Source organism: Homalodisca vitripennis, chromosome 8, assembly GCF_021130785.1.
Source record: "Homalodisca vitripennis isolate AUS2020 chromosome 8, UT_GWSS_2.1, whole genome shotgun sequence".
NCBI lineage: Eukaryota > Metazoa > Arthropoda > Insecta > Hemiptera > Cicadellidae > Homalodisca > Homalodisca vitripennis.
The window spans coordinates 103329831-103618188 of NC_060214.1; the positions used below are offsets into that span (position 1 = coordinate 103329831).

General features: G+C 32.8%; 1 protein-coding gene across 1 annotated transcript; it reads left to right on the forward strand.

Moving 5' to 3' along the window:
* The first annotated feature begins 2845 nt into the window (after positions 1-2845).
* LOC124368293 (roundabout homolog 2-like) lies at positions 2846-213539 on the forward strand. Its single transcript, XM_046825566.1, has 2 exons — positions 2846-3780; positions 213232-213539. The coding sequence occupies exons 1-2, from the start codon at positions 3729-3731 to the stop codon at positions 213537-213539; spliced, it is 360 nt and encodes a 119-aa protein (XP_046681522.1). The 5' UTR covers positions 2846-3728.
* Positions 213540-288358: the final 74819 nt, after the last annotated feature.

The window sequence follows — 288358 nt, forward strand, 5'->3', positions numbered from 1 at the left end:
CTGTAAATAATAAACTTTTATGAAAGGATTTTGTTAAAAAACAAAACTGTTATAGTTGGCTGAGGAAATTATTTCCTAAACGAAGCAACCCAGAAAATGGCTTTTTGTTTATGGTTGTGAATGTAAACAAGAAATAGTTTAGTATTGTTATGACTTTTTGTAGCTTTTACTACAATAATTCCTGATTTAGTTATAAGATTATGTATTTTAGGCAACCTATTTAAGCGTAGTTAATTTTGTATCCAAAATCAGTTAGCAAATTAAAATATTTGCTTGTGTTCTGGACAGGTAAAAAAAACATTTTTTATGCGGTCTTAATTTCTTCAATATATGGTTAAATTAAATGTAACTCGGCATTATTTCTAAAAACAATTGTGAGTTATTTGTTAATTCCTCCTTTCATTTATTAATTTCTAAAAGTTGAAAATGGACTTTAAAGTATAGGCAATCTCTATGTTAGGAAATTTGTCTCAAACCATATTGAAATAATTAAAATAAAGTATTCAGCAGGTAAGTATGGAACTATACTTATATTTTTCCACCTGAGGAAGAGATTATATTGCAGTCCTGGAAACGCAGTGTTATCGATCTCTCGTATCTCTCAATGAACAATGGCAAATATCCGGGAAAGTCCTGTATCTTCCAAAACTTTCCGTTTCAGTCATACAGGGAGCATTTTATATTGTTTTACATGATAGTATACGTGTTATAATACAAAGAAAAAGATTTTTGCTGCTCTCAACGTGTAGCCTGAAATATTCGTCTCCCACATGGCGATTAACTAATAAAACGTAATTGCTGTCCTACCGTGAAACAGTTGATTGCCATTAATTATGTTAACAGCAAATGTTAATAAGTTATTATTTTTGAATTGTACAAAAAAAAAAAAAAAAAAAAAAAAAAAAAAAAAAAAAAAAAAAAAAATACGGAGCGAAATAACATTCACCAAAATTATTGAACTGTCTAAGAACACCAAATTCGATTATTTTATAGGTACGTAATGAGAAAGGTTAAATTTTGATTATTAAATACACCGTAAGCATTAAAGCGTTTCTAGGAAATGGAGGGTAAACTAAACGCATTAAAGCGTCTCTCGAGATTCCTGTTAAACTGATAAAGGTGGAGTAGTCAATAAACTCCGTTATCTTCACAGCGCCCTATTAAGTGGATATTTTAATAGCGTTGGCGTAAAAAGCCATCCAACAGATTTAGTTAGGCATCCAACAAACGAAAAACGTTTTAAGCTGTATTTCGTTGAAATAATTCTGGGTTAAGTTAATAAAGATAAAACATTAAAAACGTAAGTAAGTTTTAAATACTTAGTTACCTTAGTATAGTAAAAGTGAGTTTTATAAACATTAATTCACATTATTCATGTAAACCACTTTAAAAAAATGAATGAAATGATTTGATAAACTAAAATAAATCTTAGAATCGAATAATATCGATAAAGGTCGGATATATTTTATAAGGCATCCTTACTTCACAATTTGGGATTAATAAAACAACAGTTGGATTTAAAAAAAATAATTACTTAAAGCAATTGGTACTCATTATTTAATTGGGTGAAAAACATACATTGAACAATAAATATGAATATACTAACTCAACATGTCACAAATTAATGAAAAAGGAATATTAACGGGATATAGGAATATTAAGGTATTTATGTTTCTATCTGGTTCTGCACAATATATTAGTTTAACCGATATATATATACTCTACAAAATCGGACGAGGTGTAAGAATTGAGTGTTAAAAACTTGTATATATTTTAGTGTTAAAAATTGTATATATTTTAATGATATATATATATATATATATCATTAAAATATATACAAGTCTTAACACTTTCAATTCTTATACCTCGCCCGATTTTGTAGAGTCAGTGCATATGAGAAGAAAATAACTAACAGATTATTTATTTTTGCTCTACTGTATTCATATGTCACTGCTTAAAATTAACGAACAAAGTTTCTTATTAATCACTATTATTTGAATAAATCAAATTGAGTTAGTTACTGGATTTATTGAAGAATATTATTTTTGTAATAACGATGGATTGGTAGGTCCATCCTCAAAAGGTAGACTATATTTGTCTACAAAGTATGTCGTATGTAAGACATGTAACTAATATTTAATTATTTATCGTTAATTAATCAATGTATTCACAGTTATATTAAAGCTAATAATGTGTGTAAAAAAATTTATATTCGTAAAACATGTTCGTTAAAATTTATAGAAAATTGTGGAAAACAATTCTTAAAGGACTTTAAACTATTAAAACTACACACCAGAGAATAATCTGCATTAAAAGATTATTGGAAAGACAGAGTTTTTAAATAATGAATATTTGTAACCAATGTGGAAATTTATTTATATTTAATTGAACTGTCAGTTAGAAAACAATATTTTATTAATTTATTAAGTAAGAAAAAAAAAACATTATCTCAGTATTGGGTACCATGCCCCAATTGTGTAGCACACATATCAATATAACAATTTAATTAGAATGTTTTTTGCTTGCACATATGAATCTGTAATGTACATTAAAATTCTACTTTACTTATTGACTTTTCATTGTCAAATACTGTTACTAATCAAGGAACAGCTTCTAAATCCAAACATAGCATTTGTTAATGTGTCGGTCCAGACGATCCCTAGACGGGAATTCTAGGGTCGGTCGCCGGGAATGAGAGATCACCCCTGCACTTGTCCGGCGCGTGCTATTGGGGAGGGTGGGGTGAAATGTAGGGGGGGTGGGGTGAACCGTGGGGGCGGGTGGGGCACCCGGAGTAGACAGGTCGGTGTTGATATTTGGTGGAGCTTTTAGTCGTCGGCCGAGCGTCGATACGGGCGTTGTAGAGTGAGTGACATTGCGGAGGTTACTGTGCGTCAGCGGGATTGTAACCATTATACCACAGACACGGCCGTTAAATACGGGTTATAATTTAGTAACTTAGTGGACGTATTTAGAAGAGCCGATGGGTTCGGAGTGAGATAAAAGATAATTTACAGGTTGCAGACTCATCCGGCGACTGTTACAGACCATATGATACAATACCCATGAATTCTGTGCGTTAAGTGTTGCTTTCTATTGGTGTTTGTTCAAGCAAATCTATGTTCCTTTTAACATCTGTAAATATATATTAGTATTTAGTCAATGTTCTTTGTGCAGTTGTCAGTAACAGCGTAGATTCGTTTTTGTGACATCTTAAAGTGACATTAATGGAGTAATGATCTAAGTGATATTTAGTTGGAAACTTTAGAAAGATTCTTTAGATAAGGGCTGCTCAAACAGTTAACACATAAAAAAATCTAAATATAATTAAGTAAATATATATTAGTATTTAGTCAATGTTCTTTGTGCAGTTTTCAGTAACAGCGTAGATTCGTTTTTGTGACACCTTAAAGTGACATTAATGGAGTTATGATCTAAGTGATATCTAGTGAAGAAATTTAGAAAGATTCTTTAGATAAGGGCTGCTCAAACAGTTAACATATAAAAAAAATCTAAATATAATTAAGTTTATGGAAAGTAAACACTGAAAATTCATTAAGGCATGAAGGAAGTGATGGCAAAGTGACAACCTATTCTGTAAGAGAGTGAAGTGATATTTCCGAAGTGACAAAAACATTGACTGACTCTTCCGAGGCAAGAGGGTGGTTCACGCGTGACAAGGCGCGACAGACTACTGGGGAGTGATGTTTTCAGGATACAACTGAACCATGAGGGATGTTTCCATAATTCTTCTTCTTCTCTTCTTCCATCACGTTAATGGTGAGTCCCTCTCCTGAGATACTCTTTGTCAGAGTAATTTCCCGACTACCTGACATTTCCCTCTGCATCTCCACGACGGGTTCTTGTAACAGACTTTCTGTGCGGAGTAAAACTCATTGATTTTATGGTCTCATTTAATATTTTAAACTTTCACGTCAAAATGTAGTCTAAATTTACGAGTAATGTGTCTATGAGTAAATTTCGTAATAATGTAAGAACTGAAAACCTTAAAGTACATCCTCTAAAGGGCGGAAAATACGAAAATTAGTCATAGTATACTTCAAATGTTATATAATTAATGTTTTATGGTTAAAGCCATAGCTTTTGTAAAGCTCTTTTTTCAACGAATGGTACGCAAAAAAACTGTCAGTATACTATCGTTTATTCACGTCCTATCATAGTTTCTCAAATAAAGGAGCGATCACACTACTGGGAATGTGTTTATTATTTCTTATAACAACGAAATATAAACCGTTAGAAAATAAAAGATAACGACCGTATTAAACGCTATTTAGTATAGGTTATTAATTTAGTAAGTTTAATTTCGTAATTAGTGACAATAAACGTGTCCAGCAACTTAAAGTAATGAATTTATTAGACAGTTTTATACTGAAATACTACGTTTGCTAATGTAAGATAGAAAATACAGGAAACTTGACATTTTTATACTGCAAGCTCCTTTAAAATTACGCTAAAAAGTTAGTTTATTTGTTTGTAACGTAATATAGGACATAAATATAATTTGCATTGTAATCATTTCTAATTATCTTAGAGAATTAAGTTCAAAAATTTTCTATATCATTACTAGTATGTCTGTATGGATAAAATAATAAAAATAAACTAGTGAAATCAAGATTTCTGAGATTATTTCCTGAACAAAATTGGTTTATGGCAATAAGTAGTTGAAATTTCTTATAATGCTAATTATTTAAATTATTGCAATAAATGATCTTAATACTTGTACTTAGTATTTGGTACAAAAGTAACCTTGGTAGTTATGGAAAATTTATTCCTCAGGAACATTAATACCTATTATATTATAAACATCTTAAATAAATTTTCTTTTGGTTACTGCCTTCTTGACAACACTTTTTCCTCAATAGACGATCCATAAGATATTTTTTTGGTTTGGATATATTGGTTTTTTGTAAATTGTCATAAATTTTTTATTTTGCAGCAAAAATGAAGGCGGAAAATTAGTAAATACGGCTATTTTCCAAACAAAAATTTAGTGACTTTTATATTCAGAGTTAATCTTTTTATATTCCGGCGTTCCTGATATGAAAAATAGCCGCAATATACTCGTACGTTACTATACAACAGTAATAACAATTTAAATTGTTACAGAAACTACACATAATATCTTGCTTACAATCAATAATGATTACTAATGCACAATCTTCGTATCAAGTAATAAACATGTTTGATTCCTGTATTTTATTTAAAATAATTTTATTAATGATATGATTAAATTCCGGATGACACTGAACGTTTATTCTGCAAACCTTGACACCAATTATTCAATATAATCCAAATTTACGTTAGCAATGCCTGTTGATTATTCTCAAAAGTAAGAAATAAAAATGTGTAATAGATATAAATCTATATTGTTTGATAAGTATAATCTATAAATCCAAACATATTATATTTATTACATGGTAGGAGTACGAAACACCACGTTTCGCAACTGAGGTGCATGCAACCTTCAAATTTCATTAATTCTCGAAGTGTATTGTGGATAGATAGAAGGATGGACAGAGATAAAGAAATTTGTTCATCCCTTTTGGTAAACAAAAAATAAACTGTTTCGCTTATTGTGTCAGGGCCTTCGATGACGCTCAGCCAAACTCCAAGGTTGGACATGCACCATCATTGATACATTCTTGTTTATGTAGAAATAAAGTTTCACGGGAAATTTAAATTCACAAGATGAAATCACTCGAGATATTGCCACGTATTGCATTCCCATTTTTGTTTATCAATTTTGTTTCATAGCACTGTTAAAATAATACAAGTTTCAGTGTGCTACGGAGGATACTACTACGCAATATTGACTTTCAACTCTTATTCTTTCTGTTTACTCCATGAAAAAAGCCACATGTTGAAATCTCAGATGATTAGACTAAGTTTGTTTACCAATTTATTTTTTCTGTTTTTTCAAGTTGCCATCATGTTAAGTCACATGCACCATCATCGATGCTTCATTAAAATTTCAAGTCTATATGTCCGAGATATAATCCAAAGGGACAGACAGAAATGAAAATTTTCTCCCTCACGAGTTCTTCGCTAAAGATCAGCCAAAATACATAATTTAAAAATAGATTATTTATACTTTTTTGTGTATTTATGTATACACAAACTAAACTAATAGAACATTTCGGTTAAAAATGTGAGCATTTTATATTGCTGAACATGTATTTAATACATATTTATCATGGTTTGTAAAATTAGGAAGTACAGGTGCTTAAGTTCTGTAAAAAAAGGAACAAAAGTAAACTAAAATTGGAACAACCAACTCAACACAGATCCACAGAAAGTTTCTTATATGTTACAAAAACTAATACTACAATATTGTATATGATAAATGTCTTTAAGGATAAGTTTTAAATAACTATCCAATTAATTAAAATCTTATTTCTGTCCCACAAATAAAAATAATCTTATTTATCGTAAATAGTTGTCAAAAAACTAATAAATAATATTGAAACCTCCACTTACAACATAAAATAACTATTAATTTTAAAAGAAATAAAAAAGGTGTTTATTTTTTTAGGAGTCCTAATTTATTAAACGACTTCGTTGCTTTTTGTCTCTATCCACATAACGTCGCAATTCCTCGAAAAGAAAAATAAAAAACTCATCATTTCAAGTGCAATGATGTTTTTAAATACTTTAATTCGCAACAAAACGTTTTTGTTTGATTAATGAAGAATGACATTTAGTCTTTCTACTACATTATAAATGGCTAAACATTCGTCAATCATGTGTTGCACATGTCAATGGGTTGACAGCGTTCGAGGACGCAGATAAATGGCTTGCTACAAACTAAGCTGGAGATTAGAGAGACCTTTAAACATTTCCGAAAAACAAAAATTGGTACACTTGTAACAGTAACAGATTTTCATTAATCAATATATCAACTGGAGTAATTTTGATAGTGAATGATGAGTTGATAACTTGTTTTATCCATAATTTGATAGACATTCTGAATTTTAAAAAGGTTTTGCTGTATGCATACTTTTTTCTGCACGATGTACTCCTCTTTTTCCATCCCGGAATACACCATTTAACATTTAATGTTAGCTGAATACACAAAAATAATTAAGGGCTAATATAAGTAAAAATCGTGAGTGTTATAAACAAAGGACAAAAGCGTTATAGAACAAAAATAAACAGCAACTTTGGTATCAGCAGCAATTTTATAAAAACAATAATACTAGTAGCATTTGAAAAAATACAAAGATAACGGAAGCTACAGTACAAATATTCCATTCTTAACTTCTTGAAATTAATCTGTCATAATTAAGTTGCTACTAAATTAATCTTAATGTATTAAGGTGGTGCAACCTGTGTTCTCTGAGAATATTTTTTTTATTTTTGAAGATTTTTTGGCATAGTCTTTTGCTATACTAGCACATGTGACTTATGTATGACCAAATTAGTATTCACTGCCTTCTATAGAGCTAACTAGATCTAACTAGGCTTGTAGGTAGATAGATCGAAAGTAGTACCTGTGTATGTGGACCGTGGCCACATAAAAGCATATTCCTGAACAGGAAAAATACAAAAATTATTCCATGATGTGTTTGCATGTAAAACATAATTTAGGAGAACTTATAATAAGGCCCAAAGGAATATCATTAACAATTTCAGGACCTAAAGCCGTAACTCATTTACACACTGTAAGCATTTTTATCTTCAGCCGCTTTTATTCCCGCCTTTTTATAAATATCGTTCGTTTCCCACTCATATACCTAATCTACAATTCCTTATCTAGAAATAAAAATTTATTATTTTTGTAATTCTGGAAGTCATTTTAAAATACATATCTGTGACTGGAAATTAGAAAATGTCATCCTAAACAAAAACCGATGTAGCTATCTTGATTTTATTCCCACAATAACAAACTTAAACTTCAAAAAACTTTAAGCCTTTATATTTAGTCGGAAGGTATGAGACGTTTCATTTTAAGGCATAAATGTATGTGTAATACGCTTGCAAACCCTTTTTAGAATGTTTATATTTTAAATAATTATTCAGAAAATAAAAACATTGAAATAATTGAACAGTATACACTTAACGGGAAAAACTAAAAAGTCTTTTTGGATAAGTAATCTTTAAAATGAGACATTTCATAACTCTACGGTCATAAGTAAGGATTTAAAATGTTTGCATTTTAACGTTGTTCTTAAGGACTACAACTCCAGATAGTGTATTTAATGATAATGTACATGAAAGGGTGATGCAATACTTTAATTTTGACAGTGACATTAAAGGATTTGTTAAACTTGAGGAATAACGTTATACACGTTCGATAAGCACGCAGAGGGTGTGTTGTTGGTCAGCAGACAGTAAGGATGTGAGAAAGTGATCAACTAATAAGATAACTAGCCATTGAGGACGTCTTTGTTCCAAACGTCGCTATTAACGCTAATAACGTCGTACTTATAGAGTTCACGATAACTTGGTTCCTGGTTATCATATCGTAAAGTACGAGGCTGTTTACAGAAATTACCACTTTAATATAGTCATTCGAGGCAAAGATATGGATTTGTCTACGGCTATAAAACAATCCCATTATAAGTACGGAAATTACGGGAAATTCTCACATGTGTGAGAATTGGGTAAATAGATGGGTTTAGTATAGTGGGTAGCAAAATATTTCTAATCATTGCCCTTTTGTTTTCTTTCTATCCGTCTTTTCCATTTTTTGCCTCTCTGCACCACTGGAAATATAATGGTATAGTAATAATTTTTAATGCATTAAAATGATAAATTTGTTGAGTTATAAATTACTTTTTATTAAAAGACGTATTACAAATAAAATATAAATAATAAAAATAATGATGATGATGATGATGATGATGATGATAAATGGCCATTTCTGCATCGTTTAAAAGAGGGAAGTAATTAGGGATTTAAAGATTATCAAATAGGATTCCATGTAAATCACTTTGACTTGATTGAAAATAGAATTTAAATTGTTATTATATTGTCAAAAACCAAGGTAAAATTAATAAGAAATTGTCACACCAATTCGAATTCGAAAATTGAATTCCAATTGAATTAAAAAAAATGAAATTGAATTCCTATGCCAATTTGCAGAATAATTTTCAGGAAAAGATTACAAAAATATAAAAAGTAGACGATTTACGATAACAGAATGTGTTATTACCATATGCTATAATGAGAGCAATCGACATACTGAGGTGAAAAAGGTATTTCTTACCTATATGTAGTAACCGTATAAGATTATCTAGAGTAAACAAGTCACCTACAGACGATGGGCTGATAGGGCAGGAACCTCCTTTCGCATATCTATCACAACCAGCTCCAGTACTTCCAGACCATCTAGAATTACCTCTTGATCTTTAATTGTTACCATTGAAGAGTTTTTATCGAGCTATCATTATAACGAGACCCAAATTGTCCCATTCTATCAAAAGGATCCCGCTTATGTGTTCAGCTTTATATTTATAAAAATAAGGCGATCTACACTATATTTTAACAGATTAACAACACAATCGACCTCCACTTTTCTCTCAGAGCTGGTAGTGATCTTATCCCCAATTCTATAAAAAATAAGAGCCAGTAGTGATATTAGTAACAGTGCTACCACAGGTTTGGCGATGTGAATGGCCATGCAGTATGGCCATGTGATATTCATTGCAGTATACCTTAATACGTTGTTGATTGCAGAGTTAATGCTGTGCGGTTCCGGCGATCATCATATAGATCATAATACTATCAGCAAATAGCTAGACATAGCATTTCAGGAAGATTGATAGGTCGATAATGAAGAAAAACAGAGGTCTCAAACCGAATCCTTGAAGTATTTTTAAAACCAAGTAATTGAAATATCCCAAAACTCTTGCTTTCTGAATTATAATGGACGAATGTCTTTATCGGTCAAATTGGAATAAAAAAAAGGTTTTTGATATCGATTTAAAATTTAGCAATTTTGGGAATACTTTTCCATTTGTGACATCTTGTGTTCACTTAAAGAGTGACATTCTGTACAAACTTAAAGCATTCCTAGCTTAACCGGTTATTTTATAAGATTTTAATTTGATTTAATTATATCCCAAACAGTTGTTCATGAAAAAATATAAATTAGTTTAAAAGCCCATATTTCACAAAACTCACACCTTTGAAGCAAGTATTTCTGAACTTCGAGGGAAAGTATTACTCAATAGAGCCAATGTAAAAATTTAAAATTCCATAACTTAAAAAGTAATGATATGCCAAATGGGATATCATTAAAGCGCGTATATCTCTATCAGCTCACTTCGATTCATAGTTCAAGGAACTTTGGCAGTTGTTTGTAAGATATTGTTCGTCAAAACTCAGATTTTTTATTATTAGTACTGCTCAGCTTGATATGTATTTTTAAGTTATTAAAAAAGTTTTGTTCATACTCTACTAATCCAAAATAATTTTAACACAGATGTGCAAATTTAATTTTACACAGTTAGATAATTTGGAGTGTCCATAATTTTACAAAGAATTCTTTTCAGTGTATTTCCGACTATGAGTAAATATTCTAGTGTAACAAACATACATTTTCGGCTAATCAATGCATTTTACTCTTCATAGTCAATAATACCCAAGCAAACATTGAGTACAGGTTTAATGTGAATATCCAAATATTTCATTAAACTATGACTGTCAAACTGTCAATGACGTAACTGCAATGACGTGCAATAAGGAAGAATGCCGATGAGTTAATGAAGCATCGCGATTCTTCCAGACGCCGATAAAAGATCAATCTCACGACCTCTGCTCCGATAAATCATGTCTGGCTAGCATGTTTTGATAATTAATCATAATTAACACTTATCGATAATCTTGCGGCAAACATCTTAAGAATTGGAGGGTTCACTGGAAATTTATATGACGGGATAAAAATATAAGTAGCAGAAAATAATAGGTTATCAGATACCATATTCAATAACAAACACATAAATCTTTTTAATTGTGTTGCCATTTATACAGAACTTTTGGAAATAAATCTGTACAGAGCTGGAAATTATACAAATAATATAACAAAAAATAATTAATGTATTAAAATAAATCATATTTACTCTAAAAATATCATTTAGATTAAATATTAGATTAATATAAGAACCAAGAATTCAAGATATAAATAAGCTAATTGTATATTTTGAGCAATTTGTATAACTAACAATTAAAATCTCAAGATTATAATTTATTTCTTGGAAAGTTATATTAACTAATATCCCAAAAGTAACAATATACTATGTATACTTTTCTTTCCGGCCCAATTTCAAAATCAAGAGCTATTACATTTTCCGTCCAACATTCGAAATAAAAGCTATTGAAATGTTTCTGTTCAAAATATTTTCTCAGTTTCCCAATCTAAGATCTGAATCAAAATTTTTTCCGTATTACTATCCAAAATTCACAACCAAAATCTACCTACGTTTTCGCTTTCGTGTATCTAGGATTTGCTGTCCGAAAATTGAAATGATCAGCTATTTGCTTTTCCAGTTCAAAGCCCGTTTTCCGTCCTAAAACATAGACCAAAAACTGTATATGTTTTCCCGTCCGAATCTTTGTTTGAAGTATTATCTACGTTTTCCTGTTTAAACCCGAATGTACCTACAGGACATAGAACCAGATACATACGTACCAGGTATGTAACTATAGCTGTAAACTATAGTTACAACTATAGTTTAACTTATGGTTGTAACTTTTCCGTTCTTGGTGACGGTCTTATACAATAGTTTTCCGTCTTGTGTCCACCATTTAACATGCATACAATAGCTGTTCCTTTGTCATCATTGGAATAATACCTGGAAGACTGGAAAATTCCCAAAATCTTTACACAAATGAAATGTCCTATATTTCGATAAGAGCGTAAATCCATTGTAATACACTGGAAAAGTAAAATTATGCACAAAACGCTCAATGGCGTAATTGATTTCAAGTAATGAATACAGGGCAAATCCACATAAAGAATTTTTAACGACAAAATAAAACATTAAAAATTGATTAGTTGTTTTTTATTAACTTCACAATTCTTAATATATGTTACTCAAGTCTTTTTATCTTTTAGGCGCTTGAAATACACTGCATTTTTCTACTGAATCGATAAAATCGTTTTAGTTGATTCAGGCCAAAATCGAAATGGCTCTTTGCCATAAATGAGAGCTATTTCTTACTTCTCAAGGCATATTATTTGCGTAGAAGATAAGTGAGAATAAAGCAATAAAGTTTAAATTTTTACTAAGCGCTGATCTGTTTATGTATAGAAACAACACTCGTAACTTGGTGTTGTTTGTGAGTAGATTATTTATAATAATGGAATTAGTTATGAAATAAGTAAGATAAAAACTTATTCGTTGTTCTTGAAAATCTTGCCAAATTTACGACTTGAGTATTGTGACAGACTCTTCAAGAGTAATGATTACTTCAAATATATATTAAAATATCAGTGTCACAGTTGGCCTAGTTGTCAAATAAGATTTCAGATCGCTCCACTATATTCGCAACGTAAATATATATCGTTGTTCGCGGATTGTAGTTATAAACGTGTATTGTAATTCAATTTAGCTATTATTAGCTGTTGTTACTTTCTTCTTTGGAGTGTACATATATTCGTTGTTTTTTGTACTGTCATTGGTAAAAGTGCTGAACTAAAACCATGGACTGAGTTTTGTCAACGTTTGATTTATTGTGTAGTGAGAACAGATCAATGTGGAATTCCCTAAAAGTGACAAACGACCGTCTCTACTACGTCTTACACAATAAATAATAAAAGAATATTGAATTTTTCGAGACGTATGGAAGAATATTCATGCTGTAGTGTAAAAACTAAATTGTGATATTTATTTATATAATACTAACTTATATGACAGGTCAAACGTTCGTTTTTAGATAGTGTTACACGCAACAATTGCAATCATTTAAATGCTTTAAATAGGTTTGATTTTACCTATTTTATATATATTTCATGATTACATCATCATGAAATATATATGATGTTCCGTAACTCTCTGGACAAAGGTTACCACGGTATTGCTCAGGTCAAGACAAACATATTTCACCATATGAACATGGGTATCTGATACTAAGTTTCCCATATGTCTGTCTGTATGTGATTTTAGAAAAAATCAATATCTTTAAAACTAATAAGTTTAATTATATCAGATTTAGTTCAAATAGTTATAATAACAAGGCCAATAAAAAAATCATGAAGTTATCTTTAGTATTTAAAAAAAATGCGGCCATTTAAAACTTTGAATATCTAAAAACCAGCAGTTTGTCTCAAGGATTACACGAAGAACAGTGTTTAAAGGATATTATTACAAATCTAATGACACAAACATGATCTAAATCGAATAATAAATACCTTATTTATAGCAAATTTACTGTGACAAGACATGGCCCGCAATGAGGTTCTTAGCGAATAGTCAACAATACAAAAACTGAATTAACGGCAGCTCTTAAGAATTAGTAATTTAAACATTATTACCTCATTTTAATTTTCTTACTTTATAAGAATAAAATCTTGGTAAAAACATGTATCATCGACACAAGCTTTAAAGTCTACTATTAATAGTAGACTTAAAATAAAAATTAACTGTCTTATAAAAATCGTTAATATTATAAATATGCTTTGGTAATTTAAAACTCGGGGTATGGCTTATTGCAATTTATTATTTATACGGTTGTAGGAAATGTTTAAGAAATAAGTTACATTTTTTAAAAATTTTTATTGCTCTCTTTTGTTTATTAAATTACGTGCATTAACCCGGGAAAGCTAGGAAAAACCATTATCATGACTCTAGGCTGTTTATCCCAGCTGCAACATAACACGCATATTCATTAAAGCTCAACTCCCATCTGCAATAAAAAGCACTCACCAGCTGATTCCCAGATGTTAGTAGAGCTCAGAAAAAATTGTTTATTATTAAACAGCTAGCTGTACAGCTGTTAAGATGTCTTGTTTGTATATGGTAAGGGAGCCAACTTCACTCACACAATGCCGATCTAGGAGAGGAATACTAAGTTAAAGAGACAAACTGGTCTGGAGAATAATTGTGCAATTTCATAAAATGAAATATTTCCTGTTCTTTAAGATAATCTCCGCCAATACTGTTACATTTATCCCAATGGTTCAATGGCTTCTTTTTATATCTCAGAAAAGAGTCTTTATCTTGGTGTTCGTGCGAATTTCCCACACATTTTCTGACACCATTGTTCTTTTATAATTTCTTTTCACACAGCACCTCCTTTGTGGCCAAGAAGAAATCTGATGGAGCTAAATGAAAGATAGAGGGTCCCTCCTATTTTTAAAGTTTCTTGTATAGCATGACGGTACTCATTGTCATGTTGGAGAATCTCACCCACCTTCTCTGAGATTCACATTTTGTTACTAATGGCTTCACCTTTTTGGCACTAATATTTGAGTAACAACGGAATTTTACTATATGAATGAGTAATGTTATCAATCTATATTATGCTCATTAGTTTTAATCGATAGTTAAAACTTAAATGGTTGAGGAGAGTAGTATTAATTGATTATTGAGTCTCAGTCGTTTTTGGACGGCTCTGCTCAATTAGAATAGTTTTTTTTTATATTTATAGATCATTATATTTATCATACACTTTCATCATTACAGAGAAAAAATTTATCCTTCATCGAGTAAAAAGCGAATTATAAATCTTTCAAACGATGTAGTATATTTACTAAGTACTATTTACTACTCATTTTTAAACTAAGTATGAGGTTATGAACAAAGCAATATAGGCTCTTCGCCTGATCAAGGTTTTTCCTGGTGACTAACCTTATAGTTAAATCCAAGAAGTCCATTTTCTTACTGAAAAACTTTTTTCTAAACCATTTTCTCACTAAAACTAATGAATGCCTTTTGCTCATTAACTAGGCAACATGGACTTATACACAGTTTCCTTATACGAACAAATAAAATATTTATAAACGTGACTACAAATTTATTTTTTTACTAATTTTACATTATAGAAGAGAAAACTGAACGTACGTTGAAGGAAAACATAAGTAAAATGGAATTTTAAGGAAAGTTAGGACCAAATAGGAGATATAGTCGGTGGCTCTAATATTTTACAACATGAATAGTTGTCTTTGTATGGTTTTTTCTTAAATTATGTAAAATTGTCCTATCTTTGGTATGTAAAATCAAAGATGAAATTTTCTAGTAATAATCAACCAATAAATTATGATTGCATTCAATAGTCGATAAGTATGCTGACGGCTCCAAATTAGAGAAAACTTTAACGCAATGACCATTCATTCCGAGTAATTTGATATGAATGAACGAGTGAATTGTCTCCAAAAAGATATGAAGATTACAACTACTTTAACTCTAAGATTGAATGATGGTAAAATAACCAATAGGTAATTTAACTTCTCTGAATTATAATTTACAGGAAACAAACTTTAGCATTTTCTAAATAAGACTGCACAGTTGAAATTCGGTTTATCAAACCCACCTTTTTCAAAAAGCGAATGCCAAACCTTTCTAATTTTCTTCAAGACAAAGTTTGAATTACTTACTGGAGAGATTGTATAGCAAGATAACGTCGTCGAATACAGGAAAAATGGCATTCAAATTTGACTGAACCGTGTGAAGCTGGCTCAGGTTATCTGACGCAATGTCAAAATTTTCATAAGATGTAAGCATAAGATGATTACTAGAGCTTGTCATAAATTTACAATAAAACTACACTAGGTTAGTTTGACCTACTAAAAACTGCCCTCTTTATCAGTTTTTCATTTTCTTTTACAGTATGTATATGAGTTATATGAGCTCGTAACTTCAGAGATTGGCATGGTTGTATTTATTTATACAAGGAAATTAAAGTCTTATATAAATAAAACAAATGTCATACGCTCCAGTCATTTTCCAATTAGTTACTGTAAACCATTAAAATCCTTGTTTTGAATAGTTTTTTGGATTTGATTATAAGAAGAATAGAATTCCTGCAAATAAATTCACAAAAACCTATTTTTTCCACCCAGAGAAAATCAATGGCAAATTTAAAACTATTGAGTCAAATATGGTCATAAAACTATTGAGTCAAACCATTATCATTCAAATATGGGGAAATTAAAAAGAATTATACTTTTTGCTAGTTTTATTTTCTATTTAATAAAATATTTTTAAAATTAATACTAAACATTATTATTATTACTAAACAAGTTTAATAATAATTATATAATATATTAGTATATATTAATTGAACCGATAAAAACACAGAATTTGAAAACTTCCAGCTACTAAAATTATGAAATGATATGTTTCAATACATTGTACTCAAAGATAGCGTTCGCAATTAAAGCCACCTACACTAATTATATATAATCACATTGACACAGGTTCAGCTTAAGCTGCTATCAATAAAGCTGCTGAGTACAAGGACACGCAGCCAGGGACTGTGAGCTGTATTGTCTCAGCAGTTCTATAGAGAAGCATGAACGGAAAGACAATTAACGTTATCTACTGAGCTGTATTGTCACTAAGGCTGTCTCAATTGGTTGGGTTCTCTCGTCATTACAGTTCTTGTCGACTACTATTGGCTGAATGTACGGGATACGTACGCGTATTTCGAATTTAGCAGTAATCCGAGGAACAAGGCTTTCTGAACTTCTCATTAGTTTTGCGACACAAAGCTGGTGATACAGAACCAAATAAAGCATATATTTCTAAAAGGTATACTCTTTAAATAGAAAGAATATTCCAATATAACAATAATATATTTTCTGTGCAAACACAAAGGACTTTTGTGAAGCTTGTCAATTAAAAATATAGTAGACTAATTCAGTTCAATATTAAATTTACAGGGACTTTTTTATGGCTATTTTATTTACTGAAAACTCAATGCCGTTGATCACAAGGGTTGTTGACTTCCTAGAATCTTGTAACAAAGAAGATTAGCGATCATGGTTTTATTGATTTATGATGTTATATAAGGAAATTAAATTTGTGTATCCTGTGTATGCAATACAAAAGAGTTTTGTCGAGCTCGTTAATTAAAAATATAGTAGACTAATTCAGTTCACTATTAAATTTACAGAGACTTGTTTATAGATATTTTATTTATTGAAAACTCAATGCCACTGCTCACAAGGGTAAGTTGAATTCTTGGAATCCTATAACAAAGAAGATTATTATGTTATATGTGTTATGTAGTATTATTTATTAATACTCCATACACAATATTCCAACAATTTACAAGGGAGGAATACGCTACACCATTCCACCCGAAAGATGGTTTAGAGATAAAAAATATCGTAAAAAATTGTTTTAGCGGTCAACACAAGGTTTGTCTGAAGCTGTTTTAAAGATCGTAAAAACATTTCTCAACGTGTCGCAAAACGGGTTTCGCTGAGGTTGCATAGAAACTTAAGCTCATTTCATTTCGTACAGACAGAAAAGTCATACAGAAAATGAATTTTAATATCTACCAGAAGATAAAGAAACATTAAAATCACAGCAAAACCCTATCAAAACACTATAATATAACTCATATTTTTCTATGTTGCCTGGAAAATTCAATGTCTACAGATTAATTATTTCTTGAAATCCGTGCCATATGATGCATTCCCATTATTATCCATTAAGTTCCGTTTCATAGCTTTTCATAAGTACATCTACACAACAAGTCACAAAGATGATATTTTATGTACGAGGTAGAAGTAGAAAGTCAGGTGTTTGTTTCATATGTGGTCTTTTCACAAATTATTTATTCTACGACTTTATCGTTGACATCAAGCTGCTTGCAACATTTTAATAGTATTTGAAATATCGAATAACAGTCAGACAGATAGACAGATGTATAGATGGACAGAAGGTAATAAACATTTTCCAGCCTCTCAAGTGATTGTTAACGCTAAGCCAATAATTCTATCTGTAAATTAATAACCAATTAATAACATGACGGAATTGTTTTGTATGTATAAAATATATGCCACTGCCATTAACTGGTTAATTATTTACAGATCTATTTATATATTGTTGGAATAATTTTTAACTATGTGCTTAAGCGTTACATAGTTCTACAAGCAATAAATTATATCCTGACTTTTTTGTCAAATCGTAAAAGATAAATTTAATTTTCTGTAATACTAAACAGTGTAACAACGACCCACTTAGCTGGAACGAGATGAGCTGGAACAGGTATTTTATTTAGTTACGTTAACTTTATCAGTTTAGCAGCAATTTGATAGAGAGTATTGTTAGAGCTCATGAAGAGTTAATTTTTTGGAATAAATTTGCCATTAACTGGTTAATTATTTACGGATCTATTTACTCGTATATATTGTTGGAATAATTTTTAACTATGTGCTTAAGCGTTACATAGTTCTACAAGCAATAAATTATATCTGGACTTTTTTGTCAAATCGTAAAAGATAAATTTAATTTTCTGTAATACTCAACAGTGTAACAACGACCCACTTAGCTGGAATGAGATGAGCTGGAACAGGTATTTTATTTAGTTACGTTAACTTTATCAGTTTAGCAGCAATTTGATAGAGAGTATTGTTAGAGCTCATGAAGAGTTAATTTTTTGGAATAAATTTGCCATTAACTGGTTAATTATTTACAAATCTATTTATATATTGTTGGAATAATTTTTAACTACGTGCTTAAGCGTTACATAGTTCTACAAGCAACAGATTATATTTTGACTTTTTTTGTCAAATCGTAAAAGATAAATTTAATTTTCTGTAATACTCAACACGGTGTAACAACGACCCACTTAGCTGGAACGAGATGTGCTGGAACAGGTATTTTATTTAGTTACGTTAACTTTATCAGTTTAGCAGTAATTTGATAGAGAGTATTGTTAGAGCTCATGAAGAGTTAATTTTTTGGAATAAATTTGCCATTAACTGGTTAATTATTTACAGATCCATTTACTCGTATATATTGTTGGAATAATTTTTAACTATGTGCTTAAGCGTTACATAGTTCTACAAGCAATAGATTATATCTTGACTTTTTTGTCATCGTAAAAGATAAATTTAATTTTCTGTAATACTCAACAGTGTAACAACGACCCACTTAGCTGGAACGAGATGAGCTGGAACAGGTATTTTATTAGTTACGTTAACTTTATCAGTTTAGCAGCAATTTGATAGAGAGTATTGTTAGAGCTCTTGGAATAAATTTGCCATTAACTGGTAACTACGTGCTTAAGCGTTACATAGTTCTACAAGCAACAGATTATATCTTGACTTTTTTGTCAAATCGTAAAAGATAAATTTAATTTTCTGTAATACTCAACAGTGTAACAACGACCCACTTAGCTGGAACGAGATGAGCTGGAACAGGTATTTTATTTAGTTACGTTAACTTTATCAGTTTAGCAGCAATTTGATAGAGAGTATTGTTAGAGCTCATGAAGAGTTAATTTTTTGGAATAAATTTGCCATTAACTGGTTAATTATTTACGGATCTATTTATATATTGTTGGAATAATTTTTAACTACGTGCTTAAGCGTTACATAGTTCTACAAGCAATAAATTATATCCTGACTTTTTTGTCAAATCGTAAAAGATAAATTTAATTTTCTGTAATACTCAACAGTGTAACAACGACCCACTTAGCTGGAACGAGATGAGCTGGAACAGGTATTTTATTTAGTTACGTTAACTTTATCAGTTTAGCAGCAATTTGATAGAGAGTATTGTTAGAGCTCATGCAAAGTTTATTTTTTGGAATAAATTTACACAGTTTATTATTGATTAAATATAGAATATCGTGAATGAGTAAAACTAATTAATGTCATTAGCGTGTTACTTAAATTAAATATTTTTAAATGTTTCATCTCGTACCGTTTAGTATCAGTTGTTTATTAATTTATGAATTTTAGTTAAAAAAATCAATTTAAAGTAGTTTTACACTGCATGTAAAACTGTATTACTAGTATTTATATTAATACAATAAAACTTCATAACAATTTCAACACTTGCAATATGCTTGCAAGATAGGCTTTTTAAAATAGAAACAATATTATTAAAATTGGTTGTAAGACGATAAACATAGAAGACCAGTTGGCATAGAGATGGAAGATGTTGGTTAGCCTTATCTACTATGATTGGATAAAACTATAATGTAAAGTTACTGCTTTGAACAAGTGCAAAGGAAGCCTGAATGCTTTGCAGTTACTGTTACAGTAAACATATAGCAGATAGATTCGAATATAACTTCTCTCTTAGCGGGGTTGTGTATAGGTTAACAAATCTTTAAGTTTTAAATCCGACTGGGTGAAAGGCAACTCAAGTTTAATAGTCAGCCATTTAGAAATCCAAGTAAATAATTTAGTTTTTTTACATTGCCATTACACAGTTATACAAAATAAAACGATATTTATAAGTTCATTAAAGGAACACAAACGATAGACGCCATAAAACCATTTTGTTTAGTGTGCCAAAACATACGCCAGCACGATTGAGGGATGTAAAAAACAATGTAAAAGTGGCAGACTGTCAATTAAAGGGTATATAGACTTACCGCAGCAAATTTATATATTTTTCTATGACACAAGTAATGCATAATTTATAATGAGTTTCTAGCTATTGCCTGTTTTTACTGCATAGTAAAAGTTCACCCACCAAGAGAAGAGACACGCAACTGACCTCACTCAGATACAACCCCACAACCCCAACTCTTACACCCTGCTGCTTCATTCAATTGAGTGTCATCCGAAGACCCCACTTCAACTCAGCAAACAAGGCAGGACAATCAGCAAACGTTGGGGAATCCACTCGTCAGCACTCAAATCTCAATATCAAAGCCCATTTATCTCGAGGAACGGCTTTCGAAAATATCCACAACCAGAATCAACAATATCTTCCATAGATCACCGAAAGTTGCACCTCTAACAAAACTGCTTGATTGAAGGTTAACTTAAATCAGCTAGTAACAATACAAAAATTAACCAAATGTTATAAATCAGCCTATAATAAACAGATTTTTTTTACCATAAACCTTCACTGCCAACGACCAAAGATTGCCATTTTCCATTGTTTCGATGACATTTGTAATAACAAATTACCTACTCACAGAGTGTCGATTTTTAGCATAACCGTAACAACGCTGATTGAAATAAGATATGTAGTTTGTAAAGATGCTAATTCGGTGTGGGCACATGAAATGGTATTGGTTCAAACAATGTTTGCGTTTAAACAATCAGTAAGCAATCAGCATAGAAACATGAAGAAAACAGCTATTTGGTTCGCACGTTTAGCTTGCCTTAGATATCATCAAAAGGTTTCTCCATAGCTGCTGTAGGGATCACCAAAACGTATCTCAGAGGCTGATCCAGAGATCACTGAATGGTTTCACCAAGGATGTATTAGGGACCATCACAAGGATATTCAAAAGCTGATTTAGAAATCATAACAAGATTTTGGAAACATTTCACTGGGACTAAGAAGGCCGCCTCGTCAAAGTCATTAATCAGTCCCTCAAGTAATTTTAATTAAAAGAGGTCGGAATTGCATCAGTTCTTTTTTCTCAATACTTGTTATACCTATTGTTATCATGCTTTTTCTATATTGTTTCCTCTGTGTTATTGGCAACTTGATAAGCAATTCCTTGTTTCTTTTAAATTTCATAATAGTGGTGATAACGTGCTGAAATTCTTTCTACAATATTCTATACATAACTTAAGAGACGATAACTTTAATTATACGTATGAAAATCTTCAATGGCCAATATCTGCAACTCACGAATATAGTAAAACTTGTAAGAAATAGCAAGTGGTTCAAAATCATACAATTATATAGTTATGATTATACAGTTCTAATAGGTAATGAATTGGGCTCAAATAATTTCCATATGGTTTATTTGTAATATACAATGCATATTTCTCTAAGAGTCCGTAATTTAACATGAGGTATAATCTTAAACTCCATAAAATTCATTACAGTTAATTCACTTTGGATTTGGACTTATAAAATAAATATAATATACTTTTATACATTAGTATTGTAATTTGTTCACTCGAGTTGGTGGTAAGTTCATATGAAAAAAAAAAAATAATTACGGAAGGACAACAGTGATACGCATCTGCAAGAATATCACAAGGTTAGGAAATCACAGTAAGGTGTGAGTAAATCTCAATACTCTTTTGCAATGTGGAGGAGAATGTCGCTGCAGTTTTGTAATGCATTTCAATGCATCTTGGTGCATTCATATAATCTGTTAAAGAAAAGTAATCTGTGTCTTTGTCTCTAAACAGGGAGTTCCTTGTTACGAGTTCCGTCTCACATCTTACACTGCTACGGTTATCTCGATTAGTATTTTCCGAAACGTACTCAATAAATCTGGAACATAAACAAGATCTATAGTTTTATGTAAAGTTTGTATACGAAATTGGCCTGTTGCTGTTTTCCTTGTGGCAGCACTTTCAGGCAATGTCTACACATCGAATGCCGAACATGACTACCTACGTTTGTCAAATAGTGTCCTGTAACTCTCTGGACAAAGGAATATGAGAATATGTTATTGCTCAGGTCAAGACAAATATACTTCACCATATGAACACGGGTCTCTCATACTTAATTTCTCATCAGTCTGTATGTATGTGTTTCTTATTAGAAAGTTAATATCTAAAAAACTAATAAGTCCAATTAAACTAAATTTGATTCAAATGTTTATGATTAAAAATCAAATTACAGTAAAAATATCATGAAACTATCATTAGTATTTTCAAAATGGCGGCCATTAAAACTTTTAAACTTTGAATATATAAAAAATCAGCAGTTATTCTCACGAATGAAATACCGTTTTAGAGAATGTTATTACAAATTCAATGACACAAAAATGATTTAAATCAAATAACTGATTTAGAGAAAATTTACTGTGACAAGACATGGCTCCCACTGAGGTTCTTAGGGAATAGCTAACAATACAAAACTAAATAAATGGCAGCTCTCAATGTGGGCCTTGTCTTTTTACAGTAAATCTGCTCTGTAAACGAGTTAAACTTTAAAAATTAATGTTATAAATATATCGTTTATTGCCAAGATTTGGACGCCCCTTCATTCCATTATAACAGCCGTTAAAATGTTCTAAAAAACTCACAAATCCGTCATTTATGCGGCTAAAGTAAAATGGTTTTTTTTTATAGAACTAATTAATTTCTAAAATAAAGCATGTTAATATTATACTTGTTACACAATGGACCTAAATACTTCACCTCACCCAGTAGGATTAAAAAAAAATTAAAACCTATTATTACTTAGATGGTGGTAATAGTTATTTTTAATTAATGTGGACCAGTAATACGTACAGTCGATGTATTCGACATAAATGTATAGTTTTGTAATTTTCATGCATTAATCAGAGCTAATTATGTTTGAGAAAAAATATGTAATGAAACGGAATTCTTAATGTAGATAAATATTTTAGCCGTTAGGGAAGAAAATCAACTTTACGTTCGAAGAGCAAATTGAGTCAAGATAAAAGACGTTATTGGATTATCTCTCTCATAATTATCTCAGGCGAAATACACTAGGGACTCCTCCTGAGGAAACGTTTTCGATAAAATTCCATTTGATAATAAAAGCACTTAGTTCTTTTATCGCATTCTTATATTGAGACCAAAGCACTGGTAGAGCAAGCATTCCTTTTTGTTTTATCGGGATAATTAATTTATGCCTTATTAAATATTGTTGTAAATACGTATCCTCTAGGGCAAAAATAAGTGTATATGCTTTTATATTCAATTGGATATTGATATTTGGGATATTTATCTTTTTTGTTTCCTTGGAGAGGTATGAATTATTGCGAAATCAGCTTCTGAAACGTATAAATAAAGCAAGAAATAATCTAGTTCCTGTTCTCAACACTAATCAAAGTCTAGTAGCAGGGAGCCATTTGCATTGCTCGAATATAAGCACAAACCTGATTTTTCTTGAAATCGACAGAGAAAAGTTTTCTAAGAAAGAAATCCAACATCAGTCGCAATCATTTTGATGGTGTAATACTGAGGGGGGGGGGTTATAGAAATTGTTAAAATATGAAGCAAGATTCTTTTCTCTGACTAAATTTTTCCCAGCTTCACACACTTAATACAGACAGTCAGACACTAAGTAATAGTTAGGAGACTTTGAAGGATGCTTAAAGTTAGCTGTCAATGATTTAACATTTTTAAGTGCCTGACGGTCGGTTAATGTGTTTCAAGATAAAAAACATGATCTGTGAAAAAAAATATTGTTTATTTTTTAACCCTTTTGGTACCATCCCATTTTGACCCCAATAAAAAAAATGTGGCTAATGATATATTTACATTATATATGAAATATCTATTTCAAGAAACAACAGGTTGTGTGCTTAAATGATGCACATTGTCTCTCAGTTCCTGGACTACAAGTTTCATTGTCTAACAGTTAATGGTTAAACTAGAATGTTAAAAACATTAACGTATAAATACATTTTAGTTGGAAAACGGAAGAACTAAAACTAAATAAAAAGTCCCAATCGATAGCCGAGCTAATTATAATCGTGATGGATCAACTTAAACCACATTGAAACTGGAAACATTGATGGAATCAATCGCGCCAATGAACGCCTCAACGAATTTGTGGCACACAGTTTCAATATAATCTGCTTTAGTGGCTTCGCTATGTGAGCTTAGTGTAGAATTGACTGCTACCGATTATTAATACGAGTATGATTGCGATTGTTCCGAACTATTGTAATGTTGCAGTAGTATTTTTATAAACACACGTTCCTTCGTTTTAAACTAGGAGTTTATTTAGAGCCTGAGTTCTAGAAATATGTTGTTTAGTTTTAGTCTGGATCAAACAATTAAAATTTTGCATATCAGTCCTATCCCTCAGGAGTATTTCATATTTGAAAATGCATTAATTAATAATGGATATTTTTTATTTACAGTGTTACTGTGGCAAATGCTGCAATTTTGTAATAACTTACTTCTCTCCTTTACTTTCTCCAAACTTTTTCAAAACATATTTTTGTCTCATTCAAATTGTACAAGTATTAATAACTATGAGTGTCGTAATTTAAAAATTTTGCGCCGTGGTGTTAGTGACAGTGGCAATAGAAAGATTTTCCGTTATTAAATTGTTTTTTAAACCTCTACGAACATAAAAAGTTAAATCGTACTCGAAAATAACCATACGACTAATTTATGTAGCCTTTAGTACACTTGTGCATTGTATATACTTCTTGCAGAAAATTATGATGAGTAGTTGCGTAAGTTAAAAATACTGTATTAACTGATAATAAAGGGCTGTGGTTTCTAAGCTACGTGCTTGTGGTCAATGATCCGAAAACCAATTTGCATTTTATAAGAACACAGCCCGGGTTTTCGAATGAAAAATGTCCTCTTAGAAAGAATTCATAGTCATCCACATTTATGTTTAGTGGAGATCGCAATAGGAGCGTGTAAAAAAGAGTTAAACAAATGAAATTAACATATTTTTCTAAGGTCAGATTTTAATACTTGATGCACCAAATGTCAAATACGTCATTAATGGTTATATGAACGTCAGAGTAGGAGAAAAAGAAAATAAAAATCACCACTTTTTGAGATTGGTTGAATCTGATTGAACTTTAATTTATGTGGCAGATGGTTGGTTTGAGGTGTATTAAGAAAAACAAAATTTATCTGAAACATCTGTTTATTGATATTTTTTACACATATTTTGAAATATTTCTATTTAGACCCAATCCAAAACCACTGTAGTCGACAATGATTTTTTTAGAGACAATGAAAAACTGATTTCCTGAAAAATTAAGTTGTAGGCTACGCATACGCAGTGCAAATTGCCTCTCGGATTCTTAATTGAAAAATAACTGTCTTAGGCGTAAAATATTAATTATGTTAAAATCCAAACATTTTGTCCAGTTTTAAAGTTCACAAATGTAAAGAGTAGATATGTCTCTGTAGCATGTATTGATCTGGAATTTACTTCAATCACGTAAATGCTTCTGAACTACGAGGCAAAAAGGTTCCAAACATTTTAAAATAACAGGATTACAGTATTTGCCATAAGTATAAAATTGTTTACTGTAATTTATAGTGAATTTCAGTGAAAATATGTATAGCGTCATGATCCTTCGTTTAAAATTGGATTTTGGCGTCGCCATATAGTTTATGATTTTGCATGGTAGACCTTGCTTCAGGATTTACACCTGAAAAAAGCGGTAGATCTCCGTCTTTGAAACTTAGTTTTTTTTGTTCTAAAAATTAAATATGTCCTTTTATTCCTTAAAAACATTCAAAGCCAGTAATTTACTTTGATTATCGGTAATTGTACTTTGGATTGAGCCAGCAGTGTACAAACAATGGTAATCAACTTAACACAAAGAAATCCAGTTTTTATCTCATTTACATCGCTAATAAATTCCAATATCGACTCTACCTTTTGTTCGTTCTAAATAAAAGCCATATTTATATTTCAGATAACTCATTAACGAAGCTCTTGACTGTAAATAGCTCTTTTGTTTGAACTTAGGGGTATTAATTCCTTATGGACGCATTCGTTTAAATGTTTAACATTTTAGACATATACATACTATATTTTAAGAGAAAGTCTGATGAGATCTGTAAATTAAAACGTTTTTTATGGAGTAGACAGTGGAATGAATTGAATCAATTTTGACGCAGTAATATTATAATACTATTGATACATACTTTTATGGTCTTTGTAACCTCCGGATATTAAAGTAATCAATAAGTTCATCAGTAAGTTCATAAGTTCATAATTTCATTTTAATATTTTAATTTAAAAAGGGCAAAACAACTTATTTTCAGATGTTTGATGACAAAAGTAGAGCAGCAGAGAGTCGTTGATGATACTATCATTTACATCATGGTCATCTGTTGGCCACAACATCTGTGATGTAGCGAACTGAGTCAGCTGATTGTCTAATGAACTTAAATGTTACCTTTTGCGTACAGTGTTTTCTAATTATTACAAATTATATGGAAAATTGAGCATTTTATAACGATTTTCGTTGATCGTTACATATTTTTATTTTTTTTTTTATTTGCACTAATGTTTTAAACTATTTTTAGAAGTTGGGTGTGTGTTTCTATGCAGAATTTATTATAGTTTAGCTCGATAGTCTGTCTTAAAACATTCCATTATTAGGCCTACTACTACAATTAGCTTGCAAAGTCTCTCTCTGTTTGTACATCGTCACGAGGAAAAAATGCATTGTTTAAATTAGACCACTTTTGATTCCAAGATTAAGCTGAAATTCTGCATATAGACTCAAATCCCGTGCAATGTAGTAAGCAAACAAATATGAACGATTAAATTACTGTGGCTCTGTCCGACTGGCCTCTACAGTTGAAGAAATCTCCATAAACAATGCATTGGTGAATATAGACTGAATTTAACCACTCGTTTAAACTTCGCATCACTATAGTGGTTTTGTTATACATATACCAGCGGATGTGAGCAATAGCTGTTATAATTATTGCGTGCATTAGTGTTTATTGATTTTACTGCTGTGTTTGAAATGTGTGATTAAATTACTGTGGCTCTGTCCGACTGGCCTCTACAGTTGAAGAAATCTCCATAAACAATGCAATGGCGAATCATAGACTGAATTTAACCACTCGTTTAAACTTCGCATCACTACAGTGGTTTTGTTAATAATCTGTTATAAATATACCAGCGGATGTGAGCAATAGCTGTTATAATTATTGCGTGCATTAGTGTTTATTGATTTTACTGTTATGTTTGAAATGTGTAGGATGCGAGATCGTTTAAGAGCTTTTTCATATTCCCATAACACATAAATATATGAAATTAAATTAGCATACTTTACAACTAATAATCAGAGAAATTAATATATCTATTTATTTATGTGTATGGTTTCTATCTCTTGCAATATATCTCAAACTATTAATTAACCGTAACTATGTATTGTTTTCGATTTTTTCCGCCACAATGCGTGGGATTGAAATGAACTCAAATAATAAAACCAGATTATCGGTAACGAACTAGTGTATTCAAACGGACAATGAAAAGGCAAGCGAAAAGAAACAAAATCACAACGCAAGTGATGTTTAGAGAAAGAGAAGTAAAAGAGTCAAGAGAAGCTTGCGAATGAAACAGAGGAGAAAGAAACAAGAGGAGAAGATTTAACGCTTGATCAAAGTAAAATACGCTTACAAAACGAAACACAAGAGGAAAGTGAAGTTATTTTAAATACTTATGATGAGCAATATATAACCCTGTTATTATAAACATTTAAGCCAAATTTGGTATAATTTAATTTATTGGTTTTCAAGATATACATTTTTGATAAAAAAACACATACAGACAAATAGGTAGGTGTAGGTTTTAATTATTGCTTAGTTATTGTTGGGAAATTAAGTATCGGAGCCCATGTTCATATGGTGAGATGTGTTTTTCTTGACCTGGGCAGTAAAGTAATATAACTTTGTCCAGAGAGTTACGGGACACTCTGTATAAAGTTACAAAAAGCGCATTCTATATAGTAAGTTTAAACTAGTTATTAAAATAATGCTATTTATTTCGTTTCTTTATACCAATCCAATCATTACAAAGGAAGGAAATCGAATGTAGTAATGGAACAAAATAATCATCATAAATTTTATTCTGATTAAATCCTATAAATTAGTTATATTTTCTGAAAAATATTTATTAAAAAGTAAATTAAAGCACACAAGTGTTTTAAATCGTTTTAATATTTTATGATGACATATGGTCCTGAAAAGTATTCTATGACATATAATTTATCCATTGAATAGTATATTGGATGTGTTATTCAAAAATAAATTATTAATTGATATTTTCTTTGTAATGGATATAAAATGGATATTAAAAGCTTATAATGGAAATAAGTGGTAATATAAGGGAAAAAATTTAAATGTCAATATTTAAATGTAGGTAATAAACTTTTTCCAGAAGGTTTTCATACTACTTTATATTTATTGATTATATATTTGAAAATTAATTACATAAATGTTGTACCATGTAATAGATTCTTATATTACATAAATACAAGGCTAATCAAATTAGTTAGTTTCTCCATATAGAAGAGTTTTGTTGTAATAACGTTTTATTAAGGGTTTAACGACAATGTACGGCGTACTTTACTAAAGCCAAATAGCTACTTAACTGAAGTGATTAAATCGAGAATAACTATTATTTTATAATTTTCTTATATCGAATTTTCATTATTGGTCAAATTTTATATACGAATATATTAGGAGTCAGATATGCAAATTTAGCACAAAATTCACGAAAAAGGTCTCAGAAACTTTCTAATAAAGTTTAAGTATATTTTTAAACATTCCCGTAAATCGAGAAAGAAATAACATTATATCCTATTACTAGTTTCATTTTCAAGCACTCCAGTTTGTAATAACACTTCAATTAAGGAGCTTTCTTTAGCGAAGAACTCTGTGCATCGACGCTAAAACTCTAATACGACGTTATTACAAAGAAAATTATTTCACCTGTTGTGAAAAAGAAACAGATTTGGTGTAGTTATCTGTTGCAAGATAAATGCTATAATATTCTTCTTTCGAGTGAAAATTTTTTCTACATTGTTTTTATTATGCCGTTTATTATGGCTTGTATAATACCTCAACATATTTTATTTTCCTTTGCATTCAAGTAAACAATTATTACCTTGAAGGAAATGTGTTTAGATTGGTTTTAACTTTGGAATATTCACTACTACGATTATGAATGTATTTTTTTCATGCTTTCTTTGCTTTATATCGTTAAGTCTTAAAGACGATATTTTCCAACGATGAAAAGTAACCATAATTCTATAGTACTTTCAAACAATATCTTACCAGATCATATCGTACACCGGTGTCCCAGTTCCTGCTTGTGTCTCTAAAGTGGTACAAGTGTAGTAGACTTGACCTTGAGATCAGCCCAATGTACAGTAAAGGAACCAAGGTGGAGGTGTTATATGGTTCCACTATTTGGAGGTGAAATTATTGGAACTTAGCCTCAGACTTTAACTTCTTATTAAATAGACAAGAGCGGAATCTCCGTCAGACCCGACTTTTAAGTCTTTATGTCATTTTTGGGCTAAGTAAAGAATTAGAGTTGTTTTTTGGTGGAAACTCTATCTTGCTTGGATTAAATAGCAGTTGGTCGGAATGAACTGAGAGTATGTTTCTGAAACCCAGAGACCACAATGGTCTCTGCGTAAACGTAGATTAGTATCTTTTCTCCGTGTATCCCTACCACTCGTTGGTGTTTGGACAGACCGATGTTTTTAAACTTGACTGTACAACTTTGACCGGCTCCGGCTCGCGCACAGTTACGGCGTGTACTACACGAATGAATTACATTCGCCTTTACTTCCTAGCTGCCTTAAAATATAGTCGGTACCTCGTGCATGTACTGGTAGGGTTGTTCACCATTGTTCACGGATTTCAAAGGAAGCTGAACATAAGCTGAACTCAAAATTCAATCGAATCAAACCTTCCTACCATAGCTCTGTTATGTGGTTTCTTGCTCACTGAGATAATTCCTTAAAAGAGTGCATGGTGCTCAAAACTTGGGTGAAACAGGTGCTTCTACAGGTATATTAGTTTTAGTTATGCTCTATTGAAGAAAGTTTGAGCTTGACATGGATCATTCAAACTTACAGTATAAATGTATAATCTTAGGGATACAAAAATATATATTTAACTAGCAATTCTACAATATGGGATTTTATGAGATGTGTTTAGTTATTCTTCTAATAATTTATGCAGCTTCGTAGGGAATTACGATTCTTTATATTGACACATCACTTGTACTCTGATATCACAAATGAAGAGAATCAACTGAGAGTACGATCTCAAGAGAGTCTGCCCCCTCCGAACGACTCATCTGATGAATTTTTGAGAGGAGCCGAGGCAATTAGTGAGAAGCAGTTTTGTTCTCTGGCGTTCCTTCCCTTTCACGTCTTGTATCTCACTAACGAGCGGACCACTCAACGCTCAGGCTGACGGTTCTCGTTCTCTACATCCACACGACAACGATCGTTGATAATTTGAAGATATTCACTTCTTGAGTTGGATTCAGTTTTTCACCCCTCCCGTAGTTTTGGTTAAAGAAATCTTCCTGAGATTGACATATTTTTATGAATAAAACTAGACAAAACTCTGAAATGTATGAGTATCTTAAGAAATTTGGTATACGTTCGTTTAAAATTAATTTTGTACATTTAGATTGTATATGAACCCTCTCAGTTTCGAGACGATACTTTTTCAGTAACACCTAAATCCAGAATCTTGCCCAGTTGAACTATGCCAGTTATTGGTTTGATTATCTAAGAACAAGTGTATAATCTGATATTTTTCCAAATTGTTGATAAAAATTCCCTCCAGTCCATTTAGCACCATTTAAAATTCCATCACATACATGCAGAGAAAATTATTTTTAGAAATAGTAACAGTGTTATTGCAGGGCCACAAAATATTAAGCAATAGATGGAGTCCTGATTGACGAGAACTTTAACATTGAAGTCTGGGTCAGACTTAGAGATAACATTTTAATTCATGTCTGTGACCGTTGCACCTTCTACTATATCGACTCTCTCTCTTATTATATTTGATAAAATCACACAGAACAGTGGCCTATGAGGATGGGCAGGATAAGGCTTAAAATGGGATTAGCCTCTCCTTAAAAAATAAATAAAAAGTTAATAAAAAGTTCACAGTTTTCTAGAAAAATCTTATGTTTGCCTCTCTTTATCGTGAGCTCCGAATCCGTATTACGAATACACCAACATTAAAAATGATCTCCCTTTCTCTATTTTCATCTTTATGGTAGGATGAGGATTACAATAGATTAAGCGTAAAGATAATTGGTTGAATTTAATGGCTCTCCCAGCAAATCTTTGACAAATGTAGCAGCTGGTGAACTGGTTTTGAAATTGACTTCTTCCAACTTGAAATCTTACAAGTTTCATATCAAGATTGGGAAAAAATGGCTTTTCCAGCAACCTTCTCTGGATATCATTAGAGAAGATCCATGAATTATCCGTAAATCTCTTTCCCATCAGCATCTAGAATTTGGTCTCTTCTCTGGCAACTCCCTCTCATTAGCTTCAAAGTTATACGAGACTGTCCTGGTTTCGCTGATAACTGCCTCTCTTTAGCTTCAAGGTTATACGAGACTATCCTGGCTTCGCTGGTAACTGTCTCATTAGCTTAAGGTTTATACGAGACTATCCTGGCTTCGCTGGTAACTGTCTCATTAGCTTCAAGGTTATACGAGCCTATCCTGGCTTCGCCGGCAACTCCCTCTTATTATATTCAAGGTTATACGAGAATATCCTGGCTTTACCGGCAACTCCCTCTTATTAGCTTCAAGGATATACGAGAATATCCTGTCTTTCTCGGCAACTCCCTCTCATTAGCTTCAAGGTTATACGAGCCTATCCTGGCTTCGCCGGCAACTCCCTCTTATTAGCTTCAAGGTTATACGAGAATATCCTGTCTTTCTCGGCAACTCCCTCTCATTAGCTTTAAGGTTATACGAGAATATCTAGGCTTCGCCGGCAACTCCCTCTCATTAGCTTCAAGGTTATACAAGACTGTCCTGGCTTCGCTGGTAACTCCCTCTCATTAGCTTTAAGGTTATACGAGAATATCCAGGCTTCGCCGGCAACTCCCACTCATTAGCTTCAAGGTTATGCGAGAATATCCTGTCTTTCTCGGCAACTCCCTCTCATTAGCTTCAAGGTTATACGAGAATATCCTGTCTTTCTCGGCAACTCCCTCTCATTAGCTTTAAGGTTATACGAGAATATCTAGGCTTCGCCGGCAACTCCCTCTCATTAGCTTCAAGGTTATAAGAGCCTATCCTGGCTTCGCCGGCAACTCCCTCTTATTAGCTTCAAGGTTATACGAGAATATCCTGTCTTTCTCGGCAACTCCCTCTCATTAGCTTTAAGGTTATACGAGAATATCTAGGCTCGCCGCCAACTCCCTCTCATTAGCTTCAAGGTTATACGAGACTGTCCTGGCTTCGCTGGTAATTCCCTCTCATTAGCTTTAAGGTTTTACGAGAGTATCGAGGCTTAGCTACCAAATGTGCACATATACTGTGCGCAATACCGATACTGTGCATTGGGCATGCCTTATTCGGCATCGTACAATTGAACTACACCAAAAAAATATAACATGTTAACTAAACGGTAAAATAAAAACAATTTTATAGTTTATATACATTTAAATGTAAGTTCCTAAAGAACTTGTCATACAAACAATTGCAGTTTGAATTTAAATACAAATGTTGCAATAGTGGATAGTGACAAAACCAATATTTATTTTTGGAACTGTTAAGACTTTTAATTGATTGTAAATTGCAAAGAATTCCAATAAATAACAACTCTAAATATAAATAATGCACCAATTAACCGAGTACTGGAGAGGGAGACAGTGTTGAGCTCCTGAAACATCGTTTGTTAATTGGAAGATAACTTGTCGAACGCGAGTCTTTCTAACAAGGCCCTTACGGGAACTCATTAAAATAAATCGTAATAACAATGTATGCTGCAGTTTCTCTGACGTTGGAAGCACTAAACAAGTTAAGGATAAACTTTGATCTCTCCAGAGACCTTTGGTAAATGTATTCAGACTAACAAATTATAATACTACTGGCTTTTGTTAAATATATAAATTGTAATGGTTTCCAAATAGAACTATTGGTTTATTCAATTATATTTAAAGCTGATTTTAAATATGATGACTTGTTTTAAATGTACTTTGATTAAAATTGAATCAATTTTAAGAATATTTTGAGATCACGCGATTGGTAACCACATTGGAACAGTAATTTACAGCCTATTTGTCCTCTTAACTCTATACTCCTATGTTTGGAGGAACTGTTGCTAATTAATTTAAAATTCAGCTATATCGAAATTTATTCGTATTTAAAAAAAGTATGCTTTAAGAATCATATGAGTTACTGCATCGACTAGAAAGCTCCAGAGTTTATGCAGTGATAGAAGCGTGGTTATTTTAATTCCACGTTTTGCTAATATTTGAATAAATTTTGAAAATCAATATTGATTAATATTGGTGATAGTAACTTTTTAACACATTCAAAACTTGAGGGAACACATAATTCTAAAAAGAGAGTACCGAAAAATCATAAAGCACTGTTTTAAGAAATAAAGAAAAAAGTATTAAGTTGAGATTCTTAACCATTTAAAATACCAAATCTATGTTTAATATTTTCTGAATATTTTCAAGATTAATTAATATTTCTGAAATAACCAGTAATTTTCCAGATGTCCAGAAAAAATATTAAATATAGATATTTAATGAGATTCATACCCAACAAATTATTAGAAAGAGGGAGTTGAAATTTTAAAGTATTGGGTTTAGGGCATTCAGCCTAAAAGGCTAATATCAATATTTAAATAAGATCAAAAAGGGGTTATAAGCCTATATATTTTACACCTATTTTACCTTAAGGGTACATTATAATGAACGTGATTTATTTTTTTATCCCATCCTTTTTTAAGTCGACTCACTGACTTTGGGGGATATAATAACATGTATATGCCCTATTATATTTCCAAGCATTATATAGATTATAGTTTCATGTTAAAAGCAAATATAATCAATTGCTTTATAATTTATATAACATTGTGATTTCCTAAAAGTGAAGAAAATATATTGTTTTATTGTAGAGTATAAATTTGTAAAAATTATTTTAAGATAGCTAAGAAGCTAATTTTATCACGATTAAAGTACATTATATGTAGGGAATATATTAGATTAAAAGGATTAAACGACTCTATTTTAATTATATATATATATATATATATATATATATATATATATATATATATATATATATATATAAGATCATTTTATTTGTACCATAATAATTTTTGAAGAGCGTATAACATAAAAGGTTTAAAATAAAATGGAGATATATTATTATTCTTCATACAGCGAATTTTCAGTAATAATGTTAGTTTACTTTCCTTTCAACTGCTATCTTTCTAGATGGAATCGTGTTAGTGGAGTTTTTAGGTTTTTTTTAAGTTTTGCTTAGGTTTTGGCTTATATTCATAGCAAGAAAAATAAAAAAACTTGCATATTTTAGAAACATTAAACAAAAAAAAAAAATAGGGTTTATAAACTGTCGAGCTTTTACTTATTGATTTGCTCATTGATTAAGTGTGTTCCAGTTTGTTACTATAAAGACCGAGAGAGATGCTAAGGAGGGTAATTGATTCAGAAACCTAGATTCTGTGTCAACAAAGATTTTTATTCATAGATAAAGGTAAATTATTGCTTATTTGATGACATGATTACACTCGGAAATCGCTCGCCTGATGATATTACACCAAAACAGGGGATTTTGCATTTAAATGAAACTTTCTTTTTGAAATGAAAACTCATCAAAACTGTGAGTTACCATGAAACCAAATTCGTAGCATTTTCGGTAAACAAATGGAATTCGAGAGAAAAGAATTACCCCCAACTTTCAATATATATTCCTTTTCGAATGTCCACCCTACTTGACGCTACCTCTAACACCCAAATTTACAAAGAATGACATCGTCATGCCATAATCTACATTTGTAAAGTTTTCCAGATTCAGAACGGCATTTGACCTTTATAAACATTATTGAAAGGACGTTCAAATAATTACCTAAAGCCACCGCGGTGTCTATTCATGCGTCTTGCTCTTTCTCCTCAAACAAACGATAAGCTCTCAACCCCCCCCCCCCCACCAACCAACTGTACTTCCAACGCCTTGTAGCAATGGCGCTAATTACCTTGGAGCTTTTGATAAATTCTTTAGAGCTTCGCCCGGGAAAAGGGAAGTTGGAACTTTTAACCCTTCTCAATAAAGCGGTGAGTGATCACCTTCTGCTTTTGTTGAGGATTTCAATGAAGATGAGATTGGCTTAAGTGGCAAATGACAATCAATCCTTTTGAAGTGAAAACTAAAAGAAACTCTATATTTTGGCATTGGTTTTAATGGCCATCATCAATTAACTCTTTTGAAGTGAAAACTAGAAGAAAATATATATTTTTATAGGTTTACATGGCCATATTGTATTCATTCTTTTGACGTGAAACTAAAATAAAACCTACATTTTGGAATTGACATAAGTGCTAAATAACAGATAATCCTTTTCAAGTGAAAACTAGGAGACAATTTAAACTTTATCAACACGGTTTGAGTATGAATCATTAACGATGTATATATATATATATATATATATATATATATATATATATATATATATATTTTGTTTATGTACTATATATAGTAATATTTTGTTAAAGGAAAACTGTACAGGATTGAAATTATGGTATGCAGATAAACCTATGAGTATTTTAACGATAGAGCATGTTTTTGTAGTTACAATATTGTAATATTGGTTAATTTAGAATAATAACTGAATTTTTTGTTCTTTTATAATTTATTTACGAGGCATTTGATTACTATTAGGTGGTGACTTATTGCGTCTGTCATTCAAATCTCTTTTAAGAAATTCCCAGCGTACATAACCAAACACCGTAAATAGACACAAAATTCATACATTTACAAATACAGTGTACATATAAAATGCTATATTTAAAAATAATATACAGCTTTAGATAATTAAGTAGTGCACTAGTTCTAAGCCTACTTAAATTATTTTGTAATTAATTATTGTTTTCCAACAAATTAAATTGATAACTAGACTAATAACATCATCGACTGTCCAACAAGCACGGTAAGGGGTCTTACGTAGTACAAATTGGATGGAGCCAATCCCTGCGCATTTAATGACTGCCGGGGGAACCTTTCCCGCCCATAAGAGTGACTCATAGGCCTTTGATTCACCTGATAACCTCGTCGGGGTTAGTGTAGGGAGGAAAATCAGTCATTCTAATCAATAGCCCTGACTCATTTTAAAATAAAAATCTGATGGTGTTTCTGATTATGACTCGAAAGAGAGACTGAGAACCTGAGTTTTTAAAGGTTTGGCTCAACGAGTGTTCTCAGCTACAACTATTTATACAAAGCAACTTCAAATAGTTGTTTAAAAACTCGTAATTTTGAATGCTTAGAAATAATTATTTGATTTGTTGAATAGGTTTTGGAACCCCTCATTTAGAATAACTTGAATTAAATTACTTTGGAATCGAAGATCTCTATCCTCTACAGATACAAAACTTAAACAATGAAATAACAAAGTAGTCCTCGTGACACTACATTTTAAAACTTAGATATTGGAAATAATATTGGAGAAAACATAAAATGTGTGCGAGTAGTTTATTACAAAAGTACTATATTTATAATAACTTTAAAAAATGTATGCTTCGTCTTTTGTTCTTTTTCAAATACTATTTTAATTTGTTATTATTTTTATGTTTTTTAAACATTTTTTTAGAGTGCTGATGGCCGAGCGGTCTAAGACTTTGAACTTTGGGTCTGAGTTAGAGGTTCAAATCCTGTCTGTGACCGAAGCACTTTTTATCAGTACCATCGATCTTATACTGTATCGACTTTCCTCCTTATTTTGTTTGATTTAGATCCTTGCACAGGCCAGTGGCCCATGAGTAAGGACAGTATAAGTTTTAAAAGGGGACCGGCCTCTCCTTGAATAAAAAAAAGAAAAAAAATACTTAAAATTAACCCATAATATGACTTCATAATACGTTATTTTAGGGCTAAATGTACACAATATAAACATTTTTAGTCCTAAACATATATGTGGGTTTTTACATCTTTGTTTCATATGGTATGCTATAAGTTACATTGGTTCATATCAGAGTTATTAATCAGAATCTTACCTTTGGATTTTCTGCAATTCTCAGCATCAAGAAAAGGAAGAAACTGGGACAATGGATGGTAACAGGAGGGGAAAGGGATAATAGGAACTACCTACAATAGTAGCTCCTTAATAATTCATCAACTCCTGTACTTAGGATGATTGGCGAGCAATTAAAGCAGCTCCTCCTAATAAAGTACGATCTTAAATGTATACTCGTACTTGTTTACATTTACGTTTGTTACATATATTTTGTAACGTATAATGATGGAAAATATCCGAAATCTTATTATGCTTTCAAAGCCACCCTTCTTCAATCAAAAAATTAAAAATAAGTTGAGGCATCATGGAATCACAATTTATTTTCATTTAAATTTTGTTATAATTAAACATACAAGTAGTTTAGTATTGGCGGTAGATTATTTGAAAAATTAAAAGTAATTTTCTTCAAGAGTCAAATAAAAAAAGTCAAAAATGCTAAATTTAAGAAATAAAACCAAATGAACACACCAAAGTCAAAGTTCCCAACTGCCAAGTTTCATATAAAAACACAAACATATATCAAACATATGGAACAAACGGTTTTCGGTTGGAATAGTTTTTATTTTATTTTCCCAAAAATATTTTTACTTACAGCGTTAAAAAATTACAAAACTGCATGGCATTTCTTTTTTAAATACATATAATTCCTCTTATATTTCTGTCTATGAAATTATCTCAAATGAGACCGAATTTAACAAGAAATTTGCAAAAAACCAAATGCTCTAAGTTTTGTTTCTGCTCTAATTTCAGATTTTTATATAATTGCGTTATTGGATTTCTTCTCGACATAATAAAAAAACTGGTTGCCTAAAGACGTTTAAGAGATGTTAAAAAATAACATTTGAGTTTGCTCAAAAATCGTTTTAAATCCCCTCTACGAAGATAGAGAAACCATTAAATAATGTAACCGTAACAGGGAAGTTATCAGGGGATAGAAGCGTCACTAATGTTCTGGCACACCGTCCCAGGACGTCACCCTCTTGGCGCATTTCACAAATCATAAACCGTGAAATATTTGTGGTCCCGGCGAGAAGGGAGGCTGCGGATAAGGAGCAGTGTTCCCGTAGGATAAACTCTGATGTGGGAGACTGACTGAGCAAAACCGTGTGTAATGTATCACGTGATCTTTATGTGATATCTTGTCCCATGCAGCAGCCTTTTGGCTCACCGCACCGACAGCGGTTCAAAGGAATAAGTAAGCTCGTAAAGGATAAAAGTACACTCCGTAATCGAGATTTCATTTACTGCTTCCTTTCAGTGATTTATTTCAACACTATTTGAAGTAATTTTCATAGATTATTTGTTGTTTTTTTAAAACACGATTTTTAATCTGAGGATGGCTCTTTAGGTAATTGAGTAATTCTTTTAATTTGGAAGAATAATGGTTCAAAACTAAAGTTTTGAGTGGAAAAATAACACTTTACTCGGTACCATATATTCAGGATAAAAGTTTAGGAACGACAATAAAGAAAGACAAAAATTTGATTTTTTGACATCAGTTATTTTTAAATTGTTAAGGAGCAAGCTAAAAGTAAGTTGTGTATAATTTAAAACTTTGTTATTTACATAAAATCTTAAACAATTTAAATTATATCATGCTAAAGTAAGATTATTTTCAATGTTATCAATTTGTCTTCTGTTACAAACAAACATCAATATAAAGATAATATTCAGTAATATGTTGTGGAAAACTTAATTAGGCTTGAGGATTACTGCATTGAAATATTTGAAAAATTGTCAGTTTAAGTGCAATAAATTTTTACATTGTAAATTTACACAATATGTATATTCGAAAGTCCTGGCGGAGCAAGTACTTTTTGTGATTCTATGTTTATTGAAACATTAATAAGGTTATTGCCATTTGTACAAATTTGATTAATGTAAACAAAGGTCGTTTGTCAGGTATTTGGTCTTCCGATCATATGTTAGTTTAGATATTTAAACGCATATGCGACAGATACGACCAAATACAATATAATTGAATTGTTAAAAGTAAGGGCTTTGTGGTGTAATAGTAGCACATTCACCCGGCAAGTGAGAGATCCGGGTTCGAGTCCCGGCGGAGCAAGTACTTTTTGTGATTCAATGTTTGTTGAAATTATATATATATATATATATATATATATATATATATATATATATTAATTTACCGTAATAGGCACTTACTTGTAAATCTTTTCACATTGAATATTTATTGAAAAGTTATCACTGATAGTGAAACGCTAATATCATTACGTACTGTATTACTATGGTACATCTCACACCAAGGTCTGAGCGTTTATGAACATTTTGACATTGGTCTTAAGGGTAACCATGACAGGAACGAGATCCTCGCTGAGTAAATGAATTTGTTACCGAACTGATAACAATCAAGACATTTTAACATATTACATAATAACAGATGTAAACAAGTAAAATGAGGTATTAAGAGGAGTAGCATGCTAATATCCTGTACTGCACTATTTATGCTAAGTTGATTTATAATCTAATCACTCTTTAATCTCCTTTGCATTTATAATCTTCTTAATCGACGTCCTTTTCAAATGCAACCATGTACTACTTATTGGAAATCATATAAATACAATTAGGTCCGTCACAATTTAATCAACAATTAACTATGTTTTTTACGAGGGCGAACAAACATTTTTCCTTAAGTTTTAGCTAATTCCTTTCATCAGTGTATTGTCTTTGCATTGGGTGGATGGTTTTCTTATCCTAATTGTTTTAAAACTGCTACAGAGGCATAACGTTCATGTATAATATGATATTTATATTCTCATGAATGTGAAACCATTCATTATTACTCTAATAATTTAGGAGTATGCTGTTTTTGGTTGTTAAATTATAAGCAAAAGGCATATTGCAAAATATTTACCACTCTTTGTCAGGGAACATTAAAAATAACAGGTTAATTCCAAATTAGCGCATATGAAATTATTTACAAAAATTAGTTGTTTATAAGTCGTATTTAACAAAATATGAATATGATTTTAACTTAACATCTTAAAATAGTTAACTATTTTTTAGCATTGTGAAGTATGAGTCTGTTCTGTCGATTTTGTTATCAGAATGATGTCTGTATCCCCTCCCTGCCTTATGGCTGTAGGGGAGGGGGAGACACCAAGTCGCCTCCAGGCTACAACAGCTAATTACTTAACACTTCCAGGAATGCAAAGAGCGATCGTGAAGGGATGGAACGGCATGTTTTGTCTCAAAAACAATGCCGAGAGGGGTACCCAGGGGCTCTATTACAGGTCTTCGCTGTGATCAGTGGGTTAGTTCTGGAGTAATGTAACTTTGTGTAGTAAAATATTTCACATTGATTGTAAGAACTTTCTAGTACCGAACTAACAAAGTAAAAAAAATAATTAAAATTACTTTTTACTTTTTGCTTTACTAAATGCTTTAAACTTGTCTTTCCAGCTCAGTTGGAAGAGGAAAGTGGAGTTTATGACAAATGAAATGCTAATATTTGACTTCGTATGGGATTTACATGTAATGAATATCTCGAAACCATTCGAGACACAAACAAACTTTTGTTTCAGAAGTATAGGAAATGTAAGCGTTTCAGAGAACTTTTATTTTATCTCTATATCCATGAGTAACGGAGTTATGAATTTGTTATAGTTTTAGTAGCCAGCATACTGAAATGAAATGGTGAACCATGAAATGAATAGGGACGAGAAATTTATAAAATAAACATTTCTACCAAGATTCAATTTTTTTGGGGCAGGTTATCGTTTCCAAAAGCTTCGTTATACAGTATAGCATACATATGCACATTTGGGAGTACCGATGACTGAGCAGTCTAAGACGCTAGACTTAGAGTCTGAGTTAGAGATAGCGCAGGTTCGAATCCTGTCTGTGACCTTAGCACTTTTGATCAGTACCATCGACCATGTACTGTATCGACTCTCCCCCTTATTCTGTTTGATAAGATCCTCGCACAGGCCAGTGGCCCATGTGGATGGGCAGTATAAGGCTTAAAAGTGGATCGGCTTTTCGTTTAAAAAAATCTGAGGATCATGTTCGGTAAAGTTGTGGAGTAAGCTTTCCCTAAGTACTACTGTTATTAGGATAATTGCAAAAGGTGCTATTGATGCTGAAAACGATGGAAATTTAATAATACGGTAAAAATACGCAACACTTTCAGTATTTACCGGGTGAATGTGGCTTATCTGCGCCTCGGAGTGTATCTAATACGAGAGGGGTGTGTCCTCCTGAATGCTACATTTCTCCCAATTCTGTGCTTCTCAGCCGTTACTTGCGGTGAAGTGAAATCGCACTTTGGTGTGTTTTACAGCACGATAACAATGTTACATTTGCTTTTCTTTGCACTTGCGCGCGATTGCATTGTTTTGAAGGTTAACTGTACACATATCAATAATATCTCCACTTATAAAATTAAATTATAGCAATTATGAAGGAAACAGGATTTTTTCCGGACATTTGCCATTGTTCAGTGATACAAACAATCAGTAACACTATGTTTCTCAGTAGACTTATGCGTGTCACAACGATCTGGTATGATTTTTTTAATTTTAACCTAGTTTCCATTACATGTTATTTACCTGAAAAAGAGATCAGATTACAGATCTCGAAACGTACTCTTTTTGATTTTTTCTATCACTGAACGATGGCAAATGTCCGGAAAAATCCTGTTTCCTTCACAAACATAGTCAGAAACAAACTTGAAATAAAGAATAAAACAATTAGTTGTATGGGATAGGCTGATTGCTTCACTCGATGAAAAAATATTGGAAAATAAAATTAAATAACATTGTTTTTCTGGTATTAAAAATCTAAGCAATGTGCACTCATATGAACAATGTACACTTATTCAAAAAAGCAATATACAAAACTAAATAGTATATTTGTAAGAGAGCACCAATGAATGACATCGTTAAGAAAGAAATTGCACCCATTAATCCCTGTAGAGACAAAATAAGTTACTTGTAAAAGGACTAAGCCTCTCTACTTGTTGGTACTGCAAATTCACAAGTGGATACGTATGGTCGTTTTGCATACCAATATCTTTACATACTTAACTGGTACGCAATTTTAACATTGAAGAGTCATAGAAATTTCAAAAATCGATAATTAACACTAAACCATGAAGTAGGTAATTAGTAGTTACAATGATTATAAATTAGACAAATGTTAATTCTCAAATTTCAGTAGTCGCATACGTATTGTTTTCAAAGCGCCTTTAATGCAGATAAAAACTGTTAAGAAGTAACGCTTTAATAGGATATCTACATGGACGTTACGCCTCTGTAACAGTTTTAAGACAACAGTGGGGATAAGAAAACCATCCAGCCAATGCAAAGACAATACACTGATGAAAGGAGTCAGCTACAACTTAAGAAAAAATGTTTGTTCGCCCTCGCAAAAACATAGTTAATTTCGCTCTTAGTTAAATTGTGACGGACCTAATTGTATTTACACGATTTCCAATTAATTAGTACATAGATGCAATTAAAAAGGACATCTATTAAGGGGATTAAAGAGGCCTTATTTATTTGATAAAGGGCTCATAATAATCAGCAAAAGCTTTTTATGTTCGAGTCTAAATGGAGGTTTATTCGGACCCGATAACATCCGAAGAGGGGACGCTGGCGCGGTGTGCGGTGGTGGGGGGAGGGGAGTTGGAAGCAGCCCTCTTCACTCAGGAGCCCTTCCCTAGTTTAAGCGGATTTCACGCATTTTACCCCATGTCGAATTCCACTATTCCATTTTCGTACTTTTAACTTTTATACCAGTATAAAATATCCTTTCCGTTAGATACAGTAAAGTAGAGTTTATGTCCGGCTGTAGTCTTCAAATACAAGATTCATTATACGTAAATACTGTGTGTAAGATTTGATCTAAATACAATAAAGCTATACAGGTATAAATATATACAACATAAATTTATATTTATAATCAAAAGGAGTTGTATAAATATTTGGGTATTATGAAATATTTATGTTTGCTCTATGAGAAGTAAAGTGACTAACAAATGTATTGCATTAACGAAAAAACTCACTTTATGAAGTATACTACTTAAACAGCCAATGTTCCAAAAAGCCTTGGACAAATGTTACAGTAGTATAAGAACCACAAATTAAAGCTTTTAGTTTTAAGGAGATGGCTTGCAACTCATTTGGGACGTATTAAACATAATCATCATTCAGGTCTGATTCTAATAAGTAAGGAATGATAAGTTTAGTTATTTTGTTCATTCGCACTGCTACTAAGATTCTTTATATCTTTACCCATGACAAAAGACATACAAACAAAAGTTGTTGTGGATAACATGAAAATTACAAAATAATTTTCAGTATTGATCTGCAATCCTTAATGCGAGTTCTGAGGTTGCCTTATCCATGATGTACTCCCAGCCACAAAAACTTAAGGGATATTGAGAGATTTATAGAAGAAAGGCTTTAAAACGACAATATAACAGTACTATTTGTTTTTAAATTTTAGATGTTTAAAGGTAGAATTGTTTATGGTTTTGAAAATATACATCTTAATGTTTGATTTTGACACTTACCACATAATTTAGTACATCTTTTCGACATCCTTATAGGTTTTAAGATGGTGGTTTTGAGAAGCATGCAGTAACTAATATGAATCATCCAAGAAAACATGGTATTTACCGTACACGCATTAACTGCAGTAATTCTTGCCATAGGTAACAATCGGACCGATAATTGTACTTATTGAATATATAATTGTACATTGAATATATAGTATAATTGTACATATAATATAATTTTACATTGAATTTTATAATAATTATACTTAGCTATTTCTGTGATTAAATATAGATTTTTATATCGAACTAGAGAAAGACAATTATGATGATGCAAATATGATAAAAGGAACATATTTATTTACGTTACGTAAAGCTGCATCGGATAACCTCAATAAGCATTTTTTAATAGCCGTCAATTTCATACTCAACATTACTAATAACCTCTCGCTGTACGGTGAATTGATATCGGAAACTTACAAAGGTGCAAATGATTTTTAAGATAGGATATTTTGATGGGTCCAGTTGAGTATTTTTCTATATATACAAACGCAAAAACCTTCTCAATAGGTCAGGTTAAAGGTTGTCACTTCTGAGAGATACGGGTTCGATTCCTGTGGAGAACAATAATGACTTAAAAATGAATTTGGACAGTTCCCCTTAAAAATTTAGTTTGACCAATTCAAAATGCCATTTTGGCGTGAAGAGCATTGCAAAAAGTAGAATCGGTGATTTAAGAACACCTGTTTGTTAAAACCATGTTTGTTTTATTTATTCAGAAGAATTAAAAAAAAGTACCTTAGTACCTCCTTAGAACTGGTTTGAGTATTACTGAGAGAAACAAAAGCGTGGACATTAAAATGCATAACGACGATTTTACAAAACGTATCCTGGTAAAGTAAAACTCAGAGGTCCAATGAGATAAAATAAGAGAATATTCAACGTGAGAGGGAACCGTCCCGTGGGAGAGACGTACTGTATTAGACGGCTTCTGGGAGTTTAGATTGGCTTCGTATTCCACTCTGGCAATTTTGACCTGGTGTGTTTTATATTACTTCAGGATATTAGTAAAAATTTTGGAATTACAAGGTTAGAACTTCGTAGTTATATAGAAATTTGAACTAAATTTCGAGTTGAGCTCAGTTTTATAGTTATATTTTTTTATTTTCTTTTGATGAGACGCCGATCACCTTTAAGCCTTATTCTCATTAATTGTGCAAGGATCTTATCAAACAGAATAACGGGAGCCAATACAGTACAAGGTCGATAATATGTGCAACGGTCATTATTACTTCTAACTAACTCAGATTCAAAGTACAAAGTCATGGACCGCTTGGCCATAGGCACTCCCAATTTATCTGATGTAATAATGAATTCTAAAACCATACAAAATGGGAATTTCAAAACTCCACAGTGTATGTTGCACCAATATATTTTGTTATGGCATCTTGGTATTTCCTACCCTGTAGTGCAAAGTCTCATCATTTGCTAGCGACAATAGAAACCACACATCCTTAATTTCTCATGTTTTTCAGTTTTATCTAAACATTTAAGCAGAAAATTCCCAGTTTAAACTGTTCCAAGATGAATTTGATATGGAAATAACCAATTCGACATGGGGTGGGAAATACAAATAAAATTTCTTCTCTTTACATTAAACTGGTTGCAGACTGTAAAATTGAAAATTGCCCTTCTTATTAAAACATATTATGGTGGTGACGAGATTTAAAGGTTTATCGATACCAATCTCGTGTTGGTTCATTGAATATTTTAACGATACTTATATATTTTTGCCAAAATACGTTAGTCTCATAAGACTCGTTGGGAGTGCCGATGGCCGAGCGGTCTGACGTCGGACTTTGAGTCTGACTTAGAGATAGCGCAGGTTCGAATCCTGTCTGTGACCCCCCACTTTTTATCAGTACCATTGACCTTGTACTGTATCGACTCTCCCTCTTATTCTGTTTGATAATATCCTCGCACAGGCCAGTGGCCCATGAGGACGGGCAGAATAAGGCTTAAAAGGGGATCGGCTTCTCCTTTATTAAAGAAAAAACAAAAAAAACTCATAAGAAGAAACCAAGATTCTCGTCAAACATTTAGTACAAAGTGTCGGATGATAGTCTTCGCTGAAGTAACATACAATATTACAACTTAAAGCTAATTTATTCTGAAAGGCTAAACGAGTTAGTATTTCACATGTTAAAACGTCGTTTGATAATACTATTCACTAACGCTGAGCCAAATCCTATGGAGTGACAAGCACCATCTTTAAACTCGATATTTCCTTTACGGGAATGAAGCTTCATGCAAACTTCAGTCTAAAGTTTATAAGTCAATTAGTTCTCGAGATATGGTGCAGACAGACAGGCAGAGAGTGACACAAAGACAGACAGACAAATACAATTTTTCAGCCTTAGAGTGAGAGGCTTCGCGAATCCTCAACCTGTTTGGCCATACGAATCAGTAAGTGTATAATAATGATAAACTTTATTTACCCCATAAACAGGATGTATTAAAAATACATAGGATAGCAATAATTTACAACATGTGACACATATTGCATCTAACAAAGAATGTGAACAATTTATTGTTAACAGAACACTATTTTATATCAAAAGAGACAAACAAAGTACGTTTCCTCCATTGCGAGGCTGTTCGGAGGATTCTCACATCATAAATATAAATCATGCTGAGCATCAAATTAAATCAAGTTAAAACAATGCCGATTTTTACTAAATCGTATGTTTTTATTTTTTATTTCATATGTAAAGTATACACATGAAATAAAAATTTGCAATACTTTGATTAAGGTTCATGAAATGAATAGCTTATGGTATTGGTAACATAATCCACTTACAACAAAAATCAAAAAAGAAGCGTGGTTCAGAGTCTAATACAACAAAATCTAGAATGTAAGAAATACACAAAAATATTTCCCATTAATTAATACTACAAAACAACAACAAACGAAACACAGCAATTACCAATATTGATACAGAACGCTTACAGAATGTAAATATGTTTAAAAAGAGGAAGAACATATGCATATAATATAATGGGACATAAATGATTACTGTAAACAATTTTTAAACCATTATATTTTAAATATCATCAAATGTAAACAACCAGCTTTTTAAAGCTTTAACAAACGAATGAATTGTTGTGTGATTAGCTTCTAAATAAGGTAGAATACGGTTAAACAATCGTGGTCCTAGAAAAGTTATTTTTTTAATAAAATAAGTGTTTTCAGATTTCGGAACAAAAAAATCACAAGTTTATGCTATGTACTCAAGCTGGTTTTAGTCTCTGCAGTATGGGCGTTACAGCAGAAATGTGGTATTAGGTTTACAAGTAGATTAGATAAGCATTGGAATTTGAGTACGAAGGTTATCATTCAGCAAAAAAATATAATATTTAGGTTCTTGTCGCTTTTTATCAGGTACAACAATAACAACACTGCCTTCTGATGATAATTTCATCTTATTTGCAAATTAATATTTCAAATAATGAAAGCAATTATATACAACGTGAACCTGTTTTGCTTTGTATGTAAGAAATAAAGAATTATTTAAGTATATTTTCAATACATTTTATGAAATAAAAACAAAGTCTGTTAATCTAAAATCCAGATTTTCAACGTACTAAAATAAGAGCTTACGTTGAACAGTCGAGTTTGTGAGAAACGTTTTTGTCTACCTTAAGCCATACAGGCAGAGACCATAAATATGTGCAGTCCCCAGACCAGAAAGTACAAATCAATAGTTTACTGGTTCAGAATTATATACCCGAATTAGAGAATTCATTTAGTCGATTTAGTATTAAATGACGCTTTCTTAATGTCGAACGACATATTTGTTTGTTGTGGTAATAACTTTGAAACAATTTAACCCGCAACATCCTACAGTAGGTATATGGACAAGACAGTTTAAGCAGTATTAACACTGGCTATATTCTTTCTGTATGTGGGATACGATGTGTTAAACTGGCACTTCTTATATGGTAGATATGGAAAACAGAGACCAACTATTAATACAGAGTGATTGAAGAAACTTGCAACAATAACACTAATAAGTGTATTTGCTTTGCATTAATTTCGACAAAACAATTCCTTAGTTAGAAATCTGTTTGAATACACCTTATGATTTACTTTTATAGTGCAATTTGTGAACTTGTGAACTGAATTTATATTAACACGGAATGTTATTTCTTCAGAGTTTCTTAAAAAAATTTCTGAACAAAATATGGAGTATAAAGCTGGCAATAATTTAGATTCTAAAAATATTGCATGTAGTACTTTACTCCTTATTACAAGCAATTATAAAAAGTTGAAACATGCGAAATTACTTTTAACGACATACGTGTTATCGTATTACTGTGATATAAGTAACATCAAAATACTCTGGAATGAAATTATCAAACGTTATCTGCAGGACGAGTGTTAAAGGAAATACGGTCTCGCTTAAATAGACTCTTACTCAGAATCCTTATGTTGTAAGGCTTTATCTCTGAATCGCCAGCAAAGGCAACAGATCAAGGGCCAGTATTGTACGAAACGTGAAAGTGATTCGTATCTGTAACTATGATTTCGTCAAATCTCATGAACAGTTCGAATATGATCAAGGAAGAGGACGTAATAATATATGCGTCTAAAATTTTTAGAAAATACTCATATTTCATGAAATGAACAAACAATTTTTATTTCAACCAGAAATTAGTATTATATTTAATTTAATCATATTATTCGTAATATAAAAACACTGCATTCCGATACTACTAATATAATTAAAACTGTGACACTTTTACATATTAGTGTTGCATCACAATATATGTTTTACAATTTTAAAAGAATCTATACAGTATCTAAGAAACTGTTTTTGTAGATTATTGTTAAACACTAATTGAAATCTCTTCAAATACCTATAATATTTAAAATTAAACTGCGTAACTGAACTGAGAGCTAAGAGAAAGAGGAATTTTGCAAAACATATTTACACAGTGATTTTTGTTGTGTACAGTATGTGTCACAATTTACTGAAAAGTGTTCTGAAACATGTCACGCGGTTAAAATAATTGTAAGTAGCTATGTGTGTAATAGGAATTAGACATATCTAACATTTTTTCCGGACGTTTGCCATCATTCAGTGAAACAAAAAATTAATAACACTACGTCTCGAAATCTGCAATCTGATCTCTTCCTCAGGTGAATAAATTTCCTAACATAACTGAAATCTAGGTAGAAATAAACAAATCATACCTGAGCGTTGTTACACGCATAAGTCAGGAATGACAACCATGTTATGAGTTAACTCAATGCAAACTAACTTTAAAAAATGCACTTAATGAAAGCAAAACATTAATTAATGTAACTGAACTAATGAACACAGGTCAAAATATATTTGCACTCAGTGACTAATCACGTACAACTGACCAGAGGGTAGTAGTAAATGATAATCGTCACGGCAGAATTAAGATGGTTTCAAAAAAGAGGAAACGGTAGTAAGCATATTTTTATTATAGATTAACCTCTAACAACCATACTCTGACTCCGCATTGGTTTCTTAGAAATCTATAATCTGTTTGATATGTCAGGTTTTCTAGTTAGTTAATTTTTCAGAATTAGTAACCATAGCGGCTTCATTTGGACTGATGGTTGAATGATCGGTTGGTCTTCTAATTAAATGTATGAAGTCTAGGTTCTCTATGGTGCTTGTGCAGTGCAGACTGGAAAGGCAAAATTACGATCTAAGTTTTAATGATTGTACAAGTGATAAATTTGAACCATATAAAGCATTATAAATACTAGGGCAACTTTGTTATGTAATATCCATTATAATAAACAATTCTATTAATTTTTGCACATAGGGTACCCGGAATTAGTTGGTTCCCTCGAGATTGTGTATCATTTTAGTTTGCTTTAAGAAAAAAACAGGAGATGGACTAAAATATACCTCAGCGAGTCGTTATTCTTTAGATTACAGTCCGAAATAACATTTTAAACGATTATTTAGTAGTGTTGAATAGACGTATTTTTAAGTATTTTCCACTATATTACTTATACCGGAAGTAGAAAACAAGCTATGGAAACAGGTGCTCTTCAATAAAAGTATTCTTTTTAAGTTTACGTGTACACATTTTTTATTGATCGGGCTAAAAACAAAATAAATTATAGCAACAGGAAATATTGTAGATCAGAATTAGATGTTTATTTATATCTAAAGTGGTTTCTAAGAACTACGTATAATATATTTTCTTGGTCGGGACAAAACGCAAGCTTAACTGTCAAATCGTAAATAGATAAATAGAGAATTTAGATAGGAAGTGAATTTAAATAGTAGGAACTTTTTGACTTAAGTAACCTTTCAAAGTACGGGATTATGCATATTTTCTTCATCTTTATGAAAAGTCAAAGTCATCTATGGAACTTCGAAAAGTAATTACAAAGACGGTAAGGAGATTACAAAGATTACAAAGTTGACGGTTTTTGACCGAAGTATGTCTTAAAAACCTACATAGATATTTATTTCCTTGAAGGGGGCAACAAGGCAAAATCAACTGTGGGATCGTATATAAATTAGAATGGATTTGAATTAAAACGGTAAAAATATACATTTTTGACCGTTCTTCAATAAGAAGGCCATGGAAATAAAGGTTCTCAATTCTACGTACGTGGTTACGAGTATATTTTCGTTATCGGGACAACAAGGCGAACTCAATTTATGACACTGGAGATACTTTAGACTGGACGTATAATGGCTTAACGTAGTCGTTTTTAATCGAAGTAGTTTTTCCTGACATTTAAATGTATATATTTTCTTGGTCGAGGCATTGGGACAGGCAAACTCAACTGTAGCATCAGAAATTTAATTAATTAGAACCAGAAATGTATACTCATACACTCGCAAAAAAATATGAATAAGAGAAAATTGTATTTAAATTTTGACTCACATATCTATGGACACTGAAGGAGTAAGTATCAAATGTATGCCAACTTCCGTTTGAAAACTATCATAGGGCTCATAACTATCATATTACACCATAAAAGCTTCTACAAAGAAGGCTTCAATTTTGAAAGTTGCGTGCGAAGCTACAGGTAACAGCTAGTAAGTGTAATAAAAACTAATTATGAAAATAAGTTCTCATACAACCATATAAAATCAGATATACAAATTGTGTTTTTTTGGGTCTATATTTCTATTTCAAGTTACAGTTGTTATGTCGGTTTTTGGACTGCCATAATAAATATATTGTACCAAAATATTAAAGTTTTTTTTTCAGTACTGCTTCAGCTCCAAGTATAAGAGCACAACAATTTTACTTTAGAAATATAAAACAAAAAAAGATTAATAGAAGATAAAGTATTTACAGTTCTATATCGTTATATTGTGGTTGGTTTTACCCAGGATAGAATTATTAAAACAAATTGGAAACATAATATAATATCAATGGTGATTATTTATTCACAAAAATAACGAATTAACCGGTTCTCATATACGAGTGTAATGCGTGACTCTCGGGCCCGCTACGCGCGCAGGGGAGCGGGAAGATGTTCTGCAGATGGGGGCACTGACAGTAATATCTTCGGCCCTCCCCACACTCATCCTAATCGCCAGGTTGTCATCGTAAATCCTTCTTCTTGACCTTCAGACAGTTGTGTAAGGTCAACACAGACTAATTAAAAGGCGCCTTGAAAAAATGTGACAAAGAACAGTTCAGCTGTGAAAGACGGGTGATAATTTGACACTGAACACAGAGAGCTTAGGGAGAGTACCACTTTTTAGTAAAACACTTAGAAACTTACGAAACCGGAAAGAGACAGCCTAGCAATAAAAAATATTATGGTTTTAAAGTATTGTACATGTTAAATTCAGCATTTAAAACTAGGTAGTATATCATTTGCAAATTAGCTAATATATAGTTTGTTCCTAACTGTATGCACATTGAAAGGATCTTAGAAACTATAAAAGATACAGCAAAGATTAAATGGAAAACTGTTTTTCGCCACGCTAAATAAAATGTTTTGGTCAAAATGTTCAAACTGTAACATCTCTCTTATTTATAGTAGCTATATTGAAATGGTTTTTTACATAAAATTTCTTCTAGTTTTTAAATATTTGAATGAAAAAATTGTCAAGACAAACAAGCAGAAGCTGTAGGGTTTGAGTAAGTGTTTATTGACGCAACGACCCATTTTTTACCTAATAAAAAGAAAGTAGATTTTTATTGATTTAAAAAATACCGTATATGTTATTTCCATACTTCACTCATGGTTTATAATTCATGAAAACTCGTTCTTTATGGTTATGTGAACGGAAATTTTATTTAACTATTCGGATAGTTACCAAACCTGACTGATATTTCACTGCATATATTGTTGGAAACATGATTTGCTTCTGAATGTTTGAAAGCGTTGTAATTACTTTAACATTCCAAAATTGAGAGTTACTGTCCCATTAGTGTTGATGAAATTACAGATATAAATAATGTATTTCAGTTTGATATTTAGAGATAACGCCACATGTTAAAATGTAGCGTTTCTCCAAATGAGCCTTTTTACCTCTTTTCATCCAAAATCTTATTTCTATTTTAAGAATGTTTTCGACCGCCAATGGAATTTTACTTACTCAGGCTAGATTTTGTAAGGGGATATTAAAAAAATATTATTGATCTCCCTTGGAATCGACCCCGTGATCTCTCGGTTGAGATGTAACAGCTTCAACCCTAAACTAAGGAGAAAATCAACGTCTCTTAGTTTCTCTCTCATCTTTGATGCTCCAGGGTGATTTAGCAAAAAACAAAAACAAAAAAAAACAGAGGTTTAAATCAACTTCTAGTTCAACTATACCAATTTTGAATAAACTAGAAAACTATTTGGCTATGTTCTGTATTATGGAAAATATAGATAAGGTAACTAAAACCATAGATATGGACTGATCCGTTTTCGATTCACAAGGGCACTTCACGATTTTTGATTATGTACATAGAAAATGTTCAAGAATATTTTAATTCGAGTAATGCCTTTCCTGTATTTGAAGGCTTCCCTCCAAGGGCTAGTTACGACCCTCCAAGCGTGTAAGGAGTTTATCCTGGAGGGTTATATGATCCGTGACTTGAGCGGATTTTCAACCTTTTGCCCTTTTTAATGGAAAGGGCGTAAGTAGAAGAGAGATAAAAATATCATATGTTCTTTTGTCCATTCAAGGCATGTCATATTTTAATAATAGAGTAAATAATATCTCCAAATTATTTATAAGTTACAATTGTTTTAAACTGACGTCCTTAATTAGAAAAAAAACAGTTTTAATGAATCCATAATGGAATGCAAATTTTATTAAATGGAAATGTAATTTATTACACGCTTATTTAGTTTTTACATAGTTAAATGGTCCACGAATAAACGTTTATATGATAACAGTACAAAAGTTTTTCATATAAATAAAAGCATTGAGCTTGCATATCAGGTGGTTAAAATATTACAATAGTTTTGGCTGGTGTCTGTACGACTGAAAGCAATCTTTAATGCATGCATACAATACTTAGTTTGCAGTATTTTCAAATACAGGAGGAAATTCATAACCTCTTTAAAACATTTTCATATTAAACAATTAAAAAAATATTCGTTTTATATACTAGCATAGCCAATTAAATTTAAAAAAATAATATTTAGTCCGTCCATCTATATTAATTATTAATTTTTTACATTATCAAAATTTTCAAATTTTAAATTCTTAATAGTACTGTGTTTCAGTTTTGTGTGTACAGTGTTTGAAGTTAACCTTATTAAAACAATTTTGAGGTATCAGGGTCTATAATTCACATTTTAACTGAATTTTAGTCAGAGTTTGTATAGCCAATTCACTATTCGAAATGATGTGCTTTGAAAAATGCAAGGATATGGCAAAGCTACACAAATCTTGTTTGATAAAAAAGGTTTGGTAAACGTATATTTGAAGGTTCACATACCAGAAATATGCAGGTCAATATAAGTCAAAATTTGGATGTAAATTTAATATAGAATGGCTGACCACGTTGGAAGCAGTAATGGATCAAGCACGCATCCCTGGGGGATACCTTGAGGTACATTTCTTTTTGAGCACTCCTCATCTCGTTCTGCTGACATATTGCTGGAATTTAGTAAAGGATGATTTGAGATTGACTCAATAAACACAATCACTTGTTTTATTTGTTGAGTCTTGGTCTAAGAGATTTTTTTCTCTTAGGCTTAGTGTTTGGTGTCTAAAGCTATCTGCGATTCAAGCAGGGTATTAGAATTGTTTAATGGTTTTGCAGGAATTTTTCTGGTATCCAAATTTATATTTTCAATTTGTGTTCGCGCTATATCACCTCGCTCAAGGGTAGAGCTTTTTAATAATAGAGTGGTATCCTCTCGGAGTCTAGATAATTTTGGCTTTTCACGACCCTACGACGATTGTAAGGCCCAATTTTTCAGTGTCTAAAGGGCTCCTACAGTCCATTTAACATCTTCCATCACAATAAAGTGGCTGATTCCTTATTTACACAGAGTTGACGAATTGGTAGGAACTTAAAATTTAACTACAGTAAAGAAGCATTTAAAATGCAGGTATGGCACAATATCAGTGAGAGTTAGACGAAAGAAATCTATCTGAAAATTCTATTCTACCTTGATTTAATTAATCCAACATAACTATACGGTGGAACTCCCCTACTTATCACTTAGGAAGGGAACCACTAAGTGACTAGCAACTCCATACATTTAGTTAAAATAAACGGGTAGTACAGAATCAAGTACAAACATTTCAATTCTTCACATTTTCAAATGCATACCCTTGTTCAACACCATACCTGTGCACTACTTAAATATTAATTGGGCACATCCAGGTATCGTGTCTAATACGCTGTTCGGCCAGAGAAAGAAATATTGTATACACTTTCTGTACCTCTACAGTTGAAGTAAATGTAGTGAATGCACTTTAAAAACTCAAAAGTGTAAACGCGTCGACAGCCCCCTGATGAAGCCAAGAATGCCAGAAGGTTTGTTACAATATTTCTTGAGAAGACGCTAGGATCCTTAACATAACTGATGCTGGATAGAGAATTGTTCACTGAATGGTCCAATAACAATTAATTATGTAATATACTAAAAGGAGATACACGTACTATTGTCCATGTTCAAAAGCATATCATCGTTTATGAATCACTCTATTACAAATTGAAATCTTTCTGGAGGACTGGAGCAAATTGGGTGGTGGATACCTGTGGTAGAGGTTTCTCTTGACTGCAAGGAGTAGATCCTGACATTGTAGATTTGGGACGACACCGTTGATAAAATAATTTAATGAACTGGATCTAGATGGGACACTTGCGATCCCGTAATTTACTCAGTGAGGAATTTAATCGGACCTGAAGAAACCTGTCTCCAAGATATGTCAAAATGTCATTTGGACATTTGATCGGAAAAGCCTCGCGTATTAAGTTTGTGAATGAGTAAAATCTTGTATAATCTAGTTTGATTTAATTGAAAACTAGATTTTGTGCTTATTTTACGCAAATAGGTTTTCGGCTCCGGAACTATATGTTTTAAATCAACAGCATTTTCACAATTCTATCTTTTGCATTAATGCAATAGATAGAAAAGCTCATAAATGTAATAGATAGAATTTTGATAGAACCTTTGTATTGGCCGAAGATCTAACAGACATAAACCCTAGTTAGCTATCATTGTTTATATTATTAATTGAATTTTATTAAAACCAAAATTACCAAAGAAAAAAATAATAAGATTAGGACATTTTTATATAAACATAAATTAATTTTCTTCTTATGAGCCAAGTTTTATAAATATAATCATCCAAAATAGTTTGTTAACGAAAGTAACTAATTTTGTTGCTACTTTAATATTTTTGTTACACGGTGGACAATGTCCGAAATCTATTATGCTTCCATCATCTATAACAAAATCTCACAAAGATCTTTTTAGACGAAGTATTTTGATAGGTCTATAATTAGAGGCCGTTGCAATAGTAACTATAGAATATAATTATATACAACGTTAAAAAACTATAAAACAGAATTAAATTCTTTAAATATTTCAGAATAGCTGAGGAGGGCCATTTTTAGCCAAAATAGGGCACACTGAAACATTGTATCAGTGTGCAATTAAACTAGATGTTAATTAAACTCTTCTTTCCTACTTAATGTCTTCTTGAATATATCAATGACCAACACCAAAAGGCACTGGGAAAGAAAAGTTTCTGTACGTATTCCTCAAAAAATCCTGCAACGTGTTTAATGATCTATTAGTTTCGCAATTATACCATAAAATATTTTAAAGTTGTGATAAAACTTCATAAAACAAGCAGTTCGCTGGGCACAGAAATTATAACCCGGATTAACGGCTTTCATCCTGTAGAGAGGTAATTAAAACTTCTAATAATGACAAGTTACCATAAAATACACTGCGATAAAACAGCCTCATTATACGAGATGTTTACATCATAATAAAGTTAACATTTTAGTAAAGAATATATAACTCTTTCATGGATGTAAAAAACGTTTTTTGTGATAAAATGCATTTTTTTATACACTACGGTGGGAGTTATGGCATTTATTTCTTTTTAAGTCTCTATAGCTCATTTAGTTGTTGGCAGATAATATAACAGAGAATCATACGGAAAATAAATAATATTACATCCCAGGTAAAATAAAAGAGAAATTATATGAGCCTATTGAGTGATAGGCATAAACGACGCTCAGCCAAATTCCATTGTCCACTCATCATATACCTAATTCTTGCCTATGTAGAAATGAAGTTTGATGAAAAATTTAATTCTTTGTTTGAAGGTTATTTTTGACGATGAAAGGATTGAGAAGGAAACAGGATTTTTCCGGGTAGTTTGTAATTATGTATTAGGTTAGTTCTTTACCTGAAGAAGAGATCAGATTGCAGATCTCGAAACGTAGTGTTACTGATTTATTGTTTCACTGAACGATGGCAAATGTCCGAAAAAAATCCTGTTTCCTATCGCAAAATTTAAGGTACACAGTTGAAACCTTTCCCAAAATATCTTGCCACATGATACATTAAATTCAACTGAATAATTAGAAAATAAAAATTAATATTACTTAGGTGACAAACAATTATACACTATTTATCTAACTCGATGTTATAGTTTTATTTCTCCAATTATTACTGTCATATACTGTATTTATCAACAGCCAACAACACTACAGTTTTATTAATTTGAATAACAACTATAAAATACTTCCACAAAAAACTGTGTTAATTATGAAAGATATTTTGGTCTTACATAATAACACAAATAACTGTGGAATATCTTACATTATGTGTGTTATTCTGTACGACGAGTTGGGCGTTATTTATAATTCAGTTAAGTTTTTGCTATATAGATAGTGTTAAAACAAGGTAAAAGTACACCATATCACATGTCTGGTAACAGGCTTCGCTATAGTTGCACGTAAAATTTCAGATCTATAGCTAATTTATTTCTTGATATGTCGTGTGCAAAGAAAATCATACACGCAAGAAAAGTTTACGTCTGTAGCAGATACAAGAAATTTGGCAAACCTACTGAGTGATAGGCTTCAATGACGCTCAGCCCAAAATCCCATGGCTACCATCATATAACTCCTTTTTTATGTAGCTTGAAAAATTTAAAGATATCTTGCCATACAAAAAATTCACATTTTTATTCATTATATTGAGTTTGATAGTAGTGGTTAAAATAATTGGTATTCACTAAGTGATGATGTATGTTAGGCACATGTGTTACCCTCTCACATGTTTAAAAGTGAATTGTTTATTTATCCTGCGATTTTCTCATTGCATTATGGATACCCATAAGACCAATGTAATAATTTCCCTAACGCTTAGCCAAATACCAAGGAGTGGTGTACTGGATAATAGAATTCAATGTTGGCTATGTAGAGATGAAGCTTCAAGCAAATTTTCAAGTCTTTAGGTCAGTTACTTCTAGAAATATCGTGCGAACAGAAAGTCATGCACACAGAAATACAAATTTTCTAGTCATTTAAGTGATTGGGAGTGTTGAACCTATAAGTAATATATTGTCAAAATACAAGGTATGTGAACATAAACAAGAATTAGTTGAACATAGACTTGTTTAACCGAATTTGATTTAACCCATTGATTTTGGTTGAATAAAAATTAGTTAAATACAATGAAGGAGTTGAATACATTTATGCTGTGTTGTGTACTGTTGTTGGTTCTTTACTTAAGCAAAACACGTGCTATTTACAATCGTTTTAATTAATACAGAAATATGGCTAATCAAATTCCGCTTAATCGAGTGTATATTGTATCGATCAACTAAAATGTTATTTTAATAAAAGGCCAAATAAAAGTACGGGTTATTTCATGCAAACAAATTCAAATCACCCACGTTGACTAATGTTTAATGCGAACATCCCTCTGTAGTATCCCGGTGTATTTAAAAAACACGAGCCAATATAAACTAGAGGACGCAGTTTTCCTCTCTGTCTCTGAATATTCATCTCGATGTAGCCGAGTATAACGGTCGCGAACTGAGAATTTACATTCCAGAAGAGAGAGCTGCTTACAACCCATTTGAATGTGAAAAGGTAACTTGACACTGGTTTTTACAGATTATTTTAATTGTCAATTGAATTACGAATAACAATTCTAGTAGTTTATTATTAGGATGAATGCATACATTTATTTGCATTAAAACTAAAACCTCACGTGTTTATCTCTGATTCATGTTCTACTTAGGAAAGTTAGAATTATAATGTTCCACTTAGCTTTAGAGGGCTGCTTACAACCCATTTGAATGTGAAAAGGTAACTTGACACTGGTTTATAACACAATATTTTAATTGATAATTGAATTCAAATAACAATTCAAGTATTTTTATTATTAGGATGGATGCATATACTTATTTACATTTAAAATAAATCCTAACATGTTTACCTCTGAATCATGTTCTACTAGGAAAGTTAGAATTATGATGTTTCACTTAGTTTAGAGGGCTGCTTACAATCCATTTGAATGTGAAAAGGTAAATTGACACTGGTTTTTACAGATTATTTTAATGTGTTAATTGAATTCAAATAAAAATTCAAGTAGTTACATTCAGAATTATTAGGATGGATGCATATATTTATTTACATTGAAAATAAAGGACATGAAAATGTAATAACTGTAATTTTTTAATCTTGTGTTTTAAGTTAAATTGACTTATTTAAGATTTGTAAAACTACTATGTTAAGAAAGGCTTGCGAAATTGCGTTTTTCATGTAGTCTATAAAATTTCAAACTTTTAAAAGTTGTTTTCAAAATATAACAGATAAATGAATAAAATACAAAATTGTGTCTGTTTGGGCAATTATTAGGTTTAGAAAGTATTCACATGATATTTCAGTTTGTATTTGTTCCAGTAGTAATACCTGAAAAGGTTGGTAGAGAGTTCTGGGACACTCTGTATAAGCACGCAATCTGGTTTTTCTGAAAATCAATAGATAGATTAACCCTAAAAAGACGATTGATCGTTAGACGTGCTAGTTTCGAAGGAGGTCAAAGTATGAGGGTACCAAAAGGGTTAACAATATGATATGATACTTTTTTAAGATCATATCTTCCATAGCTTGATACACTTAAAACTTAACTTCAAATTTTGAATAAATTTTATAGTAACATCAGCTAACCATATGCAGATATTTGATAAATTTCAGTCTCTTCATTTCGTTACCTCACAGTGATATAATTATTATCTATGTGTTTGAAGGCGGATTTATGTGTATATCAAGCAGGAAATATATAATTTAGGAAAAAAATATTATATAATATTTCATACCTTTCGATAAAATGCCATTTCGACCTTCAAAATAATAATTAGTATTACTGCTAATCAGTTGAAACAATATTCTATTGATTTCAAAAAAATGTATGCTTATACAATGTAAGTTGACTCTCGGCTCTTAGGCTACTTGGCAATTTTAGATGGAAATAAATTCTCCCACTTTCTAAGTTACATGAATAATGGATGTGGAGGACTTTTAATTGATAAAAAATATCTTTTACTCATATAAAATTAAACAGTTATGATTTTTATTTTGTAATTTTTTACATTGTTCTATAATTTTCTTACATTCTAGAATTGTAAAAGAAATGTAAAACCAAGTTAATTTCTATCGAGTCAAATGTTAAATGATTTTTTCATTTCTGTTAAAGAATGGCTGAGCGTTAGCGAAGCGTATATAGAGTTGTTGGAAAATATTAATTTCTGTCTGTCTACCCGCTCGGTATCTCGAGGATGATTAGACTTGTAGACTTAAAAGACTGCAGGACGCTTCATTTCTATATAGACAACAACGAGTTCGATGGCGCTGCTTCACTTCACAGAATTTGGCTGAGCGTTAGCAAACAGTTTTACATTTGTCTTATTGGTAATAGCTAATTGAAAATCGCTGATTGAATATATTTTAAAGTGTGTATAACCATATGAAATATTTACATGTGATATAGTAACACGTACAGACTAAGCTATAGACTTGAAATTTTACATACAACCTCAGGAAAGCCGACTACGCGGCACGTAGTGTAGGGGCTTCTACCTTGTACTTTAATCAAAAGACGTTTGTTCTTTCTTTGGGTTAGCTCTGCTGAAGATATTTTTTTAGGGAATTCTAAGTAATATAACAAGTTGAAAAGCACCAAACTGATTATTACGTAACATTTCAGATGAATCGAATTTGTAGTTTAGAACTCTGGAAAATTGTATAAAGAAACTTGTGAATGGGAAGACATAGACCAAAGTTAAGAATAAACGGGCAACAAACATCTTTGTTTTGCCATCACTTTTTCTTTTAATTTTAAAAGGTAGTTTATAATTTAGACTCTTAAGTTTAAAAGCGCCATTAAAAGCGTGCAGGGTGTGATAAAAAGTTCATAAATAAGCTCTTCAGATGCGTACAAGTAATTTAAACCCGTATTTAATGGCTTTCATCCTGTAGAGAAGTAATTAAAACTTTCATAATGAAGGGTTATTATTGAAATACCTCCGTCACAATCACGTTTCATTTCGCGAACTGTTTGAATTGTTTGTATGATGATGAAATGTTAATATTGTCCCTTTCAGGTGACATTTAATTTGGATTTGTTTAAATTCCCTTATGAAATTTAAGTTTTTTTACACATACGTTGCCAATGCAGTTTATAAAATTTTATTCCAGTAACTGCCTAATGTTCAAGTTGAAATGGTTTAACCCTTCTTCCCAAAATTTGGTGACCATGCTATATTTTGATAAGTATAAATCTTATTTAATTTGAGTATTACAGCTTATTTATCAGTTTATTTTGACCTGCTTCAGATATTTATTTCGAAAATGAATTGTGTATTTGTAGCAATAGGTACCGTGAACCTACACATACATTTTTACACATGTTTCATGCATAAAGTACATTCAAAATGAATTTTATCAAAATAATTTGAGAACTCTATCTCAATAATTATATGAAAAAAACTTTAACATACCAAGAAAAAAAATCAAAGACAAAAAACAAATTAAACGAAAGAAACAAATAATTTCCAACAGTATTTGTGATTCACAAATGGAATAATCAATACACATCATTATTTATGTATTATTGTAAAAAATACTCTTAAAACAATAATTAATATAAATTCACGATAGAACATCTGCAGACTGATCATAAGAGATAGACTTTTGATAAATAAAATTACAAACAACAAAGTAGTTGAATATTTTAAAATAAAGTATACTTGAATTACTATAAGTTTAAAATAGTTACAAAAAATACATCCACAAGGAAAGATACGCGAATGTATTACTTTCTTCAAATAAATGTTTATGTTGTCAGGACAATATATTATAAATATAAACCAACTTATTACTGTTATAATAGCTTCCATATTGTCTCAGATCACACCAGCTGGGAAGGTAAAACAAATAATGAATGAATGATGACGTTCTCTTCCATATAATTTAGTATTGCGATATTAATATAGGTTTGTTCAAATTTCCCCTGAAGTTAAACCGTAATTAGTTTTTGTTGTAGTAAATGTTGAAGTTAGTTGGAGTAATTTAATCTTTAAAAGTATAAATGTAATATTTAAAAATTTAAAAAACGGATAATTATAGCTTGATAATTGTCGTTGAGATTAGGTGAAAATAAATTTTCCAACCAATATTTGTTACAGTCTACCCTACTTAATGGTTGGGGATTGCCGAATTACCGAGATAAATAACGTCATAATTGACTCATTGCAACGAAAATATGACACACTTTGTGTAACTTTGTGATCTGCAAACCAAGGAAAACGGAAAAAATTGTCATATTAAGCAATTTAAAATAATAATATGCTACGAAACAGTAATTTCCAAGGCTAAAGAAATATAAATTTCAAAATTTGTCAGAAAATTATTGTTCCATTTAGTATTATTCCATTTATCAGGTATGAAACATTAATGGCGAATGGTTTTATGTTCACAAAGTAATTTTCGAGAAGGAACCTAATACGAGGTTTTCCTCTGACTTATGATTGTTGTTGTAATGGTTAAAGGGAACAGACGGAAACGGGCCAGAAACACGCGAACACGCGCTCTGCTGATTGTCTTGAACTATCTAATTCTCTGAGACTGTTATTTATAAAATTGAAAATGTGATATGTATTTCATTCAAACACCGAATTTGATAATTTTGATTTTAATACTTATTTTTGGCTGAGTATTAGTGAGGCTTATCGCTCGAGGGGCTGGAAAAATTGTACTTCTGCCTGTCTGTCTGTCCGCACGATATATCGAGAATTAACACTGATCCGTAGACTTTAAATTTAGCACGAATCTGCAATTAAACAAAGTAGATGTACGCAACTCCACATGTCGTAACAGTCTTCGCTTAGGTTGCATGCTATATTTCATATCTAAACCATTCTAGAAACGTCCTGCGGACAGATAGAAGAGAAAAAAATAATTCAAAATTAGAATTAGATACGACAAAACGCATCATACAACTCATTCTTGTAGAAAGTTTAATGCAAAATTTAAAGTCTATTTATGAAATCTTTCTCGGCGTGTCTTGCCACAGAATACATATTGATTGTTGTTCATTCAATTGGGTTTCATATCAGTGTTTAAATAATAAAATGCTACACACCAAGTTACTATAAAATGATTTGTATGTGTTGGGATTTTTAGGCTACAGGTGTTAATATTTCAAACATTTGAATCTCCTAAGAGTGTATTGAATTTGTTTACAAATGTATTCCGCTATTTCCTCTTTGCTATCATGGTTACACATATAGTAATGTAATATTTAATAACGCTCAGCCAAATCACATAGAGTGAAATGCACCATAATCAAACTCAAGGTTTCTTATATAGAAATGCAAACTCAGTGTTTCTCATATAGACATTGTGCTTAATGCAAGTCTATAAGATAAGTCGGTTCCAAAATATCGTCCGAATAGATAGACAGATAACAGGCGGGCAAACAGAGATGAAAATTTTCAACCCTACAACTGATAAGGCTACGCTCAAACCCAGTAAGTCCTAAGCCCTAACACATTAAAAAATCATCACTTATTAACTTTGTATGTACATAATTTAAACACTCCTATGAAACCAACTTAATGAATACAAGTTTGGTTAAACAAGCAATATATCTAAAAATGTACATATTGACTTTAATATTTGCATGCAATAGTCAATAGTCAAACTACTTTATTCTGTAATATGTACAAGGTACAAAGAATAGCGTCACTATAATGAAACTAAATACTAATATTAATTTTAAAATATAAGTAAAAAAATACAATCGTAACATCTTAACAATTTATCTTCAATTCTTCTTAAAACGAATTAATTGGTTTTTGTATTGAAATATTCCTCAAAAGAATATAGAGACAAATTAGTTAAATAATTTTTTGACTTCTTTTTTAAATTTTAACAGATCTGTTTCCGTTATAAATTTTGTCGGTAAAGTATGTAAATATCTAACACCTCTGTAATGTGTTTTCTTTTTGTAAAATTCAAGATTGTGTTGATCGACATGACTATTAAAACGAGTATTATATGTATGTTTATTGGTTTGTAGTATCGGATCAAAGAATTGTTTTACATAAATTATTGATTCAAATATGTGTAAACCATATACTGTCAGAATTCCAAGTTCAGAAAAAATATGTTTAACAGAATCTGTATATCTTAATTTTTTCATGATTCTCAAATATTTTTTGTGTAGGACCAAAAGCCTATCTAAATTACTTATTGTTGTTGCTCCATAACTGCTTATTCCGTAAGCTAAATGTGAATGGATCAAAGAGAAATATATTAATTTCAGTGTATTTAAATTACTCATTTTTGCCATTTGTCGCAATGCATATAGGCCAGTAGACATCTTCTTAGTAACATCTTTTGCTACATAAAAAAGAATGAGTTATACGATTGTGAATGTTCAACTATTAAATTTGGCTGAGCGTTATTAAAGCCTTATCACTCAGTAGACTGGTACCATGAATAATGTTTGCCGGAAGGTTTTAGAAATTACTTTTCCCTGTGATTGTCAGTACGCCTGAATGTCCGTACGCAGTGAAATGAGCTGACTTGAAATTTTGCATGCAACTTAACCAAATCAGGTTGCGCGACACGCAATGTGATTTACCTTCTCTATATTACAACTTAGCCGTAGTGCTTAAAAACATAACACGTATTTAATAAACATTTTGATGCTATTGATTTGATGTCAACTTCTGTAAGAAAGACATATTTATCATCGTTTCAATACATTCAGCTTAACAATTACTATTTGTACTATCGGATTTAAAATGTAATTTATGTTTATAGTCAGGTACCTTTAATGCAGAAGTTAAATTTACTTTAAAAACGTTTTAAGGCTTTGAAAGAATAAAAAATACTCATCCTATAATTGCCAAAGTCTAAAGTTTGGTTCAATTTTTCCCAAGAAGTAAAAAAATAAGACATCTTTTTTTAAATGACATCCAAAGAATCCTTAATTTTTTAAACATGCAACGAGTTTGATTATGGTGTACACCCGTTTGTGCATTTGGCTGAGCGTTATAATTGCTTATTACTCAAGGGGCTGGCAAAATGCCTCTTCTACCTGTTTAACCATTTTTATGCATTATATCTCGAGAAAATATGTGAGTTACATACCCAAGTATGAGTGAGTGAGTGAGTAAGCAAGTATGAACTTAGTGATGCCTGTGTGTTATTAGTGAGTGATTGCAATCTAACGTTATTATTATGCCTCTGTCAGTGGTTGGAATAATTAGGAAACCGAAGAAAAAACCCAGTAATCGACCTGGCGAATAATTTAGGTATGTACCGGGAAAACCCTTCCTCCCTTGTTAAAACGACCCTAGTTATCTTGACATAACACCTCCAAATGCAGTAGCTTTGAAAGTCCAAAATCTTATTGCTTTTTGCATATTAGTCGCTGGTCTCAAAAAATTAGTGTAGTCAAGGTATTAGTCTTGATCATTCCAGGACGATTAAAAATCTCTCTAAGTACCCTAAAAATGTAAGTATAAATATTAAATTATATAATTATAGAATTAAAGGTCAGACAAGATAAATAGGCATTAACGCCTATCCTCTGCCTTCTCTCTGAAATTTAAAAATTACGCATGATTTACCAATCCCCAGTATTTGGACCGTTCAACTCTATTTATAATAAATAGTTCACTGTACAGCTGTTTAATTTTGTATAGCATGCGTAATTGAATGTTTATATACTATGTTATCTATTGTCATTTTTAAATATCCTGCAAGTCATAAAATTTAAATTGTCATAATTTATTGTGAATACTAATTATTTACTAAACGTGTTGCGCCATTTAAATTCATGTTTTAGACTACGATATTAAAAGGCTTAAACCTAATCTAGGTTCATAGTTGCAAAATGACATATGATTCAAAGTATTACAAATAAAATTTTGTCATTTCCTGTAGATTTCATGGAGTTTTTAATTTACAATTCGGAAAACTTGATCCAATATTCTTTTCCTTTAATACTAACCCCGCAATTCATTGTGCAAAACTGAATTACTGATTGTTTAATTACCTTCACACATAGCCATGGTACCAGATATAGTTCTGATATATCGACTCTGTAAAATTGTATAGCAGTTTAAAAAATGATTGAACCTATGTGGCTTTTATATTGCTGTCTTGGCCCCCTTCCAATGAAAAGTGAGAAGTCTAAAATTTTCCGGAGGAGAATTTTATTCGATTGGTTTTGAAGCTCCATTATTTATTTTAAATGTGAATACATTTTAGGTTTTACATGAACTATTTTCGGAATTTCCTCTTAAGATGGGAAAGATTCACTGATGGCATAAAAATGAGTGTTAAGTCCTGTGACAAGTCGTGCAGTTAAAAGTGTTGCACAGTTGTAACATGTAACTTTACGTTGATATGCGAATGAGTTAAATGTAGTTATAGTTATTTACAAAATAGAATTAAAAATATTATAATATGCAATGTACACAATAAATAATAATTTACATAACTTTACTGGCTATATTACAACCATTATCGTGAATATTCCCTAAATTTATGAAAAAAAATGAAAATGTAATACTGTATAACACTTCAGTTTTGTGAAGGTACTTAGGCACTGCATTCCCTTTTATATGCATGGAAAGTGGTCCTCCTGGGACTGAGGCACTGTAAAAAGTGAGGTACTCGGGAAGTTTGTCTCATCACGGCCCGACACCAGATGGGGACGATGATGTTTTTATTACCCCTCTCCACCCATCGCCATTCTCCCCCTTAATGGCTGAGATGTCCTAACAAATAGTTCTCGTTTAGCACTTTTTCCCATGGAAACGTGCAGTTCAGGTGGTCGTTCGTACATCTAGTGCGGGTCTGTCTATAGAAACTGATTTCGAATGTACATTTAAGAAACTTGTATTGATTACCTCTCAGGAAAATGGCAACATGTCTCTTCTATCTGTCTCTTGATTCTGAAATCCTGTGGAATTTTGTATGTACTTTAATTTATTATTTTATTCGTTCTTGAAATACATTCAGTTCAAAAATTATTATCTGTATAATCGCATCTTCAATTAAATTTAGTTTTAAACGTTTTAGTAAGAATCACAAAGCTTTGAAAGAAATATAATATTTTCACACTGTTTTAATTATAATTAAAAAAGTTTGCGGTTTGGTTCGAATAATATCGTAAGGTAAATAATCAAGGCAATCTCTTTTAAAATTATGTACAAAGCATTCTTAATGTTTTAAACATGCAAGTTTGAGGTATATTGTACATCCGACTATGGGCTATGGCTGAGCATTAGTGAAGCGTCAAAGCGGGTACGTTTTGACTAACTAGGGAGGACGTTTCTATATCGAAGCTGTTAGTAGACTTTAAATCTTGAATCAAACTTTATTTCTACACAGATAACATCGTTTTCGATGCAAATGCCTTTCCGGAATTTGGCTGAGCTTTACTGTTGATTATAACTTTTCTGTATGTTTCTCCACCTGTCTGCATGATATCTCTAGAAAGTTTGTGCGTTACAGACTTTAAATTGTGCATTAAACTTAGTTTATGTTTCTCAATATGATCTTTGTGAATCCCTTTAATTTTAGACGTTACCTACGTTATACGAGAATAATGTATTCTTGTTTCTACGTATATACCAAGCGTGTTGTAATACACGTATTTATGAAATTCTTACATAACAAGCTAAGTAATGATGATCATTACGTTACTGACGGGATAGGACTGTTTAAATGAGAGGCCGGATAAGAAATAAATGCTCCGAATCAATTCCCTCTCGTCACTGCAGATCCTCCATGAAAGATCCGCTGCCTGTCCCCTCAGGTCAGTGAGTCGTTTACCCTGGAGGGATTTGTGAACCCTTAGCTAAGCGGATTTTCCACTTTTTGCCCTGCTTGATGAAATTTCACATGGAGCGCCATCTCATATGTCCCCTCCATTCGATAGAATTACACGGAATTCGAAATTAAGTTACATGTTACAAAATTTCATCACTGAATTGCAAATATTTACAGTATAAACACAAGCATTATGTTCTGTAAATATTATATTCTTTTAGCCAGAATTATTTATATATATATTTAAGAAATGTTGAAATCCCACATCAATTAATTTTAAAATCAAGGCAACCAGATGGGTTGAACCTAAGATGATTCTCTTTTCCTTCTAATAAAAAAATCATAGTTCTATGTAAACATTTACAAACATTCTACATACAGCTGTATGTAATCTTGTTGTTTATGGTATTTATTTGTTAAAATTTTATTTTTGTTATATTTTTAATTTTTGGTTTGAGTTCTGTTTGTATGATTTTAATCCAGTGTGTTTCCGATGAAGGGTTCTGAGAACTCGAAAATTAAAACATGAGCACTGGATATTCTGTTTTAGCCTAAACTTTAAAGTACTTAGAAAAGTATTGAAGCCGATTGGTATTACAGAAGATATATATATATATAGATATATATATATATATATACTCATATATATATATATATATACTCAAATATATATATATATATTATACAGTATATAATATATATATATATATATTAATAAGAATTTGTTTTTAGTACTAATGTTTGTAATTAATCCAATCCAAAATAGCTAATTATTTCTCATTATTACATTATATAAAATATACAATCTCAATTATACTAAAACATAAAATTAATCACACTACTACAATTGATTTATATACGCATGGAAAGATTTACAACGAGTTCGTTTCCGTGCTACTTGTAACAATGAAGGTATTCAAATACGGGCAAACAAACAGGGTTTCAAACAGTTAATCTGATACCAGTGACGTATACTGTGTGTAATTACATTGTTTGTGTTTTTTTGGAACTTTCAACCTTTGTTAGATTTGCGCGTTTGATTGGACAAACGCAACGAGGCTAGCTTATGTTTCGTGGTAGAAATAAATGAGGCTTAAGTATGTGTGTAAATTACTTTGCTTGCATTTCAATTTCTTTATAGTTTTTGATCACATACGTTATTTTGAGCAACTTCCTGTCGATATTAATACTGTGCAATTCTATTTTATCTTTCAAAAGCTGTATGCGATTTCTGGATAAATTATAATTAGGCCACGTGCTTCGATAATTCGACCACCAACAATTCGAAGCCGAAACATTCTAGAGGCAGCAAACTCTCAGAAACCTTTTATCCATATTTCATAAACAGAAAGTATCCGATGCTCATATAGACTAAGTTCTACAAGAGAACATAAGTTTCTAAGATCCGGAATTACTCTGTAACCTGTTGTTTAGTCTTTCTGTAGGGTGTAAGATTTTCACAGTGTGAAATCTCCAAAACTTTATAATCTATTAAAATTTGGTAAATTTTAAAACAAGTGGTGGAACTCTTAAAACTAGTACCTGATTCCAATATCTGGAATTCCACCTCAATTCTCCCCAGATTTGTTTAGGAACTGGTAGCTACAGGGAATAAGACCTGTACTCAGAGTACATTGGCCATAGAGGCTGGACATCTTAGGGATCAGACAAGTCCCCGCGATTGAAGGCCGTAAGAGACTATGAAGAGGCGAAGTTGGATGATCTTAGAAGCAAAACTCGTACAGCCGAGGGGTTTCAAGGTTATATTGTAAACTCAGAGTGTATAGATAGTTGTCAGATGATTTAATGCTCTAAAAGTTTAGGTAGATTTATTGAAATTTACCTCTTACACCCATCATGACGGATTATATGGTGAATTTTTCTAAAAGCTTGAAAGTGTTTCAATTAAAAATAAAAATGACAAAATTGAGAGTCATTGTCCCGTCAGAGTTGTGCAAATTAAACGTCTCAACTAATAATGCATCTTCAGTTTCACATTTGTAGATGAAATGTGAAATTAAACCTTTCTTCCAACTGAGCGAGAAGGGATGTATAAAGTCCAGGTATATTTTGTGTAGGGTATAAATCTACCTAATATTATTTAATAGGTCTTGGTGGGAATAAAATAAATCTTAGCCATACAGGAATACATTTTTACACTTCAGTGAAATTTTGAATAACAAATTGAACATTTTTTCGGATTTATATAAACGGAGATAAGAACTAATGTCGTAGGAAAGTTTGTGTTATTTATGTTCATGTATCCAATATTACCAAATTTAACTGTTCATTTTCCAAATACGTTGTCAAAGTAATGCATTATTAATTATTATACAAAACTCTTGTATAAGTTTTGTATAACATTTTAAGTTTTAAATTAATACAAAGAATCAAAGATTAACAATAATATTATTTCAAATTTAAATTTTGTACCTAAAACAGTGCTTCTACTCAGTCACACAAAAACCACTTCAAAAATGTACAAAAGGTCATTAGAAAATTATTTTCGTTTTTATCCACTCTTAGATTGTTTGGTTGAGTTTATCACGTTATTCATATGTGATAACACAATACCACATAAGTCTCGTACAACCTGGCCATCTCATGGTCCAGAACGCGACCACATCCGCCATCTGGCGACCAGTTGTGGGCAAATATTGCCTGACACACTTTTTGCAACCACAACTCAGAGTGCCAACTACTTGCCCAACTTTTTATCAACCACCATATTGAATATTTTAACGCTGTTTTTTTTTTTAAAAAGTGTTTTTGGCAAAAACTTATGTAGTTCACGATAACTGAGCTCAAGACTTAAGGAGTGTGGGCGTTTCTATTGTCTACTCTACATGATAATCACACTATACGTTCACACACACACACACACACACACACACACACACACACACACACACACACACACACACACACACACACACACACACACACACACACACTATTATGTATGTATGTATATATATATATAAACTATATATATATATATATAAACTATATATATATATATAAACTATATATATATATAAACTATATATATATATATATATAAACTATATATATATTAGTTTTTGTATAAAGATCGAAGGGATACACCTTTGTTAGTGAAATAGCAGAATAATGAAAACTAAATCTCGTTCTGATCTGATGTAAGTTTGGTGGTTTGTATTTCGAAGTAATCGTAGTTTGGCCTAGTCGAAGTGCGTAGACCTAAAAAGTCAGTTCAGAATTTGTTCAGAATCAGTTCAGAAACGTAAGATTAATAAACATTTCAATAGAAACATATTAATATATTTCTCATTTTACAAGTAGGCAGATGGTGATATTTATTCCCATTGTCGATAATTACATCACAGCTCCTTGAAGGTACTTCACTGTCAGAGCCGGTGGGACGCACGGTCTAAGGCATGGGACTTAAGTTTGAAATAGAGCATGTCCAAATCCGTGCATCATCATAAAGTTTTATTAAATTTTAGGCCTTGTACTGTACATACAATCTTTATACTTAGTGAGATCCTATCACAGGTTAGTGGCCGATGAAGAAGGACAAAATAAGTACAAAAAGAGAATTGGTTTAATAAAAAATAACTTTCCAAATTCCAATGCTCATTATTACAAGTTTCTGGGCCGTGTGTAATGAGGTTACTACAATGTCAAGTACTTTGTAGTCGTACACTTTAAAGTATTGAATGGTTCCATTCACTTTGTGAGAAGTGAGATACTATGACCTGCATTGCTCGTAAAGGGATGGTGGGGGAGACGCTAACCATATGGCTCTAGCTACACGTTTTGAATGATCTGATTGTTCATATGAAATCTAACACCTTCCAATATGAGATTAGTAAAGGGTCAATTGACTCGATATTAAGAGTTTTGTAACTGGTAGCACCTTCGTGTTCGACATTATAAAGGATTGGTTGTTGTTTCAATACCAAAGTAATCAAATATTTGTGAAAATTCTAAAATTGATAGTAGTTCAGAAGGCATTAGTTTAGTTAATTTTTAGATTAAATGACTCTGTAAGATGGACTAAACGTACTGTATTGCAAAATTATTTTATACTGAGTTCTTTGTTTGAAGTTTATTTTTGACGATGGAAGGATTGTGAAGGAAACAGGATTTTTCCATACATTTGCCATCGTTCAGTGAAACAAAAAATCAGTAACACTACGTTTCGAGATCTGCAATCTGATCTCTTCTTCAGGTAAATAACTAATCTAACACTTAATTAAAGACTAGGCTAAAACTAGGTTATTTACTGAGTGTTAGTGAAACCTATTCCTCGATACTTTGGACAAATTTCATTTCTGCCTGTCAGCACGATATATAAAAAAACCAACTGTCTTACAGCTTCATGAACATACTTTGAAGCTTTGAATTAAGCTTCGTTTTTATACGAGCAAAACTAAATTCGATTATGGTGCATGTCACTTTATGGGATTTGGCTGAGCGTATTTGAAGGTCATCACTCAGGAGGTTGATACAATTTCTGTTTTGTCTGATAGGGGAATGCAAAGTTTTATTTTCTATATAATGGTATGTATGTATATTAACAGGTATTTGTCCGCAGGGCATATCAAGAATGAAATTTACTGTAGCTTTGAAATTTGGCAAGCAACCTCAGCAAAGTCTGTTACCTGACACGTGGTGTGGCGTACTTTTAACCCTTTTACGTTAGAAAGTTATTAAACTTAGTTTAATTTTATCTTATAATATTTGGACTTGCCAGTGATATTCATGAATTCAAGGAACAGGCTTAGGTAGGCGTTTTTACACAAAACACTACCTAACTTAATTCTTATTAGAGGTTTTATCTTGTATAGATTTCATACAAAATAGGAAGTTCAGTCAATTGCTTTCAAATATACAATTGAAGACCTGCATGTGATGTAAACCCGAGTGGAGAAACTCAGTAGTATTTAAAAGTTTCTTACGGTTTAATTAATAAATTATTATTTTTCAATAATTGTTGCACAAGCATTAGAAAATCGTCGTACCGTCATAATAAAAGTCAATGTTTAAACACAATAATAAAATGTTTTTAAATTACAGCCAAACATGAAATTAAATTATTCTGCCTGTGTCAGACGGAATGTAGTTTTCGACCTACTTTGAGTACCAATACAAATTTGTATATATATAATTTATTTACAAGAAATGTTTCAAAAGGACTTAGTAGTACTATGTATTTGTAATAAACCATTCTTAAATCCGTAAAATCGTATAATAAAAACATATCAGATCATACGAGTTGTCTCTGAATTCTCGTTCGAATTCAATTCCTACATTTTGTTACATTATGCTCTTATAGGAACACGCAGTCAGCAATATACCAGTTATTCCAGCCCTTCAGGAGATACAAGGGTAACGTGTGTTGCATATTTATACAGCCCGGATTGGCGAAAACCTCGGAGTTGCTTTGTTCTTGAATTTTAATCATTTCACCCTCCACTCCCCTCCGAAATCATTTCCGAATGAAATCTCACCATGTGTGTATTCGTGTTCACTAGGAGGTTTAAGCAAGTTTATTATCAAATGAAAGCAAATGAAATTGACAACGAGGGCATATTTACACCAAAGAGCATTTTAGTTTGCCCGTGGGTTTGGAGAATGTCAAAACATCAATAGGTAGTTAATGACGAAACATGCTTACGTTGTTTGCTTTGGTTAACGTAACCTGAAGTGTAACCATTTTCCGCATCTGTTCGTGCACTAAGAAATGTTTGACGCCTATTTTTCTCATATTTTGTGATTGATAGCGGATTAGATAAAATTAGTTTATTTTTGTGTTTCGAATAAATAGGGATTACTCTGATATCAGTTTTAATGTAATTCAACTCATTTATTTATTTCAAATACTGTAAATATTAATGGCTCTGTAAGATTTACTAAATATATTGTGATTTTGTTTTGATGAGCGTTAGCGAAACCTATAATTCGAGACATTGTACATATTTTATTTTTTGTCTGTCAGTGTGATGTCTGAAAATCGAACTGACTTTTGTATTTGGAAGTTGCTTGAAGTTTCATTTTTATATGGGCAACACCGATTTCATGTTGGTGAATGTCACTCTATAGGATTTGGCTGAGCGTTATTGGAGGTGGTTGATACAATTTCTTTTTTGTATGCTGGGGGATTGCAAGAATTTATTTTCTATACTATTTTATGTATATATAGCAACAGACATTTCTCCGCAGGTGTATCTCCTCTCTATAGATCTCAAGAATTAAAGCAGTTATAGATCTGAAATTTTGTCAAGCAACCTCAGCAAAGCCTTCTATGTGACACGTGGTCTGTAATCAGACCTTACTCTATTTAATCTTGCAAGAGTTGGTGACAGCGGGGTTCAAATGAGTTTTATTTTTAACAATAATTATTGATCTTTTCTTATTTTACTGAAATAACTCCAGACGTTTCCCACATACAGCTAAAGCCTATGGCGGGAAGAAAGTAGGACGGAGAAAGGGATCATTTTATATAATTATAGAAGAAAACAACCTATAATATACTGTATAATGATGAGTATTATATATAACACTCATAATTTGCAGTATGATGTCTGACTCTTATATTCTCCTGATAAACATACAGATATTGTCGTGTACGACTCAAAAACACTCTCAACGATTGATGAATAAATAATTCACACTAGAGTAGAGAGGTAAAATTAGTGCGAGATGGCCCCTTCTTTGCATTTAACTTATTAAATAGCCTACTAACTACTGTACACATAAATATAATAAAAAATAATTGAATTTGGATTTGGCTACGTTATAAATGATTTCAAAACTCAAAACATACCATAAAATATTATATTACAATCAAAAATAATTTTTTTACCCATTCAATAAGGCATTCATTCCGTCTTTTTACACCCACTTCCACGACATCAGTCTCGAAAGCCTAGGCCATTCCATTTAAGAAGAGTTTTTTTAAACCTCAACTGAACCCACCTAATCTGCAACGTTCAATATCTTTGGGTACTGATTGTTTTCACAACTTTTTTCATTCGATCACGTTTCAATTGTGTTATATAATTGTAGATAGACGTCACCACACTGGCCATGTGAATTTGGCTTGGTTAATGACTAAGAGTGTCAGGACAGGAAGTTAATATAATTTAGTGAAATTTAACCATATTTTGCAGTTATGATTTTAAATGCACTGTAGTAGATTGAACGGATTGAAAGCATTCAAGACAGGCTTCGCCGAGGTTGCATCACAATTTTTAATCTACAACTAACTTCATTCTTGCGATGTCCTGTGGGGAGGCAATAAAACCAAAAATAAATTTACAAAGAATTACGCTAAACCAAATTTCATGTTTGGGCATGCACCGTCATAGAAAACATTCTTGTCTATGTAAAAATAAATTTTCATGGAAATTTGAAGTCTACCGCTAAAATATTCTTCGAGATATCTGTGTTTACCACATGAGGATATGTGTTCATTAATTTAGATTTAATAGCAACGTTCGTATAATAAAAGTTTCGGTAAGCCAGGAAGGGTATTATAATGCAAGAGTGCGCTGAGATCAAATCTTGTCAGCAACTTTTAACATTGACTTTTCACTCTTTTAATCTTAAAATAAATCAAAGTGTAAAATATTGAAATCGCATATTATTGTGTTCGAAGTTTGTTTACACTCTTATTATTCTTATATTTTGTAGATTCTTAATTTTCTATAAGGACAATGTAAAATTATTAGCTAATGCTCAGCCAACCCCATGGAGTGACATGCACCATCATCGACTCATTGATGCTCATATAGAAATGAAACCATGCAAAAATTTCAAGTCTGTAAGTCATTTCATTTTGGCATAGATATCGGGAGGCCGGTCAGACAGACAGACCGAAATGAAACTTTTCCAGCCTCTCAAGGCTACGCTAAAGGTCGCCCAATAAAATTTACACTGAAACATACTAATTTATTAGGGTAAACAATTTTCCATCGTATATCTTTTGAGTAACATTATTTTTGAACACACGTACTTTAAACAAGGAAGTTTGGCAGAAGCGCTGTAAAATGAGATGAACTCGGCCAGAAAGAGACGCACCGAGGTTTTTGTAATCCCTGGCTTATAAATATGCAGAGCAGAGAGCGGCCCGTTGTAGCTTACAAGGGTTCAGGTGTAATGGTTGGGTAACTCCGGGTCGCTTTTTTCTGGGGTACGCCCCAGGACTACGATGAAAGGTGAGGGGAGGGATTCCCTGGATTTTATTCGGATATGTAATATCGTGTCATCGTCAAATGTCGTAGTTTTGCCAAATATGGGTCCCAAAAAATACGGCACATAAAGGCGGATGGTTTCCGCCAAATGGGCTGGGAAAATAAATATGCTCTTTGCCTGAGTGGTCTTGCTTGCTAATTGTTATACTTGGAAGCTATATCAGGGTAGTCACCTTATAAACGCGTACAATAATTATTTAGTTAACACTCTCTATATCGCTGCATCAAGTATAGGTATTTCAGGACTCCAAGAGAGAATTCTTGGAATAACCAACTGCACTTGTCCATAAAAGTAACCGGCCTAGTAAAATGAAAGGTTTTATTTATCCATATGTATCTGCTTAAATATAATCCCTGTTCCACTTGAAACGCTTATTTCTGCACACCCTCCAAGTCAGGAACCAAGTCTTTAAGGTCTCTCTTTGAGCCTTCGAATTTTGCATTTTTACCTCATTCCTTGTTTTAAATCGGGATCTTTTAAGGGACCATCTTTAAGCGAGAGGACAATCTGATACCACTCGGTGTCATATCAAGAAGTAGGGAGCCTGAGGTTCCCATCAAACCATTTTCTTATACCTCTGCTCATATATCTCATATGGCTTTTTAACTCTGCGTATTACCACCACCTCATTACCTATTTAACAATAAAATAAAACATACTCACACAGTTTGAGCTATAGAAAAAACCAAGCTGTACACATTGTTAGATACCATCATTCATCAAAAGATAAACAAAATATTCGTCTTATTGATGCAATAATCCTGTTGATAACAAATATCACAGGATCCAAACTATTCCTTATGGAGCTTGGTATAGATGACATTAAACTGAGTTATGGAGCTCCTCAGGGCTCTATACTCAGTCCAATCCTTTTCCTGTTATATGTCAACGACGTACATTCATCGCTGCTGCATGGTAAAATCGTGCAGTATGCTGATGAAATGACTCTCTGTTTCAGAGGTAACTCACAAGAAGGTTTGGAGCTACAAATGATAGTCGATATCAACAATTGTTTTCAATATTTCAATAGCCTCAAACGAATCCTTCGAAATCCAACGTGCTGAATTTCGCACTGCGTCCAGTGGACTCCCAATGTGGGTAAGCCGTGGGTTGGCAGATTCCATATTGTAAGAAGTCTACTCCTAAAAATTCCTTGGAATACTCCTCGATCGAGGGTTGACATGGAATAATCACATTGACCATGTGTGTGCCAAAATGTCCTCAGGAATATATGTTTTGAGGACCTTGGCCAGGTACTGCCCCAGTCAGGTATTGATTGTTGCATATTATGGGCTAATTCAATCTCACCTTTCCTATTGAGTTGTGTTGTGGGGGGCCTGTGCAAGCAATAATTTTCTAAGGGTGTTCAAATTGCAAAAAAGCGATTCGTATTAACACAAAGTTGAATTTTAGAGAGTCGTGCAGCGCAGCACTCAAAAATATGCAACTGTTAACTTTTCCCAGTCTCTATATTTTAGAAACATCTTTGTTCTCTTTGTCTTAATTTGTCTTAATTTGCCCTAACCAGGGGACGTGACATACACGGGCATGAGACGAAAGGCAGAGATAACTAACTACCATACTGGAAGACACAGCACGGTGGTTTATGAGCAGGCAGGTGTTCATTTCATCAGTAGATTGCCAAACTCTATGAAGAACACCAAAACGCACAAGGTGTCAAAAGCTAGTCTTAAGCGCTTTCTGGTATCAAATGCATTCTAAATCGTTGACGAGTTTCTGGTGTTTAACTGGGAAACTGCCCAATTCAAAGACTAACTCCAGCGCTGGAAGTGGGTTGAGATTGCCGAATGACAATATACATTTTAACAGTACAGATTTAACCTTGGAAAACCAAGGAAACAAAAAAATTTCAAGATACCCAAGGGCATTTGTGTTGATAAACATTTCATAACACCGTTCAACTTTAGCCCTAAAACGGTGTTTTGAGTGTTTGTCTAGCCTTCGTAACTTTCTAAAGGAATCGCAGTGCAGGGATAATGTTAATACAGAATTCAAAAAACACTACAAACAACATAAACACACACAAAAGCACACAACATACACTAACACACAACACACAAAACACACAAACTTAAAAATCATAAATAAGAATTAATTCAAAGTATGTCGCTGAGGGTGGTTAAATCCATTGACATTAGTCTGCCTCTGAATCTCTGAAGCAGTACGTTTTGGAGTAGCAAAATGTAATTGAATTCCAGTGATATTCATTCATGTGAAACCACAGATATGGATAAGAGCGTCTGCACAGATAGGCGTAATGTTTGTCAATGGCCTCGCCAAAACAAGAGCACAAAAGCCTCTGGCTTTTAAAGCTCAGCTGAAACGTTTGTCGGTGTCAAAGGCCTTTTATTCGGCGGGTATGTACCTCCAGTATAACCGCGAAAACGAGTATTTGACTCAAACGGGGGTGGTTTGACAGTGTTTCGAGTAGAATGCATGTAAGTTTCAGCCTAGAAGTGATGAAATTATTAAGTTATTATATACGATATCTCTGCCAGGCTGAATAACAACATTTTATTGGCTAGAAATGTTTCTTTAACTAGTGTTCATATACAACAATATAATAAGAAATTCCAATAGCCAATTCAATCATCTCCTCGTGACTATCTTTTTTATTTGGAGTTGAGAAAAACTACCATCACTCTGGTAAAAAAGATGATGGTTTAGGTTTATTTTGAATTAAAAGCTCACTTATTTTTCCAAAATAAAATTTACAATACTGAATTTACAGTGCTGGTCACTATACAAAATTTCTAAGAACACTTTCATTATAATATTTGCAAAGACCAAGTATTTTGCTAAAAAAAGTTTTTCAAGAAAAGTTATACTAAAATATTTTTCTGATTTTATTAATAAAAATGAAATTTTAAAATTTTTGTATTTTTACTAAGAAAATTAAAATTTATACAATTATAAATCAATTGTGAATAAAAAACAAAATGTAATGTTTTAAAATTTCAACATATTTAAGTTATAAGTAAAAATATATTAATAATTAATTAAACATCCCAATATAGTATATCAAGCATATACAAAATGTTCCATCTTTTATTTGCAATATTTTTGTAGGTAAAAGGTTAATTGTCTACAAAAGTAAATATTTCATTTCAATGTATGTATTGCAATTTATTGCTCTGATAGATGGCATTGCATTTATTCTTGTCACATGTTAAAACTTCATAGGACCTTGCAATGAAGGAGGAGGAGCTCTTGTTATTTGAATATAAATTTTATATTATTTTACAGAAGAAAACTCACCACAATCCTCCAATAATTTGTGTATTTTACCACGAGGCCTTTCGACATCGAAGATGCCATCATCAGGTGTGATTCACACCTGATGATGGCATATTCGATGTCGAAAGGCCTCGTGGTAAAATACACAAATTATTGGAGGATTGTGGTGAGTTTTCTTCTGTAAAATAATAGAAAATTCATAGGACCTATTTATTCAGCCATCTCCTCGTTGCGGTCATTATTACTCAAAAGACCAATCTAAAAATATTTGCTAACGCTCAGCCATGGAGTAACATGCAGCATTATCTAACTCAGTAGTCCTCATATATAAATGAGCTTAGTGAAATTTCAAATATATGTGTTATTTCTTTTTCGAGTGATATCCTGCGGACAGATACAGGAATGGAATTTTCCAGCACCTCGATAGTAAACTTTGCCAACGCTCAGCCAATATTGTTAAGTTTTCGTTTAACCTCACAAAGACCGAAAACATTGCACATATTGAGATATAGATGAAGAAATTAGTTTTTTTCTAGAAGCAAACGTACGGAACCATGACAACCTTTTCTGCAGTCGATTCGTATCGAGATATAAGTAAAAAGGTGGTCGCGTGTGTTTCTCCAGTTTCTACAACGCTGTTTTTCTTTCTTATACCCTCGCTCTCACGAACACAGTCAGCTGTTAAAGCACAAAACTCTCACACGTATGTGAGCGAAACACGTCTTAACCCCAATACACTTTTAGTTCAAGAATCGGGAACTAATTTCAATTGTGTGATCGCGTAACATTAGACTGTGTAACCAGATGTTAGTTTCGTTCAAATAATACTTTTTTATTTAACTCACAAACCAACCGATATATAGGCTACGTTAATAATAGTAATATCTACTTCAGATCACGTGATATAGAGAAAAATCTGCTATTTTCAGTCAAATATTTAGTCTACACGTGGTTGGCCGATAATGTGGTTGATGATGGATTAGCCTACTATTAGAGGGAATTTCCTCGAACAAAGCATTATTGTTTTTTCCTATACAATACATATTAGCTTTCGTGTTCTTATATTAGCTATTCCTATTTAAAATGTACTATATAGTAAAATGAATTGTATTAGGATTTGTTGTCTACTTTCTGGCAACACTATAACATATGCAGTTTATTCAACGAAAACAACATTTAACATTATGTATAAAAATGCAATAATATCAAGGACATAAATTAAACACACTTTTATTCATTATTAATGAGTAGTAGGATTTGTTGTCTACTTTCTGCCGACACTATAACATATGCAGTTTATTCAACGAAAACAACATTTAAAATTATATATATAAATGCAAAAATAGCAAGGACATAAATTAAACACACTTTTATTTAGGATTAAAGAGTACATTATGTATGATAAATTTAAATAACATTATCAAAAGTGCAATATCAATGCGAAACTTCAACCAAGATCATTATTCTGAGCTAAATATAATTATACGTTAATGGATGAATAGGTCAGTACGATAAGCGATATAGATAAAAATACAACATTTCGATAACTACAAAAAATAATGTAGTAAAGTAAGCAGAGGCTATCATAGAACGTAATAACAACAAGGACAAGGAGCAATAACATTTCGAGACTAACATATTACAACAGTAAAAATTAGTGTCAAAATGGGAATTAAAAAATATGAATGGATTTTCTTAACATTGTTAGTTTTGTGTATCGATGATATTAGTTACTGGGTTATACTTAAAGTAATTTTTACCACGTGATTCCAAAATCTATGAGAAAATACCCAAACATATTCTACATATAAATGTCACCTTTTCTACTTAGTTTTGGATGTACAAAAGAGTTAATTGTTATAATTTTGTGTTATTAATGGTTACCATAGTTATAATTTCATTCATTAAGTTGAATTATCTGTTTCAGGTATGTTAAATATTTGTAAACCGGAAAAGTGTGGTAAGTAATAATATTATATTTATTCAATCTTCCATGGGCTGGATAAATGCTAAAATGGGTAAAATCATCGCTCGCAGTAGTTTAATACTGAGTGGACACACTCACGCACTTCAAAACCCTCTGAACCAGTCTCGCTCTTTTTTGAGCCTTTATTTCGTATTCAAATTGTGCCTATTAAGCTTCAAAAGACACCCATTGCGATGCAATTCCATCACGATTGACTATTCTGATGCCGCATCACCTTTCTTCTGCATTCTTGATTTTTAGTTTTCATTCTAGAAATACAGTAAGATCTATCCAAGGCTGCCAGCCAGAGAGAATATACCTCAAAAACTAGAGTCCAGCGAGAGTTAGTCGATGGGTACCTTGAGTTACCTTCTTAAGATTTAAATTCTGCACTGTAAGATGGTATGCAGATATATAATGCAGAAGGTGACAGAGTTCGTAAGGTGAACGATTAGGACTGATTACGGAGTTTGCCCATCCAACAGATATTGACACGGTGTCTCAGGTAAACTTATTTACGATTCAACTCACTTTAGTACGTCTCCAAATTGGTTGTACAAAGATTTTTTGCAAATTATTGTTATTATTGTAGAAAATTCTCCACGAAGTGTACTCTTACATCAAGAGACATGTCGCCTCCTTTCCCTCTATTATCTCGTAAATCAAGAGGAATATCCACAATATTCGAAACAGCTGGCAATAAAACGGTATTTCTGTATTGCATTCTTTCTCACCAGGTATCTGTTTCAAAGATACGTTGAGTGTCTTTTTGATGGTCTCCTTGGAGTCAGATAATTATTATCTCTCTGGTGAGAAGGATTATCTGGAACTTCTAGGTGCTTACCCATCCAGGCCAAGAATTTTATCATGATTTGATTGAGCAACAACGAGTATTTTGTCTCGTATATAGTCTAGGCAGTAAAAACTCTTCTTTCATCATTTACAGAACAAATAGCATCCTTTCAAAGTTCTGATTGTAGTCATGAGTCATTAGCTGCATCTGTCTGATCTCCTTACCACAGCCTAACGGTTGTACAAGATACTTTTTAGGTTTTTTACTTAGAAGAGGAATAAATTTCACATTGCATTTAGACGTAAAAGTACTTTTGCGCTTGCTTATAAAGTTATAGTATTTTCAGGTTGAGTAAGGTTGATGGTAGGAACCGTCTCCTGTCTAGGTCCTATAAGGATAGGGGGCTCTATATCTCACTAATGTCAATTTAGAAGAAGGGGAGTTTAGCTCTGTTCCAGCATTTTCTAGTTAAAGTGTGTAGGAGAAAATACTCCCTCTTATTTAGTCAATCAGTAGCCTTTAAATGGGAGCTCCATGCACTCCAACAGTCGTTTTATTACCCCAATAGTTTGACATTTTCGGTTAATGATGAGGTCCTGGACATCACCGGGTTACCCAGATGTAAGTGGCACATCGGCTTTTGCTGTACACGGTGTAGGTTCAACCGCAAGGCCAGCTAGAATGAACTCTCCTTAATGTAAAAGTATCTAGTGCTTCAGAACTTAAGCAAGGTTGTGGTGTTTGCTATTTAAGACGACCAACATGCCAGACCACATGGCTGAATTGAATGAATATGATGCCTCTAAACTTGTCAATATGACAAATCCTTGGGACGAGTGATGTCTGATGATGTAGATTTTTTAAGACGTTCACCCTTTGAGCCATAGTCTAGTTTGTTGGGAACGTCATATGAGTAAGGACTTAAGAGTACAAATACAAGAACATATTATGTTCTAAATTTTCTTTTCGTTTTAAAAATTACTAATAATTATATGAATCTACATTATCTTGCTAATATTAAATACATTTTAAGGGAAAAGATAAAAAAACCTTATCTTATTGGTCATAGTCTGACCATGCATCCAGAGTCTTGACAATTCTATCGATCATAGAAGTTCTATTTGAAAATATTCCGAGATCAGATCGAAGACCTCTTTTTTTAAATGTTATACTTGTGATTTCGATAACATTTGAAAATCTTTCTGACGCTGATCTGTAATAATGATTTAATCTATTGAGACGTGCTATCATATAAAGCATTTAACTCAATATAGCCGTTGGAGATCAGTATTAGAGTTGGAAAGTTGTATACTAGACTTGGATTTCTTTTTAAAAGTATACATACCTATGCTTGATTAGGTATAACAGTCAGCAATAACCGTTGTAATTAAAATTGTGAGCTTCAGCGTTTAAAAACATTAGTAAGTTATTAAAATATATTCGCACAGTATCATACAATATTACTATTTAATTAAGTTTTTCTTAGAATTGAAAAGAAAATTTGACGGTATATGATGCGTGAAGGTATGTTATAAATGCAATAGTTTAAAACAGTTTAAATTTTATTATTTTAACGTATAATAAAATATATAAAATGGATATTTCATTTCAATGTAAAAACTCCAATTTTTAAAGGAGCCTGAGGTTAAAAATGACTATTAAATAAAAATAATTGTTGTTATTTTAAGTAGAGTATGTGTAAAAGTGTATGTATTATTTTAATTCGATTACGTTATTTTTATCATTTCTATTCCATTTTCATGGGACACTTTCCAAATTTAAAAAGTATTTTCCCTGCACAGATGTTTCTTTGTTAATAGTATGAAATATTCGTTTAATTTCTACGACAATTAAACAAAACATTCAGATGTTACTGGCTAAGAGACTAAATACAAATTCATGACATCGGAATAAATAACGTGCTAGGATAATTGGATTACTAGGAACAGCGTAACAAATATTTCTAAAGAAGATGTACGAATAAACGAACAACACTTGAATTATAATTTGATATCGCAGTTAGTGTCTGTAACATTTTCCCCAGCTATTGACTTTCATGCGGTCATATAGAGTGGGTGAGGGTCGAGAAGGTTCAGTTATCGTTTATGCTAATCCAGATTATCTGTAGGGAATATCACGGCTTTGAATATAAGTAGGGATGATCTACAGCACGCAATTCATACTCAAGTGTTTATCGATAGGGTTGTTTAGTTCAGCGTGTAATAATAAAACAAAATATTAAAATTCATTTCAATTTAAGTTGTCACATGTCATCAACTGGCCTTTTATATTCCCAATTTGACCTATGGTATACGCCTTTGGGGTGGATGTGCCATGATCAGATTCAACAGAGTTTTCAAGCTTAAGCTTAAGAAGAAAGTCATTAAGAAAGATTTATGTGTAAATTGAAACAAAGACAGTCGTGCCGCGATGCTTTCAAGGAGCATGGTTTTCTGACTTTACCCTGCCTCTATATCTTGGATGTAGCTCTGAATTGCCGATTTCGGTGCGAGTTAGTGCGGGGCAGAGAGGTCCACAGGTATGATACTAGAGGTGAATACAGCTGCAGGATGCAACATTATAGAAAACTGGTATCTGAACAAATTCCTTCACAGGCTGGTGTCAGATTAACTAATAATCTACCTGCATAAAACCATAAAAATTCATCAACCCAAAACTGTTTAAAGCTTTATTAAAGGAGCTTTTAGTGTCTGAAGTGTTGTACTCTGTACAGGAGATCATGTTACGCCGCTGGGATCACTAATTTTCGTAACTAAGTACCGACACTGAAGCCATGTATGAATGAGAGAGAGAATGTAATTTAATGTATGTATGCGTGCAATTAATGAATCTTAGGATATAAACTGTAATCTTTTTAGAATTCAGTTAATGACTTAGAAATGCAATGTAAAACTGTTTGAAAGCAATAAAAATATGATTACTGATCATTTAATAGCGGTAAAGTTCTTCATGAGTTTTTTACTGGTTGATCTATAATGGTTGTTCATTTAGTATACGGAGTGTGTAGCAAAATTATTAGAATACTTTTTACTTTGGGATTTCGTTTTACACATAAAAATAAGCAAAAAAGGTTCATATGAAGGTATGTCCTAAAAACCTTTAGTTTAAACTATTACGTCAAAATAACTCAAAACTCTACCGAACCTCCACCAAAGTATTGGAAACATTTTACCCGAACACCCTATATATAATATAAAACCATTTATTAGTACCACCTTTTTGACACCTTAAAAGATATCTAAATAGTTATCACTACTGCAGAGCTTTAGTTGTTTCTAAATTTTGATTTAAAATTTGGATGTTTTACGCCGTAAATTACTCAAAATCGTAAAGTGAAGAGTTTACTTGATACTAAGTAAAATTCTACATAATGCGTATAAAATGAAAATTTGTCCGAAAATTTCAGTATTACAGAGACAGTTTATTTCACACCACAATAAAAACAAATTACCTTTATAACATTTATAATTGAATTGATTTAGCTGTCTAATTACGATATGACATATCAATGAAATTGAGCTAGTTTTAGTTATAATTTGTCAGAAGTTAGAGATAAGACCTTTAAGCCACTCAGGAAACCAAGATGTTTTTTAAATATTTTTACGGGTACAGACTTGGAAAATTTACGAAATATTGCCAAAATATTAGTCCAAACTTATTGTTAAGGTCCACAGAATCTTAAAAATCGTTTCAAGCTTGCTCAGAAGCCGAGACGAAAAACTGTTCATTATAAAAATTATGAAACTACCGCCAATTCGTAATAGGACAAAGAGAATGAATGAAGTTTATTTTCAATTAGTTCGTCATTAGTGCGCATTTTGTAACACGCAATATACACACTGTACACAATGGGTTACCAAATTCTGGTACTTTTATTAAATGATTCTCTCTAAAGAACCTGTTTAAACTATTTATTTATAGTACTTAATTTCAAATTACACCTCAAATTACAGTACTTACAATACTCTCTAAAAGTCGCTAATAATTTAGAAAAAAAGTGCAAACAATTTATTTTTTAATTACTTGCAATTTAGTAAAATTTAGATAAAGGACATTTCACTTTTGTGCTTAATGTGTAACATCAAATGAAAAGTATTTGCACAAAAGCGTATGTAATCAAAGGATTTTACAACGAACTTGTTCAAAACCTGTATAATCGGATACAATTATTTACACTGGAATCAGAGAGAAGTGTGGCAGATTTATCGTTTTTAGTAGCCCATCCACGTAAAACAAATCAAAAAATCTTTTCATGAAGGGATTTTTATGGAGATTTGTATAAAAGCTGCCTACAAATTTAAGTGCAGATTTTCTTAAAACTTAATGTTTAAATAATCTCATCTTTTTGGTGATGGAGGGGGGGGGGGGGTTGAGAAAATATATACCATCCGCAAAGGCGTTCTTTTCAAAAACATATATAGTTAGCCTCTTTGATATGTGAAGGAAACAGGATTTTTCTGGACATTTGGATGTTCAGTGAAACAAGAAATCAGTAACACTACGTTTCGAGATCTGCAATCTGATCTCTTCCTCAGGTCTCTTCTTCTACCTGAAGAAGAGATCAGATTGCAGATCTCGAAACGTAGTAGTGTTACTGATTTCTTGTTTCACTGAACGATGGCAAATGTCCGGAAAAATCCTGTTTCCTTTAACAATCCTTCCATCGTCAAAAATAACCTTCAAACTCTTTGATATCTTTATGTAGGCATGATGGATGGAGGGAAAAATTTTGTTCAAAGTTAAATTTTCGATGAAGTCTTCAGGTATATAGGTAATTATCTCTGCTACTCTATTTGTAAGGTGGGATTATGCCCACACCACTTGCCATGTAACAGGTTTCACTGAGGGTCGGTGAGCAAAATTTCGAGTCTATAGGTCATTTAGTTCTTGATTATGACCTGTGTACAGACATACTGACAGAACAGCATACAGAAAAGAGGGGACTTTTACATCTCCACGGCAGACAATACAATTGTGATAAATCCAACTGAATGATATCCAGACGTCTTATGAATAGTTAGGTCAAATGTCACATGATTGTACTGAGATTTTCCACAAATTTATTTATTCTACGATTTTTCCTTTTACATGAAGCCTGAATATCAGTTTGTTCTTGAGATATCGTGCCGACAGACAGACAGATCGGCAGACACTCAGAAATAGATTTTATCCAACGCCTAAGTGGGCAACAAGTAGATACCTATTAGAGTCTGCATGCCAAGCTGGAAGGGGCTATTTACATTTTATGTTGCTGAAAATGTAAATAAAACGTAATACAAAATATTCTTCAACGAGTGTTAGTTGAAAATTCACAAAAAAGTTTAACCATTGCAATATTGATACTTTGTTTTCAACATGCCACAGTTACAATAAACTATATAAACAGAAACACATGGTTAGAGGCAGGGTTGTGAGCAAAGTTGGCACAAGGTTCTACCAGCCAACTGAGTCCAGCCATATATCAACCCTTCACAAGCTTTAAATCTATCTGTTTGTTAATTGTCTGTAGCAATTCTTCCGTCCAATTCAATCCGATAAAAAAGGCACTTTCTTTATTCGTTTCCAATACCATTTTATTGCAAAAGTAGTGTAAACGCACGCTTTACATTACACGAGAATAGCAGAATAGTAATATTTTAAAATTATGTCGATTTAAGATAGCGCAACCACTTTTGGATTAGAATAGTTTTATTTATTTAAAGAAATGTTTGGTAATTAAATTTTAAAACCTTTAAGGAAATGGTTTTTTTAATAATGCACGAGAACAATTTTAAGCAGAAATTTGGAAAATGTTATAAATTAGGCCCACAGAAAAATGGTTGGGTTTTCGTTAAAAATAATAACATGGTTTCTACAGTATGTAAATAAATGATGGCTGGTGAGAATGACATGTTTTTACCTTTATAGAAATGAATTTCTTAATAACAATATTAGTAATAAATGTATAATTTTCTTAAATAATATTTATATAAAATAATGCAATTTCGACTAGGCATAAGCGAATAAAACGTATGAAACTCTAAATTTTTAAAATTGCACATATTTATCTTCGGCCTATTTGATAGGAGTCTGATAACAAAATTGGTAAAATTTCGTATTCCTTTATTATTTTAATCCTAGAAATTCCTCGTGCGCGTTTCTAATGTTTCCATCTATGGAGAACCTATATTAAAGAGTTTTAATATAAAAATTACATTGAAAACTATTTTCTAAACAAAAAATTGGTTGCTCCACGTTAACAGGAAAAAATCTCATACCAAGATAGATGACATGCATAATTTATGTATCTTTCACGTTTATAAAACATATCGGTACTTAGATTAACTTGCTCTTTACCTGATATTTTTGTAATAGATCTCATATAGTCAAATAACATAATATTTTGGATATTTTATTGCAAGTCAAAATTAGGCAAGGACATTAAATTTAACATAGGCTCAAAATAATGTTTTACTACTACTACTGCATTGAAATAGAAACAATGAAATTCATTATTTAGTCATAGTTTGTCGAAGTATGGACCCATATTTGTATCTCTCCTTAGTATTTGAAGGGTAACAGGTTATTCTTTTGGGAAAGAAATGGAAAACTCATGTACGTCTTATCTAATATACAGGGATTTATATTCATGTCTGTTTTATTACGAGGTTTTAAAGTACCATTTGGCTATTCTTAATTTAGTGTATATCTGTCTAGTAAATATGGTAAAGCACTTGTATGTATTGTATTGAATGGTTATAGTATTAATTTACTTCAGATTATGAACAATTGAAATCAAGGAATATGCTACGTCTTCAGTAGACTTTGCAATCGTTTGATAGAAAATCGCAGGCACTCCTTTTTGGCTTGCCCTAATTTTAAAAATCTTTCTCCTAGGAAGGCTCGTAACGTAAAGATACTTTTGGTCGGCTGTCAAGATTTAGTTTTAACCTTTAAAACCAATATTCCGAAATCAAAAATGGTCTGCAACTGAATTGTAGATCAGTCATCAGTAGCTAAGAAGCTGAAGATAAGAAATGTTTATGTACGAAACTTGAACCACCTTACTTGGCTTAGAATATTTTGTAGATTTTGAAGGTTTTTGTGCAATAAATTTCCTTTACAGCTTTTTTTTATCAATATCTGCTCGTGCTTTGTAGTAATCGAAAAGGCATTGGCTCATAACGTAATATTTGAAGCTATTTAAGAAAGGTAGCCACAAGGGTGCTAGCTATCAACATCATTGTCCTTTTTATTTGAGTATAAATGTTTGCCAAATGAACCATGTTTGCTCAGATTGAGACAAAGTTTTCAACAACAGAGACTTGGAACAGACCTGATGTTAGCAAAAGACTTTCTCTGTTCATGTTGATACTGTTGACTGTCTTAAGATACTAACCCTAATATTTTAATAAGCTTCCATGATGTCTACTGCTTATAGTGGGAAGTCGATGAAGATTGACTCATTTAATGTGAATGCTTATTGTGTTTCTGATTTAAGGTACTAAACCAGTTGTTAGTTTTGTCGTAAGCACTGTATGTATTTTTTTATGGAAGATTAACAAAAGAAAATTTAATTTGTCAGGAAGGTTTTTATGAGCTAATGTTTGTCTTTTATCAAGCTTTCTTCTGTGAATTGACAGCTTTTGCACTTCTCGTCGGTCTTCTTTAAATTATACATTAAGATTTGAAAAAGGTTTTTTTTTCTTTTAGCAGAAAGTGACAACGCAATAAAACGTACTGGAGTGCAGGATGAAAACATCGCCAGTCAACACCTTTCTGAGTTATGTTCCTTTTTATTTAAAATAAAGACAGACGAAAAACGAAGCGAAATAGACCATAGGGCCATAGTTACAATTTTTGTTAATTTTCACTTATTGAATCATATCTATCCCTAATTACGTTCCGATATCTCTAACACCCTGTAAATGCAGCATTTACAATGAATTGGTTGTACTGATTACTTGTTATCAAGAAATATGAAACGAACTAAGGGTAGCATAATGTATTTTTAAATATATCAATATAACCAAAGAAAATAGTACGATTAATACTATTGATTTTTTACCATTGCACATTTGTTGCTATGTTTCATCCCGATCAGTAATAAATGTCATTAATTAATTACTGCAGGTATAGAAAAGAAGCATTTAAATCAGAAATAACTCATTAACAGGATGTAATACACGCAATGGTTATATTAATGCTGGAGGATATTGTTCAGCCCAAGAAGCATCTGGATGAAGCGAAGCACTTAATCACAGAACTTTTAATGAGGAACTTCCCGCGTCTGTTTCTCATCCTCCCATCTCCAGACATCGTCATTTCACTAAACTATATTTGATTATCAATTTAACGCAATATTTATGTTCTTAGAGTTTTATTGTTTATGCTTTTTTGTAACATTTGGAATAGTCTTTTTGGAACCAACTGGCAAATTTTCCATCAAGTATCAAATATTCTGTTTTGATCCCTATCTATTATCAATTAATTAATTCATTATTTAAATTCCGATTTGATTTTTGTTTGAGTATAATTTGAATGGTGATTTTTTCACGAATATTGAAATTACTTCGAATATTGAAACATTATAAGCTGCCATTGCACTGCATAGTCAAACACCTATTACATCACTCATTGACATTAACTTTAATTGACATTTTATAATAAATTTGCATTTAGATTAAGTTGAAACCGAGTTTTTATTTAGTTTAATTAATTTTTTTGGCATTAAGTATTACAAAAACCACTAATATCTGGTAAGTCTGTAATTTTCCCTTTAATTTCTGCTCAGTAAAAATTATAAAACATAAAATTATCCTATTAAGCACGATCCTTTATTGAACGAAGTGCAAAAATATTTCTTTCAAATTCATACTCATTTTATTGAACGTCAAACAACGTTCTTTTCAAACATCCAGCATAGGGTTGGTTAAAAACTGAACTATTTTTATTTTAAGAGAGAAGAAATGAATATTTTTTAAATTCTAAACTATATTTGTAAGGGAAAGAACCCTTATAGTGTTTTAAAAATAAAAATAGTTGAAGTCATAAAGTTCTTTAACATTTTTGCCTCCCTATTTCATATAGTGCCTGTTATGTCCATAGTCCTTAAAAGGTTTACAATGAGACATAGTGAAGTCCGCCAACAAAATTGATAACGAAGGTAATAGGTTAAAAATCACACAAATAATTTTCACATACAGATTTCTCATCTTAAAATGTTATAAAAACACTCCAGATCTACAGTTTTTTCGAGAAATGCTGCGCACAGAATGAACGATAAATATAAATTCACCAGCTCCATGAGTTGATTGGCTTCACTGACACTCAGCCAAATTAAGTGTATTAAGAAAATGTATCATCATCAATATTCCCTGTATGATATCGTGCGGACAGAGAGAATAGAACTTGTTCCTGCGCCCTTGTTGTAGGCTTTGCTAACGTTCAGTAAATAAATGCATTAATTATGTTAGCCAGTTGCGTTAACGAACTAATCCGACAAAAATAACAAACAACCAGAGCACTCAGGTGGATTGGCATGTTGCATGTTGTGGAGTAGTCGCCCGCTTCGTTGCTTTCAGCGCAGATTACGGTTTTGTAGCTCACCACACATAATTAACACGCTTTTCTTAGTGTATGAGCAGCCTGTGCTGGGCCTCCCACTGTGCTTTTAACATTTTAATTTGTTTATCACATGGTATTCATCCCTGAGTAGTATTTTTGTTTCTATTCTATTTTATATAAGATCCTTGTACGCCACACCATGTGTCATGTAACAGGCTTCCCTTATGGTGCATGCAAAATTTGAAGTCTATTTCATTCTTGCATGTCTTAAATATATACAGGCATGTAAACAATCATAAAGTAAATAAATGTTACATCCTCTCGTCTGACATGAAAGAATCTTTTGACATGCAGCGTCATGGAACTCTTTTCTGTTTAACAAAAAAACATTTACAGATGACATATATCTCTAGATACCTTGCCACATGATACATTCATTGATGGGTTTCTCATCAATGTTTAAATAATGAAATCCTTCACACAAAGTCACTAGGTGGTGATGTTGTATATGTTGGCCTACATGATATACTATGTTATATGTTGTTGTACAGAGATAAAATAAGACAGTTGTTGAGTTTTTCTTTCTTTTTCTTTCCTTGATAACGGTATAAATAAATTACTTTATCCAACATCATCCATTGTTTTGTCAGATCAAAATAAACAAAATGCGTAATTTAACTTGATGTATTTCAATGTCTTGTTTATAAGCCATAAGTCTATCTGTTTGTGTGTCCAATTAGTCTGATTTGTTAAAAAAAAAAAAAAATTTATTATATAATTTTAGTAAACATTTTCGAGAATACTGAAATACTGTATAAAAATATATTATTATCGAGTTCATTTCTTTGCGATAAATAATGAAATATTACTTCATTGATTTCATTTTAAAAATTTGTCTATGAAGTTTGCTTCGGTTCGTTTGTTTTGGCGTGTTGTTTTCTTGTTTTCCTGAATTCTTTTTAAAGTTTTTGTTTGATTTTTCATTAATTGTATAATTTATTAAACATTATCTAGTTGTTTTCAAAATGTATTAGTTACTTAGCTTATTTTAAATGAGTTGATGAAGTAATAACTAAAATAAATAAATTTAAACATTAATTACTTAAATGTTCAGCATATCATAAAATATATAACTCAAGTTACCATTTTTTCATTCTATTTATTGAAAAAAAAAACTTATATAAAGTAAATATGTACATAGCCAAATTGAGTGAACTATAACATATTTATTACGAAATCGACAGGGTAAAGTAAAATCAATTTGTAAACTTGATCAGTAAATTATTAAATTGTTAATGGTAAACCATACTAATATGGTAGAGGCAATATAATGTTTAAAGGAATCAGTAGGGCCTCAAATGATTTAATTTTAGTAATCAAACTACAAGAAATGCTCAACTTGCAAAGGTATAAAATTGCTACAAAGTGTAAACTACAAGCGTTTAATTACCAGTTTTACAAAAACTGTGTTGGCGCCGAGTATTGCAGCCAATTAGGTCGTCTGGAGCGGTACAACGTTAATTGTCTGTCTGTCTGTCTGTCCGTCTCTCAGGATGTCAATACCAGTTCCTGATTCACTTCTTTTATATTTCTCGCAATGATGTCTTTCATGGGAATTCCCCCTAACTGAATGGGTCTTACTTATAAATCAAAACGAAACCCCAATATAACCATAAAAACATTTGTAGTTTAAAAATTTAATTCAATAATAATTATTTATTTATACGATGTGTTACTTATATAATCTCAAATATAATAATATTGATCCATAAAACTTTTTTTATATTGTATTAGGACATACAGCAAATAGCATAAAACATTGAAACATTAAAAGTTTGACTAGCAAAGTTTATTCACGAATATAATGGAGCAAGAACTTTAACGTAGCAGTAGTATTATTTTCTTTCTATAATTAACATACATTGGAATACTTCTATACTGATAATTTAATTAAAATAAGACTCTCATCTCTATGAAAACTGTTGTCCTGGCATGCTGCAATACAAAATGAAGAACAAATTAGTCGTGATAAACAACTAAGTTCCGGAGGCGTTTGTGCTTATTGAATCCTTACGTAGGTCAATGACCTGATTGATGATGTTTGAACCGAACAAACATAAACAGTGGAGTTGCTGTGATGATGTGTTGGTTACGCCTCGTCAAAGCTTGACCAACACGTTTGCTAGTTTGAAAAATCTCGTTCTCCCACTGTGTTCCCCAATGTATAATTGTATTGTCCATACTTTCGATACGTATTTATAATTAGTTGATGGATGGTTTCTCAAACTTATTAATTAAAACATCTCATTGATATTTTAAGGACATTTAAATATACTTTAAAATAGACAGTAAAAAAATTAAAATCCATTATTAATAAATTAATAGAATCACATTTTTTAGATGTTTATGTGTTATTATTTTTGATTTAGGAAGCAGGGTCCTTTAAATCAAATTTTACAGGTTTTTTGTGCAAATGCTTTAAAATCAGGTTTTTGTTTTTAGTGTCCTGGTGTACTAATACAATTTTAGTTTTATTTTTTATTATTAATCCTTGATTTAGAAAGAAAATATGAAAGAAGTTCATTTCGAGCTTCTTTTTCACCGACTATTTTTGGATCTCTTGAGAACGTACCTCCAGATCCCAGAAGTCAAGTCTGTGACAGCGTCAAATTTCAGACTAAGAGGAAAGTGAACTGGATCTAAGCTCAACATTCATATAATGAGCATAATTTCCGTCATGTCGACAACTATGTTTATTCCACAGTCACAACTCATTCCCGTTTCAATCCACTTATTGTTTCAATTAATTATACAAAATACAATGTACTACAGTAAAAAAAGGTTCAGAAAACTATTAATAATACAGTACAAATTTGTTGTGGTGCTTACAATATAATTCAGAATTAACAACATCAACTTGTAGGGATGTGTTCATTGTTATTGCACTGAGTGTGGCTGAAATTCTCAAAAATGTGACTCAATTCCAGGAACTGTGACGAAGCGACGCGACGTCGATAAGCGGTTAGACAGATAAGCGGTTGACCCGAGGGTGGTCATTAGTTCACTAAATATATCATAGTTGAATGTGTTGGTATAAAATTGTCATTTCTTATTATGCTGCTTTGCATCCTACAGAGATGTAATTTGTTCTGGAAATAGTGAATTATAATTCTACAAACATTCAACTCTTGAATCAATGTTTGTCATAGTATTTGGCGATATCCACAGTCCCCTACAATTGTGATTATATACAATTACCTTGGGGAAAGGCTAAACAGAGAGACTGACTTATTCAGTTAATAAAGCTATCTACAACAAGAATATTAATTGCCTGATGTAATAAATATATTTCTAAAGGTGTCACAATATATACTTACAGTTCTCCTACAGTTACCGTAGTCATCCTGCTCTTCCCATTAAAGTGTCGTTTAAGTTCTTTAGTAGTCTGGTCCAGGATCGCCTAAACATCTTATTTAATATACCACATTCATGTTATAGCGTCATTCTTTAGTAACGGATATTTGTATAAGTCTTACAACACTCCTTTTATTGAAATTTCTTTGATTTATCTTCGTTCATGGTTTCTTCCCTTTATTTAAATTATTGCAGTAGCCGTAGTGTATCTCCTAATCATTATTAAAAGTGCCACTCAATACGACCATACATGTTCATGCATGATGAAACACAACCAATTTCGTTTTCAATACCACAATAGTCTTTATTACGCTAAATTATTTGCATCAATATAGAATGGTTCTAATTCATGAACACTAACGAATAAGTTTACACAATGTTTAAATAGCTGAATAATTGAAGCTAACTAAATACATGATGAATTTTATGAAATTTAAAATAGTGTTAGTTTCTTAAATAAAATAAAGTTTTTTTGTAAATTGTATTGTTAAACTTCCGTAAATCTATTGGCTAATATGTACGCATCGACTGTATATCTGTATCGTATTTGTATATACAAGAATTTACCAAATTCTCTGATACTGAAATATAATAACTGTTGGTGAAGCCACAACAAATTAATAGTGGTTATACTTTATTAAACGTGGCGTATTTAATGTAAGAAGTCGCTCTTGAACGTAATAGATGCTTGGAGACCATAGTACGCCAGCGTACCAGGAACATTAGGAACAGTAATTTGATACACTAATTTTATATAACACTCAACTAATTCCCATACAGAGCCAAGCTCCATTATAGAACTAGGCTTTGCCTATGTAGAAATCGTGTAACATTTCAATTCTTTACCTCTACTAGATTTTGAGACATCGTGCGTATAGATAGATATAATAGAACTTATTCCTGCCCCGTCGTTGTAGGCTTCGTTATCGTTATGCCAATAAATATATTAATTATGTTAGCGAGCTGTGTTAACGAACTAATCCGACAAAAATAACAAACAACCAGAGCACTCAGGTAGATTGGCATGTTGCATGTTGTGGAGTAGTCGTCCGCTTCGTTGCTTTCAGCGCAGATTACGGTTTTGTAGCTTACCACACATAATTAACACGCTTTTCTTAGTTTATGAGCAGCCTGTATAGGGCCTCCCACTGTGCTTAACATTTTAATTTGTTTATCACATGGTATTCATCCCTGAGTAGGGTTTTGTTTCTATACTACTTTATACAAGGTAGGAGTACTCCTTATCTAAGTCGCGTAACAATGTCGCTGCAAAAATTGCGCAATCTTAAGTCTATTTCATTCTTGAAAAGTCCTGTGTATACGCAGACAGACAATCCAAATGAAAATGAATTTTTCACTCTTCCCTCAGAAAACAGTAAAGAACTCATTACTTTCTATGTAGTACACATATATACCGATAAAGATTTTATCTATATTAGAGATGTAGCCTCAAAAGGTGTTTGATAAATATGTATAACACAATATGTATTTACCTTTTTAACACTTTTGTAAACTTTTATTTTCATACTATGTACATTTCCAAATCTGAGATTTCATCTTCAGGTACTCATGAAGATGAAATCTCAGATTTCGAAATGTACATAGTATGAAAATAAAAGTTTAAAAAAGTGTTAAAAAGGTTTATACATATAGTGTTATACAGATTTTATCTAGATACCCGGCCTTATGTATACCTTGATATATTCATTTTAATTCATTCATTAAGTTTGTTTATTAAGTCAAAATAAGTAAAACACGTCACATAGACTGATGTATTTTAGTATTTTTCTTCTTAACCATATAACTATATGATTAAATTGTAAAATGTATATATTTTAAAACTTTGTCAAATATTTGGCCTAATTAAGTCCTATTAAAAATAATTCATTCAAAATCATCTCAGGTTTTTATGGTGGCTATACACACCATACAAATTTGTTAAACCGTACCAAGTAAAGAATGGTAGGTTTTACGAAAACTGTAGAAGAATTTAAAACAGTTCAATATCATGTTTAATTTGTTACGAACATATTAGGTCATGAACATTACATAGGCTATAAAAATTCGTTTAAATGCTGTTTTCTAGTTTTGCTGAATTCGTTTTATAGTTTGCTTTGATTTTTTTATGTATTGTACCATTTATTAAACATATAAATAAAATATTTCACTATTTGGTTTACACAGTATTTAATTACTAATTTCTATTACTTGAAATGAATTAATGTAGTAAAATAAATCAAATTATACTACAATATATTGATTAAATAAACAACGTATAATACTGTGAGTGTGTGAACTTGACCAGTAAATTATTCTATTGTAGATTTAAAAACCACATTAATAAGGTAGAGGCAATACAATGTTTTAACAGAATCAACAGGGTTCATAATGACGTAATTGTTGCATAAACCTAAACGTAAAACTCAACTGGCAATGGTATAAAACTGTTGCAAAGCGTAAACTACTTTATACGTTTTATTACCAGTTTCATAAAAACTGTGTTGGCGCCGAGTATTGCAGCCAATTAGGTCGTCTGGAGCGGTACAACGTTAATTGTCTGTCTGTCTGTCTGTCCGTCTCTCAGGATGTCGATACCAGATCCTGATTCACTTCTTTTATATTTCTCGGAAAGATGACTTTCATGGGAATTCCTACTAATTGAATGAGTCTTATTTATGAATCAATCCAAAGCCCTAACATAGTGATCTTATATATTTATGGCGACGAATGCCTTATAAAACTATCATATGCTCTCCTGAGATAAGAAAAGCAAAACCGACGTTTTAAGGCGTAAAGATAGTTGTTAAATTTATTTTATTTTATGTCGTTCAAATAATGTTATTAAAATTCGTTCAAGACCTTGTTTAAACCACCCATTACTGAGATATCAGACAAAATATGCAAAATTCGGTCTCAAAAAACATGCTTTGTTTAGATTTGAAGTTCATTAACTTCATTAAATGGGATCGTATATTACACGATCGCTATAAACAAATAAAGAGGGAGTGTAACTTCACTGTAAATTCTCTCTTTATTTGGAGAGAGTTCAATTCCAAAGAGAATAATGTAATATAGGATAATAATAAACGAACAAAAAGTTGATGTATAATTAAGTATTTAGTATTTTTTTAAGTAAAAGTGCTTGCTCCGCTGAGACTAGAACCCGGATCTCATCACTTCTCGGGTGAGTGCGCTACCACTACACCACAGATCCCATACTTAGAGAATGTATATAACAATATATATACACATAAAAAAGCGACAATGTATACCCGTTGCTTAAGTCTCAAATACTAGTAATAGGCGTTTAATGTTTAAAATCTTTTTGAAATATAGGTTGCCTAAGACATAAAAAGTATGATAAAGAAAAGAAAATTAAAGCTAAGTGTCAAATGCTATCTCAAGACATATAGTTTGATTTTACTTTAATATTTAAAATTTACAACATGATTATGAATAAGAAAATAAGCAAACACAAAAACTCTCAAAATATAGCACAAAAAGTCTCTGCCTATAGTATAGAGTACAATCTCGTATATTTTGTCTTCATTTATTCTGATCTCCGGGAAATCCAAATTAGATTTACAGAAAGTCCCGCATAAACAAAATTTGCTCGATTTCCATCGTAATTAGTATAAAACTTTTCTCGAAATACAGTATCATATAAATAACCACTTGGCAGGTTTGGTTATCACAACAAACACAGTGGTGAAAACCTCAACCCATAGTATATAACAGCCACCAATCAGACCCAATACAGAAGACACATGTTGCCATTTCCGAGCCGGAGAGAGGGCGGTAAATGATGGAGGGTGTGGCGGAAATAAAGGGCTTCTGTCTTTCCTCTATGCTTTTTATCCTTATGAGATTACATAACTGTAATTTATGGTCAGCATGGCTTTTCAAGAGTACTCTATTTTATCGTTCAGCTATGAACATTAAACGGCTAATGTTAGAGAAACAGAAGACTTAATTTTGAGATAGTAAGTCTCTATAAAGTTCGCTATATTTCTTGATATAATATTGTGTTTTATGTGACTCCGGATGTGCCGAAAACCGTTAGCCATCATTTCTAACTTTTTGTAATCAAAATAATGGAGCTAGTAATTGTGTACATTTATTCCAATCCCACCCGACAAATTATATATTTAAAAATTTAAACACAAATTGGTATAAGGTAACCACAAGTTTTCGTCTGACCGCAAGAATGTATTAGATTATTTAAATTGTTATCTACTTATATTAATGGACTAAAACAGACATAAATAAATACGTTTACAAAACTACTTTAAAATTTCATATTTCTACCCAAGGACACTCACAATAAGATAAACCATTTAAATAATGAGAAAAAAAATATGGGTGAGATTTTCAGAAATGTGGCAGTCTATGATGAGGGATCCGTATTAATTGATCTTTCATTGGAGTTGATTTTTTAAGATGTAATCTTGTAAGAACTTATATCACTGCCACCTATCACACTAGATTATTCTATTAACTCTAATTCACTGAGGGGAGCTAATGCTGCAACAACTATTGTTGCAGGGAAGTTCATGTTTTAAATAGTTCTATATAATATCAAACAAATTAAAAATAATTGAGGATAGTGTATTAAATGGAAAGAACAATGCGTTATAAACACTTTTTCTATTTATAGATTTTTTGATCAGGCTTCTAGCTAGCTAACAGAGTTAGAAGATCAAATAATACGTATTGTTGAATTTAAACATGAAAAATACGTAATAATATACGCTCAAAAAAATATTTGAATATTGTTATAACAGTCTTTATCAAACCCTTGCTTTGATTAAATTTCCAAATCTTTAAAAATATCCCTAGATACAAATTAATATTCAAGCGCCTACAAAAGCTTATAATAATAGTTTATAGTTTGAATATATAAAAAAGCACTGATGATCACGTTAATTTTCGTTGATTGTTGAATTAATGAATTAGTCATGTTACAAATCCACCCCCATATCTTATTAGTTAATCTGACATTTGAAAATCTTGATAGTTAACAAAAATTAATGCTCCTTATGGGAATTTAATTCATGTAAAGTACTTCTACATGAATTCTACCTGAACAATCTGATGAAAAGTAGGTTTAGTCCCTATTTGCCCTCAGGCATTTCTCTATGTACAATCATTGATCTATACTGTGTACTTACCGAGATACGGATTTCGTACAAATGTGAATTCAGAATTCAGGCATTCTTCGTCACAAAGTTTCTTGAGTGAGAATGATCAAGAAATCATGCTAGACTATTCTTTTTGAAAACTATTTCGATGTTAGATTTTCACTGAATTAGGTAGATTGACTGTCGTTATCGTAAATACAATATGTTCTGGGGATAAACAATGGTTTATTGTTCTGGAGGTTATGATCGGCATTAAAATTTAATTCTAATAAAATTACGTTATCAATTTAAAAATAATAATCCGGTCTATGAAATTAACCTAATCGGCTAGTAAAGTTTATATAGTAAGTATTTAAAACATCCTATTAACCCTATAGGATGAGCTTTAGCAAAACCTTCAGAAGCCTGTCAATCTGTCTGTCTATATGTCAATATTTGCGCACGATATCTCTAACACGAACTGGCCTATAGACTAGAATTGTGCACGAAGCATTTTTTGCATATGAGGACTCTTCCGAGATCCTAGGAACACACCAATAAACGATTAAACATGTGAAATACGCGTATTAACAAATGTAGCCTAACTATCCCAACAAATACAATATCAATGAGTAGGCATGTAGTAATTAATTAAATATGAAACCCAATTGTAGTATCACTAGATAAAGGAATACAACATTTTCCAATATATAATTTTTTATTTTGTGCAAGGCCTTTCTGAATCAAAGATTCCATCATCAGACACTTCACAAATTATCAAATGTTTACATTTTTGTAATAATAATTAATTTTATAATAATATATGGTAAACAATTTGGATGTACGGTTAGCCAGTATAAAATATTTAATCAGAATTAAATTTTAATTTTTTTATAAATTGAGATGATAATTTTATAATATATTAATGAAGACGGACCAATTCAAAATTCAGTTTTACTCCATCTCAATTTATAAAAAAATTAAAATTAAATTCTGATTAAATATTTTATACTGGCTAACCGAACATCCAAATTGTTTACCATATGTTATTATAAAATTGATTATTATTACAAAAATGTAAACATTTTATAATTTGTGAAGTGCCTGATGATGGAATCTTTGATTCAGAAAGGCCTTGCACAAAATAAAACAATGATATATTGGAAAATGTTGTATTCCTTTATCTAGTGATACTACAATAACCCGTTTTCCCAATGCTCCAAGATTCTACATGAAACCCAATGAACAAAAATATGAATATATCATTTGGCAAGGTATGTCTTGAAAGATTTAAAATGTAGACTTTGAATGTTGCATGTTTTAACTTAATTTTTACAAGATTTGAAGTACGGTGCTTCATCATCTTCATGTAAACTTCTTTTTTGTATGATTATCTACAGTATCTGAATACATGAAAATTTTAGAATGAAATGAGATATAGATTTTAAATTTTAAACAACACACACCTTCTTCACTGCTTTCACTAAAATACCGAGTACTGACAATTCCTAAAATACTAATACTAAAATACTAATTCCTAAAATGTTGTTGTCACATCTCCATTTGTATGTACTATATCGGTTTATTCACCCCGAAATGTAATTCCACTTCCCTTAAAGTGAATTCCAATAAATTAAGAGTATTAAAACTTTTAAACAGAAGAGTTATTGTTATTCGGATTATAAAAATATAAAAATTACTTGCACTATAATGTGAGAGAGGAGCGTAGAGCGTTATGTAGTTGCAGAGTCCAAAATCTAACGAAGATGCATGTTCCCGTATAGTACATGTACACAGTCATCTATGTCACATTCATGTGATGTATGGGCTAGTTAAGGCCAGTTGTCTTTCCCTCCAGTTTGGCAAGATTTATGCAGTTCTTTACTGAAGGTAATGTTCTTGTACAAGCAATAAATAACGTTGTCACGTCTTTTTCATTATGTTCATAATGTTTTTGCTGTGTTTTATTAAAATTCTTTACGATTACTTTTCCTTTGAAGGCGTTGGTAGAGATTTGGGAAAATAGTATAAAGTACAACTTTTTTTATCCAGACCGTATTTGTCTAGGTATGTTTTAAAAAGTGAATTAAGCCACTGGCCGAGTATTAATAGTATTCTAGAGAACCTTTTTTATTCATGGAAATGATGGCCTTGAACATTTGTGTGGTCTGCTTCCCGGAAGCGTACCAAATGTAAACCAAAGATATTGGCTGAAGTTTTTTTTAAGAAACAGTAAAACTGAAATTTTTCACTTTTTATTTTAATTGTACTTGCGTTAATCCCTGCAGATAAAAATATAAAATTGGCTCTCGTTTCTTATATATGTATTTATAAAAATAAATTCCGTATTATATACATACATACATACATATGATTGTATGTATGTTGGCTTGTAAGTAAGTATTAGAAAATAAGTAATATAGTGTGAGCGAGTTTTAGTTTTAGTTTTTGTGTAAATATGTGTGTGCGAATGTGTGTGTGTGTGTGTGTGTGTGTGTGTGTGCTGCACGCGAGCGTTTGCGCGCGCGTGTGTGTTTGTGAACTTGAGTATGTGTGTCTTCTGGGGGAGGTCATGCGAGACTAATACGTTGATGCCATAAATATAGATAACAACCCTCGATGATAAGGAATGGTGAATTTTTGTACGCAGTTTTTCCGATGTCCGTCTGTTAACTTAGAGTTGCACTAAGGCCTGTCCATGGTCTTGATCTCCGACAGTTGGTCGTTTGTCCTTCTAATAATTATTTCTATTCACTTACTTCATCTAGATACATTCTCACTTTAGTTTTATTTTTCATTCTATAAAACATTATTTTTACTTTATTTTATTTAATTTTTTTACTTAATAAGATATAACAAAATTTTTAAGGTTTGAAATACCAATCGAGTACTTTGTGGTGACTCGTTCTCACGCACAGGCTTTAGTAGCCCATGTGAGAATATTTCTCAAATAATGAAATTAGAAAAATATAAATTTACTCGCCTTCGGCTCGCTGGGGGCTACGCCCCCAGGCCCCCAAAGTAAACGCTTGCAAATTCGGGGATAAGCGGAATTCGGTGACTGGTTAAGTCCGGACATTAAGTAAATGACAAGGGATTTAAAAATTGACCTTTTTCATAGATTTTTTTCCGGATTCGTAAAAACTTTTGACTTTGAGGGCATTTTGCGGTTAAACCGTTAGAGATACGACAAAAAGTGACTGGACCTTTCTTGTTGGAAATTTAATTTTGTCTTTCGATTGTGCCCTCAGATCTGATCTACGACCTATGGTTTAGCCAGAAATGAGCTCGGGAGAAAAGTCTGCACGGGTCAGCTATCTTGAATTGTTTAGTATAAACATAATAAAAACCGACCTCAAGGCAGTATTTTAAGTCGAACAGGGGGTTTAATATCACCAGGAGACTATCTAGTCAAGGCGAGAAATTCCCTGGGTGGGTGATTAATGTTAAGGAGGTTAAGACAAGAGGGGGTTTAATTTCGTCAGGATATTGTCTGGTCATATGAACAAATTCCCAAGGGGGTTAACGTTACCGGGGGATAAGTCTCCAGGGGGTTATCTGGTCATACCAGGATCTTCCCAGGGGGGGGGGTTAAGAGATTTGGTGACTGGTAAAATTCGGACATGAGGTCATGGCAGGAAATTCCCTGGGGGGGTTTAATGTTACCAGGGGGGTTAACACATCAGGGGGTTGAATGTACAGGAGGTTATCAGGTCATACCAGGAAATCCCCGGGGGGGGGGGGTTAATATTACCGGGGGTTAATGACACACTTGGGCCTTTTTTAGAGGGTATTGTGTCTGTGAACATAATAAATATTCCTCTGTCCCTATCTACTATTGACGCTTAGCTAACGCTCAGCCAACTCCCGAAGTCACTGAACCTTTTCTGTAGATCACGTGATTTCCTAAATCCCGTTTAAAATTTGTTTTGAGTTACGACCAACCGTTTTAGCCGCTATCAAGCCCGGAATGTAAATTTTTAGGCGAAAATGTCCAATATTTTCACTTAATCGCGTTTTGCGGTCAAACTAAGGGAAATATAGTAAAAAGTCACTGGACCTTTTTTGTAGGTCATCTTATTTCCTAAATAAAACGTTAGTCTTATTTTGACCTCCGACCAATGGTTTCGCCGCTATCGACCCCAAAAACAAAAGTTTCGCGTAAAAGTTACAACAAAATTGTACATAATCACGTTTTTCGGCCAAACCAATCGAGATAGGGCAAAAGATTACTGGACCTTTTCTGTAGATCGCGCAATTTGCTAATTTGATGGGTCAATCAGATTTGAGCTACGACCAACGGTTCGGCCGCTATCGGGCTTGAAACATTATTTTTATCGAAAAAATCTCTGGAATTTCAAATGTTCGAGCGTTTTGTCGCTTAACCATGGAAGATAGAGCAAAAAGTCATTAGACCTTTTTTGTAGTTCACTTCATTCCTGACCATGAATTTTCCGTCAGATCCGAGCTAGCTCCAACGGTTCGCCCGCTATCGGGCTTACAAAAAATGCCTGCAGGGGTGAAGAATGCGCGATTTTTTGGGAATGTTTTTGAGGGGTTGAAAATGAAAAATTCTCACTTTTCGGGATTTTCTTGGTGGTTACACGTGGAAAGCTATCTGTGTACCAAATTTCAAGTCTCTAACTCATCTGGAAGTAGGTTAGAATTAGTATACGTGAGTGAGTGAGTCAGTCAGTCAGTCAGTTACACATGCGGTTGTATATATATTAGATTTTACACAATATACGTTAAAACCCAAATATTTATGGTAATTTTATATTTTTAAACAAGGAATATATTAATATAATTATATCATTTGTAATTTTTTTTGGAGAATAAACGATTTTTTATTTGATTTGATGTGTGTGTGTCGTGTGTGTGAGTGTGTGTGTGTGTGTGTTGGTGTGTTGTTTATTTTGTGTGTGACTGCTCGATCTCTCTCTCCTCCTCTCTCTCTCTCTCTGTGTGTGTGGTGTGTGTGTGTGTGTGTGTAAGCCAATGGTGTATTAATGTGTGTTGTGATCTGTGTGTGTGTGTGTTTGATGTGTATATGTGTGTTTTTACTATATTCATGGTTTATACGTGATTCCTGTTTGAAACGGGATCACCAGGTCATAATCTTATCTGGAAGGAACGATGTTGTAAGTCATTATGTTTCTCGATACACTCTTTAGCAAGCTAACGAAAACATGGGTTTGTGGGTTCAGAGAAACATCGAATAATACATGCAGAACGCATTTGGTTCAACGTAGTTATAATTAAAGATAACGGGGTCCAGTTGTCGATTTGGACCATGTAAAAATAGTCATAGTGCAGGGTGCGGTTTCGAACACTGGACCTGAATTGTGCATTATGTTAATCTCGTGTGTATAGGGTTTTTCTTACAAGGATACTCAGTAACCTGTTGAAATAAATACAATGCTTTGTTACTGATGGTTTAAACCAAGATCCAAATAATTTTTATATATTTTAAACCTCGGTAGTTCACTAAGAAAAGCAGCAGAAGACAAGGCATTTCATATCTCCTTATTCTAAAAACTAATATGTCTTGACTTTTGTTAGCTTGCCGACATGACACTAAAGAGTGAAATCAGTTGTTTTCTGAATCGTTCTCTGGAATAATAAATCTAAATTAATTTACAACTTTATACAATTAATATTCGTGATTTCCTTCACAATTCTTACCAATTTGTAAAAAACAAAATTAAAAACAACAATGACACAGTAATTGTGTTCCTTTCTTAAATCCTTTAGGCTTATATTATGGAGTTAAAGATCCTAGTCACTTTTGATGTAGGAGCAGAACATACACAATTTACATTAATTGTTTCCTACTTTGTCATTTGAAGAAAAAAATCCGTTTTCCTTCACGTTATAATACTCTTGCCATAATGGGCTAATACTCAAGTAAGTTCCTCTGACTGTCCATTCCAAAACTTGAGAAATTAAAGTGACTCTTAACAAGATTTAAAAAAAATCCGATAAGTGATTATTTTTCGGTTGATTTTGGAGATGTATCTTGGTAGTCCTCTGTGACTTGCTCAGGTTACTGTGGATCTGTACACAAGTAATCTTACTGAATTCAATCATGATTTGTTCTAAGTACCACTCTGTGTACAGCAAGCTAGAGTTACAAGGGTTTAAATGGGTTCAGAGAGTATCACCAATATGAAAGTTTTATGTTCCCTAATCCGCTGTGTCATTGTATATCACGAGAAGGTGCGTATGAGATCCAGGTGAATTTATTGACTAATTATGTTTAATCAGCATAATCAGTATCCACTGCGTATTGTTTACAGAGACTACTCAGAAAACCAGTAGAAAATAAATCAAGCTAAATTCTGACAAGAAATACAAATCAAGTGTCTAAATAATATTAGTTAATTTTATAAATAAAGAAAATCAACATAAACAAAAGTTATTTTCCATTCAAAAAGCTACTGAGGTATGACTATTCTAACATCCGTTTGGCTACAGGCTGGTCTGAAGATTAAGCCAGTAGTTTCAATCAGTCGAAAAATAAAATAATAATCTGTAATCCAAACGTATCAACAAAAATACGATTACTATAGCAGCAGTAGTTTGAATTTAAATTTATTTTTATTAAAGTCTACCGTAATTAACAGTAATCTTGTTAATCTGGAGTCTTATAGCGTTGCATCGCATATGGCTAAAAGATCCTAGTACACTTTTATGTAAATACCGACTTTTACAATAAATGGTTGTCTATTTTGTGACATAAGAGCTCGAACTAATCTTAGTTATAATCCTTAATTTTTGCCAGACATGGCCTACAGTACAGCAATTATTACCACGAGCCAAGGGCCAATGAGAGGAAGTTACGTTTCAATTTTTCGGACCCCACCAGTTAATAAGTGGTGATTTCGGTTCATTACAATACAATCAGTCGCATATGTGAAGAACAAATCAGTCCCTCTATGTTGACATTGTTATACTTCACAAACATTTTTGAAAAATAATATACTTAAAATCAAAGTCGGCAAATCGACAAGCAAATGCTATTTAAAGTTATGTATAACTGTAACTCATGTTGTCTTAGGCAAAGTACTTTATTTATAATTAATATAATCCATGTGTAAAGGTATAATTCCAGAAACTATATATTTTATATGTCAGTTTTAAATTGATTTCCTGAATCCAAAGAAGATTGACTATAAGCGTGAAAATTACTTTATACTTTCCGCTATTCCCTGCGACCTTTTACTGATCGGGCGAGCATGCTACCGGAATATGTTTGTGAAAACTACTTTTGCCTAAATTTTGAGCCTGTTAATCTACATGAATATTTTGTCTATTTGATTAAAATGTGATGGAAAGGGCAAATTAATCAACACAACTACATAAGCCAAGTAAATTTGCCTATAGTAACATGTTTCCTCAATAGACACAAATTACTTCTGCATCACTTGGGGGTACAGGCAAGTTTGGACTTGAGTTAACTAAAAAGTAAATATTAATACTTCTTAGGTTATAAAAATAATATGCCTGTAATCCAAGCTGCTACACAATGCACAAACTATCATCCAATAGTTTTTTTATGGTAATTGAGTTTATTATTTCTACCAGTAGTAACGCTACAATCTTGATCTAGTTTAAAAAAATATAAACATCTCCATCCACTTGATTTTATTTGGGCCTGGAATTCTTGACTATTGGCAACGGATCCAAAATGTTGACCTTAGTAACGGTAAGTAGTGCCAAAAAAACTAATGTTTATTTCTATAATTATGATACAAGTTTATGTACTAGTACAGGACATTTATTACAGAATATGCCAAGCGGAACAGCGTTACGTATACAATTTTCCAAAGTACCCACCATAGTTTAGATTTCTAAGACTACAATACACATTCCCCAGTCGATTACTTTGTGTCAAGCATAATCCTTGATTGGACGTGGTTTGTCGCATATCTTCACAACACCTAGTTGTTTAAAATACGGGTTTGTGTAAAAAGGTTTACAGAGATAGCAGAGATTCAAAGCTAAACAAATTTTCACGCAAAGTCTTACGTTTTGGCCTTATTACTTTTGTAGGTTAAAATGATTTGTACAAACACATAAGATAAGGACTATCCAGATAATAAGCCAACATACGTATGTAAATGACTTACTGTTATTACATATGGCACTATTTATTTGTATTCCCAATCTTTTATTATATAAAACAATAAACATTTATATAAACGTGAAGTATATACTTATACTTTCTCGCTATTTTCGAACTCGGACCTTTTACTGATCGGGCGAGCATGCTACATGATGTTCGTTAGTGAAAAAGTACTTTTTGTATTTCCTGTTTTTACACAATTTGTAGTGTAAACTAATGTTCATAAAATGGTGGCGGATCGAAAAGGGCACAGTGTCAGCTACATTAAATTAACTTCTACATAATTAACGTAAATTTGTATAATTTGATTCATACAACAGTTAATTATATTTCCAATAAACAATTTAAAAGTTGTTTTGTCATCATGATTTTTGGACTTCTCCAAAATGACTTAACCCAAATACTTATAATACATTGACTTATTTAATAATTTAGCAATAATACTGGTCCCATATTTCTATATAAATTCTGTAAGAATGTATATTTTCAAAGTAATTCATCCACATGTAATTATGGTTTTGAGTTATTTATTTCTACAGTAGTAAGAAAGACATATGCTTTAAAGCTTTAATAAAAAAAAATATAACATCTCCATCCACTTGGACTGTTTTGATTTGCTGAATTTTGTACTATTGGCTTACGTGTCGGACCAAAATGTGTTGCCAAGCCCTTAGCTGGGAAGTAACGGCTAGTCCAATTACAATGTGATCATCCCGCTCCCTATAATTTGTACCAAGTTTAACACTTAAATAAACATAAGATGGTTTCACAGTGCACATAAGAGAAAGCAGCCGTTATAAAAATTTTGTACAACTGTTTCACAAAGTGAATAGAATCAAGTACTTATGTTTCATAACCGAATCTGATAATCACTAAACGCCCTTATAGCACGACCGGGTATTACGCCATTAGTGTCACAGCAACACCGTGACAGTTAGCTGGTCGACAATCATTGGCAACCGACCTAGTAGTTTAATTATACGTGGTTTTGAGTATAAGGGTTACAGAGATAAACGTGGCCCAGAATCTCAGTACTAACTAGGGTGGGTTCACGCAAAGTCTGTTTGCCCATACATTTTGTAAGGAAACATCTTTATGTTTTCCAAACAACATACAACAAGACTAGGAACAGCGATGTAAGTATATTGTATGGTCACGTTAACTTCTGGATTAATAATGTGCAAGAAGGAGATTCCAAAATTATTTTAGAATTTTAAAATAAACAATAAATATATAATGAACATATGAGAGTATAACAATTTAGTCCCATGATTTAGTTACAATTAAGAACATGCACCACGACGATATGTAAGGAAACTAGTTCATAAATGGGTGGCGGACTTTGGGTTAGGAGTATTCTAATGGACTCTACGTAATGTTTTTAATTCATAATTCAGTTTCTTTGATATTTCTGATGGAATTTAAGTTGATTAAATTGGTCAATTAACTATTAAGTATGCAGTGGCTAAATTTCAGCAGTGGTAACTAAACTATATTAATAAAACTACTGTTAAATAAACCAATTTTACACCAGACATAATGTGCCAGTATTTTAAAATTACATTCCGCCACATTCAAATGCAATTTAATATTGAAATTGGAAATAATCCTAATCTAAAGGCCGATAATTCTGTTGTACTCCAACTGGTGACTATGACTTTGTGTGATTGCAATTTTGTAATTACGAGTCTTTCCAGGACTAAAATCCGAAACGCAAAATGTGTTGCAAGCCTAAGCTGGAGAACGGCTATCCCAAGTCGACTAATCTTTTTTTAGAATATTCACATGAAATGCATCAAACGAAGGATTTCATCCTATACACCGGAAAGCATAATAATTAGAAAAAGTGTGCAATAGAATATTTTGAAATAGGTCACACAGAATTGTAGTCACCCTTATGTTCATTAAATCGAATTACAATAATGCACTTAAGCCCTTATTAGCACAACAAAGCCAAACTCAAGCTGGGCACATGGCTACCAACCTATAGCCATTTATGTCGAAAGCCAGTTAATCATTAGGGCCAGAATTGTCCGATTTCTTCAGAGCGTTTGTCTGACGAATGTAATCATCTTTCTACTGTTTTCAGCAATTAAACTAGAAATATTATGACGATTCTAAGTATCCTTCTCCTCTACGTTACTTCTGGGAAATAGGCCAAAGAAGGAGAAAAACCGTATGTATATTTCAACGGCCTAACATGCACCTTTGTGTCAAGAGAAGGCTGCTTTAAAAAAAAGTCATATTAAACACTCTTTTACGAACTCGGGCATGAGTTACTAAAAGGATTTTCTAATACATCTAGGGATTCAATATTCTGTTCTTTGATTGATAAGTTTCAGATGGAAGGTTTTAAACCGGGATGTAACAGGATTTACGAACACTATTAAGTATGCATGATTAGTTACGGCAGTGTCAGGGAACCTGACGAAATAGCAAATAAAAAAGTTCCAAATACCTCCTTTTACACCAGATTGTGCCAGTGGGCCGATTTTAATACAATGTATGCATACACAATTGCTATTTAAACTCTGTTACGATTTTAGAGCTCTAAACCTATTGAAACAAAGCCAGAATTCTTTGACGTAAAGGTACTAGGCCAAACCGTGGAATGGGCTTTCCAGTTGAACTGAGTATTGTGATCTAGCGAATATTAACAGTGTTTTCAGTTCAACATGGTGAAATTCAGTCCTTTCTAGACTACAATACGAAAAACGACAAACTTACTAATAACGCGAACATTTTAACTCAATGATTATTTTGAATGATTTAAAGGAAAATCCTTACACCGAAGCAGATTGAAAGTAGAATAGGTAGCGAAAACCAGCGCTGCAACAGGCTTCTCATTACATCGCGTATTGTATGTATGCATATTTTGTTTATCGCACAACAAAGGCAAATCTCAACTATAACCCAAGGAATATTTCCGTCTTTTATGTTCCGAAAGTCTATATAACAAGGGCCAGAAGTTTTTCGGTTTTTTGACTCGAAAGTAAATCGAGAGCGTAATGACGCATGTAGCTTTTGTTTTATTGGGAAAATAAGGCAAACTAAAATCAATGAACCGCATGTAGAGAATTTCAACGGCCAAAACTAAGGCACCTTCTGAACCAACAAGCTGCTTTACAATATATTAAGCAACCGTTACTACAAGGTAAACTGTTGTGAAATCCTTTGTTTAAAGTTTTGTTTACTGGCGATGGAAGGTTTTACAGGATACAGGATTTCGAACATTTGCCATAGTTTTGGTTACAAAATGTCCAGGAACCTGACGAATAGAACTATTCAACAAACCCGCCAAACGTTATGTTTTTGCTGTCAGAAGTATGATTAAAATATTTTAAAAGTGATTTTAGAGCTAAAAATAAGAAAAAAATGTTATCGGATTCGGTAACAGCTGGAGTAAGGACTAGCGATTAATCATCTGCTTAACAACAGCCTGGTTTAAAGGGATTCTGAAATGGTTATGTTCATACTTTTTTAAACTCAAAATAAGGTGATTTATAAGGAAAAATCACCTGCAGGAATTTATTAAAAAACCACTCTAAGATTGACATATATCACCTCAGTTGTTGAGAACAAGTAACAATTTGGCCAAAAATCTGTAACGATTACTGAGTGTTAAATGTTGTTTGATGGTCCAATAACATTGTTAAAGAACCAGTTATTGGTTCCATCCATTTTATTAGTAGAGATTCTCGTGTTGGGTGTTTTATTTTATTAAAAATTGGAAGTTACACAAAAAAAAAAAAAATCTCATGTGTATTAAACAGTTTTAATAATAAATAATCAGCAGTGAAAATTATTATTAGATGACATATGTTCCACCGTCAATTGTTTAGCCAAAACAACAAACAGTAACGATACTGAGTGTTTGTTTAAGGATTTAACCATTTATTTTCATCCATTTTAATAGTGATTCTGTGTTTGTTGTTTATTTATTAAAAATGGAAGGTAAATATTTCTTGTGTATCAAACACTGATTAGCAGACAATGAGTCAATAATGTTTGGTTTGGACGCCTGCAATAGTACTGAACAAGACGTCCCTGTATCAACGAGAAACTTTCCTAACCGCAGTGTCCAAAGCGCAATGATTTTTTTGCCTAACTTTTCATCAACGCCTAACTGAAAGTATATTAATATAATTATATCATTTGTAATTTTTTTTGGAGAATAAACGATTTTTGATTTGATTTGTGTGTGTGTGTGTGTGTGTGTGTGTGTGTGTGTGTGTGTGTGTGTGTGTGTGTGTATGTTTTACTATATTCATGGTTTATACGGATTACTGTTTGTACGGATAACCAGGTCACAATCAATCTGGAAGAACGATGTTGTAAGTCACTAAAAGTTTCTTGATATACTCTAGCAAATCAATAAACGAACATGGGTTTGTGGTGGAAACATCGAATAATACAAGGAGAACTCATTTTTAACGAGTTTAAAATTAAAGATAACGGGGAGCAGACCATTTAAATAGTCTAGTGCATGTTTCGACACTGGACTGATTGTGTGTGTTATCTCGTGTGTATATTTTCTTACAAATACAGTAATTGTTTACACAATGTTTGTTACTGATGGTTTTTTTTATATATTTTAAACCTCGGTAGTTCACTAAGAAAGAGCAGAAGACATGGCATTTATATCTCCTTATTCAAATATTAATATTCTGATTTTGAAGCTTGCCGTAAATGACACTAAAGAGTGATCAATGGTTTCTTAGACGTTCTCTGGAATATTCTGAAATTATTATATATTTTGCTTCTAATTTCAATACATTTTTCATGATTTCTTTTATTACTAAACAGTGTAAAATATCCGGAGATTTGTTTCCTTCACAATTCTTCCGTTGTAAAAAACAAAATTATAAAACAAATGACTCAGTATTGTGTTTTTGATTATCCTTTAGGTTTTTGGGAGTTAAAAAAAATACTTGAGTATGAACAGAACATATCACAATTTCAAAGCTTTGCTTGAAGAAAAAATCCTGTTTCCTTCACGATAATACTCTTGATAATCACTAAGTAAGTTCTCTGACAGTCATTCATAAAGTCGAAAATTAAGGTGACCCAAATTAAGCCAATGTTGATTATTTTTGTTGATTTTGAAGACGTATTTGGTATTGGTGAATTGAGGTTATATGATCTGTACACAAGTTCTTCTGATTCAATCATTTTGTTCTAAGTACAACTTTACACAAGCTAAGACTGGTTTTGGGTTCAGAGAGGATCTCCAATTTGGTTTCATTGCCTAATCGCGTGTCAGTTATAGCATAGGGAGGGTGCGGCTTGAGATTGGTGAATTTATTGCATTATGTTAATCAGCAGTATCAGTAACGGGTATTGTTACAAGACTACTCAGAAAACCAGTTGAAATAAATCAAGCTATTCTGAAAAGAAATTCAAATTAAGATCTAAATAATAATATATTTTAAATAAGGAAAATAACATTAAAAAAGTTATTTTCCATTCTAAAACTACTGATGTAATGTCTATTCTCAACCTGGCTAACTGGAAGAAAATATGTTCAATCGTTGAAAAAAAATTAAAATTTACAGCGTTTTAACATAAATACGATTAATACTCGTAATTTGAATTTTACATTTTGCAGTTTATATTAATCTACCTAATTAACATAATCTTTTTTAATCTGGAGGCTTATATTATGCATCTAAAGATCTTGTACACTTTTAATGTAAATACGCTTCTTACATTAATTGTTTCTACTTTGTCAAAAGAGCTCGAACTATCTTAGTTATAGCCTAATCTTAATTTTTACTCAATCTTATCAGCCAAGGCCAATGAGAGGATCTTAAAAGCAAATAATAAGGGGTATTCGGTTCATTACAACATCGCAAAAATGAAAAACAAATCTTTAGTCGCTCTTAACATACTTGTATACTTAAAAAATTGAAAAATAATTACTTAATCAATTTAAAAATACTTTTTAAGAAAAAGAACTCTGTGTCTTAGGCAAGAGTACATTTAAAATTTGATTAAGATATTAAAGTATATTCCAGAAACGTTATATTGTATATCGGTTTAAATTGTTCCTAAATCCAAAGTTTGACTAACAAAATTATATCTTCGTTCCCTGCGTATGTTTCCGAATATTTTAGACTAAAACTATGCCTAAATTGAGCCTTAAATCAATGAATTTTTAGTTATTTGATTTATATAAAAAATAATCAACACAACTTAAAGGCCAAGCCTTAGTAACAACCGGGTTTTCCTCTAACACACCGTATCGTACAGGCACTTTTGAGTTGATTAAACAGAAAAATTAATCAGGTTTAATAAAAAAAATCTGTAATCCAAGCTGGCTACACGATGTGAACTATAGATTGTATTTATTAATTTATCTTTTTGAACGTACAATCTTGCAGTTGTAGTTTTGGTATTTTGTAACGTTGTATCGCATATGCTTTGAGTCCGTCGCATTGCCCAAAACCGACTCTTGATCTGGTCTAAACGTGAAAAAAATGCACTTATATATTTCTTGATTATGATACTTAGTCCAGTACAGTAATCATTACTGAATGTGCCATGCGGAAGAGTTACGTTACAATTTTCGACCCACCAGTTTTAGATTTTAGACTACAATACAATCCAGTCTATTTGTGAAGATAATCCCTTATTTAGAACGGTATGATATTTTCACAACACATTTTAAAATGGTTTAAAATTAGTGGCAGATCGACAAGGAAGCAATTTATATGTTATGTATTCTGCACTTATGTTGTAAAAATAAGATAAGACTATCTAATAATAAGCCTCATACATGTGTAATGACTTATTACATACACTATTATTTGTATGTCTCTTTTTGATAATTAAAAAAAAAACATTTATATAAGCGTGAAGTATATACTTATACTTTCCCGCTATTCGAACTCGGACCTTTTACTAATCGGGCGAGCATGCTACAGAGTCTACAATGTTTGTGAAAAAGTACTTTTGTATTTTCCTGTTTTTACACAATCTTTTCTATGATAAAATGTGATGGAAAGGGCACATATCAGCTACATTAAAAACTTCTCATATTTAATAAATTTGTATAAATGACAACAACATGATTTATTTCAATAAAACAATTACTTCCTGCACACTTGACTTTGGACTTCTCAAATGATAACCCAAATATTATAATACTTCTTATTTAAAATTTACAACAATAGGCCTATATTTCTAAATAAATTAGATTCATGTATTTTCAAATATCATTGATTTATTATGGTTTGAGTGTATTATTTCTACAGTAGTAAGAAAGACCAATCTTTGCTTTAACAAAATATAAACATCTCCATCAAATTAATTTGATTTGGGCTGAATTCTTGACTATTGGCTTACGTGTCGGACCAAAATGTTGACCCTTAGTAAGTAAGTAGTGCCAAATACAATGTGATCATCCCGTCCTATAAATTGTACCAAGTTTAACACTTAAATAAACATAGAATTAATTTTCACAGTGCACAAAGAGAAAGCAGCGTTATATTTGTACAACTGTTTCCAAAGTGAATAGTATCAGAGGACAGTTTCATACCGTATCTCATATGCTGAGACACAAACGCGAGCACTCCGTATTACATTAGTGTCACAGCACACCTGGACGTGGTCGCAATAACAACACCTAGTTGTTTATACGGGTTTGTGTATAAGGTTACAGAGATAACCGTGGCTATTCAGTAGCTAACTGGGTGGGTTCACGCAAAGTCGTGTTTGGCCCATACATTTTGTAGGTAACATGATTAAACAAACAACATACAAGACTAAGAAACAGGGATGTAAATTTGTTGGGTCACTAACTGTTATTAATATGGCAAAAGAATTCCAATATATTTGTTTTAAAATAAACAATAAACATATAAGTGAAAATTGTGATTTTATTATTATTTTAAATTTTAGTTCATGGTTTAGTTACATTAAGAACATGCACCACGACGATTTGTAGTGTAACTAGTTCATAAATGGTGGCGGAATCGGTTGGAAGTAGTTCTGGATTTAATTACTTTATTTAACGTAATTTTTTTAATTCATAATTTTTTTATATTTCCGATGGAATTTAAGTTGTTTTGTCAATTAACTAAAGTTTACAGTCGACTAAATTTCAAACATTGACTTAAAAATACATTTAAAACTACTAGTAAATACCAATCCAGTCATAATGCATATTTTAAAATTAATTCAGCCACCTGTATTTAATTGGTTATTTATTTAAATAATTTAAAAGACCTATGATAAAGGCGTTATGTTTGTTTTCAGGTTTACATGTTTTTTACAATTTTGTAATAACTAATCTCATAGATAAAAATGAAACGCAAAATGTGTTGCCAAGCGCTAAGCTGGAGAACGGCTGTCCAATTCGAATAATGTTTTTTTTAGAATATTCATTGAAATTCAAATAAGGTTTTTACGAAGATAATAATTTGAAAAGTGAGCATAAATATTTTGAAATTCAGAAAGAATTGTAGTACTTATGTTTCATAATTCAAATTTAACCACCACTAAGGCTCTTATTAGACGAGGTAGCCAGCCCATAACACCAGTGACAGTAGCTGGTGACGCATTAGCTACCAAACCTAGTAGCCAATTATGTAGCCAGTTCATCAGTAGCCAGAATTTTGTCCGATTTTTTCAGTATGTTGTCTGAGCAGTAATGTTATCATCTTTCTGTTTTCAGCGAATTAAACTAGAATATTTTGAGCGATTCTAAGTATCTTCTCCTCACGTTACTTCTGGAAAAACGAGGCAAAGAAGCAGAAAAACGTATGTTTGCCATATCCTTTGTGCAAGAGAGTAAAAAAAGTTATATTAAACACCCTTTGACGAACTAGTGCGGACAATACAAAGTTTTTCTAATACTCTAGGATGTCAAAATTCAGTTTCTTTGAGTTGATAATTTCAGATAAGGTTTACATTTAATAAATATTAAGTATGCAGTGCTTGATCAGCAGTGGTATGCATATAGCAAATAAAAAGTTAATACCTCCATTTTACACCAGATTGTGCCAGTGGCGATTTTAATACATTTATGCGTACATCAAATGCTATTTAAACTCTGTTACGAAATCAACCTAATGAACAAAGCCGAGAATTCTTTGACGTAAAGTACTCCAAACTGGTGGGCTTCCTTGACATTGTGATCTGGAATATTAACAGTGGCTCAACTATTCAGTCTTTCTAGACTACAATCCGAAAAAAATGAAATTTCTGATTATCCTGAAAAGAGCACTAGAGAATTTGTCACTACAATTCAATGTCAGCCAATCTAGTATTCGGAGAATACTACACGAGTAGCAGTTACACCCATACCACTTCCAGCATGTCCAAAACCTTATGCCCCAAGACTACGCTCCCCGTGTTGCTTTTTGTCGATGGCTTCTGGGAAAATGTGCTGATCCAAATTTTTTAAATATAATTTTGTTTACCGATGAGGCTCACTTTACAAGAACAGCTATCATTAACTTCCATAACAACCACACTTGGGCAGACAGAAATCCTCATGCTATCAAACCTAATTGCCCACAACATCATTTCTCAGTAAATTTTTGGGCTGGAATCTTAGCAGATCATTTAGTCTTATTCATGCTTCCTCCCAGGCTTAATGAAGTGGTGTACTTGAACTTTTTAAGAGACGAGCTACTAACCTGCTTGATGATGTACCTCTGCATGTGCGCCAAAACAAGTTGTTTATGCATGACGGGGCACCTGCGCACTACTCTGTGGCTGTTCGTGGACACCTAAATGAGAGTTTCACAAATCAATGGATAGGCCGAGGTGGACCAGTTCCATGGCCAGCAAGTTCACCGGACTTAAATCCTTTGGACTTTCCTTTGGGAACATTTAAAAACATTAGTTTACTCTTCCCCAATAGATACCATTGTAAAACTCCGATTAAACATTTCTAATGGAATAGAAACCATTAAGCAGACATCTGGAGTTTTTGAAACTCGATAAGAAGACGCCTGAACGCGTGCATTTTGAACTACGGAGGTCATTTTGAGCATCATCTTTAATCTTCCGTTGAGACTTAAAGCGATTTTAGATATGTTTATTGTATTTAAATTTTGAACATTTTGAACTAAAAATATGTTTTTTTCACCAGCTGTTACCAATCAGATACTCATTCCTTATTATAAAACAGCAAAAGTTTGCTGTGTAGTGTAATACGTGAGGAGTCAATGTCATAATTTTTTTACAAATTTAGTTAACTTTGCTTATTATGGTTGTTTTCAGAATTAAATTCTTTACAATCTGTATTAGGAAAAACAATTTGTTTTTTGGTAATTCAACAATGTTATTGGACATCAAACATTTAAGATGGTATTTTTGTTATTAGATTTTTGGAAAATTTCGTACTTTTTCTCAAAAGCTGTTCACACTACAACCTCTAGAGTGGTTTATTTGATTTTGCAGGTAATTTTCCTTATAAATCCACCTTATTTGAGTTAAAAAGTAAGAACAAAACATTTCAGAATCACTTAATTTCACCAGGTGAACTGAAAACAAAGCAGAATGTTTCGCTAGCCATTACTCAGTAATGGAGCGTTTCCGGACCTATATATAACATTTTTTTTCTTATTTTTAGCTCTAAAATCATGTCTTTAAATATTTTACCATATTTCTGACTCACCCTGTATATTTTATAACCTATAACGGTGGAAAATGTCCAAAATCCTATCTACTATGGTAATGTAAGTATCTTAGTATACGATAAGAGCTAGAAGTAAACGTTTTATGACCGAAGTAGATTTCTGAGACCTGTGTATCTGTATGTTTTTGTTCGGAAAACAAGGAAGACCGAGCGGTAACGTTGGGAATGTAATTAATTTGAACCGGAAATGCTCCTCGTGCAAAGCAGGATTTAAGAGTCAGGTTAAACTCTAATACTCTTAACTATAAACACTTAAATAATAATATCTTCTTAATATTTCCCTACTTACGTTTTTAAAACGTCTCAGTACTCCATCACAGTTAATCATAAGTGCTTTTACTAAGTAGTACAAGAACTTAGATATTGAAAAGTCCGTGCCAAGCCGTGGGTACCAGCTAGTTATCAGGAAGTAATAAAGCCAAACGACAAGGTTTGTACATATGTCCCTTACTACAATATTATTGAAGTTAATGTTAATAGTTACAGTTAATTATTTAAATAAAAATCGAAAATTTATAGTTTTAGAAGAAAAATACTAAAATTGTGAGACCCTTAATAACTAATAAGAATACACCTCTGAACACTTTTGTATTTTGTTATTATGCACATTTCGGATTTGAAGAATCCATCTTCAGGTACTTGTAAAGGTTAAGGTAAATAAATAAAGTTAATACATAATTAGACCAAATTGACATATGTACATATTGACACTACCTTGGTGTCTAAATTTGTATTTAAATTATGTGTGATGTATATAAAAGGATTTAATTCTTCAAAATTATATTTAGTGAAAATATAAAAGCATTGAAAATACCATCAAATTCTAAATATGCTGACCATTTAAATACTACCGGCTATAATATTGACGAATCTTGAAATTGTACACAAATGCAAAAAAATTACCCATTTTCAACTTTAAAACATTTTGAAATTTTATAAAGTGCCCGAATTAATCCTAATGTATTATTAAATTACAAATATTTCTTAACAAGAAGATTATTATCTGATAGACTTTTGAAGTATATAAATTAAATTAATCACGTATATGAAATAAATGCAAAATTTAACCACCAAGGTAGTGAAAACATACGTCAATCAGGTCTAATTATTTATTTACTTAATTTATTTAACTTAACCTCTACATGTACTGAAGATGAATTCTTGGAATCCGAAATGTACATTGTACCGATAAAAAAATACAAAGGTGTTCGAAGGTGTATTCTTATTATTCACATTAAACACTTTTCGAGGCTACATTTCTACTATAGACCCCTAATGTTTAGACTAGGACTGAGAGAAGGTAAGAAAGGGGTTTACAGGGCCAGACGCTAAAGTACGGCACTAAAACGTGATGCCGGCCATAAACGTTTATTTGGCTACGTACAGTTGTAGTCGACACTTGTCACACCAATATACTGGAGGGTCCTGACTCTCCTGCGTTCTTTCTTGTCTCTCCTGGAGAATTTTTGTAAGGTTTTGGTTAAATTTTTCCTGTTAAGTTACGTTTTAACTGAGTAAAGACATTAGCACCTATGGCTTATTGATATGTCTGAAGGCGCTCCCCAATTCGTTTTTTTAAATACATCTTTGCTTCAAAAAATTTTTGTTGTATAAATTTATTGATATATTTTGTTTTAAACTGCTTATAATATATTTTTGAATTCTTTAATTGACTTATAGTAATTTATATGTATCAAAATAAATGGAACGACCTAATATTAAAATCTGTATTTTGCATTAGAGTACTATATAGATGCATGGAAAATACAAATGTTTATAACAATACTTACTATAGCTATCAGTGCTTTCGGACTCTGAATTTCGTTGGCAAATATGTTTGTTACTTAATAATTGGTAAAATTAGACTCTTGTGTTCAATAATAATTGGAAACTAGTACCACACTAGTACCACGAGTTCCAGATTGTATAATTTTAAAAAGTTACGATATTGTTAATGTTTAATAAGATGTATAAATAAACTCGTAAAACTATAGTCTGATACATTTCTATTAAACTACAGATTAATTAACTAACGCTTAGTTACCATTCATCCTCATAGGAATGCATAATATACTATAACAGATTTTTATTTAATTTGAAAACATGATGTAAGAGATAGAATTGTTCGATGTTCATTGTGTGTGTGGTGTGTGTGTGTGTGTGTGTGTGTGTGTGTGTGTGTGTGTGTGTGTGTGTGTGTGTGTGTGTGTGTGTGTGTGTGTGTGTGTGTGCATGTGTTTTACTATATAACATCGTTTATTTTTTATTTGAATTTAGTATGAAGATAAAGGAAAATTCTATGGTTGAAGATTATAATATACGGATGTAACTAGCTAATTAAGTAGCTATGATATGAGAGTGTTAAAACAAATAAATTATAAATATTATTAAGTGACCAATTAAAAAGATTAATCACATAAATATAAGCAGAGTTAAGTAACTCTAAAATTGATAAAGGATGTAGGATGGATCCTCTCAGAGAGAGTAGCATGTTTTTATAATAGCAGGATTATAGTAAGCCTTTACTCGCCTTGCGTTTAATAATTTTAACTCCCTGGATTTCTCTATTTAAATATTTTCCTATGATTTTCTATTTTACGTCATAGGTATTCAGTTTAATAAATTAATTTGTAATTCTCATTTTGGTTTAATTAAATCCTATGTATTCCACAAATTATAGTAAATGAGCTGTTCTTAATAAAAGGTGTTGGACTGTGAAAAATGTATAAGGAGTTTAGATTAATACTGAGCCCTTGAAACATGATACGGTCACTGTAAAATTTAAATAATATATCACAAAATGCAACACTACATGTTCAAGTAATGTTTCAGTCATTACAATTACATTACGTAGCTATGGCTGGAAAGATTGAACCAATACGAATGTTGAGTTAAGAAACATTCTCCTTCCTTTTTTCTTTTGGGTATAGCTAGTTATCTCTGATGTCAAAACGATACAAAAATTTAGTTTTGAACGTCTTCGTCACTGATTATTTGATCTGTTCAGATGAAAGTAGACTACAGAGATTTCAGCCGCTGCACTGAGCGGAATGTACATATATATATATATATACATACATATATATATATATACATATATATATATATATATATATATATATATATATATATATATATATATATATATATCTGAATTAAAATCAAACAAAACACGTAGTTCGGTACTATCCACACCTACAAAAAGTAGAAAAAAATCCGTAAACATTTATTTTGTGTCTGAAAAATAACTATGACAAATCAAAGAGTACTTTAATTTTAATGTCAACATGAAACTAATTTCTAATAAGTAAAGTCGTAAGGTAAGGTATAACTGGAACTGGCAGATGTTTATAAAAACATCTTATTCCATTACTCCACGTATGCTTGACTCATATTATTACTTGTAACGTACAATATGTGCTTAGATAATCAGTAACATTAACATGAATATAAAATAGCAGAATCAATGGCATCCATCCAGTTCCCTGCTATAAGACGAAAGTATCAAAGTAAACGACGCTGTTCCCCACAGCATTGTCTTCAACTCACCTGGGTCTGAAAATGCGATAGGTTGTATAACTATTTCACCCTGCACAGCCCCCACCTGACAGTATAAGATGGCCATCGTGTTCCACCCACTGAATTCGTAAGTCCCCATGATCCCAGATCGTGAATATTACAGCTTAGATGCGATATTCAAACGTTATGTATGTAGTACTATTTTTCGTACAAATATTAATAAGCAATTACTAATTACGTATTAATATTTGTACGAAAAATAGAAAATATTTTTAGAGAAGGTTCAACGCTACTTGACATATATATGATGCAGTCAAGCCATGTTTAATACGGAACAGTTCTTAATTATTTAATAGTTATACTTTAACAAGGTATCAAAACTATTTTATATGTATGGTTTATACATTTAATTTAAATCATATATATATAATTTCAATAAACATTGAATCACAAAAAGTACTTGCTCCGCCGGGAGCCGAACCCGGATCTCTCACTTGCTGTGTGTGGGATGCGTGTGTGCATGTATATGATTCTTGCTTAAACAGACATATTGTAACGAAATATGAAGTTATAAAAGTTTTGAAAGGTAGTGACTTTTATTCACTTTAAATGCTGTAAACTGAGTTTAAAGCTATTTCTGACTATGTCGGCTATTCTACCAATGAAAGCTCGGTGAATGACATCAATGTATTCACGTGCCATTGAGCCTGTGGATATGAGGGACTGAAGGCCTGAGGGATCAGTCTACTTGGATTTATCGGTTATGGTAATCCGCCACTATCTGGACAGGGGCGCTCTCGCCATCAATACTGACAGCCCAGCCTCACTCACGCGAGGTGTTCAGTCTACATGTATCGTCAGTTGTAGTTTAAACTTATTCCTGACCATGTGCTTGTTATTTTACCAATGAAAGCTCGGTGAATGACGTCAGTGTATTCACGTACCGCTGAGCGCGTGGATATGAGGGACTGAAGGCAGTGATCAGTCTACTTGGATTTATCGGTTATGGTAATCCGCCACTATCTGGACAGGGGCGCTCTCGCCATCAATACTGACAGCCCAGCCTCACTCACGCGAGGTGTTCAGTCTACATGTATCGTCAGTTGTAGTTTAAACCTTATTCCTGACCATGTGCTTGTTATTTTACCAACGAAAGCTCAGTGAATGACGTCAGTGTATTCACGTACCGCTGAGTGCGTGGATATGAGGGACTGAAGGCAGGGATCAGTCTACTTGGATTTATCGGTTATGGTAATCCGCCACTATCTGGACAGGGGCGCTCTCGCCATCAATACTGACAGCCCAGCCTCACTCACGCGAGGTGTTCAGTCTACATGTATCGTCAGTTGTAGTTTAAACTTATTCCTGACCATGTGCTTGTTATTTTACCAATGAAAGCTCGGTGAATGACGTCAATGTATTCACGTACCGCTGAGCGCGTGGATATGAGGGACTGAAGGCAGTGATCAGTCTACTTGGATTTATAGGTTATGGTAATCCGCCACTATCTGGACAGGGGCGCTCTCGCCATCAATACTGACAGCCCACCCTAGCTCACGCGAGGTGTTCAGTCTACATATATCGTCAGTTGTAGTGTAAAGCTATCCCTGACCATGTGCTTGTTATTTTACCAATGAAAGCTCGGTGAACGGTGTCAATGTATTCACATGCCGCTGAGCCCGTGGATATAAGGGACTGAAGGCAGGGATCAGTCTACTTGGATTTATCGGTTATGGTAATCCGCCACTATCTGGACAGGGGCGCTCTCGCCATCAATACTGACAGCCCAGCCTCACTCACGCGAGGTGTTCAGTCTACATATATCGTCAGTTGTAGTGTAAAGCTATCCCTGACCATGTGCTTGTTATTTTACCAATGAAAGCTCGGTGAACGGTGTCAATGTATTCACATGCCGCTGAGCCCGTCGATATAAGGGACTGAAGGCAGGGATCAGTCTACTTGGATTTATCGGTTATGGTAATCCGCCACTATCTGGACAGGGGCGCTCTCGCCATCAATACTGACAGCCCAGCCTCACTCACGCGAGGTGTTCAGTCTACATGTATCGTCAGTTGTAGTTTAAACTTATTCCTGACCATGTGCTTGTTATTTTACCAACGAAAGCTCAGTGAATGACGTCAGTGTATTCACGTACCGCTGAGTGCGTGGATATGAGGGACTGAAGGCAGTGATCAGTCTACTTGGATTTATCGGTTATGGTAATCCGCCACTATCTGGACAGGGGCGCTCTCGCCATCAATACTGACAGCCCAGCCTCACTCACGCGAGGTGTTCAGTCTACATGTATCGTCAGTTGTAGTTTAAACTTATTCCTGACCATGTGCTTGTTATTTTACCAATGAAAGCTCGGTGAACGGTGTCAATGTATTCACATGCCGCTGAGCCCGTGGATATAAGGGACTGAAGGCAGGGATCAGTCTACTTGGATTTATCGGTTATGGTAATCCGCCACTATCTGGACAGGGGCGCTCTCGCCATCAATACTGACAGCCCATCCACACTCACGCGAGGTGTTCAGTCTACATGTATCGTCAGTCATAGTTTAAAGCAATTCCTGACGCTGTGCTTGTTATTTTACCAATGAGAGCTCAGTGAATGACGTCAATGTATTCACGTACCATTGAGCCTGTGGATATGAGGGACTGAAGGCAGGGATCAGTCTACTTGGATTTATCGGTTATGGTAATCCGCCACTATCTGGACAGGGGCGCTCTCGCCATCAATACTGACAGCCCACCCTCGCTCACGCGAGGTGTTCAGTCTGCATGTATCGTCAGTCACAGCCCAGTGGTTCATCATTACACTATCCATCTAACGGTTTGGTAGTTGTAACTGAGTTTTGTTAGGCACTGATTTTAATAATCTGAACGACATTTCTATTTTTATAGTTAAAGTATTAGGCTGAACGTTAGTACAGTTTTTACTCAATGGGCAATTTTGATCTATATCGTTCCGCACGATATCTCGAGAACGAATCGACGTAAAGACTTAAACTAGTATCAGGCTTAACTTATATATTGACGACATCAAGTGTGAAGACCGTACATGTTACTTCATAGGATTTAGATGAGGCTTGGCGAACTCTTTACATGATACTTATTTAAAACTGTCCTCTTGGTAGGACCAAGAAAATTGCTGGATAAATAATTTTGTAAATAGGCTGAGTTCTACCATTTGAAATTTTCGTATGTGATACATGTAACCGAAATAAGCTATAGATTTTAAATGTTGTATACAACCTCAACGATATCTGTTACGTGATGTAACGTACCTTGTCATATTCACAGTGCACGTGTGTTTTTTTTTTAGATTTAATGACAATGATCTTTTAAACGTATGATGAGAAACGCATGAATTTATAGAGGTCAAGGTAAGAATTTACATTCTACCCAATACAAGTCCTACTGTTTTATCAACAAGTTATTAGTAAACCACATCAAGTCACGTAACTCACTCATAACTACTAACTAGGATAAAATGAGGAAATTTGAGGGTTTTCTGTGGTTGTTCGATTAGTGCAGACGTATTGTAAACTGTATTCTTTAGTTCAGTTTGAATAATTAGTGCTTTATTTTATTAAGTGCATGTTTGTGATTCGTGACTTATGCGTGTCACAGCAATCTGATGTGATTTGTTCTAAACGAGACGCATAATGCTATCTTACGATGATAGGAGGTACCAACCATATTTTAAATAACTATGGTTATTTTGTACATTATATTCTGGTAACTAATTGTTTTTTCAATTAAAAAAAACATTCGTGACACAGCAGTACACAAAGTTGTACTCTAAAGTTGATTCACAATGTCTATGATACATTCCTGCTTTATAACATAAATCTGACACTAGATTTATTTTCTTGAGTATAAAATACAGGGTTCTTTCAAAAATACTTCCATAATACCTCGATTCATGCTACATCCCTGGATTTAAATGCCCATTTTGAACTGGAATAATAAAAAAAACTAAATTTTAAGAAAAAAAAATTCAGATTATAATAGTAAGAAAATTGAGGTTGTAGTGCAAATAATCTCCATCGAGTACTATTATACCATGATTTGAACAATGTAATAATCCCAAGACCAGTTATGATGTATTGGGATCGTAGAAGATACGAGCATAAAATAATAGATTTTTTTGGTTTGCTGCAATTTATAAACCAATAAAATGCATGGTAAAATGCAAGATTCATGTCTACACGAGAAGTGTATTTATTAAATAGTAAGGGAATTACTGCAGACTTCAAAGTTTTAAACATAGTCCACTATGTTACATTATTGTTTACTCACAAGGTTTAATCAAGATTTTGTAAATGTTATACAGCGTACTACACCCACCACATTAATTATAAAAAAAGTCTGCAACAATGAAATGACAATTTTTAAATGGAAATTTCTCGTAGATAGAGAATCTTGTGACTGACTAGCAGTTCATTCCAGAAGGTGTCTGCTCCATCTTCTCTTTAGCCTACATCCGAGACACAGCTCCCGTCTCGGTAGGTAGTGAACTAGAGGTTTGGATAGCCATTGTTTTTAAGATTGTTGGTTGCGGATCCTACCTATTTCGTAGAGACATGGAATTTTGAGCTATATGTGGAGGGTTTAGATGCTAACATACGAAGGAGCCTCTGTTATGAGCGTTAATACGTTTTATTCGAAGGCTTTAATTTGTTTGAGTTAATAATCTTAGCTAATTAAAAATATTTGAATCCTATACGTGTACGTTAGGCTTTTATAAATAGTAAGTTTCTGTTTCAGCCCTTCTAGAATGTTCCACTTAACTTTTGAGTACATCAGTGAATGAAGCTTGAATGTAATATGCATTAATGTCAGAAACTTCTACGTCAATGAATAAAAGTAGTAACTTCTCTCCGTTATGAGAAATAAAATTACTTACTGCTACGACTGAATGTTCTTTTTGGGCAAGCTTGTTGGACACTGTTATTGTAGACTACGTGGTGCAGGCCATTACCTCATTAAAAAGTCATAATATTTAACATAGTCAGAGCAAAATACGTTGTAAACCTCGCTCATCTGCCGATCGTGAATCTAAAATATAAAACTTTAGTTTTCTTTCACATTTTTAAATCTAAAGTTACAAAAGAAGGAAAACTAAGTCCGTGACTGAAAATGATTTGACGGATAGAGCCACTAGCACTAAAAGTCTGAATATGAATACGAATACAACCCCTTTATAATGATGTACATCTTTAGCTATGCTTACGGTAAAGACTGCTTGTTGCTCATTCTCCATTGGATTTCTACTGCATTAAAAAACATTTCTGAAGTCCGGTATTCATTTACTAAGTTTAACTTTCACAACTTGAGCCAAAACAAGAATATTAAACCATCTAGAACAGGACTTATATTGTAAATGTATCAATCTTTAAACCAGCGCAATGTTTTATAATGTTTTATCCCTTTCATGTCGGATTTTCAGTATTGTACTCTACTAATAGAGGCCTTTAATTGATGTACTACTTGACCTCTGCTATCATTTAACATTTCCTTCTGAATCCTTACGGGCCACCCCCCTGAAATGAAAAATGTATGGTTGTTACTTCAAAAAGTACATTTATAGAATCTATATACTGCATTTGATGCAGTAACGATATACCAAGTTTTATTGCTTTACATGTAATCGTTCGGGAATTATCAAGGCCGTGCTGGAATTTTTTACGCCCTGTTTGTTGCAATTTGTTATTTTACATAAAATGTTTACTACAATAAATTTAACATTGAATGTAATAACGTATCAACATATACTCGTACATCGAATAATCGTTTAATACATCGATACGATACATCGATAATGAACGAGATCGCTTATTCAAATCTGTCCCTTGATACGACTGTCGAGAATCGATCTGGCGGATAAAGCCACTAGCATTATAAATCTGAATACGGAGTCAAGCAAGGTTGGAGACATAAATATAGAAGTAATACACCAAAACACATCTGGCCGTGTTCGTGACGACAAGAACAATAAACAAGCAGAGCAGTGTAGCGAGGACTGGCGGAACACACGCGACCTCTTACACTTCCTTCGCGTTCTAAACATGTTCGTGATCAGAGGGGTGAAAAGAGGAGGTGTTAATGAGGCAATCTCCAAACATTAATCCCATAATTGATTAACATCATATTTTACAGTCCGGAAGGAATTGATCGTTCTTTATACCATTACCGAATTTTTAATTTACACCCTATTTGTACAATGAAAGGATTGTGAAAACAACACGAATTTTCCTAACAATTAAAACAAATCCAGTGATAAAAAATATAAACCACTACATTTACATTTCTGCAACTTAAATATTTGCAAATGATAGTTGAACTATCCACTTAATAAGATTAATAAGATTTCAGATCTTATCTATCTTATTATTCTTATCAATATAAGACGGAAAATGGCCAGTTAAGTTTTCTTACTTTCACAATTCTGGTTTTATCTTATGCATAAATACATACACTTATTAAATTAAACATAATGTTCAAACAACATAAACTAATCAAGGTTTGAAATGCTTCAAAATAACGGTTATTGTTCTTGTCTAGTAGCTCTCTGATCGCTAAAATGTACTTATACATATATTGGTAAAGTCGCCAAATTCCCTCTATTTTGTTGGCTGATACGTTTCTATATATTGCACATGTATCACTTATACAGATGTGTGACAGTCTAAAAAATATCGCCTGTGCAAAATGTATTATTTGGTACTTTTAACTGCTTTAAAACCCTCTCATTTAAACTTAAACCAATATAATGTAGCTAAGAAAAAGGATTTTCCGTACAGGAAATTGTTTGTGTTGTTTCCACGAAAACTAACAGTAAAATACGTACATGAACTCACACAGAACAAACAATATAAAGTTGTTTAGCATTTAGTCCTACAAGGTTTAAAAGGGTTACTTTAAATATTGAACTGATTTATGGTTAAATGTTAAAAAATCTGCACTTTATTAAATCGTATATATTTTTATGTATATTCTATCTGTCCATAACATTTAGTAGAAAGGAAGTTGCCTGCAGTTATTTTTTTAATAAAATGTTAATCATAATAGTTTTCTCTCTTCCATTTTAAAATGTTTAACAAATTAGGAATGTCATAAAATTTAAACAGATTTAATAACAGTTGTAGAATTGTTTTAGTTTTGTATAGGTTTTTACGTATGTTTTGTTTTAGGTGAGTGACCAAAGTTGTTTTGATGCCACGTTGATATTTGGTAAGTTTTAAGTATTGTACCTTTAATTACCTAAAATGCATTATTTTAAATGACAATGAATTGAAACAACATTTGATGTCTTTGTTCAAAGGCACTAAGAAAAATAAAAGTGGTTTAAAACCTTGAAGGAAACCTTCAAAGGGACCTTTAGTCTCTGGAAATTGTGTTATTGCTTGGAGATGTCGCGTGAGTAACTATATTACATCTCAGTCGCACATGATGGGCTCTGACTTTTATCTAATACTTCGGTTCGAGACGTTCTCTATATTTAATATCTTGTACCGTAAATTCTACCTTTTGTTAAGTTAATATCTGCAGTAGGAGTAGAGCAAGAGATGAGATGAGGAGAAACAAAATAATTTGATATACACATATAAAATTGTAATGGCCTATTACAGTAAGAAATATCATTATAAATTAATTTGTGTATGTAAAACTGATAAATCCTTTTATACTAATGATTTATAACATTCCTGTAGAATTATAAAGTCACATTTTTGAAATCTCATTCACTATTTGGACTTTACATAAAAACATTTTTTTGTTTTGTTTCAAGTCACTGTAAAACGGGATTAATAAAACTTGTCGAACATTTACCGAATTTAAATAAACTTATGAATGATTGAGATTATCTTATAAGAGTTCATTAAAACTTTCAGTCTTCGGTACGCTCATCCCGTTACTTCATTTATAATAGATACTTAAGGTAAATTCCTAAGTATGGAATAGTTTAAAGAATACACTTTCAACAAGTCCTAGGTTTCAGTAATGGTTTCGAATTAAAATTCCCATTGTTGCTGTAAATGCAAAACAAGTTTTATTGATGCTTGCAAGAAACTTTTTGACATCGTTCATCAAAGTAACTTACTTGGCAAAGTGGTTTTTACATTAAATCAAACCAATATAAAACTCAAATGTGTCACGACCGCTTCAATCTAAATACTCATACTGTCAATAATTGTCAATAATAATTTAAATCTTATTAATAGTCGTATTATAACCTTAATAAATAATACCTCAAATATAGTTTGTTCTATATTTTCCAGCTGAAGTTGAAATAAGACTTTCATTTTGATTCTCATCCCTTTGTTCTGGCCAAACTGTCACATCGCATCTCAAGCCTGCAATATAAAATAGAATACATTTTAGGTCATAACATTTAAAATTAAAGTATAACTGCTCGGATGGAACCAACTGAATGTGAGCATGAGGCTGAAAAGTTTCCATCCGGTTTGGAGGGATGTTTAGTTGGGTTACGGTTGATGATTCCGTTTATTCCGATTCCGGAGAAAGTTTCAGTTGGGAGTTTTCAACTTTAAACGCTTGAGCTGTGCAGGAATCTGACGTTTACGAGTTTCGGCTGCACCTTGTTTGTGAAGAAATACCTCTGTGTTTTATCCACTTGTTAAATAATTAAATATCAAACAAGTAATAAATTTGGTGTGTGCTGCTATAATAATCTCAGATTATTTATAGTTGTAATCTCCAATAATTTAAAACATTTCCATTTTTAGACTAATCACTAGTTTTAAATAAAAAATCAGTTTTAATAAAATAAATTACTTTATATTGTGCGGAAATACTGAACTTGAGGGTGTTAATTAAGTTTCTCTACCTGTTACAATTAGAAAAGTTGTATATAGAAAGGAGAAACTTGAGGGATGTTTCTAGATAGTGACATATCGTTGTTCCTCTAGGGAGGGGGCGCAATGGACTACATGTGCAATAAACGTTTGGAAAAAGGGTAAAAAACATTGATTTTAGTGCCAAATGCAATGTATTTTCAGTTGGAATCAGATACATAAGAATTGTATAGTTTAAAATAAAAATACTTATGCGACTATATCCTAAGAAAGGAATTTGAAATTTTCTTGTAATATTAAAATTATCATAAACGCCAAAAACATTTCTGCTTAGTTTCGTTATCTTTCATGAAATAATCACAACTTATTTTCAAAAACATGTTATTAATAGGCTCCAAAATGTTTAATAAAATTTCAAAATTAAATATACTCGTAGATTGCAAAGGTTATAGTTGAAAATGTTACGTATTTTTATTATTGATTAATTTTAAATTTTAAAACAATGTATATTCGTATATGGTAACCAATCGGTACGTTTTAATATATATGGTAGCTTTAAAACATTTAAAATCCGAAACTGGAATATTATGATGTTCCATATGCCCGATAGAACCTTCACTGTCCGCCCCTCTGTGTGATAAATTTTGAGAACATTTTGTATGAGAAAAATCCTGTATACTTGAAACTTAGTATACAGTTTCGTCATGGTCAAATAAAGAACCCACATCTAGCTATGTTGCCAGATATGAGATTCCATATCTGCAAAAACTGGCCATATATGACCAGATATGAACATGAACGGTCAGATAAAGCTATCCATATCTGGCTATATCTGGCATATCTAGCCAAATATAGGGTTCCGTATCTGGGCATATGTAGCCAGATGCGGGGTTCCATATCTGCAATAACTGGCCATATATGACCAGATATGAACATGAACGGTCAGATAACGCTATCCATATCGGGCTATATCTGGCATATCTAGCCAAATATAGTGCTCCGTATCTGGGCATATGTAGCCAGATGTGGGGTTCCATATCTGACTATATCTGGCCATATACGAGATGACCAGTTATGAACATGAACGGTCAGATAACGATATCCATATCTGGCATATCTAGCCAAATATAGTGCTCCGTATCTGGGCATATGTAGCCAGATGCGGGGTTCCATATCTGACTATATCTGGCCATATATGACCAGTTATAAACATGAACGGCCTGATAACGATATCCATATCTGGCATATCTAGCCAAATATAGTGCTCCGTATCTGGGCATATGTAGCCAGATGCGAGGTTCCATATCTGGCTATATCTGGCATATCTAGCCAAATATAGTGCTCCGTATCTGGGCATATGTAGCCAGATGCGGGGTTCCATATCTGGCTATATCTGGCATATCTAGCCAAATATAGTGCTCCGTATCTGGGCATATGTAGCCAGATGCGGGGTTCCATATCTGACTATATCTGGCCATATATGACCAGTTATAAACATGAACGGCCTGATAACGATATCCATATCTGGCATATCTAGCCAAATATAGTGCTCCGTATCTGGGCATATGTAGCCAGATGCGGGGTTCCATATCTGACTATATCTGGCCATATATGACCAGTTATGAACATGAACGGCCTGATAACGATATCCATATCTGGCATATCTAGCCAAATATAGTGCTCCGTATCTGGGCATTTGTAGCCAGATCTGGGATTCCATATCTGACTATATCTGGCATATCTAGCCAGATACGGTGGATCAGATAAACTTTTATCAAGCCACATGTGGATTTTAATATGGCCATATTTGACCAGTTATGAACATGAACGGTCAGATAACGATATCCATATCTGGCATATCTAGCCAAATATAGTGCTCCGTATCTGGGCATATGTAGCCAGATGCGGGGTTCCATATCTGACTATATCTGGCCATATATGACCAGTTATGAACATGAACGGCCTGATAACGATATCCATATATGGCATATCTAGCCAAATATAGTGCTCCGTATCTGGGCATTTGTAGCCAGATCTGGGATTCCATATCTGACCATATCTGGCATACCTAGCCAGATAAAGGTCACCATATCTGGCCATAACTGGCATATCTAGCCAGATACGGTGGATCAGATAAACTTTTATCAAGCCACATCTGGATTTTAATATGGCCATATTTGGCTGATGTCAGGCATTTTCATAAGGGAACGCTATTGATTTCGAGCCGCCCACCTATCTGCCTGTCCGTATGTCCGTTTTGTAATAAATCTTGATAGATTAAGAATATTGTACACAGTTTTCTCCTGATCGGGACAAGAACCCCATTGATTTTGTGGACAACCGATCAAAGAACAGCCCATCCCAGCATTTATTCATTTGTGTGATAGATGGTGTGTTCGTAATCTTCTGATGGGTCTTTTGATATCCCATTGTATTTGAATTGAAATTGTTTGAGTTTACTATTAAAGGTTTAGAAAAGTTTTCTAGAATCTAGTAGTCCTGGTCGATGTTGCAATCGGTTATGAAGTATTTTAGTTTAGTAATTAGGAGCAGTATGGCTACACCACGCACAACAAAAACGACACACGACGACATAACAGGTTTATTTACCCATAAGGCCAATGTGTAGAAATGTTTTTAATCATGAGCCAAATCCCATAGAATGACTTCCACGAACATTGAACACGACGTTGCTTATATAGAAATAAAGCTTTATTTAAAACTAACGGCTTCGTACGCTTTTCGTAAGCTTTGCCTGTGTATGAACACTTCAGGTTCTAGCGAATTATATTTCCAACGCTGATGTAGAGTTTACCTTCTTGCCACGATCAAGAAAATCTGTCAAAAGTGTATGCTTATAGCCATTGTACACGTTCATGTACTTTATTATAAATCGATCTAACACTCAGGCTTTAAGTTTAACGAGAAATATACACAAAAGACAAATATACATAAAAACTTAGCGCCTTTAAATAGTGTTTGGCTATTTAATATACGTAACTGTCTCGTAATTGCAGTTTATAATATGCAGGCTCTTTTATAACTTTTATATTTTGCAGCGCCGTCTGGTGGTGAGATAATCAATGGGTGTAGCATATAAACTTTCTACGTGGAAAAATGCATATACATACAAATTTTTATAATGATCAGTGAAATAGATTCTGAGTCTATAAAGGACATACAGACAAAAATTTATTTATATTCATTATATATATATATATATATATATATATATATATGTTATTCATTTATCTGTCTGTAGGTTTTAAATCTATACATACCTATATACAAATGTCCTTTTTCTAGCCTATAAAGCGAATAGCTTTGCTGACGCCTAGATAATTATAACTGCTCTATTTAAAGTGCTGGAATATAATAACTGCCCTTATATATTCTTGTGGTCATAACGGTGAGTGTGTGTTATTAGGGTCACTGAGTTGAGAACGAAGAGCACTTCTCACCAATCAGACCCAATACAGAAGACACATGTTGCCATTTCCGAGCCGGAGAGAGGGCGGTAAATGATGGAGGGTGTGGCGGAAATAAAGGGCTTCTGTCTTTCCTCCATACATTTTATCCTTATGAGATTATGTTTTATAGGGCTGCGTGTTCCACAGGGATGGAAGATCGTTTGGTGCACTTGTTCAGTTTATGTCACCATAAGTCATTTTTATATTATGAATATTTGCGAAATATTCAACACTCAATGTTGAAAATCATTGTGAATATTTTCTTTCATTATTCCTGAAAACAATATTCATTTAAACAAACATATAGTTTAATACTTTGGGAAGTTGACCTGATAAACGGCTGGTGTGGACGTATAAGGCAATAACAATTTATTGTAAATGACTAATTATTATTTTCAGAGTAGCTTCATACGCTGTGAATATATAATAAATGTTGTACATAGAACATTAATAGAATAGAAAGTAAGCCATTTTCCAACAAGATATTACCAATTTAAATCTATTTATAGCCTTCTATTATGGCTTTATGTACAAATTAATCACTTTATAGCTTCTGAATTTCATCTTTTGAAAAACCAAAGGGATTAATATTTTTAAAGTAACAAGAAACTCATTTAAGGAACTTACTTTCTTACAGGTACAACGAAGCGTAATGGTTGTAAGATCTAAAAAACTGATAAATGACATAATTTGACTTTTAAATATTTCTGAATATATCAAGGTTTTAGGAAACAATAATAGTCAAGGGTTTGTTCCACCGACCTTTGATCCTTCTCCAAATATTCATCCCCTTTCAGTGAGTTGCTGTTTAACCCTCCCTTCCAAACCAACATAAGCTATTGGTTCGGTAGTGTTCTTCAATTAGTGCCTTCCTATTGTACTCTTTAATTTATCAAACTTTCATTAGTCGAACAACATGATGTAAAACTATGGTCGAAATCTGCACGAAACTTCAAAGATTTATTGGATGCAAAATATGTGCTTGTAGACAATAGATGTATTGAAAACACTGAGGAACTTACATCTTAATAATATTACAAATACGGAAATGTCTTTGTTTGTTTTGCTTTTACGCGTAAACTATTTAACCAATTGTACTGAAATCTTACATGGACATACTTAGGGTTCCTGGTATGAATATAGGCCCATTCTTACTTCGAAAATCCCTCTGGGCTACGCCCCACTAGTCTCTAAAGTAGTGAAAAATCCCATTTTGGTCTCTAAAGTAAAGTTGTTGAATACAATTGAAAGATCCTTTTAAATGGAATCAGGTATTTTGTGTAAACATTGTATTATGACGGTAAAAATATATATTTAAGTAATGTAATCACTATTTTAATAATAATATTTATGTTTCATAATCGAAATTTAACTGACACTAAACAGTTGCTGACAATTTTAATATTAAGTTTCTATACAATTTGATATTTCAGCTGAAGTACGTAAAAGAGACTGAAATATTTGTTTAAATCTGAATTTTATTATAAATTGCTCGATTAGTATTGTTATTCAGATTACAAAGACAAAAATACCCTATCACGTTTATTCCAGATATCCAGTGACAAAGTAAACACATCTTATGACTTTATTTAACGTTTGTTTTGGGAAATATTACTAAAACACTGTTATAAGACCCACCTTAATAAGGAAAACTGTAAATTGTAATGTTCAAAAATTTCAAAATACTCAAGACTTCTTTGTTTCATTGGCATTATGATGTGGAATTTATACACTGAGATGTTTCACTGAGTCATTCTTTGCCAGACTATAGTCCGAAAACAATGAGTTCTGCAACTCATACCTATCATAAATGATTAATGATTCCTTGAATAAATTTCCTAACGGTTTTCTCCTTATACGGGAAGTGAATTTTAACCCCCGGAAGTAAACACTACTTGACCAAATATGCTTCTAAGTCTATGTAAATTTATTCCTTCAACGGGAAAGCAAGGCAAAGGCTGCTGTGGCATCGAAAATATTCATTTGCACCAGAAATGGTCCTATACGCGCAACAATTGATACCACCACCATGAACACTGAAATATGTGTATCTAATCATATTTATAGGTACGTTAGTCCCTCAATCTCTAATCATCTAATAATGTAGACTGAAATATGTGTAGTGATGATATGTCTAGTTACGATAATCCCTCAGCCTCTACTAATCTAACCGTGAACAGTGAAACATGTGTACCTCATAACCTGTATGTCTAGTTACGTTAGTCCCTCAACCTCAAATCATCTAATAATATATACTGAAATATGTGTAGTAATGATATGTCTAGTTACGATAATCTCTCAGCCACTACCCATCCAACCATGAACACTGAAACATGTCTACCTCATTATATGTCTAGTTACGTTAGTCCCTCAACCTCAAATCATCTAATAATATACACTGAAATATGTGTAGTGATGATATGTCTAGTTACGATAGTCCCTCAACCTCAAATCATCTAACCGTGAACACTGAAATATATGTAGTCATAACCTGTATGTCTAGTTACGTTAGTCCCTCAACCTCAAATAATCTAATAATATACACTGAAATATGTGTATTGATCATATGTCTAGTTAACTGTAGTCCCTCAACCTCAAATAATCTAATAATATACACTGAAATATGTGTAGTGATCATATGTCTAGTTACTTTAGTCCCTCAACCTCAAATAATCTAATAATATACACTGAAATATGCGTAGTGATCATATGTCTAGTTACGTTAGTCCCTCAACCTCAAATAATCTAATAATATACACTGAAATATGTGTATTGATCATATGTCTAGTTACGTTAGTCCCTCAACCTCAAATCATCTAACTATAAGCACTGAAATATGTGTATTGGATCATATGTCTAGTTACTTTAGTCCCTCAACCTCAAATAATCTAATAATATACACTGAAATATGTGTATTGATCATATGTCTAGTTACTTTAGTCCCTCAACCTCAAATCATCTAATAATATACACTGAAATATGTGTATTGATCATATGTCTAGTTACGTTAGTCCCTCAACCTCAAATCATCTAACTATGAGCACTGAAATATGTGTATTGATCATATGTCTAGTTACGTTAGTCCCTCAACCTCAAATCATCTAACTATGAGCACTGAAATATGTGTAGTGATCATATGTCTAGTTACTTAGTCCCTCAACCTCAAACCATCTAACTATGAGCACTGAAATATGTGTAGTGATCATATGTCTAGTTACGTTAGTCCCTCAACCTCAAATCATCTAACTATAAGCACTGAAATATGTGTAGTGATCATATGTCTAAGTTACGTTAGTCCCTCAACCTCAAATCATCTAATAATATGAGCACTGAAATATGTGTATTGATCATATGTCTAGTTACGTTAGTCCCATCAACCTCAAATCATCTAACTATGAGCACTGAAATATGTGTAGTGATCATATGTCTAGTTACGTTAGTCCCTCAACCTCAAATCATCTAATAATATACACTGAAATATGTCTATTGATCATATGTCTAGTTACGTTAGTCCATCAACCTCAAATCATCTAACTATGAGCACTGAAATATGTCTAGTGATCATATGTCTAGTTACGTTAGTCCCTCAACCTCAAATCATCTAACTATGAGCACTGAAATATGTGTAGTGATCATATGTCTAGTTATGTTAGTCCCTCAACCTCAAACCATCTAACTATGAGCACTGAAATATGTGTAGTGATAATATGTCTAGTTATGTTAGTCCCTCAACCTCAAATCATCTAACTATGAGCACTGAAATATGTGTAGTGATCATATGTCTAGTTACGTTAGTCCCCCAATCTCTAATCATCTTACCATGGATATTGAAATATGTGTAGTGAGCATATATCTAGTTACCTTAGAAAATAATCATAGGGGCCCATCATATTACATCACAAGTACTTTGAACTAGTAGGCTACTAGTTTTAGTTTTGGTAAAGGTTAATGTGAATGGTCACGAAAGGATTAAAATTTCCAGATAATACATTTTCAAGACATACATTTTTAATTTGTCTTTCTTCAACCAACATTTGGAAACATAAGCAATATTTGTGTCACCTATACTCAAAGCGATAAAGAAACTGAACGTTGCTATTTTCAGCCTGTAAAATATACTCAATATTAAGTAAATCAATATAGAATATTCCACGTTAAATAAACAAGCTAGACTTTTATAAAGATCAATATGGGAGACAACGATATGCGGTTATACGCGTCCCACCAGTGACACATGCCTTGTATTGTATTGTGCATGCACATGTACAGACACAATCTCTGTCACATGTATTGATGTATGTTCCCGCTGAGGCCATTTGTGTGTGTCCGCCGCGCCGTACAGTTTTGAAAGAGTAATGTTTTCCATTTTCTTGCAGTGCCGTAAATAAAAGTCCGGCTACTTTTAATTGTTAACAATTGGAATTTTACGATATTAATAAAATATAGTATTTTGGCTTAAAAACTTATCTAATGTGTATTAATTTTTCATAATATTATAGACGTTTTTTAGTGAGCTATGGGGAGTAAGTTAATTCGAATAGAGTTTTGCGATACAACATTACTAGAAAATCTGCAAATCTTGAGGTAGAGAGAAGTCCTGAGAATAGATCATTACGAATTATCTTTATACACATGAAGCATAAAATTAGTGGTATACATAATCAAAATGACGCATTTTTTAAGTACACACAATATCATTTATTATTCAGAAAAAAAAATATTTAATAAACAATAATATTAATTTATATTAACATTCGCCTAAATTAAATATGTCTGCACGCATTTCACAGAGATTCTCCAGCATTTACGTTCTTCAATTGCTGGTTATTTTATTAGGGTGGGCCTATTTCATCTTGGTTTTATAAACACTACTGTTTTCCCAATAGAAATTATAAACAGCATATGATATAATTTTTGTTCTAAATGTGTTAAACGATTTATGTTTATTGTTTGTCAAATTATAAAGCATCCAAATTGTTTGTTATTGTTTGTTCATAAAACAATCCAACGTATTGAAAATGTGCCTCGTGCTCATATCTGTTGATAATTTAAGGTCAATAATTGGAAGCTAGATGTTTTTATAACATGAATTATATACAAGTGCCCTTTTTAAGGTATCCCATGTTTAATTTTATCGCATAAAAATGTTGTTTCCTTCCAGTTGGAAGCTTATATATGGATAGTTTTTTTAGTCTGAATTAAAGTTTATTTATTGTCTTTTGTGAATTATATTTACTTTTAGGCAGACACACATGCATATCTTACTAGCTCAAATGGTTCTCAATAAGTCCTTGGGAAATAATTTTCATTATTCTTACCCATTGCATGATTAGTGCTTTTCTCACGCAATAATATACGTTTTCATATTTTGTAGAGTAAATTTAATGAGATTGAGGGTTATTTAAATTAAATTTTAAAATATTAAATAACCATAAAGCTAACCTTGACGGAAATAATGACTTTCTTTGTATCTTCCAGCGTTCCACAAAACACCCAAACATTACCATTTCGTATTTATAACTAAAGAAAAATGTTTAGAATTGAGATTACTAAATGTTTAACTAGAAAAACTGTTTATCTTGTATACAATAAAATATTTACTCATTTTTATACACTCAATTTAGTTGCTAATTTAAAATACAGCGTGTATCAAAATGAATGACCTGATTTTAAAACTCAATATCTATTGCTAAAAATGTACTAAAAAAATAATATTTATTGCAAAATACTCACAAAATCTTAAAGTTTTAGGTTCATTTTCCAACAGGATGGAGCTCCGCCTCACTGGCACAACAATGTTCGGCAGCTTCTCAACAACACTCTGCCCCCACCGCTGGATAGGGCGCACGGAACCTCGAGACAGTGCCCTTCATTCTTGGCCTCCAAGATCACCAGACTTGACTCCATGCGACTTTTTCTTGTGGGGATATGTGAAGGAAAAAGTTATTGTTCCCCCTCTAACTCATGACATCGAAGAACTAGAGAACAGAATAACTGTCGCAATAAGGTCTGTGAACGCAGATACGTTGTGTAAGGTTTATGAGGAATTTAGTTATCGTCTGGATATTGTTCGTGCTGCTGCTGGTGGACATAGAGAACATTTGTAATAACATACCTAAAACTTTAAGATTTTGTGAGTATTTTGCAATAAATATTATTTTTGTAGTACATTTTTAGCAATAGATATTTGAGTTTTAAAATCAGGTCATTCATTTTGATACACGCTGTACATCTTAAAATACAATGAATTATAAATTGTATGTATTAACCATTAAGAGTTAAAATTTAACAATAATGCATACATTTCTAAAATTTTTGAAAATAACACGAACTGAAATCTCTCTTTTCAGAATATTTATCTACTATATAATGATTATATATACTCAATCAACTATTCGCCTTGCAACTTTACACACTTGTACATTGTATATTTAAAGAATTGATATGTACTACTTCATGATAATACATACTCAATCATCGGTTTGTCGTGCTTATTTGTATTAAAACTTACGTATAATAAAACAAAAAGCTTGAATGTACATTCAACCAATGATCTTATTATTATTAAGTCAGGAAACAATACATAAAAAAAGAACACTACGAAGCGGGCAGGTATACACTCTAGTTTCAATACTTTTTGAAGTATCCTATGGTAAAAACGAATCTATTTTCGTTTGGTCAAGAAAAACACGTCACCTGTGAAGTAATCCCCCTTCAAACTCTAGTCCTTTCCCCATCAACGCGCAGCTGTTCCGCGAACGCATCGCCCCTGTTTATTCCAGGAACGACAAAATATGTCGCGTAAGCCACAGCGTTGCATAACAGAGTGGTTGTCATGGCGACGCTTCTTTATCTTCTTAAGTCTTCACATAAACACGAGAGCACCTCACGTGAGTAAGCTCAGTGCGGTGGTGAGATTTGACTTGTAAAGCATAAGCATACACTTCCTTTATCATGTTTGGCTTCATAAACTGGCTATCATAAATTTTACAGTCGATCACCACTATCTGCTTTTTACACGAACTATCAACAACTTATATGATATCTAACAAGAACTATTGGACAATGTTAAGTTAAAATGCGAATAGTTTTAAAGTTAAAAGTATGAAATTTTGGAATCAATGCATATGACTTTTAATATATTATTGAAAATTATGAAGATGTTTTCCGTTTTTTTTTTAGGGATTAGTTTTGAAATTTAGTACAATTTGCATTTATTTTAGTAAAAATATAGTTAAAAGAAATCTAATTTTTCAGCAATACATTTTTTTAAAGGCTCCAAATTTTGTAATCCAAGAAGTTGTTATTTAGGTATTCATTGACTGAATTATCTCCCCTTTGAATATTATCGTTGACCTAAGATGTACCTATTAATCTATCCCTTCCTCCAAATAACACAAAATTCTAGGTCTTTTCAGGTTCCTCTATAATCCCTAATGGAGGTTTTAGGAAGTTATATGGTGCTAGAGGATGGTGGAGCCCCTCAAAGGTCAGGTTCATCTAAAAGATAGAGCGTTCTAGAGATATGTTTAAGACAGGAATCTCAGACTTATTCCAGATCAGTTTTTGTCAGAATCACACTTAAATATCAATCGGCTTATAAAGACCGGAGCATCCAGAGCGTAATTTTTCTAAAGACCGGCTGGTTTTAGAGACCAGATGGTCCCAGAGGCTTCAAGAGACATAACTGGGTGATTTTACAAGCCTGGCAAGTTACCCGGTAATATAACCCTCAATAGTCCACGGCTTATATTACCCTGGAAGCGTTGTATACCAAAGGACCAGAGGCTTCAAGAGCCATAACTGGGTGAAGTTACAAGCAAGGTAATATAACCCGGAATAGTCCAGGGCTTGTATTACTCTGGAAGCGTTGTATACCAAAAGAACAAAGGCTTCAAGAGCCATAACTGGATGAAGTTACAAGTCAGGACATATGTATTACCCTGGAAGCGTATGTAACCAGACCAATGGGCTAGCAAGAGCCATAACTGGATGAAGTTACAAGCCAGGTAATATAACCCGGAAGAGTCCACGGCTTGTATTACCCTGAAATCGTTGTATACCAAAAGAACAAAGGCTTCAAGAGCCATAACTGGATGAAGTTACAAGCCAGGTAATATAACCCGGAATAGTCCACGGCTTGTATTACCCTGGAAGCGTTGTATACCAAAGGACCAGAGGCTTCAAGAGCCATAACTGGATGAAGTTACAAGCCAGGTCATATAACCCGGAATAGTCCCCGGCTTGTATTACCCTGGAAGCGTTGTATACCATAAGACTAGAGGCTTCAAGAGCCATAACTGGATGAAGTTACAAGAAAGGTCATATAACCCGGAATAGTCCCCGGCTTGTATTACCCTGGAAGCGATGTATACCAAAGGACCAGAGGCTTCAAGAGCCATAACTGGGTGAAGTTACAAGCCAGGTAATATAAACCGGAAGAGTCCACGGCTTGTATTGCTCTGGAAGCGTTGTATACCAAAAAACTAGAGGCTTCAAGAGCCATAACTGGGTGAAGTTACAAGCCAGGTCATATAACCCGGAATAGTCCCCGGCTTGTATTACCCTGGAAGCGTTGTATACCAAAGGACCAGAGGATTCAAGAGCATAACTGGATGAAGTTACAAGCCAGGTCATATAACCGGAATAACTGATGAAGTCACAGAGCCAGGTAATATAAACCGGAAGAGTCCACGGCTTGTATTACTCTGGAAGACCGGTTGTATTATAGCGTTGTATACCATAAGACCAGAGGCTTCAAGAGTCATAACTGGATGAAGTTACAAGCCAGGTAATATAAACCGGAAGAGTCCACGGCTTGTATTACCCTGGAAGCGTTGTATACCAAAAGACCTAAAAACCAGAGACTTCAATTTACAACCAGGTGGGAAAATGTACGGAAGTTTTGAAAAACATATGCCCGAAATTTACTTTAATCTTGAAGCCAGTAACACAAATGCTGTAGTTTACATTTAATTTAAAAATTGAAGCATCCGTTTCTATAAAATGTATATTATATTTGTCTTGCAACAATAGAAGCAAAGTGAACAAAGCCGTAATCTTATGTCCATTGTTACCATTGTTTTATTAAGGACCAGCCAGTTCTCCCCTAAAAACGTGCAGTTTATTGTATGTCTATCTAAGCAATACATCTTGATAAAATTGTGCTAGAAATTTAAACTCGGTTAATAAGGTCCTTTTGGTTCAATTGTATTTATTCTGGAGTAAATCCGTAAAGCAATGCCAGGTAGATGTTCTATCGGGTGCTTTGAGAGACAATTTTATCGGTTTATCATCTGTAAAGATCTGTTTTGAAAAGTTTCAGAAAATTATTTTTCACTTATAACATGATAGTGGACAAAATTTTCAAACCGTAATGAGAGTGGGATATTGGAGGTAAAATTCCTTGTTGATAAACATAGCATTCCTAGAAAACACATTAACATAAACAAAAAACAAAACAAAACAACACACACAAACATAACAACATTAAACATTACGAAAAATAAGAATGGAGTAATAAAAGTTTTACTGAACAACATTCCTCAATTAGAATACATTAATCTAGTTATCAGTCTTTATCTGTTGTGAATAATAATTAGATGAGTTTCAAATAAAAGTAATAGTATCAATTAGTTTTACACTTTTGTATACGCTAAATACGTATATATCTGCAGGTAGAACATCAATTTAAAACAATGGTTAATACTACTGCAGTAAAATCGACTTATACATTACTACGTAATTGATTCATGACAATTATACAGAATGGTTAAAAGGTAACCGTACTAGATTGTTCATATATATATATATATATATATATATATATATATATATATATATATATTTATATTTTTTATACATGCGAATATTTTTGAACAAAACTCATTTTAGTGATAAGCGCAATCTTATCAAGAGTTCAGCTCACACTATGTAGTGCCTTCATAGTTGGTTAAAGATTACCTCCATAATATCTAGTAAACGAATTTAAATTCAAATAGCTTTAAAACGATTACTTTTAGTAGTCAATCAATTGTTTGTAGGATGAGACCAGCCATGCGGATATATCCGCTCCACCGCCACCAACAGTTATATACAAACAACGGGTATTGTTCGTTCATATGCAGCCCGTTGTTCATTTTAAGTCACAGTAACCGGATGTTCTCGCCATACAGGTAATTTTATTGCGGATCCAACTGTGTAATTTTGACAGGAATATTCGAATAAACTGCAAAAAAATGACATCTTCTATAGAAATTGTTTTAGTTACTAAAACTTGGAGACCATAAGGACCAATATGGGACAGGATGAGTGATAACTAGTGGATACACACTAGTATACAGTCAGGCTATACCAATACGACTGTATAATATAGTTGTGAATGGAACAGGACTGTCCGAACAAGTACAGTTGGATAATCTTAATACAAAGAGAAAGGTCGAACTAGTGCAAGCTATTCTTTTGAATTGGGTATTGGATGCATTTTTCATATAATATAAGTATTAAATTAAGTGAAATTGGATAAATTATAGTTGGTTAACAAGAATTGTAGTTACCAATAAACCAATAGTTAAATTGCAATAGACTGCTTGTATGCAAACCAATGTTTGTTATAGAAAATATTACGTTTTTTTAAATATGAAAATAGAGTGAGGAATAGGAGTGTTGTCATAAGCAATGGTATACTTTATTCATTAAAATACGATTGAAATAAGTTAAACATTTATGGTGAGTGGGGTTGATTCAATGTGAATGTTGAGTTAACTCCAGATCTCCTTCCACATAGTGCAGCGTCTGGAATTTGACGCTGTCAAAGACTCGACTCCTGGAGATTAGAGTCATGTTTTTCTGATGAGATCCATGAAAAGGAGGTGAACTTAGAGGAAGGTAAACCGGAGCTAAACTCAATATTCACATTGAATCAACCCTGCGTACACCACAACTAAGTCATACATAGAAAGCTTGGTTACTGCACCGTGCTTAGAAATCGTGTCTATAAAATGTTACTCAATTGTGTACCCAATGAGACAATGAGAATAATTGTTATATTACCTTATATTTTCAGTCCAAATGTCTCTGAATTAGAAACGATGTAGAGAATATAATTTTGTATACATATAGGAATATACCGCCGATACTTCTTAATTTCTCCAGATGAACATGACTCCGAATTCCAGGAGTCTAGTCGGTGACGGTGTCAGATTCCAGACGCTGCACTAAGAGGACGGTGAACTGGAGCAAAACTAAACATTCACATAAAACAATCAGATAAACTCACCTTTATCCTATTATGTGAGTAAATATTGGGTCTGTCTACGGATCGTGTGAATACTTTATATTGTTTATATATTTCCGTAGTGTTTCATATCTCTAAATTGTTATTTTCAAAATTGTACATTTCTAAAAAATATACTCTCTCAATCATAATACTTATTTTTCAGCAACAATATTCTGTTAAAATTTAAATCACTGTTGGATTAAATATGTTTAATGTTAATTAAAATTGAATATTTAGTAAGAACAGTATTAATATATGTTCCTCCCCCCCAATTACATAGTCAATAAACTTTTAATTGGTCAACAAAGAAATGCATCAACAGCTTTTTTCCTTCTTTATAAATTCCTTTCTTCAACTATTTTCTTCATATTTTATTTCTCCCATCACAAAACAAGAAGGTAGTTTTTTCTATTTTGTGCAATCAAATAGAAAGTTACTGTACATTACTATAGGCTATAATTTTTCGGTTATTGCTTGATTAATAAACCGGGTACTTCTATATTATAACGTACAGTTGAAGGAATTTAGATGTGCTCGTAGGGCCCAAGTACTACCCTTTCAACAAATAAACGCTATCTGTGTGGCGGGTTGCGTTTACTGAGATGAAGGCGCAACAAATTCCTTAACGACTTCGATTTGCAGACTAGTATTAACAAATACGTTATTTTCAAAAACGCGTTAAACAACACTACAGCAACTGAAAAACAAGGATAAGTCCTATTATTGCTATTATTTGGTATTCCCTTATTATTTAATTCCACCACAATCAGCACTGTCACAAAAAAGACTGATTTTAGCTAGTGTGATGAGTTATATTTGGACCAATACGATTCCTGAAAGGAGGGTTTTACCCATGAGTCACATTAAATATTTCGGGACGCAGCGCATAACGGCACCCCGCCACCCCTCCCGCTTATCACCACACACTCAAGGTCACGCGCGCAGCTAAAGTCCTCGAACTGTACATATTGTCAGCTAGGTATAAAAAACAGTAATTAGGATTCATTTGGACGGCGTAACGCACTATAATAGTACAGAAGCCGAGAGCTAAGTTTTACTTTATAAACACACAACCTCGTTTTCTTGAAATTATGAAGGAACTTTTCCTAAGAAAGAATAGAGTGCCAGCAATGCTAGTTTTAGTTCAGGACGAAATAGGAAGGAATAAAAACGGTTAAACATATGAAACGATAATTTTTTCTTCATGTTGTATTTGAAGACACTACTGCTTTTGGCGGGCAGTTGATGTATGTTTTGAACGCTGAAAAACTTTCTTTCGCGTCACGGAATGTTATACATGTTCATGTTTTCCACATGCTTTCAAAGTGGAATGGCAGCTTTACCGAAACGTAAAACACGGTTATATAAACATCTGATCTGAACAAATATGCCATTTAAAGCATATTTTACTGAAAGTACCAACAGTCAACAACTAGGCAACGAGAATGGTGTCCATAATCAGCTGTGACGGAGCGTATATATTATTATTCCTTTGATTCATCTCTCTCTCTCTCTCTCTCTCTCTCTCTCTCTCTATATATATATTATATATATATATATATATATATATAATATATATATATATGAATGGTTTGTGTGTTTGTCCTTTATTGAATCGTGAACTATTTGACCGATCATTATGAAAATTTGTATGTACAGGTATTTTTCCATGGAGAAGGTTTATATTGTATGCCCATTGATGTAACTTGCCACCAGGCAATGCTGCGAACATAAAAGTTTTGAAAGCGCCTGCAAGTTATAAACTGCAATCACGACACAGTTACGTATATTCAGTTGCCAAAAACTATTTGAAGGTGCTAAGATGGTGTTCATTTGTCTTAAAAATCAATTATTTATTGAACTTAAAACTTGAATAGAAGATCACTTTATAATAAAGTACATGTATGGATACAAATATAAAAACGTACACTTTTGACAGATTTTCCTGATCGTGGCAACAAGGCAAACTCTACATCTGAGTTGTAAATATAATTCAATTAAACCAGAAGTTCACATACACGGGCAAAGCTTACGAAGAGCGTGCGAAGCCGCGGGAAACAGCTAGTAGGTAATAAATATTTGTTTGCTTCTTTTTCAGCTAATAATTGTAATGGAGAAAAACGAAGACAATTATTCCGATTCATCCGCAAAACCAAAAAAAGTAGTGATGAAGGGTCTGAAAACAGTGAAGCAAAATTTGTAATTTTCAAAAGGCGGATAACAGAAGCAAGTGTAAATGAAAATACTACTGATGAAGTAAAGCAACCAAGGCAAAAATAATTGACTAAGTTATGTTAAAAAAACTTTTTAGACAACGATCGCAAAGATATAGGGACAATAAAAGAGCAGATAGTTTGAGCGATGTTGATATTCCTTAAGAAAAGCAAAAAGAATTGGCTGCACTACGTAAAATAAGATATTTAGAAATGTAAAAAACGTAGATCAGGATCAAGTGTTAATCAATGGCACGTTAAAAAGAACTTTTAAGATATCATTCGCAAAGATTTTGAGAGAATAAAAGAGCAGATCTTTTGAACAATATTGATATTCCTACAAATAATAAAAACTATCCTTCCAATCAAAAGTTTAAAATCAAAACATAATTAGTGGTTCCCAAATTGCAAGCCCATCCTGGCCTATGCCATTTGTGCAAAACTAAAATCACTGGCTCACATAATATAAAATCACATACTTCTTAAAAAGTTACTTCCGTCGGTCAGTCCCGCGACTGCCTTACTTTTTTGTACTTCAAGCACTAAAATTTAACCGCCAGACTCATAGATAATAGTTATATTATGATTAGATAACTAGATAAAGACTACTTAAAGGTATGTATATGATTATCTGACACTGATTTAAATTTACGATGGTTGGTTTTAAGTATGATAAGCTAAAGATTATGATCCTCGGGGAAAAATACCATTTAATTTTTTTATCATTTTAACTAGTTCATCTTCATCCAGACTAGCACAGCTGGCAGAAGGGTAAATTTATCAGTCAAATTCACGGAAAGCGTGGTCGTATGTTTGTTTGTACAATGCAAATTGGATATCAGATAGCATATTATATTCAGCATGTTACAATAATACATATCATGTAGATGTATGTTAATGTGTTAATAACAATGTTGTTCCATGCTGATAATGGGTATGTTGGATTCCACTAGGTCAATCATATGAGTGTGCATGGCATGTTTGGTGCAAACAGACAGCAACCCCAGAGCAGTGGATTACTCCCAAAGTTGACTTAATAATCTGCACCTAACACGCTGTGATTACACATACAACCGTGCAAGCGCATATCACAGTTTACATACTTGAATTATGTTTGTCGAACACTGTGTTTGTTGGGATATGAGAAAATCATTTGAAAACGTCGATGATCCGATATCTGTGTTTGTAAACCGTTTCAACTCGTCTGTTTTACCCACAAAAATAATGTCATGTTTTTTTAGAGTCGAGCTGTTTGTTTTCTATCAAGTTGATATTGCTCTAGTAGAATACATTAACATATTGCAATGTTGTGTTAGCAGGGATGGAAGAAAAGAGGAAATAGTTTTTATTTCTGAAAATTAACATAGATTCAAAAAATAGAGGGGTGAAAATCAAGATTCTCCTCAGAAGACAGTAGAGTACTTTGACTAGTGCAATGCGAAGCTCATCGACTTAAGAATGCCATATTAGTTCAGAATGCGGCATAATACCAAAAAGTGACAAACATCTAAAAATATAAGAGAATACTATTTTAGTTGTATACCTTTTAAGCATCATTCACCTAGTGGAATTGCATTATTTTTGTTTTATTACCGTTTAATTTTACATTATCGATTAAAAGCCAGTCATTAATTTCATCCAAGGCACTTCATACGATCCCAGGACGTAACTTCAGATTCGATGAATCAGCTAACAACAGTACTGTAGTCATTCATATAATTTATGTACCAGATAATTCCAAGTTCATTTAAATGTTCAATAAAAAGTGACGGTCCTCAAGTAGACCATTGTGGGACACCTGGTCTGACCTCATTAAATTCTAAAAAAGTTCTATCGTTTTTTAGTGTTACTCGCAAGCACTGCTTCTTTTTAATTTAGTAAGAGAAGGAATTAGAGGAAGGGAGTTTTGATCAATTTAGCTCTTTTGAACAATTAGTTAAACCAATAAAGTATACGATAGTAAAAACCGGAAGGTTATTAGAGTCTTTGCTCTGCGTTTGCCTTAAAATGGTATGGCACCCTTCTGTTTGACAGGATAACAGGATTTCGGACATTTACCATCGTTATGGTTACAAAAGGTATAACACAACGTTTTGAGGATTGGAATCTATCCTCTTCATCAGGTTGGGGAGGTTTTAGTACATTAAAAAATAGAGAGGAAAAAGATGAAAGAATGGAAAGAAAGGGGTTCAAACTGATCGCACTTACAGTAAACCTTCCATTGTGAATAACAAGCTTTAAACAAAGATCCCTTCTGTTTTTTTATTATTCAAGTATTATTAAGATAAATTTTACGCCTGTTTATTGTACTGATAATAGTTTTTATATTAGTAATTTAATTTCGTGAGTGTGTAATTATTAATACAAATTTTTTTCAAAATTTAAAATTCAAGATTAGAGAATTTCTTTATCGTTGCGGTTTGGGGAACAATACTATATAGATTTTAACATAAAACTATTGATTTGTTATAAATTTTATATAAATTATATTGGCTGATTTGATGTATTTTTACAAATGATTTTGAATTCCTAGTTTGTATTACTGTTTCAGATTGAAAACAAATGTTTCTAATTGTTGTAAAGGAACTAAATTAACCCTTTTACACACCTAGAGTTGAATTGAAAATACAAGATCATGATCCCTTACAGGCGGCTTTTAAAGGTGACATATGGATGGGCATTTCGGTATGATGATAGTGTATTTAACTTAAGTTTAATAACTAAAATCCTAAAATCTTTCACTCAGATGGTTTTTTGACTTCCTTAGCACACCCTATTCTCCTTGCGCTGTTACACACCGACTTGTAATGCAGTACTTGTACTTCCAAATCTAATTTGCATTAAGGTGGAGTCGTAAGTATGCAAATTGTCAGACACAACTTTGCTTATTTACACACACCACTTTGCTGCTGTGAAATAATATGAGTAAAAACTGTGAATACGGTGAACTAAAGCACTACAATGTGCGGTACGTTTTGAGGACAGAAGTATTTTGTTCAGTATACATCAAAGTTTGGTATACACTATAATACCACATTGATGCCTTTCATACACCACGATAAGACAATATAGAGGTGTAAACACTAAGTGTTAATATTTATGAAAATGATCTTTATTTAATAAAAAAAATTTATAAATTTAGGTAGGTTTTGTATAAAGAAGTTCTTCCGGCTCAGTCGGAAGAATTAGGTAGATTTTGTGACATATTGAAATATTATAATTTACTCTCATCGGCTTTACATGTAATCAGTATCTCGAAAACCGTTCAAGATTAAACGACTTTTATGATGGAAGTTTAGTAAATCGTATAACTACAATTCATTCCAGAACACGTTTTATTTTTCCATAAATAATGGTGATGTGAATTTTTGAAAGTTTGAAAGGTTCCCATATTGAATCAAAATGGCGTATCCAGCCTTCCAACGAACGTAGTTAAGATATTTAAGAGGTACACGTTTGTACCAAGTTTGAACTTCCTATCACCAATTCTTCGTAATATAACAGGTTTTATGGGATTTGTTTGTAAGCTATATCTTGAAATCGTTCTAAATGCTAAAAGACTATTTATTAATAATTTTATTTTCGATCTTATAAGAATTCCAGAACAGGATTTTCTCTAGGAAACTGTTACTGTCTCATGAAAGCCAAAACAAGATCAAACTTTCTATCTTATAAATACATCGACTAATTTCGTTTGCCAGATTGGTAAACTATTTCCTTTTATTATTACGTCCATTATAATTTAAAAAATCACAACTCCGTTACTTATAACCCTAGGAAAAAATAAGCCTTATTTTAGAATGCTCATAAAAGTTTCTAAACTTTTGTTTTAAAATGGTTTCAGGCTCTAAATAACATTACGAGATATTAAGAAGATTTAAATTCTTTGGGAAAAAATTGATAATATTAAATTATTTACAAAATCTACCACTTATTCCGACTGAGCCGAAAGGACTATTTTATTAACAAAAACTTTATGCACGTTTTAGAAAAGTTTAAACTGATTTTAAAATGACAATCAGAGGGTTGCTTTTCTTCAAATCGTTTTTAATTAGTTTTGTTATAAAACTGAGTTGTGGCCAATTTAAGAGAGGATGTTCAGTTTTGAGGAATTAGGAAAAATCACAGCTTTCATTTGATAACAGGCTGCATTTAAAATGAGTGAAAGAAGGTAACAAAAAATGTAATTTTGCAGAATAGAACTAAACAGACAATTAAATGTCTTGTGTCATATGCTAATTTGAATGCGTGAAAAGTGTTATGCTTGTGTAATAGCCGGGGAATAGTATTAGCACAGCGTGGAGTGCAGGGGTTATAACTGAAGGAGTGTATAAGTACACACTTATTCTGAACATATTAACCTAACCGGGATGTCAGTGCGATGCTGAAATTGAAAAGATTGGAACAGAAATTGGGATTGGATGGGATTTTAACTCCATTATAATTCGACAGAAATTGCGAGTTGAGTGTTGGGATTGGATGGAGGGAGATGCGATGAGTTGGGCTTGATTATAACATATACTTGTCATAAACAACTTCCTCATAGTTTTGTCTTTTATAAAATACGTTTATGCAATTTTGTATCTTTACGTGTCTAGAGCAGAAATGCGTTCGTCGAAATGTTACTAAAGCTGGTGAGTGTTATACTGAAAGAGTTAAATTAATTAAGGAATTAAAATTAAATTAGTTTGAAATTAGTGAATTTGTATAAAAGCATAATCAATTTATAAATCATTTTATATTATTTAACTACACAATAATAAGAAAATGTAATACGAGTAAATCTATCATATGATTATTTTAAGTGAAAAACAAGTATTATATACGAGTATTATTATATCTAAAAGCAATATTCATTTTTTCTCTTAAGTATAATGCTTTTCAAGTTTAAACTCGAAGAAATCATTTCAGATTATGGGAATAAAAGGAAATTGTCTCATCCCTTTTACATGTATTTGTTACATAGATTTTAACTGAGCTCTGTGTGGATGAACAATTTTGAATATTTTGAAATAATTTTACTGGACCAACATTTAACAGACTCAGCGGAATATAACAGTAGTTTAATCAATACCTATTAAGTCATTAATTAATCTAATTAATAAATAAAATAGTGGTTAATGTTTTAAGCTGTGTACAGTAAAAAATATGTAGCTAACTAAATAAAGTTATAAAGGAAATAAATACGGAGTGGTAACATCTGGAAGATAATATACGGAAACATTCGTATTTATTATTAGGAAAATAATAACTTAATTCCAATTTATAAAAATATGCCTTAACTATTATGCACCAATGGACAAGTATCGGGTCAGAAGTCTGTAGAATATCGCAGTGGGAGATACAACTGACAAAATTATGCCCTGTAAAATTATAGCTTAATACGATTTATAGTAGCAGCTGGTCCAGATATGCCAATGGACTTCCGTATCTGTGGTAATGACAAAATGTTACAACCTTATCATACAAAGCTGAACAGACTGACTGTCACAGAATATGAGGAATTTAAATTTAAGGTCATTTCTAATGGGGTGAATGGTTTCTGTTGGAAAAACAAAGAAAACAGTTTTTGTTTCACCTTCAAAAGAACTTGGAAATACCACACAAAATATTTACAGGCGTTTTAGAGTTAATAAAAAAGTACTACATCCTTCAATAAACAATTTTTAATACTTGCATTTAGTATAAAAGAGGCTAATAAACCAGATAATTTTGTAAACCTGTTGAAAAATTAAGATACCCTCTTTACCCACTGAAGATTATCAAGTTACAAAACTAAGTTTTTCTGGATCTAAAAATGTTCCTTAGTCTTCCATATTAAAATTTCTGGATCTGAAGTTCTGAATGTAGAGATAAGCCCAATATTTTAAATTCGTTGAAATGCTTAAAAAATATTACAATTGGATCGCACCCAAACTAACGGTTTGTTTATCTTTTATAACAAAAATATACTTATGCTTTAAGAGATTCAGTTTAGTATTGTAACGATGCGAAGTTTCCTTCATATAATATCACCATGGAACAAAAACAAAGAACTTTATGATGCATATTTATTTATGTTAAAGACTAGGAACTACCAATTTTTAACAATCTACTTAGAAAAGAAAAAGAAATTCAATTTGTGTAATCTGCTGATTTTATTACGATCAAACCAAAATTATTGCAATTCATAATTTAATTTCTTGCATATGCAGAGACATACTATGTTTATTATATTATAATAAGCCTAAAAGAGGTTTGTATATATATATATATATATATATATATATATATATATATATATATATATATATATATATACATCTGAAGATCAAACGCTAAAATGAACTAAACCAATATCCTGTTGCTGAATTTTCTCAAAGTCTTTAAAACTTTTATGTTAATCGCATCTTTCACCTGGTGAACATTTTGAAATATAAAAGAAGAGAAATTAAAATGGGACCTTAAGAAAAGCCCTTCCGATAATGTAGGAAGCGACCGGGTGACGCAAAACCATTTACTGTATTTAAAGAAGAGTTTGATCCCCTCTTAAGACATATCCTGCCCGTCGTCATGGGCCACTGGCCTGTTCGAGGATCCTATCAATAAGAGGGCAGTCCAAATAGTACAAAGTATAGTTAAAGGACTGATAATATCTTCGATCTTATCTAATTTTTTATCCAGTTTCTAATAATAACTTTATTATTAGAATATCGTAATTGATAACCATGCTTTAACTGATTTTATGGGAGGTATAATATCATTGAGAATTGAAAACGTTATGGGAATAATACATTTTAATTTAAAAATATCCTAAAACTCCCAAACATATGAACAAGTGACTACTAATCTATAGCACTTCTAACTGAAACTCTTTATAATAAAAAAAATTGGATCGCACGCTTTATAAGTTACATGTATCCCACCCCATATAGATCATCCTGTTGTCGGTTTGTATTGCAGGTATCACCAAGGTTTTTTGAGTTGCAATAATATTAATGAGCAAACAGTATCACAGTTTTAGTGTAATTTACGAGTAATTTACAAAATGTATTACGCTTAGTTAATCTGATAATTTAGCCTCCACTTCTTATTATGATGCGATTCACTGAGCAGTGCAATCAGACAAATCAGGGTGCCTTGAGAGTGAGTGGTGTGAAAACACATCTGTGATGAAAAACAAAGTCGGAAATTTTCCACTTATTTCTCTCTCCCTCAGTTATTGAAGAGTTCAGGAAAAGGTCAGCCGTGTTTGGTTATCCAGCGCTGATGAATCTTTGTACTCATACAACTTCAGGTATGAAAAATTTGCCTCATTCAATCATATAGAATCATCGAAAGCAGCTTGAATCAATTGTGTATGTGTCTGGAGTGTTATAAATCAGTAACACTCCTTTTTCATAAATATCGTTTCTCTTATAAACTCACACAGTTTGTTAAAAGCACAAAAACCTTCTTTTAATTATGGAAAATTTAATCAAATGGGTTAAGAACTTTTATCAGGAAATGTTTCCTTTAATTATCCCCAAGTATGGTTAAACAGTTGATAATATAAGTCCTCTACATTATCAATAATATGAATAAATTAATCAATCTTCTTTTTCGTAAAAATCATAAATATTGTTTCTCTTTTAAGCTCATAGTTTGTTAATAACACAAACAATCTTTCTAGTTAGGGCAAATTTTAATTAAATGGGTTAAGAACTTTTATCAGGAAATTTTGTTTCCTTTAACAACAATGATTTGTTTGATGTTTTCTTAAATTTACAACAAAACTACTGCATGCTCGATTAACGGTATAAAATTACATAATATTGTATTTATTATCCCCAAGTATGGTTAAGCAGTTGATAATATAAGTCCTCTGCATTATCAATAATATGAATAAATTAATCAATCTTCTTTTTCGTAAAAATCATAAATATTGATTATCTTTTAAGCTGATAGTTTGTTAATAACACAAACATTCTTTCTAGTTAGGGCAAATTTTAATTAAATGGGTTAAGAACTTTTATCAGGAAATATTGTTTCCTTTAACAACAATGATTTGTTTGATGATTTCTTAAATTTACAACAAAACTACTATATGCTCGAGTAATGGTATAAAATTACATAATATTGTATTTATTATCCCCAAGTGTGGTTAAGCAGTTGATAATATAAGTCCTCTGCATTATCAATAATATGAATAAATTAATCAATCTTCTTTTTCGTAAAAATCATAAATATTGATTATCTTTTAAGCGGATAGTTTGTTAATAACACAAACATTCTTTCTAGGTAGGGCAAATTTTAATTAAATGGGTTAAGAACTTTTATCAGGAAATGTTGTTTCCTTTAACAACAATGATTTGTTTGATGTTTTCTTAAATTTACAACAAAACTACTGTATGCTCGAGTAATGGTATAAAATTACATAATATTGTATTTATTATCCCCAAGTATGGTTAAGCAGTTGATAATATAAGTCCTCTGCATTATCAATAATATGAATAAATTAATCAAACTTTTTTTCGTAAAAATCATAAATATTGTTTCTCTTTTAAGCTCATAGTTTGTTAATAACACAAACATTCTTTTTAGTTAGGGAAAATTTTAATCAGATGGATAAAAACTTTTTTTGAGTCAAGGTCTTTCATCATAAAGTATTGTATCCATTAATAAAAATAATTTATTTGATGTTCTTCTAAATTTACAACAAAAATACTTCATGTTCGAATTACGGTATAATGATACTTAATATTGTATCCACTATCCCCAAGTTGATAATATGAGTCCTCCACATTATCAATAATATGAGGGAAACAAGAATGGGAATATTCATGTTTGAAGACTCTACATTGTGAACAAGTTTACTGAGTGCACTCCTCATGAAAGCGCCTCCACCTCCTCAGTGTTCTCTGGAATAACAAAGACGACTTTATTCCTGAAAACACTGCGAGCACAAATGTGATGTCTCTTTTATTCGGGAGAAAATCCAGCTCACTGCAGTTGCATTTCTACAGAAATCTACGGATATGTAACAGTGTTGTTTGTGCATTGTAGATTACATTTTAGATTGTTCATGTTTGTTCCCGTCAAATAAATTGTTGGTACATGAAGTTATGACTCTGCAATGAGTGTATTGTAGTATACCATCAGTACCGCTTCTCAGACCCAAGGCATCGAGAATGATCCCTCATCTGCAAACAGCCTCTCCATATCTGCTGCTCCAAATCCCTAAACATAAATAAAAAACAAGAAAATATGGAAAATATGATGATAGCATTGTCTTCACAGCTTCAACAGTTGTCTACTAATCAAACAAAACAGCTCAGCAATTTGGATCATTTACCTGTGGAGAGTAAACCTATCTGCACTCAAAATTTTAAATTATGACCTGACTAACCCCGGGACAAATGAATCACTGACTTCGACCCCAGGAGCCAGACAAACCAGCAGACAAAAACTGAACGAAAGTACAATGACTAACGCCTATCCAACATCAAACCCCAGGAGCCAGACAAACCTGCAGACAAAAACTGAACGAAAGTACATTGACTAACGCCTATCCAACATCAACCCCAGGAGCCAGACAAACCTGCCGTCAAAAATGAACAGAAGCACGATGACCAAAGACTACCCAACATCAACCCCAGGAGCCAGACAAACCTGCCGTCAAAAACTGAGCGAGTTGAAAAAACCTTCTACTAACAATAAAAAGAAACAACGTTTTCAGTGTTTCCTTACAGGTAGCAAGATTTACAGCTAATAAGGAACAGGCAAGGGGGTGTGATCCAAAAATAAAAGTGCTGGCAAAGAAACCGCAATAACTGCAAAAGTCCGCAGTCACAATGAAGCTCTAGAAGAATTTCTTCGTAAAGCACATAGAATTCTACAAAAAAAATCAATGAGAGCTATAAAAGTAGTGCTATTGAATTAGAATTACTGCCAGAGCACTCTGAAACCTAACCCTTCAGATGAACCTTGCACACAGACGGCAACCTCCTCAACAGGTCCTTTTTTAGAGGACAGCCACCTGAAAAAGGCCAAAGAATAACAATTAACACTCAAAGCCTGGTTTGGATGGATGGAGAAAACATATTGTCGATTTTCCATCAAAATGTCGACCGCATCAGTAACAAGGTGGAGAGATTAAAACCATTTATTATCCTCTCTCAAGCCAGATTTGGTAGTTGTCACAGAACACGGACAACATGCAAATAACATCATAAATACGCAATTAAATGGTTATACTCTGGTCTCCGCATTTGGAAGAGTGCATAACATTAAAGGAGGGGTAGCAATTTACAAAAGTAACAAAATAGAGAATGAAACTACAAGTTTGGAAAATGGAACATCTCAGTATACCCTAGTCTGTGAAGTAACAGTTGCCTCTATCAAACTTTCTGGAAAAGAACAACTTTATATGATAGGTGTATATCGGCCTCCTAATAATCTGATTGACATCACAGCAGAAGCTATCGAGGTCCTTCATAAAGTTTCTGGATAACATTCCGACTCACAGCAGAATTATTTTGATTGGGGATATAAATATTGACATTTTAAGACCTACTAGGGGAAACTATTATGTTTGATGAATTTCTTTTGTCCCATAACATGACACGACTCCAACTTTCGGCGACCAGAGTATTTCAAGGTCATCAGTCCTCCATAGATGCTATCTGCACAAATGCTGAAATTGATGAATCTCAAGTGAAAATTCTCCCATACTGGTATAAGTGACCATTTCGGACAACTTTGTTATCTGCCTCTGTCTGTTGAATCAAAAAAAAAAACTACTACCTCCTCTCATCGACATGTAAGTCCAGAGAAAACTTAAACAAATCTCAAACGATATTTGGCTGAGGAATCTTGGACTAATGTACTTCAACAAGATAGTGTGGAAGAGGCCTACAGACAATATTTGAAGACAATAACATACTTTTTAGATCTCACTTGTCCAATCAGAAATTCAGAGTTTGTGGCAAAAACCAAAAGCTCGACCATGCTATGACGAAGAAGCTCTCCGCTTAAAGAAAGATTTTCTTAAAGCAAATGAGAGATATTGTCTTTCTGGCAGCCAAGAGGATAAACAAACTTCTACGCAGCTAAAGAAGGCTTACGACTTAAAACTAAGGACCTTAAGACAAGAGGCTAGTGCTGCTCATATTGACAACGCTGCTAACAACAAAAATAAGGCTGTTTGGGAGATCATAAACAGCGAGAGAAATCATCAGCACAAGGACACAATTTCTGGATTTGACTTCATAGTTAAAAACGGAGACAAAATTGACGGACCCTATAGATATAGCCAACCATTTTTAACAACTATTTCTCAACTATTGCTGATGAAACTCTCAAACAGAACCTGTGCATCAACCCAACAATGCAATTTGTTCAGAACCCACCCTGTTGGAATGCCACTGACCTCTATGGAACCCACATAAATTGAAGAAATAAGTAAAGTAATAGACTCACTAAAAACAAAATCCTCTTTTGGCTTAAATGAAATATCCTCAAAAATTCTAAAATTTTGTGTAAAAATGAAGTAGCGGTACCGATTTTTCATATCACACAACTGTCTCTTCTGCATGGTACTTTCCCCCTCAAGTATGAAAATTTCCAAAGTTATCCCTCTTCACAAAAAAATCCAGTAAACACCACATAGAAAATTTTAGGCCAATATCTTTAATTCCAACTGAATCCAAAATTATTGAGAAAATTGTACTCTCTAGACTTTTCAAGCATCTTCAACTGAACAACCTTTTGACAGAGGAACAGCATGGTTTTATTAAGGGACGATCCACCATGACTGCAATAGTAGATCTGTTGGAGCACATTGTGGACAATATCGAGGCTGGAAATAATGTAGTGGGAGTGCAACTTGACTTGAGTAAGGCATTTGATTGTCTAAGCCATGACTTGATTATAAGAAAAACTTTTTCATCTAGGAATCCAAGGAACAGCACTTTCATGGTTCTCAGCATACCTTGAAGGAAGACGCCAGGTTGTAGAAGTGACTCAGACCATAAAAAGAATTACTACAATTTCTAGATCTGAGGTCCTGTCAATGGACCGTGGTGTACCGCAAGGATCTGTGTTGGGGCCTGTACTTTTTATATTATTTACTAATGATTTTCCTAACGTTTTACATTCATACAGTAATTTTAGTCATGTATGCTGACGATTCTATGCTATTAACTGCCAATAGCTCAGTGGAAAAATCTAGAAATAAATTCATACATTGCTGTTAACATTGCTATGGACTATTGTAGAAACAATGACCTGGTTTTCAATGAATCAAAGACGAAACAAATTTCATTTGGGAACAAGAAGGATGACATTTCAGATCTACCAAATCTTCAATCTGTCAGCTCAAACTAATTATCTTGGAATCGTTGTTGATGACAAACTCTCATGGCTAAATCATATTAATAACTTATGCCTTAAACTTAGCTCAGCAATCTATGCCATAAAAAGGGACGAAGGCTATAAAGCACGACAAAAGCCACAATAACAGCCTATCATGCTCTGTTTGAAAGCCATATGAGATATGGCTTAGCGGTTTGGGGTGGTTCAACTGAAAGAAATCTCCAACGAATCCTCATTCTTCAAAAAAAAGGCTCTAAGAATCATGGCTGGCTTGGGATGTAGAGAGAGCTGTAGAGGGGTATTCAAAGAGTGGAGGTTATCAACAGTAGTCAGCCTTTATATTGTAGAATGTATTGTGATAGCTACAACTCATAATGTCCAACAGCACCAAGACATTCACTCTTACAATACTAGGCATGCCAATAACTTTACTTTGCCAATCCACAAGTTAACTCTCTCTGAAACAAAACCAACCTACGCTGGGGCAAAATTCTTCAATAATCTCCCTGATGAGCTGAAGAAAAATGGAAGGAAGGAAGTTGAAGAAAAGCCTGCACTCCTGGTTCCAAGAGAGACCCTTTTACTCAGTAAAAAGAATTCTTGAATTGGAGAGCCGACTCGCAGAGAATGTGAAGACCTAGGCAGCTAATGACAACAAACCTGGGAAAAATTTTTAAGATAATATGTATTTGACGCCATTTCCTTCTTGATGAATGTGAAATAAAGAATTGTCTTGTCTTGTCTTGTCTTGTCTATATCAAAGTAACATGGAAATGTCAAATCATTTGATAAACTTGCTGTAGTAAATTGCACAAGTGAATGAGTCATAGAATTGTGATACTGCTGACTCAATACTACGAGATATTCAATGTAATATTAAATTATGAGGTAGATACTGATCCGTTATCAGTTGTTATATCTCCTCATCATATGACTCGCCTGTACTAAGATAGTCAATACTATTGGGTTCATTCATCTTTTGTACATTTACCCCGAAAAATTACTAAATTTACTTTTTTTTAAAACGGCACATGATTTAAACTAAAAAAATTAACCTATTTACATGAGAAAAATCATTTTAAACTTTGTTATTTTGTAAGTGAAAATACTTTACACATTATAAATAATTGCATACAGGTTTCATGTGAAGCTTATTTCTTAAGGTTTTAGCACAAAAATAATTATTTACCTTGAACTAACAACTTAATGTCATAATTCTTCATATTTGTATGTAAAGATGCATTTTCCTATAAGGTTATTTAGGAAGGAAAAGTGTAACTTGACTAACTATAACTAACACTTTGCATTATACTATATTAAAATATGTTCACTACCAGCAGTTACTTACTTCTACTTCGGCGAGCCACGGAAAGAGAGATGATATTAAGTCCCTTTAATCATGGATGTTAATGGTTGTGGTTTTAAAATTTTGCTGATCTGGCCATGCCTTGTTCTTAAACTAAATCAGATTTACAAAAACATATACACTTATGTTATAAAACCAAAACCCAATTTTCTTGTTTCATTGGCCGGCAATATTTTTAGGTCTCATATAGCAAATTCTTCAATTTTGAAGCACCAGAGCCTGAAGGCTAGCACCAAACCAAGTCTAAAGTCACTTACTGAAGTTGATTAATTAAAATCTTCTCACTTTATCCTCATTTTCTGCTGAACAACTGTAGATTGCTTAAAGATTTTCTATGGTGAAATGAGTGTGAATGACTTGGATTTTCTGGAATTTTGTTATCGTTTGGTAAAAAAACACTAGGTTTCTAGATTTGCAGTCTGATCCTTCTTCAGGTAAATAACTTACGTGATACATAACTGAAATCCAAGAATAAAATCATAATACCAGTGCGCAGTGCACCTCAAAAACAAGAATAACCAACAAGAATCATAACAAACAAGTTGTGTGTTAAACTCTAAGCGCTATATCTGAAACATGGCCGTTGATTTGCAGCCTACAAAAAAGTAAATCGAGGGAAAATCTCACCTACTCAACTCAAAATGTTTCAGTTAGTTAATGTTACGAGAATTATTGACAAAAAAAAATTATTTTACAAATATACTCTTTGGCATAAATTTTTATAAGTATTTCGTTTTTGAATTCCTCGTCATCGCGCACCCCCGGACCAATAGTACTAGTACATTCCTTTTACTATAAGTGCTGTATAGAAAATGTATGTGATTGTCTCTGTAACTGAAGCTTGCCTATTCAAATTCTTGCAAAAATAATAATTCAGTTGAAGTATCAACTAGTAACGTTATATTTAAATTGCCTACAGTTATATTCAGTATATAGTATATTTGTCATGAACTTTACAACGCCTAAGGAGACAAAGTAAGCGTGTACAGCTAACAGAGACGTCTCTTCATTAGGTCATAACTCGTAATAAACTCTAATTGGATGCTAATTGGACGTAACATATTATGGTACGTTTATGACATCCATATTTTATAAACATATTTGTTTTAGGTGAGTAGATGCTTGTAAGGCGGTTTTCAACACCCTAATGTAGCACGCCATTGTGAGTCTTAAAGAAAATATCCATCCTTGATCAAGGAGTACGAAATATACCTTTTTTACCATTATAAAATTTTTTAGTTTATATTCTTTAATAACGTTGTACTTTTAGTTATCAATATTGAGCATTTTTAGAGCAAAGTTAATATTTTTATTTAAAAAAATTAGAAGATTTTGTTCTAGTTTCGAGATGATATTAAACGTAAAAAAACACCATGAGGCTCTAATTTCGCCTCAAACATTTACGAAATAATACTTCGAAAAATCTTATTGATCTAATTTTTGTAGTTTCCCTTTCTACTCTTGTAACTATAAAATTACCGCATTACATTTTTAAACGTCATTAGACGAAGTTTAAGAAGAAAAATCTGACTTAGTTCTGGTAAATGAGTTGTTTTATTAGATACCCAAAGGCTTCACGAACCTTGTATAGGAATTAATTTTAATTAATTTACGATCCTACCACTTGAGAATCGAATTTGTTTTGACTCTGAAATCGTGTTCGAAAAAGAACAATAACTTTAAGTGTCGCCACTGTTACTAGATGAATGCCGAAGACACGCAGGTGTTCCGTGGCGATAAATCGTCACCCCAGCAATGGTACCGTTCTTGGAGTGAGAGGGAAGGCGTTAAAAGCTTGTTCAATTTACTACCTCGTTCCTGGAAGTAGTCTGGTTTCGGAAAGTACCCCAGAACATATGTTAGAGACACTGAGGTCCATAAGCTTAATTTTCATTGTTATTTTGTTTCAGGTATTGCACAAATTTGTATAAAAAAGGGCTTTAATCATATAAATCACCATACATCAGTCAAATCAAGCAACGTTAACAGATTAAATGTTTTAATCTATTTTGCTAGAAGTTTTAATAAGGTGTATGAGCGGGCCAATTGGTGAATAAAACTTAGGCCTTACTTATAAGGTCCAGTTGCAGTATGAGTTCATATATGTTATCATAAATATGCTATAACAAATATTTCTGTATTTTTTATGATCACCACATACATTGAAAGAATGAAGTAAATATTACTCAAATATACGTTTATTACATAGAGATAAGATAAGATAAGATAAGAGTGTCATTCGCGTACGCATAATAAACATTACAACAGAAAAGTTCATTAAGCATCGTGCAACATGGAAAGCCGTGTTAGGATTGAAACTAGTAAGTCATAGCTATAGATTCTACATAATCTATACGTTGAGTAGATTTTTAATTGAGGTTGTTTTAACATCCTCAAAAATATATTTCGTGCATCCGTTAAGTAGGTAGCTGAATCATAGATTTAATAGCATCAAGAGAAACCATTACGTTTACATTAGAAAACGTTTTGTTGTTAATACATCTATACGTCTGTCTCATTGTTGAATGGGTTCCTTTCGATTCAAGTGTTGTCAATACGTCTATACGTCCGTCTCATTGTTGAATGGGTTCCTTTCGATTCAAGTGTTGTCAATACATCTATACGTCTGTCTCATTGTTGAATGGGTTCCTTTTGATTCAAGTGTTGTCAATACATCTATACGTCTGTCTCATTGTTGAATGGGTTCCTTTTGATTCAAGTGTTGTCAATACATCTATACGTCTGTCTCATTGTTGAATGGGTTCCTTTTGATTCAAGTGTTGTCAATACATCTATACGTCTGTCTCATTGTTGAATGGGTTCCTTTTGATTCAAGTGTTGTCAATACATCTATACGTCTGTCTCATTGTTGAATGGGTTCCTTTTGATTCAAGTGTTGTCAATACATCTATACGTCTGTCTCATTGTTGAATGGGTTCCTTTTGATTCAAGTGTTGTCAATACATCTATACGTCTGTCTCATTGTTGAATGGGTTCCTCTTGATTCAAGGAATAAAGCTATTGAGTTTGGTTTCAAAACTTCAAAGGGGTGTTTGTCGGTGTGCCCTCTGCTCTTATATACGATAAATCTTGATAGAAAGATCCTAGAGACTCGACACATGGTATATAGGCATCTCTTGGCCAAGGAAGATATTTATTGATATTCAGACAATAGGTCAAAGGGCAGTCTGTCTGTCCGTCCTCTGGCGTGTGTGGTAATACTTCATAGAAAGGTGCTGGTAAATGAATCATTTTAATTTTATATGTGATAAATTTATATCGTTTAAAGTCTATCGAATAATAAATTTTTCGTGGATAGAAAATCTTTGTCATTTAATAGTACAGTAGGATTAATGTTGGCAATTTTGTGAATTTCAAAGTGTTCTACAGTTGACAATAGGTAACGTTTTTGCATGTGTGTACAAGTTCAAGATTGTTTTCGATGTTTGTGTATGCATACAAATTAAGTTGCAGTAATTGTCAAAACCACTATATTGGACAACCCGGCTGATCCTTCAACATTAGATTTAATGAAAATGTACAAGCATTGAAGACATCAAAAAATTCAAAATATGTAGACCATTTAAATAAAACCGGCCATAAATAAAAAAATAGTATTCGATGGAATTTTAAACTATATAAATTGATCAAATATAATCAAATACAAAAATTTTGCACCAAGATAGTTAAAGCATATGAAAATTTGGTTTCAGTTATTTATTTACTTCATTAACCTTAATCTATAAGTACATGATGATGAATTCCTTAAATTCTAAATGTACACTGTAGAAATAAAATATATAAAAAGTGTTAAAAGGTTTATTATTGTATATTTAAGTTATTGACCTCTATTTAGTGTAAAGTAATAAAAAATCATTTCATAAAAAAATTTTTATGACTACAATACTAAAATTTGTAATTAATTGAAGTGGCTTGCACTCTCTTTTAAGGCGTATTAAATAGAATCGTGCAGGTTTTATTGCTCTCAGTTTAAATTTATGGTAGTCGCTTTGTACATATTGCTGCTGTGGTATTTTTGAAATACTTTTAGAGCCATTGAACCTTATAAAATTAAAATTGAAACTTTAAGTGGCTCAAAATGTAAAAAATTCATTTTTAGGGTTTCCTTCATTTTCAGGACCATGTGAAAAGTATCAACTCGTGATCGATATGAACTCATTATCAAAAAAACTGTACAGTCAAGATATTTCCAAACTAGTTGAGATATGACTAACAGTTTTCAAATTTTGATCTGCTCCTACATTGCCGAGAAAACAAAAAAATGTGTACCTATAAATATTATGCTACTGGAACTTCATTAGGCTACATTAGCATTAAATCAGCAGGAATAAGCTTTTTAGGGAAAGTTAGTTTGATAAAGCAGGAATTTTTTAACCTAAGACGACTAATATGATGGATGAAGATCCAAATAATGCGGCTTTGATCCTTCGAGAGAAAGCCGTAGGAACCGATATCAAGGAGGAAGTGAGTGTTAAGTTTGAGAAACAAAGAGTAGCACGCAGTAAATAATAAAAAGCTTGAGATTTGATGACAAACACGGGAAGGGAGGAGAAGAGTAGAGAATAAATAATTCACACCTTTGTAACAACCATCTCAACACCCCCTCCTCTGCCACTCACTGAAATTCCAGTTTATGGACATCTTGAAGATTCCACCCCTCCTTCCTACGTACATCCTCTGATATAAAATCGTGCTGAAATCCTCAAAATATCGTGTTTACTAACTCTGAACAATATTGTTCCAATGAGACTCTGTGAAGTACTGAGAATAATGTATAATATACCAATCTTTCAGTGCATACGGCACTACCACTTTTGTTATTTATACTCAGTAAATATTTTAATCTCTACTCCATGTTTTCCTACTTGTGGCACATCCGTAAATATAGTAGTATGATTCCACACCAGTAGGTTGCAGTGCTTATTGTTCTCAGTAACCATTGTTAGAAAAAGTGAGGTTATATAAAAAAAAAAAAAAAAAAAAAAAAAAAAAAAAAAAAAAAAAAAAAAAAAAAAAAAAAAACTGGTGTCTGGTTCAAGTGTGTTACGATGTTTTTTGAAGAAGAATAGTGGTTTTAGAGATGGAAAATATCTTCGTTGTTTTTGAAGGTAAGCATTTTCCGCTTCAAAATCTATTATTTCGTAATGTATTAGTATATAAGCAATAATAATGGATTTATCTGCTTGTTCCTTATATGACACATTCCAGACAGGCTCTGAAACCCATTGTACCACGTGGCATAACGTTGGTAATAATTATACCTTTTTTGCTCCTTATGGAACATAACATGGCAGACTTGATGTATAAAAAAAATACTGTGGCCATCAAAAATATACATCAAATTCAATATCGATATAGCAAATAACTGTCGATAATCTGCTATATACACTTTTTCAAGTAATCTTTCTCAAACTTTTGTTTTAGGAGTTTACATAAGGGTTTTCAGATTTTTTGGTTGTTTTAGTTTTTCAGACATGGAGAAGAGTAGTGAGTTCTTGATAATTGATGACGAAACAATCGCTACTCTAATTCCCCCGTAGAATCTAAGTGAGGATTGTGGTGACCTTGAGATGAAGCGATGTAGATTCTCTCAGGAAGAGTTGAACTCAGCCAGTTAAAAAAATTTAAGTACTATATCCTTGATTTACCCAACACATCAGATGAGGAAAATTCAAAGTCGGCAATGAACGCCCTACAGCCTTTAACTTCAGCTTCAACCGCGGGACCTTCAACTTCGGTTGAAGGATTGTCACATTTGGCATCGGATTTGGTGCTTATTGATTTGCCTGAGATTTTTTTCGTTCGTTCAAATCATCGAAAAGCAGTTAAAAATATTAAAAACAAAAAAATAAATGGTTTGGAAACAAACTTAGTTCTGATAAAGGATTAAGAGCCAAGGAAAAGGAGCAAAAATGAGCTTTCAAAAGTGAGAGCAATACCAAAATTATTGTATGAAAGGTTGTATGCATGCAGAAAAATTTACTTTTGATAGTCAACATGAATGCAATCCTGTAAACGTTCTAACTTTGGACACACCATATGAGTTTTTTAAACCAGTTTGTGACTAATTACCTCTTAAAATATACCTTAAGAGTCTCAGGTATACATCTTCGAGGAAAAACAAATGCTAAATAATTCATAACAGAAGTGGACGTAGAAAGTTTTTGGGTATTTCCAATGTAATGTTTTAGGCCCAATGATTACATAGTATAAAACCTAGATAGGCCGTGGACTCTAACAAGCATTAAAGCAGTTGAAGCCAACGCCGCCATCTTGGTCGAGTATAGAAGCGTCAAATGCAGTCTTTACATGGAGAAAATTTTAATGGGCGCTTTTCAAATACACTGTCGTTTGACCGACTTACAATGAAGTTAAAATTTCGAAACTTCGCATGCAGACAAAACATTAGTGTTGGACAGAAACGGTGCAATTTAAAATTATAAAATAATTTTATTACTAATTAATATTACAAGTTAAAGTTAAAACTTTTGTATGGTTTTTAAAACTTGACATGAAAAAGTTGGTCTGCGAGGACTTTTTTTATTTTTTTGGTAGAGAAGTTTTGTAAGCGACAAAGTTGTATATAAACACTTGAATTTAGCTTATTTTGTCATGAAAAATTTTTACGAACTATACTCTGGACAGGAAGGCAGGTTGAAGATAAGCGTAATTCAACACGGCCGCGGCACTAGTCGCGTCAGGATTGCACTCCGAACCTGGCCACTGCTCCGTAGGCCGCTTCCTATCATTGTAACCAAAACTCTTATTATTAACTATTACATAATTATTAAATACTTAATTACAACACTACATTTAACTGTTCACAATTTAAATATTTTCAAAACAGGTACTTTTCGTCCTGTATATTTTATGTTGTATAACGTGTTTTATATTTGACACATTGACAACATTTATTAAAAGTCTCAATACGACTTAGGAAACTTGGTCAGGTACAAATAATAAAAACAACTCATTTTAGTTTCAAATACTGTATATTTAATGGAAAAAGAACATTGTTAGATAAATTACAAAAGATTTAAAACTAACTCTTTGGAACTCTTAAAACTGAGGCCTGAGGAGTTACTGGGTCGCTGTTGCTGGGCCCTGGACTGGTTAGCGGGTGGCGTTGGCGCTCGGTACTAGGGTGAGTCATGCTCCGCGCCGCCATCTTGGTCTAGGTTCGGGCTGCCGAGGCTGCTTCACCGAGCGCCTCCCATGGCCTATCTAGGTTTTATACTATGTAATCATTGTTTAGGCCCCACTTCGGAGTAAATTGTAGGGCAATACAATTGTTGTGGAAACCGAAGTGATAAGGAAGATTCAGTCGGACACTAGAAAGAATTGAGTAATCAATAAGCGCCTGCCTTGTAAATTTCCATGTCGCAAAATGGATTTTGGAAAATGTCAGTTGAACCTCTGTTTTAATAAATACAATTATTGTGTTAGAATTTTTTACTCGTCCTAATTTTGTAAACATGTTTGTTTTATAATACTACAAGTTTTTCAAAATTAAATTCCATGATGGAATAAACTTGTTTCAGATTGAAAGCTCATTGATTATTTTATTTCTTGATCTTTGTTTTACTCCTACCCAAGCCAGAGCATTTATTTTAATACAACTAGCTTATATCCAGCTTTTTTATTATATTTAATTACACGTTTACTGAGATAAAAATATAAAATATGGTTGTGCCACATATGGGGACAATTAGTGACAAACAACAATCTAGGTAAACTCGTAACAATATTCTCACGGTGTCCCACACAAAAATGATAAAATAAGAAAAAAACCAATTTATATTCTTTTATTTATGTTAATACAAATTATTTCACTAACCTACATCACATTTATTTTTTGTAAAACATCATGCACTAAAGGCTTTGGCTCTGTAATATATTTTACTAGAAATGCATGAATTAAAATTAAGAGGTAACCAACTTATAAAAACCACATTGACGCATAACATTAATTTTTCGGTAATATTTTAACGCCCAAAAACGGTTAATCAAACGGTCCATTGTTTTTACTTTCTCTAATTAACTATTAAAAATAAGCGGATGCAAAATTTTACTTATTACAAAAACTGTAAAATTTAGATTCATGCAGTTTAGTCACGTGAATATGAATTAAAGTATTAGATTAAACTGTAATCTTGCACAAATAAATATTCAGAATAATTCTTTACAGTATTTCCGGAACGAAATTTACAACGTATAAGGAGAAAAAAAGAAGCGGATACATCAAACAGGGACGTCTAATCATTAGCCACGCGTAATGAACACTAATTGGTTACCATGTTCTGGCACGTTTATGGTACCTATCAATATTTCATAAACATTTGTGTTTAAGCTAAGAAAATGCTCACAAAGCGGTTGTAACTTACTTAAGTAATTAGCACGTCAGTGGTTTATTTTATAATATTATATTTATTTATAACTATAATCATCAATTTGCAATTGAAATATGAAACTTTATATGGAATCCAAGCAGAGGCGTAAAATGAAACAAGTGCAGTTTCCTTTTAAACTATTTAGCCTACGTACAATTTATTTTTAAACTGTGTAATTGCATATTTTGATAACACTTTACACTGTTTAATCAGCAGTTTTTGTTTATTGTTTCCTGTATACGCTTCTACTCCATAAGACCTTTAAAGTGTAAATAGTGTTTAATACATGGGTTAAGTATTGATTTGGTCACTTTATTTATGGATTTGCTTATTTTGTTGTCTATTGTTGTTATTGTAAAAAAAGAAATTTTTGCATTGTTTAAGTTCGTTAATACTTTTTTTACCGAAGTCATTGAGACTTGATAAGTTGAGTATACCCTTGGTCCAAGGACGAACCCTATTCATCTTGGGGTCAAAATGTAAAATGGAAGTCCGTCCGTCTACCTGTCCGTCCTTTTGCCTGTTTTCCTGTCTGTCCGTCCGTCCGTCTACATGTCCGTCTGCCTGTCCATCCGTCTATCTGTCTTTCTGTCTGTCCGTCCGTCCACCTTCCCGTCCGTCCACCTTCCCGTCCGTCCACCTACCTGTCCGTCTGTCTACCTGTCCATCCGTCTACCTGTCTTTCCGTCAGCCTGTCCGTCCGTCCAACTGTCAGTCCGTCTACTCGTCCGTCCGTCTACTTGTCCGTCTGTCTACCTGTCTTTCCGTCTGTCTGTACGTCCGTCTAACTGTCAGTCCGTCTACCTGTCCGTCCTTTTGCCTGTTTTCCCGTCTGTCCGTCCGTCCGTCTACATGTCCGTCAGCCTGTCCATCCGTCCATCTGTCTTTCTGTCTGTCCGTCTGTCCACCTTCCCGTCCGTCCACCTACCTGTCCGTCTATCTACCTGTCCATCCGTCTACCTGTCTTTCCGTCTGCCTGTCCATCCGTATACCTGTCTTTCCGTCAGCCTGTCCGTCCGTCCAACTGTCCGTCCGTCTACTCGTCCGTCCGTCTACTTGTCCGTCTGTCTACCTGTCTTTCCGTCTGTCTGTCCGTCCGTCTAACTGTCAGTCCGTCTACCTGTCCGTCCTTTTGCCTGTTTTCCCGTCTGTCCGTCCGTCCGTCTACATGTCCGTCTGCCTGTCATCCGTCTATCTGTCTTTCTATCTGTATGTCTGTCCACCTTCCCGTCCGTCCACCTTCCCGTCCGTCCACCTACCTGTCCGTCTGTCTACCTGTCCATCCGTCTACCTGTCTTACTGTCCGTCCGTCTAACTATCAGTCCGTCTACCTGTCCGTCTGTCTACCTGTCCATCCGTCTACCTGTCTTTCCGTCTGCCTGTCCGTCCGTCTAACTGTCCGTCCGTCTACCCGTCCGTCCTTCTACTTGTCCATCCGTCTACCTGTCTTTCCGTCCACTTGTCCGTTTGTCTACCTGTCTTTCCGTATGCCCGTCCGTCCGTCTACTTGTCCGTCTGTCTACCTGTCCTTCCGTCTAACTGTCCGTCCGTCTACCTGTCTGTCTACCTATTCCGTCCGTCTGCCTGTCTGTCTGTCTATGCGATAACTCGTTCGATGATCTTTACGTATGTTCTGGCGGGTCCATCGTCACTCTGTTATATCGGTTTATTTAAAAATGCTTTCAAAATAAGCTTGTAGTCCCTCCCGTGTAAAAAGCTTAGAGCTGAAGTGAAGGACCGTAATTGAGTGGCAGTCCGGACGTCTAGTTGGCGTCCTTGAGGAAACGTGGCAGCGGAATTCCAGACGTATATAAAAGTTTGAGTGCGGGGGTCCGGTAATGAGACAAGTAAAGTGGCGTCTGTCAAGGGAGGAGGGATAGGGACAGCGGAACTTCCGGCGACCTCTCCGACTGACCCTTGCTTACTTCCAAGTAGATATCGTTAGGTATAACAGAGGTAGAGATACACGAGAACACATGGAATGGACACTATGGTATATGGAGTCTTTTACAGCACGAATATTTTGTAATTAAAGTTTTGTACAAAATAATAGCAATAACTCTTCATTCACTAAAGCGAAAGTTGAAAATTTTTTAAATTACACCAATGTTTTAAATTTTATAAATTTAACTTCCCTAGGCTTAGCTCGTTTGGGGTTACCGCCATATTAATATTATAAATTCGAATGTGCCTTTGTTTTTTTGTTTTTCTTTTACGCGTAAACTATTTAACCGATTTTACTGAAATCTTACATGGATATTCTTAGGGCCCCTGGGATGAATATAGGCCTATTCATATTTAAAAAGTCCTTCTGGGCTATGCCCCTCTGGGAAATCCAAAGCAGTGAAAAATCCCATCTTTATCTATAAATATTAATTGATAGAGCCTGTTAAATGCAATCAACTGTTCCGTGTAAACATTGTTTTATGACAGCAAAACTATATAATTAATTAATTTCACTACTATTATAATTCTTTTACATCTATAGTTGTAAAGTAAGCAGCAACCATTACTTTTTCATCGTTTTAAGATTTCAGCGATTAATAACTCATTTACCTTTGAACAAATGTATAGAAACAAACAAGTAAGTATTGTTATGATTATTGTAATTTTAAATTTTAGCAAATATTAAGTGTCAGATATAAAAGACAAAATTACTATCTATTACTATACATTATTTAGACTGTTACAAAACCCATCTTAGTTGTATTTTGACAGAAGTAGGCTCTCTGATCTGTGATATATCTTTTATTGATCGGGAAAAATACTACGACCATACTAAATTACAATGGCCACAAATATAGACTCTTTGACGTATATTCTTTACCTTGGAAAAAGGAGGACTCAAAATTGGCGAGGGAGATATGAATCACTCGAACATATACAATAGTCTCATGAACTTGTATATAAGTAGTCATACACGTGCAACGCCTACTAAATTTCATGCAAACCAGCAGGTAACTGCTATCAGTACATATATAAAAGGCAAAGTTATTATCTAACTATTACTATACATTTAAAGACTGTTATGAAACCTATCTTAACTGTCTTTTGACATAAGTAAGATTCTCGGAGCTGTGTATGTATATACATTTCCTTCGTTGGGAAAAAAGGCAAAATCATTGGGAATATCATATCCTACACGTGTAAAATATTATATAAGAGTCAGATTAAACTCTGATCCTCTTAACCGTGAACTCTGCAAATATATGTACCTGCCTATTCATCTGGACAAATTTATAAGGTTTATTCATATTACACAAGTGCTTTTACTTAGAACATAAAGAATAGATTTTTAAAAACTGCGTGCGAAGCCGCCGGTAACATCTAGTAATAAATATAAATAGGCAGGTGATGCCAACTGTCTAGTAGGAAAGTGTAACCATTTTAACAATCCTACAAAATATTCAAGTTTATTACTAAATAATTTTAGTAAGTTATTTTTATAGAAGGCCGTCTGATTATCACTTTCTTGTTTTTTATAACGAAAAAATGTTATTCGCAGTACATAAATTATAATCTCTATTCCTATTCAATTCCTGATTATGCAATGTGTTTGTTCTTTAGTTGTTTTATGTATTTCCAGTAACAGTATTGGATAATTTATTTCACAGTTATGTTTGGGAGGAGTATAAATCAAAATTCTAGAATGAATAACATGAATAATACTATAGCTTTAACAGTTTTAATTTTTGCTTAAGTACAACGAATGTTTCAATCTGATCGAGACCATAAAAATAGGGTCATCACAGAGGTAGAATAGTGTTAATTCGTATTCAAGACGCATGTCGTAATAATAGCCAAGACGTATGGGTGCGTTGGTATTTTTATTTTTAGAACGACCAGTATTTGGGTATGCTGAACTAAATTATTGTTAAATTTGTGTACTATTCTTTGACCTTGAAATACTGAACTTCAATACTTTAAATCTAAATCTTAAAGGGATCCTTAGTCAATTTTTGGATTTTAGGGTACATTTTTATAATCTGTATTAAATCTGACGACCAAACTGATGATATTGGAAGTAAAATCAAACTCATGAAGGGATAGCCAGCCTTTTTGAATGATAGAAGCAGAAAAAAAATTAAGATTCACCTGCATTTATGCATCTGATAAAATTCAGATTGTTGCTGTTGTTCTTCAGGAACTAGTACTACTTTTTCGTACTCCTCCTAGTTTGTATTGTAACTACATTGTATTTATCATCAAAATGAAGTTTAAGCGAGGTTTTAGTTTACAGATTTTAACAAAATTTTACCTTCAGTTATATAAAAAGTATATGAAGAAAATAAATAAAAATTTAACACAATTCAGAAAGCACATATTCACACTATATACATTTTCAACTGCTCCAATGACTTTACATATGTTAAACACTACCCGTTATACCAATATTAAGTTGAAAACGTTTAAGTAGCGACAGACAGTTTATTTTTCGATTCTAAACACGTATAATTTAGATTAACACTAATTCGACACTTAACTGTATGACGAGAAAGTACACCCTTGGCGCCGAAACATACATTTCATTGTCTGACAGGGTAGTAAAACGTTATGTGTTTGCGTTTACTCCTAAAGCCGTGCGATATAAAAATCCAATAGAGGGTCCAAAAACGAGAGCTAGGGTTGCAGATGAACAGGAGTACAGGAAATTGAAGTAACTTTTAGTGGCCATCACGGTTCGGATCAGTTCCATTTTACTGCTAACTAGATAGCTTACATAACTCATATCTGCCTGCAACGTTTATCCTTGACCATAATAAAAGGCCGATTTTGTGTTCAACAGTATGGTAGCTTCTTTCGCTCAAGTTAATAACTGATGGAAGGTGGGCTATTTTATAGCTCTTAGACTTGTATGAATTGCTAGAATCTCACACCCGTTTAGTCTATAAGCCGAGAGCCAATTTAAATTCTTTAAGCATAAGTAAACAACTTGGCTTTTCATAAAATCTTAAAATTGAGAACTCGATCGTCACCTATGATTAGTCAGAGACCAATTATATAAGCCTTCTGTCATTGGCGCATGATTTTGTGGTGGTATAAATTGGAAGGTTAAGTATATGAAATTAATTTACATATGATTGAATTTTTTTTCTTAGCTTTCCATACCCTAAACCACCCATCACGCATGAAAATAAATGCTAAATGATGGTCAGAAAACTATACATAGTCTAAAGTAACAGTTTTCAGTCTCTTAATCTAGTTGGTTTATGTTGATATAACTATTTATGTTATAAAGCTAGAAAATATAAAATCTTAGAATAAACTTTCGTTTTTTATATTGACCCTTTTTATGTCTTTCCATTTAGAATTCCACCAAAACTAAACTTGTGGACGGTCAATTTCTTTCTTACGGGAAGTTTCTATACTGATTTCAAGAAAATTAAGCTTGTGTGCTTATACAGTGAAAATAACTTTGGCACGTAGACTGTATGTTTCTTGATGAATATGCATATATCTCTCATACGTTCATGTATGATAAATTGCCAAAAACTTAAACATAAACCGATAAGGAAAGTACTAGGGAAATGTAAGAGTAACACATTAATTTGAAGGGAACTGATTTTCTTAATACTGAAGACTCCTTTCAATTCAGCCGACTCCTAAACATGGTATTGCTGAAGTTCTCTGTTATACAAACAATTCAACACAAGTCCTCCGATGAAGTCTGAGTGTAAGAAAACACTACTGATGTTTAAACATTTGTTTACTGTATTCCTTGTCGTATCAGTTCCCGCACCGTAGTGCAATCAATGTTGAATAAGAGCACATTCTATTGCGTTGAAAATATGTTTGTTTTTATTTTTGAAAACATAAATAATGACACGTTCAACTCCCCAATTTCAGAGTAAATTGACCTGTATAGTGCAAGAAGGTTCGGCATTATACTAAGAGGTCGCGCCAAAGCATAGTTTAATATTCATCTAAAGGTTTACTTGTAACAGGTTAACGGCTCTCTTAGAGAACGAGTTTCCCAAACACAATCATACAAAATATAAATGTTTTGATCCCTCTGACAACAAAGTGAAAAATTACAACAGTGAAATTATATCAGCCTTCTAAGTGACGCTCACCCATATTCCTTGGATGGCCAAGTCTAATTATAGACCTCGTTATTTTCTATGTAAAATAGTTATCTGCAAAATTTAAAATCAATAGATACTATAAAACATGACAAAATTTCATATGCCTGTACTTAGCTTATTTATTTATTCTGTTATTTTTTCGTTGCCATAATGGTTACTGTAAGATAGATTTAAAACTGTTCGCTAACGCTCAGCCAAATCCCGTGGAGTTACATAGACCATCGCCGAATTCGATTTTTGCTATTTGGAAATGAAGCTTTATGCAAATGTTATAGTCTATAGGTACGTTAGTTCTTGAGACATAATGAGGAAAGATAAACCAAATTAAATTTTTAAGGTTCTTGAGTGATAAGCTTCGCTAAAGCTCAGCCAATAGTGGCATCATTTATGTAAACATCAATAATTCAAAACCAAATATTATTAAGTATGAGTATACATCTATTCACATTAAAGTGTTTTTCCGTATTGCACTCTTTTGTGGAAACCGATAAAATAAGATAGATCTTACTCCCTTTTAATATTGTTTTATTTAATATTACACTTCTTGGAACATTTATTTGTGGATATAAAACCACCAATAGTATACAAAAGAAGCTTTCTAAGTCCTATATTAAGGTATATGTGTTTAGTTTTATAAGTTGAATCGTATAAAAATTTGTGGTTAGATTTCTCGGAACTTTTTAACTACCTAGATTAACAAACAATTAGAAGTGTACTTAAGAACGTTCCACATGTATGATAGCATAAACACTCACCAACTAAAATTGATGTATTAATTTTATTCATCAACCGACTTTAACAAATTTTGTATTTTTAGTTTGTTTTTTCCCCTTTAAATGAACAATCAATAATTATCCTTGCAATGTTTACGCGGGATTAACAGGTTTTGGGATATAAAAGTTTGAAACATTTTTAATGCCGCCATTTAGAATTGGAAAGTGATAATAGGTATTTTTTTTATTTATCCTTTAATTAGTTTAACATAACTGTCAAGTTTCATGTTATTTGCTCCAACGGCTTCTGAGATACGATTTAAAAAAACTAAAAAAAATATTGACAGACAGACACTAAACGAAGCGAGACAGGAAATATGTAAGTATGATTCTTTTTGTTAATGTTTGTGTCTACTATGATATCCTGAAGTTGTGCTAACCTCTCGCAAAACACTCTGTATAATATACATGTAAAACCTATGTCACTAACAACAGTATACAGAAAAATTCACATATTTTTTCTACTGTAAATTGACTACACACAAAGAACTCCTTTTGATAAAATCTCCGTGAAAAATGCAGTATTTTAAACGATGAACCCTACACCTCCCAAACCTTTAGATTCACCAGTACACAATATTGAAGATACTCCTAAAGTTAACACATAAAGAAAATTTCTCATGGAAAAAATTTCAATATAATTGATTTATGTACACGCCATCTTTCTTAAACATGTATGATTAAAATTTATTGTATGTTTGTACTCACAACTTAATTTTTGGATGCACACAAACATAAAATAAATAAGTTGACAGGAATCCCTTGTCTGAATAGGTTAAACTTTGTTTTAAACGGTATTCTCATAATTTTAAGCGTTTTAGTGCTGCTTGTAGCTTATACAACAACCTGACTTTACTAAAAGATAAACCTAAAAACACGCAATAGAATTAAAGTTCATGTTTTGAATCTTGAATATAGGGTGTCGCAAATGCCCACCCCCCCCTTCTAACTTTTGAACGGAATTAAACAAACCAATATCCTTTGGGGGTAGTTATATAATGACAAATGATGATTTTTGCGCTACATGAGAACTTAGCCCCTCAACCCAAAATGGGGCGTTGGGGGTCAAGTCAAAATTAAATGCAAACCTCAATCAAATGACACTTCATTTTAAAGGTTTTTATATAAGAAGAACAATGCCACAGACTAGAGGTCTCTATTTTAATCCAGTAGAAAACACAACGGCTTGTCAAAATTTGATTGAAAAGTTACGCTAAAACACTATTTTTCTTAACTCATCTGTTCAGACTTATTCTTAATACTAAGTAGTGCTAAATTAAACTTAAAATAATTAAACTTACCGCTATACAAACACAAGATATACTGGTGGCGAGAGAAAAGAAGAGACCTGGCCCGTGACGGCGCACAGCTGTGTACTAGTGTGTTGCCGCGCGGTAATTTCAGGCGCTTCGCCCCACAGTCAACCCTGTGAATTGTTTATCCTAGAAATGGAGTTATTTGTTTTTAGTAATGTGGCAATATTCAATATTGTGTTAGTCAGTAAGGTATCAATGTTAAATTTTATATACACGACTTTTACATTATACATATATAAACATTAGTAATTGTTATATTAACAATAAAAAAAAATCTTCAATTTCAGCAATTCATTCCTTTAATTATTGTTTGTTTACAACCACTGTAGAGCCTAATCATTAGAATTTATTACAAACATAAATTTTGCTCAATTTTTAATTGATCAAAACAGTACCGTCATTTTAATTATCTTATAAAATATAACAATTAGGCCGCAAATCAATCAAAACAGTGAAACAATAATGGAATTACGAAACTAGGCGCGGCAACATACTAGTAGTAGCGCCTGCAATTTTCAGATAGGCCAGAATCCAGGTCTCTTCTTTTCTCTCGCCATCAGTAAATATCAAAACAAATGTGATGGATGTATAAGGTATGAAAACAATAATTCATCTTTGCAACACAAGTTTAATTTAAATTTATTCATAGCTGCTTCCGTGGTAATGTGTTTCAGTAATTTAGCAATACTGCAACTCTGGGATGTCTGACTGATATAGCAGTATCAAACTTCTGTATCACAGTCACAAAGCAATTTCACGCTCTGGGAGTTCTGACCACGGCACCACCGTTGTGGTATCTCGTCCCGCACCTTATCATAGTCTTTGTGACCCTGATAGAACAAAGGCTTCCTACTGGCGCTTTGTGATACAGCCTAATGGTCATTTCCTACCGCATACCGATAACATCAACCGAATGTCTCCTAAAAGTGAAGAAGGATAAAGACGACTGTTAGACACGTAAATTATGTTCAGTCGGTCTGTTATTTTTACACGGATAATGTGGACAGCAGTTATAATTATAGAAATAGATTATAAATGCTAAATTAACATGAACGTGTAAATTATTTTGAATTAGTTACGGTATGAGCGACGTCCGTTTTTGGCCTTTTAACCCATTATTCAGCTGCTTTCTCACATGTTATACGTTTTTCATCTAACCATGACGTCGATGGAAAATACAATGTTTCTCAATTTAGAATGATATTTGTTCCAAACTTTTCATTCACTTGAATACCCATCAATGAATGGTAAGGCAACGTTCCCTCGGATAATATAAGCTTAAGAAAGCTCCTTGAAAGACCAAAATAAATATTAAAACTCGATCTATTTATGTCTTGTTTGTCAGTTGGGTTTTAATAGCTTAAGATTACTGTATACTGGTGGAAATGTGGTTATATTCGTTTTTACTTAAATATTTTCAATCTGTTTCAGTGAGGCAAATTTGTCGCATTTTTTTTACTTTAAAAATGTTTTTAATAGTTTTCGGATTTTTAAATGTCTTATATTGTATAATGATTTAAAAATAAATTTATGGAGAATATTTTCAACTTAAAAACCTTAAAATCGTTAAAATAAATAAATTCACGTTTGCACTTCCCTTAATTAAAATTATAATAACGTAAAAATAGAGCCAAAAATACAACTCTATACTTACCACTTTAAAATATAAAGAAAAATAATTGTGTTTATTATGTTAATTAGTGTGTCTATATTGCTTACTGTACTGAAATATACTAATATTGACAGAGGTCACATACACAATCACTGTAATATCTAGGTCTGAATGAAATATAGAACTCATACAAAACATAAAAACATAATACAATATAGAAAAATAAATAACATACATAAGTTTTGGCTTAACATCATACCCATTATTTAATTACAATTAAATACAGACAGAATAATTGAAGAAAGACCAATCTCAAATTAGAAGTAAAAAATCCTACATATATTTAGAAAACAGTGAAATTTTGTATTTTTATATGAAGCAAATTATCAAATCGATTATTAATAAATTAAATAAAACTGTATAAATCATAAGCTGAAACTTTTATTGTGTTATATATTAGTTTAGCAAGGAAATTATGCAGAATATTTATTTAAAGTTAAATAAAGAACAACCTAAGTTTAAACCAGAAGTATAGCAAAGAAATGAATCCTTAGAAAATGTATATAAAGATAGAGCAATTTACAAAAGTGATTATTTATAATTTGGATAAACCCTATACAATTAAAAAAGCTAAATCTCAATAGTACGCAATAACTAATACGTCAGTGGTATACAAGTAAAATAATTAATATGAACAATATTTTAGTAAACAAAACACAATTTCCAAAAACATTAAGTACCGTATAAATATATGCTACTTACTTTATGATTCTTTTATTATTTGTGTATTTTCTTCTTCATTACTTAACACTAAGATAAATTCTTATAATTTACTGTATTATCAATAATAACAATAATAACCTATTGTGTGTAAAATAGAAACAATACATTCAGTAAACAACTATAGCCCGTGTCACAGTGTCAACGAAACTGTGTCACATAAAAAGTGCACATCATTGACGCTGTGTGAAACAATAGCATGGCGGCTCACGAAAACAATGCGTCTGCAGGGTTTACAGTACTGTACACGCTTTGTTGTACAGACGTTCAATGAATGTACTATTTATTTTTAACCTGTACAGACTATGACAGAAAATAGTAATTTAGAGTGAGTTTCTGTTGAAATCGGTTGTTATTTAATAGACTTTCATGCGAATTTGGATTAGATTCCTGTCTTAGAGAGGTATTTGAATCTTTATTTATATATTTTTTAGTTGGAAACCCAGTCATCAAATGGTGCAAGAAAGCAGACAGAGAGGATAACAGATTCTAATTTCCACATTTATGACATATTACGTATTACAATTTTCTCTTAATAGATAATCATATATTATAATCAAAATGTTGCGCTTGGTATTCAAGTATGAGGAAAACGCTTTTCAATAAAACCAGTTGGATACATAATGGTAACGTGCCTTTACTTCATAATTACAAGGGATATTTTAAATGTAAACGAGCCATTAAGGTCAAGTGTCTATTTACATTCGATGATTAGTTTTACTTCTAAAAACTTCAATAGTTAGTATGAGTACCGTACATCACTTGGTAAATATCGCTGAAACAATTTCATCTCCTTTTTACTTTTAATGCCAGCCTCAAAAGGATTTTAGTTTAATATAATTTAATTTCAATTTAGTTCGTCACTATCTTGTTAAGCAAGCATATTGCAACCTATTTAATACAGTTGCATTCAGAGTGAAATTTGAATTGGGTTTCCATTATGTGATTTACACCTTAAATAATGATTTTTGTGAAGAATAGGACGATCCTTTCATACCTAATACGAAGTCAAAGTGGAGAAATACTCCATTGGAGAATATTTCTCGTATGCTTAGTTCACAATCAATAATGATTGTTATATACGGAATATGAATTGTGTAATTTAAACTCCCAGTGATAAATAAGTCGTAGGAATTCTTTTTAGAGTGGATCACTCGCTGATTTGCGTATGAATAAGGGTCTGTATCCAGGCAATCCTATTTTATGACCATTCCTAATATAATGCTCCCTTAAATAGACACAGCATTATATAAATCAATACATTTACCTTTATAACTTACGTCTCATCAGTGGTAATGTATGAAGCCTATGTACAGAGGTAGCATTGTTTTGTTTCATAGAATGTTTTGGGGGAATTCAGCAGAATTAGATTTTAATGTGATTGTAATGTGTGTGTATTTTTTAAATTTTTGCTAATGGACAAATTCTTTAATTTGACATCTTCCCCAGAACCGCATGCTACGTAACAGGATTTGCTAAAATTGCATGCTTTATATCAAGCTTTTTATCAAGCCTATACCTCTTTTCATTCTTGAGATGTACTGTGGATATGAAGACGACGATACAGACAAGATATGTTTACACACCCTGGCAGAAAAAATAAATTATGCCAGCCTACTGAGAGGTAGGCTTCAAGGACATTAAATTTTGGTTGGACATGCGCCATAATAAAGAACTTTATGTAGAAATAAAGATTCATGCAACATTTCAGCAAAGTCTATACGTCCATTCATTCTCGCAGCATCATGCAGATAGGCAAACACATTCAGACAGAAAAAAATTATCCAAGCTCATCGAGGGATAGGTTTTGCTAATGCTCAGCCAAAAAATGCTAAAACCAGACTCAATAGTTTACCAAACCATTGAAACTCTAAAATCTAGAAATGGTTTCTTGTCATTTTATACGGAAATATCAGTGTACAAAATAAAATTACGAATTGTAAACATGTTGAATAATTAAATTAAATTTGTGTCTCACCCAAAAAAGTGCTCCTGAATAACTAATGTTGTAGTACATGTTTATTTTCAATAGTAATTAGTGAGCCCGGTGATCGAATTCGTTTGAAATTGTTTACGCAACTGAATATTTGTGGAATGAAAGAGAATATTATAGTGGCATTATATGACGCACATTCTCTGCATTTATATACCACTAGACCTTGCATGCAATTTTATACTACTAGACGTCACATGTAATTGTTTCCACACTGGAGAGAGTTTTTAAGAGGATCGCCACTTGGGTATCTTTTACTTATACGGAATTTAACATTTTATTTTACTAAACTTAACTGATGTGGTCAATGAAAGTTTTAAACCATGAAGTTTGTTGTATATGGCAAATACTTACTGATGAAGCCTACATAAGACATTTTTGTTTTACAAAAATATATTTTCCTAACTAATAGTTGTAAAATAATCTGTAGAAAAATATTTTTAAAAAGATTAAAAGGTTCTATAGAGATTCATACGCCTAAATTGCAGTACATGCCACACTAAACAAAATCAACATACACTAATAAATTATACAATTTTTCAATTACGTATTAACAAAAATTAAAATAAAGTTTTGTAAAATACGAGCGAGATTTGAGGAATAAATCTTTGCCGTTGTGTTAGTTACGTAATCTTATATAGATCGTTGTGGTTAAAACTGGTGTAATTGTAAAATTAAAAATTAAGTTTTTCTGTAAAAACCTGTTTTTGGCAAAAACTCTAAAACGTTGAAAAAGTATTATTTAAGAATTAAATTACACTCACAAGCCAAATTCGATCAAAATCCATCCGTCATTGATTTCCCGCTTCTCACAGACGCAGGTAAGCGCACACTCACAGATGGACAAAATCTTTTTATCTTGGAAGAAAACAAGAGTTTCTACATTCTTAAGACATGGAAAGGTTCAGAGCACTAAATTTAACTGAAATACATAACTTTGCAAGGCATTTGAATGATTAAACATTTTGAAGTTGTCAACTTAGATGTAATATAATATTTACCAACAAAATCCAATGGAGATTGGAGGAATACAGTCAATAGCTAAGAACCTAATTTAACGATGCTCAACTTTCATGACCCAATGTATATTATGAATGGAGCTTATCTCACGGTGAAAACGGTTCTGCTGCTCATGTAATGCCAAGGGTAAGTGAGTCCCGTGCACACAATGTAGTACGGGAGACAGTCTTTTCTTCTCATCCCCTCCCATTCTCTTCACCACTCCCCTCCAATCCAATGGAGAGCCCTCATAAGCGTGCACGCTTTTCTTAAACTCCATGTTTTATGTACCCTCAGGTTCACCATTAGCAAAGCGTGGATTTGGATTGCAGTTAGAATTGTTCAAGCATAAATTGTAGTAGAATTTTCTCATTTGAGATGGTTGATTTTACGTTTCTAAAGTAGTAAATTTTCTGTTTGAGGTCACTACGAGAAACTCAAAGATGAAGACCTTTTAGGAGATTAGACTGATTTCATAGAAATTTGCGTATTGCAGTCAATCACATGATACAATTTTCTGGAGACTGTTTCCACTTTGTCTGTCTGCCAGTATTCCATGAGCTGTTAGCCAGTATCAACCAGCATAAACATTTCAAAATGGCGGCGGTTTGAACTTCAGAAAAGCATTAACTACTTTCTAAAAAGCCTCAAAATAAAAATTTAAAACAATATTATTAACAGTTTTAATTATTCTGTTATCTGTTCTATTTCAAACTTCTGTCAAGGCTTCATACAGGCGACTTTTAAAATGTAGAACACTTAATGGTTATATCCTTTTTATTATATTTCCGTGTAGGAAAACAAAACTACTTGTTAGAATTCGTTGACTCTTTACAATGTTGTTTTTATGAGGTGTTATTTAGTATCTTGTAAGGATTTCCAGGTACTAACTGAAAAGTTTTGAGTAGCATACAAAACAATTGAGGATATAATTCTGTAAACACGATGATTTCCGTTAAAATTCAGATTGAACTTCATACGTTAAGAGGCATTGTTCGTTCATAACTTAGGTTATTAGCCAGTATTAACCGAAGTAACTTAAGATTGAGGCAAAATTCATAACTCTTATTTTTGCAATATAAACCCAAACTGACTGTTAAAAATATTAGGTAATGTTAAAAAGATTTATTCAAATGTACATTCAACTTTATTCTATATACTTTTAAGATGTGACCGCTAAACTTTTGGAAAAGCTTTGGGAATATCTCTTTCAGTATCATACAGCAAAATTTAAAAAGGCCGTATTATTAGGCTTATCACAGATTTATGTAAAAAGTGTGGACAAGAATACTTCAAGATGGTGACAATCGGCATCTCTGCAAAATTCATAACTCATTTTTTCCATAATAAATCCGAAATAACTATTAAAGATTTAAGGTAATGTTTAAAACCGTTTATTTATGTATATTTTTAAAATCCCATAAGGTTTTCAGATGTGGCCATTCAAATTTTGGATAAGGATTGGGAATATCAGTTTCAGCATCATTCAGCAAACTCTAAAAAAGTTTTAAATTCGCTGGTAATTTTGAACTATGTTTGCTAAAAATGGCACGGGTTTTTACATTGCGTAAGATTTCGAAACAAAGGCTTTACAAACGTTAAAACGTTCCTATAAACATTACTATTAGCATTACTTTATTTTAAGTAATTTTTCCGACATAAACTTTTTAAATGTTTTACAACTAAAGTAACTCTATTTTTTTACAACCAACTTGATTAAATACATAATAAAATATAAATCTTTTTTAGTTATCAGAGGGGCTTAAAACGCCATATTTGAAGTTTTGTGATTATACCAACATTTAAATCGTGCAATTAGTATGGTACAAATTAATTAATAACTAATAATGCACATTTAGTTTACCATTTTCATATGACAGCTAAACGTAAAATTATTTTTCTTCCAAATGTGCCTAAAAGGATATTCTTAATATAGGATATTGTATTATTAAGTTAATCACGGGTTAAATTAAAAAAGTGGTCACAGTTCGATTATTGCTTGTAAACAGATAGACGATGGTTCAACAACATAAAAACCGACATCTAAAACAATGATCACACATTAATGTGTAGAGCATTCGTGATATAATATCCATTGGTATATGTTTCCTGTATCTGCGATACAAAGACAATGACTGGTTAGGAATTGTTTTCTCAGGAAGGCGATGATCTCCATCAAAGTAACAGCTTTAATCAAGCCCAACACTCGCAGCAACCATCACATTCTCTAACTTCGCGCCGTTCAGTAGCGTACTCGAAAGGTGAACCCACGTTTCCCCAACAAGTCTGATGTTTATAAAATGATGTACCGTTGTAAAGTGAGTTTGGGTCTGTCGTGATGTAAGATATCTTCTTTAACTTTGTTTTTACTTCAAACAGAATTGTCAGTGTAAGTGGCCGCTGAGAAAACTTTTGGTTGCATTTTTCTACTTTCAAAATATTGCCTTGTTAGATTTATCTAAATAATATCAAGCAATGTCTATTGATTCTGAATTAAAGACATAAACTAGGCTGAAAACCTTATTTGGTCTAGTTCTTAATCACTTTGTCTAATACTAAGTTTTTTTAACTACATAACTCATATTGCGTGTATACTTAATAAAACTCAATCATAGAACATCAGCTTATTAAAGAAAAATAGTCGAATAATTTACCCCCGCAGTCAATATTAAAGTAAATTTCCATTCAAAACTAAATGATTCCCATATTGTTAAAAAACTGTACATAAACTATATACAATTATAAGGTAGAACGTGAATGGAAAATTAGCGGTAAATTCATCAAATTTGGTTATAATTGCTTTAATAAACTTAGCCAAGAAAACTTGTTATTCATTTTGAAACGTCCGTAAAAATTCAAAGCGACTTATGCTGATTATCTAATTTAAGATATTAATTCAGGATATTATAACTCTTTACAGTTTTCTGTTTTAACAATTAATTGTTTTAAAATTGTATGATTTTCATAAGTGTGGTTTTATTGATGTATAACAAAGTGCAATATAATAATAGTAATTTCGTATAGCCTATTATGATTAATAGATCATCCCTGGAACACGGTGTATAGTGCCTCAGGTCTCACCCAAAAGGAGAGAGTTCCGGCTGCGAATCCCGTTCTGAAGGCTTTTGAACATCCAAAAACTACATAATATAATGTTTAATTTTTAAATAGTTTGTAATTTATAAGCACCAAAACTCGAAGAATCTCGTTAGAGATCAGTTGTAAATGACAGAGGGTCCTATCAACCCCAACGAGCAACGAGTAATATGACAAAAGGTTTTGATCTAGAATTTTAGATCGTCCATAAAAACTCCACACGGTATATAATATTTCAAGGCACGTAAGTGTGCAGTCGTAACGTAGATAGAGAGTGTGTATTCATATCGACCCAAATGAGAAACTAGGGAGTCTGACGGCTTGATTGTTTGATTAATCTTCCCACGCACCCCAATGTCCATTGAACAACCCCCCTTCCACTGACGCAGTCATTCAAGGTTCTGTATTAGTTCCTGTAATGAGCTCTTCCAAGACTCGTTCTTATTTTTTAGAAGAGTATAGAAATGATAAAACATATGAGATTAATCTAATGAGATTCTAAAAGTGCAGCTCTCGTTATGTCAAAGCGTAATTATTACGCAATATGTGTAGTGTATTAAATGGAGGTTTATTACAAGTACTTTGAACAAATGGAAAAGTGATTGGTTTCAAATTGTACTCAAATAAATAGGAAGTTTGATTTAATGATGGTAGTGTTAATTTTATCCCTACCCGTAGATGTTCAGATATGTCATCAGTTATATGACTTCGTGTGTTACAGTTCATGTTTAAAGGTTAATCTATTTTCGTAGTATTTTAGTTCGTGAATCAGGAATGACACCCCATTCTACAAATTTAGTTCACATTTTACCCGGTACCGAGTTAATTTTTCATTTGAAATCTTTGTGTGGGTGCTATGGGTCAATTAAATATGTTACGTTGGTAAATAATAATATGTTATTGGAAGCAAAGTAAGTAAATGCAAACTGCTTGGCTGCCCGGGGATGGCTTATCAGGCCGTTCTCTGAGGCTCTATTTTATGATTCCTTTTATACAACTTGGAGTTCTGCACAATGCTCGGTTTAGAGCACAATGTTAGGAAGCAGGTCAGACAGGACTGGGAGCAGCTGTTGCTCTCCTCTTCCTTATTGTTCGATGCCTTTTTGATCATAACTTGATGCAATCATCTCCCTTTTATCCTGCACTCAAGCTATCTCTCTCACACAATCTGCGAAAATCACTATGTCAAAAATAAAAAAATCAAATCAAATTTTATTTCAAAAAATTTACAAACAAGCATGGTACACTTAATATGAATGAAATTAGTCCCACATGGGCCACAGAGGCTTGTGCGTGGTGACTAGTTTGTTACTAGATGCTGTGCACAGCGTTATGATAGTTATTATGTTAGTTAGTGTATTATGATAGTTATCATCATCAATAATAATAATAATAGTAAAGTATTTTATATAATTTTTTAAAACAATTATTATATATCAAATCTGAAATAATATGTGTAATTTGTTCGCCACAGACAGCTTTAATTATGCCACAATACCCAATTGTCTAATTATTTTATATAAAAGATCATAAAAAATAAGGTATGTTATCTGCTATTGTGTAAATTATTAAATTGAACAAAATTAATTACTGACGATACTTAGGTTAAATGTGGGTTATTGGAGGTGTTTAAAACCATCGGAGAGACGAAACGGTGCAAGACGGCCATCGCAACAATAGTGGAAAAAGTTTGTTACGTGTAATAAAGTAAGTTAGTCCAGTAAATAAACGTGATCATATACTTTAACTAGTACTATGCCATTTGTAATTTTTACGTCTAGTTTAAGCTGTCCTCAGTTGATATACGGTTTTTGCACCATCTAAGTATAAAAATGAGAAAAAATGACACACTTAGATCCCACAATGTCTCTTGTTGCAATACCAAAACTGTAGTCCTTGATTATAGTAAAAATTATAGTCTTATATAAGAATAGGAGAGTATACCTAGCCAAAAACTAGTACAAAAATATTTATTACGTGTATCAAGACACATTGAGATCTAATGTGAGTTAGCTATGTTACTCTTATTGGGATAAAAACTCACCATCATGACCTTGACCTGTGGCATGGCGATGGTAAACGCTAAAAGTCGTAAAACCTAATAACAACTATCAAATTTAATAGTTAGTCTAAGAAAATGTATCTCATTTAAAGTTGACGTGAAACATATACCATGTTAACAAATATAATTTACTTTCAATAAGGATTATATTTTCAGTACTGTTATGAATAACTTTCCTGCACATATTACAACGATAATCAATATTTAGCGGTTAGTACTGCAATTATAGTGTTCATTACAGCTACACATAATGTAGTGCAATCAACTAATAGTTAATATTTATTGCATTCTGTATTGATATAATCTAATTTACTAAACCGTACAATTCATTTTATTTTGTTGTTTTTCCACTTTTGTCACGACTGCAATACAGAAAAAGTAGTTTTATGAAGACAGTAGATAAATGTTTTACAATTTAATTATAATTGAAATTTTGCGCTCACAAAAAAATGATGTAATTTAGGCTTGAAATAAAATAATTGTTTTACAAATAAAATTGATTTATTTTTTTATAAGGTTATTGTTCTTTTAATTGGCTCATTTTTATTTTAAAATTTATATTGTGGGCAGATTTCAAATTAATGCGGTCAGAGCTTATGGTAGGTCACCAAAACGTACTACCAGTCATACCATGTGTGGCGATCATTAATACTCCCACTTAAGAAGACGATGCTGTAACTTACTCACGAAGAACTTGTGGGGAGAGTTTCTCTGTAATGATCCGACTCTTACACGTGATCATTACAGGGCCCCCGCGGTGTCTGCAGCATCGATCCTGCAGGAAATTCACACACAAGTTCGGGGTCTCATCCATCACGTCTATGCACTGGGCGATGTTACCGTCTTTTCCTCATCCTCACAAGCAGTGGACAAGCCCAGACACTATTTTGCGTGCTTTATTTGATATACAATTTTAGAGCCAGTTATAGTTTTACCACATCAATACAAAATACGGTATGACAGAGATGTAAAGTGGCAATATCCTGGCAGTTAAATTTATAGTTCTCCATTACTAAAAGCGGGTTTTCCACAATAGCTTATCAACGTTTTAAAATTTAATTTTTAACAATGGAAGCGCAATAAATATCCATGCCATAGGACAGCAAAATGTAGACTAATATATCTTCCATTGTTACAGCATGCAGAGCTTAGAATTACATTCCAGAGGGTATTAAAGAACTGGAAAGCGGGCACAGTTCAATTCAGGTTTGAAAAGCTCTTCTTAAATCGAATGGCCGCGGCTGCGGAGACCGATGGATTGGACTTGGGTGTAATGATGGTTGGGGGTGTGGGTTTTAAAATGTATGTTACGTTCGTTATATAAGAAAAGTTGAACACACTGTTGCTCCTAAACTTAATAATACCTTCTTTGCAAAAACGTTCAATTTCTTAGCGCCTCGAATTCACAATAAACTGCCTGATTACCTCAAATGCACAAAATATTTCCATCAACATTTTTTAGAATGGTTAAAATTGATTTTTAAAAGTTGAGGATTTGGAAAAATATGTTGCCATTGAATCCTAGACTAAGATTTACTGTCTTTGGTTCAAGCAGAGTATTTCATATAACATTTAATTGTTCTTTTTATTTTTTATGTGCACTTCACATTTTCAAGTTTATTTGTCTTATTAGACTAACATTACTAAATTATCATATAGTGGATAACACCTTTTGTTTAGCTAGGACTGTTAAAGTAATGCATTAATTATCAACTTTGTACAATTACGCTTCCATTTTGAGCATTGATATTTTTTTAAACTTAGTGTTCATATACCGGAACCCCAGATCAGGCTTAGCCTTTGAGGCCCTAAATTTTCTCATCTAACTATAAAAATATGTGAAATATAGGGATAGTCTTTTAGTTTTTTATATGTTGTATTCTTCAATTTTAAAGAAATGTTATGTTAATTGTTTATAAATAGACAATTTTATACATTTAGTCTAGTGATTGTTAAAGTAATGTAGAATATACGCTGTGTGATATATTAAGACTCTTATATTTGTATTGTGTTGGAGTAAGAAAATAAATTCTTTCTTTCTGGTATTGTACAAAGTAGTATTTAGTTTTAGTGTTTATTTTAAATTATTGAAAATCAGTAGCTTGATTTAAGTTGATCAACTTTTTTGAACTAATGTTGTATTTAGTATTTGGTTTATTTTTTTAGGTTAAACGTAAGAAAGGGCCATGTGTCCCTAATTTTGAATTTGTAATCGTAAAAATAAAGAAATTAATAATTCATTAATTCAATAGTGCTTTACAAACACAGTTGTAAATATGATCGCCGGATAGGTATTAAAAGTATAACAATCTTTAACTGAGCAGTGTCATGACACTTTGAATGAACAAAGAGCTATAAATCACGGATAAGTCTCCTTTCCTGTTTAAATATTTCTTTGGCGGAAGTCTAAAAGAAATCAAGAAAGTGTTTTTAAATGTCTTTAATACAAAATATTCTTTTCCCATTACAATTTTGCAGTCTCATTTATGGTTTCCAAGATGGAATTGGTGACCTATTTAAACAACATTACTCCATATTCTATATTCAATTCAACATGCAATATTCGATATTCAATAAAATATTATAAAAAATGCAGCTGACCAACTGCAAGTTCGTAATCTTTACAGCTGTAAGATATTTGACATGAATAATTTTTGCTAAGGCTATAAAATGTTTCTAAGTACTCATCGGCAGTATATAAAACACTGCATAACATTCTATGTAAAACATTAAGATAGAATTTATTGCACATATAATATTTGTAATTAAAGTATTTTATGTGCTTTATATTTATTTATATTATCATAACATATTTATACTATTATCATAAAATAATTTAAAATATTATTAACTGCAAAGCAGTTATCCAGCAAAAATTAATGTCAAGTTATAGGTAAAGTCATATTTAAACATCCAACCACACATTTCTAAAATCCAATACTTTTGACATTATTTTGCGACAATACCTAAAATTAATATTGCGCTATGAAAATAAATATATGAATATAAATTTTTCAGTAAAACCTTTATAACTCGTGGAATATGTTTCTTTCCTGCACAAAATCATTAGAATTGACTATGAAGCAATAGGTTAGTCTTTAAAAAATACCATTAGAGCAATTTGTAGGTTTGTAGAAAACAAATACGGTCCTAATTTTGTGATAAAACATTAAATTTATCTGTTCATGCAAAACCACGTTATTTTACTACCGATTTTATAGTGAACAAAATACATTATATTCAGTTTGTTTGACAAAAACCTTATGATGGAAGAAGTGTATATGGGTTTAAGGAAATCTTCAATATCTTAATTGATTTCTGTGTCTGTTAAAGTAATGGATTATTGTTTTACAAACTCAATTTTTTTAGTATGTTTTAAATTACATCCTGACGTTTTTATCATACAGAAATAAATAAAGACTATATTGGCTGTATCCGCTGTCGCCTGTAAACTTTTTAATGTTTAAGTTAGTTTCCTCCACTCTCCCTTAGGGTGTTTAGTGGCTAAGGGCGAAAATAAATCCAACCTGTTACGAGTACCCAAGTTGCAAGGGCTATTTCAAAGACTTTAGACACAGCTGCTCCCTCTCAATAAATCTTGGTCCTTACCAACACTTCCCCTCCCACCACTCACCGTCTATCTAGGGAGCGAAGACAAGGCGTTAAAAGCTTGATCAATTTGTCTCCGGGATATATTTACCACACCGTTTCCCACAATATGACTGTTTACAGGGGGTCTTTCTGGCCAAGCGTCATTTCCGGACGCAGAAGTCCTATTTTTATGGTTTTGCTACTCCTATGATGGATTTTTCTGGTTATGACCAAAGTTGTTAAAATGGCCTTTGTGAAGGCTTAAAAATTTGTGCCACTTTTCCATCTAAAATTTTACTGTTTACAAGCAGTTGCCCGTGGCTTGAGTAATTCAGAATATTAGAAAAATTGATTCTGGCTCTTATGTCAAGTTTTGTGCGAGTAAGAGCATATCGAATGAATTAAAATGACATGGCCGTTAAGTTTGCCTTTATGCCCCGATTAATAAAATGCAGTTGCCCTGATAATATATACTTTTAATCTTCTTTGCTACCGGTAAAAGGGTAGACCTGAAAAACGTTACTTCCGAATGTGCCTTATTCTACAATAGATCAGCATTGGTGCTAAATCTCCTCACTATACGTCGACGGTTCTCGAGATAATTTGTGCTCCCATACACATTTACTCACTAAGGACTTTGGAATGATCAATTGATTAATCTATGTGCTAGTAATATTTTTGATTATATTAATTCCATAAAACAAGTTGCATGCCTACTTGGCGGACCAACCAACTCTTTATCTTACTTGTGTTCTCAGTATTGGTTATTTATTTAAATACATATTTTTTTAATTGCAGTTGAAAATTTACATGAATTGTATTGAAAAAAGTGAAGATAATTAAAGTTGGCTTCCATACTACCGTTGAAACATAAAATGTTCACATTAAATATAAATATATATCTCATTCTAATTCATTGGTTGGAATGACCACTCCAATCATCCTGTTGTTCGGAGATCTCCAAGTGATTTTCCAAGAACTCGCTAACGCTATAAAACGCACGAAAAGCTAAAACAGCAGACAAGACTTGAATTTCAAGGCCACTTGTGAGCACTTTTAAAAGATATCGGAGGAAATGTATAAATCGGACGCTTGCCTGAGAAGTCAATTATGCGTAAAAACCAGTTCTGTGTGTTCAAATACTATAGTTGCCCCTGCTTCCATAATTTAGTAACAGGGCACTGTAAACATTTTGAGAATTTTTAGAACTTATTTGCACGGCTCCCGGAACACCCACGTAAAATTATTATTTGCGAATATGTCCCATAGATAAAATTCGTTAGGTAAAAGGGGGTACATCAGTCCATAATATGCCATCATCAATATTTGAGAAGGGCAGTACTTGAAAAGAGACCTCAAAACCAGAGGGCAATCTAAATGTTTTGTACGTATGGCCTAAATGTTCAAATGTAATTCCATGTCAACCATGGATCCTTGAATGAATATCTGTAAACCTGAAATAAGAGTAATGTATACTTTCCTTAATTTACAACCTCTGAACGCTGTATAGTTGTAATTTCTTGGTTTAGACAAAACATTATATAAATGTCTATATACCTAATCAGTATTGTATGTCTCTTCAGTGTGCAACGGACCCACTGATCCCTTGATGAGTTCAGCTATAAAAGAATTTTATTTTGTGTTTTGTGACACATTGCTATGTGATTCCATTTGCAATAATCACGGAATCACTGCGCTCTTTTGTTTCTCAAATTTTATTCACAGCGCTAATTATCTTTTGAGGCATACTAGTGCTAGGTTCCTTCGTTTTTTCCTTCAGTTACTATAAATTACTGTCCTACGATGTCAACGAAAACTAATTTCGAATGTTCAAAATAAACTAAATGGTTTGGCACTGAATGGCACTGCTGCCATCTATTCGTATAGCAAAAGTTAGATAGTACTTGTAATAACTACTTGTCAGCATATTTTGTTGTTTTTTGGTACAAAAACTTTGTAATAAGTATAGCATAATAAGTATAAAAATAAAAATAACTGGAATAAAAACTATTTCCATGTATTAGTCTTATACCTGTGAAATATATATTGCAAATTTCATCTAAATCTATCTACTAGAGTTTGTGTGATTACGTTTCAAACGACCAGACATTAAAAAGAGCAAATATCCAAATATTCGGACTTAATTGTTCACAAACATGCACGTTTTCAATATCAATACGATCTTCATATTCTTTCACATTTATAATGTTAATAGGATGCACTTTCTGTTGTCAAAATAATCGAATATACATACAGGGAACTCTCGTCCTTCTGATACTACATCTTTTAAAAAGAATTAATTTTTTTTATTTCATCTGCTTTGAAACCTTATAAATATTTGAAAATGATTTATTTGAAACGAAAGTAGTTTATTTTCAAACTTAGACAAAGGGGTGTAAGTCAGCATATCACTTATTAAAATATGGCAAGCTAAGAGAACTATTTATAACTATACGAAATATTTATTAGTCATTCATTGAAATATACTTGAAATACTGTATAATCTTTTGAAAAACTCAAATATCCAATGCAGAATAAATGAATAAGGATATTGCAGTGTAATTTACGCATATCCATACCTTTAAAATACCAGTTTTAAATTTAAAAACTGTCACTATTTCAAAAATCTTTTCAAATTCTTAAACTAACTTCCTTTTTCTGAATTTCAAAACACTTTGTGTATTATTGGCTTTTATTGTATAGGATACCAGTGAAATCATTTATATTCTACAATGATCGAAAATCAAATTTTAAGTCATCTGTATTACGACATCGCGTAATATTTTTCTAGTTTTCTTAATTCCTCCAACTAATTTTATTAATCCTACATTTTAATTTCTTTCAGACTCCTGTATTACTCCGAAGGCAAAGGTAAACTTCATGTTATGATAGTCCAAAATGCGAGTAAATGCATATTATTACACAATTGCCTACATTTAAAATTGCCCATGATTTTTCGGTAAGTGCTTCTTAACTACTTGTGCATGTCCTTTTATAGGGCTTATTTTCGATCAAACCACATTAAAATTTAGTTTACTGACTAAATTTCCTAAAAATTAAAGATTACAGTGCGTGGACGTGAGCATGCGACATATATAATACATCTATGGTGTAATTAGATGGTGAGAGGAAAATGGATTCGCCAGATAATATCAAATAAGATAAATTTTCTGGACTTGCTTTTCTAAAATTGTTTGTGAAAAGCTACCAAAAAAATAATATTTTAAAAATGAATAACCGTATATTCAGATCTAATTAAAGTCTTTTATTTGTTTTTGAATATACGGTTATTAATTTTTAAAATATTATTTTTTTGGTAGTTAGGTTCTGTTTAACATAGAACTGGCTGACTCTGTAATTTAATATATTTGTCTTACTGAAGAATACTAGTATTTCTAGGAAGTATTTCTTTATAGGATCGCTTAATTTTCTATGTTAATAAAAGAAATTTACGTGAGATTTGAAATATGATATTAGGAGGCTTCATAATCAGTATAATAATTTCTGTTAAAAACGGTTCCTTATAAATCTTGAAGCAGGTTTGACTATTTTAAGTATCCGTAATATCGGGTTTAATTATATAATTGGGTAAGGGAAAACCTCCCTCTTGTAACATCCCTGATAGACAGCTCTGCAGTAGCTGCGCAGCGTCAAAACTTAAACTGAAGGGAAAGTGGAGTTTTGTTTACCCCTCTCACCCTTCTCAGTTATCTTTCTTCCGGTCGTTTGTTTGTAATTACCTCCAATTTGCAGAGACCTGTCAGCACGTAGCTTATTGTCTAATTGTAGACAGCAAAAACAAGTATTTAACAACTTTGTGAGATTCTAACAATCTCCAGGAATTAAATTATTACATAAAAATTTGACTGAATGTATTCACTGCGTATTCTACATAGATAAAGATCGGTTTGTATTGTAGATCATCCCTGAAGGAAATGAGAAAATGCTACTGAGATAAAAATGGGAAATAATTTACCTGTCACAATAGAATAGTAGTTACTGTCACCCATTACTTTTATGATTACTTAAAAATAGTTACTGAATACATAACCTAGTTTCTTCTTGAACGGTTAGAGAAAGAACATAAAACTTGGAATGTGTCTGAAGGTTAATATAGCTTACATGTTCTTTCTAAATCATCTTTGCAAAAAGTTTTAGGCATAAAATATAAAATGTTGTCTTACACACACACACACACACACACACACACACACACACACACACACACACACACACACACACACACACACACACACACACACACACACACACACACACACACACACACACACACACACACACACACACACACACACACACACACACACACACACACACACACACACACACACACACACACACACACACACACATGCATGCGCGCGCGCGGACGCACACACGCATAGGTATATATATATATATATATATATATATATATATATATATATATATATATATATATATTGTACGGATCAAAATCAAACGTAAAGTGTAGCCATTAGCTAAACTCTATAGGTTCTAATTTAATGATACGAAATTTATTACTCTACATTTCTTCATTCCAAAGTCACAGAACCTCCGAGAAGTAGGTTTCTGTCAGTAAAAGAAAACAAGTAAATGTTATTGTTATATGCTAATATTTAGTGTCAGGAACATCTTTCTTTAATGGCTAAAAATTCCTTATTTTACTAGTTATTCTAATTTAAAAACGAATCACAGTATTTTGTTATAGTAAGAGCACCTTTTTGTGTAATTTAAAATTAGTCTTATGAAATTACAACTCACTTTATATCCAAAATTGAGTTGTTTTAATTCGTTTTATATTGTTTGTATTGTATTACTTTTTATCAGTTATTCCATTTTATTCTTTTTGTTTGTCTCATTAATTCGGAAGATCCAAATAGATATTGCTTTTCTTTTATGACTTCTTTCTTAGTTATAAGAAGTCCTCTTGGATAAAAGTGTGTTGTAAAAGTACATAGAATAATATTCTATGTAAAGAATACACCTTTAGCAAAATTTAAACTCATCTTCACCAGCGTGAAATAAAAATATCATACCGGTAATGATTGGGCTGTAATATTTTAAACGCAATTTACTTCAATTAGTTTTCTACATGGCACTATTTTATTTTATTTGTTATGAGAAAGCCTAAAAGAGATATTATGTTTATTTCGTACGAAAAACAGGACATTATATTATATTATTCTAATGTTATATCCATGTTTCAAATCCCGGAACTCCAGTAATTAAACCCATTTAATCAGCCCCACTACTAGCAGCACGTATAAAAGTTTGAGTGTCCGGCGGTAATGGGGCAGCCGCGTGGGGAAAGTTTCAAGAGAGCAGATGGAGAGTGGAAAAGTTGAGTTTTCCGCAGGCGAATCAACGTTTCATATGGAAACTGCTGCAATGCCTCTCGTATCCTCTCACGCAATTTCATCATGTATTTGCGTACTTGCTAAAGGGAAAGTAATCGTTGTCAATTTTCATTAGTTTACTGCAGTAACATTATTCTTTTATTTTGCAATAGTGACTTCATAAATAAAATGCATAAGACACTTTACTGAAAGTAATTTTGTAATTCTGTCAAAAAGGTTTTTCAAACCTTAAATTGCAGAAAGAGTAGGTCTTCTTGAAACTTCATTTAATCTTTTACTTTTTCAGAATATGTATTCACAAACAATTTTAGAAAAGCAAGTCCAGAAAATTTGATATTATCAGGCGAATCCATTTTCCTCTCACCATCTAATTACATTAACATAGATGTATTATATATGTTGCATGCTCACGTCCACGCACTGTAATCTTTAATTTTTAGGAAATTTAGTCAGGTAAACTACATTTTAATGTGGTTTGATAGAAAATAAGCCCCATAAAAGGACATGCACAAGTAGTTAAGAAGCACTTACCGAAAAATCATGGGCAATTTTAAATGTAGGAAAATGTGTAATAATATGCGTTACTCGCATTTTGGACTATCCTATCATGAAATTTACCTTTGCCTTCGCAGTAATACAGGAGTCTGAAAGAAATTAAAATTTAGGATTACTAAAATTAGTTAGAGGAATTAAGAAAACTAGAAAAATATTACACGATGTCGTAATACAGATGACGTAAAATTTTATTTTCGATCATTGTAGAATATAAATGATTTCACTGGTATCCTATACAATAAAAGCCAATAATACACAAAGTGTTTTGAAATTCAGAAAAAGGAAGTTAGTTTAAGAATTTGAGAAGATTTTTGGTAATGATATATAGTTTATCTCAACTATTTATTAAGAAATAAGTGAACCCCTCACATATGTTTATATATTTACAAATTTTAGTTACTTTGAGTAAGAAAGCACCCTGTCAATTGTGGTTTAATAATCATTCTTTAACACCAGATACATTTCCTTTAGACTTGTATTACGGAATAATTTAGTAAACAACAGATCATACAAATTATTCTGAACTTTGTATTCATGGTTGATTAAGAGAGTAATCATTGTAACGGCTAAGCAGTGTTATATAATAAGTAGTGTAGCAAAAAAAAAACTCTTTAGTGTGAATTTACTCTGTCTTGTGGAAATTGGACTACAAGATCGTATATTGCTATATTAAATCATTATTTTTCGTATTACTTTATATATGATAAATTATGGTACATTCCACTGTAAAGCATTTCTGAACTGTTTATTATTTAAAAAAGAATTAAATAACTCTTGAAAAACAAAATTACTTCATGATATGTCCAAACTAAAAACAATATACGAACATGCCAAACCACACGTAGCGGAACAGGCTTTAGGTGAGGTTGGAAGGAAATTTTAAGTATGTAGATTATTTTATTCTCGAGATGTCCTGCTGACAGATGAAGAATCAGACTAAATATAACGTTTACAGGTCTCATAAGATATAAAAGAGATTTTCTTATCCCACCGAGTGATAAGCTTCGATAACACTCAGCCAGATTCCGTGGATAGACATACACTACAATTGAACTCATTATTTCTGTGGAAAGATTTAATGTACATAGCATAATGTTTTCCTGAGATATCCAGCAGAAAATATAAATAGGCAGATAGATCGACTGCTAGGCAAAAGATGAATTATGCTAGAATCGTTATCGATAGCTAAGCAAAATATTCAACGTTTCAACTGTATGGCTCAAGAGATTCTCAAGTTAACAACCCAAAGTTATAAACTTTACTAACGATCGACCAAATCCAATAGAGTATCGTACATCATCATTCAAGTAAATCTTGGTTACATAGGATTAAAGCTTCATGCAAAATTTTATTCTGTATCTAAATTTGTTCGTCATATCTGTGGAAAGATAGACAGACAGACAGGCAGAAATGAAAAAAATTCAAGCGCCTTTAGTAATAGACTTCATTATTGCTCTGCTAGTAGTGTTTATTAAATATTTCAAATTTTGGTAGTCATAATTGCCTGTGATAGTTCATATGTGAATGAAATGAAAAATGTCTTTATTGAATAAAACGTAAAACATACACTTAAGTCCTCTCTTACAACTAACCACCATATGTGTGTAGGTTTAAACGGTTTTAATTGGATAAATAGAAAGAAAATATTGCAAACCTTTATTTTTGGCAATTTTTACGAATTGTGTGCTGAAAACTAATGTTTTAAATATATCATATATCGACTCTACCTATTTGAGAGCTTTATGTATGAGTCAATATGTTTAAAAGAAGTATGAACTTACATCTAAATATTTGGAAATTTGAGTGAGGTTAATTTTTCCTAGCTAATTACTTTTGTTCGTTTAAAAAAAAACAACGTTAAAGCGGAGGCGATTGAGACCCCATGTTAAGCGAGTGAGCTCCTGTTCTATTTGTAGTAAATCTGCAACTCGATTCCCTTGCCTCCCATCTCCGACCCACCAAGGCCCTAGGTCTTAATAACTTACAGCCAAGGGTAATCCAGTCGCTTATCCTTCCTTCACTGTATATTGCTCTAGAAAATACTCCATGTTCATTAAACAAACATTAGTTAATAAATCAAGCTGTCTAATTTTACACAGTTTATGGTGTCTAAATTTACATATTACAGGATATTGTAATTGTCTATATTATTTTTTGAAAACTTATTTTGAAATACTATTGTTGAATAAAATTGCTACTAAATTTGAGTTCGAATACTGTGTTGCTTAATATTACTATATAAAAGTTGATTATTTTTAAAAGTCGTCTTATTTATATTTTTCGACATTTAAATTGATATATTAGTTTTTTAGACGAATAAATTAAATCGGGGTTTAAGTGACAATTGAACTATTTTCGAATATAATAATTATATAATTATCTATAACTACTCACCCCTAATTCCAATTTTAAAACATTTGTGGATCTGCGATTAAATATATGCCAAATTTTGATGTAATAGGAAGCACGTTTTGCTCACTCTTAAAAAAGTGTTCCATAATAATGTGCTATGAAATATTTGCTATATTTTGTATTAAAACATTATAATTAATTGCTATAGAGAATTTAAAAAGTTTCTCTTATTACAGTTCTAGAAGTAGAGTTTTTCTTAAATACTAATGTGTTATAGGTAGTAAAAATGGCATAATAAAGGTTATGTGCTCTCATGTTAAATACTCTAAAAGATGAAAACTCTTTTGTACAAACTATTGATTACGAATGTATTCATTGTTTCAATAATGCCTTTTCCTTTTGCGGGTTTTTGGAAAATTGCACACGTCCTTTTCTAAAATTTATGATTAGTATTATGAAAAATATTAGTATTTTTTGCTGAATGAAATAAAACGGTCTTAGGCATGCATGTTATTTAAATTTTTGGCATGCATCTCATTTTTGGTGGAGAAATGAGACGGGAAGAAGAAAGAATATTATGTACCAGAATTTAAATGTAATCGATTATGTCAATCCAAGCTTCTTTATAACCTATATATTACTCTGAATACTGGTAAGACTTTTCGCAGTTATAAAAAGAGCAATTATCTCACACTAAGAGTAGCTTTTTATATTCAATTTTGTTATTGTTGAAAAGCCTTATCAAGGTTTATAAAGAGAGCAGTTATCTCACTCTAAGAATAGCTTTTTATATTCAATTTATTATTATTGAGGTTAAGCCTTATGATAGCTTAAAAGTAGATAAGTTATTTCACTCTAAGAATAAGCTTCTTACATTCAATTATTTATTATATTTAAGCCTTATCATAGCTTATAAAGAGAGCAGTTATCTCACTCTAAGAATAGCCTTTTATATTCAATGTATTATTATTGTGGTTAAGCCTTATCATAGCTAAAAAGTAGATAAGTTATTTCACTCTAAGAATAAGCTCCTTACATTCAATTATTTATTATATTTAAGCCTTGTCATAGCTTATAAAGAGAGCATTATCTCACTCTAAGAATAGCCTTTTATATTCAATGTATTATTATTGTGGTTAAGCCTTATCATAGCTTAAAAGTAGATAAGTTATTTCACTCTAAGAATAAGCTTCTTACATTCAATTATTTATTATACTCGTATTTAAGCCTTATCATAGCTTATAAAGAGAGCAGTTATCTCACTCTAAGAATAGCCTTTTATATTCAATGTATTATTATTGTGGTCAAAGCCTTATCATAGCTTACAACGTAGATAAGTTATTTCACTTTTAGAGAATAAGCTCCTTATTCAATTATTATTGTTATTGCTGATGAACCTTATCATAGCTTATAAAAGAGAGCAGTTATCTCACTCTAAGAATAGCCATTGTATATTAAATGTATTATTACCTTGTGGTTAAGCTTATCATAGCTAAAAAGTAGATAAGTTATGTCAATTTTATGAGCAGTAAGCTTCTTACATTCAATGTATTATTGTTATTGCTGATGAACCTTGATCATAGCTTATAAATAGAGCAGTTATCTCACTCTAAGAATAACCTTTGTATATTACATGTACTATTATTGTTTTCAAACCTTATCATAGCTTATAACGAAGGCAGTTATGTCAATTTTAGAGCAGTATGTTTTATTCAATGTATTATTGTTATTGCTGATGAACCTTGACATAGCTTATAAATAGAGCAGTTATCTCACTGTAAGAATAACCTTTGTATATTAAATGTACTATTATTGTTGTCAAACCTTATCATAGCTTATAACGAAGGCAGTTATGTCAATTTTAGAGCAGTATGTTTTATTCAATGTATTATTGTTATTGCTGATGAACCTTGACATAGCTTATAAATAGAGCAGTTATCTCACTCTAAGAATAACCTTTGTATATTAAATGTACTATTATTGTTGTCAAACCTTATCATAGCTTATAACGAAGGCAGTTATGTCAATTTTAGAGCAGTATGTTTTATTCAATGTATTATTCTTATTGCTGATGAACCTTGACATAGCTTATAAATAGAGCAGTTATCTCACTCTAAGAATAACCTTTGTATATTAAATGTACTATTATTGTTGTCAAACCTTATCATAGCTTATAACGAAGGCAGTTATGTCAATTTTAGAGCAGTATGTTTTATTCAATGTATTATTGTTATTGCTGATGAACCTTGACATAGCTTATAAATAGAGCAGTTATCTCACTCTAAGAATAACCTTTGTATATTAAATGTACTATTATTGTTGTCAAACCTTATCATAGCTTATAACGAAGGCAGTTATGTCAATTTTAGAGCAGTATGTTTTTATTCAATGTATTATTGTTATTGCTGATGAACCTTGACATAGCTTATAAATAGAGCAGTTATCTCACTCTAAGAATAACCTTTGTATATTAAATGTACTATTATTGTTGTCAAACCTTATCATAGCTTATAACGAAGGCAGTTATGTCAATTTTAGAGCAGTATGTTTTATTCAATGTATTATTGTTATTGCTGATGAACCTTGACATAGCTTATAAATAGAGCAGTTATCTCACTCTAAGAATAACCTTTGTATATTAAATGTACTATTATTGTTGTGAAACCTTATCATAGCTTATAACGAAGGCAGTTATGTCAATTTTAGAGCAGTATGTTTTATTCAATGTTCTTATTGCTGATGAATTATTCATTGTATTATTGTTATTGTTGATGAACCTTGACATAGCTTATAAAGAGAGCAGTTATCTCACTCTAAGAACAATCTTTTATATTAAACGTATTATTGTTATTGCTGATAAGCCTTATCATAGCTTAAAGTGAAAGCGGCAGTCTCTCTCCGAGAGCCAGTCTTTGTATATTCAATGTATTATTCGTACGGATGGTAAGCCTTATAACAGCTCATAAAGAGAGCAAAGGTCTTACTCCGAGATTCAGTCCTTAGTATTCAATGTATTATTCTTACGCTCTTTATGCCTTATTGCAGCTTATAAGGAGAATGAATGATACTTTCTATGGAGAATTTAATTAATTTTAACACTTAAGACAAAAATGTTGTTATATATTCTAACATTGCTTATCACTATCTAGGAACTAACTGGCTGAACACAGATCAATCTAGTTCGAGAGGTTTTCAAAGTATGTCTTCTGTAAATACTCGACCAGATTTTATGTCCTATCTATCCCAAAATGTGTACAAGAGGTGCTCTCTGTTGTAAATCGAAAAATTAAATGCGTTATTCAACTTAACTGATCCTATGAAAGGTCAGCTCCAGATAAAACCACCACATGTTGATCATTAAATTATAGGTAAATATGGACGTGGTCTTATCGTGGTTTGACTTGGTGATGCTATCCGATTTCAATTAAATATGACCGAAGCACACTTCGGATCATGGAGCCTTAGAAGGGAAGCAACGAATACTGCAATTATCTCAGAATTCATTCTTACTATAACCATCAATGACTATAACACTGGCATTCAATACGTATTGGGAAATGAAAACATCGGTGGGCAAAGGTTTCAACCTATGAAGCAATTCACCGAATGTATATTTATAGTGTACATAGAAGGTTAGGAATAGATCAATTGGAAATACTTAGTTTTTTTTTTATTAAGTGACTCAGTAGTTTTAACGAAGTAAAATAATAAAATTACAGTAAGAAATGTTTGACAAAACGCCCTTGATATGTTGTTGCTCTAAATACTCCCACAGTCATTACAAAGTTTGAGAAACGTTGAGCGATGGATAATGGTCGTTATAATGAAGACATGGTACTGAGAGTTGCCTCTGTAATGATGCCACCCAAACACGTCATCATTACAGGAGCCCCGCGGTGTCTGTAACATCATCCTGCAGGAGAGTCTCAACAATGCGTTACGGCATTGAAAGCTCTATTTATCCCGTCGATATTTTGGGTGGCACATTAATCCCTGAATCCCTAATATTGCATTAATTGGTTTTTCATATGACTACGCCACACCACGAGTCCTAACAAGCTTAGATGAGGTTGCATGAACAATTTCAAATCCATAGCTCATTTCATTCTGGAGAAAAACATACAAAAAAGAAGTTAAGATTAAAATTATACGTCATAGAAAATTAGTACAAATTAAATTACATGCTAATTTTACAGTCTAAAAGCTATATAATATGTCTTGAAAATAATAAATTAAAATATTTTTATTTAAATTGCATATCATATCAGTGTTTAATAAATAAAAGTCTACACTATAAGTCACTATAAAAATAATATTGTATGTGTTTGGACATTTAAGATAAATGAGTAAATATGTCACATGTTTCAATCTCTTACATGCGTATTGAGTTCGTTTAAAAAATTTTATTCTGCAATTTTCTCGTTGCCATCATGATTAATCATAAGACTATTGGAAAATATTTGCTAACGCTCAGCCAAATCCCATGGAGAGACATGTGACAATCATCGAACTTGAAGAAATAATGCTATCTATATCCACATTTAAAGTGTGTAGGTTAGTTGGATTTCGAGATATCGCTTGGACAGACAGAAGGATACATACCAACAGAAATTAAATTTTCCCAGCCCCACGAGCGGTAGGCTTCGCTAATGCTCAGTCATTGCACCTTGGTGACAGTCCTTGGCGATCAGTTACACGAAGGTTCTCCGCTCCGTAGCAAGTTGGTGGGGGTTCTGTATGAAAATAGATGAAGTATGCAGGGCCTATAACCAACCCCCTGCAGCCGTAGTCTGAACCTTGCCCATGCACACAATACAAATGATCCTGCAACTAGAACTCTCCGCCCTTAGCACCAACCGCTCCTTCATAAATCCCAACTATATTCCTACACGCGATGAAGGGGATGGTGTATGCTATATAGTAGGGTCCTCTATATAGTGGACCTAATTTATGATCCGTAACCAATATACATGCATACTCTATTGGTGGTAGCAGGAGGTCTATACGAAGAGCAAATGTGCGATACGACAATAATATACCGGTAATTTACAGGTTTACTCTATGTGTATCTCACAAAATAATAATGGTGGTATATATTCTAAACAATTTAATAGCGGAATGGTGAATAACTTCCTGCGATGTTAGCTCAGCTTAAGTTACTTGCCAGAATATGGTGATGACCCTAATAAATATATGTGTAATATTCCTGTGTAATATCGCTACCAAAGTTTCATTCGCACTTAGCCTAACCTCAAAATTGCTATTTACAGGGATGGTGCTTGTTATAATTTCCAACTGTAATAAAGCTCATGCCAGCTAGAACTATCTAAGGATGCTGTAGGAAAAAATTGATCGTTCAATTATGAACGCTCTCTAAGATAATAATTATTAACTATTTTAGCTGGTAAATGATTTATTAATTTTATATTGCACTAAAATAATAAATTGGTTAGCCGAGCCAAATGTTATAGACTTTTCTATGGCCACTAATATCCTGTGGCTTGTAAGTTATGACAATTGCAGAGCTACATGCAACAGACTATGTTAGCAATAGAAAATAAGTATTTAATTATAATAGTGGCTGTGAATACCTAATTGGCTCATACAAACGGAGTTCACTGATCGCCTGATGGGTCTGAAGAATATTTTCCTTCAATTACTGATTTTATTAGCCAACCTAACCCCTTTATTTATTTCCCACGGCATACACCATATTTTTTATTAAAAAAGTACAGTATTTAGTGAAGCAATTGCTTACAAAGAAAAATAATTACAACGTTGTAAATAGTGGAGTTCAAAAATGCAAAAATACAATAAATAGTAGAGTCTCAACAATTATAGTCGAAAGAGAAAAATAACGATAGAAATTGGAAAATGGCAACAATAATAATAACAACAAAAGACAGTAAATATATAGCAAACAAAATATAAAAAATTACCTTGAATAACAGGAAGCAAACGAGAAATGAACTAAGAAACTAGACCGAGTGAGGTCTACACTTTAATTGCACTGGATCACTTTTAGCACCTCACTTTCAAAGGAGTTCACTCTCATTTTATTTTTTATTTTATTTTATTATATTTTACATTTCAACGGACATCTCCATTTTTACAGTTTTGAACAATAATTAAACAATGAAAGTAAACAACCACAGTGACAAATAGAGCAATAACGATTAATAAACTATTTAAGTGACGAAACGGATATAAACTATGAATGACAATAACGTAATTAATTATTAGTGTACCGTAATTTGAACTATGGAAAACAACGAACAATAACAGCAATAAATTAGCACGAAACAGTGAGAATAAAACCATGAATAAACAAGAATAGACAAGAATTAACAAGACACAATATATAAATAACAGCAATGAGAGACGTACAGGTAAAGTGTAAGAACGAGTGTCTTCCCTCATTGTGCAACTCCTAGGCAGATAACTCATGCAGACCGGCGATCTTCCTCTTGAGCACTGGTATACTGTCCACGTTGAAAAGAAACCCACAGAAGGAGAGATATCACATCCAGATCTCAGAAGTCGTGGAAGGCTGGAGTTGTAAGCATATATGGTTTGGAGGTATCGTCTTGTAAATGGTAACTTCTAGACTTTCAATATTTGCTCCAATCGACAATTTTCCTTACGTTCCACTTGACTCTCTGTATCTTTGGAGATTTCTTGGCACACTGTGAAATTGATCCAGCACTACCTCTCTTCCACAAAATTTCGATACTCCACAATCCTCAACTCAAATTCAATATTCTCACAACGCTGGTACGGCTTACTCACACAGCACCTAAACTCATAAAATCTCCTTCACGACTACCTCTTATTCTTTCTAACTGCCTCTCTCTGATGTCATTCTTCAAAGAAAGGCCACGGCCTGCTAATTAGGCGTCGCTGATTGATGTCACAGCCACTGGTGTTCTTCGTATTGCCTCTTCATCCCATTACGCGTAGTTTTACCTACGCAAAATCTTCCTTGTCTCAGGTTTGAAATAGTTTGAAATTTTACTTTGCTTTTACGTGGCTAAAATAAAACTGACCGTCGTACATCCGTCTCTTAGGTAATACATTTCACTGTCAGCGCACTGTCTGAAAAATAGGATTTACTTAATAACTTGGGATGATCATAACACCGCTACTTACGGGAATTTCTTGTCTTTAATGTTATATCTCCATAGTTTTTATTTTTTCCAAGACATTTAACATTATAAGTCACTTTAATATGATACATTTTAAATGTTTATTGACTCTTCCACAATGACGATTTACTTCTATCTACATTACTACACGATTCATTTTTTGCATTAATTATTAATAAATCCTAACATGTTTTTCAATTGGTTAGTATGAACATATTGTAATCCCAATGGGTCTAGGATGGCTTTTGCCTTTCTAGGTGACGAAATATCAGTATAGTTATGAGATTTGAATGAGAAGTGTTGAATACTTGGGATATCCATGGGACTTAAAAAAAGATATTTCATCATTGATGAATAGAAATATTCCATTTGAATTGAGATGCGTTAATTAGAGATAGCTACTAATAGGTTAGATGGTTTTTGGTAAACATGTCTAGGAAATATTGCATAGCTAGACTACACTAAAACATTGCTGAACAGCAATTTTAATGGTTCAATATTCAGATTCAAATTGAGCTGTGAAGTTTTTGTAAGAAAAATATTCTGATAATTAAACATTAAAATTTTATGTAACAAGAGTAATGCAAATTGTACTAATCTTTATAAAATATTCCATTTTTGTCCTTAATTTTGTTCATACTATCAAATCAATTAGTTTTAAGTTTCTTCTTTTTATACTTTCAATAGTAGGAAGATTTTGTAACATTTTATGGTGCATAGATTTATTAAAATATTTTCTGAATTTAATCTGTGCAAAGGTTTAAATTACATTTTGGAACTAGATCATTTCGTTACATATAAGACATTTTATTTTGAAATTATACAAGTTTTCATCCCACAATTAAAATGATGTTGGTTTTGTAAAATAAAGTTTAAAATTTAAAACTATGGGTAAAATTTATTATTAGAATAAAACATACTACTACGTTTAAATATGTGCATACGAATTTTGATATTCTTCAGTCGTGTTCTTGAATTACAATTAATTATCAAAATATTATATTTATTATCATAACATACCACACTTATGTTTATTATAAATGCTGTATTCATATTAGTAGGGTCTAACTGATGAATGCTTCAATATAAGTTCTTCTACTAGAAACCCAGTTAATTTGTTCAGAATCCATATGGCAAGTTTTCGTGTGGTAAAAGTTTTTGGTGCAAATTGGACATTTTAATAACGGATTACCTGCAGATTTCTGAAAATGTTAAACCAACTACATGTCAGGAACCTGGGTAAATGAAGATGTAATTTTTCAAACGAACATGCGCCAGTTTGTTCTTCCAAATTGCAGGAGGGAAGGTAATGGAATGGTTTAGTTGGCGAAGTAATCTCAGAAACAACAACAATCCATCAATGGACGCTGGGTCACGCACCAGGTAGGCGGCTTCCTCACGAACTATACTTACAGCTCATTCCATTTATTGAGCTGTGTTTCTGTTATCCTGAGTTTTGTCTTTGGACAGCGGTTTTGTTTTCTAAACTCAAAACTGCAGTTTCTAAACTCTCTGCAGTAAAATACCCATTGTGTCCATAAGGAACTCCTCCAGAAATATAGATATTGATTATTGTAAAAACAAATAACTCAGTTCTTATTAAGGATTCTAAAACGCATGCTCCAAAAATTATTGTGAATTATACCGGTTCAAGAAAATTATGATTATGATCTTGCGTTTCGCTGCTGTTCACTAACTCAGTATTAGGAGTATATGAGTATTTTTATATCTATAGGATTGTTGTGAAGTTTTTTTTAACGCTAAAACTCATCGTAATGACTCATAAAATTGGATTAATATCTATTTTTGCACATCGTTTTGGATACCAATGTCTCAAAAGCTTATAAATGATCAAAAAAGAAGATTGCGGTCTCAAGTTCAGAGCAAAAAACATCGAAATCATGTACCACAACTCCATCCTTTCATTAAAAAATTATATCTAACTCCAATATGGGGATCCTTGATGGCAACTACAAATAATAACTTAATAAAAATGTTAACTTAATAAAAAAGTACAATAAGTATTCCGAAATCGGTATCTAAAAACAATGAGGCTAATAGTTAGGGAAGGGGGACATTTTAATTTCCCCGTGTAGCATATATGTAGTGTGTAGTTATATATTTTTGTATTAAAATTTTTATATATTTAATTTTTTACCATACACAGTTGTGTGTTTTATATAAGTATTTTTATAAAATACTTATATAAAATTTTTTTATCAATAATGTCAAAAATAATGAAGTGCAACACAAACATGTATGTAATTGTAGTGTTTACTTAGACTACATATAGTAATGTCAGTAAAAGCCTGAGTATGGATTATTTCGGGAAAGTTATTCTTGGATATTCCGGTATCGCATCGCCTAGAGGCTGCATGTGTATGTTTGTGTGTAATGTACCTGATCCCAAACACGCGATCATTACTCGCCTACCCCGGGCAAAACAAGCTACGTGCTGTTGAATATGTACACGTCTCATCTCACATCCAGCCTGTTACCACGCTTCATCGTCACGTTCAGAAAATTATTTAAGGTGCTATGGTGTTAAAAGTACAGACTGTTGTTGTGCATTTATTTAAATTTTTTGTACAGATTATGTATAGCACTTAGTGTAAAGGGATGTCTTTTTTCTCCTTCCAAACCCCTTTAGCTCAGCAATAGGCTCTCAAACATTGGGTAATCGTGCACAATACATAGTTAAATTAGTAACTATATACACACAGCTGTTTGAATTTTTAAGTTTTGATTAACCTAAGATACTAATATATACGTTCTTCAAACAATTTATTAATAATGTTATACAAATAGATGTATAATGTTAAATTGGATTCCATTAATCAGCATTAATCGGCCATCAAAGTCGATTTCATTAACTACAGTAGGTGGCCAAGTTATTAGAATATACATTATCGTTTCCTACATTTATAGTATTCATGGTAATGTCATAGTACAATATAATGTTATAATTCAACGTCTTTGCTCTTATTACAGTGTTATAATGCATTTTACTTATCTTTTGTACGTTTTAGTAAAAGAGTCACCCACTGGATCTTATCGATGTTTTAGACGGTTTGCAACTAAAATTTTCCTGTAAATTAATAAGGTCGTTTTCATATGACATAACTTATATATTTTTCGGCTGAAGGCTGAAATGTTTTACTGGTATAAATAGCAAAAACGATATTTTTCACATGAAACAAATCTATTTAAATTTATGCATAAAAGACAAGACCAGTATGGGTTTTTGCACCAAATAATGAAATGAATGAACAACACGAATAAATATATAATATTGATTGAAAGTTTTTTTACTCTGTGTACTTTTCAGGTTACGAATTTTTTCGACTTTCTTTTAGTCTACTATAAATTTTATAAAACTCCAAAATCTCTGGCATTAAAGTATATTGAAACAAGGCCAGAATTTATGTTTGTATCGTTGAATTTAATTGAAACTCGTTCAATATTTTCTTATTCGGATTTATTGAAGTTTTATATATCCTTAATATTGTACCTTTAGTAACCGACAGTATAATTTATAATTTACTCCCTCTCATGTAACCTATTTTGTAGCCGAAATTGCAATTAAAGTAGATATAGGCTGAAAAAAAATATTAATAGGCTTTTCAATTAAAAATCAACTTTTCAGGATTGTTCGATTTCATTGGTTTTTTTTCTTATCTTAAACATGTGATCTCTAAAATCCCGGAGTGATGCATTGGCTAGTTTAGTTCTTATAGATGAAATGAGTAATGGATATAGTTATAATCAAGGCTGAGATTATTTTGAAGTAGGGAATCGCCCAGTGTTTTAGATGTAAAAAACTAAAGAAATCTCAATTAACTACTGAGTTTCTTTTAAGTTTTTTGTCGTGTTAATTTTTGTGTCTACAAATATACTAGAATACAAACATTGCTTCTATTTTGTGAGAACATAACTCGATTTAAGGCTGGTCGGTTTATTGATATACAATGGGTTGTAGACAATCTCCAAAAAAGACAAGGATGTTTCACATTTCTCTCAACGCCATTCCACGTCGTACAATTTGTCTACCATATTTAGATAGTTTTGACTATAAAAAGTGGAATCAACATCAAACAATACACATATAGAGTTGATTAAAAACCATTTACGTTGGATTAGGTGTGGATTTTACGTTGTGCTAAACACTGTTAATAGTAAAAGTGTTGTGAAACAGTGCTAGATAGGGTTTTGATATCTAGATTTGCCATCATCCGAATTTCTAGTTCCTCTCAAATTCTTCTTGGATAATTTTGAACAATCTGTAAAATTTGCTGCATTATCTTGATTGAGAGAATATACTCAGAGGTATATCTCAAGAAGGATGCAGTTCTGCAACTGCAAGGTATTCTTTGACAATCTTTATTGTGATTGATGAGGCATCATGCCATTTAGTGAACGGTTTTTCGACCAGCCTAGCTGCAAGTGGAGGTTGTCTGGCATTGAAAAATAATTCTAGGATTACTTTTGTGGAATTTTGTATGCAAAACTTTGGCGGAGAATGCAGAGTTTTAGCTTTCTAACTCACTATTTACATCTGAGCTATCCACAAAGTTACATTGCAGCAGCCAAATATTATTTACCAAATGGATCACATTTCCTATCCCGTTGTTTTACAATATCCAATTTTGGATATTGACTTTGTTAAGTTACGATGAGCCTAAAATCCCTGCCTTAAACAACATTGTAACTATAGTATTTGTTGCAGGTGAAGACTACCGGCCACCCCGTATCACCGAACACCCTACCGACACCAGCGTTGCTCGTCACGACCCTGCCACCCTTAACTGCAAGGCAGACGGTTTCCCGCCCCCCGCGGTCGACTGGTATAAAGATGGTGAGCTTGTGAAGCCTTCAGCCAACAGAGTGATGCTGCCTGCAGGATCCCTGTTTTTCCTGCGCGTCGTCAACGGCCGTAAGGAGTCCGATGTTGGAGTCTACTGGTGTATGGCCAGGAACCCCGCAGGGATTGCCAGGAGCAGAAACGCCACCCTTCAAATTGCAGGTACTGCATGAATACATTAGTCTTAAAACATTAATGGTCTTCAATGTTTAAGTAAAGTGTTCCTCATTCAATTGCTTTTTTAATTTAAATAACGATGGAAATAGTAATTGTATAAGTATTTCATATGGAGTATTTCAATGAAGTAAGTATTTCTGCTCCTAGTATAGATAAAAATATAAATAAAACTTTTAAATTAACACAATTGTCGTATTTATTGAATTAATGGAAAATCATTAAATGCAAGTACCAATATGCATTCAATATATATACTTTTGCGATTCAATGATGTTTATTGAAATATATATATATATATATATATATATATATATAAAACACAATAGCTATATATTACGCGGATGGCAGGAGGCAACAACATTAATTAAACAATAATCCATCATGCATGAGAGAAAAAAAAGTAGTAAAAAAAGAGACACCGTATACAACCAATGACAATACTATAAGTAATATAAATAACAATAATCGTAATAAGAAAATATAATTGTAAACACCCTGTATATACATATACACATACATACATACATATTAAAAACTAAAAGAACCATCAACGTAACTTATTCGCTGACGAGAGGCTATTCTCTTTTTGTAAATGACGAAGGACACCTAGACTTCAAAAATACTAATATTCATAGTAATAGTTTAATAAAGAAGAAATTCTTTTAAATTGTTTCTGTAACCAATCTTTCCTCATTTCAGAGAAGTCTTAGATCACACTCTGGAGGAAATACAGATACGGAAGTAGGATTACCTTGTATAATTAACGTTCCGAGTTAATTCAAATTACTTAGGAATGCCTTTGTTAATAAAATAAATGGGTTACCACAAATCTACATTTTAATAGCTAAGTGTGGTGTTGATGTAAAACCTGACAAGTTATTTTCACTCGTATCATTTTCCTTGAATTTCTATTGTTTTTGGGTGAGCAGTACCTTATCTGATGTACGAGGACTTAAAAACTCCGTGATACGTATCGAAGTTGATTTCGAAATAGAACGCGGATATTCTTCTCACATCTTACTTCAAGAACTAGATCGGGAGTTTATATTATAAAGCAGCTTCTGCAGCTTTAGTGGTATTTTTATTCCATTTTGGAATCATGTAGCAAGTTTGACGAATCCAAGTCATCTAAAGGGGTCCGTGTCTTAATATGAAAAACTCCTATAAACCATGGAAAACCGGTGTTACCAATAATATTACGGACTTGAGAGAGACTGAGATTTAATAAAGTGTTTTCTTGGACAACCTGCATTGCATGCAAATCACTTAACATTGGAACTCTTACAAAATGAAAAACTTACCAAATTACTAATAGGTAAGATCGACGACGTTTGGCAAAACTTCCATTATTTTGATAGCTGTTCATAATCACGTGAGCAACAAGTCTTCGATCCATGACGATAAATGTGACACTTAATGCCCAATGTGACGTAGCTTCTATTATGAGTTGGAATACAGTTGATTGGTGCGTCAATAAATTTAATTTCATCGTGACCCGCGATTGCAAGAGAAACGGAATCGCCCAATGCAATTGGCGCAGTTACATTTGGACGCTCCATAAGTTTAAAACAGTTTTCCCAACATAAATAGCGATATATATATCGCCATTTTTAACCTGCGTATGTATATCCCAGACAAATATAAAACCGCTAGGATTAAATACTGTAAAAACACACACACACACACACACACACACACACACACACACACACACACACACACGTAAAATTTGTTTTGTTTGAAATTTATTTTTGGCGATGGAAGGATTGTGAAGGAAAAATTGTTTTTCCGGACATTTGCCATCGTTCAGTGAAATTCCTTATATATATTACATATGTATAATAATATTTATGTTATATATATAAGCTAAAATGATGTAATCAGTACATACATATATCGTTTATGAGTGAATGTTTATCATCATTAATTAACCAATCTTTTTCACCATCAGCGTTATTTTGTTATTTGATCTGAAAATAAAATTAATGATGGTCTGAAAAAAAGTAAAAGTTCTTAATAATCATTCTTATGATTTTCAATGTGGTGACTGAATTTAGTATTGTTTTTATAGTCAAATCGAGATGACTGCCAACCCAACTGAAGTGTAAATTATCATATCATATACAATATGCCAAAACAAAATCAAATCAAAAGCATTTAAACCCTTTACATTAAAGAATTCCATTACATTAAAAATATGCCTAAACTCGAGATAAGATATTTTACTAAATGAGACGTGAAGTACTCTCTAATGACCAAATACATTTAGGTAGAGGATTACTACTTTTAGCTGAGTAAACATCACTAACAATATTCAAACACGGATGTGAAATCCTTTGATGAAGTCATCACACAAACGTATTTGCCTAATACCTCATAATGCACATCTAGAGGGAGCTGAAACATTGATGTTAAGCTTTGATGTGTCTGATGGCAGTCTGTAGGCAGCGGGAAGTGGCAGCTGCTGCTCCTGACTGTTTCCGTTGGTATTGGAACTGTTTGATTTGCATAAAGGATCTTCTCGGGTCTGTTCAACCTACATAAATATCAATTTAATTATAATTCAAATATTGGTATGTCAAGTTTAAATTACTTTGTTTATTTAAAGTTATTTAAAATCCAATGTTTATTTTCTATAAGATATTGAGAGCTATGAGAAAATTGTCTTGGGATGTGTTTCATGTTGAGAAATGTGCTGAAGAATTGTATGAATGTAATGTGGAAATTTTAAATTTACTATACCTTGTTACTTGTAATAATCGGTTTAACACACAATTTTGTGTTTACTCGTAACTCTCTTGTATTCACTAAATTGTTTTCAGAAACTTTAGAAGCGAACTATTTTTAAACTTACAATATTTATAAATAGATACAATAACGTAACTTTCTACAAATTGGGAGCCTTAGAAGCAGTTTATATTTTTTCTGTATAGGGTCGTATTGTAAATAAAACTGAAGCATGAATCTTAGCATAATTTTAAATCACTTAGTTGATTAGTAAATACTATACATTAACCGATAGTAACTTTTCCAAAATTAATATAAGTATCTGTTATACTGAATACTTATTGCTTTTTGTAACTTAAAAATTCTAATATTCCATAAATTTGTATGATGAGCCTAATTTCATTGCAATCAATATTTATTTATAAAACCTACTCTCTCGTAAGATCGTCACTTGTAAGTAATTTGAAAAATTCAGAAAAAAATTATGGCTGTTAATAAGCAGATCAAAGTAAAACCCAGTTAAGTTTTAAAAAGCAATGCATTTATAAATTGCTGCTAATGAAGCACTATTCTATAATAAAAAGACCTGTGGTCTAACCAGCCACAAAAGTTAGTTATATTTCCATTATAGTTATACAGCCCAATACATTGAAATTTACGTCACTGAACGACCTGGTTTCATAAAATCCACATAAATATGTGTTAAATTAACTTTTAACAAGTATAAGCTCGCACAATCTTAGAGATTCCGGCCACGATGAATATAGTTTTGATGTCTCAGGCTTCACTAGATATCAACCTTTATGACTTCCTAACCTCTAGCTGGTCTCAGCCTATGGCAACTCTCGTTCTCTCGAGCTGACCTCGGCCTACAGTAAGGCGCGGCTTCTAGCGCTCCTAACCTTTGATAACTCCTGTTTTCTTACATGCCTCTAGGACTTCCTGCTATTTGGTAGGTATCTGCCTCAAGTAGGATCCAGCTTCTAGCGGGTTCCGCCCTCTAGCAGCTCCCCACCTTTGGTAGTTACTCGTTTCTCTGCCTGTAGGAAACCTTCCGCCATATGGTAGGCGTCTCAAGTAGGCACCGATCTCTCGGAGTATTCAACCTCTATAACCCCCCCCCCCCCTCCCAAAATCAAGTCTCGGTGTTCGGTATTCCCAGCCCTGTGGCAGATCCTGCCCGCAGCCATCATCACCACATTAGGCAGTTTTTGGCTTTTGGAGCCATTCAGCATCTAAGACTTCTCGGCCTCTGACATAATCTGGCCTCTGGAACTTCTCGGTCTGGGGACTTAGCCTCCTGTGGCTCTTCTTGATAATTGTATGTGTGTAGAATATATAAGTTAATCGTGCAACTACAAAGTGTTGAGGGTAACTGTAATCTATATGAATTTGTTTCAAGGATTCCACCCCGCTTTCTTAAAGCTGAATTCCCATTACTGGTTAATATTTATAGTATAGAACTTTCTTGCTAATTATAGTTAAAATACATATAACTATAAGATCTCTACAGTAGATGTGCATAAAACGGTTATGGTCTGGGGGCTCCGTCTCCTTGTCTCTAAATTCGGTTATGGGCTGTCCTTGGACATTACTTGTCACATAAAACATTCATTTAAATTTGCATGGGATCAACAGAAATGGGTATAAAGGTACAAGCTATACATTTGATCCTATGGCTCCACCCCATTGCCTCAAAGAGAGCTGAAAAACCACCTATGATTAAACACTTGTGGTATTGAACCTTCATGCAATTTTTTTAATATATCAAACGACAATTTGACTGTAATAGTTGTGTGTAAAATGCTCTATCTCATTGGCTCAAAAGGCAGCTATGAGCTATACTTGGTTATGTCAATTTTGACTGAAACCCATCCAAACTCAAAATGAAATTATTTGTTAAATACCTGTAACCCTAGGGCTCCGCCTTCTCTTTATACAAACATATCTAAATCTCATTGAGGGTAAACATCTATTAAGTAGTAAGTATATTCCAATTTATGGTAAAATCCACCCAACCTAAATATTTATATAGTAGTTTTTTATAAAAATATTTTGACCCTGGGATCCCTAGGTCCGATTATCCCCAACAAAAAGCTTAATTTTCCCATTCTAGGGTAGAATGTTCATATCAAGTTCCGGAAAGATACATTACGAATTGTGACCATAATTATTATTATATATTGGTAAATGATGATACATTTAAACACTGCAATAGATAGATTAGAAATCTTCCTAGTAAACCAGATGAAGACAAATAGGCTGTCCAATTTGTTCATATAAACAACAACCAAAATTACTTAAAATTATAAAAGCATCGCATTTTCTCTTGATTGTTAGAAGTAAAAGGAATAGAAACACCTAAAAAGTGTTGTAATACAGGAAAATGTGTAATAGTGTAATCTTAATGACACAATGTAGGAGAACGCAACACTACGTATTAAGTAACCGGCTCGCTGAGGTTACATGCAAAGTTTCTTATGTTGCTCTTTTCACTATTGAAGTTTCCTACGAACAGAAAAAACGGATACAGACTGGTAACCTGTATCTGCATGGAAAAACTGTTTTCCATAGAAAAAAGTTTTTGATTCCCTTGGCAAACATAACAAATTGTGCCAGCCTACTGAGTGATAGGCTTCAATGACGCTCAGCCAAAAAAAGGAAATACAACTTCAAAAATATCATTTAGGTTTATTAATAAATAAAATTTTCATGCAAAATATAAAAACGACAGATAAAATCTTTTTCAGGGTACCTAAATAACATGTAGACTAAGTGTGTTACTTTATAAAACGACATATATGTGGTAATTTTTAGAAATGTATTTAATTTGCAATATTGTCATTACCATCACATTTACGTATAACATTAACTTAAAATTATTCGCTAACGCCATGTAAAACCCGTGGAGTGACATGCACCATCATTGAGCGTAATGCTGCCTGCATGTAATTGTAACATGCAAAATTTTAAGTCTATAACCCAGCTTGTTCTCAAAGATACCAAATGGACAGACAGAGATGGAATTGTTTTTTAACTCCTCTAGGAATAGCCAATCAAAATTAAAATTAAGTCGCCTACCGAACTTCTGAATTTCTTTAATGTTGAACTACTTAAAATTCCTTGTTCAATGTGCGAAAAGGTTTATACGCATGTGGTAAAGGAACTTTGCGATGGAAGCTTTTTATAAACGTGAAAATGACAGCAAGAAACATTTCTATTAAGTTTACTACCAGAATTTCAACCATTAGGTCAAGTCTGAAAAAGCCAAGATCTTATAGCTCATACCGTAGCAAATGATTGCTCAATAAAAACTTAAGGAAATGGTTATGGTCCATAAACATAACTTTAAATAAGAACTAGACAAAAATAGTTATCCTTTTGACTTCCTCGCCTACACCGAGGTATAACCTGCTTAAAATAATGAGGCGTAGTTTAATATTCCACCGAATTTGACAAACAAGTTACTTACAAGAGCAATTAAAATAAATTTTTAGGATTAAATTCAGTTACCCATTCACCAACTGACATTAGTGCAACACCCCCTCCACTCCCTCCACCCACGCTTCATTAATCACCATAGCTATCAAAATTTAATCGAGACTCTCCATGTGTTGTTATGTGTGTTACTCAATCACGTAAAAACTAATGGAGTGATTGCACTGAAATATTACAAAGACAATCTTAGGGTTCCTGGTGTTAACCATGCCTATATGTTAATATAGGCCTGTTCCTATTTTGTAAATCCCGCCGGGCGACGCCCCACTGGTCTGTACATTTGCGAAAAAAAAACCATAAGAAACGCTTTACACCAAATAAATACTAAATGAAACAGCCTATTAATGTAACCGTTCTGAGTAAACATTGTTTTATGACAGCACAACCATATGTTTAGGTACTTAGGCTATGATTATAAATATGTTTACATTCAAGCAAAGTCTTGGAAACGAAAAGTAAGATTGATACTATCAAAACGTCTTATGTCAATATTTACTGGAATCGCTTTTGAACACAGAGTTTAAACATATAATAAGTAATTATAACTTTAAGGAAAAATAAACTTTTAACTGTACGTTTTGCAAATATTAGGTGAGCAGAGCTTGTTCAATTAGTACTACAATGAAGATATCAAATACAATGTTACTATTTTTAATTGTTACTATTCATTTAAAGACATAAGTAGGTTTCTTAGACTTGTATATATATATATTATATTGTATTATATATTATATTATATTGCATTATATATTATATTATATTGTATTATATATTATATTATATTATATTTTCTTGATCGAGCACGTAAAAAATAATAATCAAAGTAAACTAAATTGACCATAAATATAACTTTTTTACATATTTTCGTGATTGTGGCAAGAAGCAAATTCAACATCGGCGTCAGAAATATGATTAATTCAAACCAGGATTGCTCATAAACGTGCAAAGTCTAAAACAAAAGCCATTAAAAATTTCGCTTAACACCCGAAGGTGTTAACTGTTAACACTGAAATAATACTATATACCTAAACTATGTCATCCGTTTCTAAAATACGTAGAGAAGTATTTCAATGCACTATTTAATACATCGCAAGTGTGTTAATTTTAAAGGTCAGGAATTCGTCTTTAAGATTCGTCCTCTTTTTTTAGCTATAATATTTAAATTATTAAGATAATCACTGGAGATTCAATAGAATATCATGGAGAGCTGGAGTTAAATTCCAGTTCTTTTACGGGTACTTTTAAAATAGTTTATCGGTCCCAAAACACTGTTTTTTAAACTTAAAATTAAAATGGACCAAGACATTGGAGTATCTTCTAGTGATTGTCACTTATATCTGGATTGTTTAGAATGTCATTAAAAAAGAATATGCTCTAAGCATCATTGTGTTTTAACGTGACTTGCGTGTGAAGCAACAGGTAACTGTTAGTCTCTTGTAAGTACGAGTTACAAAAATATTAAGCTATCTACTACTTGCTATCTTGCAATAAAACCTTTTTATTTTAATATTTTAACTCCATATTTTTTCTATTTGTCTAAACTCATATTTTCCAGTCTTTCTTGGAAATCATCCGGATTCTCTGAAAACAAATTAATAGCAAGTATACAAATTAATATGATAGAGAAAGTGGTCCATGGCGTCTACACGACTTAAACCTTCTTTTGCTAGAATTACAACTATTTCATTCCGAATTTCTGAATTAATGTAACCGGACTGATTATTTTATACTGGCATGCCTGAAACAACTAAGAGGTCGTGTGACGGTTTAACAACCACTAATCGAAATATATTGATGTAAAATTAATCGTATCCTTACAATCTCCCATTACCACACGTGGGGGCATGGTCTGAAGATAAACTAGTTTTTCAAAGCAGATATTATAGATGCTTGGAAAAATTATTACAAGAAGAACATGTAAGAATATTTCAAGAGAACAGTAAAAGGAAGGAAGAACTAAGCTAATGGCTTGAAAGTTATGACGGAAAATAAACAACTGTGACATAGATCATAGTTATGGCATAGTCGGTATCTGCTAGGTGGTTACGATTGTCTCCGGTTTTTCAAAACCTTGCGAAGATTTTTTGCCATAAATATTTTAAAGGTTACTCAGATTCTAATTGCAATGTCTTTAATAAAAATTGGACATTCTATATACCAAATTTCATTATTTGTATATCAAATTGCTCTATTTTTGGCTTTTCATTATATAATTACTACTAACAGTGATTTCCTCTGAAAATGTGTTGCAAACAAACATAAATTATTGAGGTGATAATTCACAACCATAACGCGTTCATTACTAAAGCTGGCTGTAGCAGACAAGTGTTTGTGACAATCCACTATACTGACTAATATACGTTAAATATTTGTTGAAATAACAAGCTATTTTGTGTTTGCGCTTGTTGAGGTAGGAAAGAATTTTAGTCTAGTAACCCAGCTTGCAAGAACCCAAAGTGTGTCATTATTCAAAACACATTTTAGGATTCCCCTAACTTAGTATTCAATGAATTCTTGATAACCTATTATTAAAACTAAAGAGGTGTGTGACACTTTTACGCCTAGATTACATCAATGTCAATTCCACATGTGATAATCTCCACAAAACATAAAACATAAAGTCCTACTAGATAACAGTGCCACTCTAAGGCCAGCCAGATCTATAAACAACCACTTAGTCGTCGTACTGCAACCAGTCGCCAGAGCCAAGAGCCCTTTTGGACTATATAAGTATGCAACAAGTGTTTTATTGCAATATATACAGGTATTTTTCAACAGATAGAAATCAATCATGTTAGTTTTGGTGGTCGATAAAACGACAGGGTATGGAAGTTTTTACAATGCTGACGAATATTTGTTAGTATAAAAGTTTTGTATGAAGTTGGAGTTTAGTTACCATCCAGGTCAGTAATTTTTGTTATTACTGACTGTACCATGTTGTGAATGAAAGCTTATGTATGCTTGTAAGTAGTGGTTTCCAATCTGTATTTTGGTCAATAACTCGCTGATGTACTGTATGACTTTACTATGAATTACTCAAGCATAGAACTATAGTAACTGATAAGTAGTAAGAGTTCTTGTCTGAATTTCGTTTTTGGCGTTTCGATGAAGTTACTCTGAATTAATTTATTAGAAATCTATATTCTGTTGGATTGTCTAGTTTTCTGTGTCTTGTATAGTTGTCTGGTTTTGTTTTTGGAATTGGCAACCGAAGTGGTCTACTTTCGACTGATGTCATCATCATCGATTATTTACTTATTTTATTGATTTATTTAATATATACGGCAATACACCATTTCACATCTGCATCATAAATAGTCTAACCAAGAAGAAGCCTAATACTGCAACTATACTATATTATCAATAATATAACAAAATAATGTTACCTATCAACAGTATCAAAAATAAAAAAGCATATAAATATATAAGTATAATAACAATAACAGTACTAACTAGGTAATAATAACGAAAATGCTAATAACAGTAAAAATAACAATAGCAACAACAAGCAATGTAATAAAATAGCAATTTCGTAACAATAACAATAACCAAGATATAGAAGTAATAATGGTATTAACGATAGTACGTTTTAACAATAAATAGAAGATAACAATGAATTTGTAACAGGAATAAATTAATTACTAGATAAGAAGACAATGGCAGTGTGGGTCCCCCGGGATCCCAACAAGCACATGGTATCACTGAAAGTAATGTGGCCCTCCAAAGGCACCACCTAACACTATCGGTCACACAACACTTCAAATTAGGGTATCTTCTCAAAACAGCTAATAAGCACAGATGGTTGAATAAGCGGTTGGCCACCTAATTCTTTTTATGAATCATCCATTAGTTTCCTTTATTGTGATTTCTTTGTGTTATTATTAGATAGTCGTTACTTCTTGTCTATCCATTCTATAATATAACTAAATTTTGTGCTATAAACACAGGATTTCGACATTTAGGTGTGCTTTATTGGTTTCGATTTTTCTAGAATATATGAAAGAGTATTGTACGTTTAAAACGCCGTTATAGTATGCTTTCTCCATTTTGAAAGTTCCCTCAACTTTTATGTGATGAGAACTGTACATTCATTGAATAAATACTCCTTATCCCTGCTTCAAACTATGTAACTAAATATTATTGATTCTACGCAATATTTAGAGCTGATTTCCGCTAATATTTTTAAAAACATTGCGTATTCTGTGTTTTTAACTGTAGCAAACATTTAGGGTACGTATATGACTACAAACTATCAGACTTTACGTTTAGAGTTTGATACAAACCAGTGGAGCTTGAAGATCCTTGATGTAAATCAAACAGTTCCAAGACCAACGGGAACAGTCAAGATCTGCAGCTGTCACTTCCTGCTGCCTTCCGTCAAACACATCAAAGCTTAACATCAATGTTTCAACCCCCTCTAGATGTGCATTATGAGGCATTAGGCAAATACGTTTGTGTACCGACTTCATCAAAGGATTTCACATCCGTGTTTGACTTTTGTTACCCATGTTTACTCGGATTAGAACGAAATGATTTTGCGCCTGAAGTTACCGGTGATAATTTACAAATATCTTATTAAAAATAACACTTTGCAAAATTAATGGGTTATTACTAACCTGTGTAATAAAAATCATTAAATGCATTTAATTCAAAACATAGCACTGACTAAAAATGTTTACTATCTGATCATTATAATCTATAATACAGAAGCCGAGAGCTAACTTGCTATAAAGACACAACACGTTCTTCTTGAAATACGGTTTTCATAAAAATAGAAATCTATCATCAGCTAGAGTAATGTTATTGGAGGTGGAATAGATGACATGGAAAGAAAATATGGTACTATGCTGTTTAGAAATATGAAACGATATTTTTCCCCAGATTATATTTTTTCTACCTTTATTCGCTTAAACACCGACCATGACACACAAAAAGAACAGTCATGTTACGATCAGATAAACTAGATAATGAGATGGAAAGTCAGCAATCTAAGGGTCTGTATATGGGTAACGTACTGCAGCCAGTTATTAAAACTTGTCCACAAGATGTTATAAATATTAAAAAATGATCCATAATCAATAAAATATTTTCATTAAAGTTTCTAACTTGTATAGCGTGGCATGATATGAACATAATAGTAATAAATACAAAATTTACTGTGGTCTCTGATCTAGTCACTAGAAAATCATTTAATTACAAGTATAAAGATAAATTACGTAATAGCGTTGAAATAAACTATTAATCCATAAAAATAGCATAAATATTAGGCTGCATTATTTAGTCATTATTTAGGCAAACATATTTAAGAGGCGAATGGTAACATTCAGTCTTAACCGCAGTGACCAATTTAAATTTTAGGAAACTCAAACTATAGGTCCTGCGTGACTGACGACCGGCCTCATTGATCATCCCCCTCAAACCTTTGAATAGCACGGAATGCGTAGGGGCGAATAACGATCAAATTCACTTTCTATTCTTCTACCCTTTCCTCTTCCCCTTACCAGCAGTACTGTATAGTGACCTGACGATTGACCAGTGCTTAATAATGAATGGTTCTTACATAATGTTTTAATTTCACAAAAACATCTGAACAAAATCACTGCTTTTCTAACATTTCTCTGCTTATTAACCCATTAACATTCAATGTAAAGACGTATTGATGTGTTTGAATTCCTGTATTATTGAGTATGAATGCAGTTCAATGTTTTAAACCTTTTTCCCCTATATCGATTGTCTTTGTGTTTATGTAAAGTAGATATTTCACTTTCCATGCTGTATGTTTTGTCCTTTAATCCGGTATGTGTAAATATACATATTTAACTATAACTTTATAACATTTATAATTACCCTCAAAAGATAAGTGTTTTGTTAAATATATTTATTTAATGGAAAAACGTTACATGCAACTACATTATAATATGTAATCACTGTTTGAAGAAAAACAAACACAATAGCTATATATTGAACGGATGGCAGCAGGCAACAACATTAATTAAACAATAGTCCATGTTGCATGAGAGGTATCCAAGTAAAAAAGGGGCAGCGTATACAATCAATGAAAATGCTATAATTAATGTAAATTAAAATAATCATAATAAGACAACACACACACACACACCAATAACCAATAAATAAATATATCATTAAGCATATAAGCATTAACAAAGAGATTGTTCAACAACATTAATCATGCATAACAACTAGCAACCGTGCATAAAACACATCTACGTCCAAAATAAATCCAGCTTATTAAAACTCAATATCAATGCAAGAAGTAATATCAATACGAAAACAATAACAATTCGGTAACAATAACAATGAGATAACAATAACAATAATATTCGAAAATGTACTGTATTTGCTGTTTTCGAGAGAACCTACATTTATGGAATTCTAAATCCAGGTAAGGAAACAAATGTAGCTTTTACTATATCTACACTTAATCGGTACCTATATTAAAAGCTATAATACCCACTAAAGAACAACAAAAACAAACCCATCGCACAGTAACTAATCTAACTAAGTAACTACGTAATAGCCTACCATGTAACCAAGCCTGTGTCTACTTTGGATAAGACACTGTTAATTAATTAATAGCAGTCCTAATTACTACCTATAAAGCTAATATCAACAGGTTACAATTATAGTAATCTCAATTAAGACACTAAACCATGGAAATAATAATGAATCCGTTAAAAATGTTTAGTAATAAAATAACGTTTGAATATACAATAATTTTAGTCTAAAAATAAACTCGTAAACTGTAGGATATAAAAAACTATTAAAATTCTAAAACAATACAATAACATAATAAATAATTAACAAATATCAGACTAAACAAATGACCGTTATTTTACATACTATGATTTGCATTTGGCATGAACTTGATCTGCCCTTCATTACGTAATGGTTATTTGAGTACAGTGTTGCCAGAAAGTTTAGGGACACCCCACATAAAGTGATATACTACTTGTGTCCCTATACTAACAGCAGATTGGCTAACTCTATATATTTCCCCATTAACGCAGTGAAAACGAAGTATTTTGGTGTGACTTTCATTACTTTATGTATAAAATCTTTCAAAATATGAACTTTTTTGTGATTGTAAAATTTTGGAGTAAACACCTGTTTTTTGAAACATTAAAATTTATAACTTCTAAAATAAATGTCCAATCATCTTAATAATTGGTAGGTTGTTTTAACATAAGATATGGAGTAAATAAATGCTATTGTGGCAACTAGAAAAAAATAACTCACAGTTTGGTGATCGCTCAAAGTTCCTTTATTTTTTTTGTTTACAAACACAGAAATGGCGATGTTTGTAGCTGACGGCAACAAAGCAAATGATGAAAAAGGAGTGCGTGCGCATCAATATCCCTTCCTCTGTTTTGTGAGGAACAAGCTGGTGTGCGTGGATTGCCTACCACTCTCATAGTTCGAGCGTTACAACGCACCAAAGTTATCAGTTTTTCATTTCCGAAAAAAATAAAAGAACTCTGAGCGATCACCAAACTGTGAGTTATTTTTTTTCTAGTTGCCATAATAGCATTTATTTACTCCACATCTTATGTTAAAACAACGTACCAATTATTAAGATGATTGGACATTTATTTTAGAAGTTATAAATTTTAATGTTTCAAAAAACAGGTGTTTCCTCCAAAATTTTAAAATCACAAAAAAGTTCATATTTTGACAGATTTTATACTTAAAGTAATGAAAGTCACGCCAAAATACTTCATTTTCACTGCGTTAATGGGGAAATATATAGAGTTAGCCAATCTGCTGTTAGTATAAGGACACAAGTAGTATATCACTTTATGTGGGGTGTCCCTAAACTTTCTGGCAACACTGTATGTTCAATTCACTATGATAGACCATAGCTAAAATGACATCAGTTCACATACTTAATCAAAACCAGCGTATATATAAAAACACTAACCATTGACAATAAAATTATATACACTAGTTTTACAACAATAATTAAAACAAAAATAAGTGAAAATTTAAAGAGTAGCTTCACATTAATTAAGTTATTATAATATCTAAATTCTAACATTAAAAAAACAATAACTTAAATAATTCCAAAATATAACTAAGTTGCCTTTATTTGTTTCCAGCAATAGGCCAAACATTAATATTCTGTAAATCAATTGTATTTAATTTTTCTGTATCCGCTTATATATTTCTCATTATTAAAAATTTATTAAGATATCATCTTATAAATAGTGGGAACAAAAAGTCCATACAATAATTTAAAAAATAATGCATTTTCTGATAAAATATTATACATTTTTCCTTTCCTCAAATTTCATATTTTTTATATTGCAGTGTAATGGTAATATATCCTTATCATAAATATTCTTAAATTACTTGTGCTATTCAACTAATTTAAAAAAGAGCACACAGTGTACAGATTATGTTCCTTTATAGACAAAAGTTTTCAAGTCATAGTTCATGTTTAGTTAAGGGAAAGCACCATAAAAAGCGTTTCATGGAAATATCTATTGCATGTTGAAATTCCGAAGACAAAATCATAGAGCCTTGTAGAATTTAATTAGTTAAGTATATTAAATACATTTGTCAGTTTTATACTAAATACTTGCGCCTACTACCAGTTTAAAAGGAAGTCAAGAAAATAAACGAGCACGCAACAGAGTATATCAAACAAAATGTCGGGATGTAAACATCTCGCACTGCCATAAACCCTCGAAACTGACGTAAAGTTCATTATCTGTCACAGTCATAAATCTTATTACTTATAAGACAGTTTACGAAACTCCAAGTTGTATTGTTTAGTAAAAGGTTAGCTTTATATATTGTATTCTGGATTACTAGAAACAGTACTGTTATTGAACATATTTTATACTAGCATGTTATCCACAATTATTTTGTAGTTATGGGCTAATCTTTTATGCCTCTTAATTACAAGTTCTTTTTAAGCCAGACTATCATTAACCACGTTTCAAGCTATTGCCATCTTTAACAATGATTAATTGTAAGCATTTACCATTTGTTATCTGTCTTTTAGCTATCTCATTCTTCCTGATACATTTAGCACGTTTACCTGAAGAAGAGATCAGATTGAAGATCTCGAAACGTAGTGTTACTATTTATTTTTATCACTGAACCATGGTAAATGTCCAAAAATCGTGTTTCCTTCACGCTCGATTTGTTTATCTACATTTTTATCTCTTATTCTACCCACCACATTATTGGCATCTTCCAAACATCTAGTGCGTTGCTTTCCTTTACGCACTCGTGAAATTATTAAATAATACTAATCCTTCATTGCTCTTATTATATTAATAACTATATTTCCAAACTGGTGTTATCTTTCTTATATGACGAATTTACACTGGTTCAGCCTTCCAGATTCTACCTCTCTCATTGTCAAAGCAAAATTCTTAATTCGTCGGGCATCTAATTTTAAAAGGTTTTTCATGTATTCCTTTGCTTATTTCCTTTACTTCCTTACACCTATTACAGCTGATATTCAAAGTGGTAATAAATCCCTAAAATCCATTTACATTGTCCCTTTTTATTTTACTCCATTACATTTTTAAACTTTTTTAACGAGTATATTTTCGTTTATATATTAGGTATTGTTTCATTTAATGTTATTCCACAAGTTTGAGTTCTGGTTAAATTATCATTACTTACTTAGATTGATTTTTTTATTAGTTTAAAATATACTCAATAACAGTACTGTTTATAGTATGCCAGAACACATAATATATATCTAACCTTGCCATAAACAATACAACTTGGAGTTTCGTACACTGCCTAATTAGTAATAAGATTTATGACTGTGACAGATAATGAACTTTACGTCAGTTAGAGGTTTATGACAGTGAGAGATGTTTACATCCCGTCTGTTTGTGTGATATACTTTGTCGTGGGCTCATTTATTTTCTTTACTTCCTTGGTATTAGGTGCAAGTATTTAATATAAAACTAAATAATGTATTTTATATACTCAACTAATCAAATTCTACAAGGCTCTCTATGATTTTGTCTTCAGAAATTCTGCTTAAGGAATTATTCGTTAAATTAGTGTAGTTAAGGGGTGAGTAATAGAAATTTCCATGAAAACCTCTTTATGATGCTTTTCCATTGCTAAATAATATGAATAACATGATTAATATATGAATAATATGATTTGAACACGTTTCTTTAAAGGCACTTTATATATCCACTGTGTGTTCTTTCTTTTAATTAGTTGGCTAGCCCAAGTGGTTTATCATTTACGAATCTTTATGATCATTAAATATTTAGTAAAATACCTAAGGATAGGTAAAATAGAAATGTAGCAACTGTAAAAACTGTGATACTGGGGTTTAAATGTGGATCTATACGTTTACGTGGTGGATGACTGTTTGCAATGGTTGGAATTCCCTTAGTGTTAGAGGCTGCTGTTAACGTACGTGAAGGAATACTATTCTCTGTCCGCTTTAACTGGAGAGGCTGCAACGGAACTGGCCTTCCCTTCTGCCAATATGACATGCCTGATATATATCCCATCTCTCCTCATGGGATCTTAATTATAGGTGGCTTCTATCTCCCAACCATACCTATCCTGAATATCCTGTCACTTTGGAAACAAGCGCCAAGGTCCTTGTAAGAAGGGTTTAGAGGGTTTTCAGCTCTTCGTATTAAGTGAACAAAAACATATTAAACAAAACTATGAGAAACAATGTTTCACAATTTTTCATTGAGAAATCAATATGACAAGTCTACTGTATAATATTACTAGAATGTATTCAAGTTCTAATTGTTTTAGAACACTCCTCCCTGAATAACGTATTTAAATTTAAAATTGAAACCCAGTTTACAATATAAAGTGGAATAGTCATTATATTTATTTAATATACTTTATATTTTGTGTAAAATTGTAGCTGTTTGAGATTTAAAGAGGTATGCACAGATTTAAAAATTTAAGTATGTCTAAAATGTTTATTTTAAATGGACAACATCAAGTAATGCACAAATAAATACTCTTTTTCCATAACCTTAAGCAAAACATTTCCATGGATAATATGATTATGAATACGGTATATTAAGGTAAAGTGGGTTAGCTATTCAGAGATTTATTGAAACTGATCATCTATACAAAGGCTACTATGTGCGGTTTTGCCTTTCGAAGGAATAAGACAAAGTTTTACGTGTTATATAAAGCTACGATACCTTTATAAAGGAAGCTAAGAGTAATACCGAGAAGGTCTTAGGGATGTATCTAGGTTGAAGAAACTAATTAATGGTATGGTATGGGATATTAATATTGTGAACTACAATGTTTTAGACACGATCTATAAGCACGGAGGAGCAACATAACGTAGCTAGGGCGTAAGAGGTAGGTGAACAGGGGCTAAATTCATCATTCACATTAGATCAACTCTTCCCACCATAGCTATGTAATGTGTAAGAAACTCAATTGCTTTACCGTGGTTAGAGATCGTGTCTAAAACAATGTAATGCTCTTAATTGTGCACAGAATGAAAAAATTAGAATACTTCTTCACCTATATTACACTGCATATTGTAGTCTGGGTCCCTCTGATGTCGAAATTATGTAAATTCATTTTGAGCTTCTTCGGCGACAGCATTTTTGGATCTTTCCGGAAGAACATTACTAGAATCCAAGAGTCAAGTCAAACAGGGTATAAGAAGAAGGTGAACTGGAGCCAAACTCAACATTCACAACAAATCAACCCTTCTCACCATAGTAACGATACTAATGCTTGTAAAAACTTAACTTGTTGCAAGGCTTTTATGTTCCCTTGAAGTCCTAACAATAGCCTAATTTTATGATCTCTTGTATTATTTCGTAAATACTATAATTAGCTGATTGTGTGCACTTGGCTCTTAGAGGATGTTAGATCAATAACCATAGTGAGTACTCGCCATAGATAAATAAAAACCTTACGAAGATTTACATTACTTATAATTATCCAAACACACTTTTTACTTTAATTAACTTTATACTGAAACATAGGACATTATTTTGTATGCACATAATACTATCTAATCTTCTTAAATCCAAATTAGGATTGGATTCCATCCAGTATTGGCGTGCGCGCTTCTGTTACAAATTAGGTCACTGGATTACAAAAAGTTAAACACGCCGCTAACTTTGTAACACGCCGGGATTAACGGGGGTGAAATTAAAAGCACGTCGGTACACAAAGGGGCGATTTTAGTTAGCGGCGACGTGCCTTTTGCTCTGATCATCGATAACAGCCCTTCACGTGAAGGGTGGGGAGGGGGTGGAGAGGAGGTCAGCCATAAAAGGTGGCCTGTTACAGAGCGCGCTGAAATGTCCCCGATGGCTATAAACAGTTTATGTCTGTCGCCTATTCTCAAAGTATTCTACCCAGTGTTGCGTAATCGGGACTCAGACTTAGAAAGTAAAATTCTCCGAATTGAAACGCGTTGAAAGCTTTCTTCCGTAAGTAGTCCCTATAATTTTGAAATTTATAAAATCTTGCATGTTAGGTAACAATGTTAAAGGAAATAATTAACATTTGTTTTTAGTGTATAGGTATAAAATAAGACGTACATTTATGCCTTTTTAGGTGGTACGAACAACGTATATTCAGATTTGTTATGTGATTTTTCATGACAAAATATTAAAAACAGGAAATGAAAAGACCATTTAAACTCTATGAGCGCAGGTACTCCTACCACAATCTACGATAACATCACCGCACTGAGAAAATTACGCTCACTTGGAGATTCCACAAATTCCACAATTTTTATAAATATTGTGCTGTAATCTTGGTGGTAGAAAAGACATCGTACTGTCCGAGTCATCACAGTGGTCCGTGGAGGAGAGGGTATTGCATTATAGTAGCTTGTAGCAGTAAAGTTACTCAATATAAGAACCACTGTAGTTAGTCCTTGCGGTGAAGTTACCATATATCCCAAGGAATGGCAGTGGTCCGTGGAGGAGAGGGTATTGCATTATAGTGGCTTGTGGCAGTAAAGTTACTCAGTACAAGAACCACTGTAGTTAGTCCTTGCGGTGAAGTTACCGTATATCCCCAGGAATGACAGTGGTCCGTGGAGGAGAGGGTATTGCATTATAGTGGCTTGTGGCAGTAAAGTTACTCAGTACAAGAACCACTGTAGTTTGTCCTTGCTGTGATGTTACCGTATATCCCAAGTAATGTCAGTGGTCCGTGGAGGAGAGGGTATTGCATTATAGTGGCTTGTGGCAGTAAAGTTACTAGTACAAGAACCACTGTAGTTTGTCCTTGCGGTGATGTTACCGTATATCCCAAGTAATGTCAGTGGTCCGTGGAGGAGAGGGTATTGAATTATAGTGGCTTGTGGCAGTAAAGTTACTAGTACAAGAACCACTGTAGTTTGTCCTTGCTGTGAAGTTACCGTATATCCCAAGTAATGTCAGTGGTCCGTGGAGGAGAGGGTATTGCATTATAGTGGCTTGTGGCAGTAAAGTTACTCAGTACAGAACCACTGTAGTTTGTCCTTGCTGTGAAGTTACCGTATATCCCAAGTAATGTCAGTGGTCCGTGGAGGAGAGGGTATTGAATTATAGTGGCTTGTGGCAGTAAAGTTACTAGTACAAGAACCACTGTAGTTTGTCCTTGCTGTGAAGTTACCGTATATCCCAAGTAATGTCAGTGGTCCGTGGAGGAGAGGGTATTGCATTATAGTGGCTTGTGGCAGTAAAGTTACTCAGTACAGAACCACTGTAGTTTGTCCTTGCTGTGAAGTTACCGTATTTCCCAAGTAATGTCAGTGGTCCGTGGAGGAGAGGGTATTGCATTATAGTGGCTTGTGGCAGTAAAGTTACTAGTACAAGAACCACTGTAGTTTGTCCTTGCTGTGAAGTTACCGTATATCCCAAGTAATGTCAGTGGTCCGTGGAGGAGAGGGTATTGCATTATAGTGGCTTGTGGCAGTAAAGTTACTAGTACAAGAACCACTGTAGTTTGTCCTTGCGGTGATGTTACCGTATATCCCAAGTAATGTCAGTGGTCCGTGGAGGAGAGGGTATTGCATTATAGTGGCTTGTGGCATTAAAGTTAATCAGTACAAGAACCACTGTAGTTTGTCCTTGCGGTGAAGTTACCGTATATCCCAAGGAATGACAGTGGTCCTTGGAGGAGAGGGTATTGCATTATAGTGGCTTGTGGCAGTAAAGTTACTCAGTACAAGAACCACTGTAGTTTGTCCTTGCGGTGAAGTTACCGTATATCCCAAGGAATGACAGTGGTCCTTGGAAGAGCGGGTATTGCATTATAGTGGCTTGTGGCAGTAAAGTTACTCAGTACAAGAACCACTGTAGTTTGTCCTTGCGGTGATGTTACCGTATATCCCAAGTAATTTCAGTGGTCCGTGGAGGAGAGGGTATTGCATTATAGTGGATTGTAGCAGTAAAGTTACTCAATATAAGAATCACTGTAGTTAGTCCTTGCGGTGAAGTTACCGTAAATCCCAAGGAACGGAAGTTTTCCGTTGAAGAGAAGGTACGGCATTATAGTGGCTTGTGACTGTAAAGTTACTCAATAAAAGAACCACTGTAATCAACCCATTATGGTGAAGTTACGGAATACCCGGAGCAACTGAAGTTGTCCGTTGAAGAGAAGGTACGGCATTATAGTGGCTTGTGACTGTAAAGTTACTCAATACAAGAACCACTGTAATCAACCCATTATGGTGAAGTTACGGAATACCCGGAGCAACTGAAGTTCTCCGTTGAAGAGAAGGTACGGCATTATAGTGGCTTGTGACTGTAAAGTTACTCAATACAAGAACCACTGTAATCAACCCATTATGGTGAAGTTACGGAATACCCGGAGCAACTGAAGTTCTCCGTTGAAGAGAAGGTACGGCATTATAGTGGCTTGTGACTGTAAAGTTACTCAATACAAGAACCACTGTAATCAACCCATTATGGTGAAGTTACGGAATACCCGGAGCAACTGAAGTTCTCCGTTGAAGAGAAGGTACGGCATTATAGTGGCTTGTGACTGTAAAGTTACTCAATACAAGAACCACTGTAATCAACCCATTATGGTGAAGTTACGGAATACCCGGAGCAACTGAAGTTCTCCGTTGAAGAGAAGGTACGGCATTATAGTGGCTTGTGACTGTAAAGTTACTCAATACAAGAACCACTGTAATCAACCCATTATGGTGAAGTTACGGAATACCCGGAGCAACTGAAGGTCTCCGTTGAAGAGAAGGTACGGCATTATATGTGACTGTAAAGTTACTCAATACAAGAACCACTGTAATCAACCCATTATGGTGATGTTACGGAATACCCGGAGCAACTGAAGTTCTCCTTTGAAGAGAAGGTACGGCATTATAGTGGCTTGTGGCATTAAAGTTAATCAGTACAAGAACCACTGTAGTTTGTCCTTGCGGTGAAGTTACCGTCCCAAGGATGACAGTGGTCCTTGGAGGAGAGGGGTAGTGGCTTGTGGCGTTACTCAGTACAAGAACCACTGTAGTTTGTCCTTGCGGTGAAGTTACCGTATATCCCAAGGAATGACAGTGGTCCTTGGAAGAGCGGTATTGCATTATACTTGTGGCAGTAAAGTTACTCAGTACAAGAACCACAAAGTATATCCCAAGTAATTTCAGTGGTCCGTGGAGGAGAGGTATTGCATTATAGTGGATTGTAGCAGTAAAGTTACTCAATATAAGAATCACTGTAGTTAGTCCTTGCGGTGAAGTTACCGTAAATCCCAAGGAACGGAAGTTTTCCGTTGAAGAGAAGGTACGGCATTATAGTGGCTTGTGACTGTAAAGTTACTCAATACAAGAACCACTGTAATCAACCCATTATGGTGAAGTTACGGAATACCCGGAGCAACTGAAGTTCTCCGTTGAAGAGAAGGTACGGCATTATAGTGGCTTGTGACTGTAAAGTTACTCAATACAAGAACCACTGTAATCAACCCATTATGGTGAAGTTACGGAATACCCGGAGCAACTGAAGTTCTCCGTTGAAGAGAAGGTACGGCATTATAGTGGCTTGTGACTGTAAAGTTACTCAATACAAGAACCACTGTAATCAACCCATTATGGTGAAGTTACGGAATACCCGGAGCAACTGAAGTTCTCCGTTGAAGAGAAGGTACGGCATTATAGTGGCTTGTGACTGTAAAGTTACTCAATACAAGAACCACTGTAATCAACCCATTATGGTGAAGTTACGGAATACCCGGAGCAACTGAAGTTCTCCGTTGAAGAGAAGGTACGGCATTATAGTGGCTTGTGACTGTAAAGTTACTCAATACAAGAACCACTGTAATCAACCCATTATGGTGAAGTTACCAAATACCCGGAGCAACTGAAGTTCTCCGTTGAAGAGAAGGTACGGCATTATAGTGGCTTGTGACTGTAAAGTTACTCAATACAAGAACCACTGTAATCAACCCATTATGGTGAAGTTACCAAATACCCGGAGCAACTGAAGTTCTCCGTTGAAGAGAAGGTACGGCATTATAGTGGCTTGTGACTGTAAAGTTACTCAATACAAGAACCACTGTAATCAACCCATTATGGTGAAGTTACCAAATACCCGGAGCAACTGAAGTTCTCCGTTGAAGAGAAGGTACTGCATTATACAGGCTGTTGGCAGTAAAGTTACTCAATACTCTAATTGCTGAAGTGATTTCGTTGCGGTGAAGTTACCGTATACCCCAAGCCACTGTAGTGATCCGTTGAGTTGAAGGTACTGCATTCCCCGAGACACTATAATAACAGGATATTGGTGAATTTATTGCCTTCCTCGATTCATTAGTGCACTATAGTGAACAGGTTCTTTAAAAACGTTGGAGAACTAAAAGAAAATATTTTTAGCCAAATATTAAGTTTTTGTATCATTGAAAGACTTTATCTTACAGAAAATGTGATTAGGAAAATAGAATTGACACTGTTGAAGAAGTGAAGAAACACCACCACGTGGATCTCATAAATCTCGAATTATTCATCCAAGAACAGTATCTCTAACTTTCACAGGTGTAAGCAGCGTACGTTTAGTGTACTTTACTCTTAAAAGACTGCTATAAATAAATCAAGAAAGTGAATACTATCCAAAATGTGGGTGAGAGTTGGAATTAACACTTCTGTAACTTGCTATGAAATCCTCATTTGGCTTGAAATTTCTATACAAGCTGTTCACTCATTGAAAATCAAGACTTTCTTAGATAAAAAACTGGTTTTTAATTTTTATTAAGATTAAAGTTATTTGGGAAACATTATTTACCAGCTAATTAAATCTAACAAGCATAACTCTATGTGTCCTAGAATGATTAACCAAACGTTATTGTTTAGATAAAAACTATATAAATGAGCTACATTCGATTATTTTATTACCCTATGTTCTGAGTTGGCTTAAATCTTGCCTTTAGAACTCTGCTTTAAAGGTTAAAAAAGGACGTCTTATTGTAACAGGCAGAGTTGGAGTTTAGAGGCCTTCTTTGTCACCCGACCTGTGTACCAATGGGTTAAGGGGAGTCTGGCGTAAATTTTTGGCAAGATTTTAGATTTTATTTTTATACTTTTTTCTTGTTCTTTATTGTTTTCTGATCATGTTGATATACAATACTTATATATTTCACTTTACTAAGCCACATACATAAATTTTACAAAGTTATAACACGTGTTGTTTGATTTTTACATCCTCGACTTTCATACTGTACTCATTCTATAACTTTTGAAATATTGATATTATTGTTTTATATTTTATGTTGGGTACACTGCTCCCTTTACTTACATCACCTGCTTGATTTAAACAGCTGTCTGTTTGTTTTGGTTACCTATCTACAGAGATTTGTTTACAAAACTCTACTGGAGAAAATGCCTACACGGAAAGACTCAAAATCGAACGAGTCGTTCAATAATATTGTATACGCGTCCGAAGACGTGTGTTCGATGGGCTTGAAACACTCAAAATAGGAGTTTGGGATTCTGTAATAACTTACAACTCAGGTTATTTAGGTAGGTAAAGGTTTTGCAAGAACTCTTTGGTTAGGCTGTTGCAAATTGTGTACTGGGACTAAAGGCACTTGACCAACTGCGGCAAATAAAAGTCGATAAAAAAGCTGAGGAAGTGACCAAGGCGGCCAGAGTAGCAGCAAGAATTAAAAAGAGGAAGCTGGAAGACATGGAAGAAGAAGAGGGGCCGTATGGACCTGGGATTTATGCTGTTGTGTGAAAAAAGGCAATATTTTCTTTCCGCTTCGTTTCCCGAAAACTTCAAATTTTCAACTTCAGGAATACATTTTTCCAACGTTTCTCAACGTATTGCCTTGAAACTTTAACTGCACATTCCTTTCAACCTCCTTTACATCTTAAACCTAATTTTACTGTATAATAACAAACAAACAAATAAATATTTAAAATTTTACAAGTTTTTTAGTGTTATTTTATGACAAAATATATATAATATTTTTGTACAAAATCCTGATCATGTATAAATTTAATTTTAGATTTAATAGTCAGTTGAAGAGTCATAACAACAAGTTATCAAATTTTGTTTACCTTACTGTAGTAGTTTTGAAGAAAATGGTACTGAAATATGACAAATTTAACATTAGGTTAAATGAGACGTTAGACTCCCTAACTCCCTAACCACCACCAGAGGCCGAGCAGTTGGGCTTCCTGCAACGATAGGAACGCTCAGCGCTCTCCTATCGAAAAAGGAACCACACTCGAAGTTGTTGAATCGATTATTGCAAGGTATATTGACATCTTGTGTTTACTATTTCAGTAAGACAGCGTTCCTTGTAGAGTGTAGGAAGAAGCGTAGACTTTAGAAAAAGTTTCTGCGATACATTTTCAGGATAAATTATGTACTCGTATATTAAATATGGAAACCCTTCATGACACTAATAAAGAACTCATATAAAATATACAGAGAAATGATAAGAATGTGGATAGATAAAACCGTTAAAAATATTGCTACACTTCTCCGCTCTGTGTCACTTTTAAAGGATCTTAACAAAGGGCTATGGGGAGCGTTCAATTGTTGCGGACAGAGTATGCGTACCCTAGTATCTCATAATGCGCTGCCTCATAATGTGTCCATTACTTATATTGGATGATGGCTTGAATGGCAGGAACAGCTTTGCTCCATTACCGACTTTTGTTTGCCATTCAAACGCCGGATCTGCGTAATAAATCCGTCTCGGCTACATGGTAAGTGCTTGAAATGAAATAGACCTGTTTTAGTCTGAGGGAGCCATTGTTAGTTCTTGATATTCAAGGAAATTAAACATGTATGAATTTCTAATTAACCTAATTGTGAGATTGGTATAGTGTATACTAAAACTAGCACTGGTTTATAAATTCACAATAGGCAATGAAGGTCCTACTTCCCATAGTCTGGTATTATTTGTAGTGTTGGGCTTACAAAAGTACTGACAGTGGTAGTCGAAGGTTTAATAAAGCAGTCAAATACTATGGGTTTATGTAAAAAATTTAGAATTCACAGTTTTGACATTAAATAAGTAAGACAAGGTAAAGATTTTTATTTAAAGTATAGCAGTATTTCGAGAGTTTGCAATAGTTGCATGTAACAAAAATAGAAAACTTCGTTTCCAGAATTTAAATATAACCTCTTATGCACATGTAAAAAATCCTGAATATATTGTTTAAAGTTTCTTATGTACAATATGTTCTGTTATTTAATTTAGTATCCTGTGTGACAAATTCAACTAAATTTTTGTGTTTTTATGTTTTTGTGCATATTAATCGCTATTTGTTTGGGGTTTTTGACGTCAGAGGAAGAGAGTAGATTTAAATCCTCGAAACGCGGTATTCTGTTTTTGTAATATAAACAAGTTTTTCTTGTAGTAATTAGCAAATAAAATATTGAGAACACACCAACCAATACTAAAAACTCTTAATGTTTTTTTATTTTTTATTGTGTCTGATGAAAATAGCCTTGTTATCGAAAACCCTCACAGAAATAATAAGTTTTTAGTACGGTTGGTGTGTTTTAAATGTAGTGATTAAGTATAAAAATAGCCAATACAAGCTCTATCTTCAGCATAAAAATATGTTTGTTCTGTTTTGCATCTTTTTAAGGAAGAATTGAAATTAACTTAAAATAAATACTCATCGACCCTCGAAGTCAAAGGTAAATTTTTTAATGAATTTTTATGGAATTTTTTATAACCGTATCAAGATCCTTTGTCCAATGGAAAGGTCCGTTGGTGAGGTATACACCACAGCCACTTTGCTTTATTTAGTGAAATAAGGTAAAATAAAACTTAAGTTATTTAGCCCCTTTCTGGATGGAAGAGGATGGAAAACTTACTCCACACTAGTTTTGAGAAGAATTTGAAACATTTAATAAACGATAGCATACAATCATGTAATCTCTAGTTTTCAGTTGTAAACTAATTATGAAATAAATAAGTAGTACAGAATCTTTTATTGCAGCATCTCATTTCATGAGGGTGGGGTTCTGCGTTCGATGAAAGTAAAGCGCCTTTTACCTTATTGTACGAGTGTATTTGATCTACCAATCAACGTGATAACAAAGTACACATTTTGGGACAATTTCGTTAACTTGATTTAATGTAACAGTTTGTGAGATTTTACCAGCTTCTTTTTATGAATGCAACATTAAATCACATTTGGTATATTTATCGCTTCCACGTAAAGATTGGTAGAGAACGCGGTTGGTGACTTTATTCCTAGTAATAAATTATCACCGTTACTTTTTAAGAATTGTATGAGTTTGGACAAATTTTAGTCAGGGAAAAATACCTCGTGCAATTTTTAAGTAGAATAAAATTGTAGTTTCAAAATTCCAATACACCCAATAGCTCTCAGGTCGTCCCAAAAATTAGTATCTCTGGTGGTACAGAAGTTCTCAAATTTTAGATGCCGCAGAAGCCTACTACAGTTACCAGAAACTAGGTGTTTCACATCTTCAGAAACGCTAGTCACGTCTGTTTGAAAATTTCACTGAAGGGGAATTATCTCAAACAATCTTGTGGCTATGGAGTCAAAGAACTGGTTTTTATAATTTTCTAAAAGATTACAGTAAGTTACCAAAGCGTGATTTAGTATATGAAATGCATTGCGTTATCGGATGTGATGTAATTTGCCTTTTGGTTCGATTTAAAAAAATTGCAATAATTGTATACTCATACAAAATTAGTTAAAATGTTGCAATCATTAAACACGGAATTAATATATTACAACACTATGGTTACATTCCTATAATTCCTATATCATTCGAGTAGGCTGTGGTAGTGACTAAAATTAAGGTAGGTCGGAACAAAATATATTTACAAACATTTTCGAATCGGCTATCTGAGCTATCAGAGTACGCCCCACAGGCTATGCGGTGGCTAGTAAAATAAAAATTAAAACAAAGACTCAGCTCCTAAACGATTTTTCACACTGAGCCATACATTTTACTAGGCACATGCAGTCCCAGTGACCAGAGTTGGGCTAGTTGTCGGAAATGTGTCCTGGAATTGCTTCATTTCCTTCGCGCGCTCTGTCTAAATGAAGTTCCGGGCGGACAGTGTCACCATTGATTTAGCGAAGTACTTTGTTGTGAACCGGCTTCCTTTAGATATTCTCGAAACTTTGCTGGCTTGCTGCAAATTAAATATGAAAAACATCCCGATCTTTCACATAAGACATATGTAAGGGGATTTTACTTATGCCAGTGGAATTTTAATACTATGTTGTACGTGTTTATGAAGAAAAAGTCCAAACACATTTACAAGTTTTTGCTGACCTCACAGGGAATTGAACCCGTGACCTTTTGGGTCAGACAGCCGCAACCCTCAAAACTCTCTGCCAAGGTGAAGGTCAAATTTATTGTCTCTTTCTCCATCTTTACTTAAGCAGTCCATCGTAAATTTACAGTTTCTTGCTTTCAATGTACGGATATTGGTAGTTTTTGTCAATATATTAGCAAAAAACAATATTGTAGCAAATACCAATGTACTTATACCCCTTTCATGATTTATTTGATATCTTATCATTTACTAGTTCAAAGTTAATATTACGTGTGACATTATATACAAGGTGCGTAAAATGTCTGAAAACACGTTATTATTTTCTTAAATTTACCAGATGAATTGTTATACAAACTTTAAACAATGTTATATTTTTGTATTCACTTAAGACAAGAAGCTTATTAATCGCACGTAGCCCTCTAAAAGGAACTAGCGCTGCTTCCAAGTGACAGGGTAAAGTAAAGTGAAGATGTTTTATTTTAGCAGGCGAAGATAGGGCTAAGAAGACCTCTCTAACACAACTTGGGGACCAATGGCTTGAAAGTGACTTCCGAACCACAACCAATACCCGGCAAGTGGGTTGGTTGAAACGACAGCATTGCTCTGCGCTCACCCATTCAAAGTAGCAGCCACACTTAACGTTGCTTGATCCGGTTATTTTGCGATAACCGTTGTACCCGCTACACTGCGCCATTGGCATATTCTGGATAATTATGGTCGGGGGTAGGGGCCGCCTCCTGTCGAGATCCACGAGGAAGATTTTAGCGCATTAATCTAAGCCATGTCCCATTGGAAGAAGGGGAAGCCAACTCTAACCAGCCTCTCTAGTCAAAGCAGGCAGGGGGTGGCACACCCTTATGTTTAGGCTATCGTGAAATTTATACTCTTAGGGAGCTCCACCAACTACAACAATTGTTTCCCGCAGTATACTAGACTTATCGAACTATCCTTGCACTCCAGTTTAGTGATGTGCCGCATTCCTGGACATCCTTAAGGTTGCCAAGATTTAATTGACACACTAGTTTTAGATTTTGAGTGTGGGTTCAACTGGAAGGTATAAACCAACCAGAAGTAAACCCTTCTGGGGCTTACACAATATTATACGGGTATATTAATCATATGTGTGTACAATAACCATCACACTCTGATATTGGGTCCTTCAAGCGGCCGTCCTATTCTATAAAATAAAGGAGTCGGAAAACGTCCTAAAACTGTGTCGGAAAATTAAGAATTTTGAGTATTTATAGTAATGAATTTCATAAAATTATTGAAACTTGATCTCGATTATCATAAATAATATTTTGCTGTTTCAAGACATTTTACACATCATGTATAATACATGATATTATTTTTAATAATCACACATATTTATAAAAATGTATTATATATAGTAATAACACATACTATGTTATTAACTGATATGTATTGTTATTTAAAAGCTTATTTATACTAACCATATAATATGTAATTCTTTAAAGCATATAATTGTTCCCTTACTGAACAATTCCATATTCCAAATTTTAGCTATTTAACTAGTATGAATCTGAAACACTTTTCTTTAAAATTAGAATTAAACATTTACTAAAACCTGCAATTATTAAAACCTACTAAGTGCAATAATAAACATATTTTAACGAAATTTTAAAAATAATGTGTACATAAAAACAAAAGTTTCAAAGTAACCAAATGTGTTATAATGCTTAATTGTTACTCAATAAACCAATGCATCATGCTTATAAAGTAAGACATTACCTTATTTCTGTATTTTTCGTTAAAAGAATTCTTATAAAAATCGTATGTTATATTTGTTCTATTTGCGCACTGCAAAACAATAGAAGGTTATCTATTGCAAATTAGAAAGTGAAACTATTAAACGAATCAAAGAAACCACTTAAGGTCCACTTGTCCTCCATATAATGGAACAGTAGTGTATCCACGATTTCGGTTTTAGGGGGCATACCCCTATAACATATTTTATCATGGAGTGGATAAACTTCTTGATTTTCTGTAATATGTACCGATAAAGGTCGATTATAAAATTTACACTTAAACTTAAAAAGGTGATACAGTGGGTTTGACTAACGAGGCTTTCTAGTAGCGTTCCATGTTTTATCATTGTAATTTATTTAGTAGTATGCATGTAATACTATGTCTCCTTGTAATGTATGCTTTGCTTATTATGAAATCATATCTTAAGTACATTCTGCTTAAGGGGTTCGGTATGCCCTATCCTTCCCATGTTAATTTGGCCAATTGTATGTACCTTTTTCTCAGAAACCTTTAAAGCTATCATCATCAAACTTTAGGACACTACTATTTAGACCTTTGTTAACATTTAGAGCGGAACAGAAGTTAAAAAAAAGAAGTTTTTATTTAATTTGTTGTAAATAAAAAATTTATTAATTTTTTGTAAAATAATTTATAATTATAATTTTTTTAATAAAAATTTAAAATAGATTTTTATAATGTCTTCCGCTCTAAATGTTAACAAAGGTCTAAATAGTAGTGTCCTAAAGTTTGATGATGATAGCTTTAAAGGTTTCTGAGAAAAAGGTACATAAAATTAACATGGGAAGGATAGGGCATACCGAACCCCATTAACATAGTTTGACAACACGGAATATTACTGTTCGGCTAAAAGGCAATTTCTTAGCATCTCCATCATGTCCTAGGGTAGTCATGTATTGCATCTGAAAGGTATTGCTTCCACACAAAATTCTTAGTTGAAAAGACCATTTGAAGCCAAAACTGGTCGAAGCCCAAGGTCGTTACCGTTTTACCATTACTTTTGTATACAATGACAATTGTCGGAACGTGGTTTATGTGTACAGTTTGCTTACCAGCTCACTCGAGGGACTGGAGCTATTTTAATTCTGTCTGCCATTCTATCCGGAAGTTACCTACAGAACAAATGGTCTATCAACTTAATATTTAGCATACAGATTTATTTTTTATATAGGCAACATCCAGTTCAAAGATGATGTATGCCACTCCACGGGCTTTTGCTCAGCGTTTAGTAAAAGTTTTACATTGTTAAGGGCAATCATAATGGTAACAAGAAAATCGCACAATAAATGAACGTGTAAAACGACCATATGACATTTTAACATGTTACACAATAACGTATATAGCCTAAATATCAGAATGAAACGAATTTAAAAATTGAAATTTTGCATGCAACCTCAGTGAAGCCTGCTACGCGACAAGTGTTGTGTCAAGTTCCTACATTGTATTGTGCAATAATTTTAGAATCAGGTTTTAATAGGATAAAATCAAGCAACTTACTAATACCAAGTAATTTGCTTTTAAGTTCTTAAGAGCGTGAAATGTGCAGTTAGATCCAATATTGAATGTAGTAGTAGATATAAATAGTTGCCAAATAATTTTGTAATATTTATTACAAAGTGCGGGTCTCTGCCACGAAGGATACGGCACTGTGTGCCTAATCAGAACACCGGTGCTGTTTGAAATTGATCGGTGTCATGTTAAGATAACATTCACTGCAGGGATTGATTACAGTGGTTGGAGCGCTTGATACGGGAACGTGAGCCGTGCCATTCTGTCCTACAGATGTGCGCGTATAACCATTCTACCGTAGAATTATCTCCAGACCCGGGTCTTATCTATCATATCTATGGAGGAGAGGAAGGCAGGGAGAATCTGTACGACACCATCAAGCTTCCCACTTCACGTATCCAGATACCCTCGCAGCCCGAGTATGACGAAATAGGCCAGGCCAAATTGAAGAATAAACTACAGTGTCCATTCAAGCAGAGAAGCAACAAGACAAATGTTCCAGAACTGCATTCTACGACTCAACGTTGGGTATCAAATGAACAAAAAATGACGCACTGTCTCAACTACATGCTTTGCAAAAGAATCCCACATTGGGTGAAATTCATCATACTTCTATTAATTACTTTGGTCATCGCTTGTGGCTTAGTTGCGCAAAAAGAGATCTACGCGTACTATCACGTGACTAATTTTACGGAACCACAACAAACTTCTAACGCATTTTCAGAACATACTGTGTTTTCAATTTAAAATTTGGTTGAATGTGAATATTTTTGAAGCTGAATACTAGTGCTTGTTTTGAAAAGGTTTCGCCTGCGGTTTTGAGGGTGACATTTCTAGCAGTTCCAGTGTTTAAGAGCAACTATCTATCTAACAAGTGAATTATATATACTTCAAGAGATTGCTATTGGACTTATTGAATATTGTGTGCCCTAGGAAAAATTCCCTGTGAACCATTTTAGTGCAAATTTTATTTCGTTTTAAGTTAGTATAATACTGTACTGTAACTGGTGTAGAGCATTTTTCTATTGGCCTGTTCGATTGCTTTTTAGAACTTAGAACTGTTTAACTCTAATCCAATGTATCTCAATTCAAAAAGCTAGCTTTTGATAAAGTGTTCAATTACAAGTTGTTTTCCACTATAGAAAATTGTATTTTGAGTGCAGGAGTTTGGAAACAGAAGGAAACTTTTGGTAGTCACAGAAAAGCCTTTATTTTTATATCAGTTCTAAATACATTCCTATACAAGAACAGTAAACTGAACTGTGGAGGGAATCTTATTTTTAAAGTTAGTATTACTGTTAATTGCCATGGCAACGGGAAGTCCTCAGGCCTTCTTTCATTTAACTCTTCAACCATCGCTACTGCTCGTCTGGGCTCCCTAAACTACAAGAATCAATTGATACCGAAACGAAACTAGTTAAAAAAATACTTACTTACCTTTCTTCACATTTTTGATAGGAATTATTTTCTACTACTATTTCTCAGATGTCAAATTAAAACTTGGTTGTTTTATTTAGTAAAATGTACCATAGACAAAATTTAATAAATTGTATTGTTCATAAACTACACATAAAATTTTTAAGCCATGTAAAATAATAAGTAATTGCTTCAAATATATTCAATACAAATATAAATTATAGCTCATCATAGTATTATAATTATCATTGCTATTATGAATGTGTAATCAAAATTTCTTTCCATATATGTGGGAAATATGCTGGACTGTAATATTTTAGTACGGATAGTGAAAAATACAGGTGTTTTGTACCATTTCAGTTGTACTTTGATATTTCCTGAACCATCGAATACTATTTGTATGATTTAAGTTTTAATCGAATTACAATTTAATAATTTTCAGCCATAATTTTATACACATGACGTAGCTATTAGTTTTATACGCATAACAAACTTATGTGCTAGTAAATCTTTAAGGTAATATAATTTCACGATGGTTAGTTTTAGTTCATTATAACAAGATTGATTTTTTAATTTCAAACTCGATTTCAAATTGTAATTATTAAGAACAATGATAGTACCGGAACACGTCAGAGGCAAAAAAGAACAGAACCAAAACAAACAAGTAAGTAATGCATTACCCAATCATGGTCATATATTGTATACAACTAATACATAATTCTTGTTAGGAATAGTTAGTCATTTGTAGAAAAAAAAACAAAATTTAGTAGCTAATTTGTGTATTAAGAACAATGATAGTACCGGAACACGTCAGAGGCAAACAAGAACAGAACCCAGTAAACAAACTAGTAAGCAATGTATTACCCAATCATGGTCATATATTGTATACAACTAAAACCTAATTCTTGTTAGGAATAGTTAGTCATTTTTAGAAAAAAAAAACAAAATTTAGTGGCTAATTTTGTGTATTAAGAACAATGATAGTACCGGAAACACGTCAGAGGCAAAAAAGAACAGAACCAGTAAACAAACTAGTAAGCAATGTATTACCCAATCATGGTCATATATTATATGCAACTAAAACATAATTCTTGTTAGGAATAGTTAGTCATTTGTAGAAAAAACAAAATTTAGTGGCTAATTTGTGTATTAAGCTAATGGAGAAATTTTTAGATTAATATTTGGGATTTAAACTGCAGGAAAACTTGTATGCACTAACTTGCCTATACTGTGTATAGTCTTGTTGTTAACGAAATGTTTGATTTATTCTTATAGTGTAATAAGAAAGGTAAAATGTTCTTAAAACGACCATGCAATGATCCCCCTTCTATTGCTTCAGGGGTATTAAGAAATTGTTAATTTAGAGATGAGAAAAAACATCAACGCATGCACAGTACAAAATTTAAATTTCACTCTATTTAACAAGTAGGCTCGTAAATAAGATTTAATTAAAACAAAGATCAAGTAGTGTTACAGTTATCCTTTCGTGAGTTTAAGAAATATATAATTAGTATGAATAACTTTGATTAGTTATTTATATGACAAACAAATAACAATCCACATATGTACTCAAATAATGCATTGCACATAAATAAATTTTACCAGTAAATTCAGAAATAAACTTATAGTAACAGAATGTACTAATTTGTGGAAGTAATACAATTTTCTTCTGGTTTAACTATTTAATAATTCCATTAATAATTAAACGCAGTCAATGCATTAATAGGCAAACAATCTTAAAATCATCGAGATCATTTTGTGCGATTTACATTCATACAATTGCCTAGTAAGCATAAAATTCTGAAAGCAGCAACATTTGTACTATGAGTGGTTTGAAAATGTTGAAACCTTTAAATCTTAATTTTAACTTTCTTAGTAGTTAATCTAAACAAATTGTGAGAAATTTTACTAAGCTAGAAGGAAGTCTTGAACACATTTCATTTTTACGTTTACACAACTTTATTATTGTACTATATTTTTTCGGAAAATCATGTTTTTCCTAAATAAGTGTGGTTTGCTTAGTTATAATATGGAAGGTTGTTGAAACAAAAAGTAAATAAATATACTGTTGAGTAGAAGATACTTTCCATTCCCATATACAAATTGAGCATACTAGTAGAATCTCTAAGGATTAGGTGATATAGACCAGGGTAAATATAGTGTAAGTAATGTTTTATAAATAACCGTGCTAGAGATTTTCAGAACAAATAAAAGTGCTCTGAAAGGCAGTTCAGAGGTAAATTACAAAATAAATCATACCAAATGATATGAGGAACTTGTGTGTACCAGATGAGACGTATATGAGTAAAAGCAGAAAAACGGCATCTTCCAATTTAGCGCAAGTGTTGTGAATCTTGCAAGCATCCCCAAGGTTTTCTTCTAAAGGTACTTCAAATACCCTAAAAACTTTCTCTTCTAGTAAAGATTTAATCATGAAAGCAATTGATTCTATCCATTTATGAATAGAGGAAACATATTCTCACTAATTCTTTATTTGCTTCTGCAACTTTGTGATCTTGCCATGTACATGGTTTCTTGGGTATGATTTCAGGTATGATCAACAATTATTCAGAGATATAGCTGAGACCGTGACCGTCTTGTCGAGTTAATGCTATACCAATAACGGTTGCCATGTACCATGAATATTCATGTAGACGTAGATATCAGACGTGGGATAATAGTGGAGATGCTTGTCTGTTTACGGATAGCATTGTTTAGGGAATTGAAGTGTTTAACTAGAATATATTAATTATCTTGACTTACAATTATCTTCTTGTATTTTAATTACTGAGGTAACTGTTCTTTATCAATGTCTACGTAATGTTTTACATTCATATTATGGAGATAAAGTTTTACGTATACATGTATGAATATATTTACGTAAGGATATAAGAAAAAAAATAAACTTTTAAAATTTTAAGGAATATTTAGTGAAATTATTGCATCGATTATGAACAAAGTTGTGAGATATCCTGTTTTATATAATATAATTCTTTTGTTTTCGTTATATTTTCTAGCCAAGCCTTGTTTATTTTATTACTACAATATTACAACAGTAAGGCGAATTTTAATTAAAAGCATTCATTTAGGAATCTTACATTTTTCAAATGTTTTATTCGTGCCCTTTAGGAAAATAAAGTTCCACATTACTAACTAAATTCAAATGTAATTATTACTGAAGACTATAGATACATATTTTTGGTTAGGATACTAAAAAATAATTATTATTTCAATCTTATTTCCAAGCAGTTACGTAAGTTATGAAACTAAGAGATTTTGAGTTGTAAATAATTTTCAATAATAAATCATGAAATTCTTTTCGAAGGCAACAGAGACGTTCAAATGTACAAAGAAGGAAACATCAACAAATGTTCAGTAAGTAGACAGTCCAGAAACTTTGTGTCAACATGGAGTTGGAACTCTAAAACTCTCTTCATACTAGTGAGGTCAGTGAAAGTTCAACTAGAACTAAAGTTCTGAAACGTCTCGAGTTTTGATTTTTGGCTCTATAAATTTCATTAGTATTGTCTATCACTCGTAGGGCTGTAAAAGTTTCATCTATGTATGTTTAGCCGCACGATATCCCTATAATAAACTGACCTATTATGAGACCTGGCGTTTTGAATAAAGCTCCAAGTATTTATAGGCAACGATGATGGTGCATGTCACTCCATTGGGTTCTGGCTAAGCTTCAGCGAAGATTTTTACATCGGTCTTATGGATAACCGTGGCAACGATATAAAGTCACCGAATAAATAAAGTTGTGAACGACATGAGCATCATAAAAATATATTAATATTAGTGACATAGTGAAATATTTATCCTAACCATCCGAAATACTTTGAGAAATATTTCATCTGTGCCTTTGAATTTGGTTGAGTTCTAGGATGGTACACGTGTATTCATGAAAACTGCCTGAGCGTTATCTAAATACTTATACAGCCGCATGTGAAACTGACTGACTGATATATAGATACAAATTGTAACATAGTTCTAGAAGTGCTGGAAACTTGAAATTTGGCATGCAGGTACCTTTCACAATATGACCCGGAGGAAAAGTCTGAAAACCGGACTTTTTTACTTCTAAAACCCCCAAAAAATTCCCAAAAATCGCGCATTCTTTTCCCCTGCAGGCATTTCTTGTAAGCCCGATAGCGGGCGAACCGTTTGAGCTAGCTCGAATCGGATCTGACGAAAAATTAATAGTCAGGAATGAAGAGAACTACAAAAAAGGTCCAGTGACATTTTGCTCTATCTTCCATGGTTAAGCGACAAAACGCTCGAATATTTGACATTCCAGAGATTTTTTCGCTAAAAATAACGTTTCGAGCCCAATAGCGGCCGAACCGTTGGTCGTAGCTCAAATCTGATTGGCCTATAAAATTAGCAAATTGCGCGATCTACAGAAAAGGTCCAGTAACGTTTTGCCCTATCTCTATTTGTTTAGCTGAAAAACGTGATTATGTGCAATTCTTTTGTAATTTTTACGTGAAAACTTTGTTTTTGGGGTCGATAGCGGCGAAACAATTGGTCGGAGGTCAAAATGAAATGAAGGTTATATTTAGGAAATAATGTGATCTACAAAAAAGGTTTTGTAACTTTTTACTATATCTCGATTAGTTTGACCGCAAAACGCGATTAAGTGAAAATATTTGGTAATTTTCGCCTACAAATTTACATTCCGGGCTTGATAGTGGCTAAACCGTTGGTCCTAGCTCAAAACACGCCATTTAATAAGTTTTAGTAAACGACGTGTTCTACAAAAAAAGTCCAGTAACTATTTGCCCTATCCTAAATTGTCTGGCCGAAAAACCTGTTTAAAAGGAAATATTTTATAATTTTTAGGTGAAAATTTTGTTTCTGGAGGCGGTAGCAGCCGAACCGTTGGTCATAACTTAAATCCTAAATGTTCAATAACTAGACAATCTAGAGATCTAAAAAAATGTTAGGTAGCTTTTTGTCGTGTATCCTTATGTAAGCCCTAAAATCTCTCTTAATGGCAAAATCTTGGTCGTATTTAGCAATTTCAGGAGTTGTAAATATGATGCGACTGTAATTTGTGCAATCCGTTCTTGTTCTGGATTTAACTTGTGTTACTAATTTAACGAGTGACTGCAACCCCACATCGTGAATTGGCTGAGCGTTAGAGAAGGTAACATTAAACCCCTCTGGAATTTCCTGGTATGACCAGAACCTCCTGAGTAAATTGAACCCCCTGATGTGTTAACCCCCCAGTAACATTAACCCCCCCACAGGGAATTTCCTGGCTTGACTAGATAATCTCCTGATGATATTAAACCAACTGTTCAACTTAAAATACTGCCTTAAGGTCGGTTTTTATTATGTTTATACTAAACAATTCAAGATAGCTGACCCAGTGCAGACTTTTCTTCCGAGCTCAGTCCTGGCTAAACCAAAGCTCGCAGCTAAAATCTGACGACGGAATCGAAACAAAAAATTTAATTTACGACAAGAAAGTTCCAGTCCACTTTTTGTCGTATCTCTAATGGTTATCCTATATACAGCCGCATGTGATACTGACTGACTCACTGACTGACATATATATACAAATTCTAACATACTTCTAGAAGTGCTGGAAACTTGAAATTTGGCATGCAGGTACCTTTTGCAATATGACCCACAGGAAAAGTCTGAAAACCAAATATTTTTACTTTTTAAACCCGTCAAAAAAATTAAAAACCGGTTGAAACTGGTTAAAAACTGGTGTAGTTTTTTGCTTTAGAGCCGTCTAGCGAATAAACCGTTGGTCGTAGCTCAAATCTAATTTTTGACGGGATTTAGCAAATTGTCTGATCTAAAAAATAGGCGCATTAGATTTTTCCCACATCTCTACCGATCAACCCGTAAAATGCTTCCAAAATCGGAAATTTTGTCCAATTTTGGCAATTTTCGCTTGTAGACTTTTGTTTTGAGGCTCTGTAGTGTCTGAACCGTAGGTCGTAGCTCGGATCTGACGAAAAAACGCCAGTGTAGAGTGAAGCGATCTACAAAAAAAGGTCTAGTAACCTTTTGCCCTATCTCCATCGGTTTGGCCACAAAACGCGTTTAAATGGGAAAATCTTTGAATTTTTTCGTGAAAATTTAGCTTCCCCGCGCTCGATAGCGGCCAAACCCTTCGCTTTAGCTCAAAACTAAACGAAGGTGGGATATAGGAAATAACGTGATCTACAGAAAAGGTCCAGTGACTTTGCCCTATCTCTATCGCTATGCCCGCAAAACGCGATTATATGCCAAACTTTTGTAATTTTCACGTGCAAAATTAGACTTTGGGCCCGATGACGGCCTAACGCTTAGCCATAGCTCAAAACAAAACAAAAGTGCGATTTAGAAAATTGTGTGGTCTACATCAAATTTCCAGTCATTTTTGGCCCTATCTCTATTGTTCTGTCGCAAAATGTGATTATGTGCATGTTCACGTTGAAAGTTTAGACTCCGGGCTCCATAGCGGCCAAACCGTTGATCGTAGCCCCAAAACGGGTGGAAATACTGAAATTAGGAAATCACGTGATCTACAGTTACTTTTTGTCCTATCGTCAATGGTTTGGCTGCAAAACTCGTTTATATGCAAATATTTAGTAATTTTTACATGAGATTTCTGTTTCTGGAGGCGGTAGCGGTCGAACCATTGGTTTGTAACTTGAAGATTAAATTTTTTTATAACTATAAAATGATTAGATATAAAAAAATTCAAACCCTTTTTTCGTGTACGCTTGCATAAGCCCGATAAACGATCTAAATGGCAAAATGTTTGTCGTGAATTGGCAATTTTAGGGGTTTTTTAAAGATACATGCGACCACAATTATCCAGTTTGGAAGTATCTGGTCGATAAATTTTCTCTAGGAAAACCCACGTAATCTGATAAACCCCCGATAACACTAAAACCCCTCTCGGGAATTACTCCTGATTAAATCAAACCCCCTGATCAACTTAGTAATCTGATAGACCAAAAATGTGTGCAATTCATTCCGGTTCCCAGATTGCGTTTGTATTACTAGGTAAACGAATGACTAGTATACGCCAACTAGCCCACATCGCGAATCGGCTGAGCGTAAGCGAAGCGTCAAAAGTAGATAGGGACAGAGTGAATTTTAATGATAATCACAGACACAACACACTCTAAAAGAGGCCCACGTGTGTCATTAACCTCCGGTAACATTACCCCCTGTCTGGAATTTTCTGGTATGACCAGATAATCTCCTGAGTAAATTAAACCCCCTGATATGTTAATCCCCCGGTAACGTTAAACCCCCCCCCCCCCCAGGGAATATACTGGCTTAACCTCATGTCCGAATTCTACCAATCTCCAAATTTCTTAACCCTCCTTGGGAAGTTCCTAGTATAACCAGATAACCCCCAGATGTCTTATCCCCCGGTAACGTTAAACCCCCCCCTGGAAAGTTTCTGGCATGACATCATGTCCGAATTTTACCTATCACCAAATCACTCTTATCCCCGAGTTTGGCAAACACTCAAAAGGGGACCTGGGGGCGTAGCCCCCAGCGAGCCGAAGGCGAGTCTAGACCTATAACTCAGTAGACTGACATAAGTCCTCTTTTATTTTCCAGAGAATGTAATAATTTCTTGACTTTATTATTCTGTGTGCTTATCTGTCCGCAGAAAATCTTGAGAATAAAATGAGTGGGCGGAGATTGAATGACGACATTTTACATGCAACCTCAGAGATCGTATGTTTTGAAACACGTGGTGTGGCATTTTTCTACCTTTATATCGTTTAATACCAAATCCTTTACTGTTACTATCCAAAAGTCTCGCTGAGTCTGTATGCTAAAGTTAAAGTGCATGGCACTTGTCAACCATTCATGTTCATTTTCATTCATTTAAATGTTCGCTTTGTATTAATTTTCCAATAACCAAATCACAGAAGTATGAAACTATGAAAGTATGAAAATTTATATACAACGCCATATAAAGTGATAAAATATTACCAAGATTTTGCATAAGTAGTTTGTTTACGTTTACCCATAATTGAATTAAACATTCATATATTTTATTTTCAGTTCAACTGCATCTTTATTATTACTTAAAAGACTAAATATACAAGGAATTCAATAGTTAAGTAGTATACTGTGAAATATTTCATGCGGAGTTATGAAATGAACTACCGTTTTTTGATAATGTGAATGTGTTGAAGTTAGGTGTTGACAAGACAATTTTTATTTGCTCATGACGGTTGAAAACAATCATTGGATTACATCTTTTGAGACACTGCGGACAGTTATAATCAAATTTGCAATTGTCGTTCGGATTATGTAACACAAGATTTTATCGAAATAGTAACATTGTTATCATTTAGCATCAAAAATGCTTTTCACATTGGACTGTGCGTAATGATGCAAGAGGTTATTAAGCCAGGTATTGGGAGTGTCGATGGGCGAGCGGTCTAAGACGTTGGACTTTTAGTCAGAGTTAGAGACAGCGTAGGTTCGATTCCTGTCTGTGACCCTTGCACTTTTTATCAGTACTATTGACCTTGTAATGTATCGACTCTCCCCCTTATTCTGTTTGATAAGATCCTCGTACAGGCCAGTTTGCCAATCGGCTTCTCCAAACATAAAAACATTAAAGGACTGAATCATTTCATTTTGGGATATCCTGATCAAAGTTCTCAATAGCATTTTTAAATTGCTTCGTAAAGTCTGCTCTTTTGCATGCGCATTGAACAACAAGTTCATAATTTCCACAGAAAGTTTTTGTGAGAAAATATTAATAATTATTGTTGCTAAAGGTGGAAATATTTGAGATACTAGAGCTGAGAAACCTTAACAACTTTAGATGTTGTCAATCCGTTAACCTATAACGGAAACTGGATGAGCTGATGCGCCAAGCGCCTACTCAACTTTCCTCCGCTCTTTCCATTCTTTTCCATGTATGTTACTATCAGTGTGGAAATCACGTAATCCAAAATTACGGCTTGGAATTCTGAGCGTCACGTAAACCTCGGAGGCGTAACTAAAAATCAGTCCAAACCTAAATGCCCCCGCTATTAAACCTGATATTACTTTGCTTTTAGTTGCAATAGCCAAAATTCTAGTAATTCAGAAATTAAAATTGACAGCGTTTCTTTAAGCTGTGACAAACACAACCCAATACTATCCAGGGCAAGGAATAGATTACACAATCAGCGAGGTTTATCAAATTTTGGGAAAGTCCACGCAATTATGTGCTTACTAAAGCTGACATGCTCGAACACACAACTAACACTGATCGTAGTTAATTATCACGTCCACTTAAATTGTGGCAGTCAGTCCACTGTGAATGTGACAGCCTTGTTTACATTTATTTGGCGTAATTATTCATCCACGTTTTAGCCCGCGCTAATGAGCTTTGTTCTGCGCATATAAATACCCTCGCTTCATCAGCAGGCTATCGTTTTTTCCTGGTCGTTAGTACACCACTGGTCGTTTGTATGTTGGTGGAAAATATGGCTTGACATTTAAAGTCATGACGATTCTATAAAAATATTACTTTTACAAAAAAGTAAAAAAAAAATGATGTCACTCATTGTTTGAGCGTAAGCAATCAGTCTAAGCGAATAACTCAAAGGAAGGAAATAAATTAGTTTCTGTCTATTTGTCAGTAAATTAAATTAAATCACATAAAAATACACGTCATATTGCAGACCATTTTAAAGGCCTCAAAGGCAATCTTTAACTTAATGTTGAGTAACTCGACGTGGGTTTGCATTTGAAATATTTGAGATTCGAATATGGGATCCTTTGTGTGTTGGGCACCCTGTGATGTTTTTTAGAGTTGAAATGATACTTTTAATACCAATTTTTGGGATCAATTTAGTGAGTAATAGGTTTAAACTAAACCTATGCAGTTAACCGTTTGGCTACGACTTTTGAGACTGGTCTGAAACTGTATAAATTGAGATCCACAAAAATCAAATTCAAAAACCTTATTTATTTCCAAAGAAAGAAATTACAATTCAGTAATAGATTAATTTATACTATAATATTCTTAAAATATGAAAAAGTACCCACATAGGCAAGCCTGTGCATGGGTACGAGTCGTTGAAAAAAGATAGATCGACCTACATTGCTGATAAGTTTTAATCATGTATATATATATATATATATATATATATATATATATATATATATATATATACATGATTAAAACTTATATATATATATATATACATATTATATATATATATATACATATGATTTAGATATATAGAATACAAAAACACACACATACGCACATACATAAATACAAAACCTTGTTCCCTGTAAAATAGAGAGAAAATAAAGAGAAAGAAAAAAAACGGTTGGTAAAACAAATAAGGGCTTTAGATAAACAAAATCTCCTATCTGTAATAATATAGTTATACAATATATAGATATATATCTGTCATATATAGATAAATATCTGTTATCTATATAGTTATGTAGTATCTGTGAGATAGTTGTAATATATATTGACTACGTGTAAAATGTTGAAATAATGAATAGTTTCAATTTGTCCACCGCTTGAAAACTGTAACTTAGTTCTGGTCTGGTTCCACTGTCTTAATTCAATACAATCTTCAACCACTAAGCAGAGAAACTCAAAGCAGGGTTTTCGAGTTTCATTTACAAACGGCCTCAGTGTGACTGACAATGTTTGCTAGACGCAACGTTCCAATTGTGAAGTTCCTCAAAGGCGGCCCGACCATCAGGTAACGACTTTACGTGTTTCACAGAGCAGTTAACTCTTTGGTCAAATATTTGCCGCAGTCGGCTTTTGTACGTGTGTTTGTCCCATTACAAAGGGCCGCCCTCTGCTAACGACTTTAGCTTTATCTAAAGAGTAATTGTTGTCTACAGCAGACCTAGCAGTTTGAGTATGTTTTCTCTTAATCAATCTGGTGAGTTGAATTGAATTCTTTTGTGTTCCTCATCATACTTACACGTTTTCTAGACGACAGAAATTTGAACGCGTTATTTACTGAATAAAAAGAATACAAATTTAATTAAGTTTGTAGACTTTCATACTTTTGCACCATTTATACATGGGGTTTTGCTATTTATATTTTTGGCATTGGTTAACACTGACCGTGTCCGGGCATCTGCTGACATTTCCTATGTAAATATTTGCAGATAATTGATAAGTGCAGTCCCTAGAAAAATATTGAATTGACCCTTGAATTTTCACAAATTCCGACGTAAATTATTCAATTCAATTCAACTAATTTTATTCAAAAAAGACATTTTCATCTATAACAAGCCCCATGCACTACAAAAAGTGCGTGGGGGGAAAATAAATATTACAATTACTATAATAAGGGCATTGTAAAAACCTGGTATAATGAGTTCAAAAGTGGCCGATGTTCACTCCAGGGCGAAATCCGTAAAGGCTGTAAATCGATGAAAATTTGCTAGAGGTCCATCAAAGGCCGTGGATAACATCTGCACATGGATTATGGGTTTATGCATATGACCCTGAAAATAAAACAGCAATCAACGGAGTGATTCTTGCAAGACGAGCTAAATAGAAGTTGTTTGCGGAAGAAGCGCATCAAAGCAAATGGTTACCTATTTCTTTGACATTACCGGTAATTTGGCAACAGTAGCGTTAGAGGAATTTAAGATGAACAACTCTGAATGGTACACCACTATTTTTCCACTAGTTTCCCAGAGGTTATCGGAGTAATTCACAAAACGTCAAAAAGAGACAAATCCTTCTTCATAATGGCAATGCAAGATCTTACACTGATGTTGAATCACTCAAGTTTTACTTGAGAGAAGGTCAAGTTAGTGGGCCATCCACTATACATCTTTGATTTGGCACCTAATAACTTTATTCGATCCCAAACAAACAAAATTGCGTGGTTAACGTTTTTCAATACCATAAGAAGCGTTCAAAAAGCAGTCTCAAGGTGAACTGAAGCTAAACTCAAAATTCAATTGAATCGACCCATCCTACCATAGCGACGTTATGTGTTAATAACTCGGTTGCTCCATCGTGCTTAGAGATCGTGTCTATCACATCGTAGTGTACTCAATTGTGTACCTGATGAGACAATGAGACTGTCACTTCTCCCATTTATAGGTGTCTCTGATGTCCAAACGATGTAAATGTTTCGTTTTGAGCTTATTCGTCGTTAACTTTCTTTGGATGTCTTCAGACGAACATGACTCCAGATTCCAGTAGTCAAGTCTGAGACAGTGTCAGATACCAGACGCTGCAATAAAGGAAAGGTGAACTGAAGCTAAACTCAAAATTCAATTGAATTGACCCTCCCTAACATAGCTACGTTATGTGTAGTAAAGTAATATTCTCGTTCCAAAATCCATGTTTGTTACCTATATCATACTATTTTCTCAGTCCAGTCTAGAAATTACATCATTATTTATTTACTAATTATTATCGTAAACCACATCAGTGAGAAATGGATGCGTCGTCCCTCTACAATTTTCTCTCATAAGAATTGCATTTAGTGTCCGGCGTATTGACAAGTGATTCCACTTGCTTTAATCACGGACTGGCCTGTTTCCTCAAATTGTAGTTACGTAGCGAATGGATTGTTAAGGGGAGCCCGAACGCCATTTAAACATAATGTTAACTGTGGGACACATTACTCAAAGACTAAAAGAGATATCTAGATGAAACTTTTACAGTACTTAAAGGGACACCTTTTGCTAGGTCGTGGTGAGAGGACTTTTGAATAGAACCAATAATAATATTATTTCTTTTTTTATTATACTTTATTTTTACAAATTTTATTTAATAAAAAAATCAATATCTCAAAAGTTAGCGACTCAATTCAAATATGCTCTCACAGGGAACTAGCTTAAGCCCATACAAAAAAAATGTCCTGAAAGTTTCATTGGTCTACCTTAAATACTTTTTTACTTGTGTGTCTTCAAAATATTAAAAATGCAACTTTCGGAAAATCAACAAAAACTCAAATAAAACCATATTTTTGCTATTTACTCACATTTAGTGCCCTCCAGCAGCATATGCTGGGTTGTCTGGGTCTTCTGCATCTTGGTACTGGTCCTCAAGTCTCCTTTTAAGCAAGGTCCTGCTCTGTCTGATCTTTTTTTCCAATTCTTCTGCGGCCTTTTCACTTTTATGTATTCGGTATTTGTCTAGGCGATGCAAAGCCTCAATGAAGTGCTTACCTAATTGTAGCCCTAGGTGCTCAATTAACTTTACATTTGCTTGAATAGCCATCATTGAAAGACAATACAGCATCTTGGGCACCAAATTTTAATGTTGGTAGGCCTACGAAGGTCCTTTTAGGCACACGGGTCCAAATAAGATTATTCAAGGCCTCGTTTGGGTTTTGTGTTTTACCAGCTAAGCATTTTTTTTAACAATTCAGGGTTAGAGAGATCTCTAAATATTGGCTTTACTTCTGACATTATGATTTCAGGAAGGTGAAAGTGCTTGTCGTGGTCATATTCTTTGCCCTCACTTTCGAACTTGATGGTTGTCTACAGTCAATATTAGGCCTATCATCCAATTCAGTTTGTTTAATTTGCTTTACAACATTTAACTTCTTTATAGACAACTTCCGTTTACTTCCTATTTTCTTTTTATTACCCATTTGAACACACTTCAAAATAATAATTAGGTAAATCACAACCCAAACACACCACTACTAGTTATTATATTCTCAAATGAATTATTTATCCTCGTAAGACAATAAACACAATCACATAACCAATCACAACAAACAGACTTGTTGAATACTCCAGATGTCAACCTATACTCATGACTGCCAACCTAACAATACGTAGCAACTGAAAAAAAATATCTAGTAGCACTATAAAAAATAAAATGATGCTAAACACAAATGTTGTTGCAAATATCTGCTAAAAATTACGTTGCAAGCATAAATTCAAATAATTTTCTATCTAATTTAGAGCTTTATATATATATGAAGTGTTATATATCACTGGAAAGAGGAATTTTTAGAGAATAAAAATCAATAATAATCAGAAAATGTATTAAAAAAAATTATTTGGCATTTGGGGTGCCCTTAAATCATGCTAATACACAGTCCCTCCGTTTTTGTTCCTACTGTAAATACGCTGTTCAACAATGTCTAAGGAAATCAAATTCAATAACTTAAATGTACTGTATACATTCATAATTAATTTTCTTCATTAAGTAAATTCTATAATAAATTTATTCGATTGCCTTGATGCCACGTTATTGGAATAAGAAGTGTTATTACTTTCGTGCTCACTCAATGCGGTCACTATAAATGTAAACTAATTGAAAATAGTGGTTAAATTAATTAAACATGTGGTTGCGCAAATGTTAATTAATATTTAATTAATATTTCGCAACTTTAGAGACCAAGATGGGAGTTTTAACTAGCTTAAAAATCAGTGGGGCGTAGCCCGTAGGAATTTTCGAAATAGATATAGAAATTCTATATTCATCCCAAAGATCCTTAGAATGTCCATTTAAAATTTCATTACAATCGGTTGAATAGTTTATGCGAGAAAGCAAAACAAACAAAAAAAGCATTTCTCATTTATATATAATTACGATTAGGATAAGGATATTACTCCATGATCTGATACATATGTGTGTTAGAGTATATCTCCATAGTAACGCTGTCCTACACATCAATAGCCCACCCGTTCCTTTAATGTGTTTTTTATATGTGTGCTTGCACTAACAGGTGACAATTATGTTGTAAACCACTGTTACACGATGGGTAGCACTAGACAAATTTATATTCATAATTTCCTTTTTCAGGTGATCTGTTGTACAATCTTGCTATCGATTACGATGATAGAATGAAGAACAAGAATCAGAGCTTATTTGTTATGAAAATCTGTTGAAAGTCTACAATTAATTACATATACGGGATTTCTCCAAATGTCTATAATTGTTCTTTGAGTAGGTTGGAAACATCCCTCTGTCCACATTACAGTACCGGATAATATCTCTTTTTTTATTTTCAAAATCCTGAAGCTGGTACATAGAAATGATATTGTCTTAGAAATTTAAATATCCCAAGCCTCTATAGCCAAACAAAATCGTGATTAAATAGTTTAAATAAATTTTAAAATGTAAATACTAGCATGTATCTCTTTTTTAATGGGTAGTCTAAACGCATTATGTTGTAATGTAATTGCAGTTATACTTATTCTCTACCCTACACAATAATTACAGATGGGTGTTTGTATTTCATTTAAAGAAAATAATTATTGTTTTGTCTCTTTGATATAGCATAACCTCTTCAAAATCACCTGTCAAACCAATAGCCCAAGAAGATCAATTAGATCATCAATCCAATCCTGATGAATGTCAGACGTCAAACGGCAGTCCCATAACTCAAGTACAAACGTTCCAACAATGCCATTACCAGATTGTTGATATTGCACAGGTGATTGCCGTTAGTTATCTGCCGTTAGTCAAGTTAATGGCTGGCCGTTGTCAGCGCGCCTACCAACTGCGCATTGTTGTCAGATCGCAGCCATTAGCCCCACTGACGTAACCTATTGTTCACATATGCTTATATTGTATTGTTTCCGGTTTAAAGAAATAAAAATTAATAGTCGAACCTTTGCACTCTTTGCTTAAACACGAGTTTATCACTACAATTAAGTTAATTACATTAAATATTTATCATTGTAAAAACTGGCAAACTTGTGTTTTATCTAAATGCTGGATTTATTTAATTAATGCCGATTGAAATCGTAAACATAAACTCTTGAGATGATATACATTAATTAGTTTTTTCATTAAGCTCCTGTAATTCAGTATGTTTGTATATGTGTGTTTACGTATGACAATCTTTAATAATAGATAAGGTTCAATATTTATAACATAATGTTGTATTAACAAAAATAATGTAGACTGACATAAATACAGGGTTTATCCAGTAAAACAATTTCAAATTACTTAATTTTCAATCATAACTTTGCAACAATTCTAAAATTGTTATAATTAATTAAAAATGATCTGCCAGTCCGTTAAATACCTTTGATCCGATTAAACTAAGTAGTATTTTTGGTGATCGAGGCAACCCTACAATTTCCTGAAATGGGGAGGATTAACATGTTAAGCTGTTTGTTATTAAATAGTTATTGATGGTAGAGTATAATATATGAAGGGATCCAGCAATATTGCGCTTAAGGCTTGTAATATTTTAGTCGTTTAGTACTCTAACACGTTGATTGGTAGACATGATATCTCGTAGGTTCAGAAACAGGATATCGGCAACCTTTATCTGTATTCTAAGACATCCATAGAGGGCATTCACACAGTGACTCTAAGGATTTTCCATTGTCACGATCTCTCCAAATTTGCTACTAGCTCCAGATCAGATCAATCCAAGATGTTCTCAACTTCTTGGAGGACCGTTTTTATAAACTCCCTCTCGATAATTAGTTAGGAACTACACTTCAGGAACAAACATCATTCTACAGCACACTTTGACACAGAATCAAACAAAATTTTAAACATTGTTTTGGGTTTAAACAGGTCATCAATTAATACGGTCAGTTGTTTACTGAATGCTCCGTCTCATTTAGGAAATCTTAATGTTTAATTTCAGTTACAAGACAACTCAGTCGTAATCACATAATTATGCTGGTGTATTACATACGTTTTGGATTAAAACTTCTGCAATCAGAACAGCCGTGCTTTGTATGTATGGAGCGACTGGTCACTAAGATTTCTCATTCGAGATAAAACCTTATAGTGCTTTAACACGACCTTTGCAGAGAGTGGTTTCATTTGTGCTGTGCAATAGCATTACGCTATAATTTTCCTGCGTGGCTCATTCTGCTCAACAAAGGAAATATTTCTTGCTTCAAGTAGTATTATTTCATGCACAATTGTACTCGTATTTCGCCTTTCGTTTTACCGTAGGAAGATATTGATGTTTATATCGTACTCAGTAAATGATGGCTACTACGCTGGTAGGAGTCTCACGAACAATAGAACAATATATCATTTTTACACATACCTGTAACTAACTCACTAAAACTCGTTTGAGTTACATAAATAAGACACAAGTAGACCCTATAGATAAGTATACTTACTGGAATTACCCCCCCCCCCTTTTAAATCACTATAATTTCCGTTATTGTAATGAAATGAATATGATGAATATAATTTAAATTGAAAAGCACTGTCAAAACTTTTAGTAACAATTTGAAGTACATAGTCAAGCTAGAAAAAAACAATCAGACTATCGATTATTAAAGTGTATTAATGATAAAATCGCTCTATTAAAATTATTTGTTTCAAAAATTGTTTTAAATTTTAAGTTTAAAAAATGTGTAACAGTAAATTACAAAGAAGAATCAGGCTTAAAAAATGTAATGAACTGTAAAAGATACTTTCATATTCCAGTACATATTATGCAGGTTAATTAGATACTAAAAATGAACTACGTTGTAAATTAAATTTGTTCACATTATACTGTACAAAGTAAAGAGGTTCTTTTGGGAAAATATAGCAAAACATGTATGTGTACTGACTTAAATCACTGTTGACACCGTTCGCCCAGAATTTCGTTTACACTGTGCGTGGAAAGGAAATGGAGCAATCTAAAAACTAATTTCCACAAATAATATTCTGTCAGAGCCATTCATAAAAGTAGGTTTATGAGCCTAAGGTTATTAAGGGACACGGAGAAATACAGTTAGTCCTCCATAAGGGTTTGCAGAATTCAAACAGTAAACCTATTTTGCATTCATTATTTGGGTTGTGTTAAATATACGATGCATTTTAATATAAATTTAGTACTAAAAATAGTTGCGTATATCAGTTTATAACAATAATATTTAGTAACACTGTTACTTATATTTTACGATAATGGAATAGTTAAGCTTGGTCCACTGTGAATTAAAATGCCTAAAGTAAATGTTGTAAAATTTAATTCAAATTCATTTACAAAATTATTATTTATTGGCTGAGCATTAGGAAGCCTATCACTCGAGGATTAAAAAAAAAAAAATTCATTTATGCCTGTCTGTCCGTACGATATCCTGAGAACGAAATTAACTACAGACTAGAAATTTTGCATGAAGCTTCATTTCTTTTTATGCCATAGATTATCACTTCATTATTGTTATAGTTACTGTTGTACTGTTGCTGTTTTGAAACATTGTTATGATTATTCTTGTTATATTATGTTAGAGTTTATTATGTTATTTCTATTGTTATATTTTATTTATTGTTGCTGTTTTTCTGTTGGTATTGTAACAGTTTTAAAACATTTATATATATATATATATATATATATATATATATATATATATATATATATATATATATATATATTTATATATATAATAATAAAATATATGAGAGATCCGGGTTCGAGTCCCGGCGGAGCAAGTACTTTTTGTGATTCAATGTTTATTGAAATTAAATTAGGCTATTGCCACTTATACAAATTTAATAAATGTAAACAAGTCATTTAACAGGTATTTGGTCTTCCGATCATATGTTAGTTTGGTTATTTAAACGCATATGTGACAGATACGGCCAAATACAAAATAATTGAATCGTAAAAAGTGAGGGTTCTGTGGTGTAATGGTAGCACATTCACCCGGCAAGTGAGAGATCCGGGTTCGAGTCCCGGCGGAGCAAGTACTTTTTGTGATTCAATGTTTATTGAAATTATATATATATATATATATATATATATATATATATATATATGTATATATATATGTATATATATATTATATATATGTTTATATATATATATATATATATATTCTTGTTACATATCACGCCTTGCCACATTTATTATGTTAATATCATTTTTCTGCCTTTCACATGTTTTGTTGTAGAAATTTTTGTTTAGGTTAAGTTGTTGTAAGTTAATTATATGGATCTTGAATATAAAAATGGAGAAGTATGTCCGTTGGAAATAAAGAAATAAATAAATATGCAACATCGGTAGGCATCGATTTGTTACATGTCACCACACAGGATATGACAATGTTTGCGGAAGAATTTTTTTTTTTTTTAAAGGCCGATCCCCTTTTAAGCCTTATTCTGTCCGTCCTCATGGGCCACTGGCCTGTGCGAGGATCTTATCAAACAGAATAAGGGGGAGAGTCGATACAGTACAAGGTCGATGGTACTGATAAAAAGTGCAACGGTCACAGACAGGATTTGAACCTGCGCTATCTCTAGCTCAGACCCAAAGTCCAACGACTTAGACCGCTGGGCCATTGGCACTCCCAAAAAAGTTTATATTGGTCTTATGGATGAAATTAGGGAAACTAGCCTAAAAGAAATATCGCGTGTTATTTTAAGACATAAGGTACTAATACATGTAGCCTAGACTGTAGCTACATACTTGAAATTTTGCATGCAACCTGAGCGAAGCTTATTACGCATCACATGGTGTGGTGTGCTCCCACCTCATTTTTCGTGTTTTAGATTATCATACGATCATTAGGATATAACAAGCAAGATGCTGTGTTAGTTGTTAAAATTGGAGTAATCATTTGAAAATTGTTACGAAACGAAATTAAAAACATAAGTTACGCTTTCTTTGAATTACGCTTCAAACTAGTTTGTAATTCTTCCTAAAGTAAAAGGTTGTTTTACTTTTTGTTTTCATTCATTGTTTTCGTGTTCTCCGTTAATTCTAAACATTGTATTACTGCCGTGAAGAAGAAACTGCTGTATTAAACTTTGTTTTATAGTTCGGCTGTTTCCAGACGACATGAACAACTGACTGCACTTTGTTTTGAACAAACAGTTTACAACAAACCGGAGACGCAATATAGATAACACTGAGGGTAGCAAGCGCGATAACAAAGTTTCCAGTGTGCTAAATCTTCTTTCAGTAGAAGACATTTTGAAACAAAAGGCGTTGACAGAGAGACGTATAACTGAGGCAAGTTTCTTTTATTCTTTTATAAACTAATTCCAAAGCAAAAGAAGCAATAACATGTTTACGCGGAATGAGTGTTTCGTAAAAATAATCACGAAATATGTTATTTCAGAAAGTTAATTTTAACAGTTTTATGTGATCATGATTAGAAATCTTTTTGTTTAGTTCTTAATTGTTTTTCCTGAAACTACATTATTTTACGAAAACTAAAATAAAATTTATTGTTTTACTAAGAACTTCACATATTTTGCCGACTTACAGCTCTCAGCAGAGGATTTAGTCTTTTCTAAACTTATCAAAAGACTAATGGCCAATGAAGGTTAAAATTTCAAGTTAAATAGTATTGTGACTGATGTTTATGAATGAATCAGAACAAAAATGCATTTATTGCTGCCAATATTTATATAAATTCATTATAAATGTGCTAAGAACAAATAAACACGTATGCCTATAAGGTGAACAAAGAATTTACTGATAAAGTTAGCAATGTATAACATGTTCTCGTCTAAAAACCTCCCATAAGATTACGTTGCATATGAATCTATTAGCCGTATTCTGTATTCCAGAAATTTAAGACCTTCTGAAAAGATTAATGCCTAACCAAAAATTTCACTTTTGAAAAACATACAACTGATGTATACAAATATTAGTATTCGTTTAAAAAATGAAATTATTTATAGATTCAATATAAATTTCAATAAAAACATTGAATAGCATCAGTTGCCAATGGCGCAGTGTAGGCGGTACAACGGTTATCGCAAGATAATGAGATCAAGCAACGCAACGCCGAACGTGGCTGCTGCTTGGATGGGTGACCGCTGAGCGATCGTGTCCTTGCAAGCAGTCTACCTGCACGGTCATTGGTGGTGGTTCGGAAGTCACCTTTAAGCCGTTTCTCCCTCCATTATAAAGTACTTCTTGAGTATCTTATTCCTTGTTACTATTAATTTCATGGCACTAATTAGTACAGCATTTATATTAGTGAAATACTACAACTTATAAAAGTAATGGTAAGTAAATTCACAACATTTCGTCTTCATCGGCATAAGACTATTTTTGTCATAAAGTGAAATATAACTATAGTTACTGAAATACAAAATATGTTTCATACTATACAGCACTGTGTCCACTGCTATAAAAAAATCTTGAAGCTGCAAGAAAACTTTTCGACCTCGTTTTCACTCTAACTCTACAGCCACCGTAATATAGAATAATGGATTACAATAAAAACATTTTACATTTGATTCCCAGTGAAAATACCCACTTTGCAATACACATTAAAGGACACACTATATGTTTGTGTACGTGTGTTTGTGAGGATCAGCTATTACTAAACGAATAACCAATTTGACAGCAGTCATATACTCGTATATATAAATCGTTAGTACTTCGGACCTACTAATTGTATTTATCGTTATATCCCGCATTATGAGCAATAAGATATTAGTAACGAAATATTGACGCTATTTCACGTCACCATTAAGGCTGTTTAAAAGTATTAACCTAAATATTACTTTGTCCTAGACGTTGAACAGGACAATGTTCAATTGAATCCAATAAGCAGCGTAACATGAATAATACTATCCTTATTCGAATATGTTTAAATAAAATACAAATACATATTTTTTCTTAACGTAGGGAGAATGAATTTGCGCACGGAGTGTGGGACTCCCTTGCGGACTACCCAGTAAACCCCCTACGGGCCACGGAGGGCCCAGGCCGGAACCCTTTCGGATGACATCTTGCCTGGTCCGTGTGTCTTATGTCCCATCCAGTACAAAACTACTTGTTTCGGAAGCTAGGGGTCAGCCAGGCATCCGTCTTCATGCTTCTGGTGAAGGATCGCATGTACATGAGTGGTGACTGCATTCCAGGCGTCCTCACTCTGCAGCATCAGCTCCACAATGGTGTCTACCGAAACATCGCCAACTGTAGTGGCTAGCGTTCGCCTGGCCTCGGTGAAGAGCCCGCAAGCGAAAAAGGTGTGATGAACATCATCATCCTCCTCCGGGCAGTAAACACACGGAGGCGACCTGACTTTTCCCATCCTGTAGAGGTACTTCCTAAAGTAACCTCACGGGGCACAAATACATATATATATACATATATATATATACAGGATATATACATATTTCGAATATGTATGAATGTATATTGCATTTCCTTCAAGCATAAATATAATGAAAAGCCTGACAAGCCAAACTTGACAAATATAAAATTTATACAATTGTTTAGCAAAGTAGAAAACAATGATTTTTTAATGTATTGTCGAAAATTGAAAGAGATTTGTGCAAAACTGTGTAATAATTTTTGGTTAAGTTTACTAAATTTGTTTGGGTGGAATGCAATGTTTATAGTAACTAATATGCCACCATTTAATACAATATCCTTTTATATTCTGGTCGGTCCTAACATTCAGACGTCTGTCCAAAATTTTAAAAAACTCACTTATGAATATAAAATATTGAATCCATTTTTGACACAAAATGCAATGCAGGCATGTGGACTGTATCATTTCTAACTGTTTCATAATTATTACATGATATGCTTGTATCATTATTGATTCTTTCTTGGTTCAGAGCAGAGATAAACATGCTCTGTTTGCTGTGAGAATGATAGAACAATGCACAGTACATACCGAGTGAGTTATACTATGTTTGTATTGGCTTCTCCCTCGAGGTACACTAAGTCAAGTCTCTGTTGACTAAACAGATTAGTGCTCCTACATCGGAGAGGTCATGTTTGTCATAACTGTACTAATTACTAGACACATATAGTATATTATGTATCAATAATGGTCTACTTAATCACATTATAATACATTTTGCGTACGTTTTTATCCAAACAATACCAAGCTCTCATGGAAATAAAAGGAAAATATTTCGGTATGTTGTAAATGCCATTATTATTTTATTATATTATTATATATGAAACTAGAGGGAGGGACAACTTGCGAACTCACCAACGCAGACTGGCATTATCACAACACCTCCCTCAGCAGGTGGGTGTCAGACTAATCAACAAGCTCCCTGAGGATATCAAAAACTCCAACAACCTCAATCAATTCAAAACTCGTCTCAGACGCCTGTTGGTGTCTAAAGCGTTTTAACTCGATTGATGAATTCATGACGAGCCGTTGGGATGATTGAAAATCATGGATCCGAAGTCTATGTGAGAATGCTGAGATGTAAGTATGACTGTGAGTGAATGTGTAGTTAGGATATATTTTATGATGCATTTGACTATTGCAATACAATGTTACATATTGTCAAACACGCAATAAAGAGATTATTATTATTAACTTTTTAATAAAACAGGTAGGAATACCTTACACAACTTTTTACACACGTAAGTCAGTTCTTTAAATTAGCTACACATGTTCCTACGTCAGATGTTAAAATGTTCTATTATGACTGAATACAGTAATTTATTTATCCTGTGGTCTTCTCGTTTCCACCATGATTACCCATTAGACCAATGTAAACATTTTGATGAACGCTCAGCCAAATACCATGGCTGAACAAATAATCGAACATAAATGGAGCTTTGTGCAAAACTTCAAGTCTTTAGTTTATTTCGTCTTTTAGATATCATGCACACAGGCAGCTAGTCACACAAAACCATGGAAAAAAAATTCAGAAAGATATCGAAAAAAGCAGAAATATAATTTTTTCCCGCTCCTCGATTTTAGGCTTCGCTAACGCTCAGCCATCGAAAATAGAATATCCAAACCTCAACAAAATACAGGTAGGTTTGAACTGTAAGCTTTAAAGATAGCGGTTCTGTTTAGTTTGTTGTTCGACATCAAACAAACTCAGGTGCACAGGAAAAAGGATAACCCGATGGTTAAACATTTTCCGTTTGCTCTCCACTCAGTCTGTTTACAATGGGGCACTGTGCGTTGAACCACATTACCACATGTCGCAGAGTCGAGTCGCGACGCTCGCATCGTGGTTTGGCTTTCCGTAAATCTCACTTATCTGTTCTAGGTATTCATCTATTAAGTTGGGAACCTCGCTAGGTTTACATATGCAAGATAATAATACTCAGCAACAAATGTTGTTTAAGCATTATTCGCTGATATTGTATGTAAAATTTCAAGTCTACACCTAATTTCATTACTTTTTTCTGTGTTAATATGTAAAAGTTTGATATTTCTTAAGATAAACAGAATAAACATAGTAAAAATTGTGGTATAAAACTAACAATAGTAGTAATAGAAGTAAAATATCTGTGTCTTGAATTGCCGATCGGACCTACTAATAAATCCTCACACTATAGCCAAGCGTGTGTGTGTGCGCGAGTGTGTGTGTGTGTGTGTGTGTGTGTGTGTGTGTGTGTGTGTGTGTGTGTGTGTGTGTGTGTGTGTGTGTGTGTGTGTGTGTGTGTGTGTGTGTGTGTGTGTGTGTGTGTGTGTGTGTGTGTGTGTGTGTGTGTGTGTGTGTGTGTGTGTGTGTGTGTGTGTGTGTGTGTGTGTGTGTGTGTGTGTGTGTGTGTGTGTGTGTGTGTGTGTGTGTGTGGTAATAGCCGAATTTAATTTAAATACACTTTTTTTTCGGCACACAAATTAAATTCGGCTATTTCCATTTATACAAATTTAAATAAAATTCGTTAGACAGGTATTTAGTCTTCCAATCATATGTTAATTTGGTTATTTAAACGCATATGTGACAGATACAGCCAAATACAAATAATTGAATCGTAAAAAGTAAGGATTTTGTGGTGTAATGGTAGCAAATGCATCCGGAAAGTGAGAGATCCGGGTTCGAGTCCCGGCGGAGCAAGTACTTTTTGTGATTAAATCTGGATTAAAATTATATTTATATATGTATATATAATATTGTCTCATTATTTAGTTTTTATTACTTTTATGTATATTCATTTTTATATAATTATTCCATTTTGTATGATTAATCTTCATATTATTCAAAGCAAATCATTTAACTTACGGTGTTACTTGTTCATTCTCTTTTCTTTAACAACCAACGTAAGCTACGCCAATAAATAGATCATTAATTGATCTTTAAATTGTAAGAAGTCCGTTTTACTCGTAAATGGGTGCAGAAGACTCCTATATATGTAGTTGAGGCGTTATATTTTTGCCATCCAACCTGAAAAGTAACAAACTTGTGGATTCTGCAACTTTGCGTGTAAATGTTAATTGATTGAATTACTCTGTAACATTGTTGTAGCATACATAAAATAGCTTCTTAATAAGAAACGTATAAGGGGTTTAACTGAAGGAAAGCAGTTACATTAATGACTCTCGGTGTAAGAATATGAGAGAAATATTTTTAAACAGCTCTAATCTTCCCCTCTCTCACCCCTAGGACCCCTCTTAATCTCGACTTAACTGGCGTATTTCAGTCTTTAAGCCTTCTCCACTCTCCTGATTAGTGCAACATTTATTTCAACTGGAATTTTGTAGTTTTTAATTTTTGAAAACATCGTTTATTTTTTTGAGTCGATTATTTATAACCAATTCATAAAAATTATTTTTATTTATTTTTATGATTCCCTAGCTGTTTCTCGCGACTTCGCACGTTCTTCATAAGCCTTATCCGTGTATGAGCACTTCTGGTTCAAGTGAGTTACAATGCCGATGTAGATCAAGACAATCTGTCAAAAGTGTACGTTATAGCCATTGTACACGTACATGTACTTATTATAAAATGGTCAAACACTCAAGGTTTGAAGTTTATTAAAAAATGTATTTTAAAGACAAATAAACATCAAAACTTACTGCCTTCAAATTGTGTGTGCTATTTAATATACGGAACTGTCTTGTAATTGCAGTTTATAATGTATGCAGGCACTTTGATAAGCGCCGCCCGGTGGTGATTTACATCAATGGGCACAACATATAACCTTCCTTCTACGTGGAAAAATACATATACGTAAAAATTTTCATAATAATCGGCCAAATATTTTCTGAATCTATAAAGGACATACAGACAACCTAGCAAAATTCATTTATATATATATATATATATATATATATATATAAAATACTATTGGACGATTTTTTTACCACTGCAGTTAAAAGAGTATAACAAAAACTTATTATCTTTGTTTTTTTTTTTCTAGAAATAATCTCTTTATTTAGAAGCAAAGTTTAGTGAAGTACCGTTCCTAGATATCCATAGGGTTTTCATGTATAAATGAGACATTGGTTTTTGGCGTGCACATTTTAGTTTATACTGGCAGGTATAAATACACACAGATGCCTTATAGATTTTGTACTGTGCCTTAGTGCAGAAAATACTTCAATATGTCTTACCAGTGTGGAATCCTCATCAGAAATTCCTCATTGAGGAACTGGAGGGCATTCAAAAAAGTTTTGTGTAGGAGGATTTAAGAAGGGGTTTCCCTACCAGCAACTTCCCATTGAAGACCTGTCTCGAGATTTGGGGCTGCACCCTCTTGTGAACCGCCGTTTTTCTGCTGATGTTGTACTACAAAAGATCCTCAACGGCAAGATTGACTGGCCTGACTTATTACATCTGGTCCAATTCAGGACTCCATCATCCATCCGACCCAGTGATCTGATCGTCAGGCAACAACACCAACACTAACTATACAGCAAACAGTACGATGGCCTGACTTCAAAGATCTAAAACCAGTGTTACTGAAGTTGTTGAATTTTTTCCACGACATTGTAGCGATGCTCAAGACAAAAATCGAGGGACATTCATTCATGTTGAGGAAAAAGTATTTTGTGGCTTCAAATAATTTGTATATTTATAATCTATTTTGCTATCGTCCTCTGTTCTATTTATCATTATATATTCGTATTCATTGTTTTTATTGTGTGTTCTATTTACTATCATTTATTTAATATCTATTATTCATTATTGTTCGCAAAATTTCATCTGTATTATTAATTAATGGTTAGGATTCTTTTGCATGTTACACCCCATCATAATCTATTTTATATATCTTAATCGTTTTAATTTTACAGATCCAGGTGTAAGCAATAAATTCCTCAATAACGTATAATGAAGTATTCTCTGCGCTTTTAATTCTCTAGAAAACGTCAATTTGGTAGTCATAAAAAATTTTGATATAAATAAGGTAGTTTTGTATATTAGTAATATATTGTCGTACATACACTTTATTGATATGTCGCATTAAATTTTCAACAGATCGCACTTAAATTTATATTCTTTACTGTAAAGTTTTATCAAATTACCACAATCGTAACAGAATTACTTTAATCAGTCTGAAATTTCCTTTTAACACCCTAAAATCTTGACGTGTGATGCTAAATCTCGCCCAGAACTGAGTGTTTCGGATATTGCAAAATTTAATTTAGTTCAGTTCAGACGGAAATTAAATTCAAAATCCATTTCCGGCAAGTGACGTGGTCTCTCAACTCACAGGCGATGTGTCATGAGTGTCAGGACCTCTTAGAATATTAAACATCTTCTCTCCTCGTGAGGTTGTCTCTTTCTTTCCCTTCAACACTTTAAGATGATCTTTTTAATCCGAGGACTACAGTAACATATTATTGGGTTATGTTAAAGTATATTTTTCTAACAAAAAACGCTTTGTTTAAATCGCTTTCTTCCCTATCCTATCTCTCGCTTTCTCTCTTCTCTTGCCCCTCGCTCTCACTAAAAATGTAGTTTAGTTAAAATATTTTATGGAGTGTCGAAGAATCTGATAAAACGTAAAGAAATAGTTAAAAGCTCAGGCAGACAGAAAATGTGGGGGTGAACTGCCCTTTTACATTTACACCCCAAAATCAATAAATTTATTTTTGGACCAATACCAATACATTTACGAAGTTTCAAGCCGCTAGGACGTTTATATCAATACTCATCACACAGACGGACAGATATACCTACATACACATGGTTAGGCTGTCCTCTGACCTTTGCATTAGCACCGATAGTGTTCTTCCTTAGACCAATATAAATAAATGTACAAAGTTTCAAGCCACTAGGACGTTTATATCAAGACTCATCACACAGACGGACAGATATACCGACATACACAATACACATGGTTGGGCTGTCCTCTGACCTTTACATTAGCACCGATAGTGTTCTTCCTTAGACCAATATAAATAAATGTACAAAGTTTCAAGCCACTAGGACGTTTATATCAAGACTCATCACACAGACGGACAGATATACCGACATACACAATACACATGGTTGGGCTGTCCTCTGACCTTTACATTAGCACCGATAGTGTTCTTCCTTAGACCAATATAAATAAATGTACAAAGTTTCAAGCCACTAGGACGTTTATATCAAGACTCATCACACAGACGGACAGATATACCGACATACACATGGTTGGGCTGTCCTCTGACCTTTACATTAGCACCGATAGTGTTCTTCCTTAGACCAATATAAATAAATGTACAAAGTTTCAAGCCACTAGGACGTTTATATCAAGACTCATCACACAGACGGACAGATATACCGACATACACAATACACATGGTTGGGCTGTCCCTCTGACCTTTACATTAGCACCGATAGTGTTCTTCCTTAGACCAATATAAAATAAATGTACAAAGTTTCAAGCCGCTAGGACGTTTATATCAAGACTCATCACACAGACGGACAGATATACCGACATAAACAATACACATGGTTGGGCTGTCCTCTGACCTTTACATTAGCACCGATAGTGTTCTTCCTTAGACCAATATAAATAAATGTACAAAGTTTTCAAGCCACTAGGACGTTTATATCAAGACTCATCACACAGACGGACAGATATACCGACATACACAATACACATGGTTGGGCTGTCCTCTGACCTTTACATTAGCACCGATAGTGTTCTTCCTTAGACCAATATAAATAAATGTACAAAGTTTCAAGCCACTAGGACGTTTATATCATACTCATCACACAGACGGACAAATATACCGACATACACAATACACATGGTTGGGCTGTCCTCTGACCTTTACATTAGCACCGATAGTGTTCTTCCTTCCTTAGACCAATATAAATAAATGTACAAAGTTTCAAGCCACTAGGACGTTTATATCAAGACTCATCACACAGACGGACAGATATACCGACATACACAATACACATGGTTGGGCTGTCCTCTGACCTTTACATTAGCACCGATAGTGTTCTTCCTTAGACCAATATAAATAAATGTACAAAGTTTCAAGCCACTAGGACGTTTATATCAAGACTCATCACACAGACGGACAGATATACCGACATACACAATACACATGGTTGGGCTGTCCTCTGACCTTTACATTAGCACCGATAGTGTTCTTCCTTAGACCAATATAAAATAAATGTACAAAGTTTCAAAGCCACTAGGACGTTTTATATCAATACTCATCACACACAGACGGACATAATATACCGACATACACAATACACATGGTTGGGCTGTCCTCTGACCTTTACATTAGCACCGATAGTGTTCTTCCTTAGACCAATATAAATAAATGTACAAAGTTTCAAGCCACTAGGACGTTTATATCAATACTCATCACACAGACGGACATATATACCGACATACACCAATACACATGGTTGGGGCTGTCCTCTGACCTTTACATTAGCACCGATAGTGTTCTTCCTTAGACCAATATAAATAAATGTACAAAGTTTCAAAGCCACTAGGGACGTTTATATCAAGACTCATCACACAGACGGACAGATATACCGACATACACAATACACATGGTTGGGCTGTCCTCTGACCTTTTACATTAGCACCGATAGTGTTCTTCCTTAGACCAATATAAATAAATGTACAAAGTTTTCAAGCCACAAGGACGTTTATATCAAGACTCATCACACAGACGGACAGATATACCGACATACACAATACACATGGTTGGGCTGTCCTCTGACCTTTACATTAGCACCGATAGTGTTCTTCCTTAGACCAATATAAATAAATGTACAAAGTTTCAAGCCACTAGGACGTTTTATATCAAGACTCATCACACAGACGGACAGATATACCGACATACACAATACACATGGTTGGGCTGTCCTCTGACCTTTACATTTAGCACTGATAGTGTTCTTCCTTAGACCAATATAAATAAATGTACAAAGTTTCAAGCCACTAGGACGTTTATATCAATACTCATCACACAGACGGACATATATACCGACATACACAATACACATGGTTGGGCTGTCCTCTGACCTTTACAATAGCACCGATAGTGCTAGTTCAAGTTTCAAGCCTCTAGGAGTTATCATATAGACGGACAGAGACACCGATATAGATATAGCTGGGCTGTAGTTTCAACTTGATATTGGAACCGATGGTGTTCCTTCTTATACCAAGATAAATACATGTACGAATGTTTAAGCTTCTTTTACCTTTTCTTATCAAGAGTTTACCACACAGACGGACAGACATACTGACATACATGTGGTTTAGGCTGTCCTCTGACGTTTACATTAGCAACGATAGTGTTCTTTCCTTCGACCAATATCAATAAATGAACGAAGTTTCAAGCCTCTAGGACCTTTCTATCGAGACTCATCACAAAGAGAAACAGACATACCGACATACACATGGTTGGACTGCTGTTTAACCTTGACATTGGAACCAATAGTGTTTTTAGACCAAGTTTCAAGTTTCTTCAACCCTTTTATCAAAAGTTACCACACAGACAGACAGACATACCGACAATTATAGTTGGGCTGCCGTTTGAACTTAACATTGGAACCAAGAGGAACGTTTTCTTAGACGAGAGGAACACGTGTACGGCATGCACAGTTGGGTAGGTGGGCAGGCAGATTTAACATAATAAGTTGCATCTTATCCGATTACCAATTCAGGTTTCTATGACTTTTCTATCGAGTTCTAAGAGTTATCCCTCACACGGCCTGATAACGAAATGATTTCAAGAAGACAGTCTTTAATGATAACCGTCTTAAATATGTTGATGTGACTCGTTTTCAAATAAGTAAATAGTCCCTGAGTGAGTAGACATACCAGTCACTTTAAAACTATCTCCGTCTCTCCAAATTCCCAGATGTTTAAGGACAAAACTTTAGAGATGAAACATAAACATAACTCCTCGAAGAAGAGAGTCGAGCAACTTTGTGTCAATGCGGAGTTCAAATACTACAACCACTTTCAACCGTCACTGTTTGCCGCCAAATGTCAAGTAACTGAACTTTACTGACTATGTATAAATTCTTTCAATGGAGCTTTGTTATATTTTTAGCCCTTGGAATCTTATTTACAACCTTTACCCAGTAAATGATATCGTAATCTTAACACACACAGTTAAATCAAGTGGCAAACACTTACTTTGTAATTTTTCTAGTGTTATAAACTGTCTGTTTTATTACTAATGCCACTGTTGTTACACCAAATAACAAAATATACAGGATTATATTTGTGATTCATTATCTTGATTGATTTCTCGACTGCAAATTTGCGTTACTAATAATCGAATACTCTAATGTAATGTTTTTGATGTTACAGGTAAACGAAATTTAATAACATTTAAACACAGCTTATAAAACCACCAAAAATTCTATTATTTAGTAGCTTTAATGGAAAGATATTTAACACATATTTGAGATTACATTATTTAACTTTACATAACTTGTGTTTTTTTTTCCTTATATTTTATCTATAGTTCAAGATTTTCACTATTTAAATTAGTTTTATACTATTTACTTTATTTAATGTTATGTTTTAAGGAATAAATTTCCATATGTGCTTTAATTTTGATAAAATTTTTGAGAATCATTGATATTATCACTCAAAATGGGATTGATAGCCTAAATATACAAAGCCTGCCACCTGAAGACTTCTTCCTAAATTTCTCCAACAAAGTATCTATTTTAGTATGTACTTTTTAGTATAAGTATAAGAACAGAAGCCAAATTAATACTACTTCGTCTGTTGTAACGTCTAGGTACGGCCGTTGGTTCTAAGACTAATAAAGAAAAGCTTTAAATAAAATGATCATTTAAAATTGGTATTGATATTTAAATAAATACCATTCAAATAATATGTCATATAATAAGTGTTATTTTTTACTATTTGTAAAATTGGGCTTTGATTGCGAAAATGATTATTTTTATTAGAAGGCCACAAAATATAATATATATCGTCTAGTACATTGGAAGTACTAGACATGTATTCCATGCTCTGGCCTTGTATGGTTTATTTTAGAGGTTAAATCTTCATTTTTCATTTGTTAATGAAAATGTTTTTATTAATGACAATTCATTTCCTTATTTTAATTTAAGTTTTTTGTGTGTTATTGGTAGTGCAGACTGAGGAACTCGTTTCCCCACACACAGGCTGATGCCCATGTGGGGATAATTTCCTATAAGATAATTTGTTTTGTATTCTATTTTACTCTGTACATAAATTTTGGAAATAAATCAATCAATCAGTGTTTCTATTAACGCTTTAATAAAATAAGATGACGAAGAGATAAAAAAACAATTAAAAGTAAATTATTTATCAATACATAATAAAAATATTACTTTTTTACTGTATTTTTTGTACGCAAAAATATAAATTGTATTTCAAAATGTAATTCTAACCTATGATAAATATATGCAATTGGTGTTTTTATATTTTTAAGAAACTGAGGTTTTGTGCACGAACGATGTCTAATGGATATCCACTGGATATCTAATTTCAAAAACAGTATATCCTTACTGAATATTGAATAAAGTTACCTTTGAACAATCCATGTTGCCAAATGTATCTAAACCACAGCGTACTCACACTCAATCATAGATACTAGCAAACGGTCGCGCAATAATGGTAATTGAATTATGCCCCGTGTGTGTGTATGGTATTAGCCTTCCATCCCCTTACGGTTAACCCTCCTCGACTCTCCCCCCTTGTTGACTCTTTAGATTATCTCATGGTCCATCGGAGGGCGTTCTGTTTGTCTATCTGTCTGTTTATCAATGCGGCCTGGCGTGACGTGGAGTTATTTGACCACATTCTATACTCCTTTACTTTTGTGCAGGGTAAGTTGGTGTGCTTGCTTACATGAGCAAAATATATATTTACTGTAGAACAGATTTACATAGTGAACGGAATATGATGGTTTACTTATATAGTACTTAGTGAAGATTTTGGTTAGGTATAAAAGGTGGCGTAATGGGTTCCATGGCACGTAAAAGAAGTTGGAACTTAGTTGTAATGAACGCTTTTATTGTAGTCTATATCGTTCTTTGGAGGTTGAACACCCATTATACTGACATATGATACTGAATTATTGATTCATAGACTGTTCTCCCTCTTATTTTTCTCATTATAGTATGGAAGCTGTGTAAAGCAGAGAGCAAAAGTTGTTAAAGAGTTTTGTTATACGAAAATTATACGAGTAATTTTATGAAAGACGAAGACGGGGATGCTTCCATTCAAAGAAAGAAGTTTCGTTCGTCTACTTTCTGGCTTCATATCCTACAGCCCATAGCAGTGTCGAAAGACACTACAATATAAATAAGAATTCAGTGTAATTCTAGATATCCAGTGTAATCTAGATTACTATATACTGGATACTCGTACCACCGTAAAGCTGTCCATGGATGTAGAGTAGTGCTTGGATGATGATTTGCTTAACGGATGATGACTATCGTGGCATCTTAAGCCCGATAGTCTCCTAAGTAAGCGATGACCTGTGAGTTATTGGCTCCAATGGACAGTGTGGTTCCTACGCTGCGTGATTTCCTCTCCATGAAGAAGGCAGGGTAACTTATTAGGGTAACTAGTTGTTGAGACTGAATGTATTTTTTTTGTAATAACAATGTTTTGTTGTAAAAGTGAACACGAAGCAAAGTCTCATATTTCGGTTGCATAGAGATTCATCACTAGAGTTCTCCAACGCAGTTATACCAACTTTTCTAGGTAGAACAGGATGGCCACCAGAATTGCGGAGACGTTACGGAGTAATGTTGGCCAACCCCACATTTGGGTGTCGGGTAAATTTAGATGGGTGAATAATGTAGGTACCACAGATCTTTTAACTATTACACAGTTTACCATTTGCTTGTATATTGCTGGCAATGTTTAAATATGGACTAAAAATATGTCAAAACATATATTTGAAACAACTTGTATCCAGCTGTGCAAGGAAAATGGCATTTTTCAATACACATTATTTGGTAAAATAGGTATCGTCACATCAAAAATAGAACAAAGATGTCTTCTTGGAACACTGTTTGTATTGTCATCCAAATGCCAAATACAAAAATTATTATTGCAACGCACCACTAGAGCAGCCCGCACCAAAATAGTGATGAAATTTGAGGCGCTGTTGACTACTAGCTGTGCTCGCTATTTGGTGCGTATGATCACTACTATCTGTTTAACTAAACGTTGTTTGGAAAAGACATTACTTAAATCAAAACCGTGTATATTTGTTTATAGTAATATCTTATATTTGTTTATTTAAACACTGTTGGACCATTAATTTGCCATACACATAAAAGTGGCAACAATGTATGGGGCGGGGTGTAGAGTGTGGTTCAATCCTACGCTATAGTCACTACAGGATTGTTTTGGTGAGGGCTTATCTAGTGAATTATATTTACTGGCTTTAATTACTATTCTCAGTGGATGTCTGGGTTTTAATTCTCATTGGATCTCATCTATATAATTATATTTTATTTCCTCAGGTCCATAATATACAATTCCTCTTAGGTGCAAAAGAAACTGAAATAATTTTTCATACTGTACAAATTATAGGGATACTGAGTCATAATTCCTTCTAAAAACCATTACTGTAACATTCTGGGTTTCAGAAAAGCCATAGCTGAGTTTTCTTTCAGAACCTAAATTAGGGAGATAATTAAAACGTAGCTAAAGCTAAAGGAGAAGAAGAAATCTTGTAATTTAAACAGTAATAGCAAAGTTTCTCCAAAGATTGTTGTTGTAAATCAAACTAACTCAGTCATCAGGTGTGCAAGAAACAAGGTAACTCTTTGGTTAAATAATAGCTGCTCGTTCCTTTGTTGGTTTGCAGCACTCCAGAGTAAACCTCACTACAGCACTTTGCCATCACCTGCAACTGGTGTTTCTTCCCACACAACATTGCAGGCTCTTTTAAAACAAAATTTATTATATTATTTATTTTTCGTTATGGAATGTACAGATTTGTATGGTGTTTAAACTCGTCTAGTGATAGTTAAATCGTTAACTTAGAATGGTGTGTTTAAAAATGAAAATTATATTTAGGAGTTTTATTTTGTTAATAAAACTTAACAAAATAAAATTATTACAAGTTCAAATGATTTTTTTCCAAAACTTTGACATTGTTACACTTTTAATCCCATACAACTCGCAGTATGTGCTGGACATTAGAGTTCTTTTAATCAAGATTTAATTATTTAAATATTTTTATTTTTTACTTGTAAATTAATAAATGAGGTTTACGAAAAAATATCTGTAACATTGAAGAATTATAATTTAAAAAATGTATTTGAACAACTCTTTGTTTCAAATAAATAAAGATGGCATACGATAGAAGAAGATATTGTTATGAAATAACCCAGTAAATTTTTTAATTGGCATGAAATTAAAGCTCAAACTACTGATTATTTTTAGGTAGGGCGTATTTATTTTAATAAAATAATTCTCTTGCCGAATTCTTGTATAATAGAAGCCATTAGTGCTATCTTTTAGGCGTGATGCAGGTACAAATGTTTGACGAAACTATTTACCCGTAATCTGTGTATTACCAATGAATGGCAAGGGGGCAGAGCTACTAAAGTAGGGGCCACGAAAGAGTGCATGTGGCACAGACGTCTACTACCGACTGGCACGGTACGCAGTGGTTACAGCGTGGAACGAATTTGGCAACGTTGCTCAGTCCTCGTTGGCTGCTCCAAGGTCACTCGTCAAATGAACTGCACTCTCGAGTGGCCCATACTATAGTCATAACTATTAACGGGGGAAATAGAGAATCAAGAGGTGTCGTTGGTTTAATTTACCACGTATAAAGATTTCAATATTGTTTAGTTGTGTATACTTAAAAGATAAATTTAGTTTTTGTTACTAGACAATCCTGTAACAAACTGTTTACTTATTTTTAAAAGCAATACTTTTACAGATATTTACCAAATACTACATATACTTCAGTATTAAAAGAATCTTGCTAATTTTACACTGATCATTAACTTTTTACATATATCATCTTGTTTAAACTGTTAAAAATTTATCAAATAACGTGAAATATTTAATTTGAAAAGTAAAATAAAATTTAAAACATTGAAAATTTGTATGATGAGAAAGCTCCAATTTATTTAAATAGTTGTAGGAAACAAGGTGAGTTAGTATTCGTCAGTCAAGCGCATGGTGTTTTTGATGGGTTCTAGCCATTTATTATGATGGATTACTCTTTTTGCCGGGAGCGCATGCTGATGACGTAAACAAAGGGTAGTCGCTCATCCATGATTGATAGACATTCTTCTGCTTGCATTTTCCCTACCTCGTTTACAGTTCTGGTGAATTATTACAAAATAAACCGGTGTGTATTTTTCTAACTATAAATATTATTGCACATAAAAATTATGTGCCCCTAAAATATTTTATTGTCAATAATATATTTAACTATCACTGAAATTCTTGTACATTCAGAGCTTATCCATCGCTGATGACGATGAAATGTTCTCTAATTAATTATAAGTCAAGATGAAATCCATATTTGTTTCTTTTTCTACGGATAAAATATAGTTTTCATTCCTTATTAGTACTAACTGAAATAATTTATTTCATGCATGAATGTACAATGATGTTCTAAAGTAAATTGTCATTGATGTCATAAATCAAATTGTATTTATCTGTGCATCAAATATCTCATTAATGTTTTTAATAATGTAAAGAGGAAATGTATTTGAAATAAACGGTTTGGTACCTAATTCACATCAAAAGTACAATACAGTCATTTGAGTACTTCAATATGTATGCAACTTTTGAAATATAACCTTAGCTGAGTTTATTATTAAATTGATACTACTTTTTGACGTTTTAATCGTACATTTATGTTTATTTTAAATAATATAAGGTAGGACTACGTCACAACCAGTTTTCAGTAACAGTTTTCTTCGAGGTTTCACGCAAATTGCTGAATCTATCTATAGCTTTATCTGTCACATGTTAAAGTGTCCAATTATTACACTTTGTTTGTGTACAAATTTATTTATTCCGAAGTTTTGGGTTGTCATTGTGATTACCCATAAAACCAATATAAAAATGTTTATTAACGTTCAACTAAATCGCATGAGGTGACATGCACCTTCACCCAGCTCAATGTTGCCTTTATAAAAATGAAGTAAAATTTCAAGTTCCTTTTTCCAGGTATCGTGAGTACAGATAGACATAAATAACAGAGTAGAATAGAGTAAACAGAGAGAAATGAAATTTTTTTCCAGATCCATTAGTGATAGACTTCACTAAAGCTCAGCCAATAAATGTACCTTAAAATTCTAAGTTACCATTAATTATTATATTTCATTCCATTAAAAGTACTCCAAATTAGAATTCTGGTAACTTTAAGTAATCATCATAATTATTGCTTAAATAGTAACATCTGCCTATTAGTTTAAATGCCTGTGAGGACACTGGGGTTAGTTGTAGAGCCCAGTATTTGATCCTCGCCTTTGTCCGTGTATTTGATCGCCTACAAAGGACCACTTACCTTTAACCAACATTCACTGTCTACATCCTGAGCTATCGCCTAATACATTATTGATCTCCCAGATACACCAGTGGATCGTCCTTGGCAATTTGTGTAATAGATTTTGAATCGCTGGAATATGTTTAAGATATACTTGAAATTGCTCATAATGGAAGATTCCTCACATTTTATTCAATAATGAACCCCACTGACAGAACTAACACTAAAATTCATATTTGTGTATGTATGGGGGCTTATACAATACAATTCTAAATTGTAAAAACTACCGTAATTTTTTTAAATATCCAGACTAAACTTTTTATAAAAATAATATTTTTATATAGCTCGGATGATTTTGCTAGCCAGTCTTAAGCAATAAAACATTTCAAGATGGTGGTTATTCGTATTCGAGAGAAATGTTTTATCTCACTAAATCCTAACATAGACTAAAAGAATACATACATGTTTTAATATAATATTTAACTAATATTGCAACCTTTCAGTTTGGCATCTAGAGACAAAGGTCACATGTGAAATTTACGTTTCTTTTGTCTGACCTGGAAGAGATATTTTTTAATGTATTATTGTTTCTAAACTGCCACAGAAACAAAAGTGAGCTTGAAGTTGAGTGTCACAGAGGGTCTAATACCCCTGAATCTGCCTCTAAATTATATATTTTTTATTCATTATTTCAAAACGAGCCTAAATTTGATAAAATAGTAACCTTTCAGAAATTTAACTTTCAAAACGAGCCTAAATTTAATAAAATAGTAACCTTTCAGAAATGTAACTTTTAAAACTAGCCTAAATTTAATGCAATAGTGACCTTTCAGAAATTTAACTTTCAAAACGAGCCTAAATTTAATAAAGTAGTAACCTTTAAGAAATTTAACTTTTAAAACGAGCCTAAATTTAATAAAGTAGTAACCTTTAAGAAATTTAACTTTTAAAACGAGCCTTTGAAATTTCACTTTCAACGTACAAACGAACTTTAAACTGAATGGTTATTACTTCAACTTTGGCTACGTACACTGCGCCTTCAAACTTTGGTTTACAGTTTATTACTTCAATGTTTGATTATGTTTCAAAAATGTTATAGATTTGGTGGTTTGTAATAAAAAGTGGATCCTTTTCTGTTTACTAATATTATTTCGAGTTCTTATCCATAACTTTATCCTACTGAAAATAACATTAAATCGTTTTAAGCTTATTAAATTATTTAATTTATTTTTCAGGTGAGTCCCTTTCGTAGAAACATTGCTTCCCGTCAAATTGTGAATTGGTAAGCAAATTAATACTGTAGCTAATTATATACCTCTTCTATATTAGTTTTTTATTTTTTCCTCAGTTTCAATGTACGTAATATTTGATTTTGCTCCATTTCCTCAATACCTGTCTAGTTCAGGTTAAGAAGTAAAGTTATCGCTGCGTTAGCTTTTGCTTTGTGATTTCACAGCTATGTAGTCCTGAAATGTAATGAACTTTACATAGGTAAAATATGGGCTAAAACAAACCTAACCTTACAGCCTATAGTTTTAATAATCACAACACCACAAATTTTGCGTGTTTTAATAATAAAAATTTTTGATATACAAAAAGTTTCTCAAAAGGAATTTAGAATTTTATTTACAGTTAAACTAGGTGTCAGTAGTGTCTGTTTTCATTTAAATTTGTAGAAGTAAGGTTTAATATAGTAGAGAATAATTAACACCTTAACTGCGACTCTAGCAATGTACCAAAATAAGCGTAGCTGGGATAATAGTAACTTGCGCTCGCCGCAGTCTATGTGTCTATCTATACTAAAACTCTTATATACTGTCTCGAGTACGTTCAATGATTTTTTGTACATTTAAGTTCTTCCATTACCTCCAGACTAAACCTAACTAGTATTATTTTGTATATGAAAATTAAACTTGTCTACATACTCTTCTGCGTCAACATTAAACGTTAGTTTAGCAGACGTCTTATCAGGTTCAACTTTCATATTTTTTATGCCGTCATTCACACTTGAAGCAAAAAAAAAAAAAAATACGTGAGCAGGTGAAGCAAAAATATATCAGTGCAATGCTTTGCAATTATAAGGTGCGTGTTTCCTTGCATAGTCATACAAGAATTATTAAAATACATTCTAGACACTCCGTTATACGTTATATAGACTTCTTTGTTTAAAGTTTGTTACTGACGATGGAAGGTCTGAAAGGTAACAGGATTTCGGACATCAGCCATCGTTATAGGTTATAAAAGGTATAACACAACGTTTCGAGGATTGGAATCCATCCTCTTCGTCAGGTGTGGGAGGTACTAATACATACAAAAATAAAGAATATAAAGAAGTAAAGAAGGAAAAGAAAAGGGTTCGAACATACCCTTTTATAGACAACATGTAGACTTAGGAGTAGAATAAATCTCACTATGCAGTGATTTGGAATGCGATATCGGGAAACTAATCCATTGGTAAACCAGGTGGTAAAGCTTAAAATCAAAACCAAAGGTCCTTCCATGAGAACATCATAGCAGTCAAGCAAGTGATATGTGGACGTCCATACCTCTGTTCAGTGTTGACCGGAATATTAATCCAGTCCTCCACAAGTGGTAGATGGTCAGAGCGTCAATTTACTCCGGTTACCCAGTCTCACATTGATCAATGACCACTCTTGGTCGAAAGTGACACGGCATATTGTGGGTTATAACTGTAGCGCTAAATATATTTTTGGGAAAATTTCGTACTAATTCGTTCACATATTTAAAAAAATAATTCGATGTTTGAAATTTACTTTTTGCCATCGTTCAGTGATACATAAAATCAGTTACACTACGTTTCGAGATCTGCAATCTGATCTCTCCTTCAGGTATATAAATAACCTAATACATAATTTATTTTATGCTACATACAATTATGTGTGTTATGTTACGTAATTTAATTATGTATTAGGTTAGTTATTTACAAGAAGAAGAGATCAGATTGAAGATCTCGAAACATAGTGGTACTGATTGTTTGATTCAATGAACAATAGCACATTTCCGGAAAAAATCTGTTTCTTTAAAAAAATAAATTAAGGATCTTTCTGTCTAAATTTTTTATAATGCACTCTTTCCTGTGTCCTGTTAGATTATAATGAGCGGTTGCAAATATTACAACAGCATGCAATAAGAGTTACCAGAAATAACATGAAGAGCGCAATAACTTTGTCATCGTCATTAAATTTGACTCAAGAAACAAAACCCTTTAACTTAAAAACTAATGTTATAACCCTTTTTCATAGTTTAAACATTTATTTAGTACAGTTTAGCTAGTTTTAATTATTTTTCGTATATAACAGGAGTTTAAACTGCTACATAAAACTTTTACTGAATATTATTGTAATAATTTGTTTTTATCGACGCACTCTCTACATGCTTTTCTATCTTTGGCGGCGGAAATAGAACTAGAGGTCTCTAATATATGACATGCAAGGTGGGAGGTGATCTTAGCTACTAATACATACAAATATGAAATTTTGATCAAGAATAAGATATATTAAAATATGTTGGCCTACCACGAGACTTGACGAAAAGTAGATTACAACGGGACCCTTTGGGGTTAAAATATATTGATTTATCTGTCTGGGGTCAGGCTTCACCACCCCACCATGCCTCTTGTATTGTCTCGCTTTTGTGTTTATTTTTAGCTCTGCTCTGGTTGAAAGTTCAGGGCATATACTTCTACTAAGTACTAAGTAGCACATATATTCGTACTTGTATACAAAGTTTAAGAATGTTTTTCAGTATTAATTACAAATAGATCAAAGTTTAAATGGTGTCTTAGGTATTTAAAACTTATTTACTGCGTGCTAAATTTGAATTCTATAGCTAAGAGGATTACTAGGTCAACGTTAAAAGTAATATGATTATACTTAGTTTATTTAAAAATTTATTTATTGTTCGACTTCCTTGCTGCCGTCATGGCTACCTATAACAGCATTACTAATATTTACTAACTCTCAGCCAATTCATATCGCCTACATCAGAATGAAGCTTCATACAAAGTTTATATGTCAGACAGAAGACAGACAGACAGAGATGAATTTTTTCGCGCCCCTTGAGCGTTAGGTTTCGCAAATGCTCATCCAATAGTATATAAATAATATTTATATATTCTACATAGGTAATTTTATAATTTTACTTTATGTAATATAAATATAATTAAGTAGCAATAACCCGCAATTTTGCACGCGATTTCTTATTTAATAACAGGTACATCCTAAGTATATCCTTTATAATGACTCCTGAAGTTCTCTGCTACTAGATATCTTTATCTCTTCAGAATAACTAAGTTTTAAGTTTAAAGAGCAATATATTGAGGGCCTGAAGTCGGAGAGTGAAAACATGTACAGTATATGGGTAGTAATGAAAAATTTGCTACACAAATTTCTCTGTAACTTCAGTTATATCTGAAAATAGCTCAATTAGTTCTACAACACTTGAAATATTTTGATCATTATGGAGAAACACGAAATCCGTCATAGTAATCCTATAATTTTGAATTAGAAGTACACATGTTTATAGTACATATTACTTCAGTGTTGATTGCAAAAATAATCGACAAGAAAACTAAATTTCCACTATCTCTTATTTCAGATTTATTGTGTGATCTTGT

What these genes read in the sequence shown, in the direction of transcription:
- LOC124368293 (XM_046825566.1), top strand. Translation starts at nt 3,729, where the DNA reads ATGAGGGATGTTTCCATAATTCTTCTTCTTCTCTTCTTCCATCACGTT. An exon ending in CTTCTTCCATCACGTTAATG is followed by an intron (nt 3,781 to 213,231) that starts GTGAGTCCCTCT and finishes TATTTGTTGCAG; the next exon opens with GTGAAGACTACCGGCCACCC.